Source organism: Schistocerca americana, chromosome 2 (genome assembly GCF_021461395.2).
Source record: "Schistocerca americana isolate TAMUIC-IGC-003095 chromosome 2, iqSchAmer2.1, whole genome shotgun sequence".
Taxonomy (NCBI): domain Eukaryota; kingdom Metazoa; phylum Arthropoda; class Insecta; order Orthoptera; family Acrididae; genus Schistocerca; species Schistocerca americana.
The window spans coordinates 829,730,664-830,019,021 of record NC_060120.1 but is presented as its reverse complement, the minus strand read 5'-3'; the positions used below and the strand labels follow the sequence as shown (position 1 = coordinate 830,019,021).

At 43.4% G+C, this 288,358-nt stretch overlaps 1 protein-coding gene and 1 pseudogene across 4 annotated transcripts; both read right to left on the bottom strand.

Moving 5' to 3' along the window:
* Positions 1-80,482: 80,482 nt before the first annotated feature.
* On the bottom strand, positions 80,483-239,294 carry LOC124595469 (matrix metalloproteinase-14). Of its 4 annotated transcripts, XM_047134223.1 has the most exons (10): positions 239,022-239,294; positions 161,900-162,026; positions 133,037-133,144; positions 125,263-125,574; positions 122,557-122,705; positions 119,980-120,454; positions 117,945-118,123; positions 116,303-116,456; positions 87,306-87,442; positions 80,483-81,367 (listed from the first exon to the last, which is right to left on the bottom strand). In XM_047134223.1, exons 1-9 carry the CDS (start codon positions 239,124-239,126, stop codon positions 87,327-87,329), a joined length of 1,725 nt encoding a protein of 574 aa, XP_046990179.1. In that variant the 5' UTR covers positions 239,127-239,294; the 3' UTR covers positions 80,483-81,367; positions 87,306-87,326. The 4 variants fall into 4 exon arrangements, with proteins under 4 accessions (XP_046990179.1, XP_046990178.1, XP_046990180.1 ...); XM_047134222.1 differs by lacking the exons at positions 80,483-81,367; positions 87,306-87,442 and adding an exon at positions 108,724-111,485; XM_047134224.1 differs by lacking the exons at positions 80,483-81,367; positions 87,306-87,442 and adding an exon at positions 108,724-110,566.
* A 27,196-nt stretch (positions 239,295-266,490) lies between these two features.
* Positions 266,491-266,609, bottom strand: LOC124597195 (annotated as a pseudogene).
* Between the last annotated feature and the right edge of the window lie 21,749 nt (positions 266,610-288,358).

Here is a 288,358-nt window from a genome sequence, read left to right as displayed (position 1 = left end):
GTAGTGTTGGCAGAAGAGCCAACACTGTTTTTCTAGAGGAGGCCGAAATGCACGCGTTTAATTACACGTTGACTGGCGTTAGGTCTGGAACAGGTCAGAGAAATAAGACTAGCAAAACAGGAGGTAACTGGTAGAATACTTAACTTTAATCCACAATTCTAGAACATCTCTCGTTACGGTACATGCTTCATAATATTAATTATCAATTGAATACGGCGCCTTGCTAGGTCGTAGCAAATGTAGCTGAAGGCTATGCTAACTATCGTCTCGGCAAATGAGAGCGTATTTGTCAGTGAACCATTGCTATGAACGTCGGCTGTACAACTGGGGCGAGTGCCAGTAAGTCTCTCTAGACCTGCCGTATGGTGGCGCTCGGTCTGCTATCAATGACAGTGGCGACACGCGGGTCCGGCGTATACTAATGGACCGCGGCCGATTTAAAGGCTACCACCTAGCAAGTGTGGTGTCTGGCGGTGACACCACAGTTTTGGCATTAGGAAAGGTAAAAGCACCAGAGAGCCACTTCTTACGTTGCGCTTGATAATGGAAGCAAGGTTGAAGAAGAATCGAGACAAGTTCATTGAATTCGTCGACTTAGAAAAAGCGTTCACCAATGTAAAATGGAGTAAAATTTTCAAAATTCTGATAAAAGTAGAAGTAAGCTGTAGCGAAAGACGGGTAATATACAATCTGTACAAGAACCAAGAGGCAACAACAACGGTGGAAGACCAAGAACGAAGTGCTCGGATGATTTGGTTCAAATGGCTCTGAGCACTGTGGGACTCAACATCTGAGGTCATCAGTCCCCTAGACTTAGAACTACTTAAACCTAAGGACATCACACACATCCATGCCCGAGGCAGGATTCGAACCTGCGACCGTAGCAGCATCGCGGTTCCGGACTGGAGCGCCTAGAACCGCTCGGCCACTGCGGCCGGCTGCTCGGATGAAAAAGGGTGTAAGACAGAGATGTAGTCTTTCACCCCACAATTATATATCGAAGAAGAACTGAGGGAAATTAAAGATAGGTTCAAAAGTGGGATTAAAATTAAGGGTGAAAGGACATCAGTTATAAGATTCTCTAATGACAATACTATCCTCCGTGAATGTGGAGAAGAATTACAGGATATGTTGTACGGAATGAGCAGTGTAATGAGTGCAGAATATATTCTGAGAGTAAACTGGAAAAATACAACGCTAATGACATGTAGCAGAAATGAGGATAGCGAGAAGCTTAACATCAAAATTGGGGATCATGAAGCAGACGAAGTTAAGGAATTCTGCTACCTTGGAAGCTAAATTAAGTATGACAGACGAAGCAAGGAGGATATAAAAAGCAGGCTAGCTCAGACAAAGAGGGCATTTCTGTCTGATATAAGCCTACTGGCATCAAACATTGGCCATAATTTGATGAAAGAAGTACGTTTGAAGCACAGCAGTGTGTGGTAGTGAACCATGAACAGTGGAAAAACAGGAGCAGAAGAGAAGCCAAGTGTTTGAGATGTGCCGCTGTAGAAGAATGCTGAAAATCAGGTGGACTGATAAGATAAGGAATGAGGAGGTTCTCTGCAGACTCGGAGAATGGAGGAACATATTGTTGTGTACATAGTTCCGCGTAGTCAGCGCGTACACAACTTTCCCACTAGAGCACGCCTCGCTAATCACAACAGCGCAGGCGCAGCGCTCGTCCGTCTCTGCACTACGAGATGGCGCTGTCTTACAGATGGACCAAATTCTGCTTCCGCCGAGCCGAGTATTAATACACTCCTGGAAATGGAAAAAAGAACACATTGACACCGGTGTGTCAGACCCACCATACTTGCTTCGGACACTGCGAGAGGGCTGTACAAGCAATGATCACACGCACGGCACAGCGGACACACCAGGAACCGCGGTGTTGGCCGTCGAATGGCGCTAGCTGCGCAGCATTTGTGCACCACCGCCGTCAGTGTCAGCCAGTTTGCCGTGGCATACGGTGCTCCATCGCAGTCTTTAACACTGGTAGCACGCCGCGACAGCGTGGACGTGAACCGTATGTGCAGTTGACGGACTTTGAGCGAGGGCGTATAGTGGGCATGCGGGAGGCCGGGTGGACGTACCGCCGAATTGCTCAACACGTGGGGCGTGAGGTCTCCACAGTACATCGATGTTGTCGCCAGTGGTCGGCGGAAGGTGCACGCGCCCGTCGACCTGGGAGCGGACCGCAGCGACGCACGGATGCACGCCAAGACCGTAGGATCCTACGCAGTGCCGTAGGGGACCGCACCGCCACTTCCCAGCAAATTAGGGACACTGTTGCTCCTGGGGTATCGGCGAGGACCATTCGCAACCATCTCCATGAAGCTGGGCTACGGTCCCACACACCGTTAGGCCGTCTTCCGCTCACGCCCCAACATCGTGCAGCCTGCCTCCAGTGGTGTCGCGACAGGCGTGAATGGAGGGACGAATGGAGACGTGTCGTCTTCAGCGATGAGAGTCGCTTCTGCCTTGGTGCCAATGATGGTCGTATGCGTGTTTGGCGCCGTGCAGGTGAGCGCAACAATCAGGACTGCATACGACCGAGGCACACAGGGCCAACACCCGGCATCATGGTGTGGGGAGCGATCTCCTACACTGGCCGTACACCACTGGTGATCGTCGAGGGGACACTGAATAGTGCACGGTACATCCAAACCGTCATCGAACCCATCGTTCTACCATTCCTAGACCGGCAAGGGAACTTGCTGTTCCAACAGGACAATGCACGTCCGCATGTATCCCGTGCCACCCAACGTGCTCTAGAAGGTGTAAGTCAACTACCCTGGCCAGCAAGATCTCCGGATCTGTCCCCCATTGAGCATGTTTGGGACTGGATGAAGCGTCGTCTCACGCGGTCTGCACGTCCAGCACGAACGCTGGTCCAACTGAGGCGCCAGGTGGAAATGGCATGGCAAGCCGTTCCACAGGACTACATCCAGCATCTCTACGATCGTCTCCATGGGAGAATAGCAGCCTGCATTGCCGCGAAAGGTGGATATACACTGTACTAGTGCCGACAGTGTGCATGCTCTGTTGCCTGTGTCTATGTGCCTGTGGTTCTGTCAGTGTGATCATGTGATGTATCTGACCCCAGGAATGTGTCAATAAAGTTTCCCCTTCCTGGGACAATGAATTCACGGTGTTCTTATTTCAATTTCCAGGAGTGTATGTAACGCAGCCAATGAGATTGCTGCTAACGTAGAACCTTTTCTCCTCGCGGATCACACTCGCGCAGTGATACCTGAACGCTCGAGGTATTATAACGAGTGTACAGACCTCTGATTGGTTAGTCTGCATTTGTCTGCACCAGTCTGTACCAGTTTGCATTAGTCTGTACCAGTCTATAGTCAAGTTTCAGTCTGCGCCTAATAAGATTACCATATTCCTGAACATAGCCATGAAGAGAAATGTATAGACACTTTGTCAAGTATCAGAGATGTGAGAATAAGATTAACGTACCAAGACCAAAGGAACTTCAGATTGTCAATTGTAAATAGCATCCAGAATCAAGTTAAGTAAGGTTTATGATTGTTAGTACTTTAATAAATGTGTGTGAAAATTAATCAAGTTCTGTTTAAAGTTGGTCACTGTCAATCTGCTACTCTAAGCGTGCATGTGGCATTTCTATCGTCTGACCTAACGGCAGAAGATAAACACGCCATGATAAGACCACGAGACATATTGCTGACGCTCGCCTACTTCGCTAGAGCGACAAGTCAAATAATCTGATGGTGTGTGTACCGAAGGTCATACAGTACGCACACCACACATATGGAAAACACCAAGAAGAATAAGGGATAGAATGACATGACATGTGTTAATGTAGAAGATTAGCGACAAAAAAGTAAAAGATAAAAAAATTCCAATAACACACAAAAGGAAACGACTCACAAACAGTGTCTGCAGGAACGCAAAGTAATTAAATCGGGTAACACGCAAAATAAAAATCTTCTTGATTCGAATTTACATGAGGGATAATAATCTCCGATGTGATGAGTTCGCTGGCAGAGAACAGTACTTGAACGGACGTTAATTATTGCTGGCAGGTAATTGGTGCAACTCTCATTGACTATAGTTAATCGGCAACAAGACAGTATCCAAGTGAACTGGCGTGCACCAGTCCAGGAGCACGGAGCCTGCCGAGGCCTTGCTCAGACGAGGCTAGGTCTCCACCTGCGACTCCTGGCTGCTTGTGGCTCGTGACTGGTGCTGCGGTTGGATCTGCCAGCTCCGCAGCTGGATGGCCGCTTATGTACAGCTTTGGCGGAGTGATACTTGCTCAATGTACTTGCGAGCACGTGATCAGCGGAAGCAAACAGTACTGTGCCTGTAGTGGGACAAGCAACGTCTGTGGCGAAGTGGTCGCCGCCCATTTCAGTGGTATCTGCTGCATTTTCACTCGGAGACAAAGCCGTTTGTAGTCGGCCATAATACAGTGCCCAGTTGCATTAATGTGACCACCGACTATGTTCGACGTCAACATGTAATAACCACTCAGCGACGGCTGGTAGCTGTACTAGCAGTGGAGGGTACGTAAAGCATGTTAGCGAGATGAGAGAAACAGTGTAGTAGTTGCTGTTATGCGAGTAGTCTGGCGTCCACGAGGGCATGATCACTGGCTTAAGGGCCAAGGGTAGATGCATTTCTGAAGCGGTTAAATTTGTATTTGTTCGCTTGCCGCCGTGGTTAAAGTATACCGTCCGTGCTAAAATGGCGCTATCCGAAACGGGCGCCGAGACAACTGTGGTACACCACGGGCAATAGATGACAGGGGTGGAGATGTGCACGGGTGAGTAGACAAGCAACTGTTGAGCAATGGGTCCACTGCAGCCGGATGTCCAGTGAGACAGGTGGCCTTTCCAGACGATTCGCGTTTTAAGTTCCAACGGACAGACGCCCGTGTCCACGGCGTGAAAGACTGAAAGCAAACACCCTGCAGCAATAGTCAGAAGGGTCCAGGATGGTGGAGGGAGCCTTATGGTCTGGGAAATTCCCTCTGTTATCTCGTCATTCTGGAAGGGTCAGTGGATCAGCACAAGAAGGCATCTGCCCTCGGGCACCATGTCAATCCCTGCATGCAACTTGTCTTTTCCTCTGTACGATGGCATCTATAAGCAGGTCAATGCAACCGGCCACACAACTCGAAGAGCACCGGGACGAGTTTACCGTACTGGCCACTAGTCTCCCTGGATTTAGAATCCATGGGACCACCTCGATCAGGCAGTTCGCTCAGTGGATCTTCAACCGAGAACCGTAGAGCAGCTGCCCGTGGCAGTGAAGTCGGCATAGTCCCACATCCATCTAGGTTCCTTCCTTATGGTGACTTGTCCAAAGCATTTAATTGTGTGAACCATGACATTATGTTACAGAAATTACAATTCTATGGTATATATGGAATAGCATATGAGTGGTTTAAGTCATACCTACAGAACAGGAAGTAAAAAGTTTCGTTGTATGGGTCAAGTGATTTAAATAAGTTTGCCACTTCATCTAAATGGGGTGAAATTACATTACATGTTCCACAGGGTTCAATCATGGGTCCCCTTCTGTTCTTGATATATGTGAACGACCTCCCTTTCTATCTGAAAAAGGAAGCTGAACTGACAGTGTTTGCTGATGATACAAGCATCATTTTTAACCCAGTAAAAGAAACTCCAATTGAAAATGATACAAATAAGGTCTTTGGAAAAGTCATTAATTGGTTTTCTGCAAATGGGCTTGCTCTAAACTTTGAAAAAACACAGTACATCCAATTTTCTGCTGCAAAAAGTACAGTCGCTTCCATAAATCTACATCAACAGAAGTCAGTAGACAGGGTAGAGCATACTAAGTTTTTGGATGTACATATAAATGAGAATCTCAGTTGTAAAATTCATATTTTGGATCTTCTATAGCTACTACGTTCTGCAACTTTTGCAATCGGAATAACTGCCAATTTTCAGGATATGGAAATTAGTAAGCTAACAGACTTTGCATACTTTCACTCTCTGATGTCATACGGAATAATACTTTGGGGTAACTCAACATTTAGACAAAAAGTATTCACTGGGCAAAAGAAAGTATTTAGAATAATGTCTCAACATTTAGACAAAAAGTATTCACTGGGCAAAAGAAAGTATTTAGAATAATGTGTGGGATTCATAGTCGCACATCTTGTAGGCATCTTTTTAAAAGATTGGGAATTATTACAACAGCCTTATACTACATTTACTCACTAATGAAATTTGTTCTCAACAACATGGACCAGTTTAAAAACAACAGTGACATTCATGATTATAATACCAAAAAAAAAGGAAGACTTACACTATCCTTTACTCAACCTATCTTTGGCACAGAAAGGGGTAAAATATGCTGCTATAAAAATTTTCGACAAATTACCAGATGAAATAAAATATCTGACAGACAGCAGTAATAGCGTCAAAAATAAATTGAAATTATATCTCCTTGACAACTCCTCCTATATCATAGATGAATTCTTGAATAGGAATAAATAAATCTATAAAAATAATATATGCATTTTGAGCTATTTAAGGGAATGGGGTAAATAACAGAAATATTAATCTATAACTATATATATAGATTTTTTAATATATATATATATATATATATATATATATATATATATATTAAAAATCTATATATATACATATATATATATATATATATATATATATATATTAAAAAATCTATATATATACACTCCTGGAAATTGAAATAAGAACACCGTGAATTCATTGTCGCAGGAAGGGGAAACTTTATTGACACATTCCTGGGGTCAGATACATCACATGATCACACTGACAGACCCACAGGCACATAGACACAGGCAACAGAGCATGCACAGTGTCGGCACTAGTACAGTGTATATCCACCTTTCGCAGCAATGCAGGCTGCTATTCTCCCATGGAGACGATCGTAGAGATGCTGGATGTAGTCCTGTGGAACGGCTTGCCATGCCATTTCCACCTGGCGCCTCAGTTGGACCAGCGTTCGTGCTGGACGTGCAGACCGCGTGAGACGACGCTTCATCCAGTCCCAAACATGCTCAATGGGGGACAGATCCGGAGATCTTGCTGGCCAGGGTAGTTGACTTACACCTTCTAGAGCACGTTGGGTGGCACGGGATACATGCGGACGTGCATTGTCCTGTTGGAACAGCAAGTTCCCTTGCCGGTCTAGGAATGGTAGAACGATGGGTTCGATGACGGTTTGGATGTACCGTGCACTATTCAGTGTCCCCTCGACGATCACCAGTGGTGTACGGCCAGTGTAGGAGATCGCTCCCCACACCATGATGCCGGGTGTTGGCCCTGTGTGCCTCGGTCGTATGCAGTCCTGATTGTGGCGCTCACCTGCACGGCGCCAAACACGCATACGACCATCATTGGCACCAAGGCAGAAGCGACTCTCATCGCTGAAGATGACACGTCTCCATTCGTCCCTCCATTCACGCCTGTCGCGACACCACTGGAGGCGGGCTGCACGATGTTGGGGCGTGAGCGGAAGACGGCCTAACGGTGTGCGGGCCCGTAGCCCAGCTTCATGGAGACGGTTGCGAATGGTCCTCGCCGATACCCCAGGAGCAACAGTGTCCCTAATTTGCTGGGAAGTGGCGGTGCGGTCCCCTACGGCACTGCGTAGGATCCTACGGTCTTGGCGTGCATCCGTGCGTCGCTGCGGTCCGGTCCCAGGACGACGGGCACGTGCACCTTCCGCCGACCACTGGCGACAACATCGATGTACTGTGGAGACCTCACGCCCCACGTGTTGAGCAATTCGGCGGTACGTCCACCCGGCCTCCCGCATGCCCACTATACGCCCTCGCTCAAAGTCCGTCAACTGCACATACGGTTCACGTCCACGCTGTCGCGGCATGCTACCAGTGTTAAAGACTGCGATGGAGCTCCGTATGCCACGGCAAACTGGCTGACACTGACGGCGGCGGTGCACAAATGCTGCGCAGCTAGCGCCATTCGACGGCCAACACCGCGGTTCCTGGTGTGTCCGCTGTGCCGTGCGTGTGATCATTGCTTGTACAGCCCTCTCGCAGTGTCCGGAGCAAGTATGGTGGGTCTGACACACCGGTGTCAATGTGTTCTTTTTTCCATTTCCAGGAGTGTAGTTAAAGATTAATATTTCTGTTATTTACCCCATTATTAAAAAATCTTGTTTCAGATGTGCATTTCTTGTGCTCTTAACACGTTCCTCACAATAACGGCTACCGTACCGTGCGATTGATCAGTGGAACACGCAACCAAGTAACTAAATTCCTCTTGTTGATTCTCTTCTTACACGTCCGCGCTTCAGAAGGTGGCTGCTCAAGCTTTTGACAGGTTGGCACATTAATGAGTTTGGACAGTGTATTTACGGGCAATCTTGCCGCAGTAGAGTCGCTGGCGGGGCCGAAGTTTCGGTAACCTGCTGGTTAGGCTGTATTGCTGGTAATTAGAGTTGCCCAACACAGCAACTACAATATTTTGAAGATCGCAGCTTGATTTTTTGGAGGTAACAATTAAAACCTTCCGATTACTCCTCATAGCAGTCCTGAGAACAAGTGTAATGGCACATAACTATCATGGGATTAGGAATATCATTTTACTTGTGTTCCGAGCACTTACCAAAGACGCCCAGTCTGTAGGCGACGGTCACGACGACCACATCCTTGAGCATGAAGTACTGGGGGTCGACCCACTCCGAACCGGCATGACCGCTCGAATAGCCCCCTCCATGTATGTACACTATTATAGGGAAGCCTCGCTCGCCTTTCACCTGTCGAAAGCAGTCGTTTAAATGGTAAGAGCCAAACAGCACAAAATGCATCTAAAACTTTCGATGTGTATTAAAAATATGTTCTTGTCGAGACACGTCGAGAGGTGTCACTTCACGTCAATCACAACAATACATTCTACACACCAAAGTGACCAATATTAATTATGAGAACTTGTGCTACTAGTTCAACCATCAGAGTCACAGGAATGCTGCCGTCAAAATAACTTGGCGGAGAGCTTCCGAAGAAATGTGACATCCATACTACGATCGATTACAGCCACACTCTTCACTTCGTTTATAAACGTTGACCACGGTGTATCGTGGCGAACGAAGATTACACCGATAGTGAATAAATCTGTTTTCTTTGTATGCTTTTTTGCGTTATGACAACATTCACCGAAGTTTTTAATTGCACTGTGTTTAACGCAATAGGTTTCATCGTTCATTTGTCTTTAGCCACGATTCGGAAACAACTGACAACGCTGCGACGTATGAAGCCAAAATAAATAATGGGAATAAAGGGATATTTCTTGTTGCAAACGGAGGTAAACTGTGCCAGAATGAGATTTTCACTCTGCAGCGGAGTGTGCGCTGATATGAAACTTCCTGGCAGATTAAAACTGTGTGTCGGACCGAGACTCGAACTCGGGACCTTTGCCTTTAACGGGCAGGTGCTCTACCAACTGAGCTACCCAAGCACGACTCACGCCCCGTCCTCACAGCTTTACTTCCGCCAGTACCTCGTCTCCTACCTTGGTAGAGTACTTGCCCGCGAAAGGCAAAGATCCCGAGTTCGAGTCTCGGTCCGGCTCAGAGTTTTAATCTGCCAGGAAGTTTCATATCAGCGCACACTCCGCTGTGTCTAAGCCATGTCTCCGCAATATCCTTTCTTTCAGGAGCTCTAGATCTGCAAGGTTCGCAGGAGAGCTTCTGTAAAGTTTGGAAGGTAGGAGACGAGGTACTGGCGGAAGTACAGCTGTGAGAACGGGGCGTGAGTTGTGCTCGGGTAGCTCAGTTGGTTCTAAGTTTTTTTTTTCTCCTTACACATGTTTATCCTTTTCACACATAGCTCTCTATCTGCAGCCTCTTTGTTTTTCTTTCTCCTGTGCTCCAAAACAAACAAAAAAAAAAGGGTTGCTGCTGATGGTGAGACTGTATACTCATTTATGTTAAAAAATAAAAATAATAAAAATAAAAAAAGAATAAAAAAAGAAGGCCGTTGCGGAAATATAGCTACCTTTTATGTTTTCCGTAAAAAAAAAAAAAAGTTGGCAGAACACTTGCCCGCGAAATGGAAAGGTCTCGAGTTTGAGTCTCGGCCCGGCAAACAGTTTTAATCTGCCGGGAAGTTTCGGAAGTAAACTGTGATTCAAAATTCCTTGGCATCTACTGCCCTCGGCTGAATTCCACATAATCCATGCAGTGTTTCATACGTGGGTGGCATGTAATGGAGATTCGGAGTACACCTCTCAATTGGGAAGCTTTTCGCTGTGGTACTTGTTCGATACTAGTAAGACCATGTGCCTCCATGGGATTTCTTCATATTCGTTTGCTTTCATTATCATCGACAACATGACCATCACACTACATTGTACACGCTTTCATAACTTCGGATACGTAAGCCACTAAAAAGGCGTCCCATTAAAAAGTCTCGCATCAGATAGTGAACCACACGGAAATTAAATCATGCTCATATCGCAAAAATTTAATTTGTGTTGCCTGCTGTACAAATATTTCACTACAACACCACGAAATTGGATTTTCAACCGTTTTTCTTTCATTACATTCCTCCAAAGCAAAAAGGTTGCTGTATCTGACTGCTCTTCAGCCGTAAAGTATTTATTTCATTTAATGTTGTCAAAAAAAAAGGAAAGAATGTCAGAAGATACTGTTAAAACAGGTGATCATGATGTGACGATAGTATGATAAACATGGAGGCTTTGATATTGTACTGTACGCCGTCCGGAGGATATTGTTCAACGGCTTCGTGACTAACTGCTGGCAAACAGGTGAAGTGAATGAGGGAATGAGGATAGTGGTGAATGTGGATTATAGGTTGAAAGGAGTCTTCTGGGGCACACCTGTATGTGGCACCCGAATATGACACTACGCATTAATGCAAATTAAAATGAAACAAGTAGATTATAAACGATGTATGTCTGTGATAGACTTTATAATGCGGATCGCTGACTGTGTACGACCGCAGAGCCAAACATACTGCTTCTGGTCTGAGATTGTAGTTTTGGAGTAAGAGAGCACTTGTCGCACAGTGGTAGGTAGCTGTCTGTGAGCGAAAGACGATGGAGTAGGCAGTTTTGGCGGTGTGCTGTGTGAAGCCACCAAGTGTTAGATTATTGTAGGTATGTCAATGTTGTTAAACATGGAAGCAGAAGTCTTCATGCAAGCAAGGTAAAGATGTTAAATAATTACGATTTTTGTTTTGCCAGCACGTTAGTATAGATGAGTTGGCTGATAATTTGCGGTTGTTGAGTAACCCCAGAATGCACGTAAACTGATTTGATAAAAAGGCTAGTTAGATATTTCGCGTTTGTAATGCTTCTAAGATTTGTTAACAGAGCTATATATAATTTGATGACTTGCATTTATGCTGGATTAGTGAGAATAGATACTACTTGCTGTATAAATCTCATTGTTTGTGGACCAGTTAGTAAATACACTCCTGGAAATGGAAAAAAGAACACATTGACACCGGTGTGTCAGACCCACCACACTTGCTCCGGACACTGCGAGAGGGCTGTACAAGCAATGATTACACGCACGGCACAGCGGACACACCAGGAACCGCGGTGTTGGCCGTCGAATGGCGCTAGCTGCGCAGCATTTGTGCACCGCCGCCGCCAGTGTCAGCCAGTTTGCCGTGGCATACGGAGCTCCATCGCAGTCTTTAACACTGGTAGCATGCCGCGACAGCGTGAACGTGAACCGTATGTGCAGTTGACGGACTTTGAGCGAGGGCGTATAGTGGGCATGCGGGAGGCCGGGTGGACGTACCGCCGAATTGCTCAACACGTGGGGCGTGAGGTCTCCACAGTACATCGATGTTGTCGCCAGTGGTCGGCGGAGGGTGCACGTGCCCGTCGACCTGGGACCGGACCGCAGCGACGCACGGATGCACGCCAAGACCGTAGGATCCTACGCAGTGCCGTAGGGGACCGCACCGCCACTTCCCAGCAAATTAGGGACACTGTTGCTCCTGGGGTATCGGCGAGGACCATTCGCAACCGTCTTCATGAAGCTGGGCTACGGTCCCGCACACCGTTAGGCCGTCTTCCGCTCACGCCCCAACATCGTGCAGCCCGCCTCCAGTGGTGTCGCGACAGGCGTGAATGGAGGGGCGAATGGAGACGTGTCGTCTTCAGCGATGAGAGTCGCTTCTGCCTTGGTGCCAATGATGGTCGTATGCGTGTTTGGCGCCGTGCAGGTGAGCGCAACAATCAGGACTGCATACGACCGAGGCACACAGGGCCAACACCCGGCATCATGGTGTGGGGAGCGATCTCCTACACTGGCCGTACACCACTGGTGATCGTCGAGGGGACACTGAATAGTGCACGGTACATCCAAACCGTCATCGAACCCATCGTTCTACCATTCCTAGACCGGCAAGGGAACTTGCTGTTCCAACAGGACAATGCACGTCCGCATGTATCCCGTGCCACCCAACGTGCTCTAGAAGGTGTAAGTCAACTACCCTGGCCAGCAAGATCCCCGGATCTGTCCTCCATTGAGCATGTTTGGGACTGGATGAAGCGTCGTCTCACGCGGTCTGCACGTCCAGCACGAACGCTGGTCCAACTGATGCGCCAGGTGGAAATGGCATGGCAAGCCGTTCCACAGGACTACATCCAGCATCTCTACGATCGTCTCCATGGGAGAATAGCAGCCTGCATTGCTGCGAAAGGTGGATATACACTGTACTAGTGCCGACATTGTGCATGCTCTGTTGCCTGTGTCTATGTGCCTGTGGTTCTGTCAGTGTGATCATGTGATGTATCTGACCCCAGGAATGTGTCAATAAAGTTTCCCCTTCCTGGGACAATGAATTCACGGTGTTCTTATTTCAATTTCCAGGAGTGTGTATTATTCTAAGCAATATAACTTCAGTTGTAGATGTTTTTGAAAAGACAAACTTAACTTGCAATATAATTTTGCTGAAAAAACTCAAGTGTTAGTAATTTACCACAGTCAGTAGCGCTTCCCTGTCCAGGTCATATGTTTTTCAAAGAAGTTGGATTTTTCATAAAGGTTCTCGTTTATCAGCCAAAAGAATTTCACGTGCATTTCAAAGTATTACCGTTACCACTGCACATCGCTGAGCCTGTAGTTAGTATATTTATATTTTTTTATGAGAGACAAGAATATATCGCATTCCACCGTTGCTGCTTTAGAGGAAATTTAATTTTTTTATGTACACAGGGACCAAAGTTAGCAGCTTTGAACAGGGCCAGAGGATTCAGTGCCTAAGCGGCTGAATGTCTTTTGTGGTAACTTTGTTTCTGGGAGTAGCACTGCCCAATCAATTCGTGTAAAGTTTTGCTAACAATAACACAGGGTAAGCATACCACTTGCAGTTACATCACGCTTTACGATAGTTCGAGTTTTGTATCCATTCCACACTTCAGACAATCATTCAACGTAATCGTAAAGTTTTTCTTATTTAATTAAAGAAAGTTACAAGGTAAAGGTCTCATTATGAATGCTGGAAAACAGAATTTGTCAGGTTTTCCTCCTAAGGTTGGAAAAAACCTAGCTGTGCTTTGTTTGTGGTGGTTGTAGTAGGATCGTAGATCCTATGCATTGAATAGGAGAGTGGAATTAGACGAGGGAATTCGAGAGTGCTTCTGGAAGTGTGTGTTGCTGGAACTGTGGTGTAATATGGAACGAGCTCCCTGTCTAAGCTCTTGAAGGGTAAGTCATACATCAGAGAACACTTCACATTCTTGAGACTTTTTTTTCCGCTATGAGCAGAGTGGTTTCTAAAAACTTAACAGCCTGCCTGAACATTCAAAAAGAACTCAAGACACTATCTCTCCTCTTTGTTTGTGGAGTCTTTCAGCTGCTGACATTCATGAGTAAAATCACAAAAATGACTAAGATTGCATTCTGTCTACACCTACATGACTAGTCTGCAATTCACATTTAAGTGCTTGGCAGAGGGTTCATCGAATCACAATCATACTATCTCTCTACCATTCCACTCCCGAACAGCGCGCGGGAAAAACGAACACCTAAACCTTTCTGTTCGAGCTCTAATTTCTCTTATTTTATTTTGATGGTCATTCCTACCTATGTAGGTTGGACTCAACAAAATATTTTCGCATTCGGAAGAGAAAATTGGTTGCTGAAATTTCGTAAATAGATCTCGCCGCGACGAAAAACGTCTTTGCTGTAATGACTTCCATCCCAACTCGCGTATCATATCTGCCACACTCTCTCCCCTATTACGTGATAATACAAAACGAGCTACCCTTTTTTGCACCCTTTCGATGTCCTCCGTCAATCCCACCTGGTAAGGTTCCCACACCGCGCAGCAATATTCTAACAGAGGACGAACGAGTGTAGTGTAAGCTGTCTCTTTAGTGGACGTGTTGCATCTTCTAAGTGTCCTGCCAATGAAACGCAACCTTTGGCTCGCCTTTCCCACAATGTTATCTATGTGGTCTTTCCAACTGAACTTGTTCGTAATTTTAACACCCAGGTACTGAGTTGAATTGACAGCCTTGAGAATTGTACTATTTATCGAGTAATAGAATTCCAAAGTATTTCTTTTGGAACTCATGTGGATCACCCCACACTTTTCGTTATTTAGCGTCAACTGCCACCTGCCACACCATACAGCAATCTTTTCTAAATCGCTTTGCACCTGATACTGGTCTTCGGAGGACCTTACTAGACGGTAAATTACGGCATCATCTGCGAACAACCTAAGAGAACTGCTCAGATTGTCACCCAGGTCATTTGCTGGCCGAAGTGGCCGCGCGGTTAAAGGCGCTGCACTCTGGAACCGCAAGACCGCTACGGTCGCAGGTTCGAATCCTGCCTCGGGCATGGATGTTTGTGATGTCCTTAGGTTAGTTAGGTTTAACTAGTTCTAAGTTCTAGGGGACTCATGACCTCAGCAGTTGAGTCCCATAGTGCTCAGAGCCATTTGAACCCAGGTCATTTATATAGATCAGGAACAGCAGAGGTCCCAGGACGCTTCCCTGGGGAACACCTGATATCACTTCAGTTTTACTCGATGATTTGCCGTCTATTACTGCGAACTGCGACCTTCCTGACGGGAAATCACGAATCCAGTCGCACAACTGAAACGATGCCCCATAGGCCCGCAGCTTGATTAGAAGTCCCTTGTGAGGAACGGTCTCAAAAGCTTTCCGTAAATCTAGAAACACGGAATCAACTTGAGATCCCCTGTCGATAGCGGCCATTACTTCGTGCGAATAAAGAGCTAGCTGCGTTGCACAAGAACGATGTTTTCTGAAACCATGCTGATTACGTATCAGTAGATCGTCCCCTTCGTGGTGATTCATAATGTTTGAATACAGTATACGCTCCAGAACCCTACTGCAAACCGACGTCAATGATATAGGTCTGTAGTTAGATGGATTACTCCTACTACCCTTCTTAAACACTGGTGCGACCTGCGCAATTTTCCATTCTGTAGGTACAGATCTATCGGCGAGCGAGCGGTTGTATATGAGTGCTAAGCAGGGAGCTATTGTATCAGCGTAACCTGAAAGGAACCTAATCGGTATACAATCTGGACCTGAAGGCTTGCCCGTATCAAGCGATTTGAGTTGCTTCGCAACCCCTAAGGCATCTACTTCTAAGAAACTCATGCTAGCAGCTGTTCGTGTTTCAAATTCTGGAATATTCCATTCGTCTTCCCTGGTGAAGGAAGGGTAGAACGCATTGAGACAGCAGACGCTTTCAGAACTATCAGCGTTGGATTCTGAAGACAATAGAAGCAAATAAGTAGGAATAACAAAAGATTTAATACTAGCTTCACCTCCACGCAGAAATCAGTTTTTGGTGACCCACCTCCACTCTCTTACGTGCTGGATATTTACGCAAAAGTATTCGATATGAGGCAGAATGTGGTAGTGTTTATATTTTTTAATGGTGAACGGCGAGTTGGTAGGGCTTACCGCAGAGGTGTACACGTTTAGGAAGAGGCAGTCCGTGTCGCCCTTGTACTCCGCTCCGTCCCCCTCGTCCGCGTAGGCATCGTGCTGCAGGCAGCTCGGCCCGTCCTCGGTCGCGTCAAACATTCCGCTCCAGGGACGCTTCCGCGTTGCCTCCTGCACACACAGTGACCCGCGATCAGATGGCCGAAGTCTCGACACTTGTTTCAGTTTCCGTCGTCAATCTACGAGGAAGGCAGGCTTGCAGATATACCGTTGGATTTTAATTTCAGTTAGATTCAACATTATCTACGTTTAAGGGGCTCCGGAATGCCCTATACTTGCAATGTTAAAATAACGCTCATAAATTACATCTTTCCTCACAAAGTATTTGAGGTAGGAAGTTGAACTTTTTACAGATTATTTATTGGAATATGGGCTATAACTTAACACAGGGATTTTACAAAATTTTCGTTCAGTTATTAAAGATGATTTTTTTTCAATTGTAATGAAAATTCACATTTTTTGCAATTTTTTATTTATATATTCAAAAATATACAGTTTTTTTGGAAAAGGCTGTGTTAAATTATGCAGAAGGTACTGTGTAACATTTACTGAAAGTTTGAAACAAATATGTTTGGAAGATCCTTAGAAAACATGTAATTAGTATGAGAAAATAAAAGTTTTGGGAATCGAGCGACAAAGATTGGATTAACTTTTTAGTGCATTCCAGGTCCATAGGATGGATTATCTTCATCCTCTGTAAACTCCTCCTCCAGCTTCCTCTTGTTCCTCCTCCTGTTTACTCTTGCTTGTATTTCTAGACTCTTTACAGCCCTGTCTGCAGCCCGAAGGCGTTCCTTGTCTAAAGCAAGCATCGCTCGTTGTTGTGTTCGTTGATTTTGCTACCATTTTCTTCAGTTGCAGTTACTGCAACACTGTTCCAAAAGGTGGTCATGTATGAACACTTATCACATTTCAGTTGTATTTCACTAGCAAGTCCTACGTGCTTTATTATGGAGAGTTCCAGACCAACTTCACTACAATGAATACATCTTACACAGTTTGAAAAAATTCCTTTGAGAACCGACATATCAAATATTTCATTCACATCCGATTCGCCCATAAAACATTCATAGTTTTCACTCATTGAACCAAGCTTCTTCTGTGAAGTATTTTCTTTCCCACTTTGACTGCTATACTGCTATGGGCAGGTGTACTTGAGAGGTTAGGTTCACTCACTTGGTTATCGTCTTTATTGTTTACAGTAATAACACATACCTTTGGCTTTCCAACATTTCTCCTTCTCTTAAAAGCCTTCAGAGGATTTCTAATAACTTTACTTTTACTCATTATTATACTTCAACAAAACAGAGACTCAGGAAACAGAATTAATTACGAATATTTTCGAGATAACGACAGAGTAAATAAACATGAAACAATCGACAATCACACCAGCGATATATATTGAACCATCACAGGTTAGCCACAACACATACTTTATCTCACATCACTAAAATGTACCTGATGAACACGGACGTTAATAATAACACCATTTGACAGCAGTTTAACAGCGCCACAGTGGGTCACGCCCATGTAGAACACATTTCAAAAATAATTTAAAAATAGTTGCAGTCTTCGGAATTGAATAAATTATATATCTATTAAAAGGTAATAGTCTGCAGATTCATAAAACGCAAAAAAGTAAAAATTTAACTTTTCATGATTTTGAGCCTTTCCGGAGCCCCTTAACGAAAAGGCATACCAGTTATTCACAAAATTAATAAAAAGTTTATTAAATCTACAATCGATTTCAGCCTCTACATTAGGCCATTTTCAAGTAGATCTGAAAGTTCCGTTATTAATGCATGATATGATGTATGTACAAATATTGGTGGTAGTGGAAAGTTCCTATGGGACCATACTGCTGAAGTCATCGGTCCCTAGGCTTACACACTACTTAATATAACTTAAACTAACTTACGCCAGGGACAACACACACACACACCCATGCCCGAGGGAGGACTCGAACCTCCGACGGGGGTAGCCGCACGGATCGTGGCAATGCAACTTAGGTCGCGTGACTATCCCGCGCCTGTACAAATTTTCCACACAACAGTAGATGAAAAACGAAATTTGTATGTGTACAGTATAAGAATAGAAAGAACGAATAACTTAATTTTGTGCTGTAGAGAAGCATCGTCAAATGATAAATAAAAGTAAATGTCAAGCTGATTTACAAGTTATGCACCTAATTACATCGTGACAAAATTGGGTGTGTCATAAAACGGTGAAACTACAACAACCGTACAGTTCGATACATTACAAGTATCAGCATACTTTAACTTTGTGGAGAGTTATATTCTGCGGTGTTTAAAAGTTCACACGATATCGAAAACAATCTCGTAATCCTTCATACAATGAAGAAGGGATAATTTAGGGACACACATGATGGAATAACTGCAACTAGATATATGTAAACACGATTTTGTGAGCAGTCTGCAGGACGTCCAAAGTACGCTAGTGCCCTCTGCTCTTCCCTGTGGTTTAATATTTGCTCACCAGAGGACGTAACTTTACGCTGCAACTATTTTGCACTTTTATTAAATCTAAACACAATACTTTGAGCCTTTGTCTCGTAAAGTATGCACTTTGAAATTTTGTAAACATCAGAATATAGCTCTTCTTAAAGTTAAAACATTTTAATACGTCAAATGTATAGAAACGTACAGTTTTTATAATCATGACACGCCAATTTTTCACACTAAGTCACTGGGAACATACACTACTGGCCACTAAAATTGCTACACCAAGAAGAAATGCAAATGATAAACGGGTATTCATTGGACAAACATATTATACTACAACTGACATGTGATTACATTTTCATGCAGTTTTGGTGCATAGATCCTGAGAAATCAGTACCCAGAACAACAACCTCTGGCAGTAATAACGGCCTTCATACGCCTGGGCATTGAGTCAAACAGAGCTTGGATGGCGTGTACAGGTACATCTGCCCGTGCAGCTTCAAAACGATACCACAGTTCATCAAGAGAGGTGACTGGCGTATTGTGACGAGCCAGTTACTCTGCCACCATTGACCAGACGTTTTCAATTGGTGAGAGACCTGGAGAATGTGCTGGCCAGGGCAGCAGTCGAACATTTTCTGTATCCAGAAAGGCCCGTACAGGATCTGAAACATGCGGTCGCGCATTATCCTGCTGAAACGTAGGGTTCGAATGATGGGTAGAGCCACGAGTCGCAACACAAATGAAATATAACGTCCACTGTTCGAAGTGCCGTCAATGTGAACAACAGGTGACCGAGACGTGTAACTAATGGCACCCCATAGCATCACGCCGGGTGATACGCCAGTATGGCGATGACGAATACACGCTTCCAACGTGCGTTCACCGCGATGTCGCCAAACATGGGTGCGACCATCATGATGCTGTAAACAGAACCTGGATTCATCCGAAAAAATGACGTTTTGCCATTAGTGCACCCAGGTTCGTCGTTGAGTACACCATCGCAGGCGCTCCTGTCTGTGATGCAGCAACAAGGGTAACCGCAGCCATGGTCTGCGAGCTGGTAGTCCATGCTGCTGCAAACGTTGTCGAACTGTTCGTGCAGATGGTTGTTGTAGTGTTGGCAGAAGAGCCAACACCGTGCTACTAGAGCAGACCGAAATGCACGCGTCTTAGCTCACGCAGGCTGGCGTGGGGTCTGGAACATGACAAGGAATTAGAATTCAGAAAGCGGAAGAAATTAGTTTGATACTTAACTTTAATCCATTAATGATGAACGTCGTTCTTCAAGGTAAATGATTCACAATATCAATATCAATAGAAGCTGAATATGGCGGCTTGCTAGGTCGTAGCAAATGACGTAACTGAAGGCTATGCTTAACTGTCGTCTCGGCAAATGAGAGCGTATGTAGACAGTGAACCATCGCTAGCAAAGTCGGCTGTATAACTGGGGCGAGAGCTAGGGAGTCTCTCTAGACCTGCCGTGTGGCGGCGCTCGGTCTGCAATCACTGATAGTGGCGACACGCAGGTCCGACGTATACTAACGGACCGCGGCCGATTTAAAGGCTACCACCTAGCAAGTGTGATGTCTGGCGGTGACACCACATTCCTCCCCCGCAAATCGGCGGAAGGTTGTGGTATATGGCCGCCGTCCGCCGTGGGGAGGATCCCATGTTGACGTAAGCAACGAGGTGGGGAGCCTAACAACAGGCGAGGCTGTGCCACCCGCACCCTGCCATTCGGACCGCGGGGAGTTAGGAAACGCCTGAAAACCTGCTCCAGGGTGCACGCCAACATGCGGTGTGTGCGGCCGTAGAGAGACAGGATGGGCCGAAGGGTCGACCTCCATCGGGCCGGAGCACCCGACGGGCGAAGACGACATATGGTCCAGAGCGGGCAAGAGGTTCATGTCGGAGGACAACTGGTCCCGGGGAGCGATTGGCGGCGCCTGATCCAGGGAGGCGCCCGATGGCTGCGGCGACGCGTCCACTGCGGGCGTCGCCGGCGGGAGAACAGGCAGCGGCGCCGGCGGCGGCTGCGGCGGCGGCGCGTCGCCATGGGGCAAAATGGAAGGCAGCGTCAGTAACACCTGGGGCTGAGGCGAGCCTGTAGATGGGTCCCCAGAGCGCTGACCGGACGGCACCGTCGCTGAAAGCAGACGGCGAGCGGCAGATCACGTGCGACGACAGAGGCGCAGCTGATTGAGATGCTGGCGCACCTCACCAGAGGCCCCCAAAACCAGAAATATGGCGCGTCCGAGGCATCGAAGAATGCGCCCTTCGAGCCAACGCCGTGAAACTCGGTAGTGACGATAGTAGACATCGTCACCTGGGGCAAAAGCAGGTGTCTGCCGCTGCACAGGAACCTGATGCGGTGGATGTAGCAAAGACATCAAGGTTCGATGATGGCGACCGTGGAGCAACTCAGCCGGCGAGCGACCGTCTCGGGGCTGAGAACGATACGAGGACAAAAAGAGCAATAACGCGTCCTCCCGAGATTGCGACTCTTTCAACTCCAGCATCTGGGACGTGAAGGTCCTGACCAATCGTTCAGCGGCACCATTTGACTGTGGCGAAAACGGTGCGGACGCCAGATGTTGAATACCATTGGCCTTGCAGAATGACTGAAATTCTGCGGACATGAATTGGGGTCCATTATAGGAAGCAATTGTCTGTGGAAGACCTTCAATGCAAAAGATAGCAGATAATGCTTGGATGGTGGCAGATGATGTTGTGGAAGACATCTGGACAACAAAAGGAAAATTACTGAATGAATTTATCACAACCAACCATCGAGCATTCCAGAATGGACCAGCAATATCGATGTGTAAGCGTTGCCAAGGGAAAGTGGCTTTTGGCCATGCAAAGAATTTCCGCGGTGGTGCTGATTGGTGTTCGGCACACACCATGCAAGAAGAGCACATATTCCTAATCGCGGCATCGATTCCGAACCAGGTACAGTGCTGACGAGCAAGTTGTTTCGTTCTCACTATACCCCAATGTCCTTGGTGGAGAAGCTTTAAAACAGAGGACTGTAACGAACATGGGACCACGACCCTGGACTGATCATTATTAGAACGCAAAAGCAAAACACCACGTCGAACAAAAAGTCTCTCTTTCTGAGCAAAAAATCGGCGAACCAACGGGTCCCCGATCCATGACTTTGACAAGGGCCACTGCATAGCAACAAAACGCAGAATGGTAGCAAGGACAGGGTTGGCAGTTGTGGCTGTAGCGACACGACGAAAATCAATCGGAAACGATTCGACCACATCATCGGTTTCCGAATCAATGAACATGCAAGCAAGTTCGGAGGAATCAAATGCCCTATCCTCAGCAAAAGGCAAACGGGACAACGCATTGGCGTTTCTGTGCTTAGCAGTGGACCGATACAAGATATCGTAGCGGTACTGCGAGAAGAAAATAGACCAGCGAATGAATTTCTGTGCTGTACGTGGAGGTACAGGCTTGTTCGGATGAAAAAGCTATGTCAAAGGTTTTTGGTCTGTGATTATGGTAAAGTGACGACTATACAAGAAGTCATGAAACTTTGTAACACCAAAGACGAGAGCCAATGCTTCTTTCTCGATCTGTGAATAATTTCTTTGCGCAGACGAGAGCAATTTGGATGTAAAGGCAATAGGGCGATCGTGTGAGCCATCTTTGTGCGCAAGCACAGCACCGATGCCGAAATCCGATGCATCCACCATCAACAAAAGGGGCTTCCAGGGGTCGAATGGCGTAAGGCAAGTATTGGAAAGCAACGCCGACTTCAACGGACGGAATGGCGCGTTCCCATTCTGTCGTCCAGACGAACGGAACACCTTTACGGCGTAAGCAATGAAGCGGAGCTGAAATGGACGAGGCATGCGGCACATATCTGTGGTAATAATTAATTCTGCCCAGCACACTCTGTAGCTGCTTCAAATTCTGCAGCGAAGGCAAGTCTTGTATGGCACGGAGGTGCATGCGACTGGGATGTAGGCCTTGGGCACTGAGTACATGTCCCAGGTATGGCAAGTCACTAGCAAAAAACACACATTTGTCCTTCCATAAACGAAGACCATTGTGTCGCAAGACCTGAAATAATGTTCTCAGATTGGCTAAATGTTCTTCTTCCGCCTTTCCGGAGATCAGATGCACACCCAAATGGCAGTTGTTTGAATTTATACAAACCAAGATGCGTGTTAACCATCAAAACGTGCTGGGATTCTTCATCCACCGGTATTTGCAAGTACGCATCTGCTAGGTCCAACTTCGAAAAATATTGGCCTGGGCACAGTTTGTCAAAAAGATCTTCCAGGCTGGGTAAAGGAAAAATTGCAATCACTAGTTGTGGATTCACTGTTGCCTTGAAATCCACACAAAGTCTCAATTTTCCCGAAGGTTTTGGCAAAATTACTAAGGGTGATGCCCAGAGAGAAGCCTGCACACGTTCAATTACATCTTGTGATTCCAAATTGTGTAATGTTTTTGCGACCTCACCACGCAGTGCGTGGGGAACATTGCGCGCTCTGAAAAATTTCGGTTGCGCGTTTACTTTCAGTTTCAAATGTGCTTTATAGTTCTTCGCGCAACAGAGGCCCGCTGCAAAATTCTTCACATAGATGAGAAACACTGTCTGAACGCACATTGTGGTTCACTGATAGGACCTGACTTACTATAGACAAGTTAAACAACTTAAATAAATCGAAACCAAACAAGTTCACTGCAGAAGAAGAACGAAGGACGTAAAATGACACAAGTTTTGTTTGTCCTTTGTATGTTGCAAGTAGGCTGCACTGTCCTAACACAGGGATGTCTTGACCTGAATAGCTAGTTAACTTAACATTTGCGGCATGCAATTGAGGTGTGCCCAGCAGTTTGTAGGTGTCTTGATTGATCAGTGAAACTGCAGCTCCGGTATCGAGCTGGAATGGTATCACTTTGCCGTTAATGTCCAAGTCTACAAAAAGTTTATTGTCCTGCTGACAAGAGCGAGTGTCTCGTACAACGTGAACTGACACTGGTACAAAATCACTTGCAACTTGACGGGATTTCCTGCAATGTCGACACACACTATTTGTGGCACGAACACAGTCACTGTTAGAGAGAGTGGCACTGGGCGAAGTTTCGCGAGCCTGAGTGTCCTTGGTTCGATTCCGATTCCGGCGCGAAGCAAAGGGCCTGGAATGGTTTTGAGTTTCGATCTGATCTTTTTCTGGCAAACTCTCTGAACATGTCCTTTTTTATTACAGTAAACGCAAATAACTTGGCGTGACGGGCAATTCTCATGCGAATGTTTAGTAGCGCACCGCGGGCATGATTTGAGCACTGCATTTGCTTGCCAGCGCGGCACATGTGGCTGAGAGCCTGGCAGCAGCGGCGCGGCCGGGTGCGAGGGCTGTTTACTGCTCCGTGCAGCTCGCCCGGTAGGCTGGTTAACCTGACACACGGATGGCGAAGTTTCAGTTGATTCCTGAGCAAAGTCAAGTGTGTCCTGCCGATCCAATATGTCCATCACTTGTTGAAGGGAAGGATTGAATAGTTTCAAAATCTGTTCCCTTATACGAACATCAGAAACATTCTCTAAGGCCTTGCAAAGTTGCAACCCACTCACAATTAGTCTGACCTGCCATATGTTTTGTTTGAAAGAAGGTATACCGTTTCGCAACTACATTGACTGATTCTTTGAAATATGCATCTAATGCAGACAAAATTTCGTCGTAGGAAATAGTTGCTACGTGACGTCGGGGGAGTAATTTGACTATCACACAGTAGGTTTGCACTCCAACGGACGACAAAAGAAAAGGCTGCTGCTTGTTACCTTGAATTCTGTAGGCGATAAAATTCGCACAGTACATCTGGAGATTGTGGCTAAGCCATTACACAATGAAATCAGGGCAGTATAGATAAGAACACCGTTTTTACTCTCGTCGCCAATGTAGTGTTGGCAGAAGAGCCAACACCGTGTTACTAGAGGAGACCGAAATGCACGCGTTCTAGCTCACGCAGGCTGGCGTGAGGTCTGGAACATGACAAGGAATTAGAATTCAGAAAGTGGACGAAATTAGTTTGATACTTAACTTTAATCCATTAATGATGAACGTCGTTCTTCAAGGCAAATGATTCACAATATCAATATCAATAGTAGCTGAATATGGCGGCTTGCTAGGTCGTAGCAAATGACGTAGCTGAAGGCTATGCTTAACTGTCGTCTCGGCAAATGAGAGCGTATGTAGACAGTGAACCATCGCTAGTAAAGTCGGCTGTACAACTGGGGCGAGTGCTAGGGAGTCTCTCTAGACCTGCCGTGTGGCGGCGCTCGGTCTGCAATCACTGATAGTGGCGACACGCGGGTCCGACGTATACTAACGGACCGCGGCTGATTTAAAGGCTACCACCTAGCAAGTGTGGTGTCTGACGGTGACACCACAGTTGTCTTGCTAACGTCCCCATCTGTTGACTTAGGGATCGAGACGTGGCTGCACGATCAGTTACAGCCATGCGGATAAGATGCCTGTCATCTCGACTGCTAGCGATACGAGGCCGTTTGGATCCAGCACGGCGTTCCGTATTACCATCCTGAACCAACCGATTCCATATTCTGCTAACAGTCATTGGATCTCGAGCAACGCGAGCAGCAATGTCGCGATACGATAAACCGCAATCGCGGTAGGCTACAATCCGACCTTTATCATAGTCGGAAACGTGATGGTACGCATTTCTCCTCCTTAGACGTGGCATCACAACAACGTTTGACCAGGCAACGCCGGTCAATTGCTGTTTGTGTATGAGAAAACGGTTGGAAACTTTCCTCATGTCAGCACGTTGTAGGTGTCGCCACCGGCGCCAACCTTGTGTGAATGCTCTGAAAAGCTAATCGTTTGCATATCACAGCATCTTCTTCCTGTCGGTTATATTTCGCGTCTGCAGCACGTCATCTTCGTGGTGTAGCAATTTTAATGGCCAATAGTGCATCTTTTTTAAAGCCACCTGAGATTTATGTAAGAGTTCAATTGTATCCCGTCTGCAAGCCGCTTTGAACGAACATCCAGCGGCTCCGAGATGGCTCCGGCGCCGAAGAAATATTAGCGGCCACAATCAGTGAAGGGCGGAGCGCGGCCCACTTCGCCAGAGCTGCTTTCCTGTGTGGTCTCAATTCTCGTCGAGCGGTCAACAAGACAACATCTGACTGACAGCCTGAGCCGCGTGGGCACAGTTCGCTACGTGTACCGACCCGCCGACAACCGGCCATCCATCAACGGACTTTCCAGCCGGCTTATGGTTTTGAGGCGTGGTCTGATCTGTTGGCCTTCCAACTGTACGCAACTTGCTGCGTGCCAAAATGTACTTGGCTATGGGCTTTTTATGAACTTCGCTGTGGCCAACTTGAAACATGATTATGTTTGGTAGAAACACTTCTTGTTCATTACTAATTTTTGGTGAGATATTCTGTCTTAGCTTGCGCGGCCGTTGCTGTCGGCTCTTTCAAGAAAGATTGTAATTACTGGTTACTGTTGTTATGGCAATTTTTTTCTTATTGTTTATTTTGTGGGCCGGCCGGGGTGGCCGAGCGGTTCTAGGCGCTGCAGTCTGGAACCGCGCGACCACTCCGTCGCAGGTTCGAATCCTGCCTCGGGCATGGATGTGTGTGACGTCCTTAGGTTAGTTAGGTTTAAGTAGTTCTAAGTTCTAGGGGACTGATGACCTCAGAAGTTAAGTCCCATTGAGCTCTGAGCCATTTGAACCATTTTTTTGTATTTTGTGGACCCCCATTCAAACCAAAAAGATCCTTTACACCTCTGGTGTATATATTTTGGAGTTAGTGTTGTATAACTACCAGCCTGAATGTGAATTCTCAGTGGACAATGTTATGTGTTTTAATACTGATGGTGTTTTAAAAAGAATGTATGTAGCTGATTTTATAAGCCTACGATCTCAAGGCTATTTCCTTTAATTCTAGTCTTGCAAACTGATTATTGCGAGAGTTTAAATTTTTCTAAGTTTTTAACCACCTGTATAAGTGGTGCTATCTTGTGCTTTTTAAAAATAGTACTTTGATGTTATCATACAGGGTGGCGCAGGGAAGCGGGAAATTTCGAAATAACGCCATTTCCATGAATAAATTCATAAAACTAGTAATTTACTAACGAAAGTGAATGTATTCAGTATGCCATTATTCAATACGTCTTTACAGTCAAAATGTCCAAAAGTGTCTCTTTACTTTTTAAAGATGACATCGGAAAGATGTGCTCCCGTTCGGCGTTCACACTCTAACAGCCTGTTACGAAAACTGGAATGCGCGGTGTAGCAAATCTTGGGGTATGGCAGTGATTTCGTTTTCGATGTTCTCTTTCAATTCATGGATTGTTGCAGGACGTGTACGGTACACCTTGCCTTTAAGATATCCCCACAGGAAGAAGTCGCATACACTAAGACCAGGGGATCTCGGAGGCCATGCAATGTCACCGTTACGTGAAATAATGCATCTTCCAAACAATTGACGAACTGCTGCCATCGATTGTCGAGCAGTGTGTGACGTGGCTCCGTCCTGCTGAAACCACATGTTTTCGACGTTAAGATTAAGCTCGTACAGTCTCGGTGTAAAGAATGTTTGAAGCATTTCAACATATCGAGCGGATGTTACTGTCACTGCACTACCATCCTCACGTTCAAAAAAATAAGCGCCGATAACATCATGACATGATACAGCACACCATATTGTGACCTTGGCGCTATGTAGTGGTCGCTGGTGAAACTCACAAGGATTGTCCTGTGCCCAATAACGAAAATTCTGTTTGTTCACGAATCCGTTCAGGTGGAAATGGGCTTCATCTGATATCCATAAGTTACCAAGGAAATTCGCGTCCTCGTTGATGTTAGCCAATATCTGGCTACTAAACTCCATACGTGACGCTGGGCCTCGTTCATGTAAGTGTTGCACAATCTGCAACTTATAGCGATGTAAGTCCAATTCGTGCAGTATTCTTTGTAAGCTTCGTCGCTTAATCCCTAGCGAAGATGCATGCTGTCGAACGGAGCGGCAAGGACTTGTCTCGATTGCAGCTCTAGCAGCTGCAATGTTCTCTGGGGTACGTACCGTTGGAATGCCACCTGGAGGTTTCTTTTTCAAGGTAGATCCTGTTTCTTCAAAATTACGCACCCACGTTGCAATCGCATGCGCAGATGGGATACGTCCATGACGTCCAAGCTGGTAATGCTGTCGAAATGTTCTCTGCGCGGCAGTCGCACTATCACCACTTTTGTAAAACGCTCTCACAGCTACTGCACGCTCCGCACCAGTCCAATTCTCCATGATTACTAAATGGCAATGCGTTCACATCAATTGTGCAAAGTTTCGAACATCTGCCGGCGCTACAGTGCTGCCAACTGTAACGTTCAAAATTTCCCGTTCCCTGCGTCACCCTGTACATCGCGGTAATAGAATTGTTAGGCTAAACAATGGTTCCTCGCTTGATTGTTTTTTCTTCTAAATGCATATTGAGCTCATAATAATTTTCATTACCGTCAATTTTACTTTTTTCATCATTTGACATTGCTTTTCTTCAGCACAACAAAAGCTACATATTCTCTGTGTACTTATATTGTACACATCTAACATTTCTTTTTCATCTCCTGTTAAGTAAAATATTTATACTGTGTTGTCAGAAACAGTCTGAAAAACTTGTAAGGGCGTTGCGAGGTAAGTTCTGCTGAGAAAAAAATTGTTAACGAAAAAATTCGACAAGTTGCGATGTTTCCGATTTAATTAGCCTTGAAATTAGCCAATAAGGTTGATGCGCGCGCATATTCAAGCACTTGTTCGAGATAAAATGTGGTAATACGCAGGAATCTGTGGGTTCTTGACTCAGCACTTGTTCAAACGCTCATTACCAGTTAAAATGTGCCTTTTTGAGAAGGGATGAATTTAAGTTATGTGACCAAAAGCTTTGTTAGTTCCGTTTGAGGAGACCAAACTTAAAACGCATTTGGCGACACTGTATCTGGCAGACTAGTTAAACCTACGATCGCAACGACCTGATTGGTTAACTTTAATTATATCGGAAACGGCGTACGTATCGAATTTTTTTGTTAGCAATTGTTTGTGAGCACAACCTATCCTGGGACACCGTTACAAGCTTTTCAGACTGTTTCTGACCACCCTGTATATCCATTATATTATGTATTAGAACTGACAGTTCCAGCTCCACTTGAAAACTGACAATACTAATATACCGGGCGGATTCGTGCCGGGCTAGCTTGTTCAACATGTAATTGAACTTGTTTGATAGTAATTATACAAACACACAGTTCACTGTTTTTTCTGTGAAAGTGTGAAAAATGGAAATTATTTGTGGTTCATAAAGTGGACTACAATTGTGCAGTTTATCGTATTCTGCTAATAAAAAGCGAGTTTAAACAAACCAGTTCAAAATTTAATTATTTATACAACAGTTGTTCCTCGCTAATAGTTTATTACAGCCTCAAGATAACATATTCACGACCTATGTGCTGCTTTCTGCGCAGGAGACAACAACTATAGAAAACCGCAGATTGGTGAAGATTATTCCGAACTATGCTTTCCACTCACGCCGTTAGAAGCAACTAGGCACCTCAAGTGTACTGCAGTCTTAGTACAAATGAGATCAGTGATCTGTGGTAACCCAGAGGAGGTATGAAGGAAGGAAATTTTCGATGGAAGTGATTTATCATACACATGTAAATCCCTCTCGCCCCAAATCTCTCTCTCTCTCACTTGCCGTAAGGTCAGCGAGAAAGAAGAAGGCAAGATTCTTCAGGTATTCTATATCTAGCTGAATCACTCACTGGTGATCAGATCCCACAGAGGCATCAAACTGCGTAAATGTTGACTGTTACGCTACATCCGTTGTTCCAAATAATCGCATACATTTTCTGTACGATTGACATGGAGTGATTTAGCGGACCAGTCTATGTGTGAGAGGTTGCCTGAGTGTCCGTCAGTCCAGGAACATATGAGAGCAGTCCTCAGAAAATGGCTGTTGTCGTCTCGGAAGAAAGGCCACAGCATACTCATCGTGGACATTTAGAAAAAAGGTTAACAGTTAGTCATCCAAAGCACTGAACTAAAATTCCTGATTCACGTTTAACACCTATGTGTGTGTCCAAGTTATAGTACCAGAAACACCCGAAAACATCTCAGAACCGCGTCTGACCTTAATTACACCGTCTCCACCCTGTGGGTAAGACACCTCATTGGGCCGTTGGCGAACGAGACAACTTGCAATATTTTCGAAGACGCAAAACACAATGTTCAAATGGCTCTGAGCACTATGGGACTTAACTACTGTGGTCATCAGTCCCCTAGAACTTAGAACTACTTAAACCTAACTAACCTAAGGACATCACACACATCCATGCCCGAGGCAGGATTCGAACCTGCGACCGTAGCAGTCGCGCGGTTCCGGACTGCGCGCCTAGAACCGCTAGACCATCACGGCCGGCCAAAACACAATGTCATACCACACTATACACCCCCTGTCAACTTACTGAGCAGTTGCTTTGCTTGGCCCGTTTAAGACGTCCAGATTTGAATACCACAGTGAGCATCGATCTTTGGTGAGGTACTAGACTTCAAATGTCCATCGTATGAAGTTCCCTTCGCAATGTTTGCTCGGAATCTGGGTAAGATGGACCTTCATTGACTGACAGTAGCAGTCCCTGCCAGATTTGAAACGTGTCACAAGGTGTAACACTTATCTCCAGTACCTGTCTATTAATTTCTTTTTGCAGCTACTGTTCTTACACCTTATGTCACATGGTATTCCATTCCTTGTACACATGTTGGACAGTACGATTTCATATACAAACGAATTGGGCTACTTCATTTATCAAATTAAACTGTATGGTTCCTGGGACCTTTCCAAGTCTCAAACATCTATGATGTACAGGGTTATTACAAATGATTGAAACGATTTCACAGCTCTACAATAACTTTATTATTTGAGATATTTTCACAATGCTTTGCACACACATACAAAAACTCAAAAAGTTTTTTTTAGGCATTCACAAATGTTCGATATGTGCCCCTTTAGTGATTCGGCAGACATCAAGCCGATAATCAAGTTCCTCCCATACTCGGCGCAGCATGTCCCCATCAATGAGTTCGAAAGCATCGTTGATGCGAGCTCGCAGTTCTGGCACGTTTCTTGGTAGAGGAGGTTTAAACACTGAATCTTTCATATAACCCCACAGAAAGAAATCGCATGGGGTTAAGTCGGGAGAGCGTGGAGGCCATGACATGAATTGCTGATCATGATCTCCACCACGACCGATCCATCGGTTTTCCAATCTCCTGTTTAAGAAATGCCGAACATCATGATGGAAGTGCGGTGGAGCACCATCCTATGGTACGTTTAGCTCCCTGCTTGCTTTATTCGTCGACTTCCGCGGGCTACGCGTGAAACTTGCCCGCACGCGTTCAACCGTTTCTTCGCTCATTGCAGGCCGACCCGCTGATTTCCCCTTACAGAGGCATCCAGAAGCCTTAAACTGCGCATACCATCGCCGAATGGGGTTAGCAGTTGGTGGATCTTTGTTGAACTTCGTCCCAAAGTGTCGTTGCGCTGTTATGACTGACTGATGTGAGTGGATTTCAAGCACGACATACGCTTTCTCGGCTCCTGTCGCCATTTTGTCTCACTGCGCTCTCGAGCGCTCTGGCGGCAGAAACATGAAGTGCGGCTTCAGCCGAACAAAACTTTATGAGTTTTTCTACGTATCTGTAGTGTGTCGTGACCATATGTCAATGAATGGAGCTACAGTGAATTTATGAAATCGCTTCAATCATTTATAACAGCCCTGTATATATTCAGACCGAAGCGATGAAGTAAAATTTGTGCCAAGGCCAGGATACGAACACGAGTCTCCTTCTCACTAGGCATATGCGCTAACCAGTGCGCCACCCTGGCACAGTGGCTTTGCACAATTGCACAGACTACCCTAGCACGCCTCCGTCCTCAATCCAAATTCCCATTCACCCATCAGCTCACTTAATCTTTCCCCTAAACTCGAAATACCACAAAGGCTCTCCAACTGTACAGGGATAGCACCTCAGCATCGAACGAATTGGGGCATCCTGCCTGAAGCCCAGGCATAGGTGAATTAATCAAATGAAACTATATGGTTGCTGAGAACTTCTCAAGCCTCAAACATCGATACTGTTTATCTACAGACTGAAGCGATGAATGAGCATTTTTACCAAAGCTTGGGTTCGAAACCGGGTCTCCTGTTCCCTAGGCAGATGCGCTAACCACTACGGCATCCTGGCACAGTGGTCTTGCACAATTGCACAGACTACCCTAGCACGCCTCGCTGCTCAAATAAACTTCCCATTCATTCATTGTGTAGTCATGGTTACATATAAACACAATGTCTCCTTTATGTCACTCTGCCAAGTCTCCACGTCGACGTACGTTACGGCTCTGAACGTACACCCCAGTTCACTGTCGTGCCTTACATCAGCAGTGGAAAGTCATATGATCGGTTGGTATTTGTTCTACACTATCTATAGCGCTCCTAAATTACAAATACTTTTTAAGGTTGACGACTAATGCTTTGTCCAGTAAACTTTGAGCTGTGTCGACCCTCATCGAGGTTGCGCGCAGTTGCACTCATTGGCTGTTACCCATCAACGGTGTCTCGCATGGGCCCAAGAAGGCACGCACGGCATTTCCGATCCTTTTACAGCCGATCCGGACTCTTGTGGAGGATTCTCTGTATGACGGTCAAGAAGGAACGTTCCAGTTGGCAACAAGAGTGCTAACTCATCTACATCTACACCTACATCTATACTTCGCAAGCGTCCTTAAGATGTGTTGCGGAGGGTATTTTGTGTACCAGTGTCACTTCCCCATTTTGCCATACCAGTCACATATGGCTCGCGAGAACAACGATTACTGGTATTTTATGTAGTCTTTCCACTTCACATCGCTCCATACGCAAACTCTTAGGTATTTTATGGAAGCAAGTACTTCCAGTGATTGTTCTGAAATTTTGAAATCATACAATAAAGGGTCTGTCTGACGGGTGTTGCTGAGGGTATTAGATTAGGAAATGAGACACTTAAAGTAGTAAAGGAGTTTTGCTATTTGGGGAGCAAAATAACTGATGATAGTCGAAGTAGAGAGGATATAAAATGTGGACTGGCAATGGGAAGAAAAGCGTTTCTGAAGAAGAGAAATTTGTTAACATCGAGCATAGATTTAAGTGTCAGGAAGTCGTTTCTGAAAGTATTTGTATGGAGTGTAGCCATGTATGGAAGTGAAACATGGACGATAAGTAGTTTAGACAAGAAGAGAATAGAAGCTTTCGAAATGTGGTGCTACAGAAGAATGCTGAAGATTAGATGAGTAGATCACATAACTAATGAGGAGGTGTTAAATAGGATTGGGGAGAAGAGAAGTTTGTGGCATAACTTGACTAGAAGAAGGAGGAGGAGGAGGGGTTGGGGGGGGGGAGGGTTGGTTTTGGGGAAGGAGACCAGACAGCGTGGTCATCGGTCTCATCGGATTAGGGAAGGATTGGGAAGGAAGTCGGCCGTGCCCTTTCAGAGGAACCATCCCGGCATTTGCCTGGAGTGATTTAGGGAAATCACGGAAAACCTAAATCAGGATGGCCGGACGCGGGATTGAACCGTCGTCCTCCCGAATGCGAGTCCAGTGTCTAACCACTGCGCCACCCCGCTCGGTGACTAGAAGAAGGATCAAATGGCTCTGAGCACTATGGGACTTAACATCTGAGGTCATCAGTCCCCTAGAACTTAGAACTACTTAAACGTAACTAACCTAAGGACATCATACACATCCATGCCCGAAGCAGGATTCGAACCTGCGACCGTAGCGGTCACGCGGTTCCAGACTGAAGCGCCTATAACCGCACGGCCACACCGGCCGGCGACTAGAAGAAGGGATCGGTTGGTAGGACTTGTTCTGAGGCATCAAGGGATCACCAATTTAGTATTGGAGAGCAGTGCGGAAGGTAAAAAGCGTAGAGGGAGACCAAGAGATGAAGGATGTAGGTTGCAGTAGGTACTGGGAGATGAAGAAGCTTGCACAGGATAGAGTAGCATGAAGAGCTGCATCAAACCAGTCTCAGGACTGAAGACCACAACAACAACAACTGTATATATTTTTGCAGTATATTATATTTGTTTATGTTGAGGGTTTATTGCCACTCCCTACACCAAGTGTCGATCCTCTGCATTTTGCTACAGTTTCCTAGCATCACGACCTCTCTGTATACAACGGTATCATTCTAGAAAAACCTCATGAACCTTCCGACATTACATTTACTATGAAAACTAAAGGTGCTATAATACTCCCCTGAGGAACAACCGATGTTATTTTTATGTCGGAAGACTTCTCTCCGTTCAGCATGACGTGTTATTTTACATTTGCTAAAAACTCTTCAATCCAGTCACGCAGTTGACCTGATATTCCATAAACTCGTATTTTGTTCCATTTAGAGCGGAAAAGTTGGGTGGGTACCTCGAGAGCAGCACGTGCCCGACTGTATGACGTCGGCCTTGGGGCCTATGCGACGTGCGGACAGGAGCTGAAGAGGCCAGCCGTATATCGGGTGGAGGGATCGTCAGGTCCTAAAGCACGGCCACAGGAAGATTGGTGAACCAGGTGCCACTTGGGACAGCCCCCATTCAATCAAAAAGAACTAAAGTTTGTGAGCACATTTCAGAACATTGTCTGTTGCCGTACATTTGGGCCACGGAGCCGACTTTAGCGTATAGTCCAGTCTGTTGTAACCGTAGTTCAATGCAAGCATACAGATGTGCATGCATTGTGTTGTACAGATGCCGGATGCCAGTTTATGGGATGGAGTTCCATGCCTGTTGCACGTGGTCTGGGAATATCGGAACAATTAATGCTAGATATGGATGGCGCTGGAGTTGTCGTCCAATGATGTCCCGTATGAGCTGGATGGGATACAGATCTGGTGATCGAGCAGGTCAAAGCAACATGTTAAAACTCTGTAGAGCATGTAGGGTAACTACAGCGACATGTGGGCGAGCGTTATGTAGTTGGAAAACACCACCAGGAATGCTGTTCAACATTGGCAGCACAACAGGTCGAATCACCAGACTGACGTACAAATTTGCAGCCAGGGTGCGTGGGAAACCCCTAGACTGCTCCTGCCATCATACGAAATCGCAACCCGATACCATAATTCCAGGTGTAGGTTCAGTGCGTCTAGCACGCAGACAGGTTGGTTGTAGGCCCGCAACTGACCTCCTTCTAACCAACACAGAACCATCACTGGCACCGAGGCAGAACCAGCTTTCATCAGAAAACACAACAGACCTCCTTCCTGCTCTCAAATCAGCTCTCCCTTTACACCACTAAAGTCGCAAACGGCGGTGGTTTGGGGTCAGTGGAATGCAGGCTACGGGGCCTCAGGCTCGGAACTGTCCTTGAAGTAACCAATTTGTAACAGTCCGTTATGTCACTGTGGTGCCAACTGCTGCCCAAACTGCTGGTGCAGGTGCAGTACGATGCGTCACAGCTACACGCCGAACACGATGGTCTTACCTCTCGTGGCCACCTGGTCTTCCTTCGATTGTACATTCTCGTGACATCTACTACCAGTGATCATGTACAGTGGCTACATTCCTGCCAAGTATACTTGAAATATGGCAGAAGGAACATCCAACTTCACGTATTCCTATTACACGACGTCTATCAAACTCAGTGAGGTATTGATAATGGCACCTTTGTCAACTCAAAGGCATTCTTGACTAAGATCAACCTAACACATCCAGTCTCACAGGCAACTAACGCTCACGACCGTTAAAGAGTTTATTTAAAGCAAACGTGAATTGCATTCTCATAGTGGTGCTACTAGCGCCATTCTTATGGGACTGGCGCGAAATCTGTATAAACTGAAACCTCCCCTTAGAAAAATTTATGAATTATTGTCCTGATAAACCCCTTACGTTATTTGATTTTCAAACAGCTGAGCAGAACTGAGCGTACTCAGACATTTCTCTCTTTACTTATTCTGATCATCACTAAACTGACACAATAATTTTAGCGCAGCGCAATTTCACTTTCAATAATCCCTACAAAAGAATGGCCCTGACTAAAAATAGCCTATACCTTTCATGAATCACTTACCTCACAAAAATCTTCGTTACTCGAACTACTGCAATACAGCGAGCGCCAATACTGACAGCTAAATAAAAGATTCAAACTACTGAAGTCACTAACTACTGATAGGCATAGTTAGCAAATGAGAGATTTTTACAGAGAACAAACAATGTATTTACCTTAATAGTGTTCAAAAGTCATAATATATATATATCAGTTCATGACATCCAGTCTTACAAATTTACTGTCTCTGATGGACACACGTCCAGATCATCCGCTCTCAAAACTCTGCCATCTCTCTCCCCACATTCACCACTGCTGGCAAATGGAAATGAGCGTTTGGCGTCATTGGCCGGGAGGCCCCTCGCGGGGCAGGTCCGGCCGCCATATCGCAGGTCTTATTACAGTCGGCGCCACATTGGGCGACCTGCACGCCGGATGGGGATGAAATGATGATGAACACAACACAACACCCAGTCCCTGAGCGGAGAAAATCTCCGACCCAGCCGGGAATCGAACCCGGGCCCAGAGGACGGCAATCCGTCACGCTGACCACTCAGCTACTGGGGCGGACACCACTGCTGGCGGCTCACCTCCAACTGCGCAACGCTACGCGCTGTTCACATCCAACAGCCCAACACTACAATAGTAAATATTCTAACAATGCAAACCAGCCACAGACTGTACACAGCACAGTCAGTGATTTTCATACAGAGCGCTACGTGGCGTTACCAACATAAAAACCTAAACAGCCTACTTACAAAAAAATGTCATCTTTCAGATGTAGAAACACGCCTACCGACTTTCATTTATGTTGAACAACTCCTTATAATGGTCAGTCGGCCGCTGTTTATAGCCGCTCTTTTAAATGAGAACAATATTATCAGGCTTGTTCTCATATAGGGGAGAGCTGATCGATAATATCTGAACTAATTAACGGCACTGAAGAAGTTTTAATTAAAATTATGGATATATAATCTCTAATCAGAATAACGCCAGCACAAAAGTAGCGCCTCATGAAAAACAAAGAGGGCTCAACGCGGGTACTTTTGTTTCTAAATTCTACCTTATAAACCATGAGAGGGTATAGTTAGTTCTCTTGTCTTGTTTTCTACGTTATGAATAAGCCTACGCAGCTGCGGCGTGCGATGTAACTGCCGTTTCCGTGTGATATGCTACGGAAGGGATCAGAGCACTTTTGTTAAACTGCAAGAAAAGTCACTGTAGCTGATTTATACGGGACAGACTTTTGCCGTAAGGTCGCGGACTAAGAATGTTTGAGAAATTTTGTGCGCGAGAGGAAGTAGCGCTCAGTATTAAACTCTACTGCATGCTGAATAACCGATAAGAGGACTATACGAAGGGACGTTAAATCGAATATAAGAACGGAATTGGACACATAGCTTTGTGAAGGTAAAAGCGTACGAAGTTTGAATGACTGTATCGAAGTATAGTAATGGACCATAGACCTTGTGATAATCACATCGAATAACAGTGCTATAAAATTCACAGACATTTTAGTTGCAACAAATTGCTGAGAGAAATTGTAGGATCAACCCTCATTTTCTCTATATACAAAACCCAATCATTCATGATCATTTAATTATTATTAAATGTTGTTAATAAAAAGCTAAAGTGATTTCTACAATAGCGTGTGTATCAGTCAACGATAATCATAGGCAAGCGGCAAACTGTGTCTCTGGATTACGGAAGGTTCGATTATGAAATATTACGAAGTGTAAATTGTGACTTAAAAGCGATTTAACATTTCATTTCCAATCAGATAGAAATAATACAAAATCAGGAATAGTGCGGATAAGTGGTAACGTCGGAAAAAGGAAGTTGAAAAAAACAACTAACATCCAAAGACGTTATTAACTATTTTGTCTTCGTTAACGCAGCAACAAATGAAGGGTGATCGACTGTGCAAAAAGTCAACATTAATTCTTATTATGAAAACCCGGAATTCAGTCGCCGTTACAGTGACGATGTATGTGGCTGCTCCATCTGATATAACGAAAAGTCGGGCATATACAGTAGATAACATCATCAATATCTTACGTCAGAGAAGTACACGACAGCAGATCGACGGAGGGCGGCTACAAGTTCCCAGTCATGAAGAACTTTTTAAAGGGCATCTAAAGGGCATCATATTCTCCATCGACTGTAGAAATTATTTATTTCACATTGTAATTTCAACCTTTGGTTCATTCTAAAATAGTACTGTCAGACTTTAAAGGCCTATTTTTGAAGATGACATGTATACGTGTCTGAGAATTTTAAAGTCTGACATGTGCTGAAGCAAAACCTTTTACAGTGCCACTTGAAAATGGCCCAAAGGCCGAAACTGCAATTGTGGAACAAATAATTTCTACGGTCAACGGTGAATGTTGTGTCTTTTAAGAAACAGAAACTGTTGTTGAAGCATATCGTCGGGATCAACCTGCAACAAGCCGAATGATAGCCAAGTGCGACAGATTCTGGTACAAAGTCAGTGACAAGACTGATATCAGACTGTGAATCAGGATGGACAGTAATTGGGATAGCCAAAACATCCGTTGTCCATATTTGCCCCGCACACATTGACTGACGAGAAGGAGTCAACACACGAAACAAATAGATGGAGATTTCTCTGAGGCATGTGAGCGAGGTTCATTCTGTCTTCATTCAAACGACAGGTGATAAGGCTAGGTGATACATGATCGGTGCTGACTTGGGCCATACTGCAGACGAATCTATATCCAGCTTCGATTCATATCCAAAGACGTCTGACATCGATGTTTCTAGTTATCCCCATATGATACTCACTGACAGTTTACAGCAGCTTTGTAAATGAAGCGAAATTAATGTTCTCGCTGACTGAAATTACATAGAAGTCTAGTAAAGGAAACAGTTTCTGTAGCTTCTGATTTTCTATATGGGTGCCACACCTTTCGAGGTACTTTCGTTTTTTTTATTTTTTACTATTTTTTTTAATACTCGCTGGTGTGCGACGGAAATTAGAGATCAACACTGGAAGTTCCCTCTTTTTGAGTCTTCAAAGAAACCCTGTGCTTCCAGTTACGGTAGGCATGTTAACTGAAATCGAGAGTGAGAAGCTATTTAATCGAAGGTAGTGGAAATTAGTAAAACACTGGTCGCTAGCTACTTGTGTTTACTGCAGGACATTTCCGGTAGGATCTGCTGAAACTGCAGAATCATTTGTGACTTGCCTCCGTTTTTTACGTCATGCAGTCTCTTGCAGGTATCTTGTGAGAGCAGCCATACGGCGTACTCGACACAAACAAAGATGAGGGCTGTCGTGGCTGAGACCGACTACACAGAGGCACAGCTGAGTCACTGCTCACAGTGGACTATTGGCGGTTTCCTCACAGAAAACCGAGCCCTGGCTTGGCTTCAGGGATCCTACAGTTGGAATGTTTACCGTGGCAGATGTTTTCCAGAAAGGTGAACAAGCTTTCCGAGAAGTTAGCAGCATACTTAAGACGATGTTTGTCCTGTGTATTTGTCTTGCTTTACACATCTGAGTACCCTGCTTCGTGCCCGATGTCGCTAGTGGGTCGTTATGCAGTGTAGAGTGGAACTCCAACCGAAGCACTCTGTTCGAATTCTGGAAGTGGGAGGGGGTTGGTGGCCGGGCAAATGAAACAAAAGCACTATTAGATTTCGGCTAATTAGGTAAGATTGGTTGTTAGCGTACTGATTTTGCCAAGTCGATTGTTCAGGAAACTGTAGGATTATCTTCCATTTCTCTCTTTACTTCCTTGTGGTTCGAGGCAAGACGTCGTGCATGGTGACTCTGATATCTGATAACTTACAGAGACAAGGGAGCTGTAGAGTTTATCCCAGACCTATTGGATCCGAACCGTATAGGTAGTAGAGGATCATAAATGGCATACTATGAGATAAAGAACAGCAGGCTTTGCAGTAGAGCAGCGACAGTCTGGATATGTCATTTTGAAGATAAGGCCGCTTCAACGGTAAGTTCTTTATTTATAATCAATACGGTTTCGCACTTTTTTAGCTGCATCATCAGGTGCAATAAAATCAAGTCATGTTCCGATCGAGAAAAGAGAATGGGATGAGCCAGTGTTCATAACAAGTAAAATTTCGCTAATGAACGGACGTCAAACGTAAAACACCATTAAATGACATAGAACGCTCCCGATATACCACAAGTAACAGTATCTGGTGAAGTAACGCGCCAATCTTTTGGTATATAGGGACCCGTTAGCTCATCATTTAATGTTACTCATGGTGCCACAGGAGCGTATCACGGGAGCATTCTATGCTACTTTATATTTGATGTCCACTGCTTAGCGAAAACTTGCGATCATGAAGGTTCGACCATCCCATTCTCTTTTCTCGATCGGAACATGATTCGACTTTATTGCGCCCGATGATGCAGCTAAAATGCTGCGAAACGGGTCGTACTTATAAACAAAGGACTTACAGCTGTAGTGGTCTTAATTTCAAAATGAGATAACGAACAACTCAACAATGAGAAGTTATATTCATAAGAGTTGCTCATGTGATAACCACCGACTCCAACGCATGCATTCCATTGGAAAATAAATTTTTAAGTCTCTCAAAATCCATGTTGTCTGCTGTACAGCGAGACAGACGGCTAGGACCCCACCATCGAGTTCCTAATAAATTCCCAAAACATGTAAATACAGGCTCGTCACATGCAGGACGCATTACTCTTGATAATAAGGGGAGAAATGTAGAGGCAATAAAATCAAAGAAAAATGTAGGTAACATGAAACCTGTAAAACTATTCACGGAATATAAACGTAAAAATAGGCTAGTTTATATCTGAAAAATCACTGGACTAAACACAAAATATGTAAAGAACTATGGGTCCTTCAGTCTTTTGTCAGAGGTAGATAAAATTTTTTAATCAAAATTTCCGTAAAGCATAGAAACGTTGGGATCAAAGAAATCTCTTCTTTAAGTCTGTCGTCTGTCTCGACAGCTGACAAGATTTTACAGATCTGGATTTCCTGTTTACAGCGGACAGACGATTTAATGAATTGGGTGGTCAGAGCACGCTCCCAGGACCAATTAAAAGTTCAGTGCCACTGTAGTCTATCTCATATTACTTCCGAACATCACGACCGGGAAGCCCGCGTAGATGGTGCGTGGGAACAACATTGATGAGAGAACGGGTCTAGTGAAGGGAACGCTCTGTGTCGTGGACCCTGGAGCGTTCACAGACATGGAGATACTGCATCAATAATCAGTTCGCTAATATAATGACCGTGGTATTCTGCATCTATCGAATTATACTAATAGCTAAACACCAGCGAGAACGGTCAGCGCTGGAGGAGGAGTGTCCGGACTGATTGATTAGTTAAATGAATGTTCGCAACAACAATCTCAGTTCGACACGAAATTTCAGTTGTCACATTGTAAGTTACTTCTGCTGGCTTTGGAAGTCGTAGAAGCATAATGCATCAAATCCAAATTATAGCCGGCCGGAGTGGCCGAGCGGTTCTAGGCTCTACAGTCTGGAACCGCGCGACCGCTACGGTCGCAGGTTCGAATCCTGCCTCGGGAATGGATGTGTGCGATGTCCTTAGGTTAGTTAGGTTTAAGTAGTTCTATGTTCTAGGGGACTGATGACCTCAGAAGTTAAGTTCCATAGTCCTCAGAGCCAAATTATAAATGGTGCTATAGACAATGTCAAAATTATCTCGTTTCAACTCTGACTCTCGGCAAAATGCGCACTGAGAGACTATAACAAAATAAGAAATGAGGGTAGACCATATTGTTTAGTTTTGTTAGAATTGCTTTCTCTGCCTTTTCTCTTATAAAAAAATGCTTTTTACATTCTTTTGTGATTTGTTACGGATTCATATTTGACATGGTGACGAATAAACCTGTATTGTTGCAATGTGAACTTGGATCTAACAAAACTAGAGTGAGAGCATCAAATATATTCTTGAAATAATGTAGGCAAGACCAAAAAGTTATCTTAATTCGCTTTCCTATTTGCTTCTGAACAGCTATGTCGTATGTGTTACTCTGCTTAGAAAGTTGTAGGACTTCTTGCCAGTATGGACGCCAACCCGAGAGCGGAATTCAATTTTTTTTACATCTTTAAAATGTCTCCTTCTGGCTCTTTGATGATAAATGAAAGTAATGTAGCAACAGAGATAGATATAGTCAGGCAAAGCGCCTAATCGATAGCAAAACATGAAAAACTACAAACATCTCGCGAGTTTGCAGCCGAATCATAGAGTCATCTTGATACTATATTTCAGCTGAGGTAGGTGTAATGTGAAAAACTCCAGTTTCTCTATGTCAGGTGAGGACATTTTAGAAACGAAAATAGTTCGTCCCTTTTTCTAAAAATTCTTTCTACTTCCTAGTATAATTATTTTAAAATACTGTAATGAAACGATAATTGTATATGATACGAATGTAGAACACTTCAATGAACAATTACTGAACTAAAAGGTAAAAGCATGCGAACAAGTTGAAAATTAACTACAATAAGTACAAACTCGTGCATTACGTGTATTTTCTGAATGCTAAATGAAGGTATTACAACGATGTTATCGCAAAATTTTGCTATAAATAAACCAACGAGTAGGTGGACAATGAAAGAAGTGAAGCCAAAAATACAAGTACGTTGAAATTCATACATGTATTTAAAACCCCTATTAACTAGTAAATTTTATGAACTGTTGTGTACTGATAGTTTTAATCATGATAAGAAAGTGTTGAATTTCATTTAGCAAACCATAGGAGCTACAGTCCAACATAATTGAAGGTATCAGTGGAATTTTACAAGTTAAAATAGATAAAATACAGAGTTTTAAAAACTATAAACAAGTATTTCTACTGGTAAGGAGAAAGGACAGAATGATAAATAAATGTATGAGAGAAAGCACAGGAGATGATTGTATCAAGTGCCTGCTTGGAAGTAGAATAATGAGAATGGAGACAGGCTGGCTGACAGAGGACCGAATAAGAAAACCGTTTGCTACCTTCGTGATAAGAAAGAATCTAGAGGATTAATTTACGGAGGAGGATTAGACGACGTCGAGACCAGTGAATGATAAACGGGTAATGAGTAAATTAATTGGCGTTAATTGTGAACAGAGTCATTTCTTTAGTCATCATTTTATTGCCTACACGTCATTCGGATGGGTGGGAGGGAATGGGGGAAGGACAAGGTGGCACAGATGATGTTGATGGTCTTCAGCTTTACCTAACTTAAGATACGAGTGGAGTCTTACAACATAAAATAGATAAAATACAATTTTAAAAACTATTACAATTATTTCTATTAGTGACAGTTCCATATAAAGTGCAGATGATGATATGACTGGTGCTGTGATGTGGACGACGATGCCCCGTCTGTCTTGTAGATGACAGATGTTGTTGTACTAGCTTAGCGCCCTTTGCCTCACTCGCGTTGACTGTATGGCCTGCAGAGATATTTTTTGTTTTTACATTAGCGAATTTTATGTTGTTCACAAATTGCAATAACTTCTAAGCTTTTACACTAATAAAGACCGTATGAGCACGGTCTTTTCCGAATGTAATTCTGACCGAAAAGCAATTCTGGTCGCTGGAGTCCTAAGTGTTTGTTACTCATACCCCCTGCGTTCCTGTGGAGATGTTTCCATAGCAACTTTCATCCCATAACAAATATTTCTTTATATCAAACCGAGAAGTAAAATACAATTTTTTATAAATTTAGCTTTAAATTTTTTTTTAATTTAACAAAATATTTTCTTAAAAATTTTCATCCCCTGTTGCACTGCCTTAGGGGTTTAAATTCCAAGCCAGCCTTTGTGGCCGTGCGGTTCTAGGCGCTTCAGTTGGAACCGCACTGCTACTACGGTCACAGGTTCAAATCATGCCTCGGGCGTGGATATGTGTGATGTCCTTAGGTTAGTTAGGTTTAAGTAGTTCTAAGTCTAGGAGACTGATGACCTCATATGTTAAGTCCCATAGAACTCAGAGCCATTTGAACCATTTGAAACACGGTTTTTTTTTAGTTTCTGAAGGAGCGGTCAAACATCAGTTGTCATAGATGTAACCTTAAAAAATACTTCAGTTGTTCTTTAATAAACATTTGTTTTCAAAAAAACTTTCACCCACTATTTTACCTGCTTGATGGTTGAATTTACGAAAATGCTGCAACACGTATATTTCACTTTCTGACTAAGGAAAAAAATATCGGTTTTTGTAGTTCTGACTTACCTTAGTAGCGATATACTTTCAAAAATCCTCTCATCCCCTATTTCATCCCCTTAGGAGTGGAATTTCGGACAACCCGTCTTAAATGATTCCTAGAGTATAACATCCACATCCTCTCCAAACTGCAAGTTTATGTTCTTAGCGGTTTGGTCTGGGCAGTGGTCAGTCAGTGAACCAGTCTGAAGCTGTTTCACCCCATAGGGGTTGAACGTCCAAAACAGTGAAACACGTGATTTTTCGTCTCTAACCGAGGAGCTTAACACCTAAAGAGTTAGCTTTAAAAACGCTTTCACAATGAAATATTTTCATGAAACGTTTCGCTCCTATTTCAACTCCTCAGGGGTTGAATTTCCAAATTTTCATAGATATAGCTTCAAAAACGCTTTCATAATAAAATATTTTTCTAAAGAAAAGCTCATCCGCTATTTCATCGCCTTAGGGTTCAATTTCCAAAAACAGTGAAACTAATACTTTTTTCTTTTTTTTTTTGCAACCGAGAAATCAAATACCAAAGTTGATGGATGCAGCTTTAAAAATACATTATTAGTTGTTTAATAATGATATATTTTCAATAAAAGCTTTCACCCATTATTTCACCCCTGTAGGGTTAAATTTCCAAAAATGATGAAACACTTATTTCTTTTCTGAGCGAGGAAAGAAATACCAATTTTCGCACGTCTAGCTTCAAAATTGCCTTAACATGAAATTAAAAAAAAATCTTCATCCCCTATTTAACCCCCTTATGGGTGTGTCTATCGTTAGCAGTTTGGGCTGGGCGATTATGAGTCAGTCAGCCATAACATTGCCTTTTAATATATCTAGACTGTTGCGTATGATGATCAGCTCCCGATAAGTGTTCTAGATTTAGTAAGCGGGGCCGAGGGGATGAAGAACAAAATACGTGGGACGCTTTGGTTTTTCTAGAAGAAGGGTTGGTGCGTCATGGGATGTGTGTGAGCTGGAGATGGGACCTCGCATAGGGAGTAGCTGGAGAGGGGTTTCGGTAGGGGAAATCTGGGTGGGGTATTGAAGCCTTGTAAGTAACGAGCAGGCAGGAAAGATAGAATTGATGGGTATCGACAGGGCGCTCGGGGTCTGTAAGTGGGACACTGTTTTCAATTTCCTTGGGTAAGATGTGGAGTCTATAACTAAGCAGAAACACCTGATACAGTGCGAGCCATCATAACAACAGTATTCACGGTAAACGAATTAGGAGAGCTTTATATCCGCACGGAAAGGTGTAGGAGGTCCATGACTAAGGAATTTATTGCTAGCGCACTCGAGCAGATGTAATTTCGATGGATTGCTGACGCGCTGCCTGCGATATGTAAGCTACAAGAGAGTCTCAGACCAGAGAGCAGTGTTGTCAGCAGTAGGAACTGTGTGGCAGTAGGAGTATGTAGTAGCTAGCTGTCTGGTGTATCGAGTTGGCTGGGCCGGTCGTGGGGAGCGATGGTGGTGCCTGAGCGATGTGGTATAAGGTAAAAGCAGCCTCGCGCATATGTACTATTATTATATCAAGTCCCATGTAAATGTTTTTGAGAAAAATCTCTTAATAATAATCTTTCTTATAAAAATTTACGTTTGACTATCATTCATCTCAATTTAAAGAATTTACTAATTTCTCCAATCCATGGTCATCCCAATTATTGTAAAGAAAAATCAGTTGTTTCTTTTTATACATGACAAATCTATCGGCCAGCATTGCACTGGGCTGTGCCAGAAAAGTTTTTTATAGGAGCAGATATATACGCGTTATCCGGCGACTTCATTGAGGTAAGAATTTTCAATTTATTCTGTATGATCATTCAGGGCCATGACGCAGCACTGCTGACGTCCAAATTTACCAGTTTAGATTCACAGTCAGTCAGTTATTGAAAGGTTATATACGACTTGGTTATATATTTGACTTGGACAGGATTTGTGATTAGTGTAAAGAATGGCAGCTAACTCTAAATATAGATAATGTAAATTAATGCAGATGAATAGGAAAAAGAATCATGTTTGAATACTCCATTAGTAGTGTAGCGCTTGACACAGTCACGTCGATTAAATATTTGGGCGTAACATTGCAGAGCGATATGAAGTGGGACAAGCATGTAATGGCAGTTGTGGGGAAGGCAGATAGTGGTCTTCGGTTCATTGGTAGAATTTTGGGAAGATGTGGGTCATCTGTAAAGGAGACCGCTTATAAAACACTAATACGACCTATTCTTCAGTACTGCTCGAGCGTTTGGAATCCCTATCAGGTCGGATTGAGGGAGGACATAGAAGCAATTCAGTGGCGGGCTGCTAGATTTGTTACTGGTAGGTTTGATCATCACGCGAGTGTTACGGAAATGCTTCAGGAACTCGGGTGGGAGTCTCTAGAGGAAAGCAGGCGTTCTTTTCGTGAATCGCTACTGAGGAAATTTAGAGAACCAGCATTTGAGGCTGACTGCAGTACAATTTTACTGCCGCCAACTTACATTTCGCAGAAATACCACACAGATAATATATGAGAGATTAGGGCTCGTACAGAGGCATATAGGCAGTCATTTTTCCCTCGTTCTGTTTGGGAGTGGAACAGGGAGAGAAGATGCTAGTTGTGGTACGAGGTAACCTCCACCACGCACCGCATGGTGGATTCCGGAGTATGTATGTAGATGTAGTAGATGTAGATGAGCCACAATTTTATTGAAAGGCTAGTCACGTTATTATTGCGAGGTTACGGAATGTTGTACATATTTTTAACTGTTGCTAGGTTACGCTGAATGTGAATTATTTATAATTATTTTTCAACACTTAGTAGGATACAAAGGTGCACTGAAAATAGCGGCTATGATCCTAAACTCTGGTGTCACTAGCATAACGTGACATTAACACGCCGCGGCAGTAACCTTAACTTTTTACAGCTCACCTTGAAACGCTCCGGGGGCTCGGCGTAGGGCACGCCGCGGTAGGCGTGGTACGCCCTGCCCTCGTACTTGAGCCGCGTGCCGCGCAGCGAGCCCAGCGGCAGCTGCACGGTCGGGTTGTCGACCGCAGAGGAGACAGCCAGCAGCGCCACCAGTGTGACGAACCGCAGCATCGCCACCACCTACGCAAAATACGGCGACCGCACACTGCCAGCCGGCGACACTCAGTTCGCTGCACTTTTCCGTTAAGTGAATCATCATCATCATCATCATCATTTAAGACTGATTATGCCTTTCAGTGTTCAGTCTGGAGCATAGTCCCCCTTATAAAATTCCTCCATGATCCCCTATTCAGTGCTAACATTGGTGCCTCTTCTGATATTGAACCTATCACTTCAAAATCATTCTTAACCGAATCCAGGTACCTTCTCCTTGGTCTACCCCGACTCCTCCTACCCTCTACTGTTGAACCCATGAGTCTCTTGGGTAACCTTGCTTCTCCCGTGTGTGTAACATGACCCCACCATCTAAGTCTGTTCGCCCTGACTGCTACATCTGTAGAGTTCATTCCCAGTTTTTCTTTGATTTCCTCATTGTGGACACCCTCCTGCCATTGTTCCCATCTACTAGTACCTGCAATCATCCGAGCTACTTTCATATCCGTAACCTCAACCTTATTGATAAGGTAACCTGAATCCACCCAGCTTTCGCTCCCATACAACAAAGTTGGTCGAAAGATTGAACGGTGCACAGATAACTTAGTCTTGGTACTGACTTCTTTCTTGCAGAAGAGAGTAGATCGTAGCTGAGCGCTCACTGCATTAGTTTTGCTACACCTCGCTTCCAGTTCTTTCACTATGTTGCCATCCTGTGAGAATATGCATATGCATCCTAAGTACTTGAAACCGTCCACCTGTTCTAACTTTGTTCCTCCTATTTGGCACTCAATCCGTTTATATTTCTTTCCCAATGACATTACTTTCGTTTTGGAGATGCTAATCTTCATACCATAGTCCTTACATTTCTGATCTAGCTCTGAAATATTACTTTGCAAACTTTCAATCGAATCTGCCATCACAACTAAGTCATCCGCATATGCGAGACTGCTTATTTTGTGTTCACATATCTTAATCTCACCCAGCCAGTCTATTGTTTTCAACATATGATCCATAAATAATATGAACAACAGTGGAGTCAGGTTGCAGCCTTGTCTTACCCCTGAAACTACTCTGAAACATGAACTCAATTTACCGTCAACTCTAACTGCTGCCTGACTATCTATGTAAAGGCCTTTAATTGCTTGCAAAAGTCTGCCTCCTATTCCATAATCTCGTAGAACAGACAATAACTTCCTCCTAGGAACCCGGTCATATGCCTTTTCTAGATCTATAAAGCATAAATACAATTCCCTGTTCCACTCGTATCACTTCTCTTCTCTAAGAGGCCTAAACCCACACTGATTTTCATCCAATTTCTCTTCAACTAATACTCGCACTTTCCTTTCAACAATACCTGAGAAGATTTTACCCACAACGCTCATCAAAGAGATACCTCTGTAGTTGTTACAATCTTTTCTGTTTCCATGTTTAAAGATTGGTGTGATTACTGCTTTCGTCCAGTCTGATGGAACCTGTCCCGACTCCTACGCCATCTCAATTATCCTGTGTAGCCATTTAAGACCTGACATTCCACTGTATTTGATGAGTTCCGACTTAATTTCATCCCCCCAGCCGCTTTATTGCACTGCAATCTATTGACCATTTTCTCCACTTCCTCAAATGTGATCCTATTTCCATCATCATTCCTATCCCATTGTACATCGAAATCTGACACATTACTGATCGTGTTTTCACCTACATGATCAACTCTTCAAAATATTCCCTCCATCTGCCCAAGGCATCAACAGGATTCACCAGCAGTTTTCCTGACCTGTCCAAAATACTTGTCATTTCCTTCTTACCTCCTTTTCGAAGACTGCTAATTACACTCCAGAATGATTTTCCAGCAGCTTGACCCGAAGTCTCCAACCTGTTTCCAAAGTCTTTCCAAGATTTCTTCTTGGATGCTGCAATTATCTGTTTGGCTTGAATATCTTGAGAAATCAAAAACTAAAAGAATCGCATTCAACCGAAGCCCATAAATATTCAAAACTGTGTGCCCGACTGGAACTCGAATCGTATACCTTATCTTTCAGAGACACTGCTCTACTGTGAAGTTTAGAATGTAGGAGACTGGTACTGACAGCAACCCGCCAGGTTAGTCGAGAGCGCTAATGCGCTGCTTCCTGGACTCGGGGAGGCGTGCCGGCCCCGGATCGAATCCGCCCGCAGGACTGACGACAAGGGCCGGTGTGCTGGCCAGCCTGGATGTGGTTTTTGGGGGTTTTCCACATCCCTCTAGGTGAATACCGGGCTGGTCTCCACGTGCCGCCTCAGTTACACGACTCGCAGACATTTGCAACACATCCGCACTTTTCCATGATTTCCACTAGACGCAGACAGATGCAGTACTCTGATTCCATCCCGGGGCGTACGGGGTGGCGGCAGGAAGGGCATCCGGCCACCCCTTCACATTAACATGCCAAAACCGAATTAACCACGCCAACCCCGCGCACAATGCGGGACAAAGGCGCAAGCGATAGATAGACTGGTACTGACAGAACTGAAAGTGTTGAAGCGGTTCATGACCGGTGTTTGCTTGGCTCAATCGGTAGTGCATTCGGTTCGGGAAAGAAAGTTCCGGGTTCGACTCAAGGTTCGATACACTGTCGTAGTCTTTCAAGAAGATTTCGGTTTCATAAACATTTTATTTTTACCTGTTATTACTGTTATGTTGTAATTTCATGTACTGACATGTTCCATGACCTTGGAGATTTGCTCCTCAGTTTGGTCCTACGGAACTTGACGTGTAAATAAATAAATAAATAAATACGTTTCACAACAGCGCACACCCCGCTTTAAACTAAAAGATTCATCCTCGTCCATAAAGATGTTCGTTTACCTGTTTCGTATACCTGTTTCACTGTAATCTCAGACATTACGCGAAATACACCACTTTTAGCAAAGTAAACGTTAGGAACCTAGCTGCAACTATTTTCATACTTGAATGAAGCCACCCATCGCCACTGCTTCATTGCTTCCCACCTAATCGCTTAGAAACGGAATGTCTAGCTAATTTCGGATTAACCCACGAACAGAATTTTACATAATGCGTAACGCTATGATAATGATATTTATTCTGTTGCCGGTTTCGGTCTTAAGTCGTCTTCAACGGCAACTGTACAACAAACAAATGTGGACACTGTGACAATGCGAAACGAAACAAGATTAAAATAGAAAAAAAGTTGAGTCAATGGAAATACCCACAAAAATTATCGTAGATTTATCACATTACATTTCTATGGCCCATTGACCAAAGGACAGCATGTGATGTATAGCAAACATGTCAAACAACTTCAAAGTCAAAGATGACAGCCGGCCGGAGTGGCCGAGCTGTTCTAGGCGCTACAGTCTGGAACCGCGCGACCGCTGCGGTCGCAGGTTCGAATCCTGCCTCGGGTATGGATGTGTGTCATGTCCTTAGGTTAGTTAGGTTTAAGTAGTTCTAAGTTCTAGGGGACTGATGACCTCAGCAGTTCAGTCCCATACTGCTCAGAGCCATTTGAACCATTTTGAACCAAAGATGACAGCCTTGACCGAATCCAAAGAAATTACCATCGAACACCTCTGTGTTAATGAGATTACAGAACAATTTAATACTGATTAATATTATACAAAAACTTTAAAAAATACATATAAAGTAAAAGAGTAACACTATTTATGAATGTAGTAATACACAATATTTTACAATCCACTCAAAAAAGTAAGCATGTAAAATACAGGTTACAGATCAGTCCATGAAACGGCTATGACCAGTCTATGAAATTACAATCAGTCAAGTCATATCTGACAAAAACACAAACGAAAATAATAATAAACTTTATTTCACACAAGTTGTGCATATCAAGATACATTAGTTAACATAGATATCTATGACTGATTTCACACGGTTGTTATACTTTGGTACTTGGTATCGCTCACAATGTTTTTCGCAGAGTTCACATATGCATATCGAGTGCGGGTCGTGGTATGTCTTCGTCCTGCAGATTACATGATGGTAGCCGTGGAGCGCCATGGAATTTATGAAGTGTCTCAGCTCCTGGTTTCTGCCTGTCCATGCTCTGTTCATCATGGCCTCTGAAGAGTAGAACTATGGCCGTATCTCCTTCTTTTTCTTCTCCCTCTCTAGCCGCAGTTTCTTCCAGTTGTCTGTGTAGGTCCTCTACTAGAAATGTTTCTCTCGCGTGTTCGAACGCTAGTCTTGAGTTGGTGTACCTGGAAATTCCGAGGGCTGCCTTCAGGAAGATGGCTTTCACTTTTTCCATTCGTAGTAGGTCTCCCTCCATAGCTTAGCTTTTTCCATGTTATCTCTATTCCGTATATTATGATAGAAAAGATTTTGTCTTCGAAGAGGGCCATGGCTGTATCTACGGATAGTTTACTTAGTGACTTGATGTCGTAGATGGCTTTGGTTGCGGCTGCTGCTCGTGTTGTGTGGATTCTGTATGAGTGTGCCGTTGTCTGAAGCGTTACGCCCAGATATTTGAAGCTGTTCGTATGTTGTAGAGGTTCTTGTTAGAGGTATATTTTATCCATCGTCGGGAGGCGTCCTCCTTTCCTGAAGACCACGTGTACAGTCTTTTCTGCGTTTATCTGCAGTCCTTTGTGTTCAGCCCATGTTGCAAGAGCATTTATTCCTTTCTGTAGTTTATTTGTATCGTGTGATCCCATGACCAAGTCCTCTGCGTTTATATAGATCTTGAGGGACGGAGCCGAAGTTCTTATTGCTAGTACCACGTCGTGTGTGGCTACGTTGAACAAAAGGGAACTACTGAGGGAGTCTCCTTATAACACTCCATTTGTCTGTGTAGTTTCTTGCGAGGTTGTTACGTTGTCTGATCTTATGATGGTGTTTTTGCTCAGGATGCTGTGTGTCAAGACCCTTAGTTCCTTGTTTTGTTCCACCACCTGTTCTAGTTTGGCGCATGTTATGGTCTTGTTGAGATTGTCAAAAGCCTTTGTGGAAACGACGAATGCCGTGTGGAATTTTCCTTTCGGGTGCCTTATTTTCTCCTCTAGGTCGTCTATGAGGTTTCTGACTGCGTGTAGGGTGCTTCGGCCTTTCCTGAACCCAAATTGTTCCTCTGGGATCTTGTTGTCGATTTCTTCTGTTGGTCTTATCTTTATTAGGCCCGTCAGTATTTTGAGGAGGCTGTTCTCTAGTACGATTCCCCGGTACGAGTTTGGGTCATATGGTTCTCCTTTCAGCTGGGACAGCATTCTCCATCTATCCGGGATCCGACCTGTGTGCAGACATTAGTTCTTCTTGTTTTAGGATGTTGGTGAAGCGGTCCTCCCAGACTAGCACTCTAGCACTCTATTTTCCCCATTGTTTGTGACTGACGTGGTTTTAGAGCTATGTAGGGGTTTTCTTTTGCTTCTTCCACCATTCTTCTAGCCTCGAGTTCTGTGAAATCGTCTCGTTTTTTCTTTAGGAGGTTCTTGTATTCTTTTATCAGTCTGCTATACGTTTTGGGTGCGTTTGACCACGTGGAGGGCTAATAAGACTCTCTTTCTCTCTGTGTAGCATTGTTGATCGAACCAACTCTTTGCCTTTCTCTCGTTGGTCGCTTTAATTATGTCTTCCAGCGCTGTTGATGCATTAGTCTGAAGACTCCATTATTACGGTGTCTTCTTGTTGATAGACGCAAGATGCTATTCTTGTCGTTGGTTTGTAGAAGCAGGATATTCCTTTAGTATGTCTTCCTCTCGGTCCTTTTTTTTGTTTTTGTTTTTTGCAGGAATGTGTTTTGAGTAGAAACCGGGGATTTCTATACTGTCCATCGCTAACGTCTCTATCAGGATGAGTATGTCGTGGCTTCTTAGGAGCACGCCTTCCGTCAAATCTAAGGCGCTTCTTAGTCCTTCTACGTTCTAAAGAAGAAGGTTGAACTTTGAGTTCGGCACCTCGGCTTTAGGAGCGAAAAAATCGGCATCTTCTAATTAGGGCCCCTTCAGGCCATTTCTAAGGATCTGCGATTTTGTGAAGCTCGTTTAGTGGTATGCCTACTTTGTAGGCTTTTTGTGTTCCTCTGGATTTTATTTACGCACATTCTATTATTTCAGTCACCTTCAGTTTTCCGAGGTGTCGGATAAGTTTTTCCGGCGTGGAGTTGCAGTATAGCCGTCCTAAGAAGAGCCACGCTCTGAATACTGCTGCCTGGAGTGCGCTGTCTGTTGATTCCGTTTCTCGTTGGGATTGTTGCTGCATGCCCACCACTGTCGGGGCCATCGTCTGTTGATTCCTTCGACGGTTCCTTAGCGGGACTTCAATCCATGCTTGATTTTTTTCTTTGCCGGTCGTTTCGTCGGAGGTTGCTTCCTTTTTGTCGGCCCTTAGTGTGGTCTCCTCGTATTTCTTGTCGTTGATTATGACTTCTTGTGTAGTTGGCGGGTTGGGAACTTTTCGCGTTGTTTCTTTTGGTTTGATTCCACTTGGTACGGCCTCAGCTTCCGCTTTTGCTGTGGCCCCCGCTAAGTGTATAATTTCGGTTCTGATTTTTTCATCTATTAAATTCTTAGACTGTTGGTGAGATGTTCCATCATGACTTCCATTTTTTGTGTTATGAAATTTTTTCTTCTAGTTTGTCTTCGTCTTTTATTTCCAACTCGTTTGTTTTCGCGAGTTAAAGTAAATTAATATTAATTAAATACATTATTTAGGAATGAGCGGAAACAAAGGGAATGTAAAGTATGTAGATGTAAAACATCTAAGCTTTTATGCATGTCCCATAATGTAACCAATTTTTTTTTTTTTTTTGTGCGTGTGTGAAGAAACGTGGTTTACATCTAAACTATTACACATTAGCTGTAAGAATATGTCAACCAACATCTACACAATCACAATATGTAACTGAAGTTCCATTTATCATATAGATAAAAATTGCTAAAGAGATATGGTATGATAAAAGTCACAGTAAAACATATCTGTAAAAAACATCTAAACTGTTACACGTTAGTTAGAAGAATATGTCATCCAGTGTCTATGCAATGATAAAATGTAGTTGCTAAAGAAATATGGTATGATAAAACTCACAGTAAAACGAAGTCACAGTAAAACATATATGTAAAAAACATCTAAACGTTACACGTTATTTAGAAGAATATGTTATCCAGTGTCTATGGAGTTATAAAATGTAGTCGAAATTCCATTTATCGTACATAAAATTCAAAAGTAAAACATTTGTGTAAAATAAACCTAGAATGTTACACATTAGTAAGGAGAATATGTCATCCAATGTCTACACAATCATAAAATGTAATTAAAGTTTCATTTATCATGCACATAAAAATTAATAAAGAGATATGATTAAAGTCGAAGGGAAATACATATGTAAAATGTCAAGTAGGTTAAGAAAAAAGAAAGTGGGTAATGTCAAGGGAGGGGGGGGGGGGCACAGAGGAAATAAAAAAGGGGAGCATAATTGATTAGAGTTATAGTTTAAGAAAGTCCACTCAAATATTTGAAACTATCAATGAAATTATTTAAGAAACTTTTGTTTTTGAGTTCATTATCACAGGCAGCACAGAGCTATGCATTTTGTGAAATTCGTACAAAATGTTGACCAGCGCCTAAACAAGATGTCTAGGAACAGAACCTAATATGAGTTCCCATACATTAATCAGAGAACAGAAAGTCCGAATACAATGACATCACTAACCAGTAAAGGTGGGAATATATAAAGTAACTATAAAAATAACACTGTTAATAAGTTGTACTGATTAATCAAACAAAAGTTTTCACGCTGTACCCTATCAAAAGACGAGTTTTCACGTTACACCTCGATTTTTGACAGTAATCAAGTAACTGTTCAGTTTGTATTAAAACGCTTTTCTTGTTGCTGTCAAAATTTCATTAATTTTAACAAATCAATCCATTCTTGCCTTGTCACTGTACAGGCGGCCTCAGGGTTTCGTCTGGGAATCTTTTACAGGCAGAGAGCTCCTTGCCGTCAGGACGTTATTACCGGGCCAGCAACACATACGTTTTTTCGGAACGTTCCGAAGCAGCTGTTCCACGAGAAAACTCATTAACAGGTCCTCCCAGGATGGGTGTTACTCAGCAGCTAGAACGTATTGCTAGCTTCGCTAACAGTCAAGGAGGGATGGACTGTCAAGTTAGTTAGTTACTTGTTCCATAGATCAACTGAACGATTCTTTGACCGAAAAGAGGTGGAACATGTTACTTTAAAGAACATGTATACATGATTAGTGTTGATATTAATGAACAAATTGTAATTTCTTAAGCCAATTTCACAATTTCGCTTTTGGTTGGTCATGTAAACACTTCAAAATCGATTCTAGAAATCCGCTTCTAGTTGCCGGTTTTCCAACTCTGCAATCGATTTTCGTTCCTACGTAAACGCAATCAGTTTAGAAACGTGCTTGGGCTGTCAGGTTTTGTCTTGTTTTTATAAAATTTCGAGTAATATGGACGGAGTGGCTTTTTGTACAGTCTAGGAAAAGTGGAAGTATTAGAATTGAAGAGAAATAGCGATTGTGCTGACTAAGTGCGAAACTGTGACAGTTGTTTTCCAGGCGCCTATGTAACTGGGCTAGCAAACACGCTTCAGACTTTAACGTGAAAAACACGACAGCGAGAAACGGTTTACCAAATTCGGTTTTCGTCTTTCGGAAGACGCGTCGCATGTAAACGTAGTGATGTCACAATCACGATACGCGCAGAGCGAGCGAGGCAGAGCAGAACACACCGTCAGGTGGCTTGCGGAGTACGGACGTAGATGTAGACGTAGATGTAGAATACGCTGATTATCCGATGTTAACCCGCCATGTCCACACGAGAAGTCGACAGTTTACTTCGAATCACAGGATAACGAAGAATTTTGTCTGGAATTATTGAAATCAGCAGAGTATTCGTTTCCAATTCAGGCCATAATACCAACCAAACGCCCATTTCACGGAGGGACGAAATAAATTGCAAGTTGACACAATCAAAAAGATGATATTGTTGTTGTGTAATTTAAATTTATCCTGTGAAGAGTTCCATGAAATTATTTAGAAGAAAGGGATCACTCTTGATATGATGCCTTCCACTGAAAAACATTAACATTTAACCACAAATTATTGTTGTTTGTTTGTAAGGCTGTTTGAAACGACCAAAGTTTTTGAATAATTTTCGTTCTGCGTCCAAGAACAATAGATAATTGTTGGTTTTTGTAACGAATAACGTCAGATTTATTTGATATAAGATAGAGACAGCAGTTTAAAAAACTGAACACTCAGTTGCTATTATAAGTGCCAAATTATAAGGCCGTTAACTAACCTTTTTTTTTTGTTTAAGCTCGTTTAAGATTGATCTCCCAAAACACTGACTGTAACTGATTATTAATAACTGTAAATACTCGTCTGGCTCTCCTTCTATCTAAAATAGGGAGTCCGGTCTTTGTGGCAAAATGTCTGACTAAATGTAACGCAGAGTCAGGGTTTTCTGTTTTTGGACCTAGCAACCCTACGCACACAACGTAAGTATATGAGCATTTTCAAACGGTTCTAATAAGGTGGTTGCATACATTATGTCGCGTATTGGTTGCATTACAAGCCATAGAACATACGAAGTACCGTATTCTTGAATGTGCCGAGGACTAAAGGTATTTTCCTGTGCATTACTTACTACTCGTGTGTGAAATTCTCCTGACGTCTGCCGATAGGCTGCTATCCAGAGATATCACTTATGTTGACACCATAGAGAATGACACAGTTTTTGTTGTATATTGGAGCCGCTGGGCTTCATTAGCATCGGCTGCCTTTTGTTTTCCTGTAAACTTAAAGACCACTGTAACTTGAGCGCACTGAATGAACGATACGAAGATTGCTTCATATGCTTGAAAGTAATTAACCGAATGTTTCGTGCAGTATTCTCCACTACTATTTTGCACTTTTAAGGTAAAAGCCTGGCAGGACGCACTAATAGTTAGATTTCGGGATAAATTCTAGTCTTCGATTCCACTCGTCGGCTTTAAGCAATGACATAGTACCTAAGGCAAAGACGCTACGTATAGGCAATTTATCAAATCAACGGATCATACTCGCAAACAAACGAATGTAGCATACGATAAAATTACAAGCACATTCAAGCAATTATTTACTTAATCATGAATTACATCGAAATGAACTGAAGATAACGAAAATAATTAAGAACAAGAATTAAAAACAATTTTCACGTCTGGTAAGAAGTATTCTCGTAATTTATGCCACTAGAAAACCACGGAGAACCTTTAAATTGCATTACAGTAAAGCGCATGGTGAAATCATACTGCTACAAAATAGCGTTAATTTTATGTTAGTTATTGACTCTAACGGGAGAAACTCTTGAAAGTGGGAGTATTGGGCGGGGAGAAACTAAAATGTATCAAAAAACTATAAAATTAAATGAATGACAACTTATACGAAACAGTAGCATAAAATGTGGAGAAACTGACACACTAAATTTTAAAAGAAAAACCAGTGCATGACAAACGGGTATCTAAAAAAAATAAACAATATTGGAATCGATAACTAGAATTAACCTATGTAGGTAGATCCCAGTTACAGATTCCAACCGCTCCATGATTCATATGTAAATTATTTTTCCAGTTGGGAGCATTGAAACGTAATACCATTTCTGCATTTGTAATTGCTCTCTAAGACTATTGCAGTGCATAAAAAAATTGTGTATAACAGAAATTGGAATCGGTAACTAGAACTGACCTTCTATGTAGGTCAAGTCTAGTTACCTTCTATATAGGTCACGTCTAGTTACCGATTCCAATATTAGTAACTTTCTTGGAGGAGTTTAAAGAGCAATTACAAATGCAGAAATCATATTAGCCTACATTTTAGTGCGCACACATGCTGAAGAAACGATCTAATTAATGAATCATCGAATGACTGGAATCTCTCCATACAGGTCAATTCTAGTTACCGATTCCAACTTTTCGATGGTTCTTAATTTTGGACATTTTTGCATTAAATCTTTGGACTGCGATTTGAAGGATTTCTAGATTTCTTATTGATCTCAGAACTACCATGAAAAACTAATAAATATTGTAAGTACAGCTTTCAAACTTTTCCATTTTTCATACTAATGAAGCAGGTAATACCGTATGTAGAAATCTTTTAACGCTTCAGTGCACACACTTGTTGTTAAAACGATCTAAATACAGCATCATGGAATGGTTGAAAAAGTTAGCTAACATTAAACTATACAGGTCAGTTCAAGTTACCGATTCAAGTATTTGCTAGATCCTACTTTTCGCCAATTTTCTTTACTTGTGTACTCGTACCGTTAGATTCAACAATTAGTAGTAAAAGTTATCGCTGATTCATAATATTGTGGCTTCATCATGCGCTATATTGTACTACTGTACTGGATTTAAAGGTTCTCTGTGCTTTTCTTACTCACATAAATTACGATAATAATTTATTTCGGACGTGTATACTTCTATTTTCCTGTTCTTATTTATTTTCGTTATCTTTAACTCTTTTCGGTATAATTTTTGTCTATGTAGCGCCTCTGCCTTAGGTATGACGTCACTGCTCAAAGCCGACGAGTGGAATCGGACACTAGAATTGACCCAGATTTCGTAGCAAATAGAACTGTATATTTCTCATATGCATATCGCTCATTGCACAGTTTTTTTTTTTTTTTAACGTTTGGATGGGAAATGCGAATGACAACTGTAAACGCTCTGGTGGCAATACGTCATAGAATTTAGTAATGAAACAAGCGCTCAAGCTTTTTTTTTTTTTTTTTTTTTTTTTTTTTTTACGTTTGGATGGGAAATGCGAATGACAACTGTAAACGCTCTGGTGGCAATACGTCATAGAATTTAGTAATGAAACAAGCGCTCAAGCTTTTCAGACGTAAATGGGTCCATTATTTACCCTTTCGATTTAAAAAGTTATTGGTAGAAGTGTGTAAGCTATACATGAAATGGCACCAGAAAAATATGGTGGCACACTGACGCTTCTACAATTAAAATTTATGTACACAACAGTGAATGATTGCCATACACAGTGGTTTATTTTGTCTTCGGCATACTGTAGATCTTAAGTTACTCTATATAATTCTCCTTCAGCGAAAGCCTCAGTCTGAAGTGCTGATAAAACAAAGATATATATCAAAAGCATTTTCAAATATTTTTTTATCATTAGAAGTTGATTAAGTTATATGTGTCAGTTTTAAAAACTTTTCTTTTCATATGTATCATCCACATGCAACACCTTGTAACACGAAAACATCATTTTCTGTAAAATCCATTAATACTAATGTCTCATTTTCATTCATATTATTTTTCCTCTCTTTCAAATACACAGCCTGACTTTTTGCTACGTAACTATATGAAGCTAAAGTTTCTTAATTAGTTACTAACATACCAGTAAATTCACTAAATGGTAGGTCCACATCAACAAGCTGAGTTCTCTCAACTGATAGCCACTGCTGGCAATTCATTTCATCATCTTCCTCAAGTTGAAATTTAGTTTCAATGTCATCTGTTACATTTGTTGAGGGAGGACATTTATTACAAATTCTTAACATGCAATGCCTGATTTCTTTACTGCAAACAATTTTGTCTGTCAAAGAGTTTACATCATCTTTCATATTTAAATTTAGGTCACGTAAAAGCAAGTCAACATTTTGGTGTATTATGCATGCACGAACAGCATATGTTCCTGATAAACTGGCAAGCACACTCCACTTAAGACGCATTCGATAACCTAGAGTGAGTCACCTATACTTGGAAAACTTGTATTCAATTTATGTAGTTCTTCTATATCTCGTGCTGCTTCCCCCTACGCCCACTCTTCGTCGGACAGCGTCTTCACTTCACTGTTACTTTCCTGTCTGCTGTCTTTGTTAGTCTTCTTTTGATCTGTATCTGAATTTTCACTTAAGGCATGCTTATGACATACTGAACACAACTTCCGCCCTGGAATGACAGTGGACCTGACGTGTATTATCTCACGGAACTACTTAGCAAGATCATGTGAAACAACCCGCAAATCACGCTTTATTATTTTTTGTGACTTTTAAATGGACCACAACAACGCACATGAACATAACTTTCATACTGATTCAGGTACTCAATTCTATGCTGATTGCAAGCATTACTGAAATCACCATACTGCTCAATTCCTTTTCGCCGAAGTAACAGCTCTTTCTGTAGATCAGTGAATGTCGTAGCCACAATGTTGATTACAACAGGTGCATACACAGTCGTATGGCTCTCTGCTTACAGGAAAGTACCGACGCTGCATGGTAAATAACTTGTGCAATCTACAGGTCTACCTGCCATACTCCTCCAGGTAAGTTAATGTTTTATGACATGGGGTTCATGAACAACAGGAAATTAATCATGCTACTTTATAAGTATTCAGTTGTAACTTTCCATTGTAATTAAAATATAATGTTCAGATTGTGCACTAACCACATTAGCTACAACTTCTTACGCCAGCCATTTTGAAAGATGCATGACCAGTAGGAAATCTGGGTGTGGGAGGGAAATCTGAAAAGTTTTCTGCAATGTAGTAATATTTTTTTTAATTAACCATGTTTTGTTCTATCTTAGGCCTAGTTGTCATTTCCCCAAAGATTTTTAAGTATGTTTTAAAGGAAATTTTCTGCTCTGTCCAGTGACGCTAGCTATAATACTGAGACACTGTAACTGCAGTCTGTATACAGTAATTTCAAGTTGTGGACATTTAAAAGACAGTAATATATCTATTTTCAAGGCTCAGATGATCTTTAATAATGTGATTGCAACAAATCTGATACAGTATTTTAATTCTGCAGAAAATTTTACATAAGAACGGAACATTTCAAATCTTTCCTACTTCAGTTTCAGGATAAATTAAATAAATTTAAAACTATTTACTGAATTCGCGACAGCCGCGGGTGTATAGTTTTAGTATTTTGGGCTGAAAGTCAGGTTGCTTTAGTTCTGGAGCAGCTTCAGATAGAGGCCTGAAATTTTAAACCAGTCATTATACACTGAAGCGGCAAAGAAACTGGTATAGTCGTGCGTACTCAAATACAGATATATGTAAACGGTCAGAAGAGGGCGCTGCGGTCAACAACTCCTATATAAGGCAACAACTGTCTAGCTCAGTTGTTGGATCAGTTGCTGATGCTGCAATGGTAGGTTATCAAGATTTAAGTGAGTTTGAACGTGGTGTTGTAGTCGGAGCACGAGCGATGGAACACAGCATCTCCGAGGTAGAAATAAAGTGGAAACTTATATGTACGACCATTTCACAAGTGTACCGTGAATATCAGGAATCCGGTAAAACATAAAATCTCCGACATCGCTGCGGTCGAAAAAAGATCCTGCCATAACGGAACCGACGACGACTGAAGAGAATCGTTCAACGTGACAGGAGTGCTACCCTTCCGCAAATTGCTGCAGATTTCAATGCTGCGGCCTCAACAAGTGTCATCGTGCGAACCATTCAACAAAAAATCATCGATACGGGCTTTGGGAGCCGACGACTCGCTCGTGCACCCTTGATGACTGTACGACACAAAGGTTTACGCCTCGCCTGAGCCCGTCGACACCGACATTGGACTGTTGATCGTTTCAAGTTGCATCCAGCGGATAGACGTGTACGGGTATGGAGACAACTTCATGAATCTATGTACCCTGCATGTCAGCAGGGGACTGTTCGAGCTGGTGGAGGCTCTGTAATGGTGTGGGGCGTGTGCAGTTGGAGTGATATGGGACCCCTGATACGTCTAGATACGACTATGACAGGTGACGCGGACGTAAGTATTCTGTCTGATCACCTGCATCCATTCATGTGCACTGTGCATTCCGACGGACTTGGGGCAATTCTAGCAGGACATTGGGACACCCCACACGTCCAGAATTGCTACAGAGTGGTTCTACTAACATTCTTCAGAGTTGAAACACTTTCGCTGGCTACCAAACTCCCCAGACATGAACATTACTGAGCATATCTGGGATGACTTGCGACTCGCTGTTCAGAAGAGATCTCTAGTTCCCCATGCTCTTATGGATTTATGGACAGTCCTGCAGGATTCAGAGTGTCAGTTGTCTCCAGGACTACTTCAGACATTATCGATTCCATGCCATGTCGCGTTGCGGCAATTCTGCGTGCTCGCGGGGGCCCGACACGATATTAGGCGGGTGTACCAGTTTCATTCTCTCTTCAGTGTATACGCAAACAAATCATATGCACCAAATTTAATGAAAATCTGTGTCGGTGGGCTGCATGATGTAGTTCAGTTGATATGGAATAACCTATCGGAAGTCCATAAAATTTTCTTAAAATTGTGCGGCGCATTTTGCATGAAATACATTTTCTTATAAAATAATCAGACTAAGCTTTAAAAAGAAACGAGTTGCGGAACAGTAAAGTAAAATGCCCTCAATTACATTAACTAGATTTGTCTGACTAGTCAAGATGTGTTTCTCATACAACGCAAAACGGATATATATATATATATATATATATATATATATATATATATATATATATATATATATATATATATGGCCCGTAGTGTATATCGTGGTGCGTTAAAGGGTAGCTCTGTATTGGTTGGGCGTGAGCTATATGATCCTGTGTACGAGATCAGAGGAACGCATACTACTGATAAAAGACATTTACGAGCTTGGAAGTTACATGAATGACAGTCTGACTGAGACACCAGAAGCACTGGAAGGAGGGTTTACAGTATATTACCAAGCATCAGGAACGGGCTCAAACTGCTTGACATTGCCCCTACTCGAGGTACTGTGCACCTGTTAACTGGTCACGGTCCATGTCCCAAACACGTGCATTGACTGGGGGATATAGTAACACGCCAATCTGCGATTGTAGAGAGGGAGGTACCGCTGATCATATCGTTCTCAGATGCCTCCTTTTTCGGGCAGAGAGAGACGAATATGTACTACTTGTTTAGAGTTCCCAGTTAACAAGTGTAAAATTCATAGCAATAAATTCAATTGAATTGAGCTGAATTGGACTGGAGCGAGACCGATGGTTCAAATTCGGGCCACCTGTGTAACGGACCTTGGTCTAAGATAGGTTTTAACTGTGTCAAAAAATCTTGCTTTGTTTGGATTTCACATGCAATACGTGTTCTGGGAGATTTCTGAAGGGCGCCACTTCTGTGCTTTAAACTTGTACCACTCGGTTCAGACTTTGCATAGAGGTAGGTAAATGAATAATGTCAAGCCAAAATGTTTCTTATCCAATAATCTATCCATTGCCGAGATATGCAGCGTGTAAAATTCGTTCTTGAGTGAAATGATTGCGCGGAAACGGTTTAACTTGAATCAGATAAATAAAAGGTGCATTCTTATGATAAAACTGACAACATGTTTTCAAAAATCTAGCTTCATTCGGATTTTACGAACAAAAAACAAGTTTTTGTAAGTTTTTTTAACGTACGCCACTGCTATGTTTCAAACAAGAGCGAATCTGTTCAAATTTTGTAATAAAGTGCAGAAATACAAGTAGTTAATGGTCGTCCTGTAGTTTTATCAACGCTTTTTTTTCATTTCCACTATATAAGCAACATGATTCGAAAGACAACAAGAATTCGCATACTGGACCAGACGTCGCCTGGGTTACTTAAAGTCTACATAAGCTGCCAAGCTCTGTCGGTCTAGTATAAAAATTATGGTACAGCAAAAGTTGGAAACCAGAACAAAAAAAGTTCTTATCATCACACAAAGAAGGCGAATATGCCTTCTTAGCCGCAAGGTGCTGGCAGACCTGCATCTTGCAGTTTATAGACTAAAGTCTCTGATAATCCATAAGATTCGCTAGACATAGTAAACAATATATAATATCATATGGCTGAGGAGCGTAGATGTAATACCTAAAAAAGTTATTCTGCAAGGATAAAATTTCTGCGGATGGAAACATTATATTACGTGGCATGGGTACTAACACTTAAAGTAAAAAAGCGTGCAAATGTCAAGATATTTTGACTTAAATGTGTTTGAAGCTCTAAAAAAATGTTCAAATGTGTGTAATATCTTGTGGGACTGAACTGCTAAGGTCATCATTCCCTAAGCTTACACACTACTTAACCTTAATTATACTAAGGACAAACACACACACCCATGCCCGAGGGAGGATTCGAACCTCCGCCGGGAGAAGCTCTAAAAGCTAGTCCCCCTCTTTTACATCCCTAACTCTGCGTAGGACATAATCTTCTTTTTCTGCCATGATAGGACCAGTTTTCGTTCTGGTGAAATATACGGAAGCGTAGGGAGTGCTAGACGGAAAAAAGAATGAAAGATGCTTTATAATTATGGAAGTAGCATATTCTACAGCTGCTGCTATGCCGCTCAAAATCAGAAGGAATAATGAGGAAAGAGCAACATGGCTTCAGAACAGGAAGGTCCACGGTGGATCTAATTTCTGCTGTTAGACAACTGCAGGAACAGCTGTATGAATATGGAATATATCTACTAATGACCTTCCTGAACATTGAAAAAACGTATGGCAGTGAACGTAGAAGCAAAGTGTGGAAAGCCCTGGAGAACAGAGGAGTAGCAAAACAGATTATTTGGAGGATTAGAAAAATGTAATATGGATGTATGAGCTGTGTGAAAGTGGGAGGAGGGAGATCAGCTTGGATTGAACAGGAGACTGGCTTGAGACAGGGAAGTGCACTTTCGCCATTACTCTTCATTGTAGTGATGTATGACATAATGAGTACAGTAGCACAAGTAATTGGTGAAAGGAAGATGAAAGCTGTGGTGTTTGCAGATGATCTGATGATTTGGGGGAATAAGGAGGATGAAGTATAAGAGCAGTTGGACGTGTGGGAACGAAGAGTACAAGAAAATGGGATGAAATTTAGTGTAAGTTAGAGTGAGATCATTATCACAACAAGAAAGAAGGAGAGAGGAACAACTGGAATAACAATTGGTGAGGAAAGATTGAGGAGAGTGGAGAGTTTCGAGTACCTAGGAAGACTGATACAGGAAGATGGAAAAAAGGACAGAGAAATAAACGAGCGGGGGAGAAAAGCAGAAACAAAAAAATGGTTCAAATGGCTCTGAGCACTATGGGACTTAACATCTGAGGTCATCAGTCCCCTAGAACTTAGAAATACTTAAACCTAACTAACCTAAGGACATCACACACATCCAAGCCCGAGGCAGAACTTTAACCTGCGTCCATAGCGGTCGCGCGGTTCCAAACTGAAGCGCCTAGAACCGCTCGGCCACACCGGCCGGCAAAAGCAGAAACATTTCGGAAGAATGTCAGAAGCCTGATGTGGAGCAAGGATGTACCCCAAATCAGTAAACAGGTTATATACCGGTCATACTATGTCCCAATCCTGACATATGGCTCAGAAACCTGGGTTATGAAAGGAAGAGAGAAAAGCAAAGTAAAAGCTAATGAGATTAAATTTTTGAGAAACAGTATTGGAGTGACAAAGATAGACAGGTTAAGAAATGAGAGGATCAGAGAGTTAATGGGGGTGAAACCATTACAGGAGGAGATAGAGAAATCAAGGCTGAGATGGTATGGACACGTTAAGAGAATGGAGGAGAAGAGGATAGCAAGGAGGATACACGAGATGAAACTGGAAGGAAAGAGACAAAGAGGAAAACCGAGAGACAAATGGCTGAAAGGAGTAGAGGAATGCGTCCAGAAGAAAGGAGACGACTGGACCAAGGTGAAGACGGAGAGATAGCGGCAAGAAAGAAGACGAATGAGAGGCCTATGTTCCGTACAGACCCGGCCACAGGCTGTAAACCCCAAGATGATGATGATGATGATGATGATGGTGGTGGTGGCTGGTGGGGACTTCAGAACGTTATGTTACACATGTCGTTGTAACAATAGTGGCGCGTTGTCCGAAGAAAATACGTGTTCTTAGTTTCCTGATCACGCAGTTCTCCTGCAGCGCGGATAAGTGGATCACAGTGTTGAATTGGAAATGGAGTGGCAAATGAAAACGTGCTCGAGAGTTGTAGTACATGGGGCAGTAAGATTGGCAAAACGTCTAAATTACGCACAGATTCCGACAGTGTATAGGCCAAATACTATATCAAGTCCAGCCTTAGTGAAATGGTCCCATCAATTTCACCAAGGCCGACAGACGTGGATGATGCTAATCGGGAAGGAAGGCCATCGACATCAGCTACAAAGAACAATGGCCAGCCAGTCGAGAAACATCTAGGGGAAAAGAGATTTTCCACCGATGATGACGTAAAAACAGCGATTCTCGAATGGCTCCGTGACCAAAGAGTGTGTTTCTATCGTCGAGTAATTGAACGATTGGTAGAAAGTTCCAACCATTGTTTTCAGATATTTGGTAAGTACTTTAAAAAATAGCGCCATGTGTTTGTGTCACTTTGGGATACAGTGCAAATTCAGTAAAACTTACTGTACCTGCAGTAATAATGTGTTACTTACCTCTTGAAATCCCCTCGAACGAGGACTCTTGCGGTCCGTAGCAGTGTTAATTAGTATTTTTCCCCCAGCTGCGCTCCATAAAATCAGTCACGGGCATAGAATGAGTTGGATAGTGAAGTTCTAATACGAGAGCAGTGGGATCGAGGATAACAAACTTTATTTTTTTCGTTTGTCATACGTCCCTCCCCCCACCCCCACCCCACTCAGATTCATTGTGCACCACAACATACTGTGTGCCACGAGGTACGTTTCGCACTGAAAGTATAGAACGTGCGTCCGCTCCCGACAACTTCATTTTGAAATCTGATTCTCTCTCTGTTCAAACGCTAATCGAATCATCAGAATAACGTATTTCCACCACTACACAGCACCCCGGCTCACGTCGAAGTACTACGGGCACTGGAAGCCATAGCACTGCTTCTCCACAGGCCTTTGTAGGCGGCCAGCGACATACTTTTCTGGTTCTTTCAGTAGCTGAGTATTATCTGACCTTACGTCGCTTACCTGTCGTGGATAACCAGCCAAGACTCCACATTTAAGCACAAGTAAACAAAAACACAAAAATACACCATACCATATAGAAATATAAGGCTTAGGAGAGCAAGGACTTTACAATAATCTTGTAGATTTCATAGTTTACTCTCCATATAGTTCTAGCGCCGGACAATGTGGTAGTTCAGTCACAGGCTAGAGCGTGTACAGAAAGGAAAGCAGAGGCCGGCTCCTTTGATTTGTCTGCAGACTAGCATTGCGCTCGACGCCATATGGAAACCGAGTAAACGCGATTACATGCGCCTTTAAATTAATTACTGTTCACAAGTGCAAACTGTGAACCGCCACTGCTTTTAGCTTCAGGGAAGTACTTTTTTTAGTAAATATCGGGTCTTTCTGTGCAACGAATTTACTCCATAATTTTCATTTCCTGAGACTGTGAATTTATATATCAATTTCACATCCAACAGAAGCAGCTCTTATTGAATACTCTGCAGGAGTTTCTGCGATTGCACCAGTGTTCGAATTTTCACTCATGTTTTCAACCTGAAAGTAGCGCATAGGTATTACTTTAAATGAAGCCAGCAGGCTGATTAAAGTTTAATTACACAAATGTTTTGGATTAGTCACAGACCTATAAGTTTACTCTAATACATTACGAAATATGAATCATATTCGTTTAATAAATTACGATTGATAAGTGTTGTAAAGAAACTTTTGTCCAACTTCGTTCTACGTAGGAGATGTGTTCAATTTTTCCATTATGTGACTGTTGTTCTAGAATGTCTTCTTCATCATTTTCTCCCAGCAACAAACACTACAACAAATCGCGATCACTAGTTTGAGAAATGTGCATTTACTTCCCCAAACTGTTCACGACTGACAAGGGAACCGCTCCTCCTCCTCTTTACCGATTTCCTCCAAATTTATGGCGTACGCAGGGTTTGATCATAAATGAAAGTCGCAGAAGGGGAGTTCCAGATCTCCTAATGTTTAGTAAATATAGCGGTTTTGGCGCAGGTCGGGCGAGGCTTAAGACATTTACTCTGAAGTGCCAAAGAAACTGGTCTAGGCATGCGTATTCAAGCACAGAGATATGTAAACAGGCAGAATACGGCGCTGCTGTCGGCAACTCCTATATAAGAAAAGAAGTGTGTGGCGCAGTTGTTAGATCAGTTACTGCTCCTACAATGGTAGGTTATCAAGATTTAAATGAGTTTGAACGTTTTGTCGTAGTCGGCGCACGAACAATGGGACACAGCATCTCTGAGGTATGAAGTGGGGATTTTCCCGTACAACCATTTCACGCGTGTATCGTGAATATCACGAATCCGGTAAAACAACAGATCCCCGACATCGCTGCGGCCGGAAAAAGAGCCTGCAAGAACGGGACCACCGACGACTGAAGAGAATCGTTCAACATGGCAGAAGTGCAACCTCTCCGCGAATTGCTGCAGATTTCAACACTGAGCCATCAACAAGTGCCGGCGTTCGAACCATTCAACGAAAGTCATCGATAAGGTCTATTGGAGCCGAAGGCCCACTCGTGTACCCTTTATGACTGTACGACACAAAACTTTACGCCTCGTCTAGGGTCGCCAACACCGACATTGGTCTGTTGATCAATGGAAACATGTTGCCTGGTCGGACCAGTTCGTTTCAAATTGTACTGAGCGGATGGACGTGTACGGGAACGGAGACAACTTCATGAACCCGTGGACCCTACATCTCAGCAGGGGACTTTTCAAAATGGTGGAGGCTTCATGTAAAGGTGTAGGGCATGTGCAGTTGGAGTAATATGGGACTCCTGATACGAATAGATACGGCTGTGACAGGTGACACGTACGAAAGCATCCTGTCCTATCACCTGCATCCGCTAATGTCCATTGTGCATTCCCTTCGACTTGGGCAATTCCAGCAGGACAGTGCGACACGCCAAAAGTCCAGTATTGCAACAGAGAGGCTTAAGGAACACTCTTCTGAGTTTAAACACTTCCCCTTGTCACCAAACAGCCCACACATGAACATTATGGAGCAGATCTGGGATGCCATGCAACGTTCTGTTCAGAAGAGATCTCCACCTCCTCGTACTCTTACAGACTTATGGATATCCCTGCAGAATTCATGGTACCAGTTCCTTCCAGAACTACTTCAGACATTAGTCGATTCCATGCCACATCGTGATGCGGCACTTCTGCGTGCTCGCAGGCGCCCTACACGATATAAGGCAGGGGTACTAGTTTCTTTGGCTCTTCAGTGTATGATAACGTAGTTTATAGGCAGCGGTTGGCGCAGCGGCAGAGTGCGTAGCAGGAATCCGATGGTCGCGGGCCGCGAAGCTATGCGGATACTGTTTTGCTTTTACTTTCAATTTTTGTGTTACTTACATTCAAAATAAAACGCAATTATACTCAGTATATTCCATTTATCAATATTTTCATGGACAAATTTCTTCTGTTAACTGGCTCGTGGGGTGGACAAACAAATCCATAATTATACGACGAGATTTCTCAAGATGAAGTAGAATTTCCATCGTACTGTGTTAAAGCGAGTCCCCCAAATCCACTACGCTCTCTTTTTTCCATCGCCAGGTAATGAATTTGGTCCGGAACCTTCAAAATTGCTCGTATCGAGAAAAAATGAAATCTCATTCCGAGGAGATTGTATCAAAATTTATTCTACTGTACATCAACGGCTGTCTTCGGCAATGTTTAGCGACTTGATGCGTTATGTGTGGTCTGCTGCCAGGCTGTACAATGACAGAGAACCTTCTATTAATGTAAGCCCAGTTTGTTTTTTTATAGAAACTTTAAAACAACCATTTAATTGTAAAAATGCGACGTATACAACATCTGCAACATACCGAGTTTCCCCGTTTTTACGATAAATATCACTTCACCAAGTGTAAATAACCAACTGTGAATTAATGAGAGCGACTCATTTTATCTTCGAAGTTCTCATGTACAGCTTACAATCGTTCCCTGGGGAATTATGTGCAATCCCGAATTTCTGTTTGCTCTTCATTTTCATGCCTTTAATTAAAGTATTAATACATACAACATACAGTATTAAATATTAGTTCTCTTTGTTTTGCAGTGTAAGCAAACGCAAAAATTGAAAATATAAAGTACTCTGCACAGACACACACACACACAGACTCGAACCATCCAGCCTCGGCTTACCAGACCGTACGCTTTCTACTGTGCTACCCACAGCTTCATACCTGTGTTAACAACAATGGCTCTGGGCCGCCCCAGCCGCGCTAAGAATTCTATTTTCTTTTAAACGCCTGGCCACCTGGAGCTCCCACTTCCGTCACATTCAATTCTTACCAAGCTCTATATGTGCCATAAATCGGTACTAGATCGGTGATGATTTCGAGTAGGCGCGGTCCCTTTGTGAGCTGCAGGCTACTTGTACGACGTTCGCTCAGACAGCGCGCTCCAATAAAGTATTGTTCGCGCAAACAAAGACGACACTAGGTGCGGTGGCTGGTGGGAGCGACTGTAAATGCGAAATGCCTTTACGGTCGTTTCCATCAGCCACTGCGCCAAGTGTCAACTTTGTTTGCACGTGTAGTACCTTAAATTCTACACTGAAGAGCCAATGAAACTGTTTCACCTACCTAACATCGCTAGCACCCCCGTGAGCACAAAGAAGGGCCGCAACACGACTCGACTATTATCTGAAGTAGTGCTGGAGTGCACTGACACCATAAATCCGTAAGAGCACGAAGGGCTGGAAATCTTTTCTGAACAAGACGTTGCAAGGCATCCCAGATATGCTCAATAATGTTCATGTCTGGGGATTTTTGTGGCCAGCGGAAGTGTTTAAACTCAGAAGAGTGTTTCTGGAGCCACACTGTAGTATTGCTGGAGGTGTGGGTTGTCCTGCTGGAATTGCCCAACCATCGGAATGCACAATGGACATAAGTGGATGCTTACGTAAGTGTCACCTGTCAGAGTCGTATTTGGATGTATCAGGGGTTAAATATCACTCCAACTTCAAACGCCCTACGCCATTACAGAGCCTCCACCAGCTTGAACAATCAGCTCCTGAGATGCACGGCCCATCGATTCATGAGGTTGTCTCAATACCTGTAAATGTGCATCCGCTCGATACAATTTGAAACGAGACTCGTCCGACCAGGCAACATGTTTCCATTCATCAACAGTCCAATGTCGGTGCTGACGGGCCCTGCTGAGGCGTAAAGCTTTGTGTCGTGCAGTGATCAAGGATATACGAGTGGGCCTTCAGCTAAGAAAGCTCATATCGCTTATGGTTCATGCGCTGACACTTGTTGATGGCCCAGCATTGAAATCTGCAGCAATTTGCGGAATGGTTGGACTCCTGTTCAAAATGGTTCAAATGGCCCTAAGCACTATGGGACTTAACATCTGAGGTCATCAGTCCCCTAGACTTAGAACTACTTAAACCTAACTAACCTAAGGACATCACACACATCCATGCCAGAGACACGATTCGAACCTGAGACCGTAGAGGCAGCGCGGTTTCGGACTGAAGCGCCTAGAACCACTCGGCCATAGCGGCTGGCTAAACTTCTGTCACGTTGAACGATTCTCTTCAGTCGTCGTTGGTCCCGTGCTTGCAGGATCTTTTCCCGGCCTCAGTGATGTAAGAGATTTGACGTTTTACCGGATTCCTGATACTCACGGTACACTCGTGAAATGGTTGTACGGGAAAACCTCCACTTCATCGTTACCTCGGAAATGCTGTGTCCCATCGTTCGTGCTACGACTATAACACCCGTTCAAACTCATTTAAATCTTGATATCCTGCCTTTGTAGCAGCAATAACCGATCTAACAACTGTGACAGACACTTGTTGTCTCATATAGGCGTTTCCGATCGCAGCGCCGTATTCTGCCTGTTTACATATCTCTGTATTTGAATACGCATGCGTGTACCAGTTTCTTTGTCGCTTTAGTCTATTTCCTCCATACCATTGTGAGATGTGGCTTTCCTTCTTGCTTTAAAAACAATTACGATATGTTAGCTACATTTATTATACAGCAACGTATCACCTAAAATGAACCAAACTTAAAGTAATTGGCTACCGTATTTTTCACTGCAAACCCTTCAAATTTTAAGCTACAGAGCACTTCGAAAATATCACGGTGAGTATGACCCATACCGGAAAAACAGCCACTTAATTAACAACATGTGATATTAAAGTATAAGAACGAAGAGAAATCAATTGTATATGCCAATTATTTTCCGCGGGATCAAATTTTGGAAATTAGTGGTAATTTCCTATAGGGCCAAACTACTGAGGTCATCGGTCCCTAGGCTTACACACTACTTAATCTAACTTAAACTAACTTACGCTAAGGACAACACACACCCATGTCCGAAGGAGGACTCGAACCTGCGACGGTGAGAACTGCGTCAAGGCGCCTCAAACCAAGCGGCTACCGCCGCGGGATCGAATGAGATACTACATACAGTAGCGAAGACGAAGTGCAAATGCGAAACAAATCGATTTTCATTCTTTAAAGGAAAAGGGGAACCCCTACCGAAAATCTAACTAGAGGAGTTGATATGTGTTTGCTTCTTTTACGTACAATACTTTTTACATTTTAGCGAACTTTTATTATTGATGCGGTCGTATGGTTTTCACTTCCTAGTTCTGCGATGAGTAGAAGCGACCGTATCGATTTCTGGCGTCAGCTCACCTTTACGCAAACAAAAATTGTTCAGTGTTTAGACATGCCAGGCTTGGATAGCAGTTTTAAGCGGGGCCGGGCGAGCCTGTGGTGACCGGCTTACTGGCCGACAGAGGGCGGAGTAAGCCGTCTAGCGAGTGCCGGGCCCATTCGAGTTGTGAACTGCAAGCGCGGGAAGTGCTACGGCGTCGCCCGAGTGACTTGTCAGAGGCTCGGATGGTGGGGAGCGCGTCACATCGGTAACAGTGCCTCGCACTGCTACTGATTTTGGTGAGCGTCGGCGTTCAGTTTGGAATTTGAATTGAGTCATTCGTCTTGACTGGAACAGTATTTCGTCCGTCTGTGATCGACTCCGGTCGCGTGCAGATTCAGCCTGTAAATTAAACTGTTTTCGGTTAGCAAATCTCAGGAGCATTTTTCCTGTTTCTTCTGCGACACATATCATTGGATGTTGCTAAATGTGTGTGAATTCCTAAGGGACCAAACTGCTGAGGTCATCGGTACCTAGACTTACACACTGCTTAAACTAACTTATGCTAAGAACAACACACACAAACCCGAGGGAGGACACGAACCTCCGGCAGGAGGGGCCGCGCAATCCGTGACATGGCGTCTCAAACCGCGCGGCCACTCCACGTGGCCATTGGATGTAGCGTCAAAGAGTGAGTTGGCCTTATCATTGACTGTAGTGTCACGAAATTGTACCTTGGCAGTGTTCTGCAAATTTCCATGACTGTGTGGTTTATCAGATGCCTTTCAGTTGTATACATTCCGGGATGCGTAAATAATGTGAACTGTTATTGTTATGGTCTTCAGTCCAGAGACTGGTTGGATGCAGCTCTCCATGCTACTCTATCCCATGCAAGCTTCTTCATCTCCCAGTACCTACTGCAACCTACATCCTTCTGAATCTGCTTCGTGTATTCATCTCTTGGTCTCTGTACGATTTTTACTCTCCACGCTGCCCTCCAGTACTAAATTGCTGATCCCTTGATTCCTCAGAACATGTCCTACCAACCGATCCCTTCTTCTAGTCAAGGTGTGCCACAAACTTCTCTTTTCCGTAACTCTATTCCATACATCCTCATTAGTTATGTGATATACCCATCTAATCTTCAGCATTCTTTTGAAACACCACATTTCGAAAGCTACTATTTATTCTCTTCTTGTCCAGACTACTTATCGTCCACGTTTCGCTTCCATACATGGCCACACTCCATACAAATACTTTCAGAAACGACTTCCTGACACTTAAATGTATACTCGATGTTAACAAATTTCTCTTATTCAGAAACGCTTTCCTTGCCATTGCCATTCTACATTTTACATCCTCTCTACTTCGACCATCATCAGTTATTTTGCTCCCCAAATAGCAAAACTCCTTTACTACTTTAAGCGTCTCATTTTCTAATCTAATACCCTTTGCATCACCCGCTTTAATTCGACTACATTCCATTATCCTCGTTTTGCTTTTGTTGATGTTCATCATATATCCTCCTTTCAAGAGACTGTCTATTCCGTTCAGCTGCTCTTCCAGGTCCTTCGCTGTCTCTGACAGAATTACATTGTCATCGGCGAACCTCAAAGATTTTATTTCTTCTCCATGGATTTTAATTCCTACTCTGGATTTTTCTTTTGTTTCCTTTACTCCTTGCTCAATATACAGATTGAATAAAATCAGGGAGAGGCTACAACCCTGTCTCACTCCCTTCCCAACCACTGATTCCCTCTGATGCCCCTCGACTCTTATAACTGCCATCTGGTTTCTGTACAAATTGTAACTAGCCTTTCGCTCCCTGTATTTGACCCCTGCCACCTTCAGAATTTGGAAGAGAATATTCCAGTCAACATTGTCAAAAATTTTCTCTACATCTAAAAATGCTAGAAACGTAGGTTTGCCGTTCCTTAATCTATTTTCTAAGATACTTCGTAGTGTCAGTATTGCCTCAAGTGTTCCAACATTTCTACGGAATCCAAACTGATCTTCCCCGCGGTCGGCTTCTACCAGTTTTTTCATTCGTGCCGGCCGGAGTGGCCGTGCGGTTCTAGGCGCTACTGTCTGGAACCGCGTGACCGCTACGGTCGCAGGTTCGAATCCTGCCTCGGGCATGGATGTGTGTGTTGCCCTTACGTTAGTTAGGTTTAAGTAGTTCTACGTTCTAGGGGACTTATGACCTCAGCAGTTGAGTCCCATAGTGTTCAGAGCCATTTGAACCATTTTTCCATTCGTCTTTAAAGAATTCGTGTTAGTATTTTGCAGCCGTGGCTTATTAAACTGATAATTCGGTAATTTTCACACCTGTCAACACAACTGCTGTCTTTGGGTTTGCAATTATTATATTCTTCCTGAAGTCTGAGGGTAGTTCGACTGTCTCATACATCTTGCTCATAAGATAGTAGAGTTTTGTCAGGGCTGGCTCTCCCAAGGCTATCAGTAATTCCAACGGAATGTTGTCTACTCCCGGGGCCTTGTTTCGGCTTAGGTCTTTCAGTGTTCTGTCAAACTCTTCAGCAATCTCATATCTCCCATTTCATCTTCATCTACATCCTCTTCTATTTCCGTAATATTGTCCTCAAGTACATCACCCTTGTACAGATCCTCTATATACTCCTTCCACCTTTCTGCTTTCCCTTCTTTGCTTAGAACTGGGCTTCCAGCTGAGCTTTGATATTCATACAAGTGGTTCTCTTTTCTTCAAAACTCTCTTTCATTTTCCTGTAGGCAGTATCTATCTTATTCCTAGGGAGATAAGCCTCTACATCCTTACATTTGTCCTCTAGCCATCCCTGCTTAGTCATTTTGCACTTCCTGTCGATCTCATTTTTGAGATGTTTGTATTCCTTTTTTCCTGCTTCATTTATTGCATTTTTATATTTTCTCCTTTCATCAATTAAATTCAATAGTTCTTGTGTTACCCAAGGATTTCTACTAGCCCTCGTCTTTTTACCTACTTGATCCTCTGCTGCCTTCACAATTTCATCTCTCAAAGCTACCCATTCCTGTTCTACTGTATTTCTTTCCCACTTTCTTGTCAATCGTTCTCTAATGCTCTCCCTGAAACTCTCTACAACCTCTGGTTCTGTCAGTTTACCCAGATCCCATCTCCTTAAATTCCCACCTTTTTGCAGTTTCTTCAGTTTTAATCTACAGTTCATAACCAATAGATTGTGGTCAGAGTCCACTTCTGCCCCTGGAAATGTCTTACAATTTAAAACCTGGTTCCTAAATGGCTGTCTTACCATTATATAATCTATCTGAAACCTTCGAGTATCTCCAGGCCTCTTCCATGTATATAACCTTCTTTTATGATTCTTGAACCAAGTGTTAGCTATGATTAAGTTATGCTCTGTGCAAAATTCTACCAGGCGGCTTCCTCTCTAATTTATTACCTCCATTCCCTATTCACATACTACGTTTCCTCCTCTTCCTTTTCCTACTATCGAATTCCAGTCACCCATGACTATCAAATTTTCGTCTCCCTTCACTATCTGAATAATTTCTTTTATCTCGTCATACATTTCATCTATATGTTCGTCATCTGCGGAGCTAGGTGGCATATAAACTTGTACTACTGTGGTAGGCTTGGGCTTCGTGTCTATCTTGGACTCGATAATGCGTTCACTATGCTGTTTGTAGTAGCTTTCCCGCATTCCTATTTTCCTATTCATTATTATACCTACTGCTGCATCACCCCTATTTGATTTTGTATTTATAACCCTGTACTCATCTGGCCAGAAGTCTTCTTCCTCCTGACACCGAACTTCACTAATTCCCACTATACCTAACTTAAACCTATCCATTTCCCTTTTAAAATTTTCTAACCTACCTGCCCGATTAAGGGCTCTGACATTCCACGCTCCGTTAGAACGCCAGTTTTGTTTCTCCTGATAACAATGTCCTCCTCATTAGTCCCCGCCCGGAGATCCGAATGGGGGACTATTTTACCTCCGGAATATTTTACCCAAGAGGACGCCATCATCATTTAACCATACAGTAAAGCTGCATGCCCTCCGGAAAAATTACGGCTGTAGCTTCCCCTTACTTTCAGCCGTTCGCAGTACCAGCACAGCAAGGCCGTTTTGGTTAGTGTTACACAAGGCCAGATCAGTCAATCATCCGGACTGTTGGCCCTGCAACTACTGAAAAGACTGCTGCCCCCCTTCAGGAACCACACGTTTGTCTGGCCTCTCAACAGATACCCCTCCGTTTTGGTTGCACCTATGGTACGGCTGTCTGTATAGCTGAGGCACGCAAGCCTCCAGACCAACGGCATGGTCCATGGTTCATGGGGGGAGGGGAATGTGAACTATGTGCATGATATTGTATAGAAGTGATGTCAAATTAGAACTTCATGATTTTTCTAAATACTTTCGTAAAGGTTATTGGTTTTAATGTATAAGGGGAAGGAAATTTTTGATTATTTAGAATTTCAGTAATTACCTTGAAGTATTTTGAATGATCTCACATTCTAAAAATTTCCATGATTTTAGTGTTTTAAAGATTATTGGCTTTAATGTTTTAAGAAAAAGAAAGTATGAATTTTCTGTATAGCTGTGTATGCCTGTGTAAAGTAAGTAAACCTGTAAATATATGAAGATGGTGCCTGTTCTTTCAGACATATAGTCTTCATATAGTTAAGGCTAACAGGCAATTGACCTTCTTCTTCTGTGTGGATGCACACGCATTGCCAGAACTCTTACGGGACTCGGTAAGATTGTCTGCCGCGAGAAATGAGTGTAATGGGCGGGGCACTACGAATGTAGTGCGTGGACATTAAGTTCATGTGCCCTCTATGCCCTCGGTGGCTCAGGTGAATAGAGCATCTGCCATGAAAACACAAGATCTCGGGTTAGAGTCCCGATCGGGGCACACATTTTCAACTGTCCCCGTTGATGTATATCAACGCCTGCTGACAGCTTAGGGTCTTGATTTAATTATCATTTACACCTGCAACTGTTCTGCTACTATGCTCAGCCGTTCATCACACCAGAACCGTTGTGTTCTAGCTTGACCAGCTAAAAAGGTTACCTTTCCCTTACGAATCCTTAAGAAAAAGGTCCAATTATTTACAGCAAGAAAATGGGAAATCTCGATTTTCTCCTGTACTGCTGTCACCCGCTTCTTGGGAATTGCTCGCTACTTTCCTGTGTGGTCTTTTCTCTTACTACTGTTCACTATGTGTTTCTAATTTTTACAGTACATCAAACAAGTATTTACCTGCATCTAAAGTGCACAATTCACGAACTAAACGAAACGCATATATTCGCCACTGGCTTCAAACTGTTTTCTAGATTTCATTATGGCAGACTTCACTGATGCGCATTAAATTTTGGCGCATGGATCTCAGCTGTTTCCATTCTGTGTACACTTTATTCTGTAGTTCTGTCCTAATGACCAGCGGGCTACTTTGTGCAGTGTAGCAGTGTGGAAACGCCCCAATTCGGCACCTCTGGGTCCTTGAGATTTAATTACAACATCAGACGCAACAGATAACAAAGCTGCGAAGAAGTGCTAAATAATACATGGATTTAGATTGCTACAAGATTTTGTCATCATCCAGAGTTAGATATATGACTCCAAAGTTAGACAAATACGGAACTATGCGCTCCAGAAATAAATCAGTGAAGAGAAGAACGCTGAAAAATAATGGCACTCGAAAAAAGAAGCCTAATATCGTGGATTTGTTTCACTTACGGAGCAGCGTCTGTAAAGGACAAAATAAATGAACCGCCAGAAGCTTGTATACATACTTATAAAGCATCAAGCGATTATCTCTCAACAGAACTTTAAATACCGCTTTGTACGATCAGCTGGAACAACAAAGAGAGACCAGCATCCTGTCTTCCAACGTGAGCTTTTTGTACTGAACAGAATAAAAAGAAAATAATATTTTATGCTACAACCAAAGATACTCTCTGCCACTCTGTTTACAGCCTTATACAGAGCAGAGACGTAGGTGCATACCGAAGCGTTGATTTTGGGTTTGGGCTGTCTTCTGGAACAACTGACGTGGCCTCTTGCGGAGCGACTTGTGTTTGAAACTCATGTCACATACAGGCCTTTAATTAATATCACTCACTATGAAAATAAAAACCAACTCTTGAAGTGTATTTAAGTCATCAAAAACCTTTGTCACATTTACTGTCAGTCTCACAAGTATATCGTTCTCTTTTAGATCGAATAGTGAATTATCTTCCCAACTTGCAGCGAGTCTGGATACATAAACATGATCCTCACCAAAGAAGTCCAAAACTATTATTAATAATTTTGTAAGTGTGGCTGCTCTATTTTTCCAGAGCTTTCATGGGTCTTGCGTAAAAATTTCTCGATTTACTTGAAGCGTCAAATTCGGATAAAATTCCAAGCTTTCGATGATATACTAACGAAGATGATGGAGGATATCATCGAAAGCTTGGAATTTTATCCGAATTTGATGCTGCAAGTGAATCGAAAAATTGTTATGCAAGAACTCCTTTGTGAAAAACTTCGTAGGTATATTTCACGGGACTTACCTGTTTTGCCAGCAACCTGTCTGCAGAATCAAGCAGGTGCCATTTTTCTTCGATGTGTCAAAATACAGGGTGTTCGGAAAGTTGCTGTTCAGTTACAACATACCTGGGAAATGACATCCACGGGCGGGTATACGAGTCTGAATCATCTTAATTTTACTGCGAAATATTTTTTTGCGGATCTGATTGCGATATGCTTCTCCAGTCGCAGTTATTTCAGCTTCTAAGCTACAAAGCGTGCATGGGCGATTGCGATACACTACAACTTTCTCTGCTCCCCGAAGAAAGAGGTCTGGTGTAGTAAGTAAGGGGGCCATAGGTTTTTTGAGATGACTCGTTACTCAAGAACCTTTTTCAGAAGATGCACAGCGTTATTAGCTGAAATCATGATTAGGTGATGTCGTCTTCCTTTAGCTGGCCCATTTTAAATCGAAGTTCATCAAACAATAACGTTCACTATTCACGGTTTCATAAAAAAAATTAAGGTCCAATAATGCACCGGCCGGATTTTGCTACCCACACTCCAGTTTTCTGCTCATACAGTGGCGTTTGAAGCACATCACGCGGATTCTCCGTTGACAATAATCGTTTGTATTGTTTGTCAACACGACAAGAGAGGTGGGATCTGACCCCGTTTGTTAGAAGGTGACATCAAGAATATCAGTGGTATTCCTCTCAACTGATTTGTTTTTCCATGATCCTCAATTTCAGTTCCTGCACTGCCGTCATTTTATATGGGAATAAATTCAGTGTTTTGTTTTAATCGCTTTGTGTGCGGTTGCAAGCCCGATATCTTTATCTTGTGCCAACTTGCGCAATGATTTTGTTGGTTTCTGCTACATAGAGTCAAAAATATCCAACAACTTCTGTTCGTTTAGTTAAAGTGGTCTTCCAGTTCTTTCGGCTTCTAACAATGAGCCTGCCTCTCGAAATTTCTCAACAAGTCTACGAAAAGCATTAAGATGAGGTACAACGGTTTCTGGGTTTTTTTCAATAAATGCCTCCTACATAAATCTGTGTATTTATCCCATCGTCGAAACACATATTCAATAAGAAAAATACGTTTCTCAGTTGAAATCACCATAATTTGTAAACATATAAAACATCTACACACTACACATCGCTTTCAGGAACTTTCATCAACTGAACTAAACAGTAACATGTTACGCAACAGCAGAACTAATTAAAAAACAATCGCGTATAAAAACAGTTCTTGCAACTGGTGTTCTGGCAACTTCGTTTCGGACCGCCAACGTAATCTGCATTCGTAGTCCGTACTCTCCAATGCACAGCGACTTTCCGAACGCACTGTATAGTTCCTTGAGATACCACATAATGGAAAAAATGCTAGTAAATGTACTATTCTACAATAAAAATCGAAACATCTCAGAAACTTCTTTCTTAAATGGCAACGAAAATAATTAATTCGTCCCCTTCCTCAAAGTGCACAATGAACGAGCCTTTTGCGAAAGAAATTCTTAATTATGTTTCTGAAATGAAAGTGCAAAAGAGGGTTTACATTAAAATACAGAGAAATGCTATTTTTATTAACTTTATAGACAGTACATCACACAATGTTTATGTACAGTTGAACAAAGTGTTATAAAATCTTTATATGAGCACAAATATCGCTCTGAATATCAGAGCTACAAGAGGAGACAGATTAGGAACTACAACATAGATAGTTTGAGCCACTCTCTGACTCTAGTAAGTTGTCGTACAATTGTCAATAAAATTTATTCTTAGTGGCACCCGTGAACAATCATTCTAGCTTACTCTCGTACAAAAGTATTGTCTCATGACATATGTATGAACTCAAAGATTAATTAAACTATATCTTTTAATCTCGCAATGTTATTAGAACCAACTCTGTTAAGCGTTGAAGTAATACAAAAGAATTTTGGGACAAATTGGTTTGTTATAAACAACCTCTTTGCACAGCATATCTTCGTTGACAGAAAGCAACAGTTTTTCAAATCTGTGTAGGGCTCATGTCACGTTTCAAGTGCATTTCCCTTCGTTATGGCTTCTTTATGACGAAAAAAATTAAAACTTAGCGCACCGTTCAAATAGTCTTTCTCAAGACAACAATTTGCAAAAGTGGTGTCACAGAAAGCGTTCATGACAACATACATATACTTCCATGATTGGAGCTGAGAAATGTAATTTTTATACACAACATGAACTTGAGATATCCTCGGGGCAATGTTGGTCCGTCGCTACAGGCAAACTCTGTAACATACCCAGCCCGGAGAAGTCATAGTCTGTTCATTTCCGTCCAGTTTCCGCCATTTGTGTGTGCATGCCATTCGTTCTCTTGAATTTGCTTCTCTGGGATGCTTTATTTCTCCATTTCTCTATTTTCGTCGAATAGCCAGCTCTCCATCCACAAATCCCTGCTGAGTGCAATCCTGAAAAATGAAAAAAGTACACCAAAAACGAAGTGTTTGTGTATTGAATGATTTTCTTACATTCTTAAGTGCTCTAAATCAGTTTGTCCCAATATATTCAATGTTCACAGCGTACACTACACTCTATTTTTACATTTTATTCGGTACTCATATCGTCTGCAGTGCATGTGTTCTCTGCAAAGATCCTTCCCTCATGACATATTACTTAGTTTTAAAGATGTCTTGTCTGTTTGATATGTTGAAAATTAGTAAGATAGTGTACCTGTAGACTTACTTGTAAGAGAATCTAATCGCAAGCTAACTTCTCACGGATGTGCACTTAATATACTGTATATTACCAGAAACTTTCGTTGTTAAATTAGACCACTCTACATAATAATACAAATCTAATCAGCCTCTCTGCGCGAGGAGTGACAGCAGAAATTATCTCGTGATTAATCAGTTACTGTTATAAGGTTTCTTTCTTTTATTATTTCCATGTTTGGTAAGTTCCTATGGGACGAAACTGCTGAGGTCATCGGTCCCTAGGCTTACGCACTACTTAATTTAACTTAAACTAACTTACGCTAAGGACAACACACACCCCTGCCCGAGGGAGGACTCGAACCTCCGACTGGGGCAGCCGCACGAACCGCCACAAGGCGTCTCTAGACCGCACGGCTACCCCACGCGGCTCCATGTTTGGCATTTGCATTTTATTGTGTATTTGCTTAGAGGAGACGATCTCTGTAGACTTCTCGCATCCCTCTTGAGGATGTGCGCCAACAGAAAATTACGTAATATTTATGGATACAACTTCTTGAAACACACTTACCCTCTCTCAACCAAACAAATGCCAACAAAATTTTGCCGCGCTGTGTGGTCGCGCGGTTTGAGGCGTCATGTCACGGATTGTGCGGCCCCTCCCGCCGGAGGTTCGAGTCCTCCCTCGGGCATGGGTGTGTGAGTTGTTCTTAGAATAAGTTAGTTCAAGTTTAGGTTGTCGGTTCGAAACCGGTACGGCGCTGTTTGTGCAAATCAAAAGCGTTATTAACAATTGCTAGTTGCTGTTTTCTTCTTTACAAGAATCACCTTGTATTTTGTACACAGCCACGATCTAAAAAATGGCAATTTTCGACAAAATAGTGGGAAGAAAGTATTTATTCGAAGTATCATTAATACTGAGGCACTACGTTCTATGTCCGCAGCTCGTGGTAGTGCGGTAGCGTTCTCGCTTCCCACGCCCGGGTTCCCGGGTTCGTTTTCCGGCGGGGTCGGGGATTTTCTCTACCTCGTGATGACTGGGTGTTGTGTGATGTCCTTAGATTTGTTAGGTTTAAGTAGTTCTAAGTTCTAGGGGACTGATGACCATAGATGTTATGTCCCATAGTGCTCAGAGCCACTACGTTCTATTTGTGACGATATAAGTACAGAAATACAACATTAGGCTTCTAACTACTGAAACTGTGGCTCATCAAAAACTGGTTCTTACTATCTTTTAAATTTCAACACTCCAGAAGGAAGCGCAGCTTGACACAGTGACCATGCGTCATCTACCAGAGCGCGTGGACCAAATCTAGGGACGTATCGCAGAGTATTGAGAACACAACAGCACTGAAGAAGCGTTTTGTGAAAAAATTGCACTTAGAACATTTTCCATTCCCGCTCTTCAGTTGACGAAATTCGTATAAAAACATTGACACTGTCCTTTAACTTCTATTCACAAAGCAGTTAATCATTGCGGATATCTTCTGAGACACCTGCGATATCCGCATCTTCGCAAGCTATTATACACCGTGTTAACTATTACTGCGAATATCCACTGATACTGGTGTCCACGTAGCCCACTAAAACGAACTCCAAGACGACTCGGCGATGCAGCTGACGGGAGTATCTGAATGGATAGAGATCGAAATATGCTGACAGGTTCTGAACGCCTTCTAGTTACGAACGGCTTCATCTAGGAGACAACTCCTCGTTTAATGCGTCTAGCACGTCAATAAATACCATTATTTTAAACTAAGTTACTCTTAACGCTTCAGTGAGCACTACTTCCACATATCATTTCTGTTTCGTAGATGTGGATGCACTGGACACAATTTAGTCTGCTGATTAACGTTGATATAATTCAGAAAGAATCCCACACCTCTAGCCAACGTCGCTCTCGGTTTAGAGGTATCCGGTTCGATTTGCTGTGGTGGAAAAAATTTTCACCAGCACCGTTTGGCGGAATGCGAATTGTCGGACTTTGAAACTATGTCATCGATAGAATTCCAAAACACAAGCGACATATCATTTGGCGCCCCTTCCCAATCAAACTAAAAACTAAACCACGTCCGAACAGATGTCGGAACGCCCAGAGGTACCCAACGACCGCTGTATCATTCTCTGCCGACAGGCGTCACTGGATGCGGATATGGAGGGGCATGTGGTCAGCACGCCGCTCTCCCGGCCGTTGTCAGTTTTCGTGACCTGAACCGCTACTTTTCAGTAAGTAGTTTCGCAATTGACCCCACAAGGGCTGAGTGCAACCCAATTGCCAACAGCGCTCAAAGACCCGAAGGCTCACCCATCCGAGTGCTAGTCAAGCCCAACAGGACTTACCTTCGGTGATCTGGTGATCTGACGGGAGCGGTGTTACCGCTGCGGCAATACCGTTGGCGTTGTACCTCACCTTGCCAGATCTTAATACCACTGAGAATAGTTGGTAGAGTGGACCAAACGGAGCAGTCATCACACCCACAAGCTGGTAGCTGTGTGATTATCATTGAGTGGTTTCAGCTGTATATGGCATATATTAACACTATGCCACCCGGCGACACCACAGTGGTGTCGTGAGCGTAGTATGGCGTAGTGGTCGGAGACACCTATTTAGTATCTTTTGCATTCTGTTGCTGTTTTGTTTAGATTCAAAATGTTCAAATGTGTGTGAAATCTTATGGGACTTAGCTGCTAAGGTCATCAGTACCTAAGCCTAACACTACTTAACCTAAATTATCCTAAGGACAAACACACACACCCATGCCCGAGGGAGGACTCGAACCTCCGCCGAGACGAGCCGCACAGTCCATGACTGCGGCGCCTTAGACTGCTTGCCTAATCCCGCGCGGCTTTGTTTAGGTAACAATAAGTTAACACGACAGCAAGTTTTTTTGTTTTTACAAGTACTTCTGCCCTTTCATCATGGCGGACGAAAGAGACAATAGGATTATTTACAATGAATGCGCGGACGTCTTGTCTGACGTTCCGGACGACTTGGCCGATTTGGAATAAGACATTGGATATCAAAAAATGAGAGATAAGCAGAATTGTAGGAAGATAGTGAAATACGACCAAGAAGAATTCGGCGAACGCTATGGTTGCCAACTGGTTCAGACGAAGAAGACAGTGCACAGTGGACAGACTTTGATTTACCGAGGACCAATAATAAATTTGAAGCATTCCTGGGTCCAAACATATTTCCCAAAGATAAACAGAACGTAGAGGATATCGTAGAATTATATATTGGGAACGATCTAATTGAATATATTAGCAACGACACTAACAAGTACTAGAGTCAAAATTGCAATGGAAGGAAACTGGATTAAAAAATGGCAAATTTGTCGACGTTACGGGACCCGAACTTAGAAAATGGTTTGGGCTTGCCATCCTTATGGGAATTGTAAAAAAGCACGAATCGATGATTTTGGTCAATGAATCCGTTGATAGACACACTGATATTTCGCAAAATGATGTCCCGCAACCGATTCAGACAAATATTAGCATTTTTACATTTTTCCGACAGCAACAATAAACCGGCTAATGCCGACTGGCTTGTCAAATTGGAATCTGTAATTGATTATTTTTCCAAAAAGTTTAAAGAAACGAAACTTCCTGGCAGATTAAAACTGTGTGCCCGAGCGAGACTCGAACTCGGGACCTTTGCCTTTGGCGGGCAAGTGCTCTACCAACTTTTTTTTTTTTTTTTTTTTTTTTTTAATCATTGGGTTTGGTTGTTGCGGCGCTGACTGAGCTACCGTGCCGGCATATATTCGTTGCGGACGTCCGATGACAGCCATTCAGGTTCTTTGTTGATCCGTTCACTCAGTTTTATACTACAGAGGGTAGCTAACCCTCTGACCGAGCACGCTGAGCTACCGTGGCGGCATCAACTGAGCTACCCAAGCACGACTCACGCACCATTCTCACAGCCTTACTTCTGCCAGCACCTCGTCTCTGCAAGGTTCGCAGGAGAGCTTCTGTAAAGTTTGGAAGGTAGGAGCCGAATTCTTCTTGGTCGTATTTTACTATCTTCCTACGATTCTGCTTAACTTTCATTTTTTGACATCCAATGTCTTATTCCAAATCGGCCAAGACGTCCGCTCATTCGTTGTAAATAATCCTACTGTCTCTTTCGTCCGCCATAATGAAAAGGCCCAAGTACTTACAAAAACAAAAAACTTGCTGTCGTTTATAACTTATTGTTACCTAAGCAAAACAGCAACAGAATGCAAACGATACTAAACTGCTGTCGCCGGCCACTGCGCGATACTATGCTCACGACACCACTGTGATGTCGCCGGCCACTGAGCGATACCATGTAGACGACATCACTGTGGTGTCGCCGGCTGTTGACTGCTGTTCGGCGCACGACACCACTGTGGTGTCGCCGGACGGCGTAGTGTTAATATATGCCATATACAGCTGAAACCACTCAATGGTAATTAGACAGCTACCAGCTTGTGGGTATGATGACTGCTCCGTTTGGTCCACTCTACCAAATAGCCACAATGGTATTAAGATCTGGCTAGGGGAGGTACGACGCCAACGGCAGAGGAGACCTGTTCGGACGTGGTTTAGTTTTTAGTTTGATTGAGAAGGGGCGCCAAATGATATGTCCTTGTGTGAAAATATGTTCTCTAACAGCACAAAAAGCGTCTCCCTGCCCTTAGTTCTTGAGAGACTACAGAGAGTTTTGGAATTTTTATCGACGACATAGTTTCAAAGTCAGATAATTCCCATTCCGTCAAACGCTGGTGGTGAAAATTTCTTCCACCACCGCAAATCGAACCGGATACCACCAAACCGAGAAAAGCGTGCATTAGCGACGTTGCCTACAGGTGCGAGTTTCTTTCTGGACAGTATCAACGTCACCCAGCAGACTAAATTGTGTCCAGTGCATCTACATGTACGAAAGAGGAATCGTACGTGGAAGTAGAGATCACTGAAGCGTTAAGAGTAACTTGGTCCGGCACACAGTTTTAATCTGCCAGGAAGTTTCCTATTAGCGCACATTCCTCTACAGAGTGAAAATCTCATTCTTTAAAGGAACGTTTAATCTAAGTCAAAACATCTCATCTGATGAAGGAATGATACCGTGGCGTGGACGGTTAAATTTTAAAGTGTACAATCATTCGAAAATTACGAATTATGGCATACTCATTCGGTTGCTGTGATTCGAGTGCGGCATACATTTCCTCATTCAAGATATATTCCGGCGCTGAACATCCATTAGCAAAAATAGTGATGGAACTATTGACACCTTCTGATGGAAAGTGGCATCACCTCTGCAGGGATAATTATTATAACAGTGTAGAATCTCCAGAGAAGTTACTTGAAAAGAAAATTCGAGTTTGTGGAACGATACGACAAAATAGAGGATTTCAGGAAAATTGAAACGGGCAAAAGTCAATGCGTTTGAAGCTTGTCATCAACGGAAAGGTGAGAAGCGGCCGGCGACAATCCAAGTTAATCCGAACCAGCGCTGCCGGGGCAAAGCGAATAAATTTGTACGAGATGTGCGGACGGCAAAGTATGAAGAAGCTTGCGGACTGTCTTGTTCGCCGACAAGAGGCTGCGTTGCACGGTATTAGTGTGGTGCCTTTTGACAGCGACTGGATTTTTGTCCGGAGTGCTTGCTTACTTCCTCCTCGCTTGACTCTACCCTATCGGCGGCGGCTCGGCTCGGCGCGGTACGTACCGGAGTCGGGCTACTGGTGTGCTAATCGCAGGCGCAGAGCAGGCCGGCGTTCCCTCGCCGCCGCTGGACCGGACGCCTCCTGCGGCGCCTGGCGCGCCGGTTCTTGTTCCTCCGCTTCTTCCTGCCTGCTGTCTTCGCTGCAAATGAAAGAGGGCGGCTGTAGCGCGGTTTGCATGCATATTCAAAAACTTTATCCTACTCTCTATATCTGCAGACACACCCTGCATATTTATGGCGTCTAACTCTGAATGCAAATATACCACTAATTGCATGAAATACAATCCACAGTACCTGTCTGGCTAGCATTTTACTATTCCCTTATTTTAATGAGCGCTGATACTTTACGATGACGAAGGAAAACAATAATAAAATTTGTTTGGTTTTTAGGGTTCCCTACCTAAAAAGGTAAAAACGGAACCCTGATAGGACCAGTTTAAATGAACAGATTGTTCATTCTCTTCTTGAATCATTTTCAGTGTGGTACTTGAAAATGGCCAAAGGCCAAAAGGCCATAGCGCCAAAAGGCCATATATATGCAGGGTGGTTCACTGATAGTGACCGGGCCAAATATCTCACGAAATAAGCATCAAACGAAAAAACTACAAAGAACGAAACACGTCTAGCTTGAAGGGGGAAACCAGATGCCGCTATGGTTGGCCCGCTAGATGGCGCTGCCATAGGTCAAACGGATATCAACTGCGTTTTTTTTAAATAGGAAATCCCATTTTTAGTACATATTCGTGTAGTACGTAAAGAAATATGAATGTATCAGTTGGACCACTTTTTTTCGCTTTGTGATAGATGGCGCTGTAATAGTCACAAACGTATAAGTACATGGTATCAGGTAGCATTCTGCTAGCGAAGACGGTATTTGCTTCGTGTTAAAATGGACCGTTTACCAATTGCGGAATAGATCGATATCATGCTGATGTATGGCTATTGTGGTCAAAACGGGCGTGTGCTATGTATGCTGCTCGGTATCCTGGACGACATCATCCAAGTGTCACGTCCACCGTGCTTTCCGACGGACTCGGGAAATTCCAGCAGGACAATGCGACACCCCACACGTCCAGAATTTCTACAGAGTGGCTCCAGGAGCACTCTTCTGAGTTTAAACATTTCCGCTGGCCACCAAAGTCCCAGACGTGAACATTATTGAGCATATCTGGGATGCCTTGCAACGTGCTGTTCAGAAGATATCTCCACCCCCTCGTACTCTTACGGATTTATGAACTGCCCTGCAGGTTCCATGGTGTCATTTCCCTCCAGCACTACTTTAGACATTAGCCGAGTCCATGCCACGTCGTGCTGCGAAACTTCGGCTTGCTCGCGGGGACTCTACACGATATCAGGCAGGTGTACCAGTTTCTTTGGCTCTTCAGTGTACTATGAGCGTGAGAGGTGCTTCTAAAGTCGGTCGTGCTAGAAGGGCTGCATCTGCTATACTTTTCTTAGCTACTTCGAACATGTTATCCAGTGACTCTGGTCACTGCTTGACATTTTATTTCTAACCTTAGGACCAACTAAAGCTGAGATAAGAGACTCTTAGACTTCTGCTGCATGAAGCAGGTGACATCGATAAAAGTTAATGACTCGCAGGAATCTTCGCAGTCTATTAGCAGTTTCTGGCCTTGGTATACTTAAAATAGCTTCGACTTGCAGCAGTAATGGCAGTGATCCGCATGATGATACGAGGTGGCCTAAAATGGTAATCTTTGCCTAGCCATAAACACACTTTAAGGTGTTCCTCATTACCCTCTATTTGTCAAGTCGTTTTACCTCAAACTGGTGCTGTTTATGTTCCTCTGCGGTTTCTGAAAAAATGATAGATATGCAAAGCAATAACGCAATCCTTATAAAACTAAATCTATAAACATTTGCCATGTATACGCAGCATTTCTCAATCCGAACATCATACACAGGCTTTCATATACGCTAAACGGCGTTATAATGGCCGTTTTCGGAATGTCTCTTTCAGCTACATCAATATGGTTCAAATGGCTCTGAGCACTATAGGACTTAACTTCTGTGGTCATCAGTCCCCTAGAACTTAGAACTACTTCAACCTAATTAACCTAAGGACATCACACAAATCCATGCCCGAGGCAGGATTCGAACCAGCGACCGTAGCGGTCGCACGGTTCCAGACTGTAGTGCCTAGAACCGCTCGGCCACACCGGACAGCCACATGAATACGTGTCTATGCTGTTGCGCGATTAGTACGCTAAAGACTCTTACCAACATAATGCAAAATTATGATCCCTCAATAGAGGAACAGAGTAGCGACAAAGTAGTGTCCTATCATTCAGCGCATAGTAATCACCACATGGTCAACATGCACCGTTCTTCTTTGGTTCTAAATGTAGGTGTGACAACGAGGGTCAGCTAGGTGGGCGAATGATGCCTTCCTTCAATACAGTATTAATTTCCGCCTTGGAAACGGTATGTCGATTAGGGGCAAGACGTCTGGGTCTTCATGAAGTCAGTGGACCTGCAATAGTGTTGGTATAATATGTAGTGTTGTGACATACCTTTCGTGGGGCTCCAGGAGGCATCGTGATACCAGAAAACTGTTCTAGAAGTTTAGCGTACCCATTGCCCTTTGACTGGATCAGTTTGGCGCAATGTACTGTCGCGCAACGTTGGAATCCATAGGCAGATATCCCGGTGACGTAGCCTATTGCAAGAGCTTTGGTGACGTCTGGCAGCAGAAGATAATGCGCTAAAAAATCGTCTCCGATTATTGGTTCGTTCACAACCACTACTGTGAAATTTCACGCCAAGGCAGGTCCTGCTCGGTCTGCTGAATCCCGTACGTCGAGATAGTTAAATTATTATCCGCGGAAAATCAAAACGAGGTGGCCGGTCGGTATTTGTGTAACCGGGCCCACGGGAAAATACGTAGGTCAGAACCGGTGTCCACCAAAATCTTGGGTCCTGTCATGCGGCCTGTAGTGGAGAGGCGCAAGGACTACGACTGTATATTTCGAGCAATTAGTTTCTCCTGTCGTTTACTACTGAGGAAGGCACACGGCAAAGTTCACTTGTGTGCCCGGTCTCTGAACTTCTCGTACCAACACAGGTCTGTCTGGGGTGAATTGTCGGCTACTGGGGAATTCGCTGGGGAACGACTTCTCGACCTTCTGGAGAACCATCCTTTACCATTCCGGTCAGAGACCAGTTCGCCCATGTGCTGACTCAGCGCGTGGACTGTGTTCATGAGACTGTCACAATCCGCTCGTGTGACCACCGACGTTGTTCCAGGACAAAAGGTCGGTGCTATCACGTCCTGATCCGCAAAGGAAAACATTCTTACAGGCCACTGCCCCATCACTTGCGTCCAGTGCGTGGTAGCGCGCAAAAACGCTTCTACGGGAATTATAAGATGTGGTACCAACACTCCAAGCAAGTTAGATTAGGATTTTACGTCCTCTAGACGACAGGATCATTAGAGATGGAATAAAACTTTGGACAGGACAAGGGTAGGGAAAGAAATCAGTTGTGCCTTTTCGAATTATCCGTACTTAAACGATGTACAGAAATCACGGGAGACCTAATTCTAGACCTCCTCAGGGGTATTGTTCGCTGTCCTCCAGAATGCGAATCCAGTCAGCAATGCGTCGCCTCAACTAATCGAGAAGAAGCCCTGCCACTTGCCACTGCCTGGTGAGTGGAGTGTCCGGCATCGCCTGCTGAAACCGCATTTACGGGTACACTGGCAGATTTACAATCGATTCAATTCTCATTGACCAATTTCTCCTCAGCCTGCAAAACTGTAGATACACTATTACCTATACATATTGGTTGTTCACAAAATAACGAACCAAATTTAGAAGTCTAAACTACGTGGCCCTGCTGCAAATTCTTAACTAGGTCCTACGATGTCATCTGCCATCTACGATGTTCAGTTATCTCGTGCTCGATTGAAGAAGTTGTTTTAATCTCGAAGGATAGAGCTCTGCTGTTACGTCTGTGTGGCGTACAGAAACTCTAGTCAGAATCTCTGACTTTCGCAGGCAGTGTCTTCCTGCTCAGACGTACACCGCATCTTCTCTGTGTTTTCAGAACATCGTTGTGAGGCAATGGAGTAAGCACGCACAAGGAGACTGGATTTAGCCAATAATGTTCAAGTCTGGGAACTTTGGTGACCAGCGCCGGCCGAAGTGGCCGTGCGGTTAAAGGCGCTGCAGTCTGGAACCGCAGGACCGCTACGGTCGCAGGTTCGAATCCTGGCTAGGGCATGGATGTTTGTGATGTCCTTAGGTTAGTTAGGTTTAACTAGTTCTAAGTTCTAGGGGACTAATGACCTCAGCAGTTGAGTCCCATAGTGCTCAGAGCCATTTGAACCATTTGGTGACCAGCGGAAGTGTTTCAACTCAGAAGAGTGTTCCTGGAACTACTCTTTGGCGATTCGGGGCGTGTGGGATGTCGCATTATCATGCTGGAATCGCCCAAGCCCATCGGAATGCACAATGGGGATGACTGGATGCAGGCGATCAGGTGATCAGACAAGATGCTTAAGTGTGTGTCACCTGTCAAAGTCGTATCTAGACTTATCTGGGGTCCCACATCACTACAACTGCACACGCCCCACACCAGTGCAGAATCTCCACCAGCTTGAACAGTCACCTACTGACACTCAGAGTCTATGGGTTCATGAGGTTATCTCCATACCCGTACACGTCCATCCGTTCGATACAATTTGAAGTGAGACTCGTCCGACCAGTAACATGTTTCCAGTCATCAACAGTCCAATGTCGGTGTTGACGGGCCCAGGCGAGGCGTAAAGCTTTGTGTCGTGCAATCATCAACGGTACACGAGTGGGCCTTCGGCTCCTAAAACCAATGTCGATGATCTTTTGTTGAATGGTTCGCACGTTGACACTTGTTGATGGCCCAGCATTCAAATCTGCAATGTTTGCGGAGGGGTGCGTTAGTGTCACGTTGAAGGGTTCTCTTCAGTCGTCGTTGGTCCCGTTCTTGCTGGATCTTTTTCCGGCCGCTGCGGTGTCGGAGGTTTGATTTTTTACCGATCTCCTGATATTGATGGTACACTCGTGAAATGGTCGAACTGGAAAAGTCTTCACTTCATCGCTACCTCGGAGATGCTGTGTCCCATCGCTCGTGCGCCGACTGTAATACCACGTTCAAATTCACTTAAATCTTAATAACCTTCCATTGCAGCGGCAGACACCGATCTAATAACTGCACTAGACAAGTGATGGCTTATATAGGCGTTGCGACCGCAGCGCCGTATTCTGTTTCCATAACTCTGTATTTGAATATGCATGCCTATACCAGTTTCTTTGGTGCTTCAGCGTATTTGTTCTACATGTCTGTGGACAAAGGACAACAGAAGTGGCTTGAGGAAAAAGAATCTGACCATGGCTACACACATCTCCCCATGCAGAGAGAACGCTAAAATCTGAACAAAACAACCACTTGCGTTGTTGGCCACAAAGTGTATGTGGTGGAGACTACAGTCAACACAATTTCCGCGGTATTTTGCTATACGTTAGTTAGTGTTGTGCTGAACAAGTGTAACACGGTCCTGTTCTATTGCTGCTTCTAACATAACTGTGTAGACACTATTCCACGCCAGTTTCATTAAAAACACAGTTGTGACACTCGTGGAGGAATGGAGCTTGCCATTGGTCGAACCAGGATTTTTCTTTTTCTTTTGCTAAGATATACCTCTTTGCCCGTTTTGGGGTCACTAGCTGTTGCGTGTTCTTGTGGGTGAGAAAATATATGGTTTGAACGTTATACAGCTCTATACTGATTTATTGAACAATGAATTAACGTTTATGGTAACGTTTATGGCAACGTTTACGTATGGGGTGATATTTCGACGCAGGCAGAGGCATGGCCTGAAGAAGGTACAGATAATTTGCAGACAAAAATTTGTCTTCCAGTTGTTTGTTCGGTTAACGGTTTATCAACAACCAGCGTTGAACTTTTTTCTTAACACGATCAATAGAAATCACCTGTCGCTGGGATAGGCAGCCTCGAACGGTTGTTATAAGCACCCGCACGGAATACTTCCTGGTGTAGAGACACATTTCGCTACATGAGCCTTCAAAGGAAAAATACATTATGTTTCAATCTGACGATAAGCCACGAAAGTATTGTGAACTGATGAATGATATGATAAATATACCAGTACATCTAGGCATTCTAAACGCCTTTAAATTCCTCTCCATTCTCTTTCAAGTACAAAACAGTGTGTATGATACCATTGCATTCAAACTCTGTTTTCATTTGTTCGTTTTAAGAGATGCAGAATCATACACGGGAGAGATGGGCACACTGCAAACTGACTGTCGAGGTGTGTGGTTGATGGACGGCTCCAATATTTCCAACCACATCAGAAGTTTAACTGACATGTTCACATTCAAACAAAAATAGGTATATATCTAATGTAACTAAATTAACGTTAAGAACTGTTTTAGTCTGATAAATGTAAATGCAAAATATTTATATGAAATAAAGATCATATACTGTAGCTGTAAGTAAAACAGTATCCCAGGAGACAGTTTTTGAATTGTGGCAAGGAAATGTTGTTCTGAGGCTAGTTAGACGTAATGTCCGGTAATGTCTGCAAGAAAGTATACTGCCTGCTTAGTCAGGATGGTGGCAAGGGGGAGGGGGAGGGGGGAGGGGCTATGGGGGCTATAGCCCCCACCCTACATGGCGTATCATATTACACTGGATAATATGACTTCAGAAATCAGCGAATATATAACTTCAGAAATCAGCGAATATATTTTTTATAAATATGTAGCAATACAGGTGGCAATGTATTCAAAACACCTTTTAACAAAAGAATAAGAGCGGCAAATAACTTACTATCTAAATCAATAAACATCATTTAACTTAAAATAGGCATCTTGTTATTTATTAATTTACATTTTTTACCCTGAACTCCAAAACAGTTACCAAAAACTACTTTAAGCAACACCAAATTTTACCAGTTTGTCGGTAGAGGACCCCAACTTTCCTTTTGTTAAGCCATATTCCATTCCCTCAAACCCCCTCCCGCTGCTGCTACGGTCGCAGGTTCGAATCCTGCCTCGGGCATGGAGGCGTGTGATGTCCTTAGGTTAGTTAGGTTAAACTAGTTCTAAGTTCTAGGGAACTGATGACCTCAGAAGTTAAGTCCCATAGTGCTCAGAGCCATTTGAACCAAAGAAATTTCTGAAAAAAAAAAACAAATAATTGCAGGGGAGTCAAAAAGTTCAACAAAAGGGTTTGGAAAATGATTTCGGTCAAGGTGGGAGACGCCAGGGTCATAATAGCCAATGGTGAGCGGAATTTAGATTTGAATCGCGCAAAGGATTGACTGTAAAGTTCACTGTCTTTCATCCCCACGGGAAGAACCATCCTGTACCGAACTGTTTTTATGAACTTTTCGGGGGAAATTACCATGGAATGACAAAAGAACTGTCCGTTTTGTCGTGTTGCAGTTGGGACTATTAAATATTAAAAGATTTAGCACTTTCACTTCGAGCGAGAATTTAAAGTCAAGTTCTCGTCGGCGGATGAACAATAAAATTTGAGATTACAGTCCAACAACATTTGACATTACAATTATTCGTTCCAAATTTGTATAGTAAATAAGGGGGCACATATATAATTCCAAAGAATGGAACATAAATCAAGCAAAGTATCCGTGTGTAAGGGTTAACGAAACTCACTTGTTTGAGGTCTTCATTATTCGATTACCTTGTGCGGCTAGGAAAAAATTAATTGGTAAATTCTGGGACAATATCCAAGAATGAGTAAAAAGTTTAGTCTAGTCAGATTGTCTATACATGTCTCAAGGGAATTCTAGTAGTTAATCAAAACCAAATTATGTAAACAAGAGCCAAATGTTACGAAATGAGAAGGGAAACAGGATTCATTAGGTGAATTTTGGACAGGTCGTGGATAAATATGTTAATAATGTTATAGGATGCAGGCGAGATTGTCAGCCACAAAACCAAAGATACCAGCGACAGGACAGGCCACTTTCGAGAAATAACAGGGTTAATGCCAGTATTGGGCAGGACGACGACGAGGTGCCATACCCCAGTAGAATAAGCCAGTAGTAGTTCACCATATCAAAAGTGGTCTAAATTTCCAATTTTACAGGTACTGCTGATGAAGAAGAGACCTTAACTTAGGAGTGCAAAGAACGACAGGTATGCAATTTCGTATTTGTTCGATATCAAGGATGACAGGACTAAGAGACGAACTAATGGAGGAGACGGAAATGAAAAACGCAATTCAGACTAGGGCTACAGTGAAGGATAGAAGACAAGAAGTATCCAATATTGTGTTTATTGACTATAAAAAGATGTTAGTTTCATTAGTAAGAATTTATGGTAATGAATAATGGATAAATAGGAGAAGTTACGATTCCAGTGAAGGAAATAACAAAATCAACCGACAGTGTGGTACATGGGCAAGCCTATACGAATTTCCGAACAGAGTACATGCATTTCCAAGTGTGCTATCACAAGTAGATTAAATATTTGACGTGGTTTAGACTCGCTGTGAAATAATGAAGTGAGTATGCCTATTGCGAAATGAAAGAAAAGTATAGAATATTGGAGGAGAAGAATGGGAATAAAATTTAGTAGCGATCTTGGGGACTTTCCAGAAGATGCAAATAACGTCTGGATAATTACAGCGGAACGTAGTTATGGTGATACTAACATAGTGGTGCAAGGAAGATACAGAGGAGAAATTTATAGAGTCCCAAAATTTACAAGATAGAGGAAGCTGTTATAGGGGGAGGAGTAGAAGAATTGGTTATGGGACAATATGGGCTTGGTAGCAGGAATGAGAGAGGAGAAAGATTTATTGACTTTTGCAAGAAATTTCAGCTAGTAATAGCGAATACTCTGTTCAAGGATCACAGAAGGAGGAGGTATACTTGGAAAAAGCCAGGAAATATGGAAGATCTCAATTAGAATACACCATGGTCAGAAAGAGTCTCCGAAATCAAATATTGGACTTTGAGGAGCGCCCAGCAGCAGATACAGACTCAGATCGCTGTTTAGTAACGGTGAAGGGTAGGCTGAAGTTCAAAGAGACTAGTCAGGAAGAATCAATGCGCAAAGAAGTGGTATACGGAACTACTAAGGAAAGAAGCAATACGCTTAAAGTTGGTGGGTATAGATACTGCGATAATGAATAGCTCAATAGGCAGTTCAGTTGAAGACGAATGGACATCTCGAAAAAGAGCTATCACAGAAGTTGGAAAGAAAAACGTAGGTACCAGCAAGATAAGTGCAAATAAAACCTGGGTAACAGAAGAAACACTTCAGTTGATCGACGAAAGAAGGAGATAATTCAGAGGCTTCCTTTACCAGGATACAGGTTGGCTGGCAGCTTTTCTAGGAGCTCTTTGCGGTGTGGGGGAGTAGCCATGTATGTGAAAAACGGTATCCCATTTGAGTCAATTGATGTTTCAAAGTACTGCACTGAAAAGGTGTTTGAATGTTGTGCAGGTGTGGTTAAATTTAGTGGAGCTAAACTTCTTACTGTTGTTATTTATAGATCCCCAGACTCCGATTTCACAACATTTTTGCTAAAGCTAGAGGAGGTTGTTGGTTCACTTTATAGGAAATACAAAAAGTTAGTTATATGTGGTGACTTCAATATTAATTGTATAAGTGATTGTGCAAGGAAAAGGATGCTGGTAGACCTCCTTAATTCATATAATCTTATGCAAACCGTATTCTTTCCAACGAGAGTGCAAGGGAACAGTAGAACAACCATAGACAATATTTTTGTTCATTCGTCATTATTAGAAGGGCATTCTGTTAGCAAAAAGGTGAATGGCCTTTCAGATCATGATGCACAAATTTTAAGTCTAAAAGTTTTTTGTGCTGCAACACATGTTAAATATAGTTACCAACGTTTTAGGAAAGCTGATCCAGTTGCTGTACAGACTTTCGTAAACCTTATCAAGGAACAGGAGTGGCAAGATGTTTATAGTGCTGATACAGTAGACGATAAATATAATGCTTTCCTCAAGACTTTTCTCGTGCTCTTTGAAAGTTGCTTTCCGTTAAAACGTTCAAAACAGGGTACTAGCACAAACAGGCAGCCTGGGTGGCTGACTAAAGGGGTAAGAATATCTTGTAGAACAAAGTGGCAATTATATCAAAACGTTAGAATCAGTAAAAATCTAAATGCAGCAGCCCATTACAAACAGTATTGTAAGGTGCTTAAAAAAGTTATTAGGAAGGCAAAAAGTATGTGGTATGCAGATAGAATAGCTAAGTCTCAGGATAAAATTAAAACCATATGGTCAGTCGTAAAGGAAGTGGCTGGTCTGCAGAGACAGGTCGAGAATATAGAATCAGTGCGTAGTGGAGATGTCCGTGTTACTGATAAGTCGCATATATGTACAGTACTTAATAATCACTTTCTGAATATAGCAGGTGAACTAAATAGAAACCTAGTCCCAACAGGGAATCATATAGCGCTCTTAGAAAAAAGTGTTCCGAGACTGTCACCTGAAATGCTCCTCCATGATACTGACAAGAGGGAGATTGAGTTAATAATTAAATCACTAAAGACCAAGAACTCTCATGGATATGACGGGGTATCTAGCAGAATACTGAAGTATTGTTCCACGTTTGTTAGCTCAGTACTTAGCCATATCTGTAACTTTTCCTTTAGGAGTGGTCGGTTTCCTGACCGATTAAAGTACTCGGTAGTGAAGCCACTTTATAAAAAGGGAGACAGGGATAATGTTGACAATTATAGACCTATTTCTATGCCATCGGTGTTTGCTAAAGTTATTGAGAGGGTTGTATATACAAGGTTACTGCAGCATTTAAATTCACATAATTTGCTGTCAAATGTACAGTTTGGTTTTAGAAATGGCTTAACAACTGAAAATGCTATAGTCTCTTTTCTCTGTGAGGTTTTGGACGGATTAAATAAAAGGTTGCGAACGTTAGGTGTTTTCTTTGATTTAACGAAGGCTTTTGACTGTGTTGACCACAAAATATTACTGCAGAAGTTGGAACATTATGGAGTAAGGGGAGTAGCTTACAATTGGTTCGCCTCTTACTTTAAGAACAGAAAGCAGAAGGTAATCCTCCGCAATATTGAGAGTGGTAATGATGTTCAGTCCCAATGGGGCACTGTTAAATGGGGCGTTCCCCAAGGGTCGGTGCTGGGGCCACTGCTGTTCCTTATTTATGTAAATGATATGCCTTCTAGTATTACAGGTGATTCAAAAATATTTCTGTTTGCTGATGACACCACCTTGGTAGTGAAGGATCTTGTGTGTAATATTGAAACATTATCAAATAATGTAGTTCATGATATAAGTTCGTGGCTTGTGGAAAATAATTTGATGCTAAATCACAGTAAGACTCAGTTTTTACAGTTTCTAACCCACAATTCAACAAGAACTGACATTTTAATCAGACAGGATGGGCATGTTATAAGCGAGACGGAACAGTTCAAGTTCCTAGGCGTACAGATAGATAGTAAGCTGTTGTGGAAAGCCCATGTTCAGGATCTTGTTCAGAAACTAAATGCCGCTTTATTTACCATTAGAACAGTATCTGAAATAAGTGACATTTCAACACGAAAAGTAGTATACTTCGCATATTTTCATACGCTTATGTCATATGGTATTATTTTTTGGGGTAATTCTTCTGATTCAAAAAGGGTATTTTTGGCTCAAAAACGGGCTGTTCGAGCTATGTATGGTGTAAGTTCGAAAACCTCTTGTCGACCCCTATTCAATAGTCTGGGAATTTTGACATTGCCCTCACAGTATGTATTTTCTTTAATGTCGTTTGTTGTTAGCAATATTAGCTTATTCCCAAGAGTTAGCAGCTTTCACTCAGTTAATACTAGGCAGAAATCAAATCTGCATGTGGAATGCACTTCCTTGACTCTTGTGCAGAAAGGAGTGCAGTATTCTGCTGCATCCATTTTCAATAAGCTACCACAAGAACTCAAAAATCTTAGCAGTAGCCCAAACACTTTTAAGTCTAAACTGAAGAGTTTCCTCATGGCTCACTCCTTCTATTCTGTCGAGGAGCTCCTGGAAGAGATACAAAATTAAGCAAATTCTAGTGTACATTTTTGATTTTCTTTATTTAAACTAACGACTTGTCGCCTGAATATGTTTCTTATATTTCATTTAATCTGTTTCTACAATTGTGTTATAATTTCATGTATTGACTCGTTCCATGACCATGGAGACTTCTCCTAAATGTGGTCCCACGGAACAATAAATAAATAAATAAATAAATAAATAAAAAAGTACAAAAATGTTCAAGGAAATTGAGGAATTCAGAAGTACAAGTCCCTCAGGAATGAAATAAATAGGAAATACAGGGAAGCTAAGGCTAAATGGGTTCATGAAAAATGTGATGAAATCGAAAAAGAAATGATTGTCGGAAGGACTGAGTCAGCACACAGAAAAGGCAAAACAACTTTCGGTGAAATTAAAAGCAAGGGCGGTAAAATCAAGAGTACAAAGTGAATTCCTCTGTTAAATGCAGAGGAGAGAGGAGATAGGTGGAAAGAGTACACTGACGGTTTCTATAAGGGAGACAATTTGTCTGATATGATAGAAGAGGAAACAGGAGTCGATATAGAAGAGATACGGGATCCAGTATTAGAATCTGAATTTAAGAGACGTTTGGAAAACTTGAGATGGTTCGAATGGCTCTGAGCACTATGCGTCTTAACTTCTGAGGTCATCAGTCGCGTAGAACGTAGAACTAATTAAACCTAACTAACCTAAGGACATCACACACATCCATGCCCGAGGCAGGATTCGAACCTGGGACCGTAGCGGTCGCTGGGCTCCAGACTGTAGCGCCTAGAACCGCACGGCCAAAACTTGTGATCAAATAAGTTTAGGTGGAAGGGACAGATAACATTCGAGCAGAATTTCTAAAATCAATTGGGGAATTGACAACAAAACGACTATTGATATTGGGATGTGGAATGTATGAGACTGTAGATATACCATCAGACTTTCGGAAAGATATCATGCACATAATTCTGAAGATAGCCAGACCCGACAAGTGCGAGAACTATCTCACAATCAGATTAACAGTTCATGCATCCAGGTTGCTGACAGGAATAATATACAGAAGAACGGAAAAGAAAACTGAGGATCTGGTAGTTGACGATCACTTTGGGTTTAGGAAAGGAAAGACATCAGAGAGGCACTTCTGACGCCGCTGTTGATAATGGAAGAAAATGTGAAGAAAAATCAAGACAATTTCATAGGGTTTGTCGACCTGGAAAAGGCACTCGGATGTGTAAATTGGTACAAGATGTTCGAAATTATAATAAGAATAGGGGTAACCTAGAAGGAAAGACAGGTAATACACAATACGTACAAGAACCAAGAGGTGACAATAAAACTGGCAGACAATAAACGAAGTGCTGGGAGTAAAAAGGATGTAAGACCGGGATGTTGTCTTTCGTCCCCAGTGTTCAATCTATACCTCGTAGAAAATATGACGAAAATAAAAGAAAGGTTCAAGAGTGAGATTTAAATCCAAGGTGAAAGGATATGAAAGATAAGATTCGCTGATGACATAGCTATCCCAGTAAAAGTGAAGAAGAATTACAGGAAGACGGAAGAACTACAGAAAGACGAAACAGTGAGAAGTATCAGGAATGAGAACAGCGAGAAACTTAACATCAGGATTGGTGATAACGAAGTTGATGAAGTTAAGGAATTCTACTACCTAGGTTGTAAAATAACCCATGATAGACGGAGCAAGGAGGACATAAAATCAGATTAGCACTGGCAAAAGGGAAGAAATTTCTGAGACTGGACGTTTGGAGCACAGCACAGCATTGTATGGCAGTGAAACATGCACTGTGGAAAAACTAGAAGAAAAGGGAATCGAAGCATTTGAGATGTGGTGCTACAGGATAATGTTGAAAATTATGTGGACTGATAAAGTAAGGAATGAGAAGGATCTGAGAGGAATCAGCGAGGAAAGGGACACTGACAAGAAGAAGGAATAAGATAGTAGAGCTGTTAAGACATTAGAAAATGACTTCCATGATACTGGAAGCAGCTGTAGAGGGTAAAAACTGAAGAAGAAGACAGAGACTGGAATACGTCCAGGAAGTAATTGAGGATTTGGTTTCAGTTAGAAAGACAAAAAGATGAAGCAGCTTCAGCGGCTATTACATTAGTATCGACATGTGTTCTCTGAGAGGTCAATAGTTGTTAGTTGTTAGTAGCCACAGTTTAGTGGCGCCAGGGTACAATATGAGTTCACTGAGGGGTTATAGCGTTAGTGTTTCATCTGTCGCGTTCACTGGCGTTCAAACGGCACTCGGGAGGCCAGCTTGTGCAGCTTCTGCTTTGGCTCTGAAAGCAGTAACTGTGCAGAGTTTAGAGATGAACTGTGTTTGCAACGTTCATTCTAGGCTAAAACCATGCTCTACCGACGAGTATGTACGCCTTCTGAACAGCTTCAGTCATTCAAACTGAGTGACATTGTGACCCAGCGGGAAAGTGGACAGATGTATCGACGGATTGCTGCGCGTGTTGGGCGCAATGTACCAGTAATGTGTCGCTGATTTCAGCGGTGTTGTGTGGAAAATTTCCTCATCTGCAGGCCAGGTTCTGGATCTCCACGTAATACAGACATACGCCAAGATCGACGCACTGTGCGAGCAACAGTGGCAGACTGAACATCATCCAGGGACGAAATCTCAGCACATGTTGCATTTGCTGTATTGTCATGACTACCGGAAACTGTGTGATTGTAGTGGGACTGAGATCACATGTACCTCAGGCCAGGCTACCACTGTCACCACGACACCACCAAATATGGCAGCTCTGATATCGTGAAAGAGTTGATTGAAAAGTGGGATGGTGCTCTGTTGTCTTCAGCAACGAGAGTAGGTTCTGTCTGTATGTGCGTACTGGACATAAGCGTGTGGCGACATGCCTATTCCAGAATGCATTCGCCCACGACACACAGCTCCCATCCCACGTTTCATCTCATGGGGGGCCATCAGTTACAACTCATGGTCACGTTTAGTGTTTCTGCAGGTCAAAGAAACCAAGTCCACTACATTACTCAGCCTTTTATTCCCATGCCAGCGCCATTTCTTCTACAGGAAGGTGATACACTTTTCCCAACAGGACAAAGCACTTCTGCATACGTCTGCTGAAACGCAACTTTCTCTTCCTGGTGCACAACAGCTGTCCTGATCAACAAGATCACAAGGTGTCTCGCCTATTGAACATTTATGGGACATGATTTAATGGGAATTCACTCGTTTCCCAGAGCCTGCAAGAACTATTATTGAATTGCAACAAAAGGCGCAAGATGCTTGCCCCAGTCTAGCACAGGAAACAGCTTGGCACCTTTATGGTCGTTTGCATTCAGAATACACAACAGCATTGCCACCAGAGGTGGGTATGCTGTATAATGATGAGAGTGCTTGTGAACTTTGTAGTGTAACACTTGCGCCTCATTTGCTCTGAATTTATCACATCCTCCTTTTACGTGTCATTTCGTGTTCTATAAAATGACTTTGTCCGTTAGGGGTCGCATTTCTTTCTAGTAGTGTGCATACGTAAACTGAAATGAAATAAAAGGCGAACTTTTTCTAATCGGTAGCCTTGAGTATTGGAGAGATTATTGAAGACAAGATATATCAAACGCTAGAGTGGAACATTACTGAAAGGCAACTGTTTATTTAACAACCCAGCGGTTCTTGTAAGAAAGCCCAGTGACGATGTTTATTTAGTGCTAGAGGGAACGACTCTGAATCACTAAACTGGGGCAGAGAGAGATAGCCCACTCAACACCAAAGCGTGATATATTTTAGCTGTATGTACTATACTGATTCTACTGTCAGGTTCCACTTGCTTTAGACTCATAGAAGTGAACAATGGTCCTGTTTAATGGTAAAAGTTATAAAGCTGAAGTTTTACCTTTCAGGCTCAACATTTCTCACGCTAAATTTATCAGAGCACTTGACACAACGTTAGGTGAGGAGGTACAGTCAAAGTTGGTAATATACACTGAAGAGCCAAAGAAACTGGTACACCTGCCTAATGTCGTGTAGGGCCCTGCGAGTAAGCAGAAGTAGCGTAATACGATGTGGCATGGACTCGACTAATGTCTGAAGTAGTGCTGGAGGGAACTGACACCATGAAACATGCAGGGAAACCCATAAATCCGTTAGAGTACGAGGGGGTGGAGATCTCTTCTGAACAGCAGGTTGCAAGGCATCGCAGTTATGCACAATAACATTCATGTCTGGAGAGTTTGGGAATAGCGGAACTGTTTAAACTCAGAAGAGTGTTCCTGGAGCCACTCAGTAGCAATTATGGACGTTTTGGGTGTCGGATTATCCTGCTGGAATCGTCCAAGTCAGTCGGAATGCACAATGGACATGAATGGATAGAGATGATCAGACAAGATGCTTATGTATGTGTCACCTGTAAAAGTCGTATCAGGCGCCCCACGCCATTACAGAGCCTCCACCAGCGTGAACAGTCCCCTGCTGATATGCAGGGTCCATGGATTCATGAGGTTGTCTCCATACCCGTACACGTCCATCCTCTCGATACTACTTTAAACGAGACTCGTCTGACCAGGCAACAATTTTCCAGTCATAATGTAGGTGCTGATGAGCCCAGGCTAGGCGTAAAGCTTTGTGCTGTGCAGACATCAAGGGAGCAAGAGCGGGCCTTCGGCTCCGAAAGTCCGTATGTATGATGTTTCATTGAATGGTTCGCACGCTGACACTTGTTGGTGGCCCAGCACTGAAATCTGCAGCACTTTGCTGAAGGCTCACACTTCTGTCATGTTGAACGATTCTCTTCAGTCGTCGTTGGACCCGTTCTTTCAGGATCTTTTTCCGGCCGCAGCGACGTCGGAGATTTGATGTTTCACCGGATTGCTGATAGTCACGATACACTCGTGAAATGGTCGTACGGGAAAATCCCTACTTCATCGGTACCCTGTAGATTGCTGTCTCCCATTGCTAGTGCGCCAATTATAAAACCTCGTTCAGACTCACATAAATCTTGAGAACCTGCCATTGTAGCAGCAGTAACCAGTCTAACAACTTCGTCAGACTCTTGTTGTCTTGTATAGGCGTTGCCGACCGCACCGCCGTATTCTCCCTGTTTACATATCTGTGTATTTGAATACGCATGTCTGTACCAGTTTCTTTGGCGCCTCAATGTATGAGGGTAGTATTTTGATTGCCACAAAGACCTGATAGGAGCATCTGGAAGCACTGCAGAGAGTTTTGGAAACGCCCAAGAAAAAGATGTATTAAATTGGAGCAGACACATTTCCGTTATGTTGAATTGATATTTATGGGCCCCTTAATCAGTAATGATGGTATTAGCCCGAATCCTAAGAAAAAAAGATGCTGTCATGAAATGCGCAGAATCTAGGCCTAGAAAACATTTAAAATATTTCTCAACCTGATCAGATTTTGTATACCAATGAATCAATTACTGAAATAGGTTTAGAAATGGAAACAGGCTGATAAAATAAATGTTTTGAGACTCGAATATTTTGGCCAACCTGAATTCACCAAGGAATTACATACAGCAACATTTGCCTTGGGATATGGCATTGAAGCTGAGGATATCAGCTCGAAAAGGTTGAAAATCCAGTAGGTTGACACAATAGCATTCACTAATCGTTTGTTCTAGTATTGTGAATGTACCTATTTGGTGACAGAAAAAGAAACATTCACAATGACTTGAGTTTTGAAGAAATTCCAAATTTGTTAGTTAGACACAAAATGATAGTTCACTCAGACTGTATAGTCATGCACAGTACGTTACAAAATAGTGTCTTAACTTGATGAATGTAATTGTTACAACAGTTTAACATTCACATGGTACATACAAGTAGTGAAATCAATAAAATAGCTTATGAATTATTTAAAGTGCCTACAGGGACAGAAAGTAATACTAATCTTTTGATACATGAAATTTGGGTATAGTTTTCTGAAAGTAGTTGATTAAACCAAAGAACTGAAAGAACTGGTGCTTAAAATTAAGGAAAAACGGGGGGTCGGCCCACAGGTTAGAAGAACTGTTTGTAGAAGTTCTGGCAAGCTCTGGAATCTGGTTTCTGAAAGAAATGTTTGCAGTGAATGAGAAATGTTTGCAGTGAATGAGGCTGTATTGTTTACTAGAATAAATCACTGAGTATCTTATATAATACTCTTATATAAGGTATACATATTGATTTTGTGTACATATTGAATACGGTCATTATGGGTCAAAGAAATATATGAGTCACTTAACATAAGTATTACTGCTTCAGAGGCTTGAACTGCGTTGTTTGACAAGTGAGAAAGGTTTGTAATTTATGTTAAAAGGATAAATGTAATAATCATTGGGTAAAATTCACTCATTAAGCAGTTGTGCCTAAAAAAATGTGGGGTTCTTTGCTTTAGAGTTATATGGTCTGGGCTACGATTCATATTTGCAGGACCCAAGACACAGTCAAAGTTACTGATACTGTATTTTGTAGTTAAAGCAACAAGTGAAATCGTAATACACATCCTGCAGAATGAGTCTTTCCAAAGGTGTGGAAACCATGAAGTTACTAGCAAAAATTTTCAAAATCTTCTCAAGAAGCTGAGTGTAAGTCATATATTAATTTCAAAGTTTCACCCTAAAATAACCCGTCAGACTGTGTCACAAGAATGACTGAAATGTTCCTTTGTGTATCATTCATTATATCTATAAGAGTGGTAAGGCAGGTAGATGTCAGTACATCATGCAGACACCATTAACTTTGCGATGTTATCATGCTGCTTAATAACATTTCACAGTTAGTATCACATTCTCATTCTTTAAATGAAGTCCAACTCTGGCTCTCAAACCTGTTAAACATGCTTCCTCTAAGAATGTTATGTAGTATGTTGTGTATATACAATGTCCTAGTGATTCTTATATATTTTTTGTTGGAGTACTCCTTTCATAATTACAATACATCATTGTGCATTCTAATTTACAAACTGAGCTGTTAAATACTGATCTGTACTATATTATTTTCTGTGTTGCTTGTTCACTATGTACTCTATGGTGTACTCTTTCTAGAACATATATAATATTTATCTGCTTGTGTTATGTACAACGAAGGTATAGTGTTAAATGATGATGCTTAAATGCTCTTCAATCAACAAAACACGATTGAGGTATTTAATAATTAAAGACAAATTGTTATGTTATAACACTGCTGTTTAGATGTACTGAATGATGAAAGTACTGATAGGTGACCATTTTAGGTACTGTTCCAGAAATGTTCTGGTATCAGAGCAACATCAGAACTATAGTACACACAACAAGACAGTATGTCCTATGTCAAATGTGGACAAGCCTGTCACCCACCTAATCATCTGCGAAATATCTATGCCTATGTAGAGCACTCAGTAAGTTACAGCACTTTCTTTCTCACTTCCTGTATATTTATTACCCTAGCTACTTCCCTTGTGTTCATCTACTCTTAAGGGGAAAATGTCTCTCCTCTTAGGTAAGGAGAACAGCTAAACATTGTGTTCAACATCAAGGTCATTAGAAACTAATCTCATATCAGTTGGTCAAGGTATTTTAGCAATTGCCTGAACTGATTCAAGGAAATAATAGAAAATGAAAACAGGATGGCCACGCAGAAAAATGATCATGTGGAAAGCTGAGTGACATTCTCTCCAAATGTGAGACAACCTTGATCAGTCATTTTGTTGTTGTGAATTCAAGCCCTTACTACTATGTGCAGAATTGTGCTCTGTGCTTGTTGCTTCTATTCCAGATTATCATTTGTGACTTTTCAGCTTTGCCTGGCACATGTTCAAGAAAGGTTTATTGCTTGCTAGACATGGTCTGAATAATATTCTGAAGCAGCAGTCTCTCAGGTGACTATTACGAAAGAATGTTGACAGAAAAGTGCTCTTCATGACCTTCAGCCTTCATTTCTCAAGTGCATTTTTGTTTTTGCCTTCAGTGATGCGCCAGTAGTAGTGTCGAACACTTAAGTATAATGTCCCCCATAATTTACCATTTAATTGAATTTTGCTAAAATACGAAGTGTATTTTCGTGACAGTATGCTAGCATCATGTGTCTCCCTAAACTGACATTTCAAAATTAGTTTTAAAAGAATGTGAAAGAAAACTAAAATTGTTGTCGTTCCTTCAGTAGTAGTGTCATGTTTCATGTTCTTCTTACTGTGCTATGTAAATTTTATCCACTGGTTAGCATAAAAATAGTGCTCATATACAAGTAAGATGAGTTTCTAAAATATTTTCCCTTCCTAGCAACATCTCAAAGAGAGTGTTTTATTCTGTTGAAAAAGATCCTTACTCTTTGGTGTACTTTTTGGTACATTCAATTATTAAGTTAAATACATATACACACAAATCTGTGCTTAGTACTATTTTTTTTGTAGCCCCAGTGTCCATATATAGACACATTATATGTATGCATTATGTATCAACATTTACACTTTGTAAATCAGGTCGACTTTTCAAATATCACTGTGATACAGTACTTCTGTGGAAAAAATTATTTACCTTGAAACAAATAGTTTGTTAGGTGCTGTGTTATCTATATTAATACACTGAATTTTAAGCATACAAAATGCATCCACAGCACAGGTACATAACTTATTTCATTGTGTTTCTTTGTCTTTATTTTTAATTCAGTACCATTTTTTCAGATTTTCTACCTGCCCTCAAAATTATTTCAGTTGCTTGACCTATGATGTACTCCAAACTGATTAATTTTGTATGTTAGGTGCTGTGTTATCTGCATTAAAACATTGAACATGCAACACTGGTATAAAGAAAAGATGTATTACTAAATTAAAAACGTTGTATACTTTCTAACCATAATTTTTTGTGTTTGATTGATTCATCACTATTGACATTTTTACCTTCCGTCTCTCAACTCCTTCTTAAGACAACTGTAGAGAGTTATTACTGAAATCCTTGCAAAGATAAACAGTTCATGTTTGAACAACTAAAATGAACAAGATGTAGATCAGTGTTAAGTGTGTAATGTCTGAATTAGATCGCTGGATCTATTTCTTGATGGTTAGTAACTTAGTTCAAGGAGCACTATCAGAAAACTAGCTGTGTGATACTTTTTTTATACTTTTTCATGCATAGTCTAGAACACTGTACAATGAGCTACAACAAGCAAGTTAGGTAGGTGTGATAACCTGTACTATACAAATAGGTTTTCATTACTGTAATATAAGTAGCACAATTATAAACTGTTTGACTTTCTACAGTACAATCATCAGTTGATGTAAAATGCAGAGATTTGTTTATTGGTTCTATACTGTATTTCGAAATTACTGTGTGACATTAAGCACTATGAGAAAATGAATCTGCAAAGGGAATAAGAAAGACAGATACTTATTTAAATTTTTAACAAAATATTTTATTATATTTTATAATGTACATAACTTTTTAATGAATGACATTTTCACAATAAAAACGTTCATCGCATTATTGTGTCAGGCATAATCTGGCACAGTGGTAATACTGTACCTTGGTTTATTGTGTTTCAGACAACATGTTCGGTGTACAGCTGTTCGCTAAAAATGAAATCTAAAACACTGTTTTTAATAATGGGTTTACTATTGTTTTTCAACTTTTGTGCTCTACTATCAACTTTACAGACATTACATACAGTCAGATTTATTCGTCTGCCGCCCTATTCGTAAATATCGCTTTGTTGGCAAATATTGCTTTGTTGGCAACGGCGTTGTTGCAGTCCAGAGCCCACACGCGCTGGTGGAGTGGTATTGTCAGATGCACACAGGACATGTTGTCGGCGCAACTTCTAGGAACATGTGCATTCAGCACAGAGGTTATACACGTGAACATATACATAAACAATGCTCTCAAATGCAGGGCCGGACAGTGGCAGAGCTGCAAACCCCGGCTGGCGAAGTGGGACTATGGCCTGTCACAAGAACAGTGTTCAACACCTGGAATCTCTCTTTAAGAGGACTCCTCAGAAAATGTCCACCAGGAGACATTGCCTTAGTTACCGCCCCCGAGATCTAGTCCAAACACTATGTCACTGTCCGACCCTGCCCAATCATAACATTACAATGTACAAAACACATTCACACAAACATATACATAATATATATATATACAAAAATAATCACAGTTCGTGGTATATTTCATTTCATTTCATATGTTTGGATGGAATGCAGAGCAAACTTTGTCCACTTTCTCACCAGGCATGTTTTCCCCACTTTTTATTGTCTCAGATGGGTCAAGATTGTGGAAGTCCCTATGGTTAATTTTATGTTATTTGTTCTGTAAGGTTACCACTGATTTAATCGCCTTAGACATAAGAATACGTTCTCCAGAGATACGCAAAGCTTTTGCACTTGAGAGCAAAATATTTTACATGCTGCCCTATTGATTTAAAACTGTTGCGTGGAGTATCCTGGTGAATATGTGAACATTGTTGGCCGACGAGCTGCATTAAAACATGGAGGCGACATAATTACAAACACTCTCCATTCTTCAACGACCGCTTTCGCCCCTATCTGAAGAGGAGACAAGCAAAGGCACATCTGGCTATTCTCCCCAGTTAATATGTTCCCCCTGAGTTTCCAGAGGCACTGCTACCTCAATCCTGAGTAGAGCACTTAAAAACCCCTTCATCGTCCCTTATAGGAGCATGTTGTGCTTCTTAGAATCCGACTGAGAATTACCGGTATGGAACTGAGCACTCATCATACACGCACTTGCGCTGTCTTCCTCTCTGAGTAAGCATTTTTTTGTATTCCCTACAACAACTTCAGACACATTAAAACCAGGCAGCAGGCGAGATCTGCTCATACTGTTGAAATATATGTATACTGTTTTCTGGGAAAAATATAAAAGTAAACATTTGTGTTTGCACTGATCCTTCACGCTATTCGTTTCTTGACTAGCTTCAACAGACATTGCTGGGCTATAAACATGAATTCTCGCGCTACAAAGCGTCGTGGAATGATTAAGGCACAACTGTGAAGATTTTCTGTTCCGCAGAACTTAAATATTCAGAAACTAGTTTATATATTTTCCTCGAAATTACTTAACTCATACAAAGTTTACAATAACCACTGTAGTATTAAAAATCTTCCTGAGAATTTCGAAATGGTCCTTCTTCTCTACAGTTACCGGATTTGACTTTTCTAACTCTGTAACGTCCGCAGCAGCAGACTTATGAGATGAGTAATCTCGTGATCCGTGTCTGAAATAAGTAAGGATCCATTCAGTACATTACAAAAGTGATAGTAATGAGGCACAGGTTTATTCTGGGACGGAGAATTTTGTACTTAGTCTTGTCTCCAGCATGCGTTAGTAGTTTCAGTTGTGAACATTTACAGATGTGACGGGTCAGTGCATTGTTTTCATCTTTTATGGGCAACAACGTGAAAAATCTGCAGCGAATCAATTAAGTCGAGGAGCCTTCCATAATATGTATTGGTGTATTTAGTGCCGAGTATCATCTACAGCCATGTTAATATAAAATGAAACAGTTTGTATAGAAATATTGCCATATTTATGTAGTAAAATAAATGTTTGATGCCTCTCTGTTCGGAAGCTGTTCGTTTAACTCCTCGACTCACTTCATCGCCCATCTACTAGTTATCCAGATCCACTCCAGGTGCATTGTGATAGTTACATAACGTGCTCAGAACCGACACAACATGCTCGATGCCTTTTACACTTACAAAAACAGTGACTCTTTACACCTTACCCCGAGAGGGTTACCAAGTCTCTTTATCTTCAGTCGTGGCCATCTCAAAGCATGACGATCCATCGTCATGCTGAACTGAGAACAACTTCGTAGTTCACAGCCGACTTCTTGTTGGCGCAAGAAAGATGTTGTAAATAAATTAACTTACAGACTAGTGAGAGGAGAGGGAGGGTATCGTGTGGTGGTGGTAGTGCTGTGGTAGAGAGACAGTTGTCGTGCGATCCGTGACGTCTGTGCAAGTGGCAATGTGCAGCCGAGGTGTGCTAGTGCGTCAGCAGATGTCCGGGCATCGCCGCGAGGAGCGCTGCCGTCGCCGTGATTGCCACAAAGACCGGCAGGGGCGCCTTCGTCGCTGCCTGGTTACCAAGGTTGGCTCTGGTGTCCCGTGGTGGCTCCACGTTGCTATCGTCTGCGTATGACACACGATCACAACACATGACTCGTGACTCTCATTAAAAGCGAAAGGACCGCCAGCGGTCCTCTCGAACAACCCCCTCTCTGTCTGTCTGTCTCTGTCTCTCACTTCCCGTTTTGCATCTCTTTGTTAGCGCCAAACGCTTGCAAATGTTCAATCGATGTTATTTTCATGGCACTGAGAATTTCTTTACTTAACAACAGGGCGTTCCAGTCCTGCATAAGTTGCGTCTGGAAATTAAAAAAATGAGCCTGTTTTATGTGTACGAGTTACTGCCCGTGTTTTTTTCTGTTTTGTTGTTTTTGTTCTAGTTGTTCCGGAGCATTCCTCCGGGTATGAAGTTCTGCTACTAGTGTGTAAGTGCGACTAGTGTTTGATTTGTTTATGTGCGGGTGACACAAAGAAAGAATAAGACGAAAAGAATGTGCAACAGACTATGTTCAGATGCACGAACAAATACCGTACATGAAACTAAACACATAACAGAATTGTGAAACCATGCATTTGGGGCCGATTAATGACATAAGAAAATTTCCCATTTAGAACCTGGGATGACTGTAGAATATGAAATTAAATGTAACAAAAATTTTCATCGTATATACTAAATAAATCTCTCCTACACACGAAACGTTAACACACTAGTTTCACAACATTTATAAAACTCTTGTAAGGTTTGAAACAAAAACATTATACACTACCGAATAATTCTAATATCATTCCCTGTAAAGCCTCTCGAAATCGCCTACCCCTCCTCCCTCCTAGTAAAGCATTTCTCAATTATTTTCAACGAACAACTGACGTTAACTAATGTGAAAACAAAATTTTCGCAAACAGCAAACTCCTACCTTACATATTTCTGTAGAGCATGATTTCTACTCCGGTCCCAAGTGCATAATTCAACCTGTTACTGCATTATACACACAAGGAACACAAAACATACAACAAATAAAAGGAAATTAGTATATACATAACATTTAAAGAGTAAGTAATACGTCTATCCCTCTGAGTAGAACCAGTGTTAGTACTAACGGGAAAATTGTTAAGTAAAACACACTCGTGCTTCTAAGAGAGGCCAGTATTTACTTATTGGCTGGACAGTCATCTCCACTACAATATCTGAAAAAAGATTCTCATTCCCTGTCAAGAAAAAGATGATATACTGAGTGTTCACCGCCAAGTGATGACTCATTAATCCATTGCTACTACTTGTTTCGAACGGATTACGTTACCCACGATTGCAATGTTTGTTGTTATCGACTGTGTAGACCCAAGCACAAGAACACGAAAATTTCCGTGAAAATTCACAACTTCAAGGGAACAGATGTTTCTGATAAACTACATATTCTCCCTCACACGCATCTGCACAATTAATATTAAAACCATTAGCAGCAACGAAATGAAAATTCTCTCACTTCATTGGGTAATTTGCGTTTTATTAAATAATAAAGGATTCTTCTGATAACTATTAGCTACAGAATTGTTCCATATTTTCAGTTTTACTGACACTTGTTCACTTTACTGCGCGGTATCATGGTTTATTATTAAAACTATCTTTTTATGCATCTTTTTATGACGGAGATGCCTGGGCGTCGTTATGCCATTATACCAGCCGAAAACTGAAATTCACTAATGTTATAGAATGTATCGCCCAACATTGTGTTACTTAGACTGACTGCTCGAAATGAGAGAAAATGCTATAAACATATAGGTAGTTCATCATTTTTTATATATTGTTCATGCGAAGGCGGTATATCTGATTATTACCCTTTCGTCAGGATGAAAGAAAGTCACACAAGAAGATAATTTCCACAAAAAGTGATTGCATGCATGAAAATAGTGCGACATACAAAGATTCAGAAGAAAGACTTTGTGCTAATAATAGTGTGCTTGTATGAGACCTTAATTCGTCTCAAACTCTGGAAGCGCAGTTTTGGAGACAGCATCCCAAGAATCACGAGCACAGAACAGTTTACAGCAACATGCACAAGAATCCACAGACCTCGTGGGACACATCGAGTCCATGAGAGATTCGTGGCATTTGCCTTTAAAAAATGAATAACCAGTATGGCAACATTTCGGGGTTATTGTAACGAGTAAACCGTTTCGAAAATTTTCAACCTCTATTCTGCAGTCAAATTCGAATGCTGACTTCGGCAGTAAAAATACTGGTGAGATGCTGCTTAAAAACGATTTTCAATTCAAAGAACTATTTTTTTCTTCTTATCATTCTTATGAACACTAACGATTATTCTGATTATAAAAAAATTGAAACATAGTCAAGGAACTGTGGAAAAACCAAAAGTAATTCATTTATTCGATTTTTGCTAAATATGATCAAAGACGTTATTGGAACTGTGAAGTTTGTGATAGTGTAAATTTTGAAATAGAACATCATGGTTTGTATTTCATTATTACGTATGGTCTGTTTGTGTATCTGTGTATCAAATGTCATAGTAAGAGATGTATCAAAGTTGGGCATCGAAATATTAAACATGTAAATGATCTACATTTTCGTCTCCAACGAGGTCTTGTTTCATTTCCGTCCTGCCATTGGGTCAGACAGAGAGAGACTTTCAAGAAAGGAGGCCGTCGACTTCAAACTTAAACTGTTCAACATTCCAAGCACGAATATGTTGCTACATGCAGGATGCCAGCCACACTTTTAGAACACATGCTTAGTTATGTGTTAAGTAACTGTAAGTAAATAATGTTAATATCTGCCGTGTTAGCAGTCAAACTCTACATGCTGTTGAGAAAGTTGCATCATGCATGTTTAATTATTAGTTAAGAAGTCCAAAACGAAGGCAGCAGTTTGTTTAAAGTGTGTGCATGGTTGAAAAGCAAAGTAACGATTCTGGGCACTTGAAAATATCTTGTGCTCTAGAATTCGAAAAGTCTTGTTTTTCGTATTTAACCACATATGCATACTGAGAAATAGCATTTGCACATCAACCTTGCACACCGTTAACTTAGTTTCTACAATAGACATCAAGTTTTAACATATGAGACCATTACTACTGAGAATTCAGCTAAATGAGCATTTGACTTCAGTTTGGACTTCAGGAAGAATTAACAATTGGTATACACTAGTAATACGGAAGTATTATATTATTAGTAATATTAATACTATTAAGAGGGATGAGCGAGGAGCGGCAAAACTACGTTTATGTTAGCTCTCTGTTAGCCTTCTACCAAAAACAATTTTTTTTTAAATGTTAGTTCTCTTTAGATTATTGTTGTCGTTATCGGTGATAAGTCATCATCCTGTTACGTAAACTGTCATGCTTAAAAAGGTCTCCTAATGCTGCAGAAAAGGACCCGTAAACAAGAGAAATAATTCCTGTTTAATGCTGAATGATGCATCGTATTGAAGGGGCTTGGTTCGTTAGGTCAAGGATCATGGCTGAATTCAACAACAGCATTTTATTTTTCTGCGTGATGGATGTATCGAAACCAGTGTCTGTAACGCCTAGTATATTATTAAGATCATTTACAGCAACAGGTCACTATTTAGATTTTGAAATTCACGTTATTGCCCTACCTGTTTCGAATGTCTTCCGTGTGCGTGCCAAATAAATGTATACCTTCCGTAAAGTGAAGACATTCGCGACCAGTAAAAAGAAGTTATACACTAGTGCTTGTATCCTGTAACTATCTTTATCGGCAACACCAGGCTTTTTTGTGGTGGATGAAATGGTCTTCATTTTCTCCTTTGATACTGAAATGTATTTTCACTGTGAGTGGTTTTCCGAAACAGTGGTCCTACCAAGTAGTTCTACAAGCAGTAAGAAAATTCTAAAACGGGTCCCCAAAACGTCATTTGTTGTCTGCGTAAGAAGTGAACTGCAGCATGAGGAGATTACACTGAAAATTACTGACAGAATACAGAAGATGGATTCAGTGTTCGGTTTCTGAGTCGTCGTTGGGATTACGTCATCTAAATTACCGTACACGGTGCAGTTGGAAGTTCGGGATTTATTCCAGAAAGGGCAGCAGTTGTTGGAAGCCCAGCCAGGCGCCTGTCGTCCAATTCCAGTAGTCGGAAAACGAAATCGTTGTTATGTCTGCTCCTCCACAGACATGAGGCGTTACGTCTTTATTTGATAAGACAGCTACACTTCGCCAAACAACTTACTATATTAGTCTTACAGTCTTCTGGTCGTAGGCTAACTATAAAATATTCGCGTTATATTTACTAATTTTGCTATCGGGCCGTGGACTGAAACTTGAAATGTTTTTTGAATAAATTACAAATTTATTTAAAATTTACGTGAAGACAGTAGCGTTTCGGATCGTAAAGTCAGACGTTGGGAATGTCTTTTCTTTTTTATTTTCAGGACGTCTTTTATTATCGCGCTAGTGATGCTTATGTGGTTCGTATCGAGTGGTAGTAAGGGGCGTCGGAAATAGTCCTCCAGGTCTCGAGATGCAAAAAAAACCAACTAGGCGAGTGTCGCTAGTACCCACTGCCGACGCAGTGAGCTGTTAGTTGAGAAATAACGACTGACAAAATTGTAGTGGGATTCTCTAGTATCTGGAGTCTGTAGCACCACTTTAGAGAAAGTTCGCATCGGCAACAACATTGTCCTATTTGATTGTTACAGGAGGTGGAGCCTGCGCATAGTACTGTAATGAGCACCAGGCCCTGTTAAACGCAAACACCGACACAGAAGCGCGCGGTCCCACCTCCCACGTGACGGTTAACGGTTACGACTGGCGGCGAGCGGGCACGCCTGTCACCTGTCAGCCGCGGTAGTGCACGACTGCGCAGGCGCGCGGCCAGTAGAGGCGCCACCAGCACCTGGGCTCACCTGCGTCCAAGTCGCTGTCCCCCACTTCGCTGTCGCGCTCCGACTGCGGCCGCTCCTCACCCCCCACTCTGTTGTTCCCATCTACTAATTCACCTTTGCAGCCGAACCACCACTTCGACGTGGGCCTCGGGAACTTAGGGTTGGCGTTGTCCACCTGCAAGCAAAAGAAAAACCATATTATCGTACTATATCATGTCCATCATACGTTGAATGTTATGCTGTGTATTCCTCCGCCTTTCTTTCCAGGCCACTAGACTTGGTTGGATGTAACGTACGGATACATTTATTTAAAAAAAGAAAAAGCACTCCGTCGTCAGGCCACGAGTTGCCTACCGGGACCATCCGACCGCCGTGTCATCCTCAGAGGAGGATGCGGATAGGAGGGGCGTGGGGTCAGCACACCGCTCTCCCAGTCGTTATGATGGTATTCTTGACCGAAGCCGCTACTATTCGGTCGAGTAGCTCCTCAATTGGCATCACGAGGCAACAGCGCATGGCGGCCTGGATGGTCACCCATCCAAGTGCCCACACGGGAACTGGTGTAACCACTGCGGCAAGGCCGTTGCCTCAGGATACATTTATGCATTTATAATAATAATAATAATAATAATTTCGTGTAGATCAGTGGCCTGGTTAAAGTGTTTCAGTTGGACGGCACTTGGGCGTCATGTATATCCCTAACGGACACAAATCAGTAAAGGGAGACCGCTGGTTAACGTGGAACCCGAACCACGTGTTGGACTCGGTGAACCTTCACATCATTGAGAGCTGAAGGCTCGGTTAAAGGGAAGCTGAAATATCCCGCGGTCCAGCTGACGACCAATCGAGGACCGTGTGTTTGTTTACACTAGGGTTGAACGTAGCATACAAATTGCTACTGTCGGTGATACTCTCCTCGAATTGTATACTAGCTCATCAAGGCAGTCACTGGAAAGCTACAGTTTACTGCAAAACAAAGAGCCGTAGCCATTACATCCTCCCTCGGGCATGGGTGTGTGTGTGTTGTCCTTAGGATAATTTAGGTTAAGTAGTGTGTAAGCTTAGGGACTGATGAACTTAGCAGTTAAGTCCCATAAGATTTCACACACATCTGAACACTTTTTTTTTTTTAATGAACGCTCAATGTTCTACATGCACGATACAATCAGACACAGCAGAATGATGCAATTGGTTGTAGTGTCATGTGGTGTATTGTTCCTTGCCGCTGTGCATCGCCACAGAACTATCCGTTGTACGTGCAGCCCACAACAATATACGCAGAGTGGGTCCGGACTCTGCTGACAAACTTTCGAATGCTGATCAGAACTGATTGGTGAGTGTTTCAATACAAGTAACCTTTGGTCTCCAGTGCTGAGAGTAATTAGTTGACCTTTTTTATCTCAGTTATCTTTGTGACTACTACAGTGAGGAAACCCAGTAGAACATCATAACATGTACATAAATCACAGAGTATGGATCTGAACTGCGCCCTTCATTACAACAAGTCTAAAAGGGTCAAAAATGGGAAAAAGGTTGGAACTTACTGACCCATTCGAAAAACCCCTACTTCGCGAAATTCATTTCATGAGATTTATGCTGACAAAACGTAAGTAAACTTTGACGTACACCTTGTATTAATTGAGTGAAACTGGTTCCAACTTACCGCAAAGGACCTGTCGTCAAACCGCCAGTACTGTCCGTTCTTGAAGAAGTAGGTGTATCCGTGGTAGACGGTGGCGGTGTCGATGTTGTTGGGGATGCCCTCCCAGTTGGAGATGGGCTTGGGGTAGATGCTCTTCACGGGGGGCCTCTGGGCCGGGTCGAACTTCCAGAACTTGGTTCCTGGAACAGCCACACGTGTGGTTCAGTACCTGAGGCGGGAGAGATCTAGGGATCGTGAGGCACAAGCTTGCCGTCTTCAGTACGTGTACCACCTTTGGTCTAGAGACAGATCACGAGAATCTAGTAGAACTAACTCTAGTTAGCCTGATTATCAAACGCCCTGAGTTATGTTTATCAACGAGGAGATTGTGTTTATCAGTGTAGTCTCGCCTGTCATTCTGTGGAGCTCGTGGGCACTGTTACAAGTAATGTAGCGTGAATTGCCATTGCAACAAGAATATTAACAATCACATTCAGTTTTCATGGTAGTCACAGCGATTATTCTTGGAAAATCTAAACAGTGAATGAATGGAAAACTTCGTAACAGAATCCATCTGCTGTACTATTAACTGCATTTTTACTTCGCCAATGTGTATTTCTAACTACAATTTCATCACCATGACTTCATTATATATATATATATATATATATATATATATATATATATATATATATATATGAATGAGTAATAGTGTAATAAACATGTAGAAGTTACTTCATTTTATTGTCAAACACAGCAAAAATCAGCAAAATTTGCTGATGCGCTTCTCTCGAGTGTTGACACCGCAGCGAAGACCCTTACTTAAGAACTGGAGCCCTGGCAGTGAAAATGCACTTCGAAATATACACTGGCAAAGTGAAACTGTTATTAATAAGGCAGCAGACGGATTTTGTTATTAGGTTTTCAAACCATACGCACTATCTCACTCTACAGTGGAATACTTTCGTAGAAATTAGATAAATTTTAAGAATGGGAAGGTGTGTGTGTGTGTGTGTGTGTGTGTGTGTGTGTGTGTGTGTGTGTGTGTGTGCAATATACTTCTTAACTGTTCTCTGAGGATCAGCGACCCTAATATTATCGTAAATGATCGTGGTAGAAGTATTAGTTTTAGTAACATAAGTGTCAGTAACAGTAGTTACTGCAGAAAAACCAAGGTTATCATAGCAGTAGTAGTAGGCCCTTTATACTAGTAATAATGTTTTTTATTATTGTAGTAATGGTATATAGTGTCGTAATAGAACTGATATCAGCAGGTGATAAGAGTAACTACAAATTTAGTGAAAACAGACTGAAATAACGAAAACCCGTGGCCCTTTTTCTGTCACAGCAGAGAAACACCTGAATGAAAGTGGAAAAAGGTGTTGTAGGATAACTACATGCAGAGTAACATGCATGTGGCCGCCTGAATGATTGAGTTGTAACAGTAGAAACGAAGAGAGATAAGGAAGAATAGCACGATAGACACTATACGCTTAGATCAATATTTATAAGAGAAAAAAGAAACGGATTACCATATGTAATGGACCACTGCTGTCATCAACAAAGTGTACTTGAATCAATAAATATTCGCAAATAAACAGATAAAATGTTCTCTCTTGGAAGGATTAGAGCAATAAACTTAACGGAAAAAAGTAAGCTAAGCAGCAGCAGTTTCATTTCCTTACCCACACGAAGTATTAATGTTTTGGGCACAGTATCAGGGCCGCGCGGGATTAGCCGAGCGGTCACAGACGCTGCAGTCATGGACTGTGCGGCTGATCCGGCGGAGGTTCGAGTCCTCCCTCGGGCATGGGTGTGTGTGTTTGTCCTTAGGATAATTTAGGTTAAGTAGTGTATAAGCTTAGGGACTGATGACCTTAGCAGTTAAGTCCCATAAGATTTCACACGCATTTGAACACAGTATCAGGCGGAGTTCAAAGGGACGTCAATGACGACACATATCGGTAAGAAACATGTAACCGTTAGTGATGCAGGAGTAATCTCTAGCTCGCTGACACTCAGCTCCCTCCCCGAGCAGATGCTGGCCCTCACTCACCCTTGTAGAAGTAGATCTTGCCGTTGCCGGTCCAGACGACGGCAGCGTCGATGTTGTCGGGGATGCCGGTGAAGCCCTCCGAGATGAGCTTGGGGTAGTCGCCGTCCATCCGCTTGCCCACGTAGCGCCAGTAGTGCGGCCCCTTGAAGAAGTACGTCTTGCCGTTGCGGTAGGTGAAGGCGGCGTCGATGTCTCCGGGCAGCCCCTGCCAGGAGTCGGAGATCTTGCGCGGGTAGCCCGCCGCGACGCCGTCTTCGGTCAGCTTCCAGTAGAGATCGCCCTTGAAGACGTAGTGCGTGTCCTCCTCGGCGCGGAAGATGGTGTCCACGGAAGCGTTCTTGCAGAGCGTGCCGCCGCTGCCGGAGGCGGTGGGCACCTTGGGCTGCTTGGGGGTGTTGTCCGAGCCGCTGCTGCTGCCGTCACTGCCGCCACCGCTGCTGCCTCCGGAGCCGCGAGTCTTCTTGCCGTACAGTTTCTGCACAAATACGAGTGTCGCTCAATCTTTATTTCTTTCTTTCTTTTGCTACTGCCGTAATTCCGCATTGTGCGCAGGGTCGGCAGAGATAAGTACGGATTTGGTATGGTGAATTTTAAGGGGTGGCCGGATGCCCTTTCTGCCGCCATCCCATACCCCCGGAATTAGTGGACCCCAGCTGTCTGCGTCTAGTATAAATCGTTTCAAATGGCTGCGAGTAGTGTAACTGAGACGGAATGTGGGGACCAGCCCGGTATTCCCCAAGTAGGATGTGGAAAACCGCCTAAAAACCACATCCAGGCTGGCCGGCACACCGGCCGTCGTCGTTACTCCGCCGGGCGGATTCGATCCGGTGCCGGCGCGCCTACCCGAGTCCAGGAAGCAGCGCGTTAGCGCTCTCGACTATCCTGGCGGGTAAATACGAGTGTCGCGCAATATGATTCTCTAAACTTTTACTTACGCTCCTACGCCTAGCCGACATGTTATAGCAAGCGATTCCAATTAAACTAAACCATGTCCGAAGAGGGCTCGGAAGGCCCAACGGCACCGACCGAACGCCGTGTCATCCTCAGGCGATAAGCGTCACTGGATACGGATGTTAGAGCTTTAACGGATATGGCTGAATGCACCCGCTTGCCAACAGCACCCGGCAGACCCGGGAGGTCGCCCATCCAAGTGCTAGCCAAGGTCGATAGCGCTTAACTTCGGTGATTTGACGAGAACCGGTGTTAGCACTGCAGCAAGGCCGTTGGCTAAAGGTTTCCATTTAATGAGAACAAAAACTGACAGGACTACTGACTGCCAGGGTTGCGCTGGCGACCGAATGTGTGTGTAATATCGAGCAGGAGAAAATTGTGTATATGATTTCGTGGGCGCCCTGTTCGCTATTTTAATCGCTTTAGCCTAGTTTGCAAAAGGAAGGGTTTTTTGTTCACATAACTGTACATATTTATGTAAGGTTGATCGCTATCGTCAAGAAAGTGGGCTTGAATGAATAAATATCCATAAATTAAATGACTTTCTTAGAAGGACCAGACCAATAAACGGTAATGGGCTTAATCCTTCTAAATGAAGGGACGTCCGAACCGACTAGGCCGATTTTAAGGCCGAGTATTTTCCCCGTGACGGCCGTTATGTCCTGACATCCGTGGCAGAGATAAGTCTAAAACTGCTGCCAGAAAGTAGCTTCTTACAAAAGTTTTATAAATGGGAACAGGAAATGGCCAACGAAAATGCCTACAGTCTCTTCAAGATAGTTCCTTTTAATACGATTTTCCCTTTGTCATAGCGGCAAAATATTCGTATTTACAGACGATTTTTTTCATAGCATACGAAAAGGCAGGAGCCTTCGTAATGTACCTGTGGTGCGTTTGGGAAAAATACTGAGGTATTGTGCGAAATAGAAGAAGCACTGTCTTGCAAAACACTTGTCTCGAGACAAACAAGCCTATGGCGGTAATGAGTCACACAGCAGCTTTGGTTGTTTCTCCACCTCCTTTTAATATAAGAAACAAAGAAATCACAAGAAATGTGTCGTAATGCACTACCTCGTGAAATATCAGCTTGCTATCACAGTCAATATCACGTAAAAAACGACAGCGCCAACCAAGAGATAGTAAAAGGAATGCCAGAACCTGAAAAACAAGCGTGGTCGTTCCCTGTTAAGAACGTAGACTGCAGCACGTGCTATAGAATTGTCATGCGCTTGATTCCATAATTTTACACACAACAGTTTGCCTAATAGCCCATTAAGTAAACGAAAAGTAAATACGTCTGCTGGACGATTAGATACTAAACGAGAATAACCAGAGCAAAACTTGTCCATTAAGAGTACTGTAGAAAACACTGAAATTCGCAACAAGAACAAAGACGCTGTCGTTTAAATAGTATTGCTTCACAATGTAGTCGATAATTCACTCTGTTAAGAAAACTATATCACCCATTTGGACATCAAAGTGAGGAAAATCGCTTAACAAAGAGTTTGTCGGTATGCTTCCTAGTCCGTGGCCCTTTATCCAGGCAAAGTTGCAATCTAATTTTATTTTGCTGTGTGCACTAAGGTCGATGCGCAGCTCCTCGCCGTATGATTGTGAGATGCTCACCTGGATACCCAAGATGTCATCAGTGTCCAACGTAAATGATGGCTCGTATCCTCGGTAGAAAGGTGCCATCAGGGCCGTCTTGACGTCCGAATGCGACAACCCCAAGGAATGGCCGAATTCGTGAGCCGCCACTTGGAAAAGGTTAGTGCCTGCAATGGACAGATACTTGTCACATCTTCCCAATACACAAACACACACACACGCACACACACACACACACACACACACATAGAAAATCGAGCTACGGCACTTATTTACTTTGATTATTTTAATGCAATGAACATGTGCAAAAGTTAAAATTTTCGTTAACATTCTTCATATGTTATATTAATTTTTTAATGTTTTATGTTTGTTGGTTCCTGAATAATGGACACATATTTATGGACTAAAGCAAGTATCTGCAAATATTTACGAAGATCATTCTTTTTCTAGTACTGGTACCGTGATGTGAGCTGATGATTGAGAAAGATAGATTACGCTAAGGGGATTATTGAATAGGGACTGTCCATTCCAAGGAAAAAAACTACTAGAAAATCGTATGAAGAAAATGATGTTTTCACTTTAAAAGGCATTCGTCACATTACAAGAGCAACATTACCGCTCTGAGTCTGGAGTGGTGAGGCAGTGGTTGTTTTGGAGCAAGGGTACGCGAAACGCATTTCTGTAGCGATTCAGTAAACCTATCGTTCCACAATGAACGAACACAATAGCAGGTAGAAGATGGGCTCAAAAGAATCAAGGGCGAGGAAGGTCTTAATGCTTCCTGTGCTCAAAAGCTCGGAATAACAAGAACGTAGTTCGAAACCAAGTTGCAAAACTTCTCTCAGAAACAAGCGTATGGTCCCCCCCCCCCCCCCCCCCTACGCAGCCGGCCGCGGTGGTCTAGCGGTCCTAGGCGCTCAGTCCGGAACCGCACTACTGCTACGGTCGCAGGTTCGAATCCTGCCTCGGGCATGGATGTGTGTGATGTCCTTAGGTTAGTTACGTTTAAGTAGTTCTAAGTTCTAGGGGACTGATGACCACAGATGTTAAGTCCCATAGTGCTCAGAGCCATTTGAACCAACCCCCCTCGCATTCCTGATGGATGTTGGTATGATTGAAAGTGCAAGTGGAAGAAAAAAGCAACTTGTAATAACTTAGTTCTGATTTATAAACTCTTGGTGAACAAGCAGCAGGTGTCTGGTAAATCCCATCCCTCACGAGTGACCAGATATCGTAGCCGCGTAGCAGGCCAGGGTTGTAAATTGGCCAATTAGCGCACGGATAGTTGTGCACCTGCATGCTTGTTGGTCAACAGTGCATTGCGCAGTTACTGGATCTCTTCTCTCATTTTCTTATTCTGTGACGCCACATTCTCAAGTGATGGCGACAAAACAATAGAATTATTTAGACCAGAGAAAATGAAGCACTTGAGACTAAAAATTAGTTCAGAAACTTGAGTAATTAATGAGTGGGCAAATTCGCATATGAGTTTTATGTTTGACGCGAGTGTGAATAAGAGATGATAGATAAATAACGATGATTTAGAGGGTGCTCTAGGAGGAATGGTCATTAATCGGGGATATGACAAAAACGATCATTCGAAGCATACGTAGGTTCTGAAATGAATACCTTAAGAGCTGTGAACACTATTTCATCATCGATAGTGCGAAACAATTGTCTTCTATTGCTAACCCTTAGCTTTCCATATTCTGGAAGGAGGTAGTGCGGACCAAACCAAGAAAAATTGTCTAGTAAACATGGGCTCTAAAGCGCAGTGGTTAGCACACTGGACTCGCATTCGGGAGGACGACGGTTCAATCCCGTCTCCGGCCATCCTGATTTAGGTTTTCCGAGATTTCCCTAAATCGCTTCAGGCAAATGTCGGGATGGTTCCTTTGAAAGGGCACGGCCGATTTCCTTTCCCATCCTTCCCTCACCCGAGCTTGCGCTCCGTCTCTAATGACCTCGTTGTCGACGGGACGTTAAACGCTAATCTCCTCCTCCTCCATGGGCTCTAAAATGCATTCCCAAAGAGCTATGAGCAATTATTCAGTATAAGAGATGTGTTTCACAGTTGCGAAGATGAAGTAGTGCTTACAGCTCTTAAAATGTGCGTCTGAGACCCTACGTTTATTAGGCGTGTTTTGGTTCGAATGATCGTTCCTGTCGTATCCCTGAATATTGACCATTCCTCCTGATACACCCTGGATAGGTGTAGAGTTATTTTTCCTCGATTTTTGGGAGTTAATAAAAAAGTTACCAATTATGGCTAAGATGACTCTTTAGATTGAAACCAAGTGTTTGTCATCCACAAGGGGAAAGGTGCAAGATGAAGTTGGCCGTTAGCAGCGGCCGGTAATTGGCAAGTAAAAATCCCAGACAGATCCTTCCAGAAGTGGTGCAAAAGACATAGTTCAGTTGGTTGTAAAAATGTAACAACATTTTTGTATGTCGACTGTTTTCTTTCGGTGCCGACGTTTTAAAGCACATACCTGCTCTCTCAACTATTTACTATGTGTTGTTCGTAACGGATCATGGGCTCTAGTCGACCGACACAGGTGCACAGCGGTCAACTACATGAGGAGACTGGAGTTTTTCCGGTTACCAACAGTGTCGTAGGGAGAGGGGTGGGTGAGTCAAGGAATTTTGCAACAGCGGCTGTTAGTGGCGATGAGCCAGCAAAGCAGGCTGGAGGGACGGGATGTGAGGAGGAAGTCCACTGACCTCTGTAGCTGTCGATGGTCCAGTGCTCGGCGTCGTCGAAGTGCGCGTCTCCGCCGTAGACGGGGAAGTAGGCGTGCGCCAGGGTGCCTCCGGGCCCGTCGAACGGGTCTCCGTCGCCGTGCTCGCCCTTCTCGAAGCGGATGTCGATGTGCACCTGTTCCGAGCCGCTCTTCACCTGCGTGAAGGTCAGGTCGGTGTAGTCGGACCACACGCCGAACGCCCTGGCCAACTCGCGGTCAACCTTGCCGTGGTTCAGGTTGCTCGGGTACTTGGAGATGCGGTACTTCAGGCTCTTGACACGCCACCGGCTTCCTGCAGAGGAGAACGGGAAACACGTCGTCAGTAACTTACACTCTGCACTCAACTCAGCGCTGCCACGTACACGAGTTAATCTACAAGTAACTAATACAAGAGCGACAAAGAAACCGGTGGTGTCGTACCTTATTACAAGATTATTGGTGACCATCTTGAGCATGTGAAATCTTTTAAGTATGTACTTGTAATACTGATGTAAGTAGGCTGTTTAGGTTTTTATGTTCGTAACGCCACGTAGCACTCTGTATGAAAACCACTGACTGTGCTGTCTGCAGTCTGTGGCTGGTTTGCATTGTTGGAATATTTGCTATTGTAGTGTTGGGCAGCTGGATGTGAACAGCGCGTTGCGCAGTTGGAGGTGAGACGCCAGCAGTGGTGGATGTGGGGAGAGAGATGGCAGAATTTTGAGAGCGGACGATCTGGACGTGTGTCCGTCAGAAAAAGGAAATTTGTAATACTGGATATCATGATTGATAGATATATATATGATGACTTTTGAACATTATTAAGGTAAATACATTGTTTGTTCTCTACCAAAATCTTTCATTCGCTAACTATGCCTATCAGTAGTTAATGCCTTCAGTAGTTAGAATCTTTTATTTAGCTGGCAGTATTGGCGCGCGCAGTATTGCAGTAGTTTGAGTAACGAAGATTTTTGTGAGGTAAGTGATTCATGAAATGTTTAGGTTATTGTTAGTCAGGGCCATTCTTTTGTAGGGATTATTGAAAGTCAGATTGCTTTGCGCCAGTTTGCTGTTGATCAGAATAAGTAAAGAGAGAAATGTCTGAGTACGTTCAGTTTTGCTCAGCTGTTTGAAAATCAAATAACGTAAGAGGTTTACCAGCAGTCATTTATAAATTTTTCTAAGGGGATGTTCCACTAAGAGGTGACCTGAAATGGAATCATCACATAAAATCGATGTCAGAGGAGGCGAATGGAAGAGTTATATTTGTTGGGAAAGGAAACTGCATACAAGATGCAAGGACGGTCAGTACAAGAGTACTGTTGCAGTATTTCGCATCTATAACAAGCAGGCAGAACAACAGACATGCAACCAATTCACTGTCAATGCTGCTAGAATGATAACAGGTAGGTATACTCTACACGAAGGTCTAACAGAAGTTATCTGTAAATTTAAATGGGAATCCCTGAAAGAAAGGCAACATAGTGCACGCGAAACCCTACTGGGAAAATTCAGAGAAAATAATTTCGAAGAAAATTGTGCAGCCCTTGTGCTGCCACCATGGTTATGTCACGTAGGGATCGCAGTAGTAAGCTATACCGTACAGAGCCACATTTACAGTCATTTTTTTCCTTTCTAAGAATGCGATAAAAACTGGAAAGAAAATTTACGATGTTGGTATGGTGCGCTCTCGACGATGCAGTGTACAGTGCCTTTCGAAATATATAGGTAGGTGTGGATGTAAGGATACTCGCGAGTTTGTTTACAGAAACACAATACGTTATTGAATTACTACTCTTTGACGTGTGAAACACCTTCCAACTCTATTGCTAGACGTTATTAATCATATTGTTGCTAACTTACAAGTCTGTTTGCCAACTAAATTACCGACCCTGTTGGACAGTAGAGACGAAATAGAGTATACAGCAGCGAGTGGCCACGTTAGCGTGCTGGCGTGTGACGAGAAGGGGAGAGTCCTCATTACATCTGTTGTGGACAGCCCGGAATCGCGCTCCACAGCTCCTCAGCATCCGCCACTGGCTACTGCCGGCACGTGTCATCGCTGCCCTTCCTCTGTTGTACTCCACACAGTAGCCATTCGCAGCTACCAAAGACCAGCCTTAGTACAATAATCTCACCCTAAAGTGAAACATGAGCTTCCCATTTCTTCCGGACTGTTACTTTGGCTCCTTTTTTTTTCCTTCCTTCCTTCCTTTTTTATTTTTATTTTTTATTTTTTGCTACAACTCACTCTGCATGTATTTATTGGTTCACATGTTTTGCTAGAATTAACACGTACTCAAATTACTTTTAATACTCTACGCTTTCAAGTTTACCATCATCTTGCTATGCTGTAAGCCTACCTTGAATTTGCTCCCTTTCGTATCACATTCCTCAACTTCTGTAATGAATTGACCTGTGGGTAGGTACTGCCATGCTCAATCTGGTGAGGCAGTAACATGGGATCTGGAAGATTTGTAAGACAGATATAATGTGATCTCGAGGCACCGTCGATTATTCGCCGTATTATCAGCGTTTTTGCATTTATAACTTCATTGCTGAGCACAGAAACAAATGGAAATTCCTGTCGCACCATTCAGAATCCTGAGATAACACCATACCATTTCGTACTCCGCAACCTCAAAGTGTGCAGGAGGACATCGACATAGGAGATTCTGCCGTAGCCTTTCCAATATTCCTGGAATGTTTCGAATCTCAAAACAGAAACTTTCTCTGTTCCTTTTACGTACTTGCTAGTGTCTTATAAAAAAGAGATTTTTACATACTCTTGTAGGAAATAATTGAGAATATAGAAGAAGAATACGGTACATCACCCAGGAAATTTAGGGATGGCTACCGGAATGTATCTAAGTTCGTATCTCGTACAATTGTTTTACAGATTTCGCGTTCTCTACTTTAAGGTATTAGTGGAGCTGCATATTTTTATATAATTTTACAGAACAGAGCCGAACAAATGTTACAGTGTATTTACTAGTCAAATAAATCAAAATACTAGACGATTAATGATCTGATGTGTGGTGTTGTATTTAGGTGCCCTGTATGCAGACGTTCGTATAAGAGCCCTCAGCCACCTCTTGTTCTATTCATGTGAGTTGTCGGTCCTGTTTGGATATGCAGATCGTCAGTAAAGTAGCTTCAGGAAGCCATGCAACAATAAACTGCCGATTTGCTACGGGTATCAGTGTCTCGACTCTTCTACAAATTACTTCAACAAAGAATTTGAAAAGGCTGTGATGCTTGCGATTCGCTAAATGTAGACATCACAGCTCATATACAATACTTCAAAATGAATTCTCTCTCATTGCCTTTTGCCTTTTCCAGAGAAACCTCACCTGCCAATAATCATTACACCAGCTCAAACCCGTTTGAAGAGAGTCAGTTTATACCTCTGGCTGAAGTACGCTCAGAGAATAACTATTTCCGACATCAGAAAACTTCTTTTTCTGTGTCCGTCTATGAACGTTTCGTAACACGTTTCGCGCTTGTACAGTCATCGTTGAAATGGGCTGAGAACATTACAGAGGCTGAAACATAGATGTAGGATGCGTCCTGTAATGACAATTTATGTGCTCCTCATGTAGTATGTGGGTACTACTGTTGCAGTGGTTCTATTTATTCTTGCGGCCTCCTTTTCAAAGTACTCATTTTCTGCTATTTGCATGATAGGTGTGCACATCGCGACGGCGGAATAAACGTATGGTGTGAGTAGAACCAAGTCTCTGTGCTACACACAGTATCTCTCGCAAGTAGCAAGAACCGTGCTTCCACTCTGCAGATTGTTACTCTCACACTCACTTCTTGCATGTGCTTGGTGTGGTGAACGGTGACACGCTCTAGATAACTAAATGCCATGTCCAAGTTGTCTTCCTTGAATACGATGCTCTTGATATCGCAAAAGCCTAGACCATTAATCTGCAAAAAGTTGAAGCTAATTCTTACATAATGCACGACTTTTATCACGTTTCTAATTACATGGATGAGCTCAATGCTCTTGTATTTTTCACGCAAAAGTGGAGTGCACAATTATCAGATTTTATGCCGAACGCGAGCAGACTGAAAAGACTGAAACTACATCTGGCACATACAAACGCGGCGCTGACGCTACGGTGCAGACTGGAATTCTCGAGAACTGCGTAATTCTGGTGGCAGCTTTAAGTGGTGTGACTCAAGTTCTCGGAAGCGTGGAATAATGGAAAAGTTCAGAGATCGTCTTGTGCACCACTTGTCAGCAACAGAAGCGCAATTAAGAAAAGACAGCACAGCTGATTTGTAGATATTTGCTTGTTAAATTATGTAACTTCAAGGAAAGCTTAGTTGACGGGTGCGCTCATGATCTCCATATTGAGAGCTTCATTGATATTTTCTATTCTTTTCTTCGTGTCTTCTATATCTGAATCTAAATACTGCCATGGTCTTTCACGGAAGAAAGCTCCTTGACTGACTGGTGTTTAATGTACGGAAGAATTTAGTGCGCACACTGCATTACTGTATTCTGTAAGCAAGAAGACAAGCCATCTATTTGCCCGGAGAACTGTGAGCAATTTGCTAGCATCAGCGTACCGACACATCAACAAGCTAGTATTAGGTATCAGTGTGCCAAATGTGATAAGCAAGAATAACACTAGTACGTAAACTGTTGATTAGTTCCACCTAGCTCAGCCATCAGGGCCAAGGGACTGAGGCTGACGTTGCGAGCAGCCCGTTGCTTCGCCCTCTGCCCTAGGACGTTAACGAAAGTGAGTATAGACAGACGTAAGGCGATTTCTTCCAGTGTTGTCAACAGAAATTTTTCACCATTCCTGCCGGATTTTCCCGCCGGTGAAACCAGCCTCTGACCACTCGCACCGCCTTTGAATGTGCTCGATTTCTCCAGTCAGTCCGACGTGATGTGGGGAAATCCACATGAGCGGCAGTCAGATTCGTGCCTACAAGTCTTGTATGCAGTCTCTCTTGTGGCTAATTTGCAGTTTTGCAAGCATTCTACAAATAAATCGTAGCGTGTTATTCGCTTTACGTACAACTGAATCTACGTAGCCGATGTATCTGTACACATTGTTACCACCAAATATCTATTTGATATCTCTAACTTTAGTTGTTGTTTATTAATCTTGTAATAAAACTGCATCAGACTAGTCGTCGAAATGAGGACCAGTACAACAGTCCTACTACCATGCTCTTATGTTTCATAACGTGGACAACTTCGCATTCTTTACATTAAGGGCTCGTTACCAATCTTCACAGCCGACTGTTTTTTTATCGTGAACTATCAATAATGACCCTGCGTCTTATAAACAGACTGAAGAAAAGCAACCTACGCTTGTAGCGTGTGTGGATTTAGAGAAAGCTTTCGACATCGTTCACTGGACTACACTCTTTGACATTTTGAAAGTAGCCGGGAAAACAAGAGAGTATTTGCACATTGTTTAGAAACCAGACTGCAGTTGTAAGAATCGAAGGACATGAAACGGAAGCAGTGGTTGAGAAGACAGTGAGAGAGGGTTGTATCTCCATAAAAATCTCCCAAGTTACATTAGCAAACCATGAGAGATAGGAAAAGACCCGAAGGAGACGTATAGATACGGAACCATACGAGGAGAGCCAGGCTGACGCTCCGCAGCTGGTGTCGCAGTAGCGCCAACAGTGACCTTGTGAAACCTGAAGCGGCGGAACGGGTTTTCATTCCATTCCCGAGCAAGGTTTTTTTCCCATATTTTCCGAAGGCGCCTGGGAGTTCCTCCCTGCGCGTGTGACGCTGACTCCTGCACCCGCGGCGCCCACGTCTCGGCGTCAGCAGCGAAACACCGGAGTTTCCCGCTGCTGACCGCGTGATTGGAATCAGAGCACTTCATGCCGTAAAATTCCACTCGCCGGCCTGAAATTAATACTCCCGTTCTACAGAAATACCCCGAGACCCACCCCTCTGTTGCACCTGCTCTTATTCATCTTCATTTCTTTTCGAGAACCAACCAAAATTCGAGCAATACCCAGTTTATATTTCCCTGCTCTTTAAATTACCACCTTCTATTAATTAGATAGTACCCTTCTTCATACCAAATTTGTATTTCAAGTTTGATCAGCCACTTTATTATCTTTGTTGTTTTGATCAAAGAACAACATATTTCTACCTTAGCTGTATTTATTGACGAACTCGAATTCAGCCCCAAAATATTTTCAAGTGGACAGAAAAATGTACTTAAGCGCCATGGTGCAGGCATTTTTTCACGGCCAATAATTGTTATTAAGTTTGTCCCGATGGCGACAGCGTATTTTTGTTGCGACTTTCAGTCCTTAGACTGGTTTGATACAGCCTTCAACGCTAAACTATCCTGTACAAGCCACTGCTGCAGCCTACAGCCCGTTGAATATTCTTAGTGCAGTCGCGCTTTAGTCGTCCTCTACGATTCCGCTCCACCCTGCAGACTTCCCTCCAGTACCAAACTGACTGCTCCTTGTTGCGTCAGATTGTGTCCTGTCAACCGATGCCTTATTCTAGTCAAGTTGTGCCATAAATTTATGTTCTGACCCATTCCATTCGGTACTCTTCATTAATTATTCAGTCCACCCATCCAATCCTCGGAGGTCTTCTATAACGCCACGTTTGAAAAAAAATCTATTCTCTTCTTGTCTGAACAGTTTATCGCAGACGTTTCACTATCGTGCAGGGCTACTTTCCACACAAGAAATTAAAGAAAAGACTTCTTGACCCTAAAATGTACATTAGACATTAACAAATTTCTCTTTCTCGGGAAGGCCCTCTCTTGCTATTGCCATCTGCATTTTCTACCGTCTCTAGCTCCGCCATCATCAGTTACTTTGTTGCCCAAGTAGCAAGAGTCATCAACTGCTTTCAGCGTCTCATCTCATAATCTATTTCCCTCAGAATCGCCTGTTATAAATGGACTACATATAATTACCCTTGTAAAAACAGACATCATGTCTGATAGGATAGCCGCAGTCAGTGATTTTACAATGTTACTTATAATCCGTCTTTATTGCAAAATGTTTATTCACATGACCGATTTCGGTTCATCTAGAACATCTTTGGATCTGATATTTCGGTTACAGGAGTAATCCGTCCAAATACAGCAACTTTCACATGCTGGGTCACATCACAGGTTACTCCTGTAACCGAAATATCAGATCTGAAGATGCTCCTAGATGAACCGAAACCGATCATATGAATAAACATTTTGCAATCAAGACGGATTATAAGTAACATTGTAATAACCCTTGTTTTGCTTTTGTTTATGTTCATCTCATAACCTCTTTTCAATACACTACCCAGTCCGTTCAGCTTTTCTTCCGATTCATTTTCAGTCTGTGACTGAATTACAGTGTCATCGGCAGACCTCAAACCTTTCATTGCCTCTCCCTCAACCTAATTCCCTTTCCAAATATCTTCTTGATTTCCTTTACTTGCTTGCTCAAATTAAAGATTCAGTATCACGAGTCATAGTCCTCTATAACTACCTTCTCAAATACTTCTTCCCTTTCATGTCTTTTGAGTCTTAACAACTGCAGTCTGGTTTCCGCGCAAGTTGTAGACAGCCTTTTGTCTTCCTTTTACACCTCTTACCTTTATAATTCCAAAGAGTGTGTTCTAGGCACCACTGCCAAGAACTTTCTCTAAATCTACAGATGCTATAAGCGTAGGTGTGCCTTCGTTCGGCACGCACGAGACGCTGCTGGGGTGCGGAGCTTCCTGCTCGCTGGTTGGAATGCGCCGTGCGCCGTCGCCGCCGCCGCCGGCTTACCTTGGAGGGCGTAGCGCTTGCTGCGCGAGCTGGCGCCGTATCCGATGCGGTCCTTGACTCCGCACCGCGGCAGGCTCATTGTCGCCTTCGTCTCCTCGTCCAGCTCGCCTGCAACAAAAGAACACGCCGCCTGTTACTCTCGCCTCTTAACGACGCCTTACACAAACTACCGCTTCCCCTGGACTGGAACACAACTGGTTGGAAATGAAAACCTGTTAACGATTCCACGTAATACAAGAAAATGTCGTCTCTTTTAGTTCATATTCTTCTTTTTTAATTCCTCATGTTGTGTGTAACAGTATTTTGAAGTAGCCTTGTGCATTTTGTACTTAGTGACAGATAAAAGCGTAAGCAGTCAGAGGGTAAAAATGGTCTCATCTACAACCAGATGTATTACAGATAGCCGGCCGGGGTGGCCGAGCGGTTCTAGGCGCTGCAGTCTGGAACCGCGCAACCGTTCCGGTCGCAGGTTCGAATCCTGCCTCGGGCATGGATGTGTGTGATGTTCTTAGGTTAGTTAAGTTTTAGTAGTTCTGAGTTCTAGGGGACTGATGACCTCAGAAGTTAAGTCCTATAGTGCTCAGAGCCATTTGAACCATTTGTATTACAGATATAAAGAAGCGATAGATTCAGGTTGTCTGATACAATATACAATCAATAATTTATTTCCATATGTTTATATACGTATCATTAATAGTGAGAGCTGGTTTTGAAATGGTCTCAACAAGTGCCTGAAACAAAAGTCCACGTAGACAAGATTTCACATGTATAGCGATAGAAGCCATGCAAAGAACTAAGTTTTATGTTTTATCTAGAATGTATATATTTCTAATATTATAACCGCTCCAGTTACAAGAATAGCTCGTCACCTTCTATAAGCACTACACATGATACTGCTCCTGTGGAGACCGTGAAGACTACCAACAGCACACAAGGAGGCGTAGAGCAACCAGTCTCTTTTAGTGATATTGGGAGGGGGGGGGGGGGGGGGGACTTAATATTTGATAAGACTGCCCCCTGATGTGCCGCAGGGATTTGTGAAGTGTAAATGTAGCGTCTTGCTTTGAAGGGCTTCGGCTGAAGTTCTTTCCAGTCAGCTTCTCCGTCACGCAAAACAACGGCAGGTTCCTACGGCTTTGGCCTGTGTGACTTTTTATTCATCGTTATTACATCTCGTCTCTATCGAGAACATGCGGTATATGTCGGACATCAAGATAGTTCCTAAATGGATGGCAGTAGGAGGAGACAAAATTCAAGGCGTAAACATAGCAAAATGCTTAGGAGAATGTATAGAAGCTTCTCGGACAGAAAAAAGGCGCTACGGGACCACGAATAAACAACATGGATTCAACGTATAAACCGAGCAGACCGACCCGCCCGAAAGCCTTGTACACTGAGCTGACGAAGTCGTGGGATAGCGATACGCACATATACAGAGGGCGGTAGTGTCGTGTATACAATGTGTGACAGGTCAGTGCATTTGCAGAGCTGTCATTCGCACTCAGATGATTCACGTGGAAACGTTTTCGACGTGATTATGGCCGCACGACGGCAATTAACAAACTTTGAACAAGGAATGGTAGATGGAGGTAAGCGCATGGAACGTTCTACTTCGGGAATCGACAGGGGTTTCAGTATTACGAGTTCAACAGTGTAAAAAGTGTACCGAGAATATCCAACTTCAGGTATTACCTTACACCACGGATAGTGCAGTGGGCCGACGGTCTTCACTTAACGACCGAGTGCAGCGGCTTTTACGTAGAGTTTTAAATGCTAAGAGCCGGCCGATGTGGCCGAACGGTTCTAGGTGCTTCAGTCTGGAACGGCGCGACCGCTGCGGTCGCAGGTTCGAATCCTGCCTCGGGCATGGATGTGTGTGATGTCCTTAGGTTAGTTAGGTTTAAGTAGTTCTAAAGTCTAGGGGACTGATGACCTCAGAAGTTAAATCCCATAGTGCTCAGAGCCATTTGAACCATTTTTAAATGCTAAGAGGCAAGCAACACTGCGTGAAATAACCGCAGAAATCAATGTAGGGCACACGACGATCATATCCATTACCCCAGTGCAGTGAAATTTGTGGTTAAGGCGCTATGGCAGCAGAAGACCGACGCGAGTGCGTTTATTAACAGTTCATCGCCTGCAGCGTCTCCCCTGGGCTCGTGACCATATCGGATGGTCCCTAGACGACTGGAAAATCGTGGCGCGGTCAAATGACTGCCGATGTCAGTTGGTACGATCTGATGGCAGATTCGAGTGTGGCGCAGGTCCCACGAAGCCATGGACCCAATTGTCAACAAGGTACTGTGCAAGCTGGCGGTGGCTCCATGCTGGTGTGGCCTGTGTTTACATGTAATCGACTGGTTATGTCCGGCTACTTGGAGACCTTTCAGCAATTCCTGGACTTCATGTTCCCAAGAAACGATGGATTTTTTATGGATGACAATACGCCATGTCACTGGACCACAATGGTTAGCAACGATTGTCAAGAATATTCTGGATAATTCGAGCGAATGATTTCGCCACCCAGATCACCCGACATGGCTCGCATCGAGCATTTATGGGACATAATCGCGAGGACAGTTAGTGCACAAAATCCTGCATCGGCAACACTTTCGTAATTATGGACGGCTATAGAGGCAGCTTAGCTCAGTATTTCTGCAGAGGGCTTCCAACGACTTGTTAAGTCCATGCCATTTCCAGTTGCTGCAATGCGCCGTGGAAAAGGAGCTCCGACACGATATTAGAAGGTAAGAAACTAAACCCATCTAAAACCCAAGCGGTACTTGTTGGTCACTCTAAGCTCATTAGCCCAGAACATCGGGAATCCGTACCATCTCTTATCCTAAATGGAACAAATACTAACTTCTCTCCCTCAGCAAAGAGCCTGGGAGTAATAATAGATGAAAATCTAAACTGGGCAGAGCACGTAACTGTAGTGCGCAAAAAAGCATGAGCATCCCTCCATGTCCTACAAAAATATAAAAAAACTCTTCTCTTTCGATCTGAAAAAAAAAAACTAGTACAAACTCTTATACTCCCAATCATTGACTACAGCGATATTATCCTACAAGGCCTCTCTCAGGAAAACTCGCGACGTCTGGAACTGGTCATGAATGCCTGCGTCCGATATATCTTGTGACGTTCGACTTTTTGATGACATTTCACCTGCATATGCAAAATTGTCCTGGCTGCGTGCAGACAAACGCAGAGATTTCCATACACTCTGTCTCATTTACTGCCTTATAAATGTACACTGTCCCTCATATCTCTCCTCGTCCTTAACGCTTATGTCGGAACAACACGACAGAAACACACGTTCCCATCATAATAAAATCCTCTCTGTTCCACTGCATCGCTCAGTCACCGTCTCCAAGTCCTTTACAGTAGCGGGAACCAGACTCTGCAATAACCTCCCTCGTTATGTTCGAGAACTTAAAAACATGTCCGGCTTCAAAAAACAGTTAATGACGTATCTACTTAAGCAACAGTAATGCCTTCCTCTGTACATGAATGCACTTCACCTCATTACTTCCCTCTTTCCCCCTCCTTAAATCTCCCTTCCCCAAAACTCGCTATACTAGTAAACATCTACTTTACACACCAAGATATTAATGTACATCTGCACAAATCTTCATTACTATTGCCAATTTTTCTCATGTTTATCATTATTATTTGATTTTTTTTTACTGTTACTATTATTGCTTTTATCATAATTTGTATGTATAGCACGTGTTGTAAAAATACTGCCAGTACTTACTTTATTAGGTCTTAGTCATTACTCTTTATTCATATTGTGACTAGAGTAATCGAATTTTCTTATTTAAACTATTGTCATGATGTAACTCTGATGTGTGAAATGCTGCATGTGTGAAACACTGGACCGACGTGAGAGAGGGCCTGATGGCCCTAATCTGACCAGGTTAAATAAATAAATACATAAAATAAATATCCCATGACTTTTTGTCACCTCGGTATAGTTTTCTACAAGGGGAACTACATCGAGGGCGAAGTCATTATGAACAGAAGAGCGAAGAAGAATGCGAAGTATGAGAATGAAAGAATGTTGGACAAGGATAAATACAGGAGGTAACAAAGCTGATCCGAATTAGCGTGGTCCTCAGATGGCAAAGAAGACATCGGAGTTAAGCAGAGCACAAATACACTTGTCTCTCCATCGGTCAACTTGTAGCGGCAGCTGGAGAAGAAGGTGAGCCGAACTGTTGGCAGGTGTCGCCCCCGCGCAGCACGAGCCCCCCCGTAACGGTACCGGCAGAGGTTGCGGGTGTCGCGGCCCACGGGGGGCGAGGTCAAGGCACCTGCTGTGTGTGACCGGCACGCCAACGCAGCCCAGCCGCCTGCTGCAGCCGGTGACGCGTGACGCACTTCCGGTCAGCCCGGGCGGACCTCCCATTCCAGCACGTGGCCACCACCGGCCTTCGCTCCCGGTCGTCCATCTCAGCTCGCTGGCAGCCGTCAGCGAGAAAACGACAACATGACTTCTCCGGGTTTTGCAACGACTGTGAGCTGGGGCACTGGGTTGTGACAAGACAGCCAGTCTTCCGGTACACTAGCACTTGACGCGGCTCCCGAACAAGACCGACACCCTACGCACCGGAGACCTTTCGGTGCCCCTTTTTCCCAACCGCCAGTTCTCTTTTGTTTTGGGCTGTCGACGTCTTTTGATTTCATACTTTTCCTGTCGCCCAAAAAAAAAAAAAAAAAAAAAAAAAAAAAGAAACATATCATACAGAAAGATAGTCTACCTTCTTCAAAAAACAATAATAGCTATAGTCCGGTTCACGAACGATGGCCGTTCGCAAAGGCCGAGACGCAAAATCGGATTGCACTGTTGCCGATTCCAAGCAACAGTTGCAGTTCGCGCATTCACTTGCCTTGCGCTTAAGAGGGGGTTGTTGGGTTGTTTTGGGGAAGGAGACCGAACAGAGAGGTCATCGGTCTCATCGGATTAGGGAAGGACGGGGAAGGAAGTCCGCCGTGCCCTTTGAAAGGAACCATCCCGGCATTTGACTGGAGCGATTTAGGGAAATCACGGAAAACCTAAATCAGGATCGCCGGACGCGGGATTGAACCGTCGTCCTCCCGTATGCGAGTCCAGTGTTTAACCACTGGGTCACCTCGTTCGGTGCGCTTGAAGAAAACGTGTATCCTGCAAATGATGCCTCCCACTTGCCTATGTAGAGGTCGTCGCTTACCACCACCATCAGCGATGATAATTCACAACAAATCGGTTAAAAATTTCGAAATAACTTGATACGATTACATTTAATACTCGCATTGGCTGCGACATTCACGGCAGAGCGCCTTAGAACACTACTGACCGCTCATTGACAATCGGAGAGTGTGTGGCGTTAAGTGCGCAGAAGTTCCCCCCCGGAAGCTGAGTGGTCGGCGCGACAGAATGTCAATCCAAAGGGCCCGGGTTCGATTCCGGGCTGGGTCGGAGATTGTCTCCGCTCAGGGACTGGGTGTTGTGTTGTTCTAATCATCATCATTTCATCCCCATCGAAGCGCAAGTCGCCAAAGTGGCGCCCAATCGAAAGACTTGCACCCGGCGAACGGTCTACCCAAAGGGAGGCCCTAGTCACAAGACATTTATTTATAGTGCGCAGAGCAAGCCTAAACTGAACCGCCCCGTTCGTGACTCCAACTATAAAACTTCCAGTGAAGACAGCTGACAAGCGAAGCAAAACCAGTTTGGGCACATATAGATGCGTAACACAACCACACAGCACTTGCGATCAGCGATATTAGCAATCGTTGTCAACTGAACTCGAAAATGAACCAGTAGCTAAGCAGGCGAGAGCGCCGCTGGCTGTTTTCAAGAGTTTTGTCAAATTATTTGACAGTGTGCTGCTTTTTTTTACGGTTTCTTCACTTACACACCGATGTGACAGCTGCTTCATAAACGAGGTTAAATTAACTTGGTTAGTCTGCGTGCTTGTTTTACAAACTAGTGGATAGCAAACGGGGAATTTGAAAAACAAGTCTGATCGTGTACAGTGGCCTTTGAAAGAAGCGGGAAAACAGTGCTTCCGCTCGTTCCCTTCCTGCCCCGCTGCTGCCTATGGTCTTTTGTTATTGGCCGTCTGTGAAATATTGCGTCATTGTTAGCCTTGTTTCATTGCTCACCGTTTATGGCTCCCATTTCCATTGTTTTTATGTACATCACAAGTACCAAAGAGAAAAATTCCAGTGAAGCATGCAGGCTGAGACCGTATTTCCATTGCAAGCAGGAAACGTACGAGAAAACTAAGCCACTGGTTACTTTTTAACTGAACAAAACTAACCGTGTATAGTAACGAAAAACGCGTTTGAGAAGTTGCATATCATCTGGACACAGATGGAGAAATTGATCGGTAGTGTTCGGGAAGTATAAGTGGATTGAAGAGATGAGACAATCGGATATATTAACGTCGCACGAACTTCAAGTCAAAGTTAAATTATTAATGTAATTACAAAGGTTTGCGTCAACAAGATTCGAAATGCTAAAGCCCATTACGCCACCGATGCTAATCAGTGTTTGTTGATTCCGGGAGGGAAGCGGAATCATACTGTGGACACAGAACGTGCACAACTAAATGGTTTCACTGTAAACCTGTACTCAGTACGCCGGATATGAAGCTCGTTGTGCTCTATGACGTGCGTAAGACCACGCAACAACGACTCACACTTCACCAGATATATTCCTCATAGTGTGAGGCGGATAAGTGTAGTCGACAGCGGTGCACCAGAAGTTAAGGACAGCCGTCATCACGGCACAGAGGAATATGCGACGCGAATCACGTGCGCTAAGAACAGGTGTCCCTCGTGTTGAGGTCGTTTGTATTCCGATGCACGGAGACGATATGACACTTGATGCCGCGCGGAAACCAGGAAGAGCCTCGTAGCAGGATTACGTCAGGCCAGCGTTGCGTTAGTGTGACCTCAGACACCGAGGTAACGTGAGAACGAATCCATTCTGGGCAAAAATAGTGACAATGGCAGATAAATGTGTGGTAGCGTCTCTAGCACAACACGGAGGACAAGAAGAAAAGGCTCAAGTGGAGTTTCCGCAGCCACCATCGCCGGAACTGGTCTGATTTGGTACTCTGAAGCCAAAAGAAAAATAAAACAAAGCAAAACTGAACGTAAGATGACCTACTGAGTTTATCCCCTGTCCAGAAGGGTCTTCATAAGCAACATCCCCGATTATCAAAATTTCAACGTAGCATTCTACGGCAACGAGAATATAAGCTCAAAACGATATCTAAATGACGTCATCATACAACAAGGGTAGCATTTTTGTACTCGGCTGCTATCTTACAGCCGGCCGAAGTGGCCGTGCGGTTAAAGGCGCTGCAGTCTGGAACCGCAAGACCGCTACGGTCGCAGGTTCGAATCCTGCCTCGGGCATGGATGTTTGTGATGTCCTTAGGTTAGTTAGATTTAACTAGTTCTAAGTTTTAGGGGACTAATGACCTCAGCAGTTGAGTCCCATAGTGCTCAGAGCCATTTTTTTGCTATCTTACACACCTTTTGCAGTAAAGATATTGAAGTCGAACTGAGTTACTTGTCAACAATGTATGAAACAACTGGAAGAAACAAACGAAAGAAACACTAATGAAATTTTTAAAAAACTGTGTCCAATTATGTGTTGCCGTGAAATTTGATTAATAAAACCTGAAGTCGAAAGTACAGTTCAAGCGGCTGAAATGAAATTTTTGCGGGAGTTACGGCACTTACGACGTTGTATTGCGTACGAAATGGCAGAATACGAGAGTAACTGAAGTTCTTTGACGTGGATTATATTTACATATTTTACGAGAGTTTGCTAAACCTAGCTCTCTAGTGGCAGTCACAAGGAAAGAGCAGTTAGATAGTTCCTGAGAAAGTTGGGACAATGAACTCGAATGGTCAAGAGTTCCAAATTCATGATGGACTGATGAAGACGATGGTGACATAATTTTTAAAAATGTTTGCGCTGATCGTTAAGGTGTTCTTTCTCCCATAAGTACGTATTTAGGCTAATAGCCTATGTGCGCGAGAAACGCGGTCATCCGCTCTTAAACTGGTTCGCTCGGACACACTTTCACACATCAAATAATAATTGCAATAAAAAAGACGTGCAGACCGATTATTAACCAGAAACGCTGCAATTTGGTACTCATTAATATTCAATGGCGTATTTTACGGTACGCTCATCAGTCATCTAAATACTGGCGGAGTGCAGAAAGATTAACGTGATTAAAAGTTAACGTTTCATGTCTTGATTTCTAGAACGGTAAGTCTGTGAAAGTTTTCAATGTTACTCACCTGCACTGAAACATACCTATTAGCTAACGATAGTATAATGTGCAGTCACGTGTTTTCCTGCAAGTTTCCATGGCCATGTAAACAACAGCTGTTAAAGCTTTCCTTCTCTGGAGGTAAAACACAGTACCACGAAAGGCCTGTTGTCTGAGGGAGCTCTGGTTCAAATGGTTCAAATGGCTGTGAGCACTATGGGACTCAACTGCTGAGGTCATTAGTCCCCTAGAACTTAGAACTAGTTAAACCTAACAAACCTAAGGACATCACACACATCCATGCCCGAGGCAGGATTCGAACCTGCGGCTGCAGCGGTCTCGCGGTTCCAGACCGCTGGAGGAGCTCTGTTCGTCAGAGTAACCTCTACGCAAAGCTACACTGCTAAGATGTCATTTGGGGCATATGTGACTTTTTACACTGAACACTGACGTTTCGAGCTTCAACCGACCAACTCAAGGAGCATGACCGGCTACTTCACCAATAAAAAAGAAAAAAAAAACAAGTATGTCCAGGTTGTTAGTTTCGATACCGGAAAAAAATAGTTGATACAGTGTTATATCGAGACAATCAACAGCAGCAATCCATGGTAAAACAACTGAAGTGAAACTATATTACGTAGATAGAACTGCTTTCTCACTTGTCCCGGCCAGCATTCTGAAAAGGGATGTATGTGGTTTGATCAATCTCTCGTACCCCCACCCCATCACCCTCAACTAAGATACAACGCTGACACAATTGTAATATCCTCAGGGCGTAACACAATTCACCGAATCAAGGCGAACACTCGTTTATTCCTCTTTGAAATGTGATTAAGAGCCACGTCTTCTATCTGGATTCCTATCTTGTTCGTATTACGCTAGACCTTCTCTTGAAGTGTAACCTCCTTTAAGTACTCGATCATGCGTTATTCATTACTTTTTTATTTTTTATATTCCGCTCAGTGGGTAAACGTTCCTAGTCCATTTCTACGCGTCATCTGCACTTATATAATTATGCAAACGTATATGGCGTGCTTACAGCGCGACGTAATTTACATTCTCGCAGTGACAATGCCAGAATGGTTGCGCACTTGACCACCGGAAATCCGTGACATTAGTGTTTCCGGGCCAACCGAATGAATTCCATCGCTCCCACAAAAGACCAGCGGTAATTGTTTCGTTTTCAGTGCACAAAACCTACAAGCATTCCCACAATCATCTGCAGCTTTGTGCGACAGTTCTCTTACATGTGTAACTGAACATAAGAGGGACGAATGGGAGTTCAATGTATTTGAAAGAATTATGGAATACACTCACAAAATAAATATCTCCTCAGAGTCTTCGACTTTTTTTGGCAAAGCAACAGAATTGTTGTTCTTCGGATGTTATTTCCAAATCTCTTATTTTTTTAGGCGAAGATATATACATAGCAATACTATCACGGATTGGCGACATGAATTGTTATCTGACTTAAGGGACGCTCTACATCGGTTACAGTCTTTTGAAAAAAGTCTGTTGTCACACGCTGTACACTATACACATTGAAAATGTGCAGGATGTTTTCCTTGCCGAACTTCTTTCTGGAGCAGTTCAGTATTTTGCAGGTGCCTTACTTTGAAGAAGGCAAATACTACCAAAATAACCGTACATGTAAGAATTATCTTACTTTTACAGTAAGGTAATGTGCACCGTTTATGGATAATATGTGAGATTCTGCGGATCGGAACAGTGGAGTAAAACTCTCTTTTCAGTCTTTTTTTAAAATTTAAGTGTTTGTCGAAAACAAGGTTGCTGGGAGGAACAGTACATCAAGAAAGTTGTATCATATTTCTGTTTTTACTGGGTCTCTAGCTGCCGTATTAATCGGATTCACGCCTTTTCCTAGAAGTGAAAATATAGTTTTACTTTTACATTACCAGAAATAACAAGGGCACTCAGCAAAAGTTTCGTCACCACTTTGCAAACAGCAGTTGTATACCACTATAAATGACTGCTTGTACTGAAATACTGTAGTCGATCTGGACCTCCGAAACTAAAACGACTCGCGCTACTTCCGTATGGTTCCCAACCAGGGCGTTACGCTGCGAACAATGGATTTCCGTTCGTGTTTGTAATTAGGCGGGGGACAATGCACCATTCTCTGTGTGTCCGCAAGACTATGGTGTCCTACGTGGGATCCGTCCTCACGTGCACAGAATGGCAGCGTCTCTCCGCTAAATTCTCCCGTAATTGCTCCGATGGAACATTAATGATAGCGATATCTCTATGAGTACATCTATATACCCCCCTCTTTACAGCAATACTGCATTCTATTGCAGTTCCATGATACTACCGTCTAACACTTCTCACGAAATCACAATCTGTCGAGTATCAGTTGCTTTGTAGGATACGTACAAGATGATACAGTGATTAACGTGATACATTTTTTCGTCGTAAAAAATCACTGGAAATGCGTGAACGCCGCTATTGCGCTATCTTTATCGTAGTCTAGTTTAAAGGGTGCAAAGTTCTGCTTTTTGTGTCCATTGAAATCAGCTGTATAATCATCTTCTCCAGTTTACAACCTGAAGCATACTTCAGCTTTTGAATTCTGCTGCTGCTGGTTTTATACATTGAAAGTACAGTTTTGAAAGGTCCTTATGAAACATCACTCACCTGGTACAAAGGGAACCGTGGAGTTAAGACACTGTAAAAATATATTTCTGTCAATAAAGAATTTTCGAACCATCTGACATAATTTTCAAGGTGGAAACTTGTGGTTGCGTACCCCACGACCTACAAACGCCCGTAGATCAAATTCAGACCATCTTTCCTGTAGGAGTGAAGGCGAAGACATATGTCCTATAGACACTGAATTCAGACCGGCACGTAACTTGTTCAATAGCAACAAGAATGCGCACAGGAATGATCACGTCTAAAGTAACTTCGAAAATCCATAAAAAACAAATCTATGCTGAAGTTAGCGCTGACTGAAAGTGCCATTTTTTTATTTCAAGTTACTGACTTTTGTTGCGTTCCTATGCAGCCATCTCAACAATACAAAGGAAATGCGACAATGTGTTTGAGACGACTGTCGTGTCAGTAATGACCATACGAATGAAAGGATAACACATCACCCAATCGCCGACCGGAAAGAAATCTCCGAGCCGGCTGGGAATCCACACGGTCCCCTTCGGTGGACAGTCTTCTGTGCTGACGTCGCAGCTACCGAGGTAGACAAACTGCCACCAAATTGTATGATAAGTAGGGCTACAAATTATGTTCTATGCACGGTGTGAGGATGGATGCATCGCGCTGTACACAAGTTACTCGTAAAAGCACACCTCACGCTTTGTTTTGAATAGCCAGCTGTTGCTTTTATAGCGTCTCGCAATAGTTTTCGTTTATATTTAAAACGAATTTTTCGTCCTGAGTATTAGTATATCGGAGTTTTGTTTTTGATGGCGAGTTTCTGTGTCTCGCAGTAGTCCATTCATGTCGGACATTCTAAATCATATGTTGAACTAGCACCTTTCTCCGCCCGTCACAACGATGTCCAGAAAATTCGCGCTTCGCTGCGAACGAAGCATTTGAAATCGGCTTTCAACTGACTTTCAAAAACAAAGTAGCCTCAGCCCAGATCAAACGGAGTTTGACATGACACGCAGGAAATAAAGGAAACAGATATTCGTGAGAAAAATTAATAATTTTACCTTTTCTTATTAAACTCGTATCTTCACATTCCAAAGAAAGTTCGTACGTTGCTAACGAGGAACTTGCACGCTAGGATTTGATACGGGCGCCGCTTTTGAAATGACGGAATGTCGACAGACGTCACGGGTGACTTTGGTGTTGCTGCTATTCAAGATGCGACTTACGACTTCGAGGAGTTGTGTCAGAAAGGCCGCATAAGGACTCCGTGGTACTTTGGCAGTAATGGTCGATGATTCTGCGGCCTGGCTGAATAATATCTCCATGACAGCGATGGAAGCCCGTGTGGGTTGTGCAACTGGTATAAATAACCCGTCAACTGACGTCATCGAAGCGAAGCGTGCGTGCTGGGACCCCGCTTTCTACCAAACCTGTTCCTTCACCGCCTTCGGGGAATAGTCTCGGAAAACGGCACAAGGCTGGTACGGAAAGGGCGCACAGATTCCGAGATAACCGCCTCTGGTGCACGTGAAGCAGAGCGCACGTCATCGACTGGTATGTTTGTCTATCATTCCTCCAGACTACATCCTCAGGCCGTACACGTAATAACTTTTTAACAGAAGTCAGCTTCATACGCTTACTGCGACTGCCAATCCGCACTTTGTTTGAAATCTGGATTTGTTTTAATCATTAGTAACTGGTAGAAATAGTGCACTTAGGTGGTATGAATCTTGGTTTCGCGTCGGCGTATACTTTCTTGCTCACCTTGGACGGAATTCGCCCTTGGACCTTGTGGCAGAGCTGAGCAGGAAAGAAGCGTTGTACAACTCAAGAACGTACATCAAGCACTCGACTTATTGGTTAGACAAGTGTGCTCATCTCCTATAATAGAGTTGTCTTTTGTCAGAACAGATTTTGCCGACACCTCGTCGTTCACATCTTTGTATCGTACGAAACAGTATGAAAATGCGGGAAACAACTGGGAGTCAATAACACAGATTAAGCGATTAAATCTACTGACAGTGTAGGAACACAATAGTGGCAACAAACATAAGGATAGACCTTGGCGTGCCGTTGACGTGGATATCATCAGAAGCAGGGTAGTATTATAGATTCACAGAGGTGTGGAAATACAGGTTTTGGAAATTCCCGTTACAAACTTCTATGACTTGGAGAGCGGAGTGAGTATATAATATTTTGAATAGGAACCCATGTCCAGGAATGTACCGTTTCCATTCTACGACGGTTTCAGTTCAGATGTGTAGCGCGTCCATTTCTGCTGAGGGAAGGAGAAAAATCTCAAAGTTGCTTGTCCTCGTATGCAATGGGGCAGACAGGATGACATACATACAATGATTGTGACAACGTCGGTGGTCGCCACATCGAGCCGCTGTTGTTAACACATCAGTACTGTTCTGTGCGTACAGTCCGCTGGATTCTTTTTTGTTCTGGAATAACGTAAACATGGAAATTTTAAGTGTTAATACAAACAAATGTGCTGAAGTGATAAATGTTTCGTTTTGTTTCCTTTCGAATTGTTACCTGATAATTGTACTACGTCATGCCTAATTCAATTCCTCAAGCAGAAGTGGTTGAGTTCGAAATGAAACCGTTGCAGAACGGAAACAGTACGTTTTCGGACACGAGGTCTTATTCAAAATATTTTGTCCTCACTCCCCTCTAAAAATCCTAGAAGTTTGTAACGGGAATTTCGGAACGCCCTTTACATGTACAGTGGCCTTGTAGGAATCAACCTGCATACTCCTGGAGCAGATATGGAAATCTCGGAAAGCTTATACCAAGATGGGATTTCGACGTTGGTTGTGACCACTACGATCTCAGTGTCTTGCTACTGCAAAGGTGTCTACATTGCTCTCAGAACATACTCCCTGAAGAAAAAGTAACGTTATGTTGCGCTCGTAAGGAAGGAAGGGAATGAGCTTAGGGTTTAACATCGTTGATTTTAAACAGGGAGAAATACTTTCATTTGAATAAAGAGGGCGGTAGGAATCATCCACGTCCTTGTTGGGAGAACTTTCTTGGCCTGCGATTGGTAAAGAAAATCACGAAGAACCTAACTCAGGGCTGCCAGAATGGTAGTTGTACCGCAGTTATCCTGAACTCGAGTCGGTTGCCTTAAACGTACTGCCATGTCCATAGGAGATGACAAAGGAGAAGAGATTAAGGTGTAACGACCTGTCGGTGACACAGCCATTAGAAATAGTGCGCAAACTCGACTTGTAGAACGAAGGGGCAGGGAGTTATCTGGGAGATTTTAAAGGAACCGCACTGGAATTCCTCATAGGAAATGTAGGAATCGCTGAAAAATGGCGATGAGCAGGAGAGTATTTGAATGCTGCTCTTGTCGAGTATGAGTTCATTCACCGTTGCATCACCTCATTTGGTCCCTTTCGGTGTCTTATTTGTCCTGTTATGGGTGAATACGAAAATATAAAGGTGAAGGACTATTAATTCTAGTTACACTACATAATCTTCTCCTCTCGAACAGCATTACGCGGGCTCCCGAGTTTGACAAATAGCCTCTACCGTGAAAATAGGCAAGTACTGTACTAAGCAATCGCCACTCCTTTCTTTGCAAATTAAATATTTGTGCTGGTAATTTGCTTCACCACCGACAATTGAAACATCTTTGTATCATCACGAAAGAATTACCTTTGTCATGCAAGCAGATTAATGCTAAGGATAAGGACGCAGCGATTAGAAAAATTTCGAGTTATGCGGGCCAGCATATTAGCGCCCGGTTAGGAGGTGGACTGAATCAAAAATTCGTGGATTCGATTCATTTGTGTGGACGTGCATGGTACATGTTTTGCTGCGTTGTGTGAGGACGGTGAGCGAATACAGTTGCGTCAGGACGTCATTGTCTTGCGTAGATTGTAGGGTTTCAACATTGTCTAAAGAGAAACTGTAAATAGTTTGTAAAAATCCTATCATTTTCAGCTTTCGCGATGACTAAAATGCCACTCCAGTATGCTTGTTCACTACTGTGTTGATGAAAAACGTAGTTTAAAACAGCATCGGATCTGAATACAGATACTAACAAGTATTTTTGATCTTCCTCGGTCTTGCGCAGCCTGACTCAATAGCCACGATATTCGGTGCCTTCCTTCCAAACATAAGATCTGCTACGCTGAGGTTTGATGTTGATAAGAATGTTGACAGCCAAAGGCAGGGAGTTCGGTTTTGAGACCTAGTACGTAAGCTGGAACGTCCATATAGTGCTTTTGTTCAGGTTTCGATGTTTTCAGCAACCAAACTTAGGAGTAACTTTTCGAGCTAGCATGTAAAGATCTTCTTGCGGCCTTGTTGGACTTTTCTCATTGTTCATTCTGAAGGTATTTCTATGGCAACCACGAATAATTTCAGTCGGTTTACCGGTGCTAGTATCTGAACCAGTGTCCTCTAGAACAGGAGCCAGCGGCTTAGCAGCTGCAGTGCGTCAGCCGGTGTTTCCCGGTACAGTGTCGGTCATTACTGGATCTTTGTCGGCGCTGACAAGTACTTGTTTGGTACCCGCACGGCGTCCTGTATGCGTGTCCACGAACAGGCTTTCCCGCATTCAGAGGCGGAGCCCTTGTTTACAGGTTGACGTAAGACGGCGGCTAAGTGAACCTCTGGCTTCCTTGCATAACCCTGACATCGGCACATCTGTTCGCACGCCCCTACGACACAGCGCAACTGCCTAGCGCTGGCCCCACCACCATGTTCCTTGCGGCTTGGCTCGCATCACAGCTACGATACAAATACTTTACCCTATGTATACATTCTTCGAGAGTCACATTGCTCTGACTATTCCATTTTTATGTAGAATATTTTGGCATCTAGATTTCATGTACAGTAAATTCGGTGTCGCGGTAGCATGGACCTATTAACAGGCAGTTTTAGGTAGGGTTTGTTTAGAACCATGATTGCGTAAGGTACTGGTAGAAGTCGCGCCTGTACTGCTTGGTTCATCGGCATGGAAACCTCAGCAACAAATTGTGTCATGGAATGCATTGTGCTGTGCAGTGAACGGGGTTCCCTTTTCTTAATCTGAAATGAGTGAAGAGGCTTCTCGCGATCCATTGCAGGGCTCGAGTCTACTCACGCTTTACCAGTTCTCAGAATTCTTCTATCTGCAGTGATGTACAAGACAGCGATGGGTATTTTAAAACGCCCCACACTTTCAATCCAACCCTTCAATCTGCCAGTATTTTTATCCTGTTTCTTGGCAAGAAGTTCATGTTTTCACATTAATTTTAAGCAACGATGCTATTTCTCAGTGTCTCCCTCACATTAATGCAACCAGTTCTATACATGAGATACTACCAACATGATGGCCATTATTTTCAACCTCCGATGGGTCGCGAAGTTAAAACCACAGTGAAAACCCTGAGAGGCTTTGTGCAGATGTGTGGCGCAGTGTCACAAGTAAGCGTCCATCGCGTCACCTCGCCCTTCTCAGTTCTGAGCACGCAGTGAGCACGCAAAGATGTCTGGAAAGTTGGAAAGTGGTGTCTTCCCCCCCCCCCCCCCTCACCTCCCCACAAGTGCGAAGTCCTGCCAAAGGGCTTCGCCTTATTTAATGCAGCTCACATAACATAACTGCCATACATTTTCTTCTTCATAACAATTCTCGCCCTCATGCTGCAGATGCGACGAAGACGCACCTGCGGCATTTTCGATGGGAAACCTTTGATTACCCTCCATACAGCTCGGACTTGGCTCTCTCTTAAACTGCTGGCTACGAGGACAGTATTTTAGCGCAGACAACGAGCTGCAGACCAGCATATGGAATTGGCAGAAATCGCGGGATATTGGAAAGTTGGTACTACGTTAAGCCGCAGTGGCCACCACGTAGAGAAGTAGCTGGAAGACGTAGCAAAATTTTTGCGTCATTGTATTTCCAGTCGTGGATCACAACGATTATTTGTAATCAGGTGATTAATTGACCATCTTCATGTCTGAGTGCAAACGTGCTTCAAATAAAACTATTCTGATTTTCACTGTAGTTTCCATTTCGCGATTGACCGGAGGTTGAAACAAAAAACAGACCTCGTACAACAGATGTCCTGGCAGGAGGATACCCTTTTCCCACAAATTTTGCAAGTTTTCAGCCTGACTGAGCTCTCAGTTGCACTGAATAAATTTGCAGAATCAGGCCAGTCTCGGACAAAGAAACGCGTCCGTATTAAGAAGAGCTCCCGACCATTCTGTTTCACGACCTTCGCTCGCGTACACGATGTCCTTTCGCGTACTACGCCGGCAGCGTTGGGGCGAGTCGCTATGTATTTACAAAGCCAACCCATCAAATCTTCTCTACAGCGAGAAGTTTTGGCAGTACGGCGTAGTTAGTAAACGCCGTCTGCCTCCCTCAGATCGAGGAAAGAGTAGCAGGTGGGCACAATTGCCGAGGTCGGGGTACCTGCGCGGACAGCGATCGACTAAGCTCACGGCTGACTCCGCCAGTTACGACGGCCGGCTTTCTCAGAAGCGATGCGGCGCCTCTCACGCAAATGCCCGTAGCGTGAGTCGTCATTCCATCACCACACATTGCGGAATGTCCTAGCTCGTTCTTTTTTTTTTTTTTTCAGGCTTACGTGATCTGTCTTGCATCAGCAGTTCACACGAACGGATTTCCGAATACCTGGCGTGGCCGTTGATCATTTCGCCTGAAACTCATTCGTGCAGTCCGTGACACGATTGTCCGACCAATTTGTTGGAAATTCGGGTACAATTATTGTTACCCGAAATCTGTTCAGTCTGAGCCACATAATGGCGTAGTATAGCGGTCACTTAGAATTTTTTTTCCAGTTATTCGCCTCACGATCATAAGCGTCCGCAACGCTCTACAGTAACACATGATTAATTACGTTCCACGTATCATTCTTTGTTAGACGGTCGTCATCGAGTACCTTGTACCCTAGAAAGGGTTTACCCATGAGTCAAACATAATGTTATACCACATTGCAGTGCCGGTGTTGTTGAGAATACCGATATGCATGCATCTCCGAAGGAATAAGCACTGCGGCTACTACTGCCGTTATGGAATACACGAAATGTATTCGCGATTGCGAATACAAACCACTATTAGGTATACAAGGGAGTGAGTACAGTGAAAATTTGTGTCGGACCGGAACTCGAATCCGTATTTCCCGCTTTACGTTAGCGGTCATCTTAACCGCTTTGGGCCCGCATCTCGTGGTCGTGCGGTAGCGTTCTCGCTTCCCACGCCCGGGTTCCCGGGTTCGATTCCCGGCGGGGTCAGGGATTTTCTCTGCCTCGTGATGGCTGGGTGTTGTGTGCTGTCCTTAGGTTAGTTAGGTTTAAGTAGTTCTAAGTTCTAGGGGACTTATGACCACAGCAGTTGAGTCCCATAGTGCTCAGAGCCATTTGAACCATTTTTTTAACCGCTTTGGCTATCCGTGCACGATTGACGGCCAGCCCAAACTTCGATAAGTCATCGTTGATGCGTCACAGCCTGTAGTCGTATACACATTATATAATTTCACTACAGGAGAGGACATTTTAATTGAAAGTCACTGCCTGTTATCGGTGAATAAGTACAATATTGTAGTGCCTGTGCGACCGTTCCAGTAAAACGGGAAATCTGGCTTCGAGGCCAGGCCCGACACTAATTTTCGTTGTCGACAATCCCTTAAACATCTGATAGTAGTTCGTATTCGCAACTGCAAATACATTTCTTGTAATATTATGTACACTTTTTATGATTATATATTGAAGAATGTATCAGTGTGGAAGACGGCGTTTTCAGTTTCTGTCCAAATACAGACCCGCCAGCTTTTTGAAGAACGGCTTCTGCAAGATGAATCTGTGGTACAAAACAGGAACTCCATTTACAGTCAAAATATTATTTTGGTATGAAAACGGTAATCTCCTTTAGTTTCTTTCAGGTCAATCATCAGGTCCTATAACGCTGTCTAAAGTGATAATAGCGAACACCAGCTCGTAATATCCATGATATGACAGTTGTTTCGTTTGACGTTTCTCTGTTCAATAGCCATATCTGTTGTAATTTTACAGTTTTACTGGATTTTAATCATACTGTCATTATTGTGGCTCGAGCGCCTCAGCTCAACCGGGATGTAACATGTTTTACATAACGAAGTAACCACTTGTTCTTCTGAAGACGATACCCATAGTGGGACCGAAACCTGGGTCGAGTCTAAAAATAAAGAAAAAATGGCTACTGTTTGGCTATGTACTTCATTAATTGCAAGTATGACTATTATTAATTTCACAGACACCAAAAGCACTTTTTTCCCCACAGTTTGCTACCGGTATCGTTTTAATGTGTACGCCATCAAACTCAATAACTTAACTCCTAGCTCTGACACTAATACTTTTTTCCCAAAAGAACTTCGTTGCAAGGTAGGAAGCGAGACGAGGTGCTGGCGGAAGTAAACTGTGAGGAGAAATCGTGAGTTGTGTTTGGGTAGCTCAGCTGGTAGAGCACTTGCCCGCGAGAGGCAAAGGTTCCGAGTTAGAGTTTCCGACCAGCACACATTTTTAACCTGCTGGGAAGTTTCAAGAAATTTGTTCCGTTTCTCAACGTTTAGTTGGCTGTTTTCGCTCATCAGCTAACATGGTGACTATGTTAAGTGAAGGTAGCTATTATTGCCGTTCCAGAGAAGCTGTTACCATGTCCACGAGATTCAGATTCTCATATGGTGAAATGCGTTTCCTTAATTCTAAGCGTCCGTGCCATGTGCGTACTAATGGCTCAAATGGCTCTGAGCACTATGGGACTCAACATCTTAGGTCATAAGTCCCCTAGAACTTAGAACTACTTAAACCTAACTAACCTAAGGACATCACACACACCCATGCCCGAGGCAGGATTCGAACCTGCGACCGTAGCAGTCCCGCGGTTACGGACTGCAGCGCCAGAACCGCACGGCCACCGCGGCCAGCCATGTGCGTACTGAAAGTATTCTCAGATACATTCTTAGGTACTCCTGGGAACAGTGGGCTTCGCATTTATTGTGTTGTATATACAGAAACTGTCATAGCTGTTGCCGGCCGGTGTGGTCGAGCGTTTCTAGGCGCTATAGTCTGGAACCGAGCGACCGCTACGGTCACAGGTTCAAATCCTGCCTCGGGCATGGATGTGTGTGATGTCCTTAGTTACGTTTAAGTATTTCTAAGTTCTAGGGGACTGATGACCTTAGAGGCCGGCCGGAGTGGCCGCGCGGTTCTAGGCGCTTCAGTCTGGAACCGCACGACCACACTGTTCCAAAGAGTCTGAAGACAGCGTTTTTCATTTTTTAAATGCATAAGTTTTCCTAAGGATTTTGGTTTCTTTGCTGGGACGGAAAGATACGTAAGAAAAAAATGGTTCAAATGGCTCTGAGCACTATGGGACTCAACTGCTGTGGTCATAAGTCCCCTAGAACTTAGAACTACTTAAACCTAACTAACCTAAGGACAGCACACAACACCCAGCCATCACGAGGCAGAGAAAATCCCTGACCCCGCCGGGAATCGAACCCGGGAACCCGGGCGTAGATACGTAAGAGTTTAGTGGAATATCGTAGATGGAGATAACATCCACTGCGAGAAGTAATGAAGATCGGAGGAATTGATACGTCTTAAACAGCAACAGAAGTCGAAACAAGAAGCGGGCACCGCACGTGGAGAGATACGCACGTAGTAAGCGGCGAGAGGTTGTGTCTGCTCCCCGGGGTCGCCCGAGGCAGCGGGGTGAAGGACGGACTTACTATCGCGAGGACACGAGTGTACCCGCATAGAGCGGCGGCGGCTGGCGTCCACTCATTCTGCTGTGGTCGCAGCTTCTACCATTTGCGCAATTCGCCATTAGTACCAAAGTATTTCTATTAAAAAATACGTAGCCGTGACCTCGTTTGAGAAATTTATGTCTTTCTCCCTCTGCTGTAGTATTAACGACAGAGGTCACGAGAAAGAGAGAGAGAGAGAGAGAGAGAGAGAGATGTCGATCTCTTATCTGAAGCGTGTATCAACGTGCTATCGTGTATCCAAATAGCTGTACAGCGTATACTTCGCCAAGGCAGCAATCAGATCTACAGCTTCGGTTGTTTCGAAATGCACCAAGCTTTAGCGAGTCTGGAATGTCATGTGCTGCAACTAGTTAACCTGTTGTACTGTAGTATACTGCTTGCGACTTCAAAAAAATAAATGGTTTGGAATATATGTCTCAACCGATGAAAATCTGTTAAATATAGACTCATGTCCTGGTACTTCAGTTAATACTTTGCCATTTGTGACATTTACACCGACGATTTACAGGATTGACAATTAACTGCTCTATGATATCGGCGTATTCTGACAATAAACGTTGTAATGGAAAAACATATTGTCACGGCAGAAATCAGCATTTGCTGTTCAGCTTTTCATTCATCTCCATGACGCTCTTCCGTGTGGCAAAAAAATCTGCCACCATTCGTGCTGCACTTATTTGTATACGTTCAGCACCCTCTGTAGGTCCTATTCGGTAAGAGTCCCATACACTTGAGCCTTATTCTAGGAACTCTGTCTCGAGTGTTTTGTAAACAAACCACTGAACTGCAGTCTGCCGACTGCCTTACTTACTACTGAACCTATGTGATCGTTCCACTTCATGTCTCGAGAAATTCTTACAACCTGGTATTTGTGTGGTTTCACGGATTCCAGTTGTGAAATTGTGGAGTCCAACTTACATTGTAGTAATTAGTATGTTACTATTTTCTTTTGTTATTTAGTAAGCAGTTTTAAATTTCTGAATATTTAAAGCAAACTGCCAGTCTTTGCACCATTTTCAAATGCTATCAAGATCTGACTGAATACGTGTGCAGCTTTTTTCAGACAGTGCTGCGAAAGATTTAAAGTTGCTACTATTATGGTCTGACAGGTCATAAATACACAATATTAAAAAGGCAACACGCTTGCTCTGACCAGCATAATGCACGTAGTGGTTATGAATAGGGCAAACCAATTCAAAATCGTTAAATTACCTGTACGACAATCATGTTTGGAATACAATTTGTATTCGATTCAAATTCAATCGCCTTTTTCTTGCTGCGATGTAATATTTATTCACGTTCCAGACACGTTTCGCCTTGTCTATTAAAGATATCTTAGGTGAATGTTTTTCAGGAATAAAAAGGTATGTTTTCACGTCTCTTACTTATAGATTCCAAACAGTTCACACATTCGCGTCAAGATCTTTTGGTCTTTTTGTTTTGATATTTCGTTTGTTCTTAGCTAAGTGATGTGAAACACTTCAGTGAGCAGTAAAGGACCTCATATTTATAGTTATAAGAACTGTGAGAATTTTTTAGCAACATTGGACAGACAGTGTTACGACAAAAATCTTCACAGTTCTCGTAGCTACTATATATGTGGATTTATCAATTATCCAGTCATTAGGAGAGGAATATTATATGAACTTAGCAGACATACCACACTATTATGACTCTGGGGTAAAAAGACACGAAACTCCAGATAGCAAAATCAGACAGTGAATTTCCGACGGCAAAGAAAAAGATCTTAAAGTACCGGAAAACGACTTTCTATATTTAAAAAAAAATGTAGACGACTGACGAGAAAAGAACGGAACAACGGAATAATAGATAACAAAAATAGTTCATAGCCCACTTGATATACGTCTCAAATTATTGTAAGACCAGCAGTGAAGTGTTACACATGATTCAGCTAAGGAAAAATGAAGTATGAAAAAAAGACATCGACGTGAATATGTTCCGATTTTTCAAAAAAATAGTGGAAGTACGCCCTCTAATTTATCATCACATGAGGGGAAACGCAGATTTTGGTACGAAAGAAAACAGCTGAAAATATCATCCTTGTGGCCTATTCATGTAGTTGGTGAGCTGTTTCGAATTCATAAATGTAAATAAAACATTTTTTTTATAACAATCTACTCGCTTCCCGAGCACGGGGTCCCGGGTTCTATTCCAGACGGGGTCGGGGATTTTCACCTACTCCGTGATGACTGGGTGTTGTTGTGTCATCTTCATCATCATCATTCATCGCCATTACGGTCGGAGGAAGGCAATGGCAAACCATCTCCACTAGGACCTTGTCTTGTACGGCGGTGGGGGTCTCCCGCATCGTTCCCCTACGCTCTGTCAAGGAGTATGGGACTTCATCATCAACAACAACACTCCACTGTAGATGACTTCATAAGAAGCGAAACGGGTCTATGTAAAGTTAATAAATATTATAATGCAGCAGAAAAAGGTGTCTGAAGTTACGAATCGAATATTTATATACTTTCTGGGGAAATGGCCACAGCAACAAGCTAGTTGACATATTTTGTGTTCACAATTATTCTATGTGCTCCGTAGCATCCTCGGATCTTTGTAAGGAGCTCTGTATCCCGACCGTTTAAAGCAGTCATTTCCCGCGGCGTCGCCGCGTTGGCGAGCAGACTAGCTATACGGTGTTTCCGGAATTTGCAGCGACGGCAATTACGCAACAAGGAACGGTGACAAAGAAGGCGGCGGAGTTATTGTTCGCGCTGGCTTCCCCGCGGGGCCCGGCAAGCAGAGCACACGGCGTGCGAAGGCCGCGCCCGGCGCACAATGCAGCCACACAAAGGAGCGGCCGGGGGAGGCACACGCGTGTTTCCAGGAGGAAGCTGCGCGCACGCACACACGAGCACACACGCGCACTTGGCGATGCTCGGCGCGCAAGGCCGGCCGGCCGGCCTGCCCGCAGCGGCGCGGCGCAGCCGGAGTAATCAGACCGCGGGCGGCCTCGCGGGTCTGCGCAGACCTGCTGGCGGACTTGGCTGCCGGAGCTGCGGCGCGAGCACCCTGGCCGGCCCACCCCGCCTTTTCAACGGCAAGGAAGCACACCGGGCGCAGCGTTAGTCAACCCTCGCAGAAGTCTACATGACAACTCTGCACTTCACACTCAAATGGCTAGCAGATGGTTCATCGAACCACTCCCACACTATTTCTCTACCCCTCCAATCTAACAGCGCGTGGGAAAGGTGAACGCTTAAATCTTTCCGTACGAGCTCTGATTTCTATAGATTGGTATCAATAAAAAAACTGTAAGACAAAAGAAAAGAAAGAAAAAAACCGACGCACCACGAAGGAATTATCCGAATGGGACAGAGATCGTTAGATGTGATGTACATATGTAGACAAACAAATGATTGCAATTTGAGAAAAGTTGGATGACTTTTTTTTCCAGAGAAAGAGCTTCACAAATTGAGCAAGTCAATAACGTCTTGGTCCACCTCTTGTCCTTACACAAGCAGTTATTCTGCTTGGCATTGATTGATAAGAGTTGTTCGATGTCCTTCTGAGGGATCTTTCTTTTTTCTTTTGCTTGTGCCTTTTCCCCACAATGACGCAGGGTCGGCATGGTTAATCGGATTTGGCAAGGTTAATTTAAGTGGGGTGGCCAGATGCCCTTCCTGCTGCCACCCCATATCCCCCAGGACAGAATTAGTGCACCCCAACTGTCTGTATCTAATGTAATCCATGGAATAGTGCGAATGTGTTCAGATGTCTGCGAACCGTGTAACTGAGGCGGGAATGGGGACCAGCCCGGTATTCATCTAGTGGGATGTGGAAAACCGCCTAAAAAACACATCCGTTACGCCGCCAGGCGGATGCGAACTGGGGCCGGCGCGCCTTCCCGAGTCCAGGAAGCAGCGCATTAACGCTCTCGGTTAACCTGGCGCGTATAATATCCTTCTGAGGGATATCGTGCAAAATTCTGTCCGACTAGCGCAATAGATCGTCAAAATCCCGGAATGGTTGGAGGTCCTTGCCCATGATGCTCAACACGTTCTCAACTGGGGACAGATCCGGTGAGCTTGCTGGCCAAGGCAGGGTTTGGCAAGCACGAACACAAGCAGTAGAAACTCTCGCCGTGGGTGGTCGGGCATTATCTTGCCGAAATGTAAGCCAGGATGGCTTGCCATGAAGGGAAGACATGTCTTCGGCCTGGAATCTCATTGGCCACAGTCAGTTGACTTCAGTGATGAGCCCCACTTCGAAATGAGATCTGATTATCAGCGAAGATCTCTCTGGAGACACCCCGTACAGAGGTGGGATACCAAACTGACTATCGCCCGCCGTACTCACCGAGAACTACGACTGATGGTGTAGGGTGCTATTTCTATTCACAGCAGGACCCTTTTAGTTGTCATCTACAGCATCCTTAAAACACAGCTGTATGTCGGCGATATTCCACGGCTCATTTTGTTGCCGTGCTTACATTTGAGCAAGATAACGACGAGACTTTCTACTGCTTGTCTTCGTACGGCCGGCCGCTGTGGACGAGTGGTTCTAGGCGCTTCAGTCCGGAACCGCGCTGCTGCAACGGTCACAGGTTAGAATCCTGTCGCGGGCATGGATGTGTGTGATGTCCTTAGGTTAGTTAGTCCCATAGTGCTCAGAGCCATTTGAACCAATTTTGTCTTCGTACGTGGCCAGCAAGGTCGGTGCATCTCCCCCAGCTGAGAACGTTTGAAGCCTTATGAGCAGGACCCCCAACCATTAGGAATTCTGACGACTTAACGCGTCTATTGAACAGAATTATCACGGCATTCCTCAAGAGGATATCCAACAACTCTATCAATCTAGGAAAAGCCGAGTAACTGATTACGTAAAGGCCAGAGGTCTATCGATGGGTTACTAACTGGCTCAATTTGTGGAACCCTTTCTCCCGAATAAAATATCAATTTTTTCTGAAATTGTAATCATTTATTGGTTGTACATGTACATCATATCTACCGATTTCCGTCCCACTCGGATAATCCCTTCGTGGTGAATCCTTTCTTTTTCTCCTAGTGTGTATTGCCGCATTCTCGGGAGATAGTTGGTGACTGAAATTCCGTGAAAAGGTCTCGCCGCAACGAGAAACGCCTATGTTTTAATAATTGCCAGTCCAACTCCCTTATCATATTCGTGACACTCTCTCATCTATTTCGCTATGATACTAAACGAGCTGCCACTGTTTGAACTTTATCGATTTCCTCCGTCAATTCACTCTGGTAAAGATCCCGTGAAGCAGGGGCTACTCTAGCAGAGGACAGACAAGCGTAGTGTGTGCAATCTCTTCTGTAGACCCGTAGCATCTTCCAAGCGTTTTGCCAATAAAACATAGTTTTTTATTTCCTTCCCCGAAACGTTACCTACGTGAGATTCCAATTCAAGTCATTGGTAATTGTAATTCCTGCCTATTTACCTGCCACCGTCCTTGCTGCAGGGGTAACACCGGTTCCCGTCAGATCACCGAAGTTAACCAGTGTCGGGGTTGGCTATTATTTAGATGGGTGGCCTTCCTGGTCTGCCGAGCGCAGTTGGCAAGCGGGGTGCACTCAGCACTTCTAAAGCCAACTCAGGAGCTGCTTGACTGAGAAGTAGCGGCTCCGGTCACGAAAACTGACAACGGCCGGGAGAGCGGTGTGATGACCATACGCCCCTCCATATCCGCCTCCAGTGACGCCTAACGACTCAAGTTGACGTGACGGTCGGTCGGTGCCGTCCGGCCTTTCGAGGCCTGTTCGAACGGAGTTCAGTTTTTATTGTAATAACAAGCGAGTGTGCATATAATTTGAAAGAAAATGACAAATAACCTTACATTCACTGAAAAGAAATGTAACTCCAATCTACAACTGCATTTACTTCCTATTTCTATCTGTGCTCAAAAGTGCCCTGTTTGACTACCCTACTCAGCATCCGGAACTGCCTTGTTTCATCATGTTTTTCACTGGGTTTTTGGATCTGAAATAACAGCAGCACATCATCAGTTATTTGTGCTCAAGAGGTGTAACTGCTTCTGTACGTCAACAGAATATGTGGGGACGACGTGGAAATGTCATTAAAACAAGCATTAGTAGATTCTGAGAACTGTGCTGAGTGCGGTCGACATGTCACTTTGATTGAACGGAGTCGACGTACAGGAATAATTATTGGAAACAAGGTTGCTGCCTCAGTGCCACCGGCCTAAAACCAGATCATTAAAACTGAGTTTACAGACGTACGTAAACTATTGTTACATTCTTTCCTTTAAATTAAGTTTGTGTCTAATAACTTCTCGGACATCTGGACGTTAAACTCTAACTGGAAGAAGAAAAAATGTTATTTTCGCTGCGGCATCTGAATCACGAACAAGAGCTGCCAGACTGTTAATACAGTACGTTTATTCTCGTTCGTCACTGAAAGATAACCTTTTGCGTAACTGCGGATGACTCAATTTAATCGGCTAAATATATTTGCCTTTCTTACGTCGCTCAGTTTTCTTTTTGTGCTGAAAGTGTTGGAGCAGCACATAGTTTCTCTTTACTAGTACGTAATAAACATTGCATCAACGTCTTACGTTCCAAAGTCTGTAATCCGTCATCGTGGCCAACAGAATCGCAGTCTGTTTCTTAGTACATGCAGCATGGATCTTTTTCCTATGTTAGTCAGATGTAGTCCCCCTAGCTCTGTAACAACTATTATCACAAAAAACTGGTCCCAAGTTCATGGGATTCCTATAAAACAAAGAGACATGTAACTCTTGACATAGAGCTAAGAGGTGCGGTTCACTCTAAGCTTGTGAAACCCAAGATTTATCTTCGGCTGTAAGCTTTAGTACATATAATCCCACGAGGAACGATAAAGATGATAACGTAAACTACACGCTATAGATGAAGAAATGTGCTGTTATAAAGAAAGAAGTTCTAACAATGATAAAACAGTGCACGTACCTAATTCGAAAGAGTTCCCTGAACATAAATCCTTTGGTAAGGCCATCCTATTGCGTAATAGCTAACTTGCGTCAAATTGGCTCTTACTCGAACACAGCACTTATTGCGACATTATAAATCTAGACCTACAACTGAAGCCATTCACCAACGTTTTACTGAAGTACAGAAGGAAGACTAAGGTGTAGCGTCCCGTCAGTGGCTGGGTCTTTAGAGCCAGAATGCAAGCACAAACTGGACACGAAAAGAGCATGTAACCGGCCGTGACCTTTGCAGAGGAGCCATCCAGATATATTTATTTACGTTCCAAAGTCTGTGATCAGTTTTGCGGCCCGTACTTCCTAAACAAAACTATCGAGGATGTTGAGCGTGGCCCACTTCAAGTGCGGATATTTTGACATGTGAAACTTGACATTTATCTTCACGTATTTTCAGAATTCAGGAACACCGCGGGGAGTCTAAATCGGAATGGCAAGACTGAGATGCGAAATCCATTGCTAGCGATTATTATTGCATCTCGCTTATTGATCGCTTTCGCTTATAATCAGCGATGATATTTAGCACTTTGAGGGAGTTATTTTCCAATTTCATATTTGTTCAGTCAGTGGATAAGATCTCCAGCACATTAAAACCTGTCTGAAACACCAGTGTTCTTTTTATACTAGCTGCTGAAATGTATAGTTCTGTACATTTAATGAGGTGATACACTCCTGTATTACTAACCCTCATTTGGTTCAAGAGATAGCAGTTGCAAACCTCCTCAGTCGTGTTTAACATATTTAACTTTAATTAATTATGAACTACACTTTATCACCGGAGGTACTTAATGGTATTTAAACGAGCAGAAGCCGTTTACACTAACACAAAATCTTTCTTCGGTGTACGCAAATAATAGTTATGATTCAAACTTTGCTGAATATAAGACTGTTTCCTAGACATCACTGGTTAAAGTAATCTAGGGAACGTGCGATTATCTAGCTACTCTGTTTGTTTGTGTTCTGATTTGCGCATACCAATACAGCATTTACTGGGCAGAATAATTATAGTAACCCTTACATGCAATTTCTTTAACTCTCGCACAATCCTGTTGAACCGATTGGGTTAATACAATTTTCATTACTAAGTGATGAATAAGCGCACCAGTAACGCAACTTCGTATGTGACTAATCTAGTAACGATTAATGAAAGTGGCACATGCTACTCTGACCGTCAACACAGTGAACGCCGCGGACTCACCAGTTATGTTCAGTCCAGCGAATGACTGGAAGTCTGCGATGGCCGTAGAGAGTTGATCCCTGTTGAAGTAGCCGGAGCTGAATTGGCTAAGACTCTTGTTGATGTACCCAAACTGCGATAAGTATATCTGAAATGAAAGAAAGAAGTGGATCGTAAATAAACAGAGATACGTAAGTCGTCAACAGTATTTTTATGTTTGCTCTGCTAACATAGTACACTAAAGAGCGTAAGGAAGTGCCTTGTTTCTTTGCCGCATATCAACAGCTGTATGCTGTGGGAGAATGAGGAATATTTTGTTGCGGTGATACAGTGTTCTTCTTAAAACACAGTAGAAAGTATGATAATGATGGTTATCAAGTATTCAGAAGTTTTGATAAATTTATATGCTGTAGTTATAATATTTACGTTTACTCTCTTGAGGAAGCTTACTTGGTTATAGACAGCCCACCCAGAAAAAAAAATGTTATCGTTTGAAACTTGTTTAGTATCATTTAAATCATGTTTCTAACAGTATGAAAACAGAAACAACAAGAAAACAATAAGAAAAATGGAGTCACAAGAACTGCCTGTATATAATTTTCAAGATTGTCTATGTTCTCCTCAATACTATCACAGATCTTTATACTATGGTCGCGAACAAATTGCTGGAATATATTTCTCCAATGGCCGCAGGAATCCCCATTCAAAGAAGGGCAGCACGTTTCGTCACAAGTCAATTTAGCGAGAGCTAAAGCGTCACAGAGATACTCGTCCAACTGCAGTGGCAGACACTACAAAAGAGAGGCGTTGTGCATCACGGTGTGGGTGACTGTTAGATTCGGCAGGTCACATTCCTAGAAGAGTCAACTAACCAGTTGCTTTCTGCTACGTGTCTCTCGCGTAAGAAACCACGAACTTAAATTACACAGATTCGATCGCAGTCGGAGGCTTAACTACGTTAGTTCTTTCTGCGGACCATTCCAGACTGGAACAGGAAAAGGGAAATGTCACAGTAGTACACAAAGTATCCTCTGCCACGCACCACAAGATGGCTTTGCATAGTACAGATGTAGAAGTAATGGAGGTTCCCGCTTGCTGCTCTACGGATATGTGAGACGATAGATGGAAGTACGCTGTACTGGCAGTCCTCGCCCGCATTCGAGTATTCAGCACGTTCTCCGCCTTGCTTTCAGAAATATTTTCGTTGCACACTGCAATAATTATCATACCATTACACCCCTTTCTTTCCAAAAACTATCGAAAGCTAATTATGAAAACTGAATGTTCCGGTTAAAAATGACAGTATCAGAAATATTCAGTCCCATACTATTGAAAGGGTCCTGTAGCCGCCTTTCATTAGTCCGATAGCCCATTTTCACTAGCCTTTCTCTTTCTTTTCCTTGTTTCTCTTTTCTCATAACTGTCATAGTGGTGTGATTGAATGAATGTGGTTGTGTGTCACGTTGCTAGACGGCGGCGTAGTTTGCTGCAGAAAGTCTGCGATAGTCATACAGATTCAGCAGCAGTTGTAGAGAATAGCCAACTCTCGTAGTGGTCAATTAGGCAAAGAGGTTTGCGCTACTTGTGAGAAATCCACATGTTTGATTCTCGTGAAAAGAGCACGGGCAATACTATTAATTACATCACATCCCCTATGAGCGACATCACAACGTATGCATTTTTATGCGTTTTTGGTCTGTGATCAAATTAATTTATTTTCCGACTCGGCCAAACCTTTGATTAGTTGCATGGTTAGAGTCGGTGGCGACCCTAATCTTCTCACGTTAATTTCACAATCAATAAGCAATTCCATTCCCAATAATAACGTAATAACCCATAGAAACAGGTTAGTTACACTGTCGCTTGTCTAAAACTTTCTGTCGGTATCTGTAGCAGTTGCAGGAAGACCAAGGCTACTTATGCAACGCACCCTCTAGCCGTTTCCTCCGACCTCGATGTAGGTAGAGCGTTAACATCTAGCCCCTCTCTCCCTCCCTTCGCCTCGCCTTCTTCCCGCGATTTCTTGCCAAGTACACGTGATCGACGAGGCCGAGCTAATGCGTTGAAGGGCGTTTAGTTTACGTCGTGGTAGGCACTTGTGAGCGCATTAAAAATACCTCATCTCGACGAGGGGTGCGATGAACGTGAAAGCCATCTTCCTGTCCATTAGCCTTCGATAATCGCAGCGCCTGCCGTCGAGCCATCGTCTGGGAAATAAACCACCACAGCAGCCGCCGCCGGCGCCACGAATAACCCAACTACTTTGCCTCGCATCGGGAGAAAAAACGTGTCAAGTCGGCGGCACGGTTTTCGTCCGTCCACACGGGCCCCGGCCTAGGTCGAGTTCACACAGCACGTACGAAAATGGCCGCTGCAGAGTGTCGCAGGGGGCAGCGAGGAGGCGGCGCCGGGCGCTGTTTTTCGTCCGCCGCCGCCGGCACTGGGCGAAACCCGAGACGGCGGCCTTCTGAGTCAGGGGCCGCAGGGCCAAGGCCGCGGGGGCGGGCGAGGAGGAGGCGGCGGGTGTCATCGCAGACGTCAACATGCCGCTCCGCCTGCGCTCCACGCCCAATTTGTTACTGGGGTCGGCCCAGATAAACTGCCGCCGCCCCGACGATAGACGCGCGCCGGGTCCTCGACCCTGAGTATGCGCAGATCCCGGCAGCTCCCGTGCCGCGCCCTGCCAGCTGCCGTCGACCACTGGACCGTAATAGACGGCCGCTTGTCCAGCCCTCAACTCGTTAGTAGTGACGTCAGTAGCTTCGTACCTTGGAGGATGGGTCACATGCTGCAGGGTTTATAACTACACCGGACCCGACTCTAGCCTTTCAAGTGGTCTCAGTTCGGCGAGGAAGAGTCTACAACGTTCTCCAGGCCACTCATTGATGATTAGGCGTCGTAGAGTTACCACATTTCTACATCTATGATATCTTCATTTATACTGCACAAGCCACTCTATGGTGTGTGCCATTGTCAGTTCCCCTCTTTCTCATCCACTAGCGAATACTTCCCAGGAAAGACCATTATTGCTAAGTCTCCGAATCGGTTACGACCTGTTCGCCAGATATACGTAGGAGGAAGCAATATAGTGGTTTGCTCTTGTAGGAACATGATTTTAACGCCTCTCTTCTAGGGTCTGCCGTTGGACGTGGCTGAGAATCTCCGCGACGCTTTTGCGCGGACTGAACGAATCTGTAACGAAACGCGCTGCTCTTCTTTGGGTCTTCTCGATTTTCTCTGTCAGGCCTATCTGGCACTAGTCTCCGACTAAAAGAAAGCAATGTTCAAGTATTCGTATAACGAGGATTCCGTGAGTTGCCTACTTTGTGAGTGGACTGCATTTTCTCAGCTATTCTCCAATAAATATCAGTCTGTTATCTGCCTTACTGAAGATTAGTTTTATGCTGTCGTTCCACTTTAAAAGGGTTCACAAGATGTACTCCTAGGTATTTTATGGATGTGACAGCTTCTAGAGATTGTTCTGTAATCGTTTAATCATACATTAATGGTCTTTCCAAGTATATGCAATACGTTACATTTTTTTTTTTATGTTGAGGGTCAACTGCCAATTCCTTTACAAAGCTTTGGTACCCCGCATCTCTGCTATAATTTTCTAGCGTTAGAGTTTCTTTTTTTATAACTGCATCATCCGCGAAAAGCGTCATGGAACTTCCGACGTTATCTACTGGCTCCTTTGTGTATATTGTAAAAAGTAATGGAAATGGAAATGAGCGTTTGGCGTCATTGGCCAGGAGGCCCCTGACGGTGCAGGTCCGGCCGATTTGGTGCAGGTATTATTGCATTCGACGCCACATGGGGGGACCTGCACGCCGGATGGGGATGAAATGATGAAGACAACACAACGCCCAGCCCCTGAGCGGAGACAATCCCCGACCCAGTCGGGAATCGAAACCGGGCCCCTTCGGATGGCAGTCCGTCACGCTGACCATTTAGCTATCGGGGCGGACGTAACAAGTAATAAATCGACAACCTTCCCTTTGGGTACGCCCCAAGTCCCTTTAACGAGTGGACATTTCACTCCGTTGACAATGACATGCTGTGTTATATTTGCTAGGAACTTCTCAGTCCACTCGCACAGCTGCTGTGATATTCCGTATGCTTGTATTTTATTCATTAGGCAGCACGGAACCGTATCGAAAGCTGTTTGGAACAAGGCAGCAACCTGAGCGCCACTATCTATTGCTTTCCAGGTCACGCAAACGAAGAGGAACTGGATTTCACACGATCACGGTTTTCCGAATCCTTGTTGATTCCTACAAAAAGAGATATTTGGCCTCCAGAAATGTCATCCGGGGGTGTTGATTGGTACGTTTCATCCTTTGTTCGAAATACTCCCTTATATTTTCTATACGACCGATGCCTTCTGAATAAAAGAAATTGTGGTAGTGACAGATGTTACAGGTGGCTGCAACATTCCAAGTAGTGCAGGGGGAGGGGGGAGCAAACACAACTGGAATGGACTGAAGTGAGGCAAAAGGCGATTAATTTGTAACCACGGTGCGAAACTTCAACCAATTTATACAAGCGGTCTGGACTCGAAGAATCGAGTAGTCTGGCATAGACCCTACTGTACTACTGAGGATATGTTTCGATCTCTATTCACGATTTGAAGCAAATTAAAGCAAGACGAAATTAAGGCTTTTCCACTTTACAGTGGAGTTCTCTCTGGCCCGCAGCTGCAGTGTTCGCTGTATAAGAAAAACAAATTTCTCCATACAGCTGCTAAATATGCGTATTTGCTTATTCATACGTGCTCATGTAATGAAGCTATGACGCTCTGAAACCAGTCTACAGCATAAACATATTTAGTATCTGCTCGGTAAAGTTTCTATTCATTTCACAATAACTGTCATATATTCGATATCGCCAGTTCATAACCTATTCTGCTTATACACATACACATGCTAAGGTCAGAAAGTTACAGCACGTAATAAAATACGTGCGTGGCTGCCATCTGTTGCTGTGATATCAGACGCCACCTCTCCCTGTCGTTGCAAATTCTTCTAAATTGGCCCTCACACCGCCAGTTGGTCTTAACTCTAATCAAATAACCCTGTGGCAACCTATCAAACTGCCTCATGTTCGGGAGGAACGAAATTCCCGTCCTGTCTCCACTGAGTTGGGTTTTCTGTGGGCCTCCCGAATCTTTTCAGGCTAAATCTGGAGTGTTTACAAGAAAAGGCAAGGTAAGGGCCGTTATCCTCACTTTTTTACTCATCTAAGCTTGTGTTCCAAGTCTAATGGCCTCGACGTCGACAGGATACATTAAATTCCAACCGATCCCTCTTCCTTCACGATAGAATCATCGAGAGATTCGTATTAAAGACAAGCGACCACTCACCCTTAGCATACCCCTTTCTGACGGGACATTACCTTTTAATACAACCTCAGCCAAGCAACGAACTGGACATATCAGATTGTTTTACGACTTCCGGAGATAATGCTACTGTACAGAAGACCACGCAGGAAGTGTGTCCCGAGCCCCTCTGCAGGAGAAGAACACGAAAATTAACTGGAGCGACTGGAGTTCATCGGCCTGCAGGCCCGCAGCCTGCGGTAGGGCGCGGACGGACGGCGCGATGACGAACGGGCACCAGTCCCAACGACGCAGAAAAATCTCTGTAATAAATCGCCCTCCAAGAGCGCCTTTGAGAAGGGTGCGCTCCGCCCCGCCGCACTGAGATGGGTGTTGGATTACTGCTGAATGAGTGGCTGTTGCCCTGGCGGGGGTGCCGGCCCTCGGCAGCGGGGCCAATACCCTCGGCGCCCCCACCATCTGCACACCACGTGTGCGCCGTCGCTCCTGAGGACCTTCTCGGCCCGTCGGCCGGTTTCAGTGCCTTCTTCTGCTACTGCTGGTGCTCTCTTTCAGGCTCACCGATCGTTTTTCCTGACCTCCTCCGACGCTGTCATTTGAGTGAATCAGCGCGGCTCCAGTGAGTCAATGTCGCTGTCTGCTGACTCAATTTCTGAGTCACTAGTGAGGACGGATCGAGGCGGTCGCACGTCGTGCGCGGCGCACAGCCTCCGCTCCATTCAGCAGCCGTACTTCGGTATCTCCCGGCAGCCGGCCATGTAAGGGCGACCCAAGGGTTTCCTCGAAGCGCGGCCCCGTTCACCCAGAGCGTCCTCGCCCGTGGCAAGGCTGTGCACCGCCAGTGGTGAACCTTGGCGCGCGCGAGCGCTTATTCCGGACATTAGTTCCATTTCCCAGAAGCGTCATAACTTCCACCTGGGACCAAACAAGCAAATCCGCTTCAGCTGCAGTACGTCTCCTCCCACTCCATTTTATCCCTAAGCTTTCTTCCAATCTTTTATTGCCTAATCAATCCAAGCCCACATACAGAAACAGAAGAAATGATAAACAATGTTCGCCGCGCGGGGTTAGCCGATCGGTCTAGGGCGCTGCAGTCATGGACTGTGCGGCTGGTCCCGGCAGAGGTTCGAGTCCTCCCTCGGGCATGGGTGTGTGTGTTTGTCCTTAGGATAATTTAGGTTAAGTAGTGTGTAAGCTTAGGGACTGATGCCCTTAGCAGTTAAGTCCCATAAGATTTCACACACATTTGAACATAGCCAATGCTCTTAAAAGTATTGTTTACTGGTTAGCTGCGATTGAACACATCCTTAGCTTTAAAAGACACAACATATTAATTTCTGCACATCTAGTGGTACTACATCAATGATAAGTGAAACGCATGGTGTGAAAAATAATAAATAGGATAGAAACTTCAAAATTCTTAATTGTCCATGTCGATGAAAATTTAAACTGAAAAACGCGCATTTTGGAACTCCTAAAACAACTTAGTTCGGCCATATTTGCACTTAGAATTATTGCGAATCTTTGGAAGAGACAAATCAGTAAGCTGACACATTTTCCTTATTTTTATTCAGTAATGTCACTCGGAATAATGTTTCAGAGTAACTCATCTTTAAGAGAAATTATCCATTGGTCAAAAAAGTGCTGTAAGAATAATACGTGGTGCTCACCCGCGATCATCTTGTGGATATCTGTTTAAGGAGTTGGGGATTCTGACTACTATTTCGCAGTGTATTGTTTCCCTCACGAAGTTCGTCGTAAATAATCCTCTAGAGTTGGCAAGGAGCAATGATGTACATAACTGCAATACGAGAAGGGAAAATAGCATTCGTTACTCCACATTAAGGTTGTCTTTAGCACGAGAAGTGGTGCACGACGCTGCAACTAAAGTTTTTCGTAACTAACCCAGTGATATAAAATGTCTGACAGACAACAAAGTAATTTTTTTTTTAATGAAGAAAAAACCTGAAAATAGTTCTCCTTGACAACTCCTTCTATTCTATTATTGTAATGCGTAAAAGGTGGTGGGCAGGAATTTGTAACCCACATTAGTATATTAAAAAAAAATGTTACGAATGTTCAGCGTGTAGCCATATTTATAAATTAATTTGCTATGGGAATTATGATTTATCGTGTAAAATGATCCATGGAACATGAAACTAACTAACCAACTAGCCAACTAAAATCTTCATTCCGCTTTCTCGACTTTCGTTCTTGGCGGACATTTGTGGTCTTGGATTTCGTACTGAAGGCGTATGCTCTTCCTGTCACGAGAGTGCCAATTTAACATGAATGGGCAACGAAAGTATAGTTACGTATGTGTGTTTTCGTTTTCCGTGTGTGTGTGTGTGTGTGTGTGTGTGTGTGTGTGTGTGTGTGTGTGTGTGTGTGTCTGTGTGTGTGTGTGTGTGTGTGTGTGTGTGTGTGTATTGCATGCAGTAAACTACTAACGAAGCATTTTTGGAGACGGACGAAGAAAATTCCACCAAATTGTCACTAGGTCTGGCTGACACATTACAACAACACTTATTGACTGGAAGCGCGTATTTGTTCAGAATCCTGCTTCCCTGCGTGTCTCCCTTTACGATGTATGCGTATGTATTTTCTCTCTAAAACATTACAGCTTTGTGCCTATATGATGCACAATGTGCTTTCTCTGTATCTAACGGAGAATCCTCTTGTAATTGAGCTATATGCACGCACCACATGCATCGACATCTGTACATTTCTTTGTGTTTTCCAGCTCTGAGGCATCCATTGTTCCCATTATGTGTGGTTGATCTTGCGCTGGAAGGAGCAATAGGCGGGATAATATAGTTCGTGCAGACCCGACTTTAAAATGCAAAACAGATGAGAGAAGATGAAGTTAAGAAGTGTTGCTGGGGGTTGGTGATACTTGCTGAATGAAATTTCTTACTCTGCCGAATTCTTGCTGAAGTTCCTCATGGATTAGAACTTCGTGTCGTGCGTATATTCGGATCTCGATTTCTTATTTTCCCGGGCAACGGCCAACAATTGAATTAGTTGACTATGTATTATTTCTTTGTCCTGGCATACTACTGTAACGGCCACATCCATGGTCGTTACTGCACCTCGCAATGGTCGGATTGGATTATATGTGTACGCCGTTGGAGTCTCCGAGTTGAAATACCTCAGCTTTCAAGTCATTTGCGGAGAATGGGACACTGGGAAGTTCAAATGGTTCAAATGGCTCTGAGCACTATGGGACTCAACTGCTGAGGTCATTAGTCCCCTAGAACTTAGAACTAGTTAAACCTAACTAACCTAAGGACATCACAAACATCCATGCCCGAGGCAGGATTCGAACCTGCGACCGTAGCGGTCTTGCGGTTCCAGACTGCAGCGCCTTTAACCGCACGGCCACTTCGGCCGGCACACTGGGAAGTGTATACACCACTCCGATATAGGACGCCAACTAAACAGCAAACTAGCTATTGCTTTTTCCCCACACTGCAGAGTAGTAAATCATTTAGTGTGTAGTCGAAGCATAAGGCGCCGTTTTCTGCAATAGTAATACATTTGGGGGCCAGTCGAGGAAAAGGCCACACAATGGCAGCAGCAGGCAGCAGCTGCCACGGTAGTCCCGCTGCCACTGGGCGGGGACCACGTGGGCGCAGGGGCCGTGACCAACATTGGCCGCTGCACAGTACACGGCCTCTGTGGCACGCCGGAACACAGGCGGCTGAGGCAGCGCAACAGCCACTGTGCAGCCGATTCAGAGCGTGTGTTACTGCCACCCAGCACACTCGGCGCTAGGATCTCACACTATACATGTACTTGGCGTTCACTTATTCCTTTACCTGTTAGCTAACACATATAATAATATAGTACCACAAGAATTATTTATCCACAACAACGTCTGAGTTGCGTATGCACCTTTGATTTCATTATCGGCCGCCCACTGTGGCCGAGCGGTTCTAGGCGCTTTAGTCCGGAGCTGCGCTGCTGCTGCGGTCGCAGGTTCGAATCCTGCCTCGGGCATGGATGTGTGTCATGTCCTTAGGTTAGTTAGCTTTAAGTAGTTCCAAGTCTATGGGATTGATGACCTCAGACGTTAAGTCCCATAGTGCTTAGAGCCATTTGAACCATTTTGTTTCGTTATTGACTGGACGGCTTCGAACTTGTGAGATGTCAGTGGGCGAGGAGCTGCACTCTAAAGTCACTTTTTCTTCTCCCGTGGCAGTTATCAGCCACAGCTAAGAATAGCACTGGCGACATTAGCAGCGTTTCTCTGTCTAATTTAAACCAAATGTTCTAGATGTTTCACTACTCTCACGACTATTATCGCTGAAGGTGAGGTACAGCAGCGAAAAGGCAAACAGAAACAAAAAAGGCTTAACTTCTGAAGTCTCTGCTACGTTATTCTACGTAATTATTAGCTCCATCGCGGCAACGGTTTTGCCGCTGTGCATACACCGGTTCCCATTATATCACCGAAGTTAAGCATTGTCGGGCGTGGCCGGCACTTGGATGGGTGACCATCCGGGCCATCATGCGCTGTTGCCATTTTTCGGGGTGCACTCAGCCTCGTTAAGACAATTGAGGAGTTACTCGACCGAACAGTAACGGCTCCGGTCAAAGAAAACCACTCTAACAGCCGAGAGAGCGGTGTGCTGACCACACGCCCCTCCTATCCGCATCCTCTGCTGAGGATGACAGGGCGGTCGGATGGTTACGAGGGGCCACTTGTGTCCTGAAGACGGAGTGCTTTGTGCGTTATCAGCTCTATCAGTGTGTGTCAGGACTGCAACTCATAGTACGCCATCCATTGCTCACTCAGCACTAAGATTTTTTTTCTTTTGCCACTGGGAACGATTTGTGCTCGTGGAAAATGCCATGTCGTATCCCTAATTTTTGTCCATGTGAAACCATACGCCTCTATAAGTAGCTGGGAAAATCAGTTCAGAGATCGGAGAAAACCTAACGTGTACCACTTCCGGTAGGACCTTTCCCTGTGAAGTGTTGCTGGTTTTAACGTACTGGTTCAGAATAGTTTTACTTTTACGGGCCCTTACAATGGAGCACTGCACATTTGATTACTGCGATATTGTCGTAAATTGGGTGTTGGACTGGGTGACTGTGTTTTAACACAGGATTTGAATAACATCCGCCAGCCATAATGTCTCACATTTATTTTTTACGTGTTTCCATCTTCTCTGAAGCTGCCGTTTACATTTCAGTTACAGCATTATACAGCATTCTATAATTTAAGCTTAAAGAGCCGTTACACGTGATACTTAAAATACACCGTCATACATCTTTGCCGCCCCAAATCTTGAAAACATAACGCTGTAAACGAAGACGCTGGTAAAGATAAATGCATGGAACTGGAAACCGATTTAAGTGAACGTATTCAGAATGAATTTTCTCTCTCCAGCGGACTATGCGCTAGTTTGAAACCTTCTGGCAGATTAAAACTGTGTGCTGCATCGGGACTAGAACCTAGAACTTTTGCCTTTCACGGACAGACGTTTCATCGACTGAGCTACCCAAATACGAGTCACAACCTGCAGTCACGGGTTTATGAAAAGGTTTCAGGTTTCAGTCCCGTTGTGGGTGACAGTTTTTATCTGGCACGTAGTGAACGCGTTTTTAACATTGTGGTGATAAAATTTAAGCAGTCATCAATTGAAGGTTGTTTAGAACGTAGTTTACTAGGCATAATAACTATTAGAGTTGGCATAGGGCTGTCTTTCTCTGACGCTTCAGTTGACTTACCCAGCCAGTTATAGTGGACCTACAGTTTAACGTGGATTCCGAATCATGGTGGAACTCGGCATTTTTCACATCAACAAACATTACCAAAGGTGAAAGGAGCGATAAGTGACAGATCAAAAGCCTAGGATTGACCGGGGATAGAACACGAGTCCATTCGAGTGGATGGTAGATATTGTTTATCTGCCTTCTCCCTGTTCCTGAAGCCTGCTTCGGGCAAACATCGCACAGCGCAAGAGGCCGGAGGCTGTTCACAGAGCAGAAAATTTCCACGCCGCGAACTCTTGACCTTTGGTGGCGAGCCGTGGATAGCTGCTATCGAATCGGCCTCTGGGCGCTGCTGTCTGACCACCACATTGGACGCCTACCAACGCCAGACACCAGCACTGCGGAAGTTCAGTACTGATCGCGTCCCTGAATAGCCTCCGCTCTGCCTCGTCCTTCCGTATTCTGCGAAATGTACGTTGTAGCAACGAGCGGTAAAATTCAGACACAGTGCGGTCAGGGTAACGTGACCCCCGTAAGGAAATATGGTATTCTTGTTGATATCTACGCCACATGTAAATATCCGAATTCTGCGCTTCGTAACAGCAGGCCGGTATTAAGATCAGTATCGGTGAGTTAAAAAACTGGAGTAAGTATTGCAGTATCTAGTTGATGTAGGTAATCTAGCGACAGACAAGGTAATGGCTTAGCATTGTGTAGGGTAAAAAATGCATACAAGGCATCGCCATATCAGGTCACGCACTTTGTTGTATAGGCCGTAGCGTTGCACGTACTAAGGTTCCAAGATGAATATCTTTAGTGAATGTCCTCATCGATACAACCTCTTGCTTTCTGTACTAGCACATACACTCGGTGCTCTGAGACCTTCATATCTTGGAAGAACGCGATTCTTTATTTTTAACGACATAGTTTTTCCTTGTTGTCTAACGACGTGATGCAACAGAAATTCCAACTTTCCTATAACTGTCGCAACTGGCCTTCATCTTGTCGACGTAATAGTGGCAGAAACGCCAAGTGCCATTTTACAAAGAGAAGGAGTCAAACAACCAGATCGGGTTTTACTGAAAGGTCTCGTTTATGTTTCGTGGCTCAATTCAGTTCCATTTACTGCTGTCTGGAAACTCTAACGTAGATAGTACATACCTAATAATCACTAAAACATACAATGCTTTGTAATGCATATAAACTGATAAACTATGTTAATAGCAACTGTTGTTAATATATAATGGGGAGCCGGCCGTTGTGGCCGAGCGGTTCTAAGCGCTTCAGTCTGGAACTGCACTGCTGCTACGGTAGCAGGTTCGAATCCTGCCTCGGGCATGGATGCGTGTGATGTCCTTAGGTTAGTTAGATTTATGTAGTTCTAAGTCTAGGGGACTGATGACCTCAGGTGTTGAGTCCCATAGTGCTTAGAGCCATTTGAACCATATTTTTTATAATGAAGAAACTAAACAGAATCTTGAAAATATAACTATATACAAAACACAAAATAAAACGAATATAACTGTAACAGCAATAACTTTCCGTACCTGACGAAAGAACCCATTCTTTAGGTAGTAGCGATGACACTTTCATGTATATTTATAGGTTTTAGTCTATTTGAAACCGATTATATTACACCATCTTCAGACCCCTCTCCCCCTCTGTGATATCAGGTGACACCAACATTGCTTGCAAATACAATAAGGCGTATAAATACAGATGGAATTGTCATCCCTACTAAACAAAGATACAGTAACACCTGTCGTCCCGTGACCTGTCGGAAGATGGATGTACGGACATTCTATTATGCTTCTTCTTTCCTTAATACTTCGGAAAAGCGAACTCAAATACTTTCGCAGTACCCATGTTGGACCCCTTTTTTTCTCCCAAACATATATATTGTAATGATCTGCATCCAGAAAGCTTTGCAACGGTAATCGTGGTTGCTCGCTGGTACAGTACAGACCGGACGCGAATGAGGGCTGTGTGATCTGCTCTACGCGTGACGAGAGACAGGAATCTGAACAAGCTACAAATCGATTCCGCACGTACGATTAACAACCGTTCATCTGGTACGCCGACCACCTTGAATGTGATTTTAGGCGATTTTCCACGCCTGTTCGAGTAACGCCTCGTCTCGTCGTCAGAGACACGACACGAAAGCCGTTAAAAATACTAAAACACATAGAGAAAATTTTATGTAGCTTGATGACAGACACCGTACACGACATTCTGCCAAAGTTTACTTTACGAAGTGCAACAGGAGCAGTTTCTGGTGAAAGGAAAATAGTACGAAATGTGAAGTTAGTATTGGTGAGGCAAGCCCTGTCACACGGAAAACAACACGAACACACACACACACACACACACACACACACACACACACACACACACACACAGAGAGAGAGAGAGAGAGAGAGAGAGAGAGAGAGAAAGAGAGAGAGAGAGAGAGAGAGAGATTTTGGGGGGGGGGGGGGGGAGAGAGAATCAGGGCAGTTTTGAAAAAAAGAAAAAGAAAGAAAGAAAGGAAGACAGCAGTTGAGCGCCCCTCTTAGACAACTGAAAGAACCAGTGGGGGAACGTGCAGGATCGGCTTCTCAAGTACCACAGCTATCGGTCGGCTGTAACCGGGCCACATGATATCTCAGACTGAACGTAGAGGATAAAAGGCCCCTTGTAAACAGAGACGGACCTCACAAGAGGTTGGGTACAGCGCCTGTCGGCCTCCTTGAAACCCGCGCGATGAACTGAGGCGGGAGATACTTCCGGCCGGCTCTTATCAAGTTAGCTGCCCATCCCCTGCACTGTGAAGCGCATTACAGAAACCTCAAGTCGACGTGGCAGAACACGAGCTGTGTCTAGCGGCGCACTGGCCGAAACGGCCGGCCGCAAATACCAGCGATCGATAACAAACGCGACCTACTGGTCCGAATGTTAGATTTGCCTCATGAGACCGGCGCCGCTCGTTAGGGGTTTCAAATAAACTTCAGGAGCAGATGTCAATAAGCCTCCGACGGAAACAGTCTCAAAATAGGTACACGAATTAGCGATTCTTCTTCTTTGATTGCCGTGACACATCACGGCACGAAATGGAGGCAGGGGTTAGGAAGCGAATAACGAGCGCCTACGGAGGGCAATCCACACTCTTGTTCTAAAATAAATTGTAGAACATAGATGTTCGATTCACCTTATGTTATCAGCGACGAAATTCTGCACTGAACAAAATAAGAGGTTACTGTGTTTCGGTACAGATTTATGAGTGGATTCAGGATTTTCTTGCTTATTGAATTCCACATGCCGGGTAATTTCGGGAATATCACAAGGAGTGCTATAGAGCTATTACTGTTTTAAGTATACATTAACGATCTATTGAATAAGTGTTAGAGGCACCGTGAAGCTATTCGCGAAAGTTGCTGTTGGCTGTAGGAGGTTATAACACCAGAAGATCGCAGCGGAACGCAGGAAGATCTATAGAGGATCGATGATTCATGCAGGGACGGGTAGTTGACCCTAAACGTAAATAAATGTGACGTATTGCGCATACATAAGCGAAGATATCAGCTACTGTTTGCTTACACTACTGGCGAATAATCGTTGGAAACAGTAATTGCCTCAAATTCGTAGGACTAACCATTTCGAGCGACGTAAAGTGGAAAGATCACATGAAGCTAGTTATAGGAAAAGCAGACACCAGGCTTTCATTGGGAGAATCTTAATGAAATGTAATTTACCCACGAAAGAAGTGACTTACAAAACAGTTCTTCTTCTTCTTCTTCTTCTTCTTTGGCACCACAGCTATTGGGGCCTTGGCACCCTTTTCAATCTACCTCCGGACTTCTCTGTTCCCTGCTTTTCTCTTCCACCCTCGGATCTTGGTAAGGTCCGCCAACACATTATCGAGCCATCTAGCTCTCGGTCGGCCCTTCCTTCTGGTGTAATACGATCCGCCTTTTACTGTTCATTTGGGCATACCCTAATCTGCCATCTTCTCCATATGTCCTAACCAGTGTATTCCTTAAGATTTAATAAACTTCACTGTATCTTTCCTTTGTATAAGCTCTTACCGCGCGGGATTAGCCAAGCGGTCTAAGGCGCTGCAGTCATGAACTGTTCGGCTGGTCCCGGCGGAGGTTCGAGTCCTCCCTCGGGCATGGGTGTGTGTGTTTGTTCGTAGGATAATTTAGGTTAAGTAGTGTGTAACTTAGGGACTGATGACCTTAGCAGTTAAGTACCATAAGATTACACACACATTTGAACATTTTTATAAGCTCTTGTGTTTCGTGATTGTACCTTACTCTCCAAGTCTCTGCATCTCTCAAAGGCTCATAAATTTTTCAAGGGTTTTTTTCTGTCAGAGGCCCTTATGTTGTTCATGTCCTCTTCTGTCATCAACACAGGTCTGACCCACATGTAACAAGGAAATAGTATATTCTTAACGTGATTCTGTTTGTAATTAGAGAGTTCTTAAAAAATAAGTTCGCGTAATAGAGGTTATCTCCTGCTTCTATCTGTTCTCTAATACATCGTTAGATGAAACTTCCTGGCAGATTAAAACTGTGTGCCGGACCGACACTCGAACTCGGGACCTTTGGCTTTCGCGGGCAAGTGCTCTACCGACTGAGCTACCCAAGCACGAATCACGCCCCGTCCTCACACCTTTACTTCCGCCAGTACCTCGTCTCCCACCTTCCAAATTTCACAGAAGCTCTCCTGCGAACCATGCAGGACTACCACTCCCGAAAGAAAGGATATTGCGGAGACATGGATTAGCCATAGTCTAAGGGATGTTTCCAGAATGAGATTTTCACTCTGCAGCGGAGTGTGCGCTGATATGAAACTTCCTGGCAGATTAAAACTGTGTGCCGGACCGAGACTCGAACTCGGGACCTTTGCCTTTCGCGGACAAGTGCTCTACCGACTGAGCTACCCGGTTAAAAGGACACAGTTGACAGCATCAAAACATTTATTAGCGACTTTCACAACCCTTCTAGCCTTAGAAATGGACATTATCATGAATGTTTCCTTGTTTCCGTTTACATTAAGTCCAGTTTTTTGCTCCTTCTGATTGCGTTATGTTGTGTTGGCAGAAGAGCCAACACCGTGTTACTAGTGAAGGCCGAAATGCACGCGTTTTAGCTCACGCAGGCTGGCGTGAGGAGGGAAGGACTATGCTGACGTGAGGTCTGGAACATGACAAGGAATTAGAATTCAGAAAGCGGACGTAATTAGTTTGATACTTAACTTTAATCCATTAATGATGAGCATCGCTCTTGACGGTACATGATTCACAATATTATCTGTTCAGATTATAGTAACTGAAGATGGCGCCTTGCTAGGTCGTAGCAAATGACGTAGCTGAAGGCTATGCTAAACTGTCGTCTCTGCAAATGAGAGCGTACGTAGTCAGTGAACCATCGCTAGCAAAGTCGGCTGTACAACTGTGGCGAGTGCTAGGGAGTCTCTCTAGACCTGCCGTGTGGCGGCGCTCGGTCTGCAATCACTGACAGTGGCGACACGCGGGTCCGACGTATACTAACGGACCGCGGCCGATTTAAAGGCTACCACCTAGCAAGTGTGGTGTCTGGCGGTGACACCACCCACTACTTCGCACGTTTATTTAAAGGTGTATATATCTATTGGCACAGTTGCAATATTATTTCCTTATATGATTGGATATCATTGACAAAACACTTATTCGACTTGTCCTTTAAGTTCTGCTCGCCAGTCTCGGACCCGTACCAGGTCGAATTGAAGAAGAAATAGAAAAGATGGAACGCAGAGTGGCGCGTTTCGTCACGGGGTCGTTTAGTCGGCGCGAAAACGCTAAGCAGATGCTCAACAAACTCCAATGCGTTGTGCATCACGGTCGGGAGAGCGTACATTCCAGGAAAAGCCGGGCAATGTATTACTTTGACGCAAAATTACGACGAAGTGAAATTCAAATTAGGGGTCATACGCAAGCAAACAGAGTACCGTTCTTGGTTCAAATGGCTCTGAGCACTACGGGACTTAACATCTGTGGTCATCAGTCCCCTAGAACTACTTAAACCTAACTAACCTAAGGACATCACACACATCCATGCCCGAGGCAGAATTCGAACCTGCGACCGTAGCAGTCACGCGGTTCCGGACTGAGCGCCTAGAACAGCACGGCCACCGCGGCCGGCAGTACCGTTCTTCCCATGCGCAATTCGCGATTGGTATAGGGAAAGGAGGAGATGATGGTGGTACCACCACACAGCAAGGCGGCCTGGGGAACGCAGGTGTAGATGTAGAAACGAATGACACTGTTAGCCATAAAATGGTTGATTTTGAGTAGAGTCGCGGCCCGGTCTCGGCCTGAAGGAAACAAAGGAGGCAGCCAGCCCGAAGCGCCGGCCGCCACAAGTGGAAGGAAGGCCCCGATTACGGCCGATTGTTCTTGGCAAGCAGTCTGAGGCGGGAGCCGCGTGCCACGCACCCACCACCACATACCGCGGCGTCCTGGAGGCGCGCCGCGGGCACTGGGGGGCAGTCTGCGACGAACCTCCCGCTCGGGGCGCACCGCTTCGTCACCGCATAGAGCCCTTTCCCCATTACGTAGCCGCCTTTGCAGTCTCGTTTTAAAAGGAAAAAGGAAAAAAGAATCCTTCCTCATCACGTTTACCCGCACCCTTCTGCACCAAGTGGGAGCCTCGCAGTCCGTAACGGAATCTTTGAACGTTTAGCACGGCTGTAGTTAATTAAATGAAATTCGCATTTTGAAAATATTCAATGCGTTTGTTGAGCGAGCAGTAAGGAAACCATTGAGAAATTTGGAAAACGAATTAGAGTTCAGAGAGAAGAAATACGAGCTCTCCGATGATATTCTAATTGTGTCAGTGACGGCAAAGGGTTCGGAAGATCAGTTGAACAGAGTCGATAGCGCCTCGAAAATAGATTATAAGTTATACATTGTTGTTGTTGTTGTGGTCTTCAGTCCAGAGACTGTTTTGATTCAGCTCTCCATGCTACTCTATCCTGTGCAAGCTTCTTCACCTCCCAGTACCTACTGCAACCTACATCCTTCTGAATCTGTCTAGTGTGTTCATCTCTTGCTCTCCCTCTACGATTTTTACCCTCCACGCTGCCCTCCAATACTAAATTGGTGATTCCTTGATACCTCAGAATATGCCCTACCAACCGATCCCTTCTTCTAGTCAAGTTGTGCCACAAATTTCTCTTCTCTCCAATTCTATTCAATACCTCTTCATTAGTTATGTGATCTACCCATCTAATCTTCAGCATTCTTCTGTAGCACCACATTTCGAAAGCTTCAATTCTCTTCTTGTCTACGCTATTTATCGTTCACGTTTCACTTCCATATATGGCTACACACCATACAAATACTTTCAGAAACGACTTCCTGACATTTAAATCTATACTCGATGTTAACAAATTTCTCCTCTTCAGAAACGCTTTCCTTGCCATTGCCAATCTACATTTTGCGGGAAGACTGTTTGCCACAGAGAAAAAAAAAAGCTACCGACACACTGATGTGTATCCATATTAAGGTATCACATATAACTATATCTACCCTTATACTTGATACATTCTATATGCATAGCAGCGAATTCCACGATCTCTGGCCTAGTGAATGAGTGTGTATCACACAGTACCACAAAATTATGCTCACATATAAGCGAATGGGTAGGTGATACAAGTAAAATGTATAAAGTGCGAAGAATATTTGTAAGATGGTTGTAACTGCAAGTACTGGTGGAATGAGTACAAATTCCAATTGGAAAAGATAACCGCTGTAGAATAGACGTAGGCACAGATTGATACTTAAAGCACATTGAAGCGCTGTACAGGTCTCCGAAGCAAATGATTCTGCATAGGACGGTAGTGAACACAGACGTTCAGAAATACCTTAAACTTGTTTATGGAGGAATAGTGCTTGTTACGTATCGGGAGGATAATTTCAGTTTTGATTGACCAACTGCTGGCATAGCTCTGTTCAATGGGAAACGTCGTTCCTCTCCCGCCATTAATGTCACGATATGGCGGTATTCATTCTTCATTGAGACAACTTTTCTGTATGTTTTGCGAGCGTTACGGGTAGTCGTCACATTACAGTGCAACTTACACACTGAAAAAACGTAATCTAGTAATAAAAATAAATTTCGATGGTATGTAAAAAGCTATATCCACATCTGTTACTTCACAACTCTGTAGTTTCTAAGACGGCATTTATCTATGACAGATGGCTCTCATTAATGTCTGGGATTACATGACAGAGTAGGACTAATCTATCGGCGACCGTTGCACAAAGCACTCACGTAGCTCTGTAGGTCCTTCTTTTCGACGAAGTATGCGACGCTTTGCCGATGATCCTGTCGACCGATTTCGCCACTCCACAACACCTTATCGCAACCTGGATCCTACGCCCGCTATGAAGCGACGACTCTTTGACAAATACGCTGGGATTTGGGTCAGAGCAAACTGTCGATTATCATTTGACCTGTGCCAGAATCCACGGAGCCAGTCTGCGGGTATACATCGCACAGGTACAACGGGACGGTTTCCATTGAAAGGTGCCCTAAATACCACTTACAGCTAATTTTCTATGTTCCAGTACAGTCTGTTCTCAAGCTTAAAACCTGTACAACTTCAGTCCTGCTTCACTGTGACAGGTTCAGAATGGGTAGCACTGCATTAAGTCACTAGAGTTTAGGAGAGACCGGGTTCAAGCCTGATGTTCATGATTTAGATTTTAGTTAGTTTTCTTGAAACACCCTGAAAATTATCTAGAGTAGTTCGTACAACAACGCCATGTCCTCCGTGCAGCTCGAAGCTAATCACTGTTCTCATATTCAGAAAGTGCCGGCCCCATACATCGGTCCGACCATTCAAGTTTAAACGTGCTTTATTTGGTGAATGACGAGGAGGTTCCCTTAACGCCGGCACTATAGATTCCGTGGTCCACTGATCTCAAGCATAATTAGCGTGCCATGTCTGATGGCTTCAGCGTTGACGAGACATTAACCCTACCCTTCTTTCTTCTTCGCCCTTTACCGAACGAAGTGGGGCACTGGTAAGATAATGGACTTGTATTTGGGAAGATGGCGACTCAAATCCTAATCCGGTCATCCAGATTTAGGCCTTCCGCGAGTTCCGTAAATAACTAAAGTCAGATGTCGGGATAGTTCCTACGAAGGGGTGCGAAGGATTTCCTTCCGCATCGTTTAGCGATAAGACGTCGTCGACGGAACGTTAAGCGTGAATCTCCCTCCATTTTTCTTTGCCCATTAGCTTCTGTAAGATTGAAGGAGGTGGTCAGATATGGTCTTAAGGTGGTGGGTTGTAAAGCGCCAGCGACTGCAGAAATTTCATTGCCCTGGAAGAGCGGCGACGTTTTGAGCGGTACTTAACAGAGCCGCGAAGAGCAGCCTTCCCAGGCCGCGCGTAAAGTTTTACGCGCTCAAGCGCGACGCGCGTCATATAGGCCGCATGTAGGTGTTAACCTCCAGCCAAGTAGCTCTTAAGGCAGTCGTCGCCGAGGCGCGACCGCCAGTAACGATGCAAATGGCGCCGGATTTACGGCTCTCTCTCTCTCTCTCTCTTCTCCCTCTCCCCCTGTGCCTCGGCAGAGCTCAATTAGCAGGCTCTCTGTTCTAAAGAACAAGGAGCTGGTCTGTAGGGCCGCTTGCTGCCGATGACGCTCTTTCTGTGGAATTTGCTACCTACTGCGAGTGAACGCGAGCTCATTGCCTGTAGGACAAAGAGTTGAATAGAAAGGACCGTAAATGGGAAACGAATTGAAGAATATAGCAATAGTTAGGCGGGTGATTTACACCACTTTCTGTTTCTCACAACCGACACGCGACCAATCATTGCCTTTTTTCTGTCGCCCTCCGGCTACCCGTAGTCTGCGACCAATCCGCCTCAGTCTTTCCCTACATCTACCTGGTGGCTTTCAATTTCACATTTTTATGAGCCTCCGTCCCAGTTCAACAGTTTTTTTTATTCTGTTATTCTCTGTATTCATAAATGAACGAATGGAGAGGGTGAGCAGCAGTCTGCTGTCTATGCTGATAATGCTATGTTGCACGACAAAGTGTCGTCGTTGAGTGACCCTACCAGGGTGCAAGAACTTACACAGAATTTCTAGCTGGTGTAATGAGTAAGAAAAAAATGGTTCAAATGGCTCTGAGCACTATGGGACTTAACTTCTGACGTCATCAGTCCTCTAGAACTTAGAACTACTTAAACCTAACTAACCTAAGGACATCATACACATCCATGCCCGAGGCAGGATTCGAACCTGCGACCGTAGCAGCCACGCGGTTCCAGACTGTAGCGCCTAGAACCGCTCGGACACACCGGCCGGCAATGAGTAACAGCTTGCTTTAAATTTGGAATAATGTAAGTTAATGGAGATGAGTGGGACAGTGTAGCTCATATATAAAAGAGACCGTCTACTAAACACTAGTGCTTCCGAATTCTTGAGTCCTGCTGAGTGTTTCGGATAAGTAACAGGTCGCATTAAAGGAAGACATTGAGGCAGTTCAGAGCCGGGCTGCTAGGTTCGTTACCCGAATAGTACGGAGATGCTTCGTGAACTGAAATGGGAATCCCTGGAGCGAAGACGGTATTCTTTTCGCGAAACGCTATTAAGAAAATTTAGGAACAGCACGTGAAGTTGACTGCAGAACGATTCTATTGCCGTCACGTACATTTCGCGTAAGGACCACGAAGATAAGATGCGAGAAATTAGGGCTCGTACGGAGGTATAAAGACAGTCGTTCTTCCCTTGCTCTCTTTGCGAGTTGGGTACAAGGTACCCTCCCTACGCAGCATACGGTAGCTTGCGGAATATCTATGTAGTTGCAGATGTAGACAGCTTACTATCTTACTATGATGCTCATTTTCAATTTGCCGGCTGAGAGGGAACACCACATCAATTATTGGCACAGTTGAAGGAGACAGGGGGGTGGGGGGTTGGGGGTGGGCAAAGGGCTAAGGGTTGTGTGTGGAGAGGATGAGTGCCACAAAACGTCAGCAGTCTACTGGAGACAAGAAAGTTATGAGAGTCCGAATCATTTATCAACTGCCCTGCAGGAGCAAGACTTCGCATAGCGGTCGGAAAAGGTACACAGTTGACAAGGATTTGCGTTTAGCCATTATTTCCCGAAATGTTTGCCAAGTTATTATTAGGCCCTCCTGTTTTCGCACTAGTCCCGGGATTTGGACTCGAGTCCACCTAATAAATTCAAACAACCACTTATAATGACAGCCTGTTAAACAATAGAACAATGTCAGCCCAGCCCATCTTAAACATCAAGATGTTAGGGGCCGCTGTTCCGCGCCGGTAAAATAGCACTTTAACGGCCTGTTGTGCTTGATGAGAAAAAAAAGAAAGGGCAAAGCAGCAAGGTTCGCCTTTTACGCAAAGACAGGATAAGAGAAGTGGAGACCCGGCGAGGAAAAAAATCTCCGTCCTTGACCGTCGACGGTTTCCTAGCGGACGCCGGACGCTGGACAGCCGCCAAGGAGCGACAGATCGCATTGCTCTGGAGAGCTCCTGCACAACTTCCAGTGCCTTCTTTTTACGGTGAATTTATCCGTCTTAAAAAACAATTCTGGACTGCGCAAAAATCGATTGCTTTGCAACAGATTTCAGTTGATCTACTGACGCTTGTTATTACGTAATCACGTCTTAAGCGACATATTCCGGAATGGAAGTTGCGGTTACAACTGATTATCGCAGAAACAAATAATGAAAAAGCGTACATACATAAATCTCAACTGCAGCAAAAACCTAAGAAATATGTACAATTTTGCATTTGAAATGACTCGTGTTTTCTACACGGCCGTACTACGCCTCACAGTATAAACCAAACGTTTTGCGTCTACAACACACAGCTGCTGACCGGGGGCAAATAAACATTAATGGCTTGCTCTTGCCACATGCACGTGGAGGTACTAACCAACCTAAAAACGTACGACTTGTAATGGCTGTAATTAATAGTCTACGAAAGTTAATACTGATGCAATGTTGTTCTGTACACCGCCCATACTCACCAATAGTAATGTCTGGTCTTATACCCATTATACCCTGTATAAGGTCTGAAGCTGGCCAAAGTGGCCGAGCGGTTCTAGGCGCTACAGTCTGGAGCCGCGCGACCGCTACGGTCGTAGGTTCGAATCCTGCCTCGGGCATGGATGTGTGTGTGTTGACCTTAGGTTAGTTAGGTTTAAGTAGTTCTAAGTTGTAGGGGACTGATGACCACAGCAGTTACGCCCCATAATGCTCAGAGACATTTGAACCATTTTTAAGCTCTGAAAAAAAAAAAAAACTTTGTGCTCTTCCTCATGATCTGCGCGATGAAGTAAAGGAGGTTATCGCACTTCTTGCTCTGACATCTGTTCTCCTTTTCCTATTTATGGTTTTTTAATATTTTTATCCCAATAGTCTAACAGAAGGAATAAGTATTAAGAGAATGTACCATTACACGAGACGAAGGAGCAAACATCGACGGCATTTTGTTTTCGATTATCCTACATTGTGGGTGGTCTCTGTGCCCAGTCTTCTATAACACAGCAGCCTTGAGAGTGCACAAGTTGACTCTACAGAAATAGTGACCACAATTCGCAGAATTAGAAACAGCTGTTGCGCACACAGGAGTGTCAGCAGTGTCGCCCTGGTAGCTTCCGGCGAGCAGAGAATTACGTAACGCGAGAAAATGCCCCGTCATACGAGGAGCGAAGGTCACCTGTCCCGGTCGCGTGTGACTGAGACCCCAGGAAATACTAGGCGTGTTGAACTCGCGGCCTGACTAACACCGCCTAATTGCCAGTGCGCCGGCGAACCAGTGAATCACTCATGCGGCGCCCCGGTTTCTGCTGTGTGCACCATCACACACGGGACCTGGAACCGTTTTCATCCGCTTCCAGGAGCTTCTCAGATGAGACCAGCTGCGTTACCAAACAACGGGCGAGTCTTCGCGGAAGAACGGAAACGATTGTTGTCTTCCACCTCCAGTCTCACAGCACCACAGTTGCAGCTTTTATGACTTGCTCTCTGTATTGATTTGGAATGAATGACCATTTAGTAAAACTTACTAGGTGTTAAGTTACTCATTTTACTAAGGTTTGAAGCTCCTCTTTTCTTTCTTCCGTGTTTGCGATTTAAAAACTGGGTGGTTTTGGAAATCAGCCTTATGCAAACACAATAGATTGTGTTCCGCGTAGTCAGCGCGTACACAACTTTCTCACTAGAGCGCGCCCCACTAAGCACAACAGCGCAGGCGCAGCGCTCGTCCGTCTCCGTACTACGAGATGGCGCTGTCTTAGAGACGGACGAAATTCTGTTTCCGCCGATCCGGGTATTAGTACGTAACGCAGCCAATGAGATTGCTGCTAACGTAGAACCTTTTCTCCTCGCGGATCACACTCCCGCAGTGATACATGAACGCACGAGGTATTATAACGAGTGTACAGACCTCCGAGTAGTCAGTCTGCATTAGTCTATAGTCAAGTTTCAGTCTGCGCCTAATAAGATTATCATATTCCTGTACATAGCCATGAAGAGAAATGTATAGACACTTTGTCAAGTATCAGAGATATGTGACAGTGAGATTAACGTACCAAGACCAAAGGAACTTCAGATTGTCAATTGCAAACAGCATCCAGAATCAAGTTGCGTAATGTCTATGTTATTTATTATTTTAATAAATGTGTGTGAAAAATAATCAAGTTCTGCTTAAAATTGGTCACCGTCAATCTGCTACTCTAAGCGTGCAAGTGGCATTTCTATCGTCTGACCTAACGGCGGAAGATAAACACGCCACGATAAGACCACGAGACATATTGCTGACACTCGCCTACTTCGTTAGAGCGACAAGTCAAATAATCTGATGGTGTGTGTACCGAAGGTCTTACAGTACGCACGCCACAGCATCTGAGGTACGCGGAAAGAGTATATATTTAGATCCAAAATAGAATCGAAGGGAAATTTTAAAAACACTGTATTCAATTTATCTTTTCTTTATTTTTATGTATGCTGCATTAAAGAACTTGCGAAGTTCGACAACATCTAGAGGATGCACGATTGTAGGCCAAGAAACAGCAAAGTGGAGTGCCACTTAGGGTACCTATATAATTCAAATGTTCAAATGTGTGTGAAATCTTACGGGACTTAACTGCTAAGGTCATCAGTCCCTAAACTTACACACTACTTAACCTAAATTATCCTAAGGACAAACACACACACCCATGCCCGAGGGAGGACTCGAACCTCTGCCGGGACCAGCACCACAGTCCATGCCTGTAGCGCCTGAGACCGCTCTGCTAATCCCGCGCGGCACCTGTATAATTCATTGGTTTTTTATGTCCGGTGTAATACGACAACGCATAGGTGTTTTTTGCATGTTTTGGACGGTCTGTTCGTCATATGTCTCTCTTGTCGTTATTAATCGTGTATAAGTAGAACTATCTAAAAAAGAAAGTTTTTAATGTAGACCCTTTCTATTTTTTCCATTGAAGTTTTTCAAGAGGACCTATGTGCGGCACATGTTCTGTGATTGTGATTAGGAAACTAAGACAAGTGTATGACAGTTACGAGGCGTGTTTTTAAACCACAGGGTACTGCAATAGCACGCGGGTGATCACGAAAGCACACTGCTGAGTCTCCCATACCTAGTCGCAATGTCATTTGACCTGTTAAGTTTTCTCGGCATTATTCACTGATGCTGTGCTCTCGGGGGTGTAGTGAGTTGTTGATTCCACTTTCAAGCACAATATTACGATAACAGATGCTAACATCTTTTTCAGGTGTTGCGACCTTTGTTGTTATGAGTTCTCGTTACTTACACTCAACCCAGTGTAGTGTTGCAAACAGCAGGTTTCTGAGACAGTATAATTAAGGACTCTATCGAGGTAAATACGTCGGAAAATTTTATAATCCGGGATGGAGGTTTGAATTTAAGCAAGGTGTGAGATCCAACATTCCATTTATTAGAGAATGAGTATTTTACGGAATAACAGTGCGGGCTTCTAAAATCAGCAACAACGAACATTAAAGGGCATGGCGGACGTCGGCAGTTGAGCTCGGCTATAAACAGCGTCACTACACTAACATTACTTCACAAACTGATTGGAGTCTGGGCAGCTCGGAACACTTGAAGAAAACTAATAGGTCGATCGTCGAAATAGCGTGCAGAATAACTGGATCAACAACTCGGCAGAGCACATGAAAGCATGTTATTGAAATAATATTTTACATGGCGGTTACCATAGTAACAAACACAAAAAGAGTTTGGATCATGGTTTCTGATCTGTTGCCGTTCTCATATGGCTCGGGAACCTCTGGTGTCCGCTACCACAAGCAGCTGGGGACGACATTTGGATCTGGTATCGTTAAGTGCTGTCATTCACTTTTTTGTGTGCTTTATTTCTGCGTGCGGCGTATTCATTTTACGCAAGAGTTTCTGAAGCTGGCAGTGAAACTGCGCAGAAAAGGGGTAAAAGCTATTAAGATCCTGTAACACGAACCTGATACTGCGCGATATCTGAAAAAGTTTGAAAGTAATCAATACTAAGCGGCATAGCTGTCGCAATTATAGGCCTACTGTAACCCTGGCGAACAGACTACAAGGCCTCCTCCCATGCTTCCATAACTTTGCTAACCAGCTCATCAAAAAAATAACACCGAGACAAAATACGAAACAATAATTCCCTAACTTGACCGCGCATACGAAACGGATACGGCGTATTAGAAAGTATGTCATTCATCAGCTTTATCTTTCCTTGATAAGAGAGTTCTGGAAACTCAGATTAAACCTGCGCTTGTGGTATCTCTCAAGTGTAGAACAGATCTTGATCCCAGCCTGTAACGACATCTACAAGACGTTAGCTTTCCTTTTTTACTCCGTTTTAGAAGATACAGTGAATGATGGTACAGTAGCCGGACGTCATAGATGTGTACTGTATCTGGCGTCTCAATTGACCAATAAAGATGCAGGCAGAGTAGAGTCAGACATCTTAATAGCGAGATCACAGGCCGTATACACTACTCAACAAGTTGCTCTGGTCGCTGTTCACTGCGTCCTATCCAGCATAACTTAGAAGCTTTTCCGTGTAAGTCTCATGTGTTCTTGAACTCTTGTGTTTACCTGAGGGTACAACTGTTCGATGGCGTAAACCTGAATGATACGGTAGAAGACTAAATCTTCTGTTTAATAGCGTTTTTTAGGAAAATAATATAAAAAAGGGAGAACGAATGGCTGGAGATAAAAAGCAATAAACTATGCCGGGTAAAGTATACCACAAGGCCACAGCGGACGTTAATCACTGACTTGGAGAATAGCCCTAACAAGAGTCAGGTCACTGCCCTCTGAAACCTGGCCATCTTCCACAAGCTCAGGTTCTGTATTTAGATTTAAAACAAAGAACAGAAATATGTCTGGCTAGCCACTTATCTTTTCTTAAGAAAACTAGTTGAATGTGTAAAAATTGTTAAGATTTTGCTTGGTATCCGAACTCCTAAGCACGCTATTCGTATGAGGTACGAACAGAATAGTGCTTCAGAGTGGCTAGTTAATACGTAACCCTCAGTGATGAATCCAACATGTCTCGTTATTTGTTTCACATATTTCATTTTTTTTAAAATTTTTTTGTAAAGGTTTAAGCAAAACACAATTATCATTTTTCTTTTTTTTTTACATCTGTATGTGAAATTGTACTTAGGAGTCTCGTGATCTACTATTTAACCAGAGTAACCGTGCGAAAATTCCGTACTTTCATAATTTTAAATGATGATAGTATATGGAGTAAGGGTAATCGTTTGAATAAGGCTAGATGGCGATGGAGTAACGGTAGCCTTTTTAAATAAGGCTAGATGGCGGCATTGAAAAAAATGTTTGTTCTTGTTTCAGAAAATATATTTGTTTAGGAGCAGTTTGTACGACGAGCCGGGATAACCTACTACTGCAGATATCATGGTTATTATTTGTGATTATGCTGTATTCAAATTATCCAATTAATAAGCATTTTAAAATAAATAAAATGGTATTTGTAATAAGATAATATGAAAAGGAACTCTCTTATTAGCGATTAATAAGTTAGCTTCGTAAAATATGGCTATGAAGCTGGGCATCCATGATGCCCTTTTGCCTAAGGTAGTTAAAAGTCTCTTTTATGTTAAAATTTTCCACAAATAGTACGTTTTAGCGCAAAATGGGTATGCATTGTCAGAAGCCGGTTAAAAAACCTTTCTAACGACAACTCGATTCATCCCTGTACGATTAGAATGTGTTGAGAAAAGGAAATGCTGACTTGAGAAATAATAGATATGGTACTCGCATAATAGACGAAACATTATGTCCGTTAATGGCTCAGCCGCGCGGGATTAGCCGAGCGGTCAGAGGCGCTGCAGTCAAGGACTGTACGGCTGGTCCCGGCGGAGGTTCGAGTCCTCCCTCGGCCATGGGTGTGTGTGTTTGTCCTTAGGTTGTGTGTAAGCTTAGGGACTGATGACTTTAGCAGTTAAGTCCCATAAGATTTCACACACATTTGAACATTTTTTTGTTATGGCTCAGATGTCGTGCGCTCTGTACTCAAATCCACCTGCTCAATCTGTGGCCCGCTTCCTACGTGGCCTAGGTGCTCCGTGCATCTAGCAGGTTGATAAGTGGATCACCCCTCAACCTTGAGTGAGTGGCTGAGTCAGCGGCAGACGACCACGCTAATAGTCCCAGTGCCGAGAGCCTCCAGCCCGGAAGGAAACGACGCTCCCTGACTCAGCGCTGTGACTCAGGTGCCCCACACCGCACCGCAGGTATTCGCGGAGCGCAGCGCCGCAATAACTCCAGGTGGGAAGGAGGCGTGAATGGGCTCGGCCCAGCCTCCACGTCAGTGAATCAGTCGCTGATTCAGGTCACCAGGGTGGTGTCAGTGTCCCACCCACCACGGCACGCCACTAGTGAATCGAGATACAGCCATTAAGGCGGCGACTAATGTTGTTCGAGGTCCTTTGCTTTATCCTGCACAGATCCAGAGTACTGATGGTGAATAAAGAGTCTATGGTCACCCAAATATTTTCGAAAAAAAAGGGTTCAAATGGCTCTGAGCACTATGGGACTTAACATCTGAGGTCATCAGTCCCCTAGAACTTAGAACTACTTAAACCTAACTAACCTACGGACATCACACACATCCATGCCCGAGGCAGGATTCGAACCTGCGGCCGTAGCAGTCGCGCGATTTCGGACTGAAGCGCCTAGAACCGCTCGGCCACCGCGGTCAGCATTTTCGAAAACATTTTGGGAAAAGAGCGACCAGTTCCACAATCGTACTTGAGAAAACAGTCTAGATCGTACGAAGCAGATTTATTGGCGACCAGTCTGTCCAAAGGCGGACCATCTTCAGACTGTACTGCAGAGTTTGTGGAGACGGAGCCACGGAGTAGGAAATGTAGAAGTCGGCTGGAGTACGGATCGCCTTTGGACTGAGACCAGTCACCAATAAACGTAACTTGTGAGATCCAAACTGTTTTTGTAAGTACAGTTAAATATTCCTTTGCTCTGTATATGGGATAATCGTGACGACAGCGCACACGTCTGAAGAAGCTAAATGACAAACAGCATCAAGGAGAACACAGCCGCTTGATAATAGCACCTAGAGCTACAGACGTTAGTTTGATGATACGGCGTATTGTACTGTATTGTATTGTATGTTAACCGGGGACCTAGAAACGACGGAGAGGCTCCTTCCCCGCCGAGCCGCAGTGGTCCACAACCCCACGACGACTACCGCAGTCCACTTCCCCCCTCCGCCGCCATACACCGAACCCAGGGTTATTGTGCGGTTCGGCCCCCGGTGGACCCCCCCCCCCCCCCCATCACCCCCCGGGGAACGTCTCACACCAGACGAGTGTAACCCCGTAACCCCTATGTTTGCGTGGTAGAGTAATGGTGGTGTACGCGTACGTGGAGAACTTGTTTGCACAGCAATCGCCGACATAGTGTAACTGATGCGGAATAAGGGGCGGATTCTTCCCAGGGACCAGGCGCTCCTTCCCGCCAGGAAAGCCGTGCGTTAGACCGCACGGCCAACCGGGCGGGCTGATACGGCGTAAGGCAAAAGGAAAAGTAGCAAACATTTGGGTGTCGACTAATGATAGTATTTTTCTTTTCCGAGCCTTGTCTATGGTTTGAAGATTTTCTTGGTTAATCTTAAATGGTTCTAAGCACTATAGGGCTTAACATCTGAGGTCAACAGTCCTCTAGACTTAGAACTACTTAAACCTAACTAACCTAAGGACATCACACACATCCACGCCCGAGGCAGGATTCGAACCTGCGACCGTAGCAGCAGTGCGATTCCGAACTGAAGTGCCTAGAACCTCTCGGCCACAGGGCCGGCGGTTAATCTTAAGTCATTCTTTGATGCTATATGTCCATAGAATTTCAGGTGTGTTCTATGTGCAGTGGAGCTAAATCGTTCCGTCAAGGATTACGATTCTTGTAATAAAGAAAAGGAAAGGAAATTATTCTGAAATTATATGGGCTAAGATAACGTTTTAGATCTTGAAGTCGGAATATTTACCGTAATATGTGTCATATTTTGTCGATGACATTGACATTCATGGTTAATGCCCGTGATCACACTTGAAGACGAGATCTATTCCAGACGCAATTACAAATTCCTTACCGGCGTGGGGCGTGGGGAACGGGTGGGTGGGTGTAACACAGCAAAATACGTCATAACAATGCCGACCACGTAGAGAAGCGGGAAAATGCAAACAGTAGAAGAATTGATGTTCGTAGTTATTGAAGGTTTCTCAACTGCATGGGGAACTGTAATCCATCGTTTGTTGTTGTTGTGGTCTTCAGTCCTGAGACTAGTTTGATGCAGCTCTCCATGCTACTCTATCCTGTGCAAGCTTCTTAATTTCCCTGTACCTACTGCAACCTACATCCTTCTGAATCTGCTTAGTGTATTCATCTCTTGGTCTCCCTCTACGATTTTTACCCTCGACGATGCCCTCCAATACTAAATTGGTGATCTCTTGATGCCTGAGAACATGTCCTACCAACCGATCCTTTCTTCTTGTCAAGTTGTGCCACAAACTCCTCTTCTCCCCAATTCTATTCAATACCTCCTCATTAGTCATGTGATCTACCCATCTAATCTTCAGCATTCTTCTGTAACACCACATTTCGAAAGCTTCTATTCTCTTCTTGTCCAAACTGTTTATCGTCCATGTTTCACTTCCATACATGGCTACACTCCATACAAATACTTTCAGAAACGACTTCCTGACACTTAAATCTATACTGGATGTTAACAAATTTCTCTTCTTCAGAAACGCTTTCCTTGCCATTGCCAATCTACATTTTATATCCTCTCTACTTCGACCATCATCAGTTATTTCGCTCCCCAAATAGCAAAACTCCTTTACCACTTTAAGTGTCTCATTTCCTAATCTAATTCCCTCAGCATCACTCGACTTAATTCGACTACATTCCATTATCCTCGTTTTGCTTTTGTTGATGTTCATCTTATATCCTCCTTTCAAGACACTGTCCATTCCGTACATCTGCTCTTCCAAGTCCTTTGCTGTCTCTGACAGAATTACAATGTCATCGGCGAACATCAATGTTTTTATTTCTTCTCCATGGATTTTAATACCTACTCCGAATTTTTCTTTTGTTTCCATTGTTAGGAAGAACGAAAATTGCGGCGTGGTGGTTAGACACATCTTCAGGAATCTGTCGTTCCGAAGAAAAGGGAGTGCTGAACTGTGCAGGTGGCCTCTCAGGGAGCGCGACACCCCGTGCGGTAGGCACGGGTCGGTGCTGGCATTCCTGGGCAGACGTTGCTCCCCCGCCCCGCCGTGAGTCAGCCGCCCACGCCCCGCATGGCGATCGCACGCGCACTTGCTTCTCTACGCGTGACCGCTGTCGCCAAGCCCACCTCAGCCGCGCGGGCGCGTGGACTGCCCGCATGGCCACGCGACATCCCAACCATCCCTCGCCAGTAGTAATGCCACTATGTTGTTGTTGTGGTCTTCAGTCCAGACACTGGTTTGATGCAGCTCTCCATGCTACTCTGTCCTGTGCAAACTTCTTCGTCTCCCAGTACCTACTGCAACTTACATCCTTCTGAAATTGTTTAGTGTATTTATCTCTTTGTCTTCCTCTTCGATTTTCACCCTCCACGCTGCCCTGCAATACTAAATTGGTGATCCCTTGATGCCTCAGAATATGCCCTTCCAACCGATCCCTTCTTCTAGTCAAGTTGTGCCACAAATTTCTCTTCTCTCCAATTCTATTCAATACCTCCTCATTAGTTATGTGATCTACCCATCTAATCTTCAGCATTCTTCTGTAGCACCACATTTCTAAAGCTTCTATTCTCTTCTTGTCTAAACTATTTATCGTTAATGCCACTACTGATGCAGCAACTGCTGCAGCTGCCTCGTCTTCGATTTTCGCCGTTTTCTCAGATAAGTTTAGTTAGCCGCTCCACTCTGTACCGGACACAAGCCAAGGCACAACTCTTTCGATTCCTCCCTTAGTATCTCTTCCGTACAGAGATATTAGCGCAGGGTGTACTGCAAACAGTCCGAGCTCTGCCTATCATTTTAGCCGCAGCATCAACTACTACTGTGATCTAATTTTTCTAAAGCGCTGACAGTAGATCTGTTACACAACATTTATCCGGTGTTTTCAGAAGACTTTACTCCTAGGGCTTTAAACTGCCTTTTACTGTCCACAGCGGTAACTTCAACCTTAGTAAGTTCCCCTTCAGGTCTACTTTCTTCATAGACTACAAAAATACAGCCACTGTTAGTTACCACCAGACAGAAGAGTTCCTGAGATTTGTTTGCACCTGCTTTTAACTCTATTCTCAAGACCACATTAAAGGGTGACGGTTCTGCTGTTTGTCGATAACAAAGAATATACCACGGTACAAGAAATGCTGAAAAAAATAGAAAATAGGGCGTTTCATTAGACTTCTTAAAGGTGACTCCAGCCGGAAATTAGTGTCACTACTTTCAAAAAATGTCACAAAAACACAACGAGACTTGTGGTGGTGAAGATGTATTTGTCCCAGCTGGTTCGAATGGCTCTGAGCACTATGGGACTTTACAGCTGAGGTCATCAGTCCCCTAGAACTTAGAACTACTTAAACCTAACTAACCTTAAGACATCACACACATCCATACCCGAGGCGGGATTCGAACCTGCGACCATAGCGGTCGCACGGTTCCATACTGAAGCGCCTAGAACCGCTCGGCCACAGCGGCCGGCTGTCCTAGCTGGAAAATGTGCCAAGATACCAGCAGACATAAAAGAAAAACAAACTTCATGACATTTTTTTAACGAGAAGATCTAGAGTGACTGTTGTGGACAACATCCTGTCAGTCCAAAAATGTTTCGGAACTGGATTAATTAGAAAATAGCGAAAAAATGAGATGGTGGTTTTATTGTTTCATGTTCACTAGATAGTCTGCTGCTCTAAAGTTCGCTTATATGAAGGAATAAAACCAGTTTAGGAATTTTCTACGGGCGATGTACAGAAAGTGAAATAAATAGGCTTGTGTTGGAAAATATTCTACTGTCTTTTATAAGGTACCTGTTTATTTAATGTTTAAAAATCTCTTTCTAGAACCTTACTGCAAATGCCCTCTACGGAGTCCAGCATCCATAACCGGTACACTGTGTTCTGATACCCGTGGGAAATTGAGGAACGAAAGGTGATTCTAATTCCTGCAGATCTGCGTCTCCTAGAGACACTCAGCTACTCAAACCAACCTCGTATCAAATTACTTTCGTTATTCTCTAACTTCAAAGAGCTTTTTGTATCGTTAAATGTCCGTCGCAAATATAACTACTGCAGAAATAGAAGCAGTCTTAACTTGCAGTACTGACGTAGGCATGGAACGCATATAATTTTTAAGCGAAGTGAATAGCCATTACGTGCATAACGTTAAAGCAGTTATTTTAACACAGGCCCAACTGCCTGTCGTTCCCACAATCTGCTATACAACAGAAGAAGTTTCCCGATGTATTCAGAGAAACAGCGACAACAGCATCGCCACCAAGAACATAGGAGATTGCGAGCAATGCTACCGGAACAGTTGTTGCAAACAGCTGCACTGAAGCTGAAGCGAGGACGCCTTCGTAAGAGCTCCAAGACAAGTTTGCTGTTTCGCACGCAAGTCGCCTTGTGCGCCGCTAACAGCGATAAACATTCGCGATACAATTATCAGGCATCGGCCAAAGACTAGCCAAACAGATCCTCCTGGTACGGCTCAGCAGAGCTATTCGACAGCTTCCTAAAGTTCCTGTCAGACGTATGTGTCCCTCTGCAACAACGCACTAGTAGCGAGAAATACGCTACGTGCAGTGCCACACACGATAAAATCCGGCATCGCCATTCGTTCCAGCAGTTGACAGGAAGTGTAACAATTTCTAAAAGCTCGTCGAAAAAAGTGCTGGAATGCTGTTAAAAATCTGAAACAAACCCTGAGTCAGGACACGCAATAAATCATGGCCGGAAGTGTACCAGGGTGACACAGAACGAGTGACGGGAATTGTAAAGATAAACAGATAACAGTCGGTTTGTCTCTGAGGAGTTTTTACCACGTGTCGTCAGGCAACCTGAGAAACTATGTAACCCCATACTGTACTCCCCTGCTACAGAAATGCTGATCCTTAACTCACGGAGACTGTGAAAGTAGGTTTTGAAAACACTGTTTCCTCGTCCTCACAGTCTGGAACATCGCGATAACTTTATACGACGAATGTAATCGATAGCTGAATGGTCTAAGTATTAAAAGCAAAATGTCAGAGAGCTGGTTGGCTTCTGTAATAAAAAACTGAGTGGAAGGATGAACAAAACGAACTTGAACGGATGTCATGTGACGTCCGCAACAACCAAACACATCGATCAACAACGAACAAATTGAAAAAAAAAAAAAAATGGTCAGCGTGACGGACTGCCGTCCTAAAGCGCCCGGGTTTGATTCCCGGCTGGTTCGAGGATTTTCTCCGCTCAGATACTGGGTATTGTGTTGTCTTCATCATCATTTCATCCCCATCCGGCGCGCAAGTCGCCCAATTTGGCGTCGAATATAATGACACCTGCACCAAGGCGGACGGACCTGCCCCGTTAGGGGCCTCCCTGCCAATGACGCCAAACGCTCATTTCTCTTTCCAATTAATGTGGTTACATTTTCAGAAGCCCTCAGAATACGGAAGTTCAGCGGTGTGTGCATGGTTGAAAGTACTCCAATACGACTCGCGCTGTGTGAGACTTACTAGAATGACAGGAAGGCTACATCCGACTTTATAGAATTAGGCAGTTTCTAAGCATTAAAAACAAAACTAAAAATATACGCTAGCTTACGAGTATAACGAACGTTGATCTGGTACGGCGGCAATCTGAGGATGGTTTTCTGACGGTTTTCCACGCTCGTTTAAGAAAATTGCTGGGCTCGTCCTCAATCCGATAGCAAACACAATAATGTATGTACGAGCCACAGTACGATGGCGCACGGAACTTCTTTCCCTTAGGTTAACTGACGTCTGTGTCGAAAAGAATGGCATCCAGCCACAAAATTAAATAAATCAGCCGAATCATGAATATAGTGGATCCTGCACCATGGATAAATTGTAGAAAAGAGTAAGCATTAAAGAAAATATGCAAGGGTATATGTTACACGCGATAGCTACCCATAGGACCTCACTTCCAAAGTGAAGCGCTGATTTAACGCCAAATTTTCGCTGAGCCTATTAGAGACGATGTCTGCCGTGGACTAACTGAAGGATAAAATGGAACCACGGAAGACATAAATGAGTACTTCTTGATGCAATAATTTACCAACACCCGTATGTATTGTAGAAATTTATTTTATTTTATGAACTTCTATGTGCTACCAATTTCGGCATTACATTGATGCCATCTTCAGGCCCCACTCGTCATAGTCGTAAAATCGCTATACACGGTGTTGCCTGGCCACCAAGAGCTGTTGCAAGACGATTTGATACACGGATCCAGTTATATGGCTCCTTCCGTGTATAGCGATTTTACGACTATGCCGAGTGGGGCCTGAAGATGGCATCAATGTAATGCCGAAACTGGTAGCACATAGAAGTTCATAAAATAAAATAAATTTCTACAATACGTATGGCTGTTGGTAAATTATCGTATCAAGAAGTTCATCCCAGCCGTCGTCCCACGATCCATAATGGATCAACGAAGAATAAATGAGTACGGCTGGAATCGGCTTCCCACATTCATTCGTGGTAAACTGACTGGGGACTGGGGACGGTGGTCGAGGGCGTGCGAGCTATGCGCACCTCGCTCTGGCCCGCCCCCGGCGCCTAGTATCTGCATAGCTTGAGTCACGCACAGGCCGTCCCACTTGCTGGGCGCCGGGTGTCGCTGATTCACCTGCTGGCATCAGCGCTGTGGGGGCTGCGGACACACTAAGCGCGCCGTCGGCTGAGGTCACGGTCTAGGGGTCTCACTGCCGCGTCTCTCCCAGCGTCTAGAGCCATCTGCAGCTTAGTGGCGCGGTGGGAAACTGTCAGAATACGAGCCCAGTGGGTCGGTGTTTCACTTGGGATCTTAACTGATACTTTGTGTGACTTTCACCTGTGGCGATGCTTCTTGTAACTGACAACCTCCAAACTACGTCATCGTCCCAGTTACGCTGTGGGTCCTGTGGCCTACCACCACCATGACTGAAGGACCGGGAACGCCCGTCGAGGATTGCGTAAAGACATCGCACCTCCACTGGTTCGCTACTATTAATGCGATAAAATATTCAGACCCGACACGAGGTTCAATACTGCTTTCCTGCCCGGCCGCGGTGGCCGAGCCTACGGTCGCAGGTTCGAATCCTGCCTCGGGCATGGATGTGTTTGATGTCCATAGGTTAGTTAGGTTTAAGTAGTTCTAAGTTCTAAGGGACTGATGACCTCCGATGTTGAGTCCCATAGTGCTCAGAGTCATTTGAACTGCTTTCCTGTTTAATTCACCTGGTAATGTGAAGAGAAGACCCAACCACAAGAGATGTGCCACAACCATTAAACCAGGAAAGAAATAGAAATATCAGCTACGCTGTTTCAACCTACAGCCCACCGAGGTAAAGAATTCTCGATAAGACACGACGACGAATTAACTCTCGTCTGTAAATGCCACGTTGCTAACCTCACACAGGAATTCCTCCCAGTTTTACAGCTAATGACTGTTTACATGTTATAATATGCTGTTGCCATTTCGGCATCGTGTCAGTTTCAGAAAACTCTCGTGAAAAAAAAAAATAAACGATAATTTTTCTCGGTTAAACACTTCCGAAGGGAGACCGCATTAAATTTTTGAACAGACCACGGTAATCGAAACTGTTAAGTACAAGACTAAGACATTTCAGGCTGTAGCTTGTTATAGCTATTTGTAATTTAATGAATCATTACTGATTTTAGGTCGTTATTCCATCTAGTAGTACGTACCAAGAGGTAATGAATCAATCATGAAAATAGCGCAAGATGATTTCGGAGTCTTGTTAAATGTTCCCATTTGATTTACGTCATTAGCTTGAATGTCGAGAAGTTTCTGAGCACAACTACGCACAAACGTAACTTATAGGTAGTATGTAGTCTGTTAAATATCAACCTACATCAGGACGAAGATTTGGTTTTCAGATAAAGAATTGCTCTCCATCTCGTATCAGACGTACGCACGGTAAGAGCTCTTCACCGACAGTTGTTTTTCCCTTCGAGAAGTAACCTGCTGTTGCTAACCACACTCATGCGTCTAATCTATAAGAGGTTCTTCTAAGTAATAGTCTGTGGCAATAACTCAGTTTCATAACCAGGGTATCGCCTTCTCTGCAAGTGCGTAAGCTCGAAACGAGTGGAAATTCAAATTTTGCAAATTAAATAAACCGTTTCAACACTATTTACCCAGTGAAACTGACGCGAAATGCTTACTCAGCACGCGTCGCAGTAGCCGTCTGCATCCCCAAAGCGAGTCACAGCAAGATGAATCGGCTCTTCTAAGTGGCTGCAGTCGAGCGGAAGTCTGTGAGAAGCGGGTCAGTAGCGACACACTTTGCGTTGCTCTCTCCAGAGCCGACGAGCGCACTGAAAACGTTTTGTTTGCTCTAGCACGGTCTTTTAGCAATTTGCCTAAGTGCCTGCACGCGGGACGGTCTGCGAAAAAAAGGTCATCTGCGTGCTGCCTGAAGCTCAGGTGTTCCGCTTATGCGACAATAAATACTGGTCCCCCTCTACTAAGAGTGTAATACTTCGTGGCTAATTTACAGCCGAAGGTTGCTATAGCGAAGCAGTTTTTCCAGTAATATAATTCTTTTTCAAGCAGTGAAACTGGAAAAAAGTGATACAAATGTTTCGAATTATTTATCCGCTTTAAAAAATACATTTTTAATGCGTTTCCAAGTTCCTGGACCCCTATGTGGCACTGGAAGTCTTGAAACTTTGTCGTTATGCAATGCGTGACGATTCTGTTGTAGGGTATGTGTATGGATCTTGCTAGATTGTGTGTTGGAGATTTCATTAAATTTACAGTGTACCTGATGGGAGTATTGGGTTTTGCATTTTCGATACGTCATTCAGGATCAGTGTACCTGCATAAATCTCTCGGAGCAAAAACACCGCTTGCTTATTGAATGGCATGTTTTGTTTCAAGGAAACCAGGAATGGCAAAGCTTTGGAAACTCACGGTCTGGAAGAAAAGGCAACGGATGCGTGAATGAGTTTCATCTTTCAGTGAGAATTGCGTAACAAGAAAGGGAGAAGCATTCTCGTTTAGTGGTTGAGAAGTCCCTGAAGTCAAGAAAATCATCACATAAGAAGGAACTGGAAAGGTGAAGATTGCTATAGACACTTAAGTCCGCTCGAAGGATATTAAGAAGGGCAGACAAAGATTTGATCTCTGCATCCCGAATGAGAGTCCAACAAGTCAACGATTACTCTGCTCCGGTAATCAGTGGTACCCATACTGGCTGGATGTGACTCTTCTAATTTACCGTGACTCCAAGTTAAATTTAGAGAGCCAGAGGATACAATGGAGTTCCTAAGTCATCTACAGCACAGGGGGTATCGAAGGTAGTTTTTCTTGTGGCTCGAGTTCTCAGTGCTCTCATTACCTGTAGATAAAGCGAGCAGCTTCCACCGGAGAGGGCTATCAGAAAGGAGACGTGACTGCCGTAGAACCGTCGAACTTGTACAGGCTACGTGCGGAGAGTAGCTCAAGGCCTGTATTTCTCAGATAGCCACATACTGTCGGGATCGTCAGGGCTACACTGTGCCAGCTGACTTGTTCGAGTGACCAACACACTCTCACTGGACAGGGGGGAGGATTAGTCCCTTGCGTGAGGGGAAACAGTAATTCTCCGCTACTGCTCATCAGAACCTATGACAGAAGTAAATACAGGTTCAGGACTAGCATTAAAATTCGAGGTGAAAGGTTCGCTGGTTACACCGCTATTGAAAGTGAGGGAGATAACAAAGAGCTAGAGGTCCTGTTGAGTGGAAAGTGCGGTAGAATAAACACGGAACATGAACTGAAAGGAATCGAAAAAAGACGAATTATTGAGGAGTACCATAAATAAAATTATGAATACACGTAACATCAAAATGGGGGTCACGTAGTAGACGAATAGAGATAATTGTGCTGCACTGCAATCAAAATAACGCAAGGCAGAACGAAGAAAAGAGGACGTAAACAGTAGACGAGCAAAGAAAAAGGAGGCGTTCTTCGCTAGAACAAATTTACTGATGTCAAATATTGGCCTTAATTTGAGGAAGAAATGTGACAGAATGTCTGCAGCACTGCGTTGAATTTCAGAGAATCATGAACTGTGGCAAAACGAAAAGAAGAGAATCAAAGAGTTTCAGATGTAGTGCTACGAAGGGGTGCTGAAAATTACGTTGACTAATAAGACATGAATGGGTCCTGTAGAGAATAGGCAAGGAAAAGAATATTTAGAAAATACTGATTAGAATGCGGTTTAGAACTTTATGACCATTGTTAAGACGTCAGGGAATATCGTCCTTGACACTACAGGGAGACATAGAGAGTAAAATCTCTGGGGAAAGACAGATTTTGAAATACATCCAGAAAATAATCGAGGACGCTATATGTAAATGTTAGTCGGAGATGCAGAGGTTGGTGCAGGAAAGGGTGTTGGGGAAGGCTGCGTTAAACCAGTCCAGTAACAGATGAAAAAAAAAAAATGCAGGAACACGGACTTCTTATGGCGTGTCGTGGTGCGAAGTGACTTATAAGTAATACATGATATCAGGCACCAGTCTCTTTTAAGGAACTGGGTTTCACCTTTTATATCTTCTTACAACTATTCTTATTTTCGGTGTTGGTTTGTCATGAGAACAGACACCGAAACGAAGAGCCTGAGTAAAAGAGATGAAAACTGTTATCATTGTGCCAGTGGGAAAGTCTGTTTGCAGCCAACATCATTGCATAAAAGCTGTTGCGGTAGTGGCTGCGAACGTCGATTAAAATTACTCATATCCTGTGTGAAACCGAGCGAGGTGGCGCAATGGCTCAGGAGTTGGACTTGTGCTAGGAACAGCAGTGTTACAGCCTTCATTCCGGCCGCTGTGACCGAGCGGTTCAAGGCGCTTCAGTCCGGAACCGCCCTGCTGCTACGGTCGTAGGTGCGAATCCTGTCTCGGGCATGAATGTGTATGATGTCCTTAGGTTAGTTAGATTTAAGTAATTCTAAGTCTAGGGGCTGATGACCTAAGATGTTAAGTCCCTTAGTGCTTAGAGCCATTTGAACCATTTCACAGCCTTCATCCGTTCGTTCTACACTTTTCCTTAATTTTCCTGCGCCACCACAGGTGGACTGACTGCATCAAATGAGGCACCGTTTATTTCCTTTCCAGTCATGTGCAGTTCAACTAGGTTTCCGCTGCCAATAATTTAGATATCGATCACACTTGATATTATTTCTTTCCTTGATGCTTCTTAACGCATCTTCCGAGGTGTAACAAATATATTGCTTCCATGGTTTTCGGGTGTACTACCGGATTCGATCGTCGACGATCCAGGATATTTCGGTGCACAACCGTTCCGTCATCTTCAGTTGGTGCTAACGTAATTCTGTGGCGAATTTCGGACGATCGGATCCGACAATGCATCCGAGAACCATGAAAACAGCGTATACGCCGAGAAAGCCACAGATCACAACATAATTATTGTTAAGTTAAACTATCAAGAATTTTACTGTTGAATAAACACTATTTTGCGGCCCCTTTTTTTCTCCAAATTCACATTCACTTTTCATAGCTTCAGCAATAAAAAACTGTTGCTCCCCTGAAGAGAAGGTAGTAAAGTCAGGTATTTTGTGACTTACGCAGGAACTTTTGTTTATCATTTGATGACGCATACGATGCTCACTGATGCAAGAAACACAAACTTAGCACGCGTTCAACGAGAATCTTCGCAGAATCTACTGCAAACAACGTTCCCTTTCTCAAAATAATGAATGCGTCGAGCGTCAGACAGTATTAGTCACCGAGTTATCGTGGACAATGAATTGCGTCTAAAGTGCACCAAACGTGGCTTGACGCTCACTTCAGTGACATCAGCCACCGATAAATCAGCAGAGTACCCGCTCTGCGACAATCATGCGGACGCAACTACCAAAAGTCGCCGCGCGGAAGGAGATACGTCGGCCGCTTGGATTTCGCAAACACTGCGTCCCGCAGAAACGCGAAGAATGCGTCCGACCAGAAATACTGCAGGAAAAGCAAACACTTGTCCCTCAAACTTGGTCAGAACAAGGCGCGCGGCCGTTGTTTGCTCTACCTACTTTCATCTCAATTTGTTTTCGTCTTCGTCTGCTCCACAGAGCGTAATTAAACGGGAACATCGAGTGGTGTGTATCATCTCCAACGTCTTAACAGATCGAACAGGAATCCGTCTGCATTGCTCTTGCTTAGCGTCATCGACTGTCCGCGCTCCCTTTTCAGATTGTGTAAGACTTGGTCCCCAAACAAAATAATCGAGACACATCAAGTCCACTCGAACGCCAGCGTGTCCTCTGTTCTTTGAAAAACGATTTACAGCATTGCAATAGGAAGAGGATAATATATATTGAGATTGTACTGACTGTCTCCCATCGTTTACTCTGAAGTGAAAAAAGTCATAGGATAACGCTTTGCACATATACAGATGGCGGTAGTATAGCGTACACGAGACAGGAAAGGGCAGTATAATGACGGAGCTGTCGTTTGTGCTCAGGTAATTCAAGTGAAAAGGTTTCCGACGTGATTCTGGCCGCACGACGGGAGTTAATGGACTTCGGAAGCGGAACGGTAGCTGGAGATAGACGCACGGGACATTCCATTTCGGAAATCGTTAGGGAATTCAGTATTCCGAGATCTACTGTGTCAAGAGCGTGCCGAGAATATCACATTTCAGGCATTACCTCTTACCACAGACAAAGCTGTGGCGGCCCCTCAGCTAACGACCGAGAGAAGCGGCGTTTGCGTAGAGTTGTCAGTGCTAACAGACAAGCAACACTACGTGAAATAACCGCAGGAATCAGTGTGGGACGTACGACGATCGTATCCGTTAGGACAGTATGGCGACATTTGGCGTGAACCGTCTGTCGCAGAAGATGACCAACACGAGTGCATTTGCAAACAGCACGACATCGCCTGCAGCGCCTCTACTGGGCTCGGGACCATATCGGTTGGACCCTGGGCGACTGGAAAACCATGGCCTGGTCAGATGAGTTCCGATTTCAGTTGGTTAGAGCTGATGGTGCGAGTGTGGCGTACAACCCGCGAAGACATAGACCTAAACGAGTTGGTGGTAGCTCCATAATGTTATGGGCTGTATTTACATCGAATGGACTGGACCTCTGTATGTTCGCCTACTTGGATACCATTTGGAGCCATTCATGTTCCCAAAAAACGAACGAATTTTTATCGATGTCTATGCGCCATGTCACTGTGCCACAGGTTCGCAATTGGTTTGAAGAACATTTTGGACAATTCGAGCGAATGGTTTGGTCACCCGGATCGCCCGACCTGAATCCCATCGAACATTTATGGAACATAATCGAGAGGTCAGATCACGTACACGCCGGCCTCGGTGGTCTAGCGGTTCTAGGCGCTCAGTCCGGAACCGCGCGACTGCTACGGTCGTAGGTTCGAATCCTGCCTCGGGCATGGATGTGTGTGATATCTTTAGGTTAGTTAGGTTTAAGTAGTTCTAAGTTCTAGGGGACAGATGACCACAGATGTTAAGTCCCATAGTGGTCAGAGCCAGCCAGATCACGTACAAAATCCTGCAGCGGCCACACTCCCGCAATTACGGACGGCTAATGAGGCAGCATTTCTGAAGAGGAGTCGATGCCACGTCTAATTGCTGCACTAAGACGGGCAAAAGGAGGTATCCCATGACTTACGTCATCTCTGTGTATCTCTCAGTGCAGGGTCCGCTGATTTAAAACTCCCTGGCAGATTAAAGCTGTGTGCCAGGCTGGAACTCGAACCTGGGACTTTTGCATTTCGCGGGAAAGTGATCTGCAAACTGAACTTCTGTGAAGTTTTCGTGGGAAGTAGAGATTTGAAGGGGATCATGCTTGGATAGCTGAGTCAGTAGAATGCTTGCCTACGAAAGGCGAAGTTCCCTGGTTCGAGTCATGGTGGGGCACGCACTTTTTAGCAGCAGGAAGATTCAGCACATTTCATTTTTAGATTCGGAACGGGTTCGCAGGCTGTACGAGAAGTAAGGGATTTCATCCATCTGGTAAGCAAAGGTGCAGAGAACGGACAGAACAATGAGTGTAGCAGCCTACCGAGGCGAAGCCATGTTCCTGAAACCATTCTCGAATATTATTCTAAAACAGCAATTACAGAAATGTGTCTAATAATTTATTTCCGGGTATGATTTCGCATAGTGAAATACGGACAATGAAAAACGCAGAAGACAAGAATGCAGTAGCTCCCGGGACTCACTGATGCACAAGAATATTGGAAACAGTCACTTTTACATGCGAAAAGATGAAATTATTGATAATTACAGTGCGAATAAAATATTTACAAACCAAAGGAGCACTTTGGTGCAACGTCCACTGAATCTCCAGCACTAACTCATTCGGTAGTAAGGAGTTTGGAGTATGTAGTACAGATAAATTAGCGACTTGGTCGGAGCAGATGCACCACGGAAACAAGCTCATATTGAACTTATTGATCCAACGAATTGATTTCAATTTGTTGCTTAGCACTGTGATTGACAAACACCGCTGAGTAGAATTTAAAACAGCTGCTGGAACTACTTTGGTTTTTTTGTGTAGTGGATCTAAAGACTAGTAGCACTCGTGCTTTGAAGGTTACGCAAAAATTTGGTTACGTATATAGACAGTTCATCATCCTGGGAGTCGAGAAACTCAACGATTTTCGCCTGTTATCGAGATTGATACTGACAAGATATTGGTCCCAGGAATTCCAAGACATTCGAGAGTGTTTTAAGTTTAAAGTTGGATAACAAATGACGAAGGAAATATTTTGTGAGATATAATTACAAATTAACATTTTTTTTATTCATTCCTTTACTTTTACTGCGAAACCTCGCTCCTTTCCAAATTCTGATTCTAGATAAACGTGAAGTGCCCTATAGGTTTTAATGAGTGGGACAGCGAATATCAAAATATGTGACAGAAATGGCTGTACCTTTTGCGTGCAATGACACACAGTCGACAACAAACAACAAAAAAAAAAAAATCGTGTGATATAATGACCAATTAACAATTTTTGCGGATTTTTTTCCCTTCGGCTGCACTGTGAAACCTTGAATCTTGCCAAATTTCATGATTCCAGGTCAACGGGAAGTACCCTACAGATTTCGATGAGAGAGTTTGCGAGTATCAAAATGGTTCAAATGGCTCTGAGCACTATGGGACTTAACATCTGAGGTCATCAGTCCCCTAGAACTTAGAACTACTTAAACCTAACTAACCTAAGGACATCACATACATCCATGCCCGAGGCAGGAGTCGAACCTGCGACAGTAGCAGTCGCGCGGTTCCAAACTGTAGCGCCTAGGACCGCTCGGCCACACCGGCCGGCTTGCGAGTTTCAAACCATGCGATATAAATGGCCATATATTTCGATTACGTTGACTTAAGCTTCAGTTTTATACCCCGCCAATGTACGGTGAACCTTAGTATGCGGTATAAATTTCAACTTGATACTTTACCAAAAAATGGTTCAAATGACTCTGAGCACTATGGGACTTAACATCTGAGGTCATCAGTCCCCTAGAACTTAGAACTACTTAAACCTAACTAGCCTAAAGACATCACACACATCCATGCCCGAGGCAGGATTCGAACCTGCGACCATAGTGATCGCGCGGCTCCAGACTGAAGTGCCTAGAACCGCTCGGCCACACCGGCCGGCATACTTTAACAATTTGGTGAGAAAAAGGGTTCAACAGTCGGACAGACGGACATGTGATCCTATAAGGGTTACTTTTTTAATGGTTGAGGTACGGAACCCTAAAAAGGGAAAAAATAATAAGTGTTCTAAAAAATGTCATACTAACTTGTCAGTCTTACTTATCTTTCATTTTTATTGTAGTCATTACACCTTAGATGTATTTGTTCCTATCCTTAACTGGCTCTATCGCGTCCTAATTCGTCGCGCTAACAAGTTGATAGCAGCAGCAGTGCTGCGCCGTCAGTGCAGAAACTGGGTCAGATCATTAGCAGCTACGCCCTACCGCTAAATTTTGCCTCTCGCCCTATTTTCTCCACCAAGCGCCGGTCGCCATCCGTGCAGAAGAAACACACACACACACACACATACACACACACACACACACACACACACACACACACACACACTTACTCACACACACACACCGAGCAAAAACAAAAGCGACGTCGCGGAAGCAGAGAGCGACCAGTCACAGAACAAATATTTTGAAAACCTACAGAAGAGAAGAGGCGAAAAAAAGGGAAAGCGTGACGGGAGGCGGTGTGCAGTTCGCGGTCTAGGAAGAGGAGCGGAAAATGAACAAAAATATGGCCACGTCCGTAAATTTCTTGCCACCGGCAGGCGTGTTTGCGGCGGCCGGCACCCAGCGACGTAAACACAAACACTCTGTGTGTGTGTGTGTGACGGGCTGCAGAAGGCGAGCACGCGGAACTGTCACGAAGGCCGGCCGGCGGCGAGCTCTGCGGTTTTTTGCGCTCCGTGATTCACGCGGGCGCCGACGACGAACTGCACACGGCGGCGGAGCGCCGCGTTGTCTGTCGGTGCGCGGGTCGGCGCGGCGGATGCGCTGGCCAGTTTTTGGTTTCGTGCGACCTGTTTCGGGGTCACAGGAAGCGAGCATCCTGCAGCATCAGCCGCCACACAAAGACCAGGTTCTGGCGTTACCGTGGCGACGGGTCGCGATAACGCCGCTACTGTGCGCCCGCTCCGAGACCGGAGCGCACCGTTTCTACCACTCCGATACGTGACCAGCGTCGGCTGTGTTTGGAGAACACCCCACACCGACCCCTGCGCGGGCAGGTAAACTGCTAGGGTAACCTACAGTCTGATTTAAATTACTTAGCATCTGACATTTAAGGTTCAAAGCTCCGACGATGCCACAAAAAGTACTATCTGCAGACAGCCGCCGCAGCTGGTGATAGAAATTCGCCTTAAAGTCTCTGTCACCTAAAGAGTCCGAAATTCATATGTAATATAGACGTCCATAATGTCCAAAAAACTACTCTCAAGTAAGGTTCCGTACATCAAGCGACAGAAACGGATCACTTATAAGATAACTTTTTTGTCCGTCTGTCTGTCTCACTGTTCAAAACCCTTTTCCTCTGGAACTGGCAAATGTATCAAACTAAAATTTATGTCACATGTTAAATTACATGGGCCCTTGGCTATGCAAAAAAAAGTGAACCTTCTAAGTGAAGGCAGTCGAAAGATAGGACCATTTATGCCACATATTTTAATACTCGCAAACTCACACATCAACACATATGAGGTACTTTCCATTGAGGATACCAGTTCGATTTGGGATACCAGTTCGATTTTACACAGAGTACGCGAAGCAACTTGCCCCCCCCCCCCCCCCCCTTCTTGCAGGGGTGCACCGTAGGTCTCTAGAAGAGTGTAGCGTTCCAAAGGATTGGAAAGGGCACAGGTCATCCCCGTTTTCAAGAAGGGACGTCGAAAAGGTGTGCAGAACTATAGACCTATATCTCTAACGTGGATCAGTTGTAGAATTTTGGAACACGTATTATGTTCGAGTATAATGACTTTCCTGGAGACTAGAAATCTACTCTGTAGGAATGAGCATGGGTTTCGAAAAAGACGATCGTGTGAAACCCAGCTCGCGCTATTCGTCCACGAGACTCAGAGGGCCATAGACACGGGTTCCCAGGTAGATGCCGTGTTTCTTGACTTCCGCAAGACGTTAGATACAGTTTCCCACAGTCGTTTAATGAACAAAGTAAGAGCATATGGACTATCAGACCAATTGTGTGATTGGATTCAAGAGTTCCTAAATAACAGAACGCAGCGTGTCATTCTCAATGGAGAGAAGTCTTTCGAAGTAAGAGTGATTTCAGGTGTGCCTCAGGGGAGTGTCGTAGGACCGTTGCTATTCACAATATTTATAAATGACCTTGTGGATAACATCGGAAGTTCACCGAGGCTTTTTACGGATGATGCTGTAGTATATCGAGAGGTTTAACAATGGAAAATTGTACTGAAATGCAGGAGGATCTGCAACGAATTGACGCATGGTGCAGGGAATGGTAATTGAATCTCAATGTAGACAAGTGAAATGTGCTGGGAATACATAGAAAGAAAGATCCTTTATCATTTAGCTACAATATAGCAGGTCAGCAACTGGAAGCAGTTAATTCCATAAATTATCTGGGAGTAGGCATTAGGAGTGATTTAAAATGGAATTATCATATCAAGTTGATCGTCCGTAAAGAAGATGCCAGACTGAGATTCATTGGAAGAATCCTAAGGAAATGCAATCCGAAAACAAAGGAAGTAGTTTACAGTACACTTGTTCGCCCACTGCATGAATATTGCTCACCAGTGTGGGATCCGTACCAGATAGGGTTGATAGAAGAGATAGAGAAGATCCAACGGAGAGCAGCGCGCTTCGTTACAGGATCATTTAGTAATCGAGAAAGCGTTGCGGAGATGGTAGATAAACTCCAGTGGAAGACTCTGCAGGAGAGACGCTCAGTAGCTCCGTACGGGCTTTTGTTGAAGTTTCGATAACATACCTTCACCGAGGAGTCAAGCAGTATATTGCTCCCTCCTACGTATATCTCGCGAAGATACCATCAGGATAAACTCAGAGGGATTAGAGCCCACAATACGAGACTGGAATAGAAGAGAGAACCGATAGAGGTACTCAAAGTACCCTCCGCCACACACCGTCAGGTGGCTTGCGGAGTATGGATGTAGATTAGTCTGGAATCTTGAAATTTGGCAAGAAGCAAGGTTACACTGTACATGTAACGCAAAAATCGTAAAATTGTGTGAATTTGTAGCTAAATCAGACGAAAAATTTTTTGTCATTCGTTATCTGACTGCCTCTCGGCCCATCCATCTGTTACGACCCCTTTTACTAAGGAACGGGTAGAAGCATCAAATTTAAATTTATGCCACGTATTAAGATCTATAGCGTAAAAAATAAATAAGACCCAAACAAGAGAAGCTTGAGTCTCTTAGGTATAATGTTCTCTATAGTTATTACTGTAGCACTATCAAAGGCAACGTTTTCTCTGCGAGTTTGCAGGATCATTATTCAGTCGTAATATCTATTATCCAAGGTTGTTCACCGAAACACTGTGGTCTTTGTTCTCGTTTCCGGAGCTCCAGCTGCTTCCGACCAGTGTCCGCGTCCTGGAAGCCAGCGAGGGTGACAAAGGGGCAACGGTACCCGGCGCACCTGAGTGCTTTCTGCCGTCAACACTTTGGCCCGATTGCTGGTGAGAGCAGGCCGAGATTTATCAGAGTAGCTTATCTCGCCTTGTTTTCCCCGTCTCTTTGTTGTTTCTCTAGCGGACAGTCATACTGCAACGACACTTCTATTCACCGGAGAAGATTCTTTACATGGCCGTCTCCTCCTCATCGGTATTCGTGAGTGCCGTAGGACTGACGTGTCACGAAAACATCACGAAGCGAAATTTTCACGCCTGTCTGAGAGTTGAGAAAGAGTAGTGTCCTCTTTAACACTAGTGCAGGAATGTGAAGACAGGTACAAAGAAGAAGCTTGGGTCTCTTCTAAACTTGAAGGATGCAAAACGTAGCAACATGTTTGTTGAGAAATGCTAATAGAATTAACGATTTGGCACATCTATGTTTGGAAACCGTCTTTAACGTGTTGAAGGAGGCACGGACTATTGACCTGCTAAACTATATTTTACTATCTTCCAGGAAAGAAGCAGTCGCCTTCATGCAGAAATATGTGGTGCTTGGAGAAGATGACAAATTGTGACACTTCGAAAACCACGAACAACACTCGAGCGGCTTCGTGGTAAAAGTGCTGTTCGCGGAAGGATAATGGCAGTTTTCGACTCGCAATCCATGAAATACGAGGGGCGTTCAATAAGTAATACAAACTTTTCTCGGCCAATTTGGACTGAAAAAACTATGAAATTTGTTGTCGGACATCGTCGAATATTCCCGCTTCAGACCCCACAGTTTCGTGAAGTTTCGATAGGTGGCGAAGCTGTACTTAGCCTTCAAAATGGCATCTGTAATGGAGGTGCGTTCCAAGCAGAGAGATGTCACTGAGTTTCTTTAGTCGGAAAACCAGAGCATCATAGATATTCATTGCTCTTGCAGAATGTCTACGGAGGACTGGAAGCGAAAAAGAAGGACCAACTGGGCGAAACTGCTTGCACGTTACGAGGCTGATCGTCACAATTATTTGTCTGCGCACCTGAGAGGAATTCACAAAACTTCATTGGACTGGTCTTCCACACCCACCCTAAAGCCCGGATCTCGCATCTTCCGACTACCATCTATTTGGGGCAATGGAGGATGCACTCTGCGGAAAGCAGTACTTGGATGTTGGGGAGGCTACTGATGCAGCAAAGCGTTGGCCCTGACGTTGACCGGTAGGGTGGCATACAGGCTCCCCCAGCGAGGTGGCGTAAGGCCGTCGCTTTGAACGGATATTATGCTGAAAAATAAGGTTTTGTAACGAAAGGAATGGGGAATAGCATGGTGTTCTGAAAACCAGAATAAAATCTGCCTGCTTTGAGGAAAAAAAAATGTGTCGCATTGTTTACGGAATTCCACTTGCATTACCGGGCTAAATGATGTAATCCCCGTCCGACCATCCGTATTTAGTTTTCCTGTCGTTTTCCTAAATAGCTTAGGGGAATTGTTAGATTCCTTTGAAAAGCACACAGCCGATTTCCCTTCCCAGTCACAGCTTGTTTATCGTATGTACAGGACTAGATGTCGACGGGACTTTAAACCCTCGTCTTCCTTCTACGTTCTTGCCACGTAATTCTTTCAAATGTCTCTGAGCGCTATGGGACTTAACATCCGAGGTCATCAGTCCCCTAGAACTTAGAACTACTTAAACCTAACTAACCTAAGGACATCACACACATCCATGCCCGGGGCAGGATTCGAACCTGCGACCGTAGCGGTGGCGCGGTTCCATATTGAAGCGGATAGAACCGCTCGGCCACTGCAGCCGGCACGTAATTCTTTCCATACTGGAATACAAAATCATGTAATGATGTATATGTCTTCCGGCGACGATTAATGACAAGTCTCTCAACAAAACACTTCTTTAGAGGAGACTCAGAGCTTACTCTAAACAAATTAATAAACGTCCCACAAATACTGCACCACATGCATGATCACAGGAAAATCAGTGATAATACAGGAGAACTGGCGCTGAAACCGAGGGCTGCTCGATTTTGAAAGACTTTTCATTTAGGACACTTACGAAATTTTAGCTGTATGCTTGCTCTTTCACTCTGGTATCTAATCTCAATTGCCGACTTTGCCTTGGAAAGTAAGGTGTAGCTCTGCGTTAAGTGCAGCACTGCTGTCTCATCTCTATGGATGCACAGATCTACCGAATACCAACTTACCCTGCAATTTCGTTGCCAACTGCGAATCACGAGGTAGTATGAAACGGCCCGTGAAATGGTGGCCCCACTTCGCGAGTTCGCTAGGTCTGCAATTACGCGGGCAAGTCGCCAGTTCTGTGGAGCCGACTTTCCGAATTCGCTGTACCCGCGGTTACCGGAACGGAAGAGTAAACAGCGCCACGGGGAGAAACTGGGAGAGGCGCAGGCCTTGACACCGACTTGCTGTCTATGAGCATCTGACGTCACCGCCCACCGGAGAGGTGGAGGTATCGAAAATATGTTAGTACAGCATGCGAGCGCCACTCTGCTCTCTTGTGAAACGTCTCTCACACTTATTTTAGAGCCGGTTCTACAGCACAAATGGTAAAAACTGGGTATTAAAACTGTTCTCTTGCCGAATATAAGCTATTCAAATTTAATGGAGCTCTGGGAAAATTATATGGGAGAACATCTTTACACTTTTAGAACACACCAAAGAATAAGATTATTTGAGTCTTTGATCGAGCGCTGCAATCATTTGTTAGACGAACTTTCTGATCGTTTAACAGCTGATGAAATAAAACGCTCTCGGGCAGTATCAGGCATTCATTTCGAAATAATTGTATGAGACTCGAATGGGTTTAGAGGAAGTGGTTCTTGAAGCACTTCCGAATTCTTTCTGCCATCCTTTCCCGATCCAGCTAATACGCCGCCTATAATGGTCGCGACACAGGCAAACTGTTACCGTCCTTCCGTCTCTGAAGTAATTTCTTTACCTTCAATTTCAGGCTAATTCCTTGCTTGTGAATGACATAGTTCGCACTCGTCCTTCTCCATTTCGACAATTTCATAATTGCAGCAGTAAATCAACGTGCACATCAACGTAGGTAGCACTGGTTACTGACCAAAACCTGTTAACGTGTTTCTGACGTTTATAAGTAGGAGGGCAGCTCAACTTGCCCCTCGATAAAAACCTTGCTCATTTCCAGGTCAATGGACTCCGTTTTACGAGCTGCTTCCCGCTGCAGATGCCATCTGTAATTAAACATCGCCGCTGCCTTCAGAGTGTAGGATGAACGGGCCGAGATTAACTCTTACATCTCCGCCTTAGCAGCATATAGCCTGAGATTTTTTCTCTCTTGTTTATGTGAATCGTATTGGAGAGAATCGTATTGGAGAGAAAAGAGCTTTATGGCGCAGCTTGGCTAAAAGAAGGGATAGGTTGATGGGACACAGCCTGAGGTATAAAGAAAGGAACTTAAAATGGGACGTCATACGGGGGAGGGGTAAAACTGCAGAGCAAGGAAAAATATAGTAAGCAGACTGGAATGGACGTGGCTTGCAGTAGTTATAAAGAAATGAATGGATTTGTACGGAATAGACTAGCGTGGAAAGCCGCATCAAATCAGTCTTCAGATCACAGGAAAAGATCCCTATTAGCTAAGGTATTTGGTAGTAGATTCCATTGCATGAGGTTAATGAAGAATGCAGACTTTCTGTCATGCGAGTCTATCAGCTACGGTGCAAAATGTACGCCAATCGATGGGTAAGTACGTGATATTTAACAGCTCATGATTTGCACACAGCGAAGATAAAACATAGTTTCGTATCTTTTTGCATTCTATTGCAAGACGTTCTTCGTCTGAAGCGTCTTTGCAATGGACAATAATTGGGAGTCTGAATATTTTGCTAATAACAATTCATTCCGTTAAAGCACACCAGCAAATTCTACTTTGCCATTAAATAAAACAGATGTGGGTATTTTGTAGCTTAAGCAACGCTAACAGATTGAATTTATGTGCAAAAGAGAGCTACACGCACAATCTAGATAATGTTTCCGAAGAATCTGTTTCGCCTTGCTGAGAGAGGTCAGAGTGATAACACGTTATGACTCGGGATTCCCTACTCATTTACCAGAAACTTCTTTACATTTATCACATTTTGCTCAGAACAGAATAGCAGAATAGCAGACGTAACTGTGGTCTTGCTTTTGTACGCTGCTTCACCTTCACGGTCGCTCATGTTTCGTACAATAGGCCTACAGCATGAAATTCTGCAGGAACAGCTCATTTATCTGGCTATTTAGTCATAAGTGGGCTCGTGGGATGAAATGTTTCATCTGTGACTCAGTGCGCTTTCGATGGTTGGAGCAGTACTTATCTCCTTATCGCAAAGATAACACACCTGGAAATATAGCTCGGAACAATGTCATGTTGCTACCTAGGCCCGGCTATAAGACTTCGGGTTCTTTTCGGCCACGTTATTTTTTCGTAAATTTCAAAGGGAAACCCGTCTTATTTTTTTTCTTGACGACTTAAATCTCGCTTCAAATACATAATGGTCACAACAGTTTTCACCACACGCATGCAGCAGTCTCTCGCGTTACGAAGATCTATTAAAAGTCGATCTTACGTAGTACTTTTGAAGTACAAAGGTACAAACTAAGACCGATGTAAGGGCAGTTGCCAAAACCCTCTGTTAAATGCTACCTACATTATGTGTGAAATACGAGAGAATGAAAGGCTAGTAGTCAAACATTCGTAAGCTCCAGAGCGTATTTTCTTTTGTCAATAAACGCATCTTACTTGTATGTTGACAGGAAATATAAAAAAGTTTCACTCCAAAGTGCAGCATCTTACTTCGTTCATTTTCTATTGCCATAGTGCCCCAGAACGAAAGTCAGACAAACCTCAAAATAATTACTGGCATACTAAAACGTAAGAGTGACATTACGTTAAATAGTGCTGAATTGCTGAATACATGAATAGCGTTTAATTAGGAAGATTAGAGAAAATAATATTTTCAAATTCGGTGGTCTGACTGTGAGAATGTTTCACTCTATAGGCAAATCTACGTTTGTTAACCTCTAACAGTGCTATGCTTTTTCGGTCCAGCTGATGTCCGCATGTAGCGTATTAGGTTATTTTATATGCAACCGAAACTGGCACTAACCTGTTTTAAGTATAGGTGGTTCGAAATAACACACACCTAGAGACATGCTGATATAGGAGACAAATTGCGGTACTGTTTGAAGTACATTTGTTTAACCTTAGTGGTGAGGGTGGGGGAGTCTGCCGTGAAAGCTTCGTCATGGTGGCTGTACTAGCAGAAGCAGTCATCAGCATCAAGTCTGACGAGAACGTCACAGCCACTTGTCACCCTTGACGTGTTGGAGGCGCCTGTTTTCGAACAGATAATCGACTCGTCCAGCCAGTTACAGGAGGACCTATTGTATAATGTGGAATCCTGTTATCTCCGAACTACATTCTCAGAAACACGTAAAACACAAGGAAATACTCAGATCGGCTAGTTTCACAGCTGAATTATAGGAAAACTTGTCTACGTGCTAGTAGGACTTGCGCTGCGAGGGTTTTGTTCAAACTTAATTGTATCCATAGACAATCGATCCACACCAGGAATCGAGAATATCGACGACTGTTGCTTGTTATCGACATTGATATTGGCTAAACATCGATTCCGAGAATTCCAAGACTTTCGAGAACGTTCTAATTTTAAGTTTGAAGTCGGATAGCAAATGACAAAAAATTATTTTTGTCGTGTGATATAATTACAAATTAACAGTTTTCTAATTTTTTTCACTTGTATTGTGAAACCTTGCTCCTTGCCAAACTTCGTGATTCTAGGTCAACGGGCCCTGTAGGCTTTAATGAGTGAGTTTGCGAGTATGAAAATATGTGACAAATGTTCGTACCTTTTGATTTCATTGACTCGGAAGCTTAATTATTTCACACCAGCAAGGGGCCATAGATCTTAGTAAGTGGCATACTTTTCCACTTGACACGTCTTCCCGTTCCTGAGAAACGGCCTCTTAATAGACGGACTATCGGACAGACTGTCGGATAGCAAAAGAAAAAAAAAATCGCGTGACATAATTACAAATTCGCCGTTTTCGGATTTTTTTCCTTTTTCATGTACTGTGAAGGCTCGCTTCTCGTCAAATTACATGGTTCTAGGCCAACAGAAAGTACCTATAGGTTCTGATGAGTGAATGTATGACAGAAACGGCCGTATCTTTCAATTGCATTGACTTAGAAGTTTAATTTTTTTACGGAGCCAAGGGGCTGTAGACCTTCGTATGTGACAGAAGTTTCAATTTGATACGTCTACCACTTTCTGAGAAAAAGTTTTATTAAAGGTCAGTAGGGCGAGGTGGCCGAGCGGTTCTAGGCGCTACAGTTTGGAACCGCGCGACCGCTACGGTCGCAGGTTCGAATCCTGCCTCAGCCATGGATGTGTATGATATCATTAGGTTAGTTAGGTTTAAGTAGTTCTAAGTTCTAGGGGACTGATGACCTCAGAAGTTAAGTCCCATAGTGCTCAGAGCCATTTGAACCATTTTTTTTTTTTTTATTAAAGGTCAGTCAGTCAGACGAACAGACAGACGAACTGAAAAGTGAGCCCATAAGGGTTCTGGCATTACCGATTGAGGCATGGGGCACTAAAATTAAAAAAATGGCTTCACGGCGCAAAAATTGCCCTCTACAGTGGAAATAAAGAAACATCGCAGGCAGAGGTTCAAATGGCTCTGAGCACTATGGGACTTAACATCTTAGGTCATCAGTCCCCTAGAACTTAGAACTACTTAAACCTAACTGACCTAAGGACATCACACACATCCATACCCGAAGCAGGATTCGAACCTGCGACCGTAGCGGTCGCGTGGTTCCAGACTGTAGCGCCTAGAACCACTCGGCCACTCCGACCGGCAGGAATAAAACAAACTCTTGCAGCCTATACGTAAAGAGAAAAAGGGATACTTCATTTCCGTGCGTCCCAGGATTGCAGACATATACGTGCAAAAAAAATATCAATTACATAACTTCATTTTTCTCCGCGTCTACCCCTTTATTACCCCCAAGAGATTAAGTAAACAGGGTGGAAATGGCTTTATTCTCCAGTGAGGTTCTTGGACGTAGGAGTAGTGGTGCTGTTAATATTGCATAGCGCAGGTCAACTCCAATAAAACTGGGAAGAAAAAGTCGGAAAGGATAGCATCAAGGACAGCAGGATGCCGCGTGTTGTGTGGCGGTCAGCTGTTTGCGATTCCAGTCCGAAAAGTGCCCTGGAGGGCTGGTGGTGTTGTGGTAGACAGGCGCGCCTTCCGGCAGCCGGTGGCCGTGGCAGGCGGGCATCTGTATGCCGCCCGCCGCGGGTGGCCTCTGCCTTCAGCCAAGGACCCCGCGCGTCCGCCGAGCATGCCTGATGGCCGATGCCGCTCAGCGCGTGACGCACGCACCACCGATACCGAGCCGCCCGCCACAAATCGCGCGGAATCACAATCGCCGCGAACTGGTGGGGAAGGTTACGTACAGAAGTACTTCTTTGTGCAACTAGGCGGAAGTTCCCCGGTATAGGACGATTACACGATTGCCGAAAAATCACTGGAAACTGTCACATCCGCCAATTACCATGGATTATGGGGTTGGTTTGGGTCGTTTGGGGGAAGAGACCAGACAGCAAGGTCATCGGTCTCATCGGATTAGGGAAGGAAGTCGGCCGTGCCCTTTCAAAGGAACCACCCCGGCATTTGCCTGGAGCGATTTAGGTAAATCACGGAAAACCTAATTCAGGATGGCCGGACGCGGGATTGAACCGTCGTCCTCCCGAATGCGAGTCCAGTGTCAGGGATTATGCGCACGGAGGATTTAAAGCGTAACAGCCACAGTAAACTAACTGTAGAAAATGCAAATGCCTAACAGATTCATTAGAAGAATCCTCATGAAATATGGTCGACCCCAGTCAAGTAGCTTCCTAAACCTGCTTTCTACTGTTTCTTGAGTATTGCTCGTCAGTTGGGACCTTTACAAGATTGAACAGATACAGGTTCATCTGATAAGGACGAAAGCGTCACAGAGTCGTTACAGCACAGGCCCTGTGAATCACAGTGTGCTTTACTCTAAAATTCCCAGAGCGCACATTTCTAGATGCGCTAACCGGTACAGGGTGTAACGGGTGTAGTGCAGTGCAGACGTTTCTATTGTGACTGAAGACAGAGCACTGAACAACATTGCTTCATTTGTAGACTAACAATTATAGCTATTTGGAGTGGCATGCTTTTAGATTAGTTACTACTTCCGAGTACACGTGGCAAGTGCAAGCTATTAATGCTTATTTTCCCCTGGGCAGCAGGTCAAGTGTTGGTGTGGTACAAGGACGCAAAACTGTTAGTCTATACTGACAGGTGCAGTTACGACCATGGAGAAAACATCAGGTCATAAAGTTTGTGACATTTTTGTGGGAAGACTGTTAGATGCAGAGAAAAAAATCAGGCAGCACACTGATGTATGTACATGTTAACGTAACACACATACAAATATCTGCACTTATACCCGTTACACCCTGTATGTCGCTTCCTCCTACATATATCTCACGAAAAGAACATGGAGGTAAAGTTAGAGAGACTCGACCCCACACTGATCGTTCTTCCCGTGCACCATTCGAGGCTGGAACGGGAAAGGTGGAAGGGACAGTGGTATACAAAATACACTCAGCCACACACAATAAGGCGACTAGTGATGTACAGATGTGGATGCAGAAAGGAAGCAAGGTAGAGCAGTCTTTTACTCCGGGTGTCTACAATGACGTCACAAGCTCTGATTGATGGAAGGAAGAGAAATGAATTCACCTGCATTCTTATCGAATGCACCATTGCGGCGTTAGCCTTGAGCTGTGTAGAGGAGACACGAAGAACCTGAAGCTGGATGGTAGAACGGGAATTCGAACCGCTGTCCTCTCGAACGAGAGGCCTTAACCGCTGGATCGCATGGGTCGGTGCCTTTATTGGCTTGGAAAGTGAAATCGCGGATTTGAAACCTGCATTCAGCTTGGACTGAGTCCTGTAGACCTGTAAAAAATAGCACCGACGGTTTCGCAAATGAGTGTAGAAATTGCTATCAGGAAAAAAGTATACGGAAACATTGATCTTTGGAGAGTGCATGGCGGAACTGAAAAAAATGATTGATTCGCAGTCTAATGACAACTGAGTAACAACTGTGTAAAAACAAAATCGTATATCGAAGACGTGACGGATGGCATGAAGAAGAATTTAAAAGAGTATTAAAAATGTGAGAGGAAGAGTTGCCGATACTAATGTTCGGAGGCGATGAAATTCTTCCAGCTGGCAAAAACGTCGAATGACATCTCTATGAAACTTCCTGTGCCGGACCGAGAGTCGAACTCTAGACCTTTGCCTTTCGCGATCAGGTGCTGCAAGGCTCCCAGAAGGGCTTCTGTGAAATTTGGAAGGTAGGAGGCGAGGAACTAGCAGAATTGAATTTGTGAGGACGGATTGTGATTCACGCTTGGATAGCTCAGTCGGTTAGAGCACTTGCCCGCGAAAGCCTAAGGTCCCGCGTTCGACTCTCGGTCCGAGGAAGTTTCATATCAGTGCACACTCCGCTGCAAAGTGAAAATCTGGAATGTCATCTCTATGTTTCCAAACTATTTGAGAAGAAGCGTAAGGCGGCAATCGGAGCCAGTTTCGATCAACGAAAGATCTATATGGAGGACATATTGACTCATATGTATATTCCAGATTACAGTACGACAAAACCGACAAATACTAAGAATTAAAGACCGATTAGTTACCTTCTGTGAATGGTTATGTTGGTACATTTGCAGTTTTCGTTACAAGAAGAAATCATGATGTCAGAGTAGATGGATATAATACACATGATAAGTGCAAGCGAACTCCGTAATCTGGAATTTGCCCAGCTTTGCCTGATCCAAAACACTGTAAACATTTGCGGGGAACGTAGAGAATATCTTAACTCGCGCAAGACTTGAGTGAATTTTTCCATGTTCATTTAATCTATATTCATTCCCACACAGTTGAGGTACACTGAGTGACATGTGAATATGCTCGATGCTAAGCTAACTAATATTAATATTTAATCTAATTCCCGAAATTAGAGTTCAGTTTTCTCCACCGCCGAAGCAATCAGATTGCGTTGTACCTGCGACGTCATAAGAAAGGGTTGTCGCTTTTAACCACAAGCATAACTCTCCGCGGTTTCGAAGGATTTTTATGTATACCAACAATCGCACAAGAAAATCCGGAAGTGTGGAAAATTATGTTGCTCCAGTCATCTGTGACGACAAAGCCACGGGCCGTTTATCGTGACGCTTTTAAACCCAATGTCGAGCCTACAAAATGCTCTATCAACGATTATTCTCGCAGCGTAAAGGTCAAATGAAGAAAGGTTAGCCTTCAGACGAGCGCTCAACTTCGTCATACGTCGCCGTTAAACATTTGTCGAATTCGCGACTCCTCGTCTTCAATGCTTCCTTGTTTTAAGAGAAATCGTTGTGGTTTAGACGGACAGCAGCGGGAAAAGTCAGACATAAGCTGGGAGGCGCTTTTTTTGCTTCTTGGTGCCGGCTCGAGTACTTGTCCTTTTGTTTCCTTTGTTTCGGGTGTTCACTCGCTGTACGAGCGACTCGCCGGTAGGTGCTCGGTTTCGCGCTGCAGCGGATTCGACATACGCCTGTTCTCTAGGATCGCCGGCGCTTTCGGGTGGGTGAAATCGCCACCTGCCCCACGAGGCCAATTGCAACAGGCGTGCCGGGACAGCGGATGGCGACAGGATGTTGCGACAGGCACCTGAGGCTGGATCGGATGCTGCGGACCGCCCGCTCGCCTGTGGTAGAGCACGCCGTTTGCCAGTGCACCTGCTACTGCCCTGGTGACCACAAAGCGGTGTTTTCACCAAGGGCAGCGACTTCCCTCCCTGGCTGAGGTCGCTAATTCACTGTGGGGACCGAACTGTTCGGCCCAAATACTGTGGTAGAGAAAGCATCAGATACAAATGCTAGCCAGCCGTACATATGTGGTACCTTTAGTTTGCCGTTCCTTTGCTGCTTTGAAAGAACCAGCTTCGGATTTCCGACTGCCCCATCTTCCTATACACCACTCATCCACAACAATTATTAGCACACCATTATGCTACACAGTCACTCTCATCCACTCGATACGAATCTGGTGTCATCCACAGATATGCTGAAAGCAACTACAGATTACCTCCAATTTCCAAGACCGCTGTGCAAGATTCGCAGTTTACCCCTAATGCCAGTGATGTCTCAGAAGGTAATACTCAAAAAAATGGTTCAAATGACTCTGAGCACTATGGGACTCAACTGCTGTGGTCATAAGTCCCCTAGAACTTAGAACTACTTAAACCGTACTAACCTAAGGACAGCACACAACACCCAGCCATCACGAGGCAGAGAAAATTCCTGACCCCGCCGGGAATCGAACCCGGGAACCCGGGCGTGGGAAACGAGAACGCTACCGCACGACCACGAGATGCGGGCAAGGTAATACTCAGAAAACTGGTTGGCGCTTGCAAATCGACCAGACACCTCCTTCGACAACAGACAACAAGAACTCCTATGCACTCAGACAATGTCAATTGCAGCGTTAGACTGGCTGCCCCGAAAAAAAAGGTCGCTTCCCAAATTTGTGCTATATGCCAAAGAAAGGGAAGGAATATTTAGCATGAAACCAAAAATAGGTGTAATCACCTCATTATACCGGCCGAGGTGACGCAGTGGTTAGCATACTGGACTCGCATTCGGGAGGACGACGGTTCAAATCCGCGTCCGGCCATCCAGATTTAGGTTTTCGTGAATTCCATAAATCGCTCCAGGAAAATCTCGGGAAGGTTCCTTTGACAAGGACGCGACCGATTTCCTTCCCCATCCTTGACGCCACCCGAGCTTCTGCTCCGTCTTTAATGACATCTATGTCGTCGTGATGTTAAACATAACCTTCCTTCCTTTCTTTCTTTTGTGTCGCCTTAATTCCAAGAAAAAATTCTCATAATAAAGACAAAGATTCTTCGCTCTACCGCTGTGAAACTGTATCTTGTGATCTGCATGTTTTTTACGAGCAGTAGGAAAGCCAGTTACAAAAGTCAGTTTGCTACTATCTGTGACAAGCATTCTGGAAGCAATAACACAGTGACATTAATGTCTTCACTTGGTGTCACTCGATTCCCAGTAACGGAGCTACTTTTCCACAAAAGAAGCAGCGTGAGAGGAGCTGAAATTCTCACTGCCAAAGGTTGACTTCCCCTCTGTATTCTATCCGAATGAAAGCACTTAAATCACAAATTTGTTGGATGTAAACTTTTAACGACAGTGTCTTGCGAGAATGATTTCTTCGAAGAAGAGAAATCTTATGACGATAATAAGAACCCTTAATTACGTCCAGCCTCGATTAGTGTCACAGAAAAACCCAGCAGTTTGTGGTTGTTATTTTGAGAGACAACGATATATATGCTATAACTTGAGACTTTATCGCCTGACCTTGTTCAGACAAGGCTCCTGTTGTTGTTTATTCTAAGAGTGTATACGAAGTCAGCGCGAATTCACTGGTTTGCGATAGTCGATTTCACTTCCTCGTTGACTAGAAAACGCGTCAAGGCACTACAACTGCCTTTAACGATAATCTTACTACCACACTCAGACTTGGGTATAATTTCCTTATCCTGCTGCTTATTATGACGTGCAAGTGTTTCCCGTTTTATTTATGTTGATTCTGTCACGACTGTGACGCATTTTTAAAATTTATTTATCTATTCGATTATTTCCGTGGATTTAGTTAAGGCCTTTTGGCGTTTACCTATGTTGTTCCTGACATCTAGCGTGGATGCAAATACTTCTTGACGAGGCCTCATGGCTACATATGAAATTATCACTTCAGATTGTAATAAACGCCACTGAAAAAGCTGCAACGAACAAACAGTGACGAAATACAGATGTGAATACCCAAGCCCGAAATGCATATTGCATTGCAAATTAAGTCACTATGGGCTACCGAAAGCGGATATGTCCTCCCATCTTTAAAGCAGATAAGACAGCTACCAGTCTAACACCAAACACAATAGTTGAAATTTCGTTATAATATTTTTATGCTAAAGTAAGCCATATTGCGAAAAGGAGAAAATTAGAAAATGAGAAAGAGTTGGAGTAACGTGGAACGAGAAAGTCGAAAGGATGAAATAAAAGCGTGCCTTAGACTTTGAATGAAAAATTAGAAGAGATCGAAGTAGGTTGCCTATAGAGACTCTGTGGGGCAGAAATGATGTGACTCAATTCACATCAGTAACCATGTAACTGAGCGACCTATATCCACTCAGTACGTCAACCGTGTGCAGCGTGGCGTGATGTGAGTCCGGTGTCACTATGCTAAAATTTTTGAGACACATCAACAGTTAAATGGGTGCAGGCAACAACTAATTGAAAAAATAATGAATCAGTAACGTATCGGCATCTTCGACAAAGTCTTTGTATACAACTGATTCATGATGTCTATTCGTGAAAGTTACATAAACAATCAGAAGAATAACGTGAAGCATGCACCAATGTAACCTGCTAATGACTTTTTGTCTTTACACTCACTGTAACAGTGAAGAACAGTTACGAAACTACTGGTTGTGACTCAAAAAAAATGGCTCTGAGCACTATGGGACTCAACTGCTGTGGTTATCAGTCCCCTAGAACTTAGAACTACTTAAACCTAACTAACCGAAGGACATCACACACATCCATGCCCGAGGCAGGATTCGAACCTGCGACCGTAGCAGTCCCACGGTTCCGGACTGCGCGCCTAGAACCGCGAGACCACCGCGGCCGGCCTGGTTGTGACTATTTTTATTTCATGCGACATAGTAATCTACTTTGTTCATTTCTAAAACTTCTAAAAACTAATGTCGAAGTTCCTATATTACATGTAGAAAGCAAAATGCTGAAGGTAGTGTTTCTGTCGACTTAAATCGTCCGTTCTGGTCACACAGAACTTGAGTATTGAGCGATCTTATTGCAGAACAATACCTCATTCTTAATCAAAACGCAGAGTTCACATAGTGGCCGCCATGCTGAAGCGGCGACGCTATATCGGGCTCGCTGAGCGATTCAGGACGCGTCCGAGACGCGTGGGCCGATGGCAATCCCGGAAGGACACAGGACCTCGGCCTTCGACCCTGCCTTGGGCACAGACTCTGCTTCCGGAAATGATGCGTGCCTCGACAACGAAGATCATGCGCCAGTTTCACTTGTCCATCTCTACGTCCGACCCATGGAAGCCCCTTACCGCTACCCGCTAAGCTCGCGAAGCAAACGGCAATGACAGGATTTGCAGGTATGTCCTTGTCAAAGTTACGAAGTGTTGTGGTAAAGTTCCTGGTCGCGTCAGTCCAATTTCCCCGTGTTATCTACCGCCTGTTGCGAGCTACACGCGTGATTCACTGCCGCTGGCGCTCCCCGTTATCGGTCGAGAAAGTTGCGGACAATGTAGCAGTCAGTTAAAAGCGTAGTTTTGCGGGCTGACCTCACTTCCTGCTGTACATTATTCTCGCTGAATGCCTCCTCGTCTTAGGTCTGTGTCATGTTAAGTGAGACGTTCCTTCATTTTCCATTACGACATAACATACTTGGATGTTGAGACAGAAAGAAAGAAGTACTCTTCTCACCTTCACAGTTCTTAGTCCCTTCGCTGTTCGTGAAAAAGATCCAACCCGGTTTGAAACATACGTAGTATGTGTTGGAAGTATAGAAGGGAAACGAAAATATCATACCACAACCGAGTTTCCAATCTCGATGAGAAAAAAATTAAAATTTGTCGACAGAATTTGGTCGGAAAGAGGTCGAGATGTTGTGGGGAAAAATGCCTGAGTTTAATCTCAGATCTCTGCGATGTGTTGTACACTCTACAAAAAACAAAAAAAGCCGACACATCACGAAGGAATTATCCGAATGGGACGGAAATCGGTAGATGTATATGCATGTACAGATAAACAAATGATTAAAATTTCGGAAAAATTGTATGTGATGTTTTCAAGAGAAAAAGCATCGAAAATTGATCAAGACAAAAATGAGTTAGTCCAATTGGCACGTTAGATCGTCAAAATCTCGAGATGGTTGGAGGCCCTTGCCCATAACGATCCAAACTTTCTAAATTGGGGACAGATCCGGCGATCTTGCTGGTCAAGGGAGGGTTTGGCAAGCACAAAGAAACGCAGTAGAAACTCTCATCGTCTGCGGGCGGGCATTACCCTACTGGAACGTAAGCTGAGGATAGCTTGTCATGAAGGGCAACAAAACGGGGAGTAGAGTATCATCGAGCACTGTGCTGCAAGCGTGTTACAGGTGACGACCAAAGGGGTACTGATATGAAATTAAGTGGCACTCCAGACCGCCGCTAGTTGTTGCTGGACCGTGTGGCAGACAGGTCTGGTGTCCCACTGACGTCCATGTCGTCTCCAGACAACGTCTTCGGCCTGGAATCTTATTGACTGCAGTAGAATTGTCTTCAGTGCTGAGTCTCGCTTCAGACTCAGTCCCGACGACCAGCGAAAACGTGTCAGGTGACGCATTCTATCAATCAGTGCAAACACATGGGCAAGAGGTGGACCTACGCGTTATTGACTTGCTCAATTTGCGAAGCTCTTTCTCCTGAATAAACCGCCCAGTTTTCTGAAGTTGTAATCATTTATTTGTGTGTACATGTACATCACATCTGCCTATTTCCGTTCCCTTCGTATACGCGTTTCTTTTTTTTTTTTTTTTTTTTTTTTTTTTTTTTTTTTTTGCCTTAGAGTGATTTTTTGTAAGGTTTTCACACTATTATAGTGATCCATCTGTTGATTAGGAAACCTAAATATCTATTCTCACGCCAGGTGGCTCTTGCCCCGTCGTTAGCGGTCAAGTAGCCATGCGGATCAGGGAATAACCCGTAGCACATTTTACCCGTTAATTCTCGTTTCATTTTGTGTATTATGCAAGGTCGACGTTTAGTTTTTTTTTTAAGCGCAAGAAAAGGGTATGAAGGTGAACGTAGACATGCATCCACCCATGCTAAATTTTTATTGTTCATATTAAGACATTGATAAGCAGTCACTGAATGTACTGTCGTTGCCAGATCTCTAATATGTGTCCACTGTCCCAAAATGCCAACGGCCTGGGCGCAGTGGTAATCCCAGTTTCCGACAGATCACCGAAGTGAATCGCTGTTGGGCTTAGCTTCCATTGTTAGATGGATCACCGTCCGGGTATGCCGAACGCTGTAGCCAAGCACCCTTGTGAGGCCAATGGAGGAGCTTCTTGGTTGAGAAGTAGCGGATCTGGTCACGAAAACTGACAATTGCCGGGAGACCGGTGTACCGACCACATGTCCCTCTATATCCGCATCCAGGGACGTCTGTAGGCAGAGGATGATACGGCGATCGGTCGGTACTGTTGGGCCTAACGAGGCCTGTTGGACGGAGTTTAGTTTTACTCCCAAGAATATTGGTTGCGAGGGAAGACTTTAACCTGACTAAGCATTTATTTCATATTCTGCAAGAGCGCTGCTAACGAAGCTCTGTACGCACTGATACCTATGTCATCACCATCATGATCGTCGTCATCGCTGTACGCCCTTGTAGAAAGCGTCGAAGCCTGGTGCGGACTCAGCTGTGAGCACCGCGCCGTGTCTCATTCATTGCCAGTCGCGCTGCGTCGTCGCTGGGACTCGGCCAACATCTTTTTCAAGGGGAACCTCCGTAATGAAGAAGACTTGGCAACGAAGGGACGGCGCCACTGCCAACTGCAGAGCGCCGGCTCTACTGACTCAACAGCCTGTGTCACGCTCCGCAGCCACTGCCTGCGTTCTCTAACACATATCAGATCTCGTATTGCGTTCGTTTTGCTCCTGCTGTGCTGATAGAGTGACGTTCCAAGAACTCCAGTCCGACGAAAATTGCAGTAAAATCTAGTTACATTTGGACGAAACATTCCTTTCGTGCGCGGACTGGAAACTGACTCTCAGTGCAGAGGTGGACCAACGCGTTGTTACAAAACTGTTAAGGCTTTCGTGGCCACTTGTTGACAAACTGCCGGCCGGAGTGGCCGTGTGGTTCTAGGCGCTACAGTCTGGAACCGCGTGACCGCTACGGTCGCAGGTTCGAATCCTGCCTCGGGCATGGATGTGTGTGATGTCCTTAGGTTAGTTATGTTTAAGTAGTTCTAAGATCTAGGATACTGATGACCTCAGAAGTTAAGTCCCATAGTGCTCAGAGCCATTTGAACAATTTTTTTGACGAACTGCCTGTTGTCTTCAGTTTCGGGTTGTTCGACCGTCGTTCGTCTGATGATTTTTCTGACGATTCGCCAGCGCAAGTGTCTGGCATTGTCAAAGTTTCAACCTCCAGCCACTTGTGCTGGCGAAAAATCATCAGATGAGCGTCAGTCGAACAACCCGAGACAGAAGACAACAGGCAGTTTGTCAACGCGTTATTGCCTTGCTGAATTTGTGAAGCTCTTTCTTTTGAATAAATCATCTAATTTTTCTAAAACTGTAATCATTGGCTGTCTGTACACGTACATCAAATTTACTGATTTCCGTCCCATTCGGATAATACCTTCGTGGTGCGTCTTTCTTTTTTTTCTTTTTTTTTTTTTTTTTTTTAGTGAAAAATTAATGTGCCTTGTCCTGAGTACAGGAGACCCCATACTAGACGGGATTGCCGGCCGGTGTGGTCGAGCGGTTCTAGGCACTTCAGTCCGGAACCACGCAGCTGCTACGGTCGCTGGTTCGAATCCTGCCTCGGGCATGGATGTGTGTGATGTCCATAGGTTGGTTAGGTTTAAGTAGTTCTAAGTTCTAGGGCACAGATGACCTCAGATGTTAAGTCCCATAGTGCTCAGAGCCATTTGAATTTGGACTAGACGGGATTAAGATGAAGAAGAAGTCAGAAACATCACGTAACTACTTGCAAATCTCTGCAAGTCCAATTGCATTTTGCCACTCGCTGCAGCAGGCAGCAGTTAAGCACAGTTGAGCGACGAATCCTACGTCCCGATTGTTCCACCGTTAATGTCGGAGCCAGCAGCAGATAAGCACCTATCTGACCCGATTAGATAGTAACGCCAGATACATTTCTCTCGATCTGGCTTCTGCCTCCAGCGGCCCACCTCGTCTCCGCTTCGGAAACGATTCCCTCCCAGGCGCGGCGGCACGGCAGCGGTGAGCGAGGTCTGTGTGGGATGTTTTCTCCCCCGCGGAGTTTGTCAACACCTGCCGATGCACGAGCAGAGCGCTGACAGCCGTGAAGGCTAAAACGGAAAGCAGTGGTCCGGCGGCAAAGAGAAAAGCCGGCGGCTGTAATCGCGGGGAAACGGTCGGCTGCAAAACGAAAGCCGGCCGGCGGATTTTGTAAAGAGGGCCGAGCTGCGAAGGTCGGCAAGGCGCTGGCGCTGTCCGACGGGGCGTGACGGCACCCTCCAACCTCCAGAGGGCGAGAAGGCCTTCGGTCTTCCAGCAAATCCGTTTTCTCGATTCGGCCAAAAGCGCAGAATCGTACAAATCCGAGATCGAGTTACGACAAGAGGGGGAGGTTTTTAGAGAAACGTTACGTCGATACGGAGGTCATTAGACACGTCATCCTAGAACTCACTTGAAGTGATAAAGCAAAGTGTGTGTGTGTGTGTGTGTGTGCGAATCACATTCGCTCAACTGGGAATTCTTTTGTCATCAGCTCTATTGGGTATGGCTATACTACCCGCTGGTGACTTATGAAAATTTGTGCCGCATCGGGAGTCGAAGCAGGATTTCCCGTTTATCGCGAGCGGTTGCCTTACGATTTAGGCTATCCGAGCACCTGAACTTCCACATGTTCTGTTCTCTACATCCTCAAGTAGAAAACGTCACATATGGAAGTTAGGGTGGGTACGAAGAGCGTGCACGGATAGCCTAAAGCTAAGGCGACAGCTCGCAATAAGCGGGATATCCTTCGACTCCCGGTCAGGCACAAATTTTCATATGTTACCAATAGATACTCTAGCCATACCCAATACAGACTATGCTACAATAATTCGCAACTCAGCGAATCTGTTTCGAAAAATATTTCGACAGCTGTAGGATCGTCAACCACAATACTGTATTATTTAGTTTAGACTGTGTAAGTAGGCTGTTTAGATTTTTATGTTGGTAACGCCACGTAGCGCTCTGTATGAAAATCACTGGCTGTGCTGTGTGCAGTCTGTGGATGGTTGGCATTGTTGGAATATCCGCTATTGTAGTGTTGGGCAGTTGGATGTGAACAGCGCGTAGCGTTGTGCAGTTGGAGGTGAGCCGCCAGCAGTGGTGGATGTGGGGAGAGAGATGGCACAATTTTGAGAGCGGACGATCTGGACGTGTGTCCATCAGAAAGAGTAAATTTGTAATACTGGATATCATGAACTGATATATATATATGATGACTTTTGAACATTATTAAGGTAAATGCATTGTTAGTTCTCTATCAAAATCTTTCATTTGCTAACTGTGCCTATCAGTAGTTAGTGCCTTCAGTAGTTAGAATCTTTTAGGTGGCAGTATTGGCGCTCGCTGTATTGCAGTAGTTCGAGTAACGAAGATTTTTGTGAGGTAAGTGATTCATGAAAGGTATAGGTTATTGTTAGTCAGGGCCATTCTTTTGTAGGGATTATTGAAAATCAGATTGCGTTGCGCTAAAAATATTGTATGTCAGTTTAGTGTTGATCAGAATAAGTAAAGAGAGAAATGTCTGAGTACTTTCAGTTCTGTTCAGCTGTTTGAAAATCAAAAAATGGTTCAAATGGCTCTGAGCACTATGGGACTCAACTGCTGAGGTCATTAGTCCCCTAGAACTTAGAACTAGTTAAACCTAACTAACCTAAGGACATCACACACATCCATGCCCGAGGCAGGATTCGAACCTGCGACCGTAGCGGTCTCGCGGTTCCAGACTGCAGCGCCAGAACCGCGCGGTCACTTCGGCCGGCGTTTGAAAATCAAATAACGTAAGAGTTTTATCAGCACAAGTAATTCATAAATTTTTCTAAGGGGACGTTTCAACTGGTGCGGGTGGAAAGAGGCTTAAACCAAGCGTCCCGGTATTTAAGCACGGAGCCACGTCAGTTAGCGCCTGTTTTTTGCTAGTACTGTGTCTTGTTATGTAAGGTTTCTCCGCTGCAGACGGATGACGTCGATATCTTTCCACAATACTTCGGTTCGGCTGACAACTTGGCCAGACGAGTTTCTCTCCTGAACATCGCTGCCTCATTTTCAGTCGAAATAAGGCGGCAAGATGTCAGTGTCATCCTTAAACAGTTCCAAAACTCTATGGAATAGTCATTACAGCGGGAAAACGTCAAGTATTCCGTCTCACGGTAGTGTCTTGTTGGTCTGCCTCTGCACACAGGTACTCTGTGTTTCATACATTTTCTTGAGAATGGAATTCATAGAATTTCATCACGTCTTCTAGAGATATGATAAGCAGAGAATTATAGACTGAGTAACAGCGGATGTCTAATCATGTTATTCCGAAAATATGTTGTTAAACAGGTGAACTTTTCAGTCTCTGTTGCATTTAGATTTACGTTAACCAACCGGATGATGGCCACTTGCAAAGAATCGCCGAAACGTTGGTCTATGATACTTGAGGCGGAGAAGTTTTACTGAAGATGACAAGAGCCGCAGAAGCCTACACACATAGGTACGAATTGTAGTAGTAAACATAGCCTTTTACTTTTCTTCGGGCAGTTACCACACCCGTATAAAATTTCTGAAATTACAACCTTTTCCACTCGTAATCATTATTTTCCACCATTGACTTGATTAAGTGCAAGCCACCAGCATACGGTGGGCATACATGAAACTTAGAAGTATTTCTCCGTCATATGCTGATGGCTTGACGGCTTTGTGGCTTCCTCTCATAAATGTCTACTAAGGCTACAAAATGTAAAATACTGGAAAATAAACAATGATTACAAACCGAAAGTGTTGACAATTCAGAATTTTGAAGAAAACGTTTACACATTGTTATTAGTTCTATCAGGACACTATGTTGGAAATACTTTCCACAAGATAAATTAAAAGTTGTTAGGTGTTTCAAGTATCCTGCCATATGTCCTGACGTCCGCCTGCTTAACTGGGTAGTAACGTGCTTGCCTCCCATGCACTGGGCCCGGGTTCGATTCCTGGCGGGGTTGGGGATTTTCTGCGCTCGGAAACTGGGTGTTGAGTTGTCCTCGTCATCATTTCATCCTCATCACCGGCCGCATGTCGCCAAATGTGGCGTCGAATGAAATAAGACTTTCACTTGGGGGCCGAACGTGACTGGGACATCCCGGCCAACAATGCCAAACGATCATTTCACTAATATGTCCTGACGAATGCCAGGTTATTTCTTCCAACATAACGGGTTATTCCATGCCTTATCTTTGACCAAGAAAGATAGCTCTTGAATGATTTACAAAATGGTTGAAATGGCTCTGAGCACTATGGGACTTAACATCTGAGGTGATCATTCCCCTAGAACTTAGAACTACTTAAACCTAACTAACCTAAGGACATCACACACATCCATGCCCGGGGTAGGATTGGAACCTGCGACCGTAGCGGTCGCGCGGTTGCAGACTGAAGCGCCTAGAACCGCTCGGCCACACTGGCAGACAGTGATTTACAGGACGAAGTAATGTCGACTCAAAAAGCTACACTGTGGATGTTGACGCTCTGGCAGAAAGACAGACGCAGATAGAAGATTGTGGCTTCGTAAAGCACGTGATTTGCCCAGATCCGAGTCCCAGTTACGATTCGCCAATACGCTTTACAGATGTGATTTGAAATCTCTGGCAGACAAACCGTGTGTCAATACGGAGTCTTGCCTTAATCGGGCAACGTTGTTGTATTTCCCACTAAGTGCAAGAGGGGTACAGATCCGGCTGACAATTTTAATATAAATGTTTCAACACAGCCCAGACTGAGCAGTGGTGTGAAAGATTCATTACACACTTAATTTGCCACCATGATTTACACTCCTCTTTCTGTCGTCGACAGAGTTTCGTCTTGTGTTGGCCCGAAATTTTTCTTACCTGTTTGAACAGCGTTTTCTCTTTGGACGCCGAGTGTGGCTGTCACAATAGCGCAGCTGCAACCTGTGGCTTTATTTCTCTCTGAAAGGCCAGTTGCCCCACCACCAGAGTGAGGATACAGAGAGAGAGAGAGACAGAGAGAGTACAGTTCCTGCCCAGCCCGTACGCTGCAGATGTGAGGCGAGCCAGCAGCAAGACAAGCCGCGCCAGCGCTGGCGCCGCGCCCGAACGCAATCCCACGTCACGCAGCAAAAAGACGCGTACATCACGCAGCGAGCCCGTCCAGCACGTGTTGCGCTCGCGGCCCTTCCCCAGCACCACTCTGAGGGACCTGCTGCACTCCAGTCAGCGGCAGTCGAGGCGGTCTCAACTGGTATATTATCCGCTACACGCACAGTACAACTTCGCAGGGGATGATGGCACCGTAAGCAAGGGAGCGCAGCCTGGTTAATGGTCTGCTGCAGAGGGAAGAGAGGTGCAGCGTTAAGGAGCCTCGCCTCTTTCTCGACGGGCAAGCAGCACACTGAAATTAACATTTCCTTAACGCTACCTACGTCCTCCCCCGGTAGCTGAGTGGTGCCGACACGGTAGCTCAGCGTGTTCGGTCAGAGGGTAATGTGCCCTCTGTAATAAAAAAACTGAGTTAATAGATCAACAACGATCTTAAATGGATGTCTTACGACGTCCGCCCCGAGCAGATCAAACGAACTAAAGCGAACAAAAAATGAAAATAAAAAAAAAAGTGGTCAGCCCGACAGACTGTCAATCCTAAGCGCCCGGGTTCGATTCCCGGCTGCGTCGGAGATTTTCTCCGCTCAGGGACTGGGTGTTGTGTTGTCCTAATCAGCATCATTCATCCCCATCGACGCGCAAGTCGCCGAAGTGGCGTCAAATCGAAAGACTTGCACCAGGCGAGCGGTCTACCCGACGGGAGGTCCTCGTCACACGACATTATTATTATAACGCTACCTACTACAATACTACAATAGGGTGTTTCAGTTGCCCCTACCGACGCCGTTTTATGCAGCCCGCGATGTTATAGCTGGCATTCATAAATCACGCGTGAGATTTTCATAGTCTCTGGCTCGCTATGCGCAAACTATTGGTCCCGCAGAAAGAAAATGAGCAAGTTCTTTTTGTAGGAAATTTAATGTAGGTCAATTTTGTACTTGGATACATTTTCGCTGGAGACGATGGTTTTCGAGTTATTCAAGAAAAGCGTACGAAAGTGACCCTCAAACGCACCTCCAGCTGACACTGAACTAGTCAGGATTTCTGGTATGTTGTTCGTGGCACTCCCTCCTATCACTGTACAAAAATTCCCGATTACACGAACTATTCCCGATATTCGACCTCCTTTCGTTTCTGTCGATTGGGCTATTATCCTGCCAGCATTCGACTACATCGTTAACATTATTAAATCAACCGTGCTCTTGAATGTGATGAACGTAAAACGACTTTTGTAAACGTCTTGATAAAACTAATAACGTTGCCAGCTCGTCCAAACTTAACCCCTCAAAGCACAGTAGTTTCATAGTCAGAAGGCTGGACGAATACAACGATGCAGTGGTGTTAAAACTGACAAAACTGTTACGTAAAATTTACACAAAAGTCAGTTTTACAAGTTCTAAATTCCAGACTAAGCCAGTGGCGTAATAAGGCAACTCAATGGAAACCAAAAAATTAGAAGATGGGAAACATTTTAACAGTGGCAAGAGGGAGTGCCATGAACAACACATTAGAAATCCTGACAGGTGCGAGCCGAGTGTGGGAGTGGGGGGGTGTCTGAAGGTCACTTTCCTACGTTTTTCTTGAATAACTCGAAGACTACGGCCTCTAGTGAAAGCGTATCTCAGCACAATATTTCACTACTTTAAATTTCGTACAGGAAGATCCTGTTCAATTTTTTCTGTAGGACTAACAGTTCGCAAGGAGCGAGCGAGAGAATATGAAAAACCTTGCGCGTGGTTTATGAATGCGAGCTATAACATTGCGTGTTACATAAAAGACAGCGGTAGAGGAAGCTGAATGTTTCTGGATTACAAGGTGTCGCTAGAGGAATGGTCAGTATTCATGGATGACAGGAACGATCATTCGAAGCTAAAAAATGTAGTAGACATGGAATCTAAACTCCATACCTTCAAGCTATGAGCGCTTCTTCAGTAGAGGAAATTAAGAAGTGATCATAGCTCTGAAGGAATGCAATTAAATCCCATGTTTACTACGCTCTATTGCTTCGAATGTAAAGTGTGTGACTGTGTTCAACAGTATGAGTTTCGAAAATGAAAGTAATCCAATTCCACGAAACCTGTCACGCAATACAAACGCATATCGTAAGCTTCTGATTTGCTACCACGTCATTTGATAAGATAAAGAAAATTCCATGTTCAAGTTGGTGCAGTGTGGATAAGCAATAATTCGTACGTCGCTCATGAACCGGCCTTCCGCTTATCTGTTGTAGATTGAAGATTAAGCACCAGCCTTCCATCCTGGAAGGACATTACCAGACTTGCGGTCTTGTTGAGCTGTCCTACTGAGAAGCGCTTTGACCAGTGTGATGTAACGGCGCCTGAGAAATCTGTTCCCAATGACCAGAGAAGGCAGGCAGCTTCGACAAGTGAGCTCTGACGCAGATTTATTGGGCGTCAATTGAGAACGCTCAACGGGCTGCCGGCGCTAGAGAGCATTCTCCAATATTGCTGCTAACGGACGCAACCTGAACACGTTTGTTAAAGGTTTTTCACGAAGTGCATCCAATGAAATAGACGTCATCCTGTGAAGCAAAACCTATACACAGGGGCAGCTATCAGAAACCTCTAGTAAAATGTTAAAATTCAATGCATATTTGTATTGTTCATTAATAAAAAAGGTGAGAAGACAAGGATTTGCTTAAACAACAATATTTTTCGCGACGTCCCCGCATCTGACTACAGCGAAAGAAGTAAGGAAACTATTTTTTTAGAAGGAACAACAGTTAACACTGAAGTAGTAGCGTGTGCCACGTGGGATTACACTAGCGCCTAGTTACCAATGGATCACGAAGATATCGGTCGCGTACTGTAGAAGTTCTGCCAGGATAAAGGAAGCTTTTAGCGTGACGAAAAACAGTATCGCGCATTCATGTGTTTTTAAGCAAATAATTTGAAATTTATTCACATGAATCGTATTTCCTATTTGAAGGGAGTGAAAAATGATGATAGTTTGTATTTTCGTATACACCGGCATACAGGAACATTTACTTCGAAATTTCGAGACGTAGTTCCCGGAAATAAAATACTATTCGAACCCGAAAGATGAAGAAAAATCGTATGAGCATCCTTCACCAATGGTCAAAAGTCTTTTTTCAGGAAAGTGAGAAATGAAAAAGCGATTCGGAAAAATCGTTACCGTATTAATAGCTGCTGACAAAGCACGGATTCGAGGTAATACTGAAAATCTAGAAACTGGTGGGCAAACGAAGTAAATCTTTTCAAGTCAAAGCTTAAGCTTTGTTCAAAACATTAATAATTAAGTAGTATTTAATAATTTAAACACGTTATATGCATCCGGTATGTTTTTCTGACGCAAAAGGCTGACGTCGGCAACTATACATCTTACCAATTCAATGCTATGTCTAGGAGGTGGATAAATTTTATTCATTGTTTTCTTACGGATCATCGTCGCATCTTTTGAGACCTGCCATCATGGGTCCTCGTGAGCGGCTGGGAAACATACTGGTTTTTATTTTCTTGTATAAAATATTGTCCTTAAGACGTTTGTGCTCGAAGAAATTATTAATGAACAAATGAAACGCAACAATTGCCACTTCACTAGCGATGATCAGGTAACGCGCCAGGTCATTAGAGACGGCACTTCACCTTTACGTAATGGAAATTAAGGTAATCTGTTGCCATATTAAGTGAACGAAATTATTATTTGCGAACGTCTGATGTCATGAGCTTAACGTACACCTATATGACTAAGGAACATGCGCGTTTTGTGTTCTGTATTTTGGTACCGAGCGAAACAATGCGTTCGTTATGACAGTTATCTCAACTCAAGGAAGAAATTTGTTTTTCAGCCCTGCCTTTAATGATACAGATGTCGACGAGTGGTACCTTCCGTATAGCGAATCCTAAAGTAATGACAATTAGTGTCAGAGACTGAGAAAATTCCGAGCGAGTTTTGCGCGGAAGTTCAAACTCCGTTTACGAGTAGGAGGTGAGTCACGCTTTAGACCATTGAAGCCGGAACGATCTCCGTGCGCTGACAAACGGAAGCGTGTGTTCCGGCTCGCGTTGCGTGTGTCGGGCTGTGCGTCATCGTTGCGGCTTGCGACACGTCGTGAGCGCCGGCGGCAGCTGCGAAAAGGCAGACCGGCTGTCATCTCACCGCGGCTAAGGACCGCTCGTTCATGACTGGCTCCCAGCCCCGACATGTCCTTGCCACATTGTATGCAGATATCGCGCCATCGGCGGTGCCCAAAAGTGGGCGGGTACCTGCTACCTCCAGTCTGTTAGCAACTTTGCTATTGGATGGCATACCAAAACTCATATGACAGATGCATACACAAGTAATCTTTAAATGTATCCTGATTTTCTTATACTCGTTAGCAATCGAGGGTCATGTAATAGAAAAGTGAAATTCTTTGCACGTTTCCTTCGTTCTCAGTCTTGCAAAATGTACCTCGGGGGCCGAATCAGCGGTCAGTGTTCATAAAAGAAAGTCGTACGTCCAACAAAATGTTGTTAATGACTACTTAGTGCAGTTTAACTACTTTAGTCTTACATCAGATTAACGCCCTGTACAACAATACCATTCTTCTAAAAAGTCAGACCATCTGACGCTATTCCATGAGAGTAAGATACCTAATTCAGTTCTCATTTTAATTTCTACTCAAAACAATAACTAAAAAACTTATATAATTAGAAATTTTTCAAAGCTTTTCATGTTCAGCAGGTTTCAAAACAACTATTTAAAGCGCGCGATGGTGAAAACTTTTTATATTAACAAATGCGTATATGACGCTTTCGTGCGAATCTATCACTCAACAATGTTCAGCCTGTCGTGCGAAATACCTCCAAATGATAGTGAAAATACACCTATAAGAGATATTACTATTATTTGTACCGGCCTGAGTGTCTAATTATCCGTTACTGTCAACGAATTTAGAGATATTCTGCCAAGAAAAAAAGACAGTTTTCATTTTTTCCAGTAAAGGTTCCGATGTATTTCTCCAATCACTGTACGCTGTTGCCAAGTCAAGAACTGTATGTCCTACCAAAAAGAACTTGAAAAAATGTCCGAAATATTTCCAGAGTCTTCTCCGCCCTGACGAAAATTTTACTAACGTGTAGAGCATAAGCAGATAAAACACATATTGAGATGCTCAATCCCTTTTCTTTTACGTTTTTACTGCTGCGGGACCGACATACTGTTTGTCTTCGAACAAGAATCTGTAAAACTAATGATTTATGGATGTTTCGAGGGATTCTTTCAGCAGGCTACGGTAGTAATTAGCGGTAACAGAGAGTGCAGAATTGTAAGAGCAAGTTAAAAACATACTTATAAACGGAAAGCACAAAACAGTGGGTGGTCTACAATATATACTGTAGGAAATTCATATTTTTATACTTTTTTATTTGCAAATATTAAGTTTTTGTATCAAGAAGATGAAACAAACATGTAAAATTTACGTGTCCCTATACTTCTTTTAAAAGTAAGTGTTTCGAAAAAAGTAAGCAATAGTGGTTAGCTAGTTTCATAATCTCTGTAGGAAATGTGCTGTATAACGGAAGGTTGCCGACTGATTTTGTTAAAGTTTACCCAAGACAGCTCAGATAAATTTAAAGCATCTCGTAACAAGTAGAGTTTTTATGGAAGAAACTGCAATGCGTTACAAGCGCTGAAATGGAAATATCCTAAACGTGCGTAAGAACTACGCCTGCACCCTTCCCTTGTAAACTGTTTGTTTCGTGTTCAAAGTGCTACTTCACGAGTAGCGCGAAAATAAGAAGTATGGCAGCCTGTGAGTGCGGCGGAGAGAAGTTTCGTAGTGCCCTGCATACGGATACTGCAGCTGCTGGCGTACTCACCATTGCGTTTGTGTCCGAGATGTCTCCTCCCACGGGGAAGGCGTGTCCCGCTCCGCAGAGGAGGGCGCACGCCAGCACAGAGATCGCTGCCGCTGCGGTCGACATGCTGGTTGCCGCACCACTCGTGTGTCTGTGTGTCGTGTCCTGGTCACTCGAGACGCGTCGTCCACGGCAATCTCGCCTAGCTCTTGTACCACTACCAAGCTACCGTGGACCAGCTGCCTGACAGTTCCCAGACCCTACCTGCCGACTGTCCGCGGCGCGAACCCAACAGTGGTGTGACGGCGCGCGCGCCCGCGCGTTTTATTGCGGGCATAAGTCCCGCTTCCCAGAACGGCGCGCGGGTGGGGGCGAGTGGCCGCCAATCACGCGACTGCCGAGCGTGCTGCCGCCTGGCGACCGCCGCCGCAACTCCGTCCTCGAACTTGGCTCCGTAGCTTCCGAATGCATTCGTTGAACACATCTGGACACTCGTGGACTGCATCTTCAGGCCTTACGACGCCCTTCAGCTTCCCGGTTCTCTCAAAATCTCACGTCACACGACATTTGGTTACGTTTGTCCTTTTTTTTTTATATTTTAGTAACACATTCGTCAATCGCAAATCATCCTAAGCATAACCGAGTTCTTCGCACATAATCCTCTTGGCTTAGAGCAGGGTCGTCCAACCCGCTGGTCGCACGTGCCCGAAAACGTGTACCAAAGCGGCTACTATCGTACGACCATAAAAAAAAGTAATTCCATAAAATTCCTTCTATGTGTAGTTACGATAAATTGAATTTTTTCCATCTGGAACTCCCTCCACACGTTGCTATTCTCTCGTTGGGCCATCCCGGATTTTTTCCCCCTCTTAGCAGCTATTGTTAGCTGTGTTAAGTATGTTGTTTGTGACCGAAAAATACTTGTCTTCTTCCAGTGTGGCCCAGGTAGGCTAAAAGGTTGAGCACCCTTGTTGTAGACGGTTTGAGTCAGGTGCGCATCCATGGTTCAGTTCTAGGGCGAAACAGAATTTATTTCTGTGTCGCCCTCTCCACCGCCCCAAACATAACTTGAGGTGCCACATAAAGTACGACTTCAGTATTAATAACAATAAAATTATGCAATAATGTTTTAATATAAATAATTTACTCGCATAAAACAAATAAAATAAGTTAACAGTACATTGTTTAGCATAACATCCGAGAAACTCCAGTTCAGGCAGAAACATAACATCTGAAAATCTGAAAAGTGCATATGTCAGACAATTACGTCAAGAATGAAAGCAGCGAACTCTCAGTACTTTGATAACATCATAATTTACACAGCAAAGACTCGAAGTGTGCATTCGCAGCCATCGTTATTTCACTGACAGTGAAATTGGTCTCCAAGTCATAACTACACGAGCGTGTAACAGAGAAATACTTTTTCTTTCAGTTATTTCCCATTACGCATGGAAAATAATTTTTTAAGGGTCTTTCCTCTTGTGAACTGTCTTACTCAAATTTCTATGGTTTCCTGGCTCTACATCTGCAGGACTACTCTACAATTCACACGTACGTACGTGCCAGAGGGTTCTTCGAGTCACTTGCAGACTATCTATCTATCGTTCCACTCTCTAACTGCTCGTGGGAAAAAATGAACACCTAAATCTTTCCGTACGAGCTCTGATCATATACATTATTTCTAAAAAAAGTCAGCATCCCTTTTTCCCAACTCACACTAATCGCACAGGGAATAATGAGGTATCGTTAGAAGGTATTTTAACCGACTTCTGACATTGTCGACCGATTTGTGCTAAAATCACTTGTGGAAAATTTTAACGTAGAAGAGACTTGACTATGATAGGCAAATGGGCGTCATGGACGCCCAGCTTCATACCTATATTTTACAAAACTAACTAATTAATCATGAATAATAGACTCCCTTTTCATGTTATCTTGTAACAAATACTACTTTATTTGTTTTAAAGTATTTATTGACTGCATAATTTGTTTACAACATTAATCACTACGGTAGTCCATTACCTCTGCATGTCGTACAAGGTGATGTTTCTAAGCGAATATACTTTCCGAAACAACAAACATATGGTAACGTGTTTACATAAAGTACAGTGTACAATTAAAATCTCAAAACACAGTTAGAGGTTTTTGCGCCCTTAGTGATGCACCGGGAAAGAAGCGAACTGCACGTTCTAACCTATACATTTCGCATTTGTTTACTTCTTTGTATTTTGTATTCGTATTTCTCACTAAACTTCTCTTCAGCAGCAAGTAAATGTAAATGTTACGGTCGAAAGATAGAAATTACAAGCAATAAAGCACGAAAATATACATATAAAGACGTATAATAAATTCATGGTTATTACTTTACGTTATTCGCTTCATTTCTAAAGATGTTTTCTCTTCATTCCCACAAGTCCCCCTATCCAACATCTATAATTATTCCAAATACTGTCATTATTTAAAACTATAAAAGTGCGAAAGTTTCGCACGGGTCCTCTTGTTTCTCATATTTTATTACGATGATCATTTTTCCCTATGTAGGTTGGCGACAGTAATATATTTTCGGATTTATAGTAGAAAGCTCGTGATTGAAATTTCTTGACAAGATCTCGCCGCAAAAGAAAAACACCTCTGGTGTAAGAATTGCCACCCCAATTCGCGTTCGTATCCGTAACACTCGCTCCTCTATTTCGCGATAATACGAAACGAGCTGCCCTTCTTTGAACTTTTTCGATGTCTTTCGCCAATGCTATCTGGTAAGCATGCCATACCACACAGCAATACTCTAACAGAGGACGAACAAGCATAGTGCAGACAGTATCTTTAGTAGACGTGTTAATTTTCTGAGCGTTCTGCCAATAAAACGCAGGCTTTTGTTTGCTTTCTGGATTCACTAACCGTGTCGGATTTGTTGTTGGTACCAGGTACAGTCAGCCAGTGAATGTGTGCCCTTACCTGGCCGATTTTTTCCCCCCACAATTTATTGGCTTTCAGGAGGTACTCGTTCAGCCACCTCAATAGGGGGATTTCAGTTCTGACGATACAAACGTCAGGACAACACTGTGTACACTCCCCTCCGAGCCGGTCGGCAGTGGAATCCAAGAGCCCTTTCGCACGCAGGTACCGAGACGTATGGCTGAAATGTTAGCTGTCACACCTCTAGCATATCCTATAGCACGCCTCCCGCAAGCAGATGAAATGTGTCATATGTTAAATAAAGCTAGTAACTTCTAGAATTCCTTGCCATTTTCAAAACGCTTAATCTTGACGTTACTTTATTCAAACACAGTTCAGGCGGCAGTTCAGGACTTATGACGCCATTACCAATGAGATGCGTGAAAGACTACTGCATCGTGTATGTCGATTTATTACGCCTTTGCTGTTGAGTCTATTCGCAATATATCTATTCGCAATATATTTACAGTACCCACTTATGCCGCTGAACGTACCTACACAAATAAATCATTGCTTGACACATAGTTCAAGAGATACGACATCATAAACGCTGAAACGCGTGAAAAATTACCGCATCATGCATTTATTCTTTACTACTAAGACAATCATACAGTCGAGTCAAATTAAGGAAATTCCAAACACCTGGTAGCGCTTTTGACAGCTTCCATCTGCGAAGCGCAAATGGTTGTAGGCGAAATCAGTAGCCGTCATTAGATCTATGAAGAGGCGTTCCCATAGAGACGTTTACGAAACCGCGTTGCAGACACGTGAAGCAGCTGGCGCCAGAATACTGGCCGGGATCACGTTACCTAATGGGGTTACTGTACTTATACATCTGTACGTTAGTTCGAATCCTGCCTCGGGCATGGATGTGTGTGATGTCCTTAGGTTAGTTAGGTTTCAGTAGTTCTAAGTTCTAGGGGACTGATGACCTCAGGTGTTAAGTCCCATAGTGCTCAGAGCCATTTGAACCATTTTGAACCATCTGTACGTTATGCACATTTCTTTGTACGACTGTTTCGTAATGTGTTCTCACGAATACATGGGAATGAAATATTTTCGATATTCACTACAAACAGAGCTCACTTTTCGTTTTCTTTTCTGATAGGAAATTGGCAAAGTGAATACCCGGGAAATGTCGCATTTGTCAGACAGTTTCTTGTAAATCAAAACATTTCTGTACACAACTCTACTGAACTAGTTAACACACTCTTCAAATATATCCACAAAAAGAAATGTAGCAGGGTTTGGGTTAGGTATCGAGGTGGTCTCGGCAATGGAACAATATTTTCTACACTTTGTAGCGACGCTGGGAGCTTAGAAGCTGTTTCTCATCTGGGTTAAATATATCACCATGGTTTCACGCCAAGGTTTGCATATCAGTCCAACATTATCGGCCCAAAAGCAGTTCTTGGGAGAGCGTATAGGTGGAAAGAGTACAATGAGAGTCAGTGCGATTTGTAGGAACAGACGTGATAGAAGAAGAAATGAATGTCTGTTTGGAAGACAAAGGGGATCCAGCATTAGACCCAGAGTTGCTCCGAGCTTTGGAAGACACAACAAGAAGATTTCATAGACGACATTTCTTCAGAATTTCTGAAAGCATTGGCGGAAGTAACCATCAAACAACTGTTCAAGCCAGAGACTGGAAATATACATCTGACTTCAGGAAGATTATATATCATTCAACCACTGTCGAAGATAGAAAGGGAGATAAATGTGAGAACGATCGCACAATAAACTTAAGTGCTGCATTTAAGTTCCTGATCAAAAAAAATATGCAGAAGAGTATAAATGTAAACAAAGGATCCCTTTCATGACGGTGAAGAAATCAGGAAGGCAGTAGTGGAAGATTTAAGAATACTCAAGACACCTTCATAGGATTTGTCGAGATAGCTAACCATTCGACACAGTAAAATGTTGGAAGGTGAGTAACATACAACTTATACAAGAAATAAGATATAGCAGTAAGAATGACAGACTAAAAAGGATGTAGCGCAGTGCTGCAGTTTTTGTGACCTGCTATTCAAATTATATACCGAAGAAACACAATGAAAATAAAACAACTGTTCAAAAGTGGGCTAAAATTAAGAGGGTAAGAATATGTGAGAACGTTAATTTTGTTGACCTCAGTAAAAGAGAGCTACAATTGTAGGACCTTTTCAATAGGATGAACAATTGAGTACAGGATACATACTTACAATAAAGTAAAGAATGACGAAGGTGTTGAGTAGATGAGAAAATTAGACCAATGGTCAACTTTTCATCAAAATTGTGGGCCATATAGTACAGGGAAGTGAAATAATTCTCCTCTGCGAATAATTGATGAGAAAATAGGCCCATTTGGAAAACACTAACCAGAAAAAGGATTAGGCTGATTAAAAATGTGTTGCTAGGGAAGCTGTCGAGGGGAAAAAATAGAGGAAGACAGAAACTGGAACATATCCAACAAACAGTACAGGACGCAGGTTACGAGTGCTGCTCTGAGGTGACGTTGGTGGCGCAGGAGAGTGCATCAGATCAGTAAGACGACTGAACGCAAAAAGATGTTTCACACGGATTAGTTGGTTCAAATGGCTCTGAGCACTATGGGATTTAACATCTATGGTCATCAGTCCCCTAGAACTACTTAAACCTAACTAACCTAAGGACATCACACACATCCATGCCCGAGGCAGGATTCGAACCTGCGACCGTAGCAGGCGCGCGGTTCCGGACTGAGCGCCTAGAACCGCGAGACCACCGCGGCCGGCCACACGGATTAGTTCCCAAAATCTAATGATACGCCCTTTGTTTGTTATATTCTTCCTGAAGCACTGTTCTGCAGTAACGCCATGTGTGAAGACATCTGGTCCGAAACTCTGTAAAGAAAAGAATACTAGTCTACGGTATCAGGTAGGATGCGAGCACTTTATGGTACCCAGTGTCCGAGCACAAAGTTATGCCTCAAATGATGAGTCGAATGCCGTATTACTACGTTGTTCCGCTTGACGTCAGTGACTGACTGTGATGAATGAATTCTATCGCAGATACACCTATTCCTGCAGGCCCTTAACTTTGCGCTACGTACTCCCACGAAGTTTCGTCACCAAACTACATTATGTTTCGAAATTTAATGACAACCACAAGAAATAAAATTAGGGTTTATATGCAACCTTTACCACGGTCATCATGAGATCGCCTTGTTTGTAACACAGGATAAATTTACAATCTGAGAAAGCTGTCTCCAAGCCACATTCGCTGTCACTTTGATCGAAATCGTATAGCACGATGCCACCACCTGTTATATCAACACTGAAAAATTTTAAGCGAGTCCTTCACGTTTCTCTTACGCTGCTGGAATACAAACTGAAGTACAAGCGCTTTCCCCTATACGGTTCACTGAAAAAAAATATCATGCAGTACTCAGAACAGTTAGGTGCCCTAGGATACGATTACACGCTTTGGCACAGTGTACATCTAACAGTGTTACCACCTGAACCGTCGAAATTTGTGCAGAATATGTACTTCAAGACGGGAGCGTATCTACTCCGATGGAAACTGTACCACAGCTCTGAGTCAACTGGAGTACTTGACTGACGCTCTTTCATCTAATTTTTTGCCTACTGGAAATTCCATGACACTGTATGGCGCCCTCAGCGACGCGTTTCTTAATCCACAGCAGCCGGCTATAGAAGACGCCGTGTTTTCCCCGCTGATGTCGAGTCCTTCTTGTTTATCTCGAATCAGAGTTCCAGCAGCAACCGAAGGAAGTGCCGCTACCAGGCGAGTGGATGGCTAGGGCAATGAATGTACAGAAGCTTTTCTCTATGTGAGACTCATTTTCATACACAACGGTAGATAGTAATTTAGAGCCACGCAGGACAGTTTACACGATAAACCGCGTTTTCAACATGACTCACGTGCGTTCAGGCATTTCTAACATCGTGATGCCTAAGTAACGATGGTACGCTACAAAACGCTACAATTAATCGGTATATTTTTCGTTTTACAACCTACGCAAGGTATTCAAGCTGCCATCACTTCCTTGCGTTCGTCTCCGATCTGCCAATGCTTTGACACTTGTACGTCTGCGCCACGTGAATGGATTAATGGGTACCTGTGCTTTGTAGCGGTACATTTCTGTTGACATAAATTAGCGTGGAATGAAAGGAACGATATAACCTGTTGCTAGCTCGAAACGAGTTCTTTACTTATCAGCATCAAGAGGGGCGCTGTACTCCGTGTTCGTATTCGATGCACAGATAATAGCATAATACGCACGCACTCGGCAACGCAGTGAAATTTGATGCTGTACAGTGGTGGATAATCTGATTATGAGAAACTGAACATCATCAACTCTTTTCTGCTTGTTGTCTCAGGCCATACATTGGAGATATTTCGCACCGCCAGTGTTCTAACTGTCAACAACTTGACAATTGTAACTACTGTAATTTCGAAAGTTTGTCTGCCTGAAAATGTACTGTTGTCCCAAGCATATTGCAACAAACGGTGTATTTCTATCGCTGCTCGTTTAGTTTGTATTGCCGTTTCAAATATACCGGTCATTTTCGAAACACCCTGTAAGAGAGTTGGAACTTTAATAGTGGCAACTATTTATTTACAGCTCGTACAAAATAGATAAGCCCTCGTGAGTTCAGCTCGATTTCTAGACTGAAGGAAACACTTCACGGCATTCGCTTCAGAACTGCCACAATTTCGGGCAATAGACCGAGCCGCTCCAACTGTCAACACAACTGGCATTGCTAAGAGTATCCTACGACTTCCACATCGCTGTCAGCGGGTTATACAGAATGCTGGTGACTACTTTGAAGGTCAGTAAAACTTTGAAACACGTATCTGTTTTGTACGAGCTGTAAATAAATAGTTGCCACTATTAAAGTTCCAATCCTCGTGTTTTAAGAAAATCATATTCACCGAGAAAAGTAGCAGCTTGTATAATATATATTTTCTCAATTCTGTATCAGTTTTGATCGCCCACATCATCTTCAGATACCACAAAATGTCAATCCAGCATGTTTAAGATTTATAGCATTACTTCATCAATAATTAAATAGAATTTATATGGTTTTATAATAGGCTTTCTTGTTGATAAGAGATCATACGGGGCCATGATATATAAGGTCGGTCACAGTTTAACTCCTCTCACAAATTAACTCCACTGTTCACAACGTGTGAATTATTTCTTTTCAACCAAAAACCTATTTAAATAGTTGTTTTCTAGTAAAATACTACCATGATGACACCTTGGCCAATGAAACAAATCAGGAGATGACACTCATTTTGGAGGCTCAGAATGAAATGGCGATGACACTGTGACATTGGGTTCATTCTTTGGAAGACCAATATTCAAATGCCCATATTCTCATACCGATTTAATTGTTACGAGGTTTCCCTAATCATTTAGGTGAATGCTGGGATACAATATTCGACAAGGCTTCAGACGATTACCACTTGCGTTTCTGTTTTTCAAACTGAGCTAATGTTTTATACTATTCGCTCCTTTTCTTCTCTTATATGAAAGTGCGTAAATATTTTCATTTGCCCCAAATAAAGGATATCAGGCAGAATTTTAGAGCCGGAACAAGATTTGTGAGGCCACTCACTTCAATCAAGTTGCTGATATTTTGACTTCAGCTGATCGATTTTGCCCTACAGGGCTTCAGAACTGGCCAAGTGATCTTTATAGAACCGACATGACTAAGTTGCTACTATTTATTTAAGTATGAATGGTCTCCATTCATGACAGACGGAAGAATATAACTGCCAGATAAATGATATCTAACGAAGCGTTTACTTTAGCTCAGTTCCCAATGTGTGGTGTCGAAGATTTTTCGATGTCACCAGCCCCGTACTCTTATTTGGATGTATTGAAGGACATGGGCTATGAAAGAAAACAAGATCACACATTTACAGGATTTTAAAAACTGAAATTTTGCCTGCGAAATGAACGTCTATTGGATGCGAAGGCTGAGTTTGACACCCACCTTGGTGTTTTAGATAAGCGTACTGCGTCTACCACCAAGTTACATCCTCTATCTTCGCCACCTTCATCATCAACAAAACTTTCACTAACCTACACTCTGTATGCACTCCTCAAAGTAGTCAGTAGAAATACAGGGCTATTACAAATGATTGAAGCGATTTCATAAATTCACCGTAGCTCCATTCATTGACATATGGTCACGACACACTACAGATACGTAGAAAAACTCATAAAAGTTTTGTTCGGCTGAGCCGCACTTCAGGTTTCTGCCGCCAGAGCGCTCGAGAGCGCAGTGAGACAAAATGGTGACAGGAGCCGAGAAAGCGTATGTCGTGCTTGAAATGCACTCACATCAGTCAGTCATAACAGTGCAACGACACTTCAGGACGAAGTTCAACAAAGATCCACCAACTGCTAACTCCATTCAGCGATGGTATGCGCAGTTTAAAGCTTCTGGATGCCTCTGTAAGGGGAAATCAACGGGTCGGCCTGCAGTGAGCGAAGAAACGGTTGAATGCGTGCGGGCAAGTTTCACGCATAGTGATGTGAAAGATTCAGTGTTTAAACCTCCTCTACCAAGAAACGTGCCAGAACTGCGAGCTCGCATAAACAATGCTTTCGAACTCATTGATGAGGAAATTCTGCACCGAGTGTGGGAGGAACTTGATTATCGGCTACATGTCTGCCGAATCACTAAAGGGGCACAAATCGAACATTTGTGAATGCCTAAAAAAACTTTTTGAGTTTTTGTATGTGTGTGCAAAGCATTGTGAAAATATCTCAAATAATAAAGTTATTGTAGAGCTGCGAAATCGCTTCAATCATTTGTAATAACTCTGTAGATATACCTCGGACAGCAAGCATTCATTCTTTGGAGAAGAGAGGCTCATGTATTCGAATTATGAAAACTCTTGATTCATCATGACCACTCCTCCATTTCTGCCAGACATCAGAACATGTAACTATAGCTTACTGTAGACAACATAGTGTTCTGCGCTGTCCATATCGGAAATGGTTTACGTTCCATCGCCGTGTGAAATGGTTGTCAGCTGTGCCGAGAACGTTTGTCACTTTCTGTTGTTGCTTTCCTTGTTTGAATTACCTGTAACATTGCTATCACCATAATCGAGGATGCATCGTCCTCTGCACATAACCTTTAAACAAGACATCGTTGGTTCACCCAGTCAGTACCCTCAATGATCGCAGTGTGAGCACAGCCATATTTACAACAACAAAAAATGGTTGAAATGGCTCTAAGCACTATGGGACACAACATCTGAGGTCATCAGTCCCTTTAAGTTAGAACTATGTAAACCTAACTAACCTAAGGACATCACACACATCAATGACCGAGACAGGATTCGAGCCTGCGACCGTAGCAGCCGCGTGCTTTCGGACTGAAGAGCCTAGAACCGCTCGGCCTCAGCGGTCGGCCATATTTACAACATTTCATCATGTTATCGAAATACTAACGTTTAATAAAGGACAGTGCTTCCCATCTCTATACGTTTTTCTGTTTGATAGACACCTACTCTCGCAAATATTAGAAGTGACATCACTCACAGGCGACGAGAGAAACATCGTTGCATAGATGAATGCATGGTCGTTTTTCAGTAGTACTATCACAAGTAAAATCTCACCCTCACAGGCAGAAGTTCGAAAGAAGAATGACTCTAAATCGTGATTAACTAATAACTTTGTAGTTCTCTGCCTGCATGATGTCACCCATGTAGCGATACACGCTCAGATTCCGAGAAACAGTAACAGGTATCTGATGGCGAGGTTCAGCACGTCGTACTAAGCCTCACTCCTTTTCGCAGTAATAAAACGTTCGTTACTGGATTCACTTGTGGCGTTATTGAATGTACTGAATTTCTCAATCCTCTTTGTAAAACCGGCCAACCAGACTGCGTTCGTTATAACTGCAACGAGAACTGATCGTATGATAGCTTTTGGAGAACAATATACGACGTCTAAACTGCGGAATACCGTTACACAACAAATATAACGCATCTGACGGATAAGGATTTGTAGTATAATCAGGTTTAAGTGGCACCACTGAATACTTTGCCGTTCAGAGGTTTGTGATGAAACAGAACTATTTACGTCATTTATGTAATAACTTTTTCACGATGGGTGTCAATAACACGCCGGATGCTTACCTAGTTGACAGGTTGTGATTCAACACGCGTGCTGCATTATGCCCACAATAGTTTGAATGATGCTACGCGTCACATCTTCGTATCGTTGGTGCTTCTACAGTCAGCTGTGTGACGGTAGAGGACCACCACACTTTTGCCGATGCTCGGGGCAGCTATATTCGAAACCTAGAGACGAGATGAATTCATGAATCACGGATTACCAGCCTGGAAAAGACATGTTGTATTAAAGTCTGCGCCGTATCATCTGTGATACACGAGGAGTATTCGGCGGAATCAGTTACCTTCCGTGGGTTCCGTATGTAGAAAACCTGTCAAAGTACTTTTGTTAGCTCTACACATCAGATGCAAGTCCTTTTCGACAGTTGCTTGATGGACCCTATTGGATTATAGCATGTTCAGGTTTCCTGTGTGAATGACCATCAGAGACTATTGATTTTGTTTGTCGCCGAGGTAATGTCCAGGAAATTATCGGCTTCAATTGCAGAAACTAAATTTCAAGGTCGTTCCAGTCGATGTAGCACTGTTAGGTAGATCCCATCATTGAGACTGTATATCATAACAGAATAAGAAGGATAAATCCATTACGTGAGGCGTAACAAGGACATACTGTAGGTGAGGAACTGTCAGTATAATCGACTATAATGCTCAGATATTTCTATGAACATATATTGATTCAGGAGTCATTTCGGTACTTAATATGTGTCATTGAAACATTAGGTAACAAAATTAGTTAATAATTTTCGGAAATATCACAGCACTATATGGTGTGACGTTCCTAACTAGTACCATGGAGCGCCTCTTGACTTTTTTTCCCCCCGGTCATCAGTCTTTCGACTGGTTTCATGTTGTTCTCTATCTTTCCTACAGTATCTTGTGGTAATCTTTCTGCCTCTACGTAACTACTACAGCCAACATCCTCTGTAATCTGTTTCGCGTATTCTAGTCTTGATCTGCCTCTACTACTCTTTCCAGTACCTGATTATTTATTGCTGAATGCCGTAACAGATGTCCCGCTACCTCGTTCGTTCTTCAGGTAAAGATCTTCCGTAGACTTCTCACACATTCTTTTTAGCGCTTCTTCATTTCGCACTTTAACGGTCCACTTAATTTATAGCATTCTCCTATAGCGGCACATTTCAAATGCTGTCAGCCTGTTCCTCTCCGAACTAGCGATGGTTGTCGCCTGACTTCCAAACAACGCTGTGCGTCAGACGTGGAGCAGAGTTATACTTTGGAACACTTTTCAGACCTTAACCCCTTTGCAGCTTTGCATAAAAATTTAATATATTTTCTTCTTTCATTTCGTGTGTTACAGTCTTTTTCTGAAATTACAAAAATTTCCCCGAGGAAATAAGGTTTTTCAAATTTGAAAAAATGTTCCAAGGCACAACGTGGTCATGTTCCTAGGAACAAATATTCCGTTGAAATTTAAAAGTTTTGCAGTCAAGAAAATCTTGTCAGTAACGTATTTAATAGTCTATCTGTTACATTGTTACTCTACCACATACCGGCAATCATCAGGTGAAATCAAATTAAGAAGAAGCATTATCAAAAACCAGTTACAACATAAAACGTTTTAAATTAGAAGCGCTTGGAAAAAACACAAATGTCCATTTACAGGACGGGGATAAGGCTAACGCATCAAAGAAGCTCTGTCCGTTCAGATGTTCCATGGTAGAAGACTTCCTTCCGTTTCCAGGTACGAGGTGGTGCACGATTGACGAAAGATGGCTTAACCGTCCACACGTTATGTAACTGAAATGGAAATTAAAACACCTCCAGACTTCTCTTTTGCATTTAATTTATTTACGTAACCAGTCTCGGTGTTCTATTACATCTTCTTCAGACCCCTTGACCAACATACATTGGGAGGAATTAAATATCGTCTGCAGTAATAATAGTAGCCAATATTAAATAAACGGTATCCGTAGATCTCTGGTTTACATAGCACTACCCCTTCGCTCATCAACGGACGTGTGTTTTAAAAGTAACAGAATTTTACTCACTATAAATCTATTTACCTGAAGAATTAACAATAGCCTTCAAACACCTTTAAAATACCGTACAGCGTTTAAATACGTAGGACTCCAAGTATTTACAAACGCTTCACAAACACAACCTAGTGTCTCACAGCCACAAAAACAGTAGAAAAATCCGGAAACTACTAATGGCGGTTTCTAGAGCGCGTTTCTTTATGTGATTCTCTAGACTGAAACAACTACCAGGAAACATCCTATGTTCGTAGGAACACTACATTCTAAATACAACTTTGACGAACTTTTTTCTCAGTTCCGTATCAAAATCTGGTGCCAAAGACTTGCTGTACTGAAGAAAGCTTCTTCGCATATTCCCAATCTACATTGGGTGTAATCTTGCTTCCTAGATACGAGAATTCTTTCACCTCTTTTGTTACAGTGTCGTTCCAAATTTTGATGATGAGCAACTCGTTATTCTTTCTACTACTCTTCATCACCTTGTTCCGTTTATTTTTGAGTGGCATTTCGTGCTATGTAGGTTGTCCAATCTTTCCATCAGACCTAAGTCCTGCTTGGATCCTCTCAGAAGGACTGCATTGTCTGTGGATCCCTCATCATATTTTTATCTCCTCTTGCGAAACTTTTCCTAACTTTCTTTATTGCTTCTTCCATGTACAAGTTGCATATAACAAAATGGAGCAATACTTCTTTTGTTTATTTTGCGAATAATTCACAAGCGTATTTGCTCAGGTTATTCGTGTCGATGACATTACAGGCAGAATTTATTCAGGAGAGTGTGGAGAAGAGGGTGTTATGTGATGTAACACTGTGGGTGAGAGCGAGACACAGCTGGAGAAGAGGTTTGAATTGATGTATGTACAAGAGAGAAGGGAACTGCGTATATTGCTTATCTGAAGCTCTTGTATTGTTAGACAGTCATTAGTGAATAGGAAAAGTATTTGGTTATCTTAAATGTTTTCTTGTTCTTTCAGCAAATGTTGTCAATGTATAGAAATACATGTTTTGTACCTGACAGTTATCTATGGCGGAATTTGAGGTATTTAATGATATCTGGTAGGCTATGTTCACTGTCTTGAAGCTAAGTTACCATTGCAGATTCCTGGCATATATCTAGAAGCAGAATTTACATGTGTTTATCGTGTATTGTGCCAACCTACGTACCTGTCACACCTATGTAAATATCAGGCAATTTGTATTTGTTAACTTTGTTGTAACGGTAAGTAAGAATTACTTTGTGTTATTGTTTGAGCAGTTGCTCATTTTAATGCCACGTCTTTTGAATCCCTTTTGTTTATTTTTATGAAAATGGGCGATGCAGACGCTACTGAGATATTAATCGGAATAATCGGAGCACAAAAGGCCACAGTGCGAAAAAAGTAACAGCACTTGGATGTGTGTCGCCTCACAATGTCAGAGAGGCTTACCAACAGTGGCGAAAGTTTGTATCTGGAGGAATGTCGCATCAGATCCGTGGCCGAAAAACGGTGCCGGCGAACCGGAACGGCCAGCGTGTTTCACGCCTCTTGGCTAAAAATCGCTTCGTTTCGAGGTAGCAACTGCCGCAACAAACCGACAGTAGACCTACCGAACTGCCCGGGCTCGGAGTCCCCACTGTGAGCTGCACGACATGGAGTTACGAAATGAAGTACGCCTGCACAGTTCCATCAGTAAGCCAACCTTGTCACACTGGACTAAGCGCTTTAATTATCTACAGGGGTGTTCCAAGAAAATTCATCCAGTTCCACACTATTGTATCATGTACACGAATGAAGATAGCAGTGGGGTAAATTTCAACGTACGTATCGAAACTAAAAGATTACCTTGGCGCCAGTTGTTAATTGCCATTCAAATGGCTCTGAGCACTATGGGACTTAACTTCTGTGGTCATCAGTCCCCTAGAACTTAGAACTACTTAAACCTAACTAACCTAAGGACATCACACACATCCATGCCCGAGGCAGGATTCGAACCTGCGACCGTAGCAGTCCCGCGGTTCCGGACTGCGCGCCTAGAACCACTAGACCACCGCGGCCGGCAATTGCCATTCACTTGATAGACAATGGGGACTCCTCGGTGCAGCTATCTTGATCGAGCGCTCATTCATTACCCAAAGTGCGTCGAGATGTAGATAATACGGTAACAAATGGCGTTTTGAGTTCTCTGTTTCACCAGGTGCAATTCAGTTATAACTGAATCTGGTGGAGACTATGGCACTGAATCTTTCACAGCGTAAATCACATTTAAATAGGCCATATTTTACCTTAATGTGTGGCCGCAATGGTGTTGCCCTCAATATTGTTGCGCTGTGGCTACAATACTCGGCAATATTCTGGGATAATCGGACAGTATTGCTTATGAATGAGGCTGAAGGTAGCTGCTGAGATACTGCCGAGTTTTTGGCAGTGTTGTGCACCAAGGGTGGAGAACATTTCGTCTTGTAGGGCTATATGTGTCTGTGTCCTTGTCTGTAAATGGTCCCCCATCAGTCTCAGCATTGCTTCCTCTTTCTCACGCCCACGCCACTGCAGCTCCAGGTCAAACGACAAGTAATCGAGGGCTGAAACAACATTACTGCGCTTCAGTTCGAAAGATGGCGTGTTGAGGTGATCTCTGTTTGTTGTCTGGAGGAATAAGTGGACAAACGAGACAACTGTGATTCCATAAATGTGATGCATATATCAACGATCAGAGCAACGAAACACAGAAAGTAATACAAACAAAGATCGAAATCTGCAGTGCCGAGCCATAGTTTCTTAAGGCTTCTAAAGTATATGGAAGCTTCGCCACGTTTCTTACCGTGTTCATGGACTTCTCTTTTTTTCCCTTTATTATTGTTACAGTCTTTGTAAACATCATTTTTCACGTCCCACGGCTATAATCGTTGATGTAACGCATTTATGAAATTCGTAGCTCTATCATTGCACTGGTGAATCACAAAAAATGCAACATAGTCATTTGATTGTTGCTTCAGACAACTGTAGTGATTTCCTTCGGTACTTCCACGGAAGAGTTGCAAACCTCTGGTACCAAGAGGCATATCGATGAGAATTATTCCTACACTTTAAGGAGGTACACCAAACTTTTGTAAGAATCGCCAGTAGCCAAAACTGAAGAGCGCTCGCGAGTATAGCGACACTTCTTTCAATTTCGTATTGGTCTTACCAGTTCTTGGTCAATTGCTTTTAAACGATGTATTTAAATTCATGTTTCAGCATTCTGGGAATTGTATACATCCAGCAACAGCTCACGAACTAAAGCAGTTCGCTTATTTAAAGACGAACGCGACCACAAACCGATATTTCTGTTTTCGTGCTAACTTTTTTCCCGGAAATAGTAGTGCCCTGCGTAAACATTTCTGGCCCGGAAATGTATCGCCGAAACTGTAACCGGGCAACGGTACCTGGCAATGTCGCAGAACTTTTCGCTGCAATTAGTGTAGCTGTAATATCCCCAGACAACATTACCAGGCTGTAGTGGAGGACTTAAGTTCAACTAAGGCAGAAGGGATCGATCGATAACATTCCATCAGAATTTCTAACATCATTAGAGGAAGTGGCAACAAAACAGCTATTCACGTTGGTGTGTAGAATGTACGAGTCTGGCAATCTATCGTCTGACTTTCGGAGAAATATCATTCACACAATTCCGAAGAGTGCAAGAGCTGACAAGCTGAGAAAACTATCGCACAATCAGCTTAACAGCTCATGCATCCAAGTTGCTGACAAGAATAATATATAGAAGCACGGAAAAGAAAATTGAGGATGTATTAGATGACGATCAGTTTGGCTTTAGGAAAGGCAAAGGCACCAGAGAGGCAATTCTGACGTTGCGGTTGAAAATGGAAGCAAGACTAAAGAAAAATCAAGACACTTTCATAGGATTTGTCGACCTGGAAAAAGCGTTTGACAATGTAAAATGGTGCAAGATGTTCGAAATTGTGAGAAAAATTGAGGTAAGCTATAGGGAGAGACGGGTAATATACAATATGTACAACAGCCAAGAGGGAATAATAAGAGTGGACGACCAACAACGAAATGCTCGGATGAAAAAGGGTGTAATACAGGGATGTAGTCTTTCACCCCTACTGTTCAATCTGTATATCGAAGAAGCAATGATGGAAATAAAAGAAAGGTTCAGGAGTGGAATTAAAATTCAAGGTGAAAGAGTACCAATGATACGACTCGCTGACGACATTGCTCTCCTGAAAGAAAGCGAAGAAGAATTACATGATATGCTGAATGGAATTAACCGTATAATGAGTACAGAATATGGACTGAGGGTAAATCGAAGAAAGACGAAAGCAATGAGAAGTAGCAGAAATGAGAACAGCAAGAAACTTACCATCAGGATTGATGGTCACGAAGCAGATGAGGTTAAGGAATTCTGCTACGTTGGGAGTAAAATAGCCCATGACGGAAGGGGCAATGAGGACATCAGAAGCAGACTAGCACTGGCAAGAAGAGCATTCCTGGCCAATAGAAGTCTAGTAGCATCAAACATAGGTCTTAAGTTCAGGAAGAAATTTCTGAGAATATCCGTTTGGAGCACAGCATTGTATGGTTCTGAAACGTGGACTGTGGGGAAACCGGAACAGAAGAGAATCGAAGCATTTGAGGTGTGGTGCTACAGACGAATGATAAAAATTAGGTGGACTGATAAGGTAAGAAATGAGGAGTTTCTGCGCAGAATCGGAGAGGAAAGGAATATGTGGAAAACACTGACAAGGAGAAGTGACAGGATGATAGGACATCTGTTAAGACATCAGGGACTAGAGGGAGCTATAGAGGGCAAAAACTGTAGAGGAAGACTGAGATTGCAATACATCCAGCGGGCAATTGAGGACATAGGTTGCAAGTGCTACTCTGAGATGAAGAGGTTGGCACAGGAGAGAAATTCGTTGCCGACCGCTTCAAACCAGTCGGAAGACTGATGACACAAAAAAAAGAAAAAACGTTGACGGCGATATACAGGGTAAGGCAAAAGGCTGGATGCGGCCATACAAAAGTCGAACTCTGTGAGAAATCACAATGGCGTCTGCTATGGGGTATCTGTAAGTGGGGGTGCAACTTACAAAAGCTGTGGCGTCAGCAGCGCCCATATTGAAATCCGCCATCTTGGATTTGGGCTATATGTTTCAAATGGGAGGGGGATCATGTGGGTCATCATTTTGAACTGTCTTTTTCTCAGGGATATACACACGTGAAATGTGTTTTAAGATATCTTTATTTGTGTAGGAGTTATGACCTGTTAAAGTTGAAATTGCAAGGACGTGATCAATTCTGTTTATTGCTGCAGCTGATAAACGATGGCACTTACACAGCAGGAACTAATTGAAATTTTTTTAATGAGTGGTGGGCGAAGTACCAAGTGATTGCTGCTGACTTCAGTGCCCGGCATCCTGAGAGAAACGACATTTCGCATATGACAGTACCCAAGATACTGGACAAATTTCGGGTGACATATCTGTGGTGACAGTCCACGCAGTAGGCGTCCAAGAACAGCCAACCATGAGGAGACTGCAACAGCAATTGTGACATCGCTTATGAAAGTCTGCATCGTACTACGCGGCGGTCATCAGCAATACCCAGTGTCAGTCAGCGTCCAATCCTGCATGTGTTGCACACACACCAATGGCATCCGTACAAGCCACAGTTGCAACATCATCTCTCAGAGGATTACACTGATCGGCGAGTGCCGTTTGCAGACTGGGCTCTGGATCAATGTAACAGAAATCCAAACTTCATATGGCAGGTGTTGTTCAGTGACGAGTAAAATTTTTGTGAGCATGAGAACTAAACAACCAGAATCATCTGTACTAGTCAGATGCAAATCCCTCTTGGGTGGATCCCTGCAAAGGTGCTCGTGGTGAAACGGAGTTGGTTTGGTGTGTGATTTGGGACCCAAGAATCGTGAGTCCGGTGTTTATTGATGGAACCTTGAACTAGGAGCGTTATCTTAACATGCTCTGTGATTACGTGCTTCCAACGCTGTTGAATCCGCTGGGTGGTTTCCCAACCTTCTTCCAACGGCCGGCCGAAGTGGCCGTGCGGTTATAGGCGCTGCAGTCTGGAACCGCAAGACCGCTACGGTCGCAGGTTCGAATCCTGCCTCGGGCATGGATGTTTGTGATGTCCTTAGGTTAGTTAGGTTTAACTAGTTCTAAGTTCTAGGGGACTAATGACCTCAGCAGTTGAGTCCCATAGTGCTCAGAGCCATTTGAACCTTCTTCCAACAAGATGGTGCACGTCCTCACTATGCTACTGAAGTCAGACGTATCTGGATGAACAGTTCGGAGGCCACTGGATAGGTAGGAGGGGTCCTATCGAATGGCCACCATGGTCCCCTGATCTTACACCTCTTGACTTTTATCTGTGGGAACATTTGAAATCAATTGTGTATGAGGTAAAATTCAACACTGTAGCCCGTCTTGGCTGGCGTATTGAGGAGGCGTGTGCCTCTGTTGAACCACAGATCCTCCGACATGTATAGCACGACTGGTGAAAAAGTCTCCGGCTGTGTGTCCAGCAGGAGGTCATATTGAACATATGCTGTAGTGTCGACTCTGACAAATGTCCTAAGCTTTAATAGGACATAACTTCTACACAAATAAAGTTATCTTAAAACAGATTTCACGTGTGTGCTACTGAGAAAGAGGCAATTCAAAATGATGCGATACATGGCACCCTTACCATTTAAAACACGTACCCCAAGTCCAAGCTGGCGGTTTTCAAGCTGGGCCCCACTGACGCCCTAGCTCACCTACAGACCTCCCCCCCACCCCGCCCACCCCCATCAGACGCCATTATGATTCCTCGCATTGTTCGACTTTTATAGAGGTGTAACCAGACTACGGCGTCAACCTCTACAATTTTTATGGCCCGTGAACGTACTTGTAGAGAGTCCTGAGGATCGTGCATTGCGCCGTTGGCCGTCGTGGTCACCTGATCTGACGATACACTTTTTTTGGGGTGGTATTTGGGGAAGGGGGGTTACTGTGTGCAAGACTGCATCTATAAACTTGCCCTTCCAATAACTTTGGGAGAATTGCGATAACCCGTAGCAATAACGGTGAATGTAGAAACTCTACATTGCTCTCAACAGTATGGAACTAGTCTGACTATCGTCTTTATACACTACTGGCCATGAACATTGCTACACCACGAAGTTGACGTGCTACAGACGCGAAATTTAACCGACAGGAAGAAGATGCTGTAATATGCAAATGATTAGCTTTTCAGAGCATTCACACAAGGTTGTCGAAGGTGGCGACACCTACAGCGTGCTGACATGAGGAAAGTTTCCAAGCGATTTCTCATACACAAACAGTAGTTGACCGGCGTTGCCTGGTGAAACGTTGTTGTGATGCCTCGTGTAAGGAGGAGAAATGCGTACCATCACGTTTCCGACTTTGATAAAGGTCGGATTGTGGTATATCGCGATTGCGGTTTATCGTATCGCGACATTGCTGCACCAGTTGGTCGAGATCCAATGACTGTTAGCAGAATATGGAATCGGTGGGTTCAGGAGGGTAATACGTGCTGGATCCCAACGACCTCGTATCACTAGCAGTCGAGATGACAGACATCTTATCCTCATGGCTGTAACGGATCGTGCAGCCACGTCTCGATCCCTAACAGATGGGGACGTTTGCAAGACAACAACCATCTGCACGAACAGCTCGACGATGTTTGCAGCAGCATGGACTATCAGTTCGGAGACCATGACTGCGGCTACCCTTGACGCTGCATCACAGACAGAAGCGCCTGCGATGGTGTACTGAATGACGAACCTGGGTGCACGAATGGCAAAACGTCCTTTTTTTCGGATGAATCCAGGTTCTGTTTACAGAATCATGATGGTCGCATCCATGTTTGGCGACATCGCGGTGAACGCACATTGGAAGCGTGTATTCGTCATCGCCATACTGCCTAAACTGAAGAAACATGAGCCACATTATACTCAAAGTATGCTCGTTCTCGCAGATCAGAAGTAGGAAAGGTCAACACGAAATTACTCAACTGCAGTAGCATTTACGATACATCATAGCCGGCCCCTGTGGCCGAGCGGTTCTAGGCGCTTCAGTCCGGAACCGCGCTGCTGCTACGGTCGCAGGTTCGAATCTTGCCTTGGGCGTGGATGTGTGACTGTCCTAAAGTTAGTTGGGTTTAAGTAGTTCTGCGCTACAGAATGTCTGTGCCTCCCTACAACTGTATCTGATTGACGTTATCAATAGGAAGGAAACAGCAGGTATGCTCTCCAAAGGATGTACCACATACCGCGTCGATGGCTCTTCAAGAAAATAAATTCTTCTGACCTCTTAGTAGATTTAAAATTGGACTGAGAATTTCTTGGCTAGCAAAATCCAGCACGTTACCTTGTACAGAAAGAAATCAACAAACACAAATAACATTTTAATGTTGGTGTGCTCACCCACTACTAATCAAGATTTATGTTAACATGTCATCGTATATCTCTGGAAAGGTATCTCAATCCGAACACTACCAACTGAACTACATTACGTTTTATTACAATTCAGCCATATTTTGAACCCTCGAACTCCTTCAACTGTTAGACATAGAACAAGGTAGTGTTACAAGGACTTACATTTACCAGGTTGTTAAGTGCAAAACGTTCACGACCCGTAGCGTGTGCTGATCTACACTAGCGTTGAAACTTTCTGGCAGATTAAAACTGTGTGCCGGACCGAGACTCGAACTCGGGACCTTTGCCTTTCGCGGGCAAGTGCTCTGTGAGGACGGGGCGTCAGTCGTGCTTGGATAGCTCAGTTGGTAGAGCACTTGCCCGCGAAAGGCAAAGATCCCGAATTCGAGTCTCGGTCCGGCACACAGTTTTAATCTGCCGGGAAGTTTCATATCAGCACACACTCCATTGTAGAGTGAAAATTTCGTTCTACACTAGCGTTGCTTTGAATGAAAAGACTTCCCAAACATGTGTAGCTGCTGCAAAGGGAACGTCCAGAAAGGTACCGTATTTTGTTAACTGGAATCTAATATGATGCAGTGATTAATGAGAAAGAAGTACCCTACAAAAATGTAATGACATCCAGCCTCATCGTGACACAAATTTAATAGAGTGCAGTGACTGATAAATAAAGGTAAGCACTCGTAGTAAAATTAAAGTTATACGCCTCAATATCTTAAAAGGTAAATCATGTATTACAATTCTGTTACATTGTTAACGGATTGCAGCTGGAGTCAATCTTAACACATAAGTAACTAGTAGTAATAATGTTTGAGGATAGGAAAAGTCAGTCGTCACAAAGGCTCAATAGCTAATGCACACGGGGAAGAGAAAACGGGGAAGAAGCCGATTGACTGGACGTTGCACGGATATTGCGAAACTCCAGCGTTTCTAAGAAATCAGTTGTCTACAAAACATTTGATATGCTACGTGTGTAGGCTCAGTATGAGGCTGGACGATGAGACAACTAGAGGTGCCTTCGCAGAAGGGCTACGTGAATGATCGCCAGCTTGTCTGACGCAACCGAGAATGTCATGGAAATCGCGGAAAATCAGAACTTTGACAAAGTAAAGAAAGTCGTCTAGCAAATTATAGAATCGCAATTACAAGAACTTTGTTTTAAAGGAAACCACTTGTTCTTTGGATGCGACAATCGATGATAACAATCCTCAACCTTAATTCGACGCCTCGTGGCAGTCAGACATCATCTTCCAACACGTGTGTTGACACTTATGGTGACAAGAGGCTTGGGGGCTTCAGTATGCACAAGGAACTTTTTACCTTCCTGTATGAAGAAAAAGTAAACGCGTGAAATACAAATCTGCGATCTGATGGAACTAAAAGTAACATGTAAATTTGAATTTACGTCTTAATTTACACGGTTTAATACGGCAACTACAGATGACTCATGGAGGATCTATGGAGCATGTATGCTGTTGATACTTTCGTCACGTACAGAAATCTATTAACTATCGCTCTGTGCAACTTACATTACTTTCGTTTCTCTCTCTTTCAGTCTCTCAAAGTTTTAACTGACTCAACGAGATACCACATAAACTCTAATGCTGAACCTTCGATCGAACTCATTATGCCTCTCCACCTAGTGAAGCAAAAGATGTTGCATACGACCTACTTAAAGCAATAAATAAAGTTGTTAAGGAATTGCAGGAGTTCATTATTAAGGCTTATAAACAGTATGTAGACGACTGTACGACTAGTGACGTAAAGGCCAATACAGAGAATAAATAGAAGGCCGGACATTAGCACGTGTTCCCATGATTCCGGCGGCGTAGTCGGCCGTTCGCGGACGAATACACGCTACGGAGAAGGACTCGCCCGCTGTTTGTCGCTTGAGTAGAAAAAGTGAATTGATCAGCGAGAATTGAATAATTCATGAGCGAGCCGCCAGGGTCCTGGGTTTGTGTTGCATACAGAAGCCCCTGCGCCACCGGAATTGTAATTACACACTCCCTCCTTCGGAACGTTTGTCGTCCTTTCATTATCGCTGCTAACGTTCCAAGGTCGGGAAACTGTACCTTGAGCCAACTGTCAGTGTCTTCATCCATATTATGGAGAAAAGAGGTTCATAATACTTTTACCAGTAGATAGTTTGTATGTCGGTAGAATCTGGGCATCTGCGAAGGATGTTACTTTAAATTACAATGATACTGAAGAAGACAGTAAAATAACGATTCAAATATTCTTTTTGTGCTAAAAAAAGGCTACTGACTTACGTATAGGTGAAAGATAGAGGTGCCATATCACTACAGAGAGAAATTAAGTATTCGTCTGCAATAATTTGGAGAAAAGTAATGGAGTATTTCTCAGTCGAGAATTGAACTCGATACTTTCCGACTACTACTCTGGGACTGCTAACTCTCTACCTGCTGAAACAATAATAAGTCCACAGAGACCTGCGAAGAGTTAGAAAAGATATAACAAAATCAAATGGCTCTGAGCACTATGGGACTTAACTTCTGAGGTCATCAGCCCCCTAGAACTTAGAAGTACTTAAACCCAACTAACCTAAGGACATCACATACATCGATGCCCGAGGCAGGATTCGAACCTGCGACCGTAGCGGTCGCGCGGTTGCAGACTGTAGCGCCTAGAACCGCTCGGCCATCCCGACCGGCAAAGATATAACAACTGGTAGCTGTTGATTACTGGTCTTTCCCTACACTGTTGGTTACAGTAGGTCTGTTCTCACTACCAGATTGTAACATAACATATATTTAGAGTTTTTTGTATGTAAATCCTTTTCAAAGTGGAGTACTAATTTATTTTCAATAATCAATGCAGTGTGATAATACTTCTGATTTATAGTGAATCAAAAATGTTCGGATGCTTTCTAAATTATACGTAGAGAACCCAGTCTTATTACGTATCTACATTTACATCTACACTCCACAAACTACCTTACAATGTGTAGAGGTTCCACTGTTATGTTGCCCCTCCCTTGTGACATTCTCGAATGGTGAAGGGAACGACAACTTTTGGTAATTTCCGTACGAGGTTTATTTTTTCTTATTTGTTGTCACGCTAATTTCACGAGACTATTTCGAAGAAGCAATATGTTGCACGAACCTTCTGGAACGTACGCTCTCTGAAGTTTGACAGTAAAGCTCACTGTCATGCGCTATTAACTTCTGCCACTGGTGTTCGTAGATCATCTTCGTAACGCTCTCATTCTTTCTTAAGGAACCCGTGACGCAGCATGTCGCTCTTCACTGGATATTCTCTATCTCATCAATAAGCCGTCTTGGTAGGGATGGCAGAGTGATGAGCAACACTGAAGATTCGCTCGGACGAGTCTTTTGCAAGGCACTTCTTCCGTGTATGAATTAAATTTCGTTAAGATATTACCACTTATTCCGAGAGTGGCACCTGTTTCTCGTACAACTATTTTCGTGTGGCCATGCCACTGTAGATCGCTTTGGACGGTTATTCCTTGGAATTTTACGGTGGTCACTATTTGAAGTGATTTCTCGCCAGTAGTGGCATGGAACAGTAAAGCACCAGTTACTTCCATTATGGACTGAGAGTATACCACAGTACACAACTCTGGACAGTTGCAAATCCTTGAGCAGTCATGGAGGTAAGGCACTCGTAATTTTGCATCAGTTACCAACTTTTGTCTTAATCCACTACGCGTTTAGATAGCTAACCACTATCGTAAGATGGAAGGCATCTTTTCTATAGCTGTACTCAGTCATAAGTAACTGCGATTTCTTGCAGATGCAAGTTAGGAGTCCCAGTAGTTAGGCTGAGACTTGCACTGTTAATTATTAAATGAGTTAGCAAGAGAAGTTATAGATATACACATCAGACGTTTGGAAGGTATTAAAGGTACATACATTGTAAGAAGAACAGAACATGTGCAGAATTCAGCAACTTAAATTCGCGTTTTATGCTTCTTAAAGTATTCGTCACACAATATTGTGGCTGTATAGCAAAAAGGTAGAATTTATTGCCAATCAGTTTAGAACCAACGAGAATTATAGCAAGCAAAGCATTGATTACGACGTATATGTACGTTTCTTGTGTTACTGTGAAGAGAAATTCACTAAACTACTTCTGAATGGTTCTCAGTTTTACAATTAACAGATTATGTGTAATAGTATAAAGAAAATTTTCTGACCCTTGCCATACGAAGAAGAAGCACTATACGTGATTTCACAATATACATGAATCCACAACCACAAGCACCACCATTCACAATCAATCAAACTAGCGATTGATCCATAAACAAGCAACGCTCAGATTAATGTGTTACAGATAAAATACACTGAAGAGGCAAAGTAACTGGTACACCTGCCTGATATCGTGTAGGGCCCACGCGAGCATATCGAAGTACCACAACGCGACGTGGCATGGACTCGACTGGAGGGAATTGACACCACGAACCCTACAGGGCTGTCCATAAATCCATAAGATTACGAGGAGGGTGGGGGGGGGGAGGAGGGGGGGCGGGTGCAGATCTCTTCTGAAGAGCACGTTGCAAGGCATCCCAGATACACTCAATAATGGTCATATCTGGGGTGTTTGGTGGCCAGCGGAAGTGTCTAAACTCAGAAGACTGTTCCTGGAGCCACTCTGTAGCAATTCTGGACGTGTGGGGCATCGCATTGTCCTGCTGAAATTGCCCAAGCCCGTCGGAATGTACAATGGACATGAATGGATGCAGGTGATCAGACAGGATGCTAACGTTTATGTCACCTGTTTGTGGACGTATGAGGGGTCCCATATCACTGCACACGCCCCACACCGTTACAGAGCCTCCACCAGGATGAACTGTCCCCCGCTGACATCCAGGGTCCATGGATTCATGAGTTTTGTCTCCATGTCCGTACACGCCCGTCCGTTCGATACAATTTGAAACGATACTCGTCCGACCAGGCGACATGTTTCCAGTCATCGACAGTCCAGTGACGGTGTTCACGGGCCCGGGTGAGGCGTAAAGCTTTGTGTCCTGCAGTCATCAAGGGTACACGAGTGAGCCTTCGGCTCCGAAAGCCGAAATCGATGGTGTTCCATTGAATAGTTCGTACGCTGACACTTGTTGATGGCCCAGCATTGAAATATGCAGCAATTTGCGGAAGTGCTGCACTTCTGTTGTCGATTATCTTGAGTTGTCCTTTGTCCTCTTCTTGCAGGATCTTTTTCCGGCCCCAGCGATGTCGGAGATTTAACGTTTTACCATATTCCTGATATTCACGGTACACTCGTGAAATGGTCGTGCGGGAAAACCCCACTTCATCGCTACCTCGGAGATGTGTCCCATCGCTCGTGCGCCGATTGTAACACCACGTTCAAACACACTTAAATCTTGATAACCTGTCATTGTACCAGCAGTTACCGATCTAACAACTACGCCAGGCGCAACGCCTAGCTTTCCCGACCGGAGCGCTATAATCTGTCGTATCTCTGTATTTGAATACGCATGCCTGTACCAGTTTATTTGGCGCTTCAGTGTAGAATACCCATAAACAAACAGAACTACAGATAGGAGATAGATACAATAAAATACATAGCAGCAGAGAATGGTTATGACAGGCTACCTATATGACTGAGGAACTAAACCAAAAATACATAAACAGTCAAGGCATAAAGGGACACATGCAAACAAGACCTTGCATGACAACAGAGAAGTAGTAGAACACACAGACAATGACGACCAACAGGGCGTCACAGAGGACGAACAAAGAAACACAGTCCGGACGGGACCAGAAGGCCCAATGGTACCGACCGGCCGCCGTATCATCCCCAGGTGTCACCGGATGCGGATACAGAGGGGCATGTGGTCAGCTCACTGCTCTCCTGGCCGTTGTCAGTTTACGTGATCGGAGCCGCTACTCCTCAATCAAGTAGCTCCTCAATTGGCCTCGAAGGGCTGAGTGCATCCCGCTTGCCAACAGCACTCGGCAGACCCGGACGGTGATCCCTCCAAGTGCTTGCCAAGCCCGACAGCGCTTAACTTCGGTGACCTGACGGGAACAGGTGTTGCCACAGCGGTAAGACCGTTGGCTAACAGAGACAGAACCCACACAGAAAACAAAATGACACCTACTTACATACAACAGCAAAATAGTTCATGCAATGGGTAACATTTAAAAGTCACAGGGACTTCAAATAGGATGCAGACAGACAGACAAGATAACACAGAGAAAACGCAGAATACAGGAAAAATCCACACATAAATGCAACAGATCAGGCATACACGAATTTACGTGTAACCTTTGTGATTCAGAATACACAGGACAAAGACGCAGGACTTTAAAACAGGATATTTAGAAATATAATAAGTAAAAGCTCCCATAGCTCATTTGCTGATCACTTGATAGCCTATAACCATCAATCAACGAAAATCGAGTCAAAGCCTATACTATAAACTTGGACTTAAACGGAAGAAAACTTCCGCATGCAGAAAGATAAAAGATTATAAACGATGACATTGCACTATGTAATACTTCAAAGGAGCTCTACGGAAAAGGCGAAGCAAACAGATAAATAGACGGTCGCACTCACTCACTCACTCACTCACTCACACACACACACACACACACACACACACACACACACACACACACACACAAGCGCGCGCGCGCGCGCGCGCGGAGCAAGAGAGAGAGAGAAAGAGAGATAGAATAAACGAAATGAAAATTTGGCATCGAAGTGATATCAGATCAAGTGAACGTCAGTAGGGACTGGATACATCAGCAAAATAAACATAGTATTTTGAAAAGTGACACACTGTAACCTGCGAGTAGAGTTCCTGAAAAACATGTATCTTGCCTGTGTGTCCATTTGCGGAGCCGAAGAGAACGCAAACTACAACGGATATTTCGAAACTAACATTAAGTAATCGAGAAATATTTTCGCACAACAAAATAATATATATAGACAAAGTGTTTTGTGAACACTTCAGCCATTAACACAGTAACATTAATGATTTTCAGGTGACAAGCTACCAAGTTACAGTAACGTAAACAGGGTCCTAAATAATCCTACAATTTAGAAAACATTAAGGTAATAACAACAAGAGACAAAAATTGCTTTCAGGCCCAGTTTCGTTAGAATAATTATTACCTGAAACTTGTTTACATTTGACAAGAACAATGTTTCAAATGGCTCTAAGCACTATGGGACTTAACATCTGAGGTCATCAGTCCTCTAGACTTAGAACTACTTAAACCTAACTAACCAAAGGACATCACACACATCCATTCACGAGGCAGGATTCGAACCTGCGACCGCAGGAGCAGCGCGGTCCTGGACTGAAGTGCCTAGAACTGCTCGGCCACAGCGGACGGCTTACATTTTACAGAACTGAATAAAAGTTCCCACTGAGTATGGCACTGAAGTGTCGAAACACATTTTAGTTTATATTAAAAATAGTTGTCTTGCATAATAGGCAGAAGTGAAATCCGATACACCATGTAAAGCTATGTCTGGCTTCATAAAAATCAGTTCATCACGCTCATCTCATAATCTCCAGCACCGTTTTTCTATCGGACAGTAATCCGGGGCTGTACTGTTTCAACTAATAGAACTTTTCAGTGACCACACAGTTTGAAAAGTGCACGTAACCTGAAGTTTATTTGAGATTTATTGCCACAGTTGTTGCAGAATACACCTCTTGTCGTCCACAACAGTATGTGGTTTTCAACAACATTGTTAAACAACCCCACTTCCATATCAGTGTCTATGACCATCTGCACAACAATTCCCTTCATCGCTGTATAGGATGGGAGATCATGTTCGAGGTCCACCACAATCATTGGAGCCCACTTCCAACGATATTTTACATAAGATTACATGTAGTCATCAACGTGTGAAACCCCAGGAGAAACTGAAGAGGAACTGATTGGTGATATCCTAACTGCCGCTGTACAACACACAAAATGGGTGCGCGAGACAATGCTGCAGAATTTTATGCGCCGTTGTAATGAGTGTGTCGAGACTGCCAATCTTCACTTTGATCAGCTGGTAAGAGCCTAAGATGTTGCTGTATGGTGTAAGTTGTTCATATCAGAAGCTAATAGAGAAAACAAAATCACTTGACAGAACTATTGTCCTGCATTAGTGTAATGTTCTTATAGGCATACTGCAAAACGAAGCTGTAGACCATAATCAAAGCATTTATTGTTTGTTAGAAGGAATTCATGCACAGTGTCAAGAGCCACTTTCGTCAACGTTGGCTTCATCATTTGTTTACGCCACAGAATAAATTTCCTTTAGTAGTGAAGGAAAGGAAATTTATTCTGTATTCAGGTCATTGTTCAATTCGCGATAAAAGGTATTCAGCGTCATTTGCCGTAGTTCCGATCACTTCCTTTGTAAGATTTCGATTGCGGCACGGGCTTTACGCGGTACACTTGTTCAGAATTTTAGTAGCAAGCTGTCCGTACTGTGAAGACTACCAGGAAGAAAAGCTGATGTGGGCTATTCACTTCTCGGATGGACTAAATTCTAAGTGCAACTCTAGATGTATTCTGTACGAAAAACCTAGTTACCGACAAGTGTTATAGACATTTCATGCAGATTTGAAGCTACCATATGTTTAAATATTTGGCAGTAGGTAAATCTGCCCAAGACTAGGCTTATGTGAGGAAAACAGCAATATTTTCTCATACACAGAACTTAGTTAATGGAATATCGCTGTGAAACTGAGCAATAATTTCTTCTTATGGTTAAAAATACTATGGATTATTTCATTAACATCAAACTACTAGCCTTGTTTTGTAGACGCCCATATGTGTGGATAATGCATAAGAAAAATCGATATTTGTATTAAAATTATTTCTCGTTTCACCTTACATAGGTATGTAAGCATCATAAGTATGTAATGGAAAAATTTTTAAATGTAACAACCACGTCTACAACTACATCTACATCCATACTCCGCAAGACATCTGATGGTGTGTGGCGGAGGGTACTCTGAGTACCTTTATCGGTTCGCCGGCCGGTGTGGCCGAGCGGTTCTAGGCGCTACAGTCTGGAACCGCGCGACCGCTACGGTCGCAGGTTCGAATCCTGCCTCGGGCATGAATGTGTGTGATGTCCTTAGGTTAGTTAGGTTTAAGTAGTTCCAAGTTCTAGGGGACTGATGACCTCAGATGTTAAGTCCCATAGTGCTCACAACCATTTGAACCATTTTTATCGGTTCTCCCTTCTATTCCAGTCTCGTATTGTTCGTGGAAAGAAAGATTGTCGGTATACCTCTGTGTGGGCTCTAATCTCTCTGATTTTATCCTCATGGTCTCTTCGCGAGATATACGTAGGAGGGAGCAATATACTGCGTGAGTCCTCGGTGAAGGTATGTTCTCGAAACTTCAACAAAAGCCCGTACCGAGCTACTGAGCGCCTCTCCTGCAGAGTCTTCCACTGGAGTTTATCTATCATCTCCGTAACGCTTTCGCGATTACTAAATGATCCTGTAATGAAGCGCGCTGCCCTGTGTTGGATTTTCTCTATCTCTTCCATCAACCCCATCTGGTACGGATCCCACACTGGTGAGCAATATTCAAGCAGTGGGCGAACAAGTGTACTGTAACCTACTTCCTTTGTTTTCGGATTGCATTTCCCTAGGATTCTTCCAATGAATCTCAGTCTGGCATCTGCTTTACCGACGATCAACTTAATATGATAATTCCATTTTAAATCACTCCTAATGCCTACTCCTAGATAATTTATGAAATTAACTGCTTCCAGTTGCTGTCCTGCTATATTATAACTAAATGATAAAGGATCTTTCTTTCTATGTACTCGCAGCACATTACACTTGTCTACATTGAGATTCAATTGCCATTCCCTGCACCATGCGTCAATTCGATGCAGATCCTCCTGCATTTCGGTACAATTTTCCATTGTTACAACCTCTCGATATACTACAGCATCATCCGAAAAAAGCCTCAGTGAACTTCCGATGTTATCCATAAGGTCATTTGTATATATTGTGAATAGCAACGGTCCTACGACACTCCCCTGCGGCACACCTGAAATTACTCTAATTTCAGAAGACTTCTCTCCATTGAGAATGACATGCTGCGTTCTGTTATCTAGGAACTCTTCAATCCAATCACACAACTGGTCTGATAGTCCATATGCTCTTACTTCATTTAACGACTGTGGGGAACTGTGTCGAACGCCTTGCGGAAGTCAAGAAACACGGCATCTACCTGGGAACCCGTGTCTATGGCTCTCTGAGTCTCGTGGACGAATAGCGCGAGCTGGGTTTCACACAATCGATTACTTATTGTTACGCACTCATGTCCATTATCCATAAAATTCTACTGTAACGTTGCACAGGAAAGTTACTGTGGTAGACATCCTTAGACTCAGTGGTGGTTCATTGCGTATTGATAAACGACACATAGAGACTGAAACAAAGATGGCTCCAAGATGTTGTGAGTCCCTACCGTGACCTACCCTACAAGTCCATTCACTAGGCAGCTTCCCGCTTATGTGTTCATGTTGTTACACCAATGTCAGCCGGGCTCTGTACAATGCGTCACTCCTCGCGAGCCATGCTGTCTGGCAAATATTTAGCAAAGCGAGTGGAGAGACATCGAGTCTCGCACGTGAATCATCGGACTTCCGGCGTAGGCCGATACGAACGCTCCAGCAATTGACAACTTTGATATGTGCACCCTGCACGGCGCACCAAAATAAACAGGAAATGACTCGGTGGTAGGAATTCATTGAGAAAAAGAGGATGCCGTCCAACTTGCTGAGTGAGTCAGCGGAAAATGGGCTCGGTGACGCGACAGCCGGCAGGCGCACCTATCGCACCCACTTCCTTCGAGAAGGCTGCCAGAGGGGAACCACTCTGGTGAACGCTCTGGGAACTATTTTCTGGCAGCAGTCCAAATGGGGAGGGATTATCGAATCATAGGAAAAAAATAGGTCCAAATAAGGAGCAATTGCTGGCTGTTTGGTGATCAGCTCCGATCCTAGAGTTGTAGCACGTTTTCACGGACTCGTACAGATGGAGGGCCACTTGGCCTTGCCCACAATCTGCGAAAATGTGTGTCTCCAGCCAGTGCGTTAATAATGCGCGTTTTTGTTCTGCTGTAGTGTTTGGGTTGTTGTCGACCAGAAAGAAATGGGAGATCGTGTAGCACAGCGTCGGCACGTATTCCACTATTCTCGAGCAGAGCATAGGAAGGCGTCGATTCGATGGACAACTTATCACCAGGTGTCTCATGTTCTCACTCCAGAAGAGCTTGTATAGGATTTAGCGCAGAACTGATGCTCAAGAACTGAACGCCACTCATCTGTCATCTCACATCTCACGCGCGATGAAGTGTTGAGATCTGGATAACTCTAAAGGCTGACTGGTTTGATGTTACCTGCTGCCAGTTCCTCTTCTGTGCCAACTTTTTCATCTCAGAGTAGCACTTGCAACCTACGTCCTCAATTATTCGAGTTATGTATTCCAGTCTGTCTTTCTCTGCATTATTTACCCTCTGCCGGTCCCTCGTGTACAACAGAAATTATACTGTCATATCTTAACAGATGTCCTATCATCCTGTCCCTTCTTCTTGTTAGTGTTTTCCAAATATTCCTTTCCTCGCTGATTCTCAAGATAACTTCCTCGTTCCATACCTTATCAATCCATCTAATTTTCAGCAGTGTTCTGTAGCACCACATCTCAAAACTTAGATTCTCTTCTGTTCTCGTTTATTCACAGTCTATATTTGCAACCATACAATGCTGTGCTGCAAACGTACATTCTCCGAAATTTCTTCCTCAGATTAAGGCCCATGTTTGACACTAGTAGACTTCTCTAGGCCAGGAATGCCCTTTTTGCCAGTGCTAGTCTGTTTTTCATGCCCTCCTTGCTCCGTCCGTCGTAGGTTATTTTGCTGCCTAGGTAGCAGAATTCCCTAACTTCACCAACTTCGTGGTCACAAATCCTGATGTTTCTCGCTGTTATCATTTCTGTTGCTTCTCATTACATTCGTATTTCTTCAATTTACTCTAATCCGTATTCTGTACTCATTAGACCTTTTATTCCATTCAGCAGGTCCTGTAATTTTTCTTAATTTTTACTGAGGACAGCAAAGTCTTCAGCGAATCTAGTCATTGGTATCCTTTCATCTTAAATTTTAATGCTACTCTTCAATCTTTCTCCTATTTCCGTCATTGCTTCTTCGATGTAGAGACTGAACAATAAGAGCAAAATAGTACATCGGTAACTTACACCCTTTTTAATCCGGGCATTTCGTTCTTCGTCTTCCACTTTTATTGTTCCCTCGTGGATGTTGTACATCCTGTATATTACCCGTCTTTCCCCATAGTTTACCCCTTTTTCCTCATAATTTCGAACATATTGCACCATTTGACAACAGTGAATTCTTTTTTCAGGTCGACAAATCCAGTAAACTTTTCTTGATTTTTCTTTAGTCTCTCTTCCATTATCAACCGAAACGTCAGAATTGCCTCTCTGGATTATCTACCGTCCTAAAGCCAAACTGATGGTCATCTAACAAATCCTCTATTTTCTTTTCCATTCTTCTGTATATTATTCATGTCAGCAACTTGGATGCATAAGCTGTTCAATTGGTTGTGCGATTGTTCTCGCACTTTCAGCTCTTGCAGTCACTGGACTTGTAAGGATAATGTTTTACCGACAATCAGATGGTACATCGCCAGACTCATATGTTCTAGACACTAAGGTGGTAGTTTTGTTGCCACTTACCCCAATGCTTTTCATAAATTCTGATGGAGTGTTATCTATCACTTCTACCTTATTGGATCTTAAGTCTTCCAAAGGTCTTTTAAGTTCTGGTTAGCTGTATGTTCTGTATCGACTCCTGTTTCTTCTTCCATCACATCCATCCATCCACCTCAGACTTTTCCCCCTATTTTACAGTGGAATTCCTATTTCGCTTTTAACGTTACCACCCTTACTTTTAACTTCACCAAAGGTTGTTTGACTTTTCTGTGTGCTGACTCAGTGCTTCCGACCTTCATATCTTTTTAAATTTTTCGCCTACACTTCCTATTTATTTAATTCCTCAGCAACATGTATTTCTGTGTTCCTGAAATTCTCTGAACATTCTTGTACTTCCTTGTTTCATCGATCAACTGGAATATTTCTTCTTTTGCCCATGATTTCTTCTTCTTTGTACCTATATTTTTCTTTCCATCTTCTGTGATTGCCCTTTTTAGAGAAGTTAGTTCCTCTTCATCTGAATTGCCTACTGAACTATTCCTTAGAGCTGTATCTATAGCCTTAGAGTACTTCAAGCGTTTCTCTTCTTTCTTTAGAACTTCCATACCCCACTTCTTTGCGCATTTGTCTAGAAATGGCAAAGATTCCATAACCGAGTCTCGACCCGGCATACGATTTTAATCTGCTACAAGTTTTGAATCTGAGCACACTCCGCTGCAGAGTGACAATTTTTTGTTTAGTTTGTTCGACTTGTGAGCTCCCTCGCTTGCTCATTTAATGGATAAGTTCTCCTCTCCGTGTCGAATATGCGTTGTTTCGTCAATATTATTATTTAATAATCGAGTGGGTTGAGATGTCACTATTAGTTCACTGTAAGTTTTGTCGAAAGGTACTGCCGTATTCAGTTATAGTAACAAAATCATGCCACAAGATTTGAAAAAAACATCAACTTTCTTGAATGCTTCCATCTCGGATGGACGACATTCCTTATTCCGAACGAGCGCTGACGACCGCCCACATCTGGAAGACTCCGCATTAATACTGCCGCGCTGGCGGGCGTTCAAAAACAAGAAAGCATAGAACCTAATGCGGAGCCCAGAGATGCTTAACCGTGCGTTGTCGCACCTCGAAGAGGTTGTATTTACTCTCATTTCGATCGAGACGCGGTAACGGTGACCTCATGTAGACATACTCGTCTTTCTGTAACCGGTTTGTCCAAGTTTGCAGGTCTACGGCTTCTTAAGACGTCTCTAATTTAAGCGATTTCAATAACTGGAATGTCTGTTTACTGTTATTAGCTTTCTGCACGAAATAAAAACATGTTTCTGACGTACTCCAATATGGCCATAATCAATGTTGCCGTGCGGTTCTGGGCGCTACAGTCTGGAGCCGAGCGACCGCTACCGTCCCAGGTTCGAATCCTGCCTTGGGTATGGATGTGTGTGATGTCCTTAGGTTAATTAGGTTTAATTAGTTCTATGTTCTAGGGGACTGATGACCTCAGAAGTTAAGTCGCATAGTGCTCAGAGCCATTTGAACCATTTTTGAACCATTCTGTTATTCACAAATGAAATTTAAAGCGTTATCTGAATCTGTCTCAGGTCGCCGATGCTGGACGGTGGTTCGGAAATTGCGACTGCTTGTGACAGTTAAAGATAAATTAAAACAATTGTCTGTATCAGCTACTTTTCATTTACTCCACGACTTGATTCAGGAGTTTACACCCTCATCTACAGATGAATCAGTAGAGTACATTACTTTTTGTTTGTTAAATGAAGGCAGATCTCTGTTTCGAGTTTCGTATCGCTACAAATAAGGTATAACCATCACTTGGCAACCCAATATGGCACTAGGGCTACCAATTTTAAATAACAGTAAAGTCGAAACTTCGCGGTAGATTAAAACTGTGTGTTTCACCGAGACTCGAATTCGGGACCTTTGGCTTCTGTGAATTTTGGAAGGTGTGAGGGGAGGTACTGGCGACGAAAGTAAAGCTGTGAGGGCGCCTCGTGAATCTTGCTTGGGTAGCTTAGCTGGCAGAGCACGTGGCTGCGAAAGGCAGAGGTACTCACTTTTAGCCTAGGAGCGGCACACAGTTTTAATCTGCCTGGAAGTTTCATATCAGCAAGCACTCCGTTGCAGATTGAAAATTTTATACTGGAATAATAATGCTACTTGCAGTATGTACCAGCAGAAAATACCCTGAGGTTCATAATAAATATAACGTTTTCATCTTTAGATGTCACACAAACACGAACCGACAACATAAACAGTCCAGAGATTCTGCAGTGTACCGATATGCTGCCTTGTAAGTGACAGAGAATTCTTTACTGTCTCACATTGCGAATCAAAGGTACAGATAACAAAGACATGTAATTATACATGTAATTATATATTTGTTATCTGTGTCTTTGATAGAATAGTATTACGTAGTTTAGAGACATCAGCCAGAGACAGGAGATTGCTTATGTTCCACTGAGTCGTGTTCCACCTTCTTCGAAGATGAAGGACGTGAAAGCTGCGGTATCGAAGGTTTCTCTGTCGACCACACGCGGTGCGTCGCTCACATCGCTAAAAGGGGCAATTATCGAAGTTAGATGTACAAATTTAGGTACGAAGAAGGTAACTGCAAAGAAGCATTGGGTAACAGAAAAAAAACTCAGTTTTTCCTCGAAGGAAAGAAGTAATCCAGTAGCATCAGCTACGTGGGAATGAAAGAAATGGCACGTGTAGGTAAGCTAAAGCGAAAGGGATGCAGTAAAAATGTGAAGAAATTGAAAAAGAAATGGTCGATGGTCGTCGACAGGATATGTTTAGTGTGAAGAAAAGTTAGAACAACCTTCGGTGGAATTAAAAGCAAAGGCAGCAGCGTTAAGAGTGCAAGAGGAATTCTTCTGTTAAAGACAGAGTAAAGAGGATATAGATGCGAGAAACACAGCCTCTGCGAGGGGTAGGAACCGTTTGATGGCTTGATAGAGAAAGAGATGGGTGTAGACAGGAAGATATAGGGGATGCAATATTCGAGTCAAAATTTAATAGAGCTTTGGAAGACTTGAGATCATATAAAGCCGAAGGGGTGGATAACATTCCATCGCAATTTCTAGGCAACCAAGCGACTTCCGGAAAAATATGATCCACACAGTTTCGAAGACAGCAAAGGTAGATAATTGCGAAAAGTACGAAAAGTATCGTACAATCAGATTAACAGTTGATGCATGAAAATTTCGGACAAGGATAATATACAAAAGAATGGAAAAGAAAACTAAGGATCCATTATACGATGATCAGTTGGACTTCAGGAAGCGTAAATGCATCAGAGAGCCATTTCTGACGTTGAGCTTAATAGTGGACTGAAGAAAAATCAAGGTTTACTCATAGAATTCGTGAGCGTAGAAAATGCGTATGACAATGTAAAATGGTGGAAAATGTTTGAAGTTCTCAAGAATACATGAATGACCTATGGGGAAAGACGGATAATACATAGAACGTGCAAAAACTAAGAGGCAATAGTAATAATGGTAGACGAAGAACGAAGTGCTCGGATGAAAATTGGTGTGAAGACAGGGATGCAGTGTTTCGCCACTACTGTTTAATGTATACACTGGAGAAACAGTGATGAAAAGTAAAGGAAAGCTTCTGGAGTGGGATTAAAATTCATGGTGAAAGGATATGACACTGTAAACCACAGAGAAAGTTAAGCCGAATGAAAGGACCTGTTGAATGGAATGAACACTCCAATGAATAAATAATAAGGATTACCAGGAATGAGATTAGCGATAAACTTATCAAAATTAGTGAACATCAGGTAGAGATAGTGAAGGGATTCTGCTGTCTTGGGAGCAAAATAACATGATGGAGAAGCAAGCAGACTATCACAGGTGAAGAGGGCATTCCTAGGTTAAGCAGTTTACTGGTGTCTAATATCGGTTTTAATATGAGGAAGAATTTCCCAAGAATGTACATCTGGAGCACAGGGATGTATGTCAGTGAATCATGGACTGTTGAAAAACCGGAAGAGAGGAGAATCGAAGCGTTTGAAACGTGGTGCTGTGGAAGGATTAGGTGGACTGGTAGCAGAGGAAACTGCAGATGCTTAAAACTGTTAAAGAAGGGAGAAAATGGAACACATCAACAAATAATTGAGGACACTGGGTGCAGCGGTTACTTGGAGGTGAAGAGGTTGGCGCAGGAGAGGATTTGGTGGTGGGTCGCATCAAACCTTCATCAGACTTATGATCCAAAAAGAAAAACAAAAAATAAACTGTTGTTCATCTGTTCATTTATCAAGCAAAGTATATCTAGCTATAACTGTTCCACTAGAGTACCTTGATGCCACTATTGTTCGTTGCACCTGTCGAGATCTTGTTTCGACTGTCGTTCATAAATTTAGAGAAACTGCAAATTTGCAGTAGCAAAACAAGATATGTAATAAAAAGGGAAGAAAAGTACGTCCATACTAATAACAGAGGGAAATGAAATGATAAGAAATGTGAATAATACGAAAATCTATCCTTGGTAACGGCAGACGTACTCGTATTTTCACTTGTCCGAAAAGCTGGAGTCATCCATATTTCGACATGTTTTGTAAAGCTTCCTCAAATGCAGTGGCGGTAAGTCAATAAAAAACGGTATTAAACTAACAGCAATATCAGGTCTATGTCAACTGAGACAGGACATAAATGCTATGCAGACCCATCGCAGCCCCCTGTCTCGCAGGTTAGAGCGCAACACGCTACGCTATATTGCAAAAGTATCATTTACTCAACGCATATGAAATTAAAATAATACTTCTTACTAAAATTTTATCTCTCAAATCTTTTCTTCTTTTGCCTTATGTAAGAATGGTGCCTTAACGTCTTACAGGAAATCCGAAGAACTTTGTAGCAGTTGGTAAGGCTCAGAAATGCCTCCGTGCAGTCCAACCCGAAACGAGACAGTTAACTCAGTTCCTCTGCACAGGTTGTTGGAAAGTTAGTTTGTTGGTGACCTGCCATGCACTGAACTTCCTTTGACTTCCCCACGAGAGAACACGCCCAAGATGTTTTCTCGTTCCATTTTCCCTTATTCGGAGTGTCCGGCGAAACCTCCTACTACGACAATCTGCGGTAGCGGTTTCTGTGGTTGCGTGTTCTTCCTGACTATGCGAAAACTCCTCAGCCTACATTAGGAAGCAAAATTCTACCTCTTTCCGAAACACGTTTTCGCCAGTTTGGGAGTCAAATGCGTGGCGATCGAGTACTTGGCCTAAAATTACCAAAATGTTTCGCGTCTGAAACTTCAGACCATTGTTAGACCGTTTGCCAGTTGTAAGAATAAACGTTTGGCTAAGAGAGGAAATTGAGGGGAGAAAAGGAGGAGGAAGTTTGTGTTTAACGTCCAGTCGACGTAGAGGTCGTTGGAGACGGAGTACAAATTCGGATTGGTGAAAAAATGGGAAAGGGAATAGAACGTCTCGTTTACGAAGGAAGCATGCCTTAAGAGATTGAGGGAACATAGAACATCTGAATCTGGACGACCGGACGGATATTTCAACTGCTGTCCTTCCTAAATCGAGTTCAGTTTGCTAATATCTGCGCGACCTTCCTCTGTGTCGAACATGAAAATTTGCTATCGCAGAAAGCTCTCTATCAACTGAGCCATCCGAAAAATTCTTCCTTCTTGTCTCACATCTTCATTCCGTCAGTGTTTTTTATGTTGAAGCTTCTACCTTCGCCCCTGCACGTTGTTGTCACGATACCCTAAGGAAGAGTAGGCGGAGGCAAGTTCATATTATGCGTAAAAGTTCTGGAAATAAACCTATTTGGTATACAATTTGTCGACATTGATCCATCTTACTGATGATAATATTTTGCTAGCAGTGAAGTTAGGAACAACAGGAAAAATTACTGGCGACTGAAGCAATGAGACGTGCTGATGCGTTGCCGACAAAAGATAAATATCCATCTCGAGGACCAGTTGGGCACGCTGTTCTGATCTGTCAGGTCGTGGATGTCTGTCAATCTAATCTGCAGTGTTTAAAGCCTGCCTGCTATAAAGCCTGCCTGCTGTTCATTGTCTGTGTATTTCGCACTTAAAAGCAGAATGTTGAAAGAACGGGCTTCAATACAAAATGGTAGAGCTGTTCCATCTGGTTTGCAAAATATATGGAAGAAAAGTTGTAGCTCCGCAGTGAGGACCAGAAGCAAGAGACGACGACCTGCTAACGTGTCGTGATACGCTTTATGGACGCGGTATGGAGGAATATGCAGTAAGCACACCGCTCTCCGTCACTCAGGTAACTCCTCAATTGGTCTTAAAATGCTGAGTGTATCCACTTACAGTCTATCCAACTAGGAAAATTCCCTAGTAGTACAGGGAACTGAATGCGGATCCCTGCACGTAGCAGTTCGCACCATATTTAATTGATAATTCAGACGTTCGTCCATTCTTAAAATTTAAAGTACTTTCTTTTTCTTCGGAAATCCCTTGCATCTCAGTCTTTCTTTACTTCAAAATTTAAATTTATACTTTTTTTCTCAGTACAAAGTATTCTGATATTGTGTCAAAATTTAATCACTTGGTCATTCTCTACGTTGTAGTAATTGTTTCTTATTGTACTACCATTACAATCAAGAGCACGAGTTACATATTTAAAGCATAAATTTTATGGCTTTTATGAGTAGTTATCGTCTTTTCTGGTTGAAAATCACTTCTTTTCAGTTCCAGTATCCACGCTTGTTACTAACAGGTGTGGATTTTGGGTGGAGGTTATGCTTCATGTGTCTTTTCCTGTAATTCCGCTTGCTTTCATTTGATCCTACAGTCCGCATTCTTTGGAATTTCCCTACACCTTTGCCATTATCCGCCGACAGTCGGTTCTCGGTATGGGAGATCGCCTCCGATATATTGCTTCACCTTCAGTCTCGCTATCCCCTCGCTCACTGTTGCAAATTGTTGAGGACTCTTGTTTACAACGCTTTGCCGCACTTCGTTGCTACATGCAGAAATTTTCGTCTTTGACTTCTCGGTCAAAATTTGGCTCCCATTTTCTGTACCAACAGACTCATTTGTGCCCATTTGCGATTTTTCTGTTCTTTCAGATGGTGAATCTGCTAGTGCTTCCGTTGGATGTAACATCGATCTCGTTTCAAGACCTGTATCCGGACCACCGCTCTTCACATTTCCTGAACGACCTTCAACTCAGACGTTTTGAGTTACTTCGTGTTTGCTATCCGACCGTGATTGCAACTTTGACGATCATGTTGTTTACAGTTCGTTAACTCGAAATTGCAACTGTGCTGTTCGATCAGCATGCAAGTATTACGGAAAAGCTTCGTGAGCTCAGATGGGAATCCTTGGAGAGAGGACAATCTCTTTTTTTCAAGACATTATTACGGAAATTTAGAGAGCGGCATTTGAGGCCGACTGCAGAACGATTCCACCGGCACCAACGAACGTTTCACGTAAGGACCACAAAGATTCGATTCGTGAAATTAGCCCTCTGTTTGCGAGTGCAACAGGAAATGTAATTGACTAGTAAGTGGAACGTGACACCGTCTGCCGTGCTTGCGGAATTTGTATGCAGATTTAGATTATATTCGGTTATCCTACTCGCCTGGGCTTGACTATTGGGCAAGGGATCAGTATTCTCCGTCCTAAATCGTCATGACACTCTCCATGTAGACCAAAGATGTACATGCACGTTGGTTTAAAGCACTTCATACATCACTACTCGCTTCAAAGTCGGCATCATTAACAGCAACGGTATTACATTCAGCAAATGTAGCACCGTAGAGCTATCGGTACTCAACTCATTCCTGCTATGAGGTCAGAATATAAAGATTTACATTCAGTTGGGTTGAGTTAAAGACAAAATTTTCGTCTTGGACAGTCCCGTATAACATGGTATGTTTGATTGCATGTGTGAAGCATCCTGATAGTTGCCCCATATTTGTTATGTATGCTTCATAGCTCCCAGTCCTCATTAAGGAGAGAATCCTGTTTTTAACCTCCATTATTATAGAGCTTCTTCCATTTGGGACAGCTAACGATAAAAATCTGCCTAGTCCTGATACATAATGGATGAACTTTTCCGTAAGTCTGCAATTTGAGATGTATTGGTTAGTTTAGAATTTCGACGGGAAAGTTAGACATCTTCACATTTGTCAAGTTGGCTTCGGTTGGGCTAATGGTAAACTTCAAGACAAAGCCTGTTCTTAATATTACTTCAAAGTTACCAGCAGGTTACTCTCTCGTACATAAAGTTAGAGCAAAGTTTGAAATACTAAGCTGACTTGTTAGCATTGAGTTGCACACTGTCTACTTGATCTCTTGTTAGTCACCCATTTCTGATTTAGAGAGTTATTGGTGGCTCGTTATCCTTGGCGAATTCCAGTTTTACAGTATTCTTCCGGGGGTGCATTTCCATTGTTGCTTATACAACTATACAACTAAGGCAGTGTGGACAAAAGTGTGGACAAAAGTGTATTAGAAGCTACGTGAGCCGGAACGATAAATATGTAACTCGTAAACACGGCACAGAACCACAAGACCACCAGGCTCTACACGCTGTCTTGAGTCGTGGACATCCAACATCTTGTCGCCTCCTCCTGCGCTCACCATCCTTCGATCGATAGCCCTCGAACAGCTGACCAGATTCTTCGTTTCCGCGATGCTCTTACCCAGGCTCTGGATCGTAACAATCTGTCCTTTGTCTGAGTCGCCTATGTCAACGAACGTTTCCAATGGCTGTCCATACCATCGCTAGAATGATGCACCATTCGTCCCAGCTTCATTTATATACTTTCATTACTGCCTCACGTGTTCGCAAAACCACCAGGGCTCATTGTCTCGCAGTGGGCGGAAGTCATAATGTTTTGTCTGCTGCTGCTGATTAAAGTTTTGAAGAGAATAAACAGTTAAGGTCATTACTCCGTTATTAACCTCAAGGACGAAATCTGTGTACCTCATTTTTCTGCATTTAGGGTTAATCCGAGGTGAAAGTGTGAGAACGTTTATCTAAATGTCTGCGTATCGTGTATCTGAGACAGAATGTGGGTACCGGCCCGGTATTCACCAAGTGCGCTGAGGGAAATCGACCGCCTTCAAACCATATCTGGGCTGATCGGTTCAGCAGTCCTCATCGTGAAACTGGAGCAAGCTTATGTTCCCGAGTCCCGAAAGCAGTGCATTAATGCCCTCCATGAATGATGGGAGTCATCATGTTTTAGCTCATCGGAGTATTCCGGTAATACAGGCAAATCAAGGGTTTAAATTATATATATCTATAAGCACCATCGTTCTCTCCAGCTTCCCATTCTTGCTTTTCATGAAATTTCTGATCTTCTTGTGATCGTTTGTTCTGAGTCTCACTGTTATCCATTGATATAGTCTTTGTTGGAGTTCCTGACTCTTAAAGGGGTTCTCCTCGGTGATCGAATGTCTCAGAATAGAGTCATTACTAAGTCTTTTTATGGATTTGATGTCTCCAACCATTGTTCATAGCTCTCGTGGATAAAAGATAAAAACAGCTTCTCAGACGTCACTATCACTTGTCCTAGTGCAATTGAAAACTGATTATGCTGCAAATGAGTTGTACTACAGTGTATATTTTGCAGTTTAGTTTGCTCATTTCGCCAGCCACGTATCAATCTAGACTGGTCGAGTTGTCTGAGGTAGTGAGAGGGCCATGTACTCCCAATCGAATGCTACAGACACAGCGAGCAGTGTCCCGTCAGGAGCTGTACCACACGATGCATAACACATGAGAACACTTAGATACGAACCTGGACACTCGACACCGACAGAGCATCTCTTTACAGAAAACCACCAACACAAAGGCGTAAACAGCGTCAAGAAAATACTCTGCAGGAACAAAACAAACAAACAAACAAACACACAGACACACACACACACACACACACACACACACACACACACCACTGGAGCAGAAACATTCTCTTGGCGTTGCAATTCTCATGCGCGTTCCGACTGTTACACTCCTATGGAGGGTACCAATCAGAACCGAGTAGGGTTCTTGCACAAGACACAGATGGACGAAAGCAGATAATACAAGACGATTTAATAATTATAGTATGTGTTAAACGTTTTGCCAAGAGCATGTCCTATTATTATTTCTGTAGTTCCATCTTGTCTAAATGGAATGGGACTGCAGCTGGTCAAAGACTTGAAGAAAATAAATACCGACATCCGTAATTTTATGAATTATTTCTTTGACTTCCAGTTTCGGTGCCTCAACTTCAGGCCAGTATGCACGTAGCTAGATAAGCCATACAAACGCCTGTCCTCCTATAGGGATCACTAATTTCTATTGGCTACCTTGGATTTCTGAAACTTCTCTGTAGACGTGGACTCTTCACATCTCATTAAATCCGCAGTAGCAGAGTAAATGGCTGCACATCTATAGATAACTTAGTGTTTATACTATTGTAAACGATGAAGATTTGTGATTTTTGTTCTTCCTTTTGGATCGTTAGTCTTCTGTCCTGGCTGGTTTGATGCAGCCCCCCACGAACCTCTTCATCTCAGAGTAGCACTTGCGCCCTATGTCCACAATTAATTCTTGGATGTGTTACAGTCTCTGTTTTCCCTTCAGTTTTTGCATTCTGCGTCTCCCTCTACTTCTATGGAACCCATAACTTGGTTTATTAACACGTGAACGATCATCCAGTCCCTTCTTATTCTTCGTGATTCCCACTTATTCCTTTCCTCGACGATTCTGTGTAGAACTTCCTCGTTTCTTATAATATCAATTTATGTAGTGTGGTGTGTAACTTGTGGCGTGTAAAATGTCTGTCTGTATGAATCGCGTCCGCAGCTCGTGGTGGTGCGGTAGCGTTCTCGCTTCCCACGCCCGGGTTCCTGGGTTCGATTCGCGGCGGGGCCAGGGATTTTCTCTGCCTCGTGATGACTGGGTGTTGTGTGATGTCCTTAGGTTAGTTAGGTTTAAGTAGTTCTAAGTTCTAGGGGACTGATGACCATAGATGTTAAGTCTGTAACCTCCCCACCAGAATTTTAAAAGAAAATAACGATACTAATTAGAAATGCTGATGGACATGGCTCTATGCGTAACCTGCCTACAATCAAATGTACTGACAATGGCAACAAATGTGAAATTCGCAATCTGACTCAAATATAAATCCTTCAAAATTAAAGTCCATTCAGTGACAAGAAAATTCAATTAAACCGAAATATCGGTCTTTGGCCCTGTGTAAAAACAATCAGAATTAAAGTCTTACCTCAGAATAAATGGATGTCACATATCTGCTCTTGTTGTTGCGCACCACTTGGAGGAACTACATTGCAAATAATAATATTCTCCTTTTTTTTTTGTAATTCTAGTGAAATTTTTCTTCAAAAAGAAGTGGAATGAAATGGGAAGTGCAACGAGATCTTTAGTTCAAAAAAATTAAACTTTTGAGAAAATGCTTTTGAAATAAAAAATTATTATTGGGAGACTTGTTGGAAAATAATTACAATAAATAAAATTTTTCATTATCTAATGATTATATTAATTAACAGTATACCTTATTCCTCATCTTGACCATTGTTGCCGACCGCCTACATCACACAACCGCACTGGGCTGCTACTACTGACCGACCGCTCTGCATGACGACTACAGACTGAGTACTGCTCTCAACTAGACAGAGCTACAGACTCGCAACGACTGACTGACTGCTACTCTGCATAGCGACAACTAACTCGCAAAGACTACTACTGACTGAGAACCGCTCGCAACACTCGCGCGGTCAAGCGCAAACTCTCTGGTCACAGATGCTACAATGCCTCGCCATCGCTGCTGCGTTACATACGTGTTTCATAACCCTCCACTCGGGGGGCAAAAATTTGGCAGCGATGGTGAGTCATTTGGACTTGCCAAGCGCGGCAAAATTTTTCTTTAATTAACAAAATCCTACAACCTACAGAATATTTAAATGTTGTGCACACGCACTAAGTACAAAATATATCAGACAAAGACAAAATGTGCGTACAAAACATAGTAGCAAATCAGAAAAAAGTATATACAAACTTTTTGACAGATAAAGTGCACAGGCACTGAAAAAATTCTTTAGCATATGCAGAACAAATAAACAGACTGGCAAGAATAATTAGATGTAGTACATAAAGTAAATGTTGTGCACACGCACTAAGTACAAAATATATCAGACAAAGACAAAATGTGAGTACAAAACATAGTAGCAAATCAGAAAAGTATATACAAATTATTTGACAGATAACAAAGTGCACAGGCACTGAAAAAATTCTTTAGCATATTCAGAACAAATAAACAGACTGGCAAAAAATATTATGTTGACAAGTGTACATGCACTGAAAAATGTCTTTAGCATTTTCACAACAAATAAACATAATGGCAAAAAAAAAAATTCATGTCCAAAGTGCACATGCACTGAAAAATGTCTTTAGTATTTTCACAACAAATAAACATAATGGCAAACATCATGTCGACCAGTGACATAAGTGTACTCACACTGGAGTTTAGCGAATCGAAAAATGTATAACCTATGAACATAAATGATGTTACCAAAAAAAAATTTTTTCTTTATGTGACAAGAATCAGGATAGGAAAGGGAAGGATTGCATCATGGTTGTAGCACTTTAGATTGCACACAGCTGCTCTGAAAGTCCATATCTTTCCACAGTAGTACAACACCAAGTGACACAACTTGAAGTTCTTTTCCCATCAGAATTTATCAGTGTAGCCAAGACACTGAACTGTCGTAGTAATGTTCCATGTTTTCATTTTGGCAGTACATTAGGTACACCAAACAGTGGGACCATAATAATGTCTTCATCGCTCATGGTGGTGGACAGCATGTCGTGTCAACACCACACTCTTACAAGGCACACCAACGTACAATTAGTGCAAAACCAAATATAGTGCTCCATGATCACTGGGATAAACAGGACAAATGGACATTGCAGTAATTCAGGGTAGTCAGCTTATGAGGTGAAGGACATCAAGTCACATAATATTGACAATTACAGTCTTCATTGATAGTTCGTGGCATTCATAGCCCAGTTATTGAACATTTCTGTACCAAGTATGTAGTATTACAGAAAAATGTTCATTAATTGTTTTACATAGAATCAGTAGCCTTCTTTTCCTGGTTACAAAATATTATGAAATAATCGCATTCTTTTCAGTTACAGAGTATAATTAAGAATCATTAACCTTCTCCTAATTACAGTTAATTAATCATTTGTTTTTAATTAATCATTTGTCTAATTACAGTTAATTAATCATTTGTATAATTACAGTTAATTAATCATTTGTCGTTAATTAATCATTTGTCTAATTACAGTTAATTAATCATTTGTCGTTAATTAATCATTTGTCTAATTACAGTTAATTAATTAATCATTTGTCATTTCAATATACTAAGAATTATTAGCCTTAATTAATTACAAAGCATTATTAAACAGTACCATAGTTAATTAATTATGTGTCATTCCAATCTATTAAGAATCATTAGTCTTTTCCTAATTACAAAGCATTATTAAACAATCACATTTATTTCCAATTACAAAGTATGAACATTGAAAACAAGAGTTAATTAATGGCATAATTAATAACAATTTCGTTGATTAACATTAATTATTGGCACTCAGTGGCCATCAAGTATTGAATAGAATAAAACATAGTTCATCATTCAGTATTATTCAGATCATTACAAAGTCATTATTAAAAATCAGTTAATTACAGTCAAATCATTAGTAATCACAGGCATTACAATAAACAGTGGCAGTTATTAGCTAGTGACAAAGCATTATTTTGAATATAGTCTCATTAAGAGGTCATTACTCGAGTGACATGCTATTCAGAGTTGATCAGTATTATTCAGAATTATCATAAACTAGTGACATTATGTGGGACTGGTAATACATTTTTTTTTTTTTTTGGTAGCAATGCATTGCGTTGGGATCGATAATTAATTGCTGAGGCATAATACTTTTTGCTTTTGACCTATTGCTGCAAATGAGGATAGGTAACGTCATTCGTCATGAGTCAGCTGTAGCAAGATTATGTAACAAGGCAGTACATGTGATCACATTTATAAATGATAAACACAAATGGGTAAAAAATATAAAAATGCAAGTACTAGAACAGGTATAATAAGTAACAGGTTTAGTAAGTGTCATGAAAAACTTCTCCTGGAAAAAATACAAAAACGGATTATTGACCTGAAAGAAGAAACGCACACTATGCTGAAAAGTAGTGAACTTCGAATTAACAAGTAGTGAAATGTGTATAAAATGTGTTCCATAGCTGTCCTTTCCAAAACTTTCCGTCATCCTACTATGCAATGTAACACCTGCTGTCAAAGCAAACCGCAACAAATACTTAAATAACTACGTGGCATAAAGAAAAAAACTTCATTATCCATATTATCATAACTTCACCATTATCATCACCTGTAAAGAAAAACTTCATTATTCATAATACCATTTCCTTCATCATTATTCATCAGTATTCACTATCATCTGCAAAATATCACTTCATTACTCATTACCTAACTATTCCTTATCTCTAGCATATTTCATCACTAAAAATAAGATGTGTAGTTCTCTCTGACAGCCTGCATCAATCACCTTGTATTCTGAAAGAAAAAATTAGTTAAGACTGCTATTCTGTGATGAGTATAGTATAGTCTTGTTAATGCTTGTTAATCCTGATCCCTTTACTCTTCCTCATAAAGTTATTGCATCTCCTTTCGTTTATTCCGTAGGTGAAATTCCCATTTATGTTAAATTTATTTCTTAGAATCATCATTCCTTTCTGAAATTGATGAACAAAGATTAATGTCTTGCATTTAAATCCTATACCCACTAAATAATGACTGGTTTATGGTGACACAATTAACCATACAGCATAACATGACAGAAAACGTAATATGTCCAAGACATTGACAGTGTTCGGATGCGAAAAAATGTACACAGAATAATACAATGCAGTAGCAAAAAAAATGTGAAACAGTCACGATGTTGAGATGTCATAAGGCAAAAAAAAAAAAATGTCAAAGTCGACTGGTGTGTGTTATATCTTAACTATTACATAGTGCATACAAACAAAACT

Bases quoted from the DNA above. Each gene is read 5' to 3' on its own strand.
- LOC124595469 (XM_047134222.1), bottom strand. From the start codon at position 239,126: ATGTCGACCGCAGCGGCAGCGATCTCTGTGCTGGCGTGCGCCCTCCTC. The intron at 133,145-161,899 runs GTGAGTCCGCGG...CTTTTGTTGCAG, and splicing joins CGCTGGACTGAACATAACTG to GCGAGCTGGACGAGGAGACG. The intron at 120,455-122,556 runs GTGAGCATCTCA...GTATTTGTGCAG, and splicing joins ATGACATCTTGGGTATCCAG to AAACTGTACGGCAAGAAGAC.